The sequence below is a fragment of the Pleurodeles waltl genome, chromosome 10 (assembly GCF_031143425.1).
Source record: "Pleurodeles waltl isolate 20211129_DDA chromosome 10, aPleWal1.hap1.20221129, whole genome shotgun sequence".
Taxonomy (NCBI): domain Eukaryota; kingdom Metazoa; phylum Chordata; class Amphibia; order Caudata; family Salamandridae; genus Pleurodeles; species Pleurodeles waltl.
The window spans coordinates 500,486,569-500,774,926 of NC_090449.1; the positions used below are offsets into that span (position 1 = coordinate 500,486,569).

General features: G+C 44.3%; 1 protein-coding gene across 7 annotated transcripts; it reads left to right on the forward strand.

Annotated features, from left to right (window-relative positions):
- The first annotated feature begins 11,864 nt into the window (after positions 1-11,864).
- On the forward strand, positions 11,865-241,354 carry CSPG5 (chondroitin sulfate proteoglycan 5). Of its 7 annotated transcripts, none has more exons than XM_069210874.1 (5): positions 11,867-12,340; positions 22,041-23,712; positions 147,622-147,810; positions 190,088-190,244; positions 240,822-241,354. In XM_069210874.1, the coding sequence occupies exons 1-5, from the start codon at positions 12,241-12,243 to the stop codon at positions 240,981-240,983; spliced, it is 2,280 nt and encodes a 759-aa protein (XP_069066975.1). In that variant the 5' UTR covers positions 11,867-12,240; the 3' UTR covers positions 240,984-241,354. The 7 variants fall into 7 exon arrangements, with proteins under 7 accessions (XP_069066981.1, XP_069066975.1, XP_069066978.1 ...); XM_069210877.1 differs by having other exon boundaries at positions 11,870-12,340; positions 190,088-190,163; XM_069210879.1 differs by lacking the exon at positions 240,822-241,354 and adding an exon at positions 196,704-197,174 and having other exon boundaries at positions 11,888-12,340; positions 190,088-190,163.
- The last annotated feature ends 47,004 nt before the right edge of the window (positions 241,355-288,358 follow it).

A 288,358-nucleotide genomic window follows, 5' to 3' on the forward strand; every position in this document is an offset into this window, starting at 1 on the left:
TGGTTCTTACTTGCGACATTCTTCAGAATAGGACTTGGACTCCTTTTTTTAATACACCCTAGGATCGCTATTCCAGGGCTTGAAGTATCTAACAGAAGAGGATTTATAAGAATAGGAGTATTTTTTATCATTAAAGGATTTCCTCATCATCTCATCCAGCTGATCTCAGAAAAGCTTCTTGCCCTCAAACAGGATCTTTATGAAGGATGCCTTCTCAGAGAAGTCCGCCTTCCAATCTCTAAGCCAATGATTACTTCTAGCCATAATCACCGGGCTAGACGCAGCTGATGCAGCTTTGTTCATGTCAGTGAAAACATTGGTCAAAAAATGTTGATTGTTATGTTCCATCTGAATCAAGATGTCAGAAACAGCCTCTGCAAGAGACTCGAAATCCTACAGCAAGATAGCGAAATTAGTTCAGCATAGAAAGCGGCCCTCAACATCAGGTTTGCAGCACCAAAACATTTTTAAAGACCATTTTCCACCTTCTTGTCAACTGAGTCTGTTGGAGCACAATCATCTGGATTCAAGGGGGACCTCCCAATCAATGACTCCAAAATAGAATCAACATTGACAGTCTCATGAATAGACTCTGCCTCCTTTGGAGTATAGGATTTCTGAAGAAATATCAGAATCTGAAATTGATCTGGCTCCTCCCTATCCCTAAATATAGCCTATTTTGTCTTAGTGTGAAGCAGAAGAGCCAGCATTGCAGGCTGAGCATATTGGGAGAATATACCTTAAGCATCCTCTTCCATCGGCCGAGGATCAAAGTCTAGTTTACTTCTAATATGGATTAAAATGGTTGCCAACTCTCCTCTGGAAATATACTTCCCCCAGCGGTGCTAGTCTTGTCAGATGGTGAATCACTGGCCGAATCCATGACCATTGCTGGCTGTCCCCGTTTTTTTGGCTTTATAAGGTTTAGCAGCTAAAGCTTGCGCTACTGCCTCATCAGTCATAGCCTGATCCTGCCCTTCTGTTAACCTCTCTGGGCTACCAGGCGAACGAGATTTTGAATGTCCTTGGCCATGATGCAAAGATTCACCACCATCCGCTGCTACAGCACATACATATGGCTCCTTACCTCCTGTTCTGCCATCCCAGCGTTAGAAGAGCACAGCAGCTCCCTGCCAGACAGCATATTACTCTCCCTTGAGAGGCATAGTCCTTCCAACGAGGAAGTAATGCAGCGCGCGTGCTCAGCTTCCCCCTCAGCGCCCTCCTGCAATCAGCACCCTTTATTGGGAGCCGAAGCCCTTGTCGAGGCCCTCTTGTTGACGCCGGAGGCTTTCTCCACCGGGGACTCTGCAACCACAGTCTCTTCCCCAGAGGGAAATGAGTACCGTCCTTGTTCCTAAAGGTAACAAAAAGAAATAGGAAGTAAGGTGGGGAAAGGCGCTTTTATAGTTTGAGAGGAGTATCGGGACAGTCGAGGAGGCATCAACTATGTACGGAATCTAAGGGAGGGACGAGGGGGTAATGGCAGCACAAGGGTATTTTGTACTCTGAGAAGGACAGCAAGGTCCTCCATTGTGGACCTCCTCTAGTGCAGAGTGTACTAGGGCTCTGTTTTATGCCCGTGTAGTACCACAACAGGGTATTATTGCACTAGAAGTAATAGTACTGCTACTGTCATTTGACATTTGCGTAGTTCCCAGATGCTACTTCAATGACACTGCAATACTCAAACTTTTATATTTTGTTACATGTTGGAGCACATGACCTTGGTTAGAAATACGTGTGGGTGTAGCAAAACGCATGAGAAAAGAGTGTGGTATGCGTGAGGTCCTGAACGGTATTACGTACTTTGAAGCAGTATGTAGACATGCAGGATTTTTTTAACAGCTTTATTTTGCATTTTCATAATATGAAAACATGACAAACATTTCAGATAAATCTCGAGCGTTGAGAATGCAATAGCAGGGGAAGATTCAAGATAGGTCTACCTTCATCACCAAAGTTAATAAAATGTGTATTACAGACAGGGTGTGGCACCGTCGCACATCTCAAATTAATGGACTCAACCCTCCAACCCTCTTGAACCTGGATAGGTGACAGCAGTCATTATAAGCATCGTGGGAAAAAGTCTGTCTGCCCCGGGGCTCTCAAGAGGACCAAAAAGTGGCTTGTGTGGCAGCAATATGCTGGTGATGGAGTGTATATTGTTAAGGCCTCGCCCCAAAAATGTGTATTGCCAGGCATGTCTACCTTGTTTGTAGGAAAGTGCCCTTTCCGCGCACCCCCTTCCAACAGAGCTCTGAGCCCCCAAACATTCTATAGAGTCCTAGGGTGTGCGGTATCCAGCAGGTTAGGATTTAATGAGTTCTCTTTGTATCAGGAGCAAATGGAGGACTTAGAGGCCCTCTGCCATATTGCTTCCCAAGTTTTGTCTGTTATGTTAGTGGCCAATTCCCTTTCTCACAGTTTTGCAAAGGTATGTCTCTTTGGGAGGTTGAGATTAAGATATAACGATATAACCATGACATGCCTCAACAGCGAGTATTATTGAGGTATAAGGTTTCTATGTGTGTTTTTTCTCTTTGCATAGTTAAGCGGGTGGGGGTCTTCGGCCCAATGTAGTGCCTGTCCAATTCAATAGGCATCCCGCCTTGTCTGGGTGTACTTTTCAGTGAGGTCCTCATTTGTCCTCAAATCCTCGTCCGTATGGAAGTCTCAGAGAGTGGGAGATCTGCCCATATCCCAACTAAAGGAACCTGGGAGTACCGCGCCCAGGGGAAAGTCTGGGTTTTTAGCCTAGCCAGGGGAGTGAGAGGAAAAGGATATGGGGGAGGACAGGTGTCGCCCTCGACCTCTCTCCAATAAGCTAGGAGCGTGGATGCCAATGGTAGGGTTTTGGAGATCGCATGTCCAAGCTGACATGGGAAGCCACAGGAGCCTGCCCAGAGGAGACGAAGAAAAGGCCTGCTCCACCTGAACTTAAGGTTTGTTGTCTGGGTCTTGGTTCCAATCCAGAGAGGGCTAAAGCTGCTTTGCCAGAATGTATGTGGCAACATTGGGAAATCCTAAACTGCCCTCAGTCATGGGTCAAAAGAGGGTCACCTGCACCACCCTTAGTGGTTTGCCCCTCCAGATGAAGCTAAGCATTTTGTTCCATATTTGTGTCTGCATCGTTTTGGGGATTGTAAGGGGGAGGGTTTGGAGGACATATAGTAGTCTGGGGATGAAGTTAATTTTAAGACAGCTGAGCTGGCCTAGCCAGAAGATCTCTAGTTTACCCCATCTATTGAGGTTTATGAAACGGGCAGTGAGCATGGGGGGAATATTGCAATCATACAAGGAGTCTGTTTGTGTTGGAAGTTGGACCCCCAGGCATATGATCGCTGATGTCATCCATTCAAAGCCTCTGCTCTGGACGGGATTTTGAGACTGTTCCGCAGGTCTATCACTTCCATGCCCATGATTTTGAGAAATTAAGTTTGAAGCCCAAAGCTTGAGGAAACAAATCGTGTATACATGCAGGTTTGATAACATGTGGATGACGAGTAGCTCATTTGTATATTCCTTCATTAGGTGCATTGTTAGGGACTTCCACATGGTAATAGTGGCTACATTTTAGTCCATAAAGCTGTTTTGAGGTAAACTATCCAGAAAAGTGTGGTAGTGGCTAAAGCATGTCTGTGTGGGCTGATGGGTGTTTCATACTTGAACAGTCTCAATCTCAGATAGTAAAGTAAGGCCCACTGGAACTGTGAATCAATGGAGGACCAAGTGATACAGTAGAGTGGCAAAAAAGCAACTTATGCAGCATAACATTCTGTGGCAGCATTATTTATCCACGTTGTTATTTTACTACATGTTAATACTGGTAGGGCAAAATTGTTATCTATATATATCACCTAAATTCAATAACCAACAACCAATTAACATTGTAACTGGTGTGGCACTGCGCAGCAGCACATTACTTTTTAGTACTGTTTGATGCTTTTGAAATAGAAACATTTTGGTGGAGATCTGCAAATTAACCATGAAATTGTGGCATGTGTGGTAAATCCATTGTTATGCTAAAAATTCCGCTGCTGCAGAATTGCATAATTCCAGTGACCCTGGTCATAGTCACATACACTGGCAATATATATATAGACACATGCTGCTGCTGATGTGGTCTTAGGTTCAATACCATGGTATAGCTCCAAAGATATCACAGATGAACGTGCCAGCAGAAGTTGTAATAATAGTGTAGTTGAGGATCAGCAATTGTACTTTTAGCTGCAGTAGCTGTATTATAGTAGCTGTAGTAGTTTTAGTGAAAATTAGTATAGATTGCTAATTCTCGTAGTAGACGTTAAACAGTGCTACTACATATTACTATTGTGATTAGTGGTAATTGTAGAGCTGAAAGAGGTTACTATTACTATTACTAATATTACTACGTTCTCACTTGCCTCTGCTTGTCGTAGCTTCTCCTTCTTCAGCCATTCATAGAATGGTAAATGCACCAAGTCACGTGCGTTGGCTCAGTGCCCCTTTTCAGGATTGGAAATGCCAGACTTCAGGGATCTGGGTGAGGTACCGCCGTACCGGACAAAGGCAATTGAACAAGCACTGTATAGTGAACACTGGAAACGTAAGAACACCACGCCACCGAATTCAGGACAAACCTTTAACACAACCGTTATCTCACTGCATACACGGGCGTATTCTTTTACACAACCACAGCTTTTTGAAGCATATGTGCAGACTTGCCTAGTGCAAAATCATATGTGTTCTCACGTATATGTCTGTTAGGTTTATATAGGGTGATGCAGCCGAAAAGCACTAGAGCTTAATGGGTAAAAAACTTAATTTAGATGTACCAAGATTTTCGTTGCATCCCGCTGCTTGCACTGCCAGATGTCGGAGTTGCCAAATATCGAACCTTCTTAGTCTTGATTCCAATTCGTGAGTCTTTCTTCTGACTCTACACTCTATATTTGTATTCCACTCTTCCAGGTTCGTTGTCATCTTTTGCTTTTCTATTTGTTGTTTTCTTATCTTTGTCTTCCTCCTTATTTCTCCCTTTTCTGACTTTTTCTCTCGTGCACTTGGTTAAAGGGTGATAATGAAAGATAAGTTCTGGTCCCAAAACGTGAGTCTGGTGGCCACCACCTGCAGACATCTTTACAAATGAAACAACGGCTCACATCTGAATAGATGCATCGTATGGAAACATATGGATTGGTATTCTCACATACCAATTAACCTTCTTGGTGTGAAAAAATGTCTCCTCCTTCAATACGCTGAAGTTCCCAAAACATACCAACCCGACATCAAAGTGAGAAGGGCCTGAAAATGCTTTAAACCTCAACCTGTACAAAAAAGAATGTATGCTCACAGCTCCCAAATCCACCACATTCCAATATCCATCAATGGGCCATCCGTCTCTTAGATGACAACTTCCCCACACCTGCTGCTGTACAATCCCTAGGTTTCATTCTGTACTCTCAAGTAGCTAAACCTGCACATCAACTTTCTAGTTCAATGTTGCCCAATCTTGATCCTGATGGGCCGTGCCCAGGCCACATTTTTAAGATACTAAATCAGTGGTTTGAGTTTTGATTCTTTGTTTGTAAATTTCTGTCACACTGATATCCAGAAAATCTTGCACGTCACCCACCCTTGCAGTCAACACTGGTGAGCTTTCAACTTTACTTTAACAGATAGACACCTGGCTCCCATCTTCAATCTAGAGCCAATATCCAAGACTTAGTTGTGTTACATGATTAATCTTACCTGCTACTGTGCCAGCCTTGTTAGAAGCGTCCACACAGGTAGCAGCTAGGATACTAGCAGGCGCAAAATGCTGTTACCCTATCTCCTCCTCATAAAGCATCTCCATCTGCAACCTCTTAAAGCTGTAGCAAATTTCTAAACAGTCTAATCACACCTAGAGGAATATGCAGCTCCACTCCCTCCATTCAGCCATATTATAAAAAATATCCTGAGGCTCAAGATACCAAAGGAGCATAAGTATCTCATGATTTCAAATCCCAAGCTTGACAGCCAAACACAGATCCTCTCTGTCTTAGTAGGCGCACTCTTGTAAGTCAGGGGCTAAACTGAGCAGACTCATTTTCACAGATAATGTGGTATAAACATCATTGTTGAATTACAGCAGAATCCCTTTAATCATGTTGCAATAGGTTTTACAACCCCACCAGGCATTACCAAACAGAGAGACATTCCAAAACTCGTATTGTGATTGCTGATGATGTAAAAATGGTTAGGAGAAGAAGCGTTTTACTTGTCATGGCAGTGCCCTTTTAAGTTTTCAAGATTAAAAGTAAATCTTTGATGGTTTCATGCTTACAATCACTTTGGGTGACCTTGACCTAGAAACAATAATTTTGACTGGTAGCGCTTTTCTTTTATGGTAAAACAGCAAGTCTTAACAGAAAGGCCTGTCCCGTTCTCTATTAACCTTGTTTTATTACATTTGAGGGTGGTTCCCAAGCTTAAGACCTTGTTTTCCTCTTTGCCATGGTGGAAGAGTAACACTAAAAATATCCTACTGTCGTGAATGTTTTGCAGTGATCCATCAAGCAGGGGCTGAGAAAAAGGGGGAGGAGGGTCCCAAAACGCATTTTCCCTATTCATTTTCCCATAGGGCTTTATATCCCGAACCGCTTGACAGAATTACACCAAATTTGGCAGAAAGATAGCTATTGGTCCAGAAGGAGTGCTTTTTGTGATTTGGTGTAAATCCGTTCACTAGTTTTAGAGATATTAAAGGGAAAAAATATAGATTTTGAGGCACGCAGGTACTCCGCGTAACCAACTGTCCTCGTGCTGATATCCGATTGGCTGCCAACACTTCAACAAGGGAGTGTTGGCAGCCATCTTGGGACTCGGCTTCACCCACTCACAGACCCACTCAGACACTCACTCAGAGACAAATGCACCCACTGACAGAGCCACTCAGACTCATGCACCCACTCACAGACCCACTCACAGACTCACTCAGAGACTCACACACCCACTCACAGACCCACTCAGACACTCACACACCCACTCACAGTTGCTCTCAGGGACTCATGCACACCCTCACAGACCCACTCAGACATTCACATACCCACTCACAGAACCACTCAGAAACTCACACATACACTCACAGACCCGCACAGACACTCACACACACACTTGCAGAGATACTCTCACACCCACTGTCACACCCAGAGACACTCTCTCACACCTACTCTCACACCCAGTCTCACACCCAAACAGACACTATCACACCCACCCTCACACCCAGAGAGGCAGGCCTTGCAGCCAACTCCGGCTGCACATGGCCAAAGGACGTGCGCAACGCGAGGTTGGGTGGTTATAGGGGGTTGGCCAGCCATTCGCGGGTGATGGTTGGATTAACGTATAGTAATGAAAATTTCTTTCTGTTAAAAACACCATAGAAAATCATAGAAAAAAAAAAGGTTACAGGGACGTTACAGTTAGGAAATAGAGTTAAAAAACCATAGAAATTCACTTACAAAAACAAAGGTTACAGGGCCATTATAGTTTAGTTCTGAATTTACTGGCACAAAACCAGAGAAGTTTGGCAGTTATAGTTATAGTTATTTCAAGTAACAATAACTCGCGGCTTAAGATAATTATATCCAAACTATAAATAAGGTAACTATATCCAAAGACTATAACACCCCGTAACGTTTGTTTTTTAAGTATATATATATATATATACATATATATATAAATATATATATATATATATATATACATATATATATATATATATATATATATATATATATATATATATATATATATATATATATATATATATAAATATATGGCAGTCGCCACTAGATATAGTTAGGACCTAGGTTCTATAGAAAAAGTGTTTTTTGTTTTGCTAATAACTTTGGCGCCGTTTGATGAATCTTAAAAAACTTTCCCAAAAATACGACACTCACTTCAGTGTCTGTCTGGAAAGTTTTGGGCTGATCCATCAAGCGGGAGCCAAGAAAAAGGGGGGGGGGGTCCCAAAATGTTTTTTCCTCATGCATTCTTCCATTGGGATTTTGAACGGGAACAGCGCCAAAACCACTGGACGCAATTACACCAAATTTGGAAGAAAGGTAGTTCTAGGTTCAGGAAGTGACCTTTTTGCTATTTGGTGTAAATCCGTTCAGTACTTTTGAGAAATCTAAAAAAAAAATGGTATATATAGGAACGCGAGGGCTCCACAAACCTGCCCGATCTCATGCTGAGATCTGATTGGCTGCCTACACTTCAGCAAGGAAGTGTTGGCAGCCATGTCGGGACTTGGTTTCAGCCGAGTCCCAGAAAAAAAGAAAAGGGGCCCAGGTTGGGTTACCCTGACCCCTTAGCTCTGGTGCTGGGGTCCCAGAAGGACACCCACAGAGCAAAAAAGCATTTTTTTAAATTTTCAGCAGGACAAGCAGCAGATCTACAAAAAAAACAAAAAAAACAAGTGCAGGCTCCCGCACTTGTTTAAATGAAGCCCCCAGGTGGGCCAGGTGTGGGAGAACTGAAATTTTGAATGTGGGGGGGCCGCCCAGGCCTCTCGCAGCCTTGGGAATGCCCACCTCCCTGGGGCGGATTAGTAATCAAATTGGGCGAAGGCTGTGGCCAACATACACTGTGTATGGCCAAAGGCCTTGTGCAGCGTGGTGTGAGGATACATGCTTACATGTTGTAAACACTCCAAAACTGTAAATCCACATTTCAGCACCCACGATGTAAGCACACATCAGAATACACGCACTATAAAGAAATTTTCAGGAACCACATACAACATAAGCATCCACTGAAAGACTCACCTGATGAGAATAAACACCTAAAAATGTGCATAAATTAAAGAGAATTCTGAGGATGCAAATACTGGAAACACACTTGAAACTTGTACTCTGAGAACACACAGCCTAACTCTCACAAATTGTAAACACACACTTCAGCACTCACCATGAAATAAGCGAACACTTGGATGCCTTTAACCTACATCCATATCATATTGTAAGTTCTATATTAGTTATATAACCTACACACATATTTGAAGATTTGCACAATATAAGCACACGCATAAGCACTCTTAGACTGTGAAAACACACTTGAACATCTGCACGCTGAGACTACACATATGGGGCTCCGGCAGAGTGTAAACACACCTATGTACACTCATATCCTGTAAACATGTGCAGTAATACTTACATGCTGTAAAAACACCCACTACAGGTGCACATTTGAATACTCACTGCTTGCAAAGCTGTAGATGTTCATGTGCACCCTGTAACACACCTTGGAACATAGAGTGCAAACAGACATCAGAAGGCTCACATACTGTAAAGACATGTCTGAACAGTCACATACCGTAAACCTAGATCTGCACAGTACACTCTGATAAAGCAAACACGCATCTGAACGCATGCATGCTGCAACCTTGCATTTGTACAATGCACCCATGTCCGTTTATACTGTACTGGCTTCACTCACCGTCTGTAAACATGCATCTGAACATCTTTATTGTGTAAAAACAACTGCATGTGCACACGAGTAGTCTTTAATACTGCAAACACACACCATTATAGTTTACTGACGCTCTGTTAACACATATTTGTATTAGTACAGGATGCTCACACTTCTTAAACAAGCAACTGTACTTTTACATACTGTTGGGCAGATCTGAGCATCCACTTACTGTGAACAAGGCTGCACAGTACATTTACATCCTGTAAGTGAACATCTGCACCCTTGCATCTGTAATACACATCAGTAAAGAACATTAACACACATTCTTTATAAAGATCAATGTACGCTAACCTACCGTAACAACTATCTGAGCACCCACTTGCTGCAAACACACCACTATACAGTACATCTCCATTCTATGAATATATATTTGCACACTTGAATTTTGCAATACACAACTGTGCTATACACTAACTTGTGATCTTTAAAAAGATAAGTGTACACTTACCTACTGTAGCATACATCTGAGTACAAACTTACTGTAAACCAACAGCTGTGCAGTACATCTCCATTCCATAAGTACACATCAGCACTCTTGCATTCTGTAATACACATGTAATACACATCTGTGCAGTACACTAACTCAAAATCTTTAAAAAGTATGTGCACATTTACCCACTATAACATACATCTGAGCATACACTTACTGTAAACACTCAGCTGTGCAGTACATCTCCATTCCATAAGTACGTATTTGCACACTTTCATTCTTTAATGCACGTCTTTGCAGTCCACTAACTCACAATCTTTAAAAAGATAAGCGTACACTTACCTAATGTAGCATACGTCTGAGAACACACTGTAAACCAACAGTTGTACAGTGCATCTCCATTCCATAAGTACACATCTGCACATTTGCATTTTGTAATACACATCTGTGCAGTACACTAACAATCTTTACAAATATGTGGACACTTACCTACTGTAACATACAGCTGAGCACCCACTTACTGTAAACACACAGCTGTGCAGTACATCTCTATTCTGTTATTACACACCTGCATGCTTACATGCTGTAATACACATCTGTAACAGTAAAATGCTGCAGCCACAAATTCTCAGTGGTACTGTGCTCTTGCTGCTGCACCATACAACTGTATACTTGTGCTATAAACAAACGTTTGTGCAGTACCCTTGCATTCTATGTGTACAGATCCGCGTAATGCGCACTGGTATACACATCTGTATAATAAAGTGGCAAAATACGTTACCGCATAAATCATTTAAGCAACTAATAAATAAGCAAATCAAACAGATATGGTGGAGCAAGGACAAAGACAAGTTCAGGTCACGCTCCCACTCATGGATGACTATCAACACGTGCAAGGCGCCGACAGCACAGACATACCTGGGAGAAACACTAAATATATTTCTAAAAATAAAGATATTGCACGCCAGGTTAGGTCTACTCCCCTCATTGGACGCGGTCCCAAAATGGCTCAAACCCTCACAAAACGGGAAATGCAGGCTATGTGCATACCATCAGGAAGACTTCTTACAGCTTCTATGCATATGCCCTGCACTGTCACCCTGGCGCAAACTGTACCCCAATAATATGTTCATCTCAGACGGCATTAGATCATGCTGACAAGCTGTCCTATTTTGCCTCAAAGGACTGACACCTCAGCACATGGCATGTGTAGTAAAATTCATATTAAAAGCGGAACCCCTGTTGAAGGACTCTGTAACAAACTATGAAAGCTGAGGGAGCTATTTAGCTCATGACTGAACAACGTTTTTTAATGCTACTCTCACGCACAGCTTAGATGCAGGACATTATGGACAGCACAGAGTTTGAGGGGACAGGTCATATAATCATCCCCACGATGAAACAGACCTTCTTATTTAAATGGGCTTCCAATACCACATCTAGGTACCATTGTTTTTACTCTCTGTGAGTTAAAAACCCTGTTGGTCGTTTCTGGCTTACTAATTTTACCCTTTTAGGTATACTGCTGACTGCAACGATTTTTATTAATTATGTAATAAAGGTATATCTATCTAATAAAGTAACTCGTGTTCAGTAAACGCGCCTCTGGATACTTACCCGCTGCAATATACATCTGGACGGCCACATACATTACACATCCATAAGAACACTGCACGCGGCAAGCACAAGCCGGGGCTTCCGGGTACGGTCATACTTGTGGGCTTTCGGCGAGTTACTGCGATTTTGAGTAATCACTGCTCAGTCCCCAGGTATTGCTCTGTGAAGAGGGACTGGCTAGGGCAAAACAAATCTATACAGTGTATGCATCGTTTTATTGGCGGGTTAAAAGGCGCTAGTTGTACGTCTCGTTCTCTTCACGTCTCCTTCCTCCCACCCAGTCCCTATCGTTCTTGCCCCCGACAATCTTCCTGTCGTCTCTTTCCTGTCCTCCACTTTAGCTCTCCATTTTCACCTCTCCCCCGCTCTTACTCCGTTCTCCGTTCTCGTGCCTCCCTCCTCTTTACCGTTCTCCTCCTCCCTTCATCTCTCCTCCCCTCTCCCCTCATTCCTCCACCGCCCCCCTCGCCCCCACCTCTTCTTCTCCCGGCTCAGCAGCGTTATCCCAGCCCTCCCCACACTCAGACTCTGCAGCCCGGAGATGGGGCACCTGCAGCAGACGGGCAGCAGCGGGCATTAAGGAGCCGAGAGAGCCCGACCCCTCAGCGCGGTTTACGGGGTACAGACCCCCTGCCCCGGACATGCTGGGGGTCTGAGCAGAGCCCGGTCACGCGGAGGGGGCCCATGCCAGGATGGGGCGGGCAGTGCGGATCTGCAGGTGCCCCCCGCACCCCTTGGTGCTGGCAGCAGCTCTCACGCTCATCATCCTCCCGGCGAGCCGAGCGGAGACAGGTGGGACAGCGGGGGTGCTATCTACAGCAGGGCACTTGGGGTCAGAGAAGGGCGCCACGGCGGGGGCAGAGGGGGGCGAGAGACTAGGGAGCCCTCAAGTGCGGGTATAGGAATGAAAAGAGGACTCGCCCTGGTGCGGAGGGTGGTCGGTGTCAGTCTAGCGCTGCAGACCCACGGGGCACAATGGCGGGAGGTGGGCACTGCACCGGGAGTGGAGATCGTCGGAAGGCAATGGGGCAGATACCTGAGGGGAGGGTGACAGGCCGAGCACAGGGGTGTGGGCGGGCCAGGTGGCTTTAGGTTCCAGATCTGGAGAGGATGAGTGTACACATTACAGGTGGATGCGGACCTGGTGGCGGGGGGATGACCTGGGTGCGTGCTGCTTTGATCCCGGGTGGGAGGGAGGGGGGGGCAGTGTATCCGTGCGGGGCTGCGCTCTTCATGTTGATGCAGGCACACCTAGGACGAAGTAGAATGATTTTCACACCGCGTGTAAACCAGATATGGCTCGCGCAGTCAGCAAGTACCACGCAGAGATGCCCACCGACGCGTACAACCGCATGGTCACATACATGGCATTTACTATACAAGCCCATATGTACGTGCACCGAGCATTTTTATGAATTTATTTTATAAAATACCATACATTTTTTACATGTCGACAAAGGCCAATTCGTGTATCTAGATGAAAGGACGGGCTTACAAACGCCTCCCAATTCGATGGAATGAAGGCAATACTGTAGCCCACATGCCCTTCGGTAGAGTGCTACCAGTCCGCAAATGTGCTTCGACGTCTCGCCACGGGTATGGCGCGCTATGTAAATCCATTCCGTGTCGGACTAGCCTATAGGGAAACCAGGCAGTGTCTGATGGGCTGGTCTGACAGCTCAGTGTGTGCACCTGATTTTTTTCCAAACTGTGGGCCTGTTTTACGGTCCAGTGAGCTAGTATTTACTGTCCCGTTCCCCATTGTTGCTAAAAATATGGTACCTATGGTTATCAGCATTCATACAATGCTTAATAGTTCTGACGAGGCACTGAACTGATCTGCTGTTGGTTAGCAAGGTATCCCATACGGATCCACGTGTCAGTCCTGCTGCTAATACCCCTGTGCTGCACAGTCACGCATGTATATGTACCACACACTGACACCTATATATACTGTGAAACACATAGATGTCATGTGCATACGCAAAGGTTAATATGGATGGACTGCACACATGTTTGTGTGTGTACACAATATGTATGTGCATTGAGATTAGATCTATTAAAAAGTGAAATATGCAATGCACAGATTTCCAGTTTTGTATTAATGTATAGAGAACACTCATTGTATAATCAAATCACCATTTGTTACATTAAATTGTTAACGAAGTTGTCAGAGACTCAGATATATATGTATGTATAAATATATATTTAGAGATAAAAATATGCATACACACGTCGCGTGAATTCATAAACGCGCTTGCATCTACAGCTGTATAGGCACAGAAAGCGAGGCAGGGAGTGGGCGGATGCATTTAATAAAGAAAAGATGTCTTGATCCGATGGGCTGTGTGGAATAAAAGCCTATGGAGCTCGTCACGTGACCGTGCCTAGTGCCAGTGAATAATGCATGCCTCCTCTGCCTGCAGATGCAGGGCCTCTGCGCTGCTCCCCTTTTCTTCTACGTCGACAATGGCTGAATAGCTTCCCTCTTTCTAACTCTGAAACCCCCACCGCTTCACTCTAAATGTCCCCCAGCCCCCCGCACTCCGGCTGCCTTGATTAAGGAATCGTGGGCAGATATAAGTCAGCCCCACAGAGTGCCCACACTGCCTTGGGAATGTCATTCCGTTTTGGGCCCTAAGTGTGCTTGGAAGAAACCAAGCAACCACCGAGGCCTGGGTCACGGGGGCCAAGGACCTGCAGCTTAGGTCATTGAACTACACTCTGCACCTGGGCTCCTCCCATAAATACCTTGCACCTAGGGACGTATGTGTTATTTCTATACCGCAAACATATTCAAAAGGCAACGGAGCGCTATAAAGGGTCAAATGCAAGCGTAAAGTCAAAGAGTGACAGGAAAGGTAGCTGAGTTGTGGACGGTTAGTGTATTGTTATGTAGTGTTCTTTAAGGGGTGTGGTTTCAACTCTTTCCTAAATTGTAACTCCACCCATGAATGTTCAGCATACGGGCTCTTCTGAAAGATACCCTGCAGCCCCAGGACACCCCAAAGCTGGGCTCCTCCCAGGCCTACCCTGCACCTGGGTTCATCCAGGGATACACAGTTGCGGTTCTAGAGGGTAGGCCAGGTGGGCCAGGCCCACCCAAGGATTACTCTGACCCACCCAAGGCCATTTAGAATTGAAAAACAAAAGGTTTTCACCTTAATGTTTCAAATGGGCGTGCATCCCCATGGGCTCTCCCTTATCGTTTATTTGAATGATTAACACAATTGACATTGGACATATTCAGGCCCGGGGAGACGTGTGAAGTCAGCAGAGTTTAGTAGCTGCTATAATGCACAAATCACCAGGACCGATATCCTCATAACTAAATTAAGATTCTCGGTTTACTCCATAGCATTTTTAAACTTCAGTGCTTTACAAAGTAAAAAGCTTTCAGAGTTTTTTTTAAAAACACGAAAACCTGTAAAGTGGCCCTGTATGGTAGCAGAAACATTTCTTCTGCTACATATGTCCAGGGGAAGCATGCTGCAGTCAAAGTTCTGCATCTTAAAGATCTGACAAGCAGCTTCTCTCCCCTTCCCCAAAGCACACCAGAGAAAGCGAATTCTGTAGCACCTTGGCTGCTGATTATTGTGTTAAAAATGTCAAAAGCAGACAGATGCTAATACCTAAAATATCCGTTAATTTAATATTTATTTTTTTAGATAGTACCCCTTGGTTTTCATAGCCCACCCATGCTTCTTTACGGCCCTCTCAAAAAAAAATCCGAGAGCTGGGCCTGGGGATACCCTGCACATGGGCTTCTCCCAGCAAAACCCTGAAGGCTGGGCTCCTACCAGGCATACCCTGACCTGGTTTTGCTCCATGATACCCTGCACACAGGCTCCTCCCAGGCCTACCCTGCATCTGGGTTCGTCCCAGGATACCCTGCACACAGGCTCCTCCCAGGTACACCCAAAGGCTGGGCTCCTACCAGGCATACTAGGCACCTGGGCTTGTCTCATGATATCCTGCACACGGGCTCCTCCTAGGCATTCCATGTTCCTGGGTTTGTTCCAGGATACCCTCCATATGGTCTCCTCCCAGGGACACCCTGAAGGCTGGGCTCCTCCCAGGCCTAGCCTTCACCTGGGATCGTCACAGGTTCCCCCGCACATGTGCTCCTCTCAGGGACACCCTGCAGACTCAGCTACTACCTGGATATTGTGCTGCAGGGCTCTTCCTTCGCCCTGCTGCAACCTAAGCTGCTCCATAGGTAAACTGCAGACTGGGCTGCTCCCAGGGATGCTTTACACCCTGGAACAAGCTGCACAAGGGCTCGGGCCTCCTTCATGAACACTCCAAAGCCCCAGCTCCGTCAGAGATACACTGCTGTCTGGGCTTCTCATTGGATACCCTTACTTGTCTACAATGTGCTTCGACACCTCATCAGGGGAATGGGGCACTATATATATGTAATGACAATACCGTACTCTGCAGCCCCAGGTTCTCTATTATAGCGCACAGTTTGGGCTCCCCTGTGACATAATGAACAGTATTGGCTACTTCCAGGGATACTATGCGGCCTGAGCTGCTAGAAAGGCATCCTGCAGTCTGATATCCTCCTTGGATAGCCAACAGTCAGAGCTCCTCCCAGAAATACCCTGCTACCTGGGCCCTCCCTTGCATACAGTGCAGTTCGGGCTCCTGTTACTGAGCTCCTAGTGAGATACCCTGCAGTTCGATCTCCTTGGGTTGCCAGCAGTCAGAGCTTCTCCCGGAATGCCCTGCTGTCTGGGCTGCTCCTTGGATACTGTGCTGTCTGGGTCCTTCCTTATAAACCATGCAGTCTGGCCTCCTCTATGGTTGCCCTGTTACTGAGTTACTCATGTGAAACCCTGCAATATGGGGTCCTCCCAAGGAAACCACAAAGTAATTGTTAATCCACAAGTTTCCATACAGCATCTTCTATTTTCTACACACCTTGCTCTTACAGTTCCTGTATTGATAGCCTGTTATCTAGCAAACACCAACAACACCGCCTGAATCTTATTCTAGGAATTCAGTGCAATGTAGGCTCCTCCCAGGTTTACCCTGCGGTCTGGGCCAGTACTTAATTTGTAAAGAAATAAGGGCCAGGGCCCTTGTCAGGAGATCACTACAACTTGCACCACACATTGCGCTACTAATGACAATATAGACCTTATATACACTAAAATGACCAATAACTGCCACCCACGCTATTTTTATAGCTTTGGGTGGCAGGTACTAGTCATTTTTAATGTACATAGGATTATTAAACAACTGTTGTTGTGTTCATCACAAAATAAGACAAACATTGCTACCACGTGACTGGCTGTCAGAGGCCCCGGCGTTGACAATTAAGTGCCAGTGCTGAGCACCTGAAACCACCAGCTCAAATTAAGCAGTGGTCTGGGCTCTTCCATAGGAGCCATGCATCTGTTTTATTCCCAGGGATACCCTGAAGTTCTGGATCCTCCTCAGATACTATAGGCCTTTTTTGGGTCCTGAGACAGTCAGTGGTTAATGGGTATTATCCTCTGTGGTTACTGGCAATCACCACTGGTGTTTCAGTGCCACACATTCTCAGTGACTCCAACTGGACTGTGCCAGACAACAGGGTCAAGTAGTCAAGACTGGTTCCAGGAGGGAAGCAGGTAAGAAATTCTGGGCATCATTTACAAGGCCCGAGCAGCACACTGCGCCACCGCAGCATCGTTTTTTAATGCTCCAGTGGAACAGTGTGTCAGTCTATATTTACAAAGCCACGCAAAGCCACCTTGCTTGGTTTTCCATGGCCTTGAAATATGGACCCCTTTCACCCCTGACACTGCGTGAAAGGGGTATTCCATTGGTGTTGCCTGGGCTGTTCTCACGAAAGTCCCATGGTACCCAAAGGAATCTGACGCTTTTCCAGATTTACAAGTTTGGGAATGCGTCAGATTCCTATGCCACCTCAGGTGTGGCGTAAGAGTGATGCTATGGGGAGAGATATCTATTTCTCCCCGTTTTTTCCTCTTTCTATGTGTCCTGCATTCCGCATTCTTCATTCTGCAGCACACATAGAAACAGGAAAACACCTCTTTAAATTGTTTTTGTGCAGGAAGGTGTTCCTTCCTGCACAAAAACAATCATCCCTGTAACGCAGGCATCCTTGCACCACGGTGCACGGGTGCCTGTATTGGCACTAGGCAGCAGTTTGTGTACCAGCGCGGGGGCTGAGGACAGAAATGCACCATATCTTGTAGATATTGCACATTTCTGTACTTTTCCAGTGGCGCAGAGCGGCGCATCAAGCCACTTGCTGAGCCGCCCTCTGTTTCAGTATGGCATAGTAAATAACATTCAGTAACATCATTGTCCAGTCAATTACTTTGTTGACAGATGAGTAAAAAGTTCATCTCAAAAAGATGATAGACCGACAGACCACAAATACAATTATAGCTCATTAGCTGTAGTCACTGTACTTCTGTTAACTTTGACCCTATGGCCAATGTTGTGCTTTTAGACTTGGTTCAGACAGAATCGTCTTGGAAGAGCTGGAATCTCTAGTAATTAGCAGGAGCTAAATTCTCACAGAAGGGTCTGAATGGCAAGCAAAACAGATGCAGGCAATCTGAATCCAACTCTGGGTCTAGACCAATCTTGGGTACCCTTCTGATACTAAGGGTTGAAGTGAAGGTGCCCCACTCCCTAAATACAGGCCAAGGACAGAATACAAACATTTACCCCAAAAATGTAAACCCCAAAAAGCCACTGCAAATACTACAGCTGAGACCCCATCCTTTCTCCCAGGGCTGGTCAGAAAAAGTTGCCAGGGCTGCTTTGGGTTCCCAGTCGAGCAGTGGTGACCGTGACCTCCAGCTTTGTGGCCAGTAGAAGGCCACAGAGGAGCAGGTCGTCTGGCACCTGCCCCTGTACCCTCTTTTTCACTCGGGTTAGAGCCCATTAGCAGGAGTCAAGCTGGCTCCAGCTTCTCTGATAGTTTTGTGGGAGCCATAGGGCATGATGAGAAGCTAATTCCCTCCACACCCTCGGGCTATATGTGTGGGTTTACGGTTAAGTTCATCCCCACACTTCAGCTTTGTCCGGATATGTTAGAGTGCAGGAAGCTTCCTGGTACAATTCAGTAGTGGTGTCCTTCCCTGGGGCAAGGCAGGAGGGCAAAGGTGCCATCTCCCTTTCTGGTCTTTAGGCAAGGCCAAGGAAGGAACAAATTAACTCTCTCCACCTTTGGGCGAGTGAGATTGGCCTCCTGGTCCTGGCCATGGCAGGGCATTTGGGTAAAGGCTGTGTCTTAGAGACATTCACAAATCGATGGGCTTACCCGCTCACTTATGAATAATGCAGCATAGGGTGCCGTGGTCCCTGCTGTTTTATTTATTCATTTTTTCAATGTTCTTTTCTTTTTTTTTTACTGTTTTTCAATGTTTTTATACAGAGAGAAGAAAACACTTGTCAGTGTCCAAAGCACATGTTCAAAGTGTTGCTTATGCACAATGGGGTCCAATAAGTCTGGGCATAACCATGTGGGTGGTCATGAAAATTGTACATACTGACATGCACAGTAAGCACTCACATTTCCCTTTATATCTCCAAAACGGCTGCACAGATTGGCATCAAGGTGCTGTGGAATAAATATTTGTTGACCATCAGTTCAGTAGGGTTGGAGTTATGCAAGCACAAACGTTTACTAACGAAAACTCAATTTTAAAGCAAAAAACAAAAACGATTTGGGACACACCCTAGAAAATGTTGAACTATTGGACCAACCAAATTACACAAACTTTGTCAAACTTTAAAATGTCCTCCTATACATTAGTCTTTCCAAGAATGGTGCAGTTTGATCAAAGGGGATGAACTTTATTAAGGATGCAAAAATGTAAGTCGTCATACTAACCTACAGCGGTGAGACTGCGCCTTTGTAATGTTCATACTTTTCTATATCAACAATGAACTGATAGACAACCCTTAATGTGGAAATATGCACAAACAGAATTAATAATGTGAATATAAATCATAAATGCACCAGGGACATTTTAAGGATTTTAGGGGCCCTGGGTCAAACTTATTATGGGGGCCTTTCTTTGGAACAGCTTTGAATTTATGATCCAATTTCAGCTCTTTAATATCCTCTTTGGCCAGGTCAGTGACAGTGCACAGGTACACTGGTCCAAATTCTAAATGTGTTTACATCCAATATTCAGGAATGGTGACGTGCATTTTTAATAGTGATTGTAAAACTGCAGCTGCTCACTAATATTACTGCAAATAATCTCTGTAACGCCCTCATATGTCTCACATGTGAGGTTCTGTTTTGATCTAAAATAAACTTTTTCATCGATGTTGCATGAAACAAACACACTTCTCTGCAAAATGTAATCACTTCCACATATCCCCCACATTAAAATAAATGAAAGGAAAATGCTATTTTCAAAAGAAAATCTATTCAAGAAGCATTAAAGGGCATCACCCATGAATGGGAAAAATCCTAAACAACGCGTTGTGAACAATGCTTACGTTTACCATGCAAGCGTAACCACACTTCAGAGTAGCGTACAGTGGAGTGGCGTACAGGTGAGTTGTGCAGCATAGATTGGAGTGGTGTAGGGTGCAGTGGTGTAGAGTAGAGTAGAGAGCATTGTATAGAGTAGAGAGGCGTAGCGCTGTGGCATGGTGTGGAGTGGTGCAGAGTGGAGTATCGTGTAAAGGCATGCAACAGTGGAATGTGCAGAGTAGAGTGCAGTGTCATTGAGTGGTGTAGAGTACAGTGGAGTGGCATAAAGAACAGTATCCATGGTGTGGTAGCACACTGTAATCACAGACAACGCGTTTTCAAATGAAATGACCATTACATTTGCACAGACAGTTTTACTAATAGCCGTCAACCGATAATGTGTGGAAATGGATTCACCTAGTGCAGTGATGTATCTGTTTCCAACCAATTTCAGAATTAACAAAAACGTGCTTCATTTGTGTGTTAATAATTCTGATATATTCTAAAATACTTACAAAAAAAAGTTTCCTACCTCCAGTATCCAGATTGTAACATAAAGCCTCTCATTTTGAAGTCCAAGAAAGAAAAGTAAACACCAAGCTTCTTCAGACGACAGAGCTTGACATTTGACATCTGTCTTTGAATGCATAGCAAATGTGAAAAGAAAAAACAATATTTACAGGCCTGTTTACATATGAGGCGCAAGGAGCACTCATGGAAGAATACAGGGGGAATGGGTTTAAAAAGGTTTTGATCCTTGGGAGGGACGAACGCAACCAGGACAGCCTGAAACAAATAAAGCCAGCAAATAGAAAGCCAGAAAATGTGAGTTACAAACCTCAAAGCCATTAGCAAGCAATGGGCAGAATTATTTCCCAGGGAAGCTTTCTGAATGTCCCCAAGATGCCTTTAGCAAACCAGACAGCTAAGCTATCTGGTAAGCTTTGACCTAAAAAGGAACCCCAGTCTTGAAGCTAGAAAGTATAGCCCCATTACTGCCATTGGTGTAGTTTTACAGGTGGGTGGTCGTGGCAGTTACCTCCTGCTTTAAACAAAGCGATGGCCTCCCATACATCTTAGAAGGTGATTTTACTCAAAATCATACTGTGTGATTGGCTTCTGACATCACTGGCAAAATCAGAAGCTGTAATTACAAGCATTACAGAGCAGCCTGCTGCATTACCAATATTAGAGCACGCGACTGATTGCAATTTACTGATTGCATGAAGCATCGCCAGTTTAAACTGCTGATGGCCTTGTTAAAACCTGTCACAGCTTCAACTGGTTGCTTCAGATTGAGCCTCATGGTTACCATCTGGATGGATAAATTATCTTAAATGGGGGCTCATTGACTTTGTCAGGTCTACAAAGCGCTAGGTGAATGATACATGCCAAGTACCTACATACTGGACAACCCAGAAAGTACTACTGGCGCCGCAAGATGTAGGAAAGCCCTATTAAATGGTAATATAATATCCTGCCGCATGCAATTATTTGGATAAAACAGGGCTGGAGAACACCTACCTGCCCTTCAGGGCATGGTAACTAATTACTGAAGAATGGATGATTATAGGCAAATGCATAACTAAGTAGGAATGATTATCGGCAATGTAAGTCACAGGGTCAGATAAATGGTAGCATAACTATGGGGGCAACAGGGCTTGGTTACTTGGAAACTAACTGCCTCTAGCATGATCCCTGGCAACAAAACCTATGAGAGATGGTTGCCGGGAACTGAATGAATGTGCCAAATGTTAAGTCAGGGTTTGGTACCTGTTAACTTATGTTGCTATATTATATTATGCTCTGTATTTCTGATAGAACCTTACACATCCCACAGGCCCCCTTGGCACTAACCAACTAATTACACATAGACAGAGATTATGAATACGTCCAAAAGCACATCAGTAGAAATAATAATAAGACAAAATACATTGTATTTATTTTAAAATGTTGAGTTTGCAAAAATGAAGTCTTAAACACGAAGTACACTTAGATTTATTTTCTGTTTTTTCCTTTCTATGCAACCAGCCACCGAATGGAAGTCACAGCCCACCGATGCCACGGATGCCAATGATGGCAGGTGGGAGGGACATGTCTGGTTGAGCGATTTGGGTAGGGAGGCCCCAGAGAGCGCTGAGGCCTTCCAGAGAAGTCTTCTGTCCATGAGTCCTTCTGACCAGGAACCCCTACACAATGGGGTACAAGAGGCTGGAAACAGCTCCGTGGCCCAAGGACTTGGGAAGTCAGCACCCAAAGATGAGGAGCTGCAGTCAGAAACACCCGTTGACATTTCTGCATCTGCTGGCAGCTCGGGAACTGATCCCACCACTGTTGCCATGCGCAGTGCCAAGAGCTCTTCCCTCGAAGAGAGCACCCCAGGATACTATTCCACTGAGATTAACAAGGACATCAGTGAGCCGTCCGTTTGCTTATCATGCCCCAGAGAGGGAACCATGTCTGCGACAAACCAACAGACTCAGGGGGCACTGGAAGGTTTGGGAAGTGTAACAACTCACCCATGGTCCGCTGACAGCGAGGCCTTTGTCCCAGCTTTAAGCAACACAAAAAAAGTGGCGAGGGACGCAGAGGACTCCGAGGAGGCTGGCAGCGGAGACCCATCTGCCAGCCTACCAGAAAGTGTTCTCACTTACCCAGACCACGCTGGGATGGAGCACGATCTGGGGGGCGCCAGGGAAGGCACTACCTCTCCAACATACCAGAGTGCCAACAATGGGGCCAAAGGCCTGGAGACTGCACAGGTAGGAGTAGGCATCAGTCCAGATTCTGCAGAGACTGATCTGCTGCTGGGGGTCTACAGAGATGGCGACCTTTCACCTCCAACCCCAAGTGGCAAATCTACAGGAGAGAGTATCCACACAGCTCCAGAGACGGACGCTGAATCTGATTCTAAGGGAGCAGAAAAGCCTCCAGACTTGTGGGCGGAGACCACCATGAAATCTCGGGGGCAAGGAGTGCAGGGGAACATGGATCTTGCCTTTCTCGACAAAGAAGAGCATTTGGTGACAACAACTCCTCCAAAGACCCTCAAATCCCCAGAACCTCCATCTGACCAGCCAGCTCCTGACATAATTGACACCGATTATTATGACCTCTTTGACATAGATGGCCAAGGTGGGCCGGATGACTTCCGTATATCTCCCATTCCAGGTGTTGACTCCACCAAAAAGCTGCATGATACAAAGCCCTCCTGGTCTTTGTCGGAGCTGTACGATGACTTCACACCTTTCGATGAGTCTGACTTCTACCCAACCACATCGTTCTACGCTGATGGCGATGAAGAAGGTGCCAACCAAGATGAAGACGATGAAGATGACATTGAGGAGGGAGATGATGGAGAAGAAGAAGAAGCTACAGCTCGAGTCCTAGAGGATGAGAATGGTGCCAAGCCACTGACATTTACTCCTAAGATGCCAACCATGACAAAGGAAGAGAAACCCACAGGCAGGCAGCACGTGCCACAGCACACGTTCATCCTGTCTGGCGTGGATGTGAACCCCAAGTCACAACCCGATACAAACAAGGATCTGACCCAGATGATAGCTGGCGACAATGGCACAGAGTGCAGGACGGGCTACGTGAGATTCAACAACTCGTGCAAATCGGTCTGTGATATGTTTCCTATGTACTGCTACAACAGCGGCCAGTGCTACCTGGTAGAGAACATTGGAGCATTCTGCAGGTGAGTGACATACTCAAGAGGGTTGTACATGCCTGTCTTTCCAGACCCTTCTATCGATACATGGTCATTGTACATGGGTAAAAAACCTCACATTTATCAGTCCCATTTTCCATATAATTCACATTCAGTGTGGTGTGTGTGTGTACATATACCCTCACTTATGAGACCTATGCTGTAACACCTTCTGTTCATGACTGGACATGATACATATCTCTAGAGGTAAGAGCTCGTATAATACCTATTTTCTGTTGTCTTTTCCTTATTTTTAGCTTCTTCATATCGTAAATGGTTCTTGATTATCAAAGTTTATCACAGCCTTTATCACTATCTCTACCAGATCTGCTCCGTGTATCACTTTGTACCTGATTATCCTCCCATGCGTTCCCTCTGCTTGTAACTATTTGTCTGTCTGGCAGTTAGGTATGAAAACTACAGAAGGGAACAAGCATTTGCAATGCAATGGGTCTCGTGTTTGCTCGAGTTAGAACTATTGACATTGTATTCCGGCTGCAGACCGTCTGTATCTGTCAATGCATTAGTTTTCCGTTCAGAGATGGAAAGCAAATTCAAATAAAGTGGTCTACTGGCTGCAGATCGCGGAGTCCTGAATTATAATCTTAGTTCGCTAAATGGCAACGTTTCTGTGCATATCACTTTATTGCTATGTGTAATATTTTTTAAATCTGCCAACACTTTGCAGATCCATAAACAAGCCGATTCAAAGCGCCACCACCGCCATGAGCGTGAGAGTTACCGGCTCTCTGCGTGAATGTCTAAAAAGGATCACGGCTGGGATGAAAGGCAAACCGAAACCGGAGGAGGGCCATCACACGAAGGAGGAAGTGTGACATAGTGTGATGGCCAACAGAAATGTTCACTTAGTCAAAATACTTTCGGAGGGAGATCAGCACACGAAGGAGGGACATTTCATGAAATGCACCAATAAAAATGAAGCATTTAAAACAAGCACAACAACGAATGCATAGCAAGAGTGGGTGTGGTTAAAAGCCCACGGAGAGATTACAACAGGCTAGAGTGCCTGCGCGCTCGACCCTAAAAAGGGCTCTAATTACCTTCTTCACTTTCTGTTCTTGCCACGGGCATCTTCACTTCTAAGGCCAAAGATAGGAAAGTCAGGACTAGGAATACCACAGGACAAGCCAGGGCTATCAGCTTCAACTGCTTATTGACTGTTCATGACTGTTCATGGCTGAGTACCATGGACAGTGCCAAACTGGGTACCTCTTCTCATTGTCCCTCTTCCCAAAAATTGTTATGAAACACTCCTCTTGGTTCAGGAGGCCTGAAGCTGGTTCTAATTTTCTCAAATCTCGGTATAAACACACCTTTTGAAATGGGTGGGGTGGGGGGCTTTGCAATTTACTCCCTGTCCTCCCTTCTTGGGATTGACCGCGCTTTGAGATTTGGGGTTCTTGCAGTTGTTTCCTTCTTCGGGATTAACTCCAATTTGAAATATAGGTTGCATGAAAGTGGCTCCTCTTTCCTCGGTATTAATCACATCTTGAGATTTGGAATGTCTGCAGTTTACTCCTCTATTATTGGATAAACTGCACCTTGAGCTTTGGGGCCTGCAGTGGGCTCCTTCTTACTAGGGGCAATCGTACCTTGTCTTTAATCGTGCATCCTGCTTGTACTCCCCCAAATACCTGGCATTAACTCTCTCTTTAGCATGTACCAGCACGCCTTGAGCTTTAGGAGCCTGTCATTTACATATCCCTTCTTTCTCAGGACGTTTTCTTGGTGGCCTATGGTGGGTAAGCAGGATTGCTCTCCACCGCTGCCTCCTCCATCTTTCCTCCAAATTGACCCTTTAAACTCTCTGCAAAAGAGGGAGGCTGAACTGGAAATTTCGGCTCAAATCATACGTCCTCACTTGACTGGCTTGATCAGTTTGTGTGGCCCTGGGCAAACCCATTACTTTATTTCGCCTCATTTTCCTTAAATGCCAAATTAGGGAGCAAATTTGGGAGCATCAGAAGGGATTCAGTTGAGATCCATGTATGTTTTCATACATTATAATGCTACACCATTTACAACAGTATCACATACTGAACATCACAAACAGAATTGTCAATTGGCACCTTCATGGCAACAACAGAAGTGCATTCTGGAGGCGTTATATCTTTCGAAAAGTGTTACATTTAAAGTAATGCATTTTATTAACTGTCACTCATAGTGGTAATGCAATTCAACACGTTTGAATGTAAGGACATTTTTAACTATTTTCAGATTTTAAAGAGTAATTTTTGCTTTAATGACATCTGCTCTGTGAGTGACATGGAAATCCTTCTGATTTCTCTGCTCGCCGGAAAAGCTAGCGGCCTGGCTCAACTCTGGGTTGCATGGAGGTGTGTTTCGGGGCAGCAACTGGCTATGCTTTCTGTAACATTAGCACTCCCTTTGTTACCCTTGGTCTTAGGCATCATGAAGGCTGTAGTGTGAATAGAACGCAAATAGGACTTTTAAGTCCCCAGTCCTCCCTGTATATTCCACATGTTGCGCTTCTTCTAACCCGCAGGAGCAAGTAGCAAGCTGTTGAGGGGTGCAGAGTTAAAGTGTGTATGGTGGAAATTCTGCTACCCGTGGCATTTTGATGAATTATTGTCTATGCTGGCTTAACACTACAAATTAATTTCATGGCCCTCCCTCTGGTGGTTTGGTACAATTTATGAATAATATGATTCTCCCATTTCTGGCTTGACGCTGCCAATTAATTTGTTTTGTCCTTGTCTGTTTATATTTTCGATATGTAAAATCACAGTAAATTGTCAGATTGCAGTTTCCTTCCCTTGAATCTGTCCATGCCCAAGTCAAGAAAATGCTGTAGTTGTCCCAGTCTTGAGATTAGAGAAATTACTTTCCTAGAATGTACTTTGCAATCCACAAATTGTTGAGAGAGCTGATGATTAATTAATTTTGCTAACTTTCATGAGCCCCTGAGTGGAATAATACATACTGTTGGGACTGATGGTGGCACACGATGAAACTCCAAGCATTTCCATAGTGATCCACATTATGGATGCTGCAATTGACTATTCAAGCTTGGCCACTAGGATTGCATTAATATATCTTCAAAAGGGGTAGATTCAGTGCTTAATTTATACAAATATGCATGCAGGGGTATAAGGTTTTTCCATAAAAGTCCACAGCAGGGGTTTTTGGATGGCAAGTTTTCCAAAAAGTAAGATTGCTTATATTTGATTTCACATAGTGCCTCTTGCTTCCACCTCTCTACATTATCTTCCTCTGTCTCTCTCTAGTAGGTTAGTTTTCAACCCCACTTTCTTTTTTAATCACTGTTTTCACATTCTTTCTTCTCTTCTAGTCACCCTTTCTGCCTCTCTCGTATATCTTACTCTGGATCAAAGCCTACTTTTTGTCATTTCCGAGCAGACTACGGAATTTATTCTGCACCATAGAGCTTCATTACTTCTAACCTTTTACAGGTTTTCGGATTTCTTTATTAATTGCTCTACCCCTTTAAAGAAGGACACAGCACAGTCACAAATTAATATTGAAAAACTGAATTACTAAACACTGTTATAGGTCAACCACGAAAAGTCTTTAACAATCTAGTGCATATTGCAACACTCGCTGGCTTCAAAGCCGTGCTACAGTTTGTTTAATTCTACTCAATAACTCACTCCTTTCATCTATGCTCACATCTCTTAGAGATTTGGCCTTGATAGGTGTGGATGGGACCAATTCAGTTCCGGTATTTTTAGTTTTTTTCTTGAATCATTTCTTCTTGGTTTTGGTTACTTTTCATTCTGCACCTTAAGCTTCTGTTATTCTGGGTTTTCTTTGTCCTCTACTGATAAGTAGGAGCTGTAAATTGTGAAATTGAATTTGTGGGTTGTGGGACCTGCTGAATTTTGGTATGCAGACTTTGTATTCATACCATGTCTGATTCCTGGATTTGGATGACAGACTGGTTCTCGATCTGCTTCTTGTCAGAACTGGTTCAGAGGTCTTGGGGTACACATGAGCTACTGGACCTTATCAGGTGATTGGATGGGTTTACCATAGTTATCCTGAAGCTGTCCTAGTGGGGACACTGATAACTGTGCATCATGTACACCCAATCAAAACGTCATCCTCATCATAGCAAGGCAAGCAGTCACATGCTTACTCTGGGCGGGGGAAAGGTGTTAAAATCACTAAATTCAACAATTCACAGTATTATTAAAAATGGATTGTCCAGTGAGGACTCCTACTTTAACAAGAAAAGTTACTTTGGTCTACCATTATGCAATACGACAGAAAGACATCCTGTAGAATGCAAAAGTTCAACCACTACGGTAATTCTAATGACTATGTAAAAAACTCTAATGAGCATGGGAAACCTAAGCAGGTGCTGGCTTAACGAGGCTTAGTGAGTGGATTTCTTTCTGGTCAGTTGTCCAGAGGTTAATCTCCGAGTGCTTCCATACTTGTAGTGGTTACTGAAATAGACTAGAGTAAGTTCAATGGCTCCCCAATCCAGCGCTTGTGCTTGACAAGAGTATGCTTCCCCAAGTGTGATGCAGGAGAGCTTCAGTTTTGGAGCTGCTGTTGTTGATTGAGGTTGTAGTGCTGCTGATGAGCGATCACGGTCCTTGCTCTCTACATTTCAGGCCTAAACAAACCTCCTGTGCTAAACAAGAAGCACGGTCACCCTCAGATCCTTGGAGAAAGTTGAGACAGGGAATGGCAGGGAGATACAGATGTCCTATGAGCCCGCACTGCAGAGGAGACCCGGGTGCACATTGATTGGGTCGAGGAGTCACAGGTCACACTTGTTTGCGTCAGGGCTGTGAGTTTAGCCCACAGTAGCAAATATGGAAATGCAGAGCACCTTTCTTTGGTGTACTACACCTTGGGAGAACACTGAGGCACAGGCAGATAAGAAGTCTATACGTGCAATCAGGGCTTTCTGCAGGTCATGGGAACAACCTTACCGAACTAGCCCCACCAGATCACAGAGTCCTGCTCTAGATGAAAAGGCAGTAACTAAAAGTGACCCTCAGTGAACATACACGATGGCGTTGTGCACTGAAGCATAGAAAAAGGCCAACCACAAGCCAGAGACTCTTTCTTGGGTATATCAGGTAGGGTTGCACGCTTACAAGAATACGGAGAACTCAATGTCCCAACATTCCTGCAGAAGTTTGAGATCACCCTGTTGATTGTAGCATATTTATTTGTTGTTGTCCACTTTCAGCTAAGTCTCTCATATCTTAAGAAGGGACCCTATTGGGCAACGGAATGGTGCCCAGAGAGTCTTTGCTACATGTCCTGTTGGCCTACTTTCAGGAATACGGCTTACCATAGAAATCATCTCTTTCAATGCCTTTCTATATACGTCATTTGAAAAAAAAATGTTAGGGCCCAAAGCCTTTCTTAGGAGCCTGCTGTGGTGCCAGGGCTGTCCATTACCAAAGCTGCCTAATCTTGGTATTCGGGAAAACGGGTTGTCGATTAACAAGGCAACATAATGCTGATTCCACCACATGCTTTTTTCTTTCCACCACCCTGTACTTCCTGTCTCCTGATCGCACTGTTCCATGTCCTTTTTCATCCCTGTCTTTTTCTTTTTGTCCTTGTTTTCATATACTTTTTTTTCTCCTTCTTTCATGCTTTTTGCATTTTCTGTGTACCTCTGGGTCAAAGTGTGATTAAGTAAAACACATTGCAGTCCCCAAAAACGAGTGCTGACGACCCCGACTCTCAATCACTAGCACAAATAAAGCACATGTTCTAAGATAAACTTTTAAGTTGCTATGTTAGATGCGAGTAACCTCTCAAGGACTGGCATCTGTTTCGGTATGACACGAGACAGATTCCGACTTGTACCACTCAGTGACCCTTCTAGACCGAACTCTCCTCCTTTCCACCGCCTTTCCCCCTCTCTCATCATTCCTCCCTCCCTTCACTCCTCCTGTCCTCCATTTATGTTATGCTTCTCTATTCTCTTCATTCTTTCCGCTCTGGTCTGCTTTCTCTCTGGCTCCTAAACCAGATGTGCGCCTCCTGCGCGCGGGATCCCAAGATGGCCGCACAGGAAGGACGTGGGGAGAGCACAGGCTGGAAGGGGCGGCGATATCTGCAGACCTTATTTTTAGTTTTTGGAAAACTGGAAAGAGATTTCTTTAAGCATCGGAAACACAAAAGCGGTGTGCTGGCCTCGAGCCATCGCACTCTGCAGTGATGGGGAAAACAGGCCCAGTATTGTTCACCCTGTACAGCAGAGTGAAGTTTCTGCACTCCTCCAAAGGGAACGAAGCTCTGTGTCTGAGCCAAGGCCTGCAGCCCTCATGCTTATTACACTGAAAACAAGCACTGACAATGGCAATAGGTCCGGCTTTGTCTTTGAAATGTGCAAACTGATCACAATTTCCCTCCGCGCCTTTCCTGATGTGGAAAATATCATGAAGTTGTTAACTGTTTATTTTCACCACTGGGGCAAAAAAACGAATCACGAGCAAACATTTTGAAAGTTCAGTTTTAGTGGGTGGTTTTCTGGTTTTCCACTAAGTTCAGTTTTCATTTAAACATTTTGCTATTACCACAGTAAGCAAAATATTGAAATCTCTGGAGCTTAAAATAACTGAGCAAATTCACACCTCACTAAAGGATCTGTGTGATGAGAATCTAATTTACTTTACGAACTTTACACTTATTTTGACAGTTAAATGAAACATCTTACTATCTACAGATTATGGTTTTATAAAGAATGGGTGCATTAAGATGATAGCACACTTGTAAGTGTGATCTAAGTCTGCTACAGAGGGGTGGTTCACTTACTATTTCTGAAAAATGTGAGTCCTTCGACACACCCAACTGTACATAGGAGTGTACAAATATCTCCCCAAGTTAAACACAACTTTGCCATCACACTAGTCTAAACACCCATTTCTAAACTAAACATTGAAAAACTCTCTACTAAAATTTATCCATCACGCCACTGAGCTCTGCATCCCAAAACACAATAACTGAACTTCAGTGGTCATCATGCACACATCCCATATAGGCTCAAAATGAAGACAGAACTCTTCCAACCACACATACAAACAGTGCAGCATGCTACCTGCATGGATAAGCACTTCACTACCCTACAAAGAGTTAGTAAACTGTACAAAAATAGTGGTATAAATACTATCATACAATGCAATAGCTCTCAAACGCCAAGAAACATCAGACACAATCAATTGAGGGTTTCCCATTTCCTTAAGGAAGGACTCGCAGTCTGAGAATGCACTACAAAGCCTTGGAAATGACCCTTGGTGTTATACAGATGAGTTTAGCCTAACATAACACAAAACAACACAAGATAACATAACAACATAAAATAACAGCATAACTTCTGCGTAGTATATGTTTGGTGTGAATGAGGAGCAATCACTTTGCCCGTGGTCTTTGTCTGGTGTAGAGGAGTGGTTTGTATTATTTCTGTGACACTATGAATGTGGCACTTGTGCAACAAACATACGTAGTGAGTTTGTATTAAAACTGAGTTGATGAGTGGATCTGTTCAGTTGCAGGTTGTTGAGCCACTCCTGTATCTGGGCTTGTTTGCTGTTTTGATGGATGAGAATGTATTCTTTCTTTCTGGTGGTCTAGTTTCAAGTATGCACTCAACATTCATGTTTGGATGGTGGAGAGGCAATACCTGAGGTGGTGTATGCCATTTTTTTGTGGAGACTCTGAAGTATAACCTAGTTTGATTGGCAGAGGATGACTCATTCTATAGGCTGAAGCTGACTGGTGAGGTAATGGAGCCTTGAGGAACCTCCATGTCACTGGCAGTTGGATAGGCAGGATAGGTAAAGGTTAGTCAAATTATCAGATGGCAATTTTTTCTATGCTGCAGCATTGTCTGAAGCTTGACTGATAGTCATACAGACATGTTTGGTGTCCATGTGTTCTTATAATTGATTGGGGACAGCTATTTCCTATTATTTTTGAATGAAATGTTTATTGTGTTAGGTCTGTATTTGGCTAGGTCACCAGGATGACAAGATTATTTAGTAAGTGGATGTTATCCTATATTGAGAGACACAGGGAAGATGACTTGCCCGAGTAAGACATTGATTATTTGATTAACTATAATTTGATTAATTAGAAGCACTTGCGTTTCTTCCGAGATTGATACCAGTACAGATGTCATCTTTGTAGGTGGTTGCTTTGAGGTTGGTGAGCATGACTGTGAAATCTGTGATTGAAAGTGTTTTGAAGGTGATCAGCCTGGTCCTTATGGTGGCTCAACAATTGCAATGGTGGTTGTTTGGTGTGGGGATGTGGTGTCTGATTTTCGGTTTTTGAACAGAGAAGTCTTTGATGGCGATACATGATGGATTGTGATTCATGCAGGAGGCCAAAGCAGTGCTTTTCGATACTGAATAAAACTCTGCTGCTGTTGGTTTCATCAGTGGTGTTGGTTGTATAGTATAGGGGTGAGTTTGGTGGTTGCTAAAATGAGCTTTCTAAATTTCACCTTCAGTTCAGTCAGGGTGTGTTGGAAGTATGTCCTGTGCTGTTTTTTCTATTGCCTCGCATTTCACATTTGCTGTTGGCAAATGTTTGGATGCACCATGGAATTATGCTGTCAGTGTTCATTGTTTGGATGATGCATATGTGTTGGCTTTGTTTTCAGTGATCATGTTGATCCAAGAGTATGATTACGTTGCCACTGGGTTGGAGGACTTGAAAGAGTCAATCGAGAAATCTCTGAAGGAGGGGTACTGCTACCCGGCTGTTTTTGATTGGCCATGACAAACGGGTGGTGCATAAGCGATGACCTAATGGTTTGTCCAGTCTACTTAAAGTGGGGGTGGCAGCTGGTGGTGGGCATCTATGTAAAGATGAGGTCAAGGGTGCTGCCCAGAAAGTCTGTTGGTTGATGGATATGATGAATGATTTTGAGTGTTCTGGAGCTCAAGTAGAGACATCTTTATTTTCTTGGAGGTAGGGTTATCTGAGACAGTGAAGTCTTCAAGCACATGTTTCTGTTGATGGAAGTGATAGAGATGTGGTCAGTGTTTTTTCAATGAATTTATTTCCTAGATGTCTGTAGATGAGGTTAAAGTTGTTAGATCATTATGCGAATAAGAAAAAGAGGCTGATGGGTAGTTTTTTTGAGGTTCAGTTGGAGGGCTTTTGGGGTTTTTATGGCAATTGGTAATGAGGATGGGTAGATGACAGATAAGGCCTTGTGTGTGCTGTCTAGGTCGATATGATGTCATCTTTAAAAACATGGATTCCTGGGCTGTGAGGAGACAAGTGTGTGAGCCATGTCTCTATGATTATAGTGCATATAGTTTATGTACAGTGAAGGTGCCTGTAATGTCTGACTTATGGCAAGAGAAGTGACTTACTGTTGGATTGCATTAGCTGTGGTATTTTTGCAACTAGTGGTTTCAGTGTGGTCATAAGTGGGATGTTTGTTAGATTGTTGAGGTTTGTGTGGCATGCCAGTGTGGGGGAGGTGATGCATGTTGTGTATGGGTGTGAGTAAGGGGATTGTGAGTGTTGTGATTGGGATGAGGTGCATGCTGAAGCATATCCTGTAAGTGTGAGCAAGGGGTCTTGCCTTCAGCCTTTCCAAACTGTAGCCTGCGATTATGTTCTGGTGTAGAGGGGTAATGCATTATTTCAGAGTGTGATATTTTTCTGGTGTAGAGTGGTACTGGACTCAATCTGATTGTAATGTTCGTTTTATACAGAAGCAAAGTGAGCTCGCTGGAACTGTGATACAATCAATGACTCCAAATTAATAAGCCATTGTATATACACTCAGATGCAGGGTTTGAAAAATATCCCTCCTTTCCTTCTTGGATAGTCCAATATCCACAGTTCTGGTGTTCGTTTAATCTTAATTTTCACTGTATTAAGACAATGGTCTAGCAGCTGCTATTGCTTTTTAAGGCCATAATTTGGCACACCTTGTAATTTAGCGCAGCCCTGGGTTCACGTTTTATCTTATAACCTATAATTAACCTAACTCTCTCAACAGTTTCCGCCCACTGCTCTGAAACAAGATTGCACAGAGGAAGCATACGCAGATTAGTGCTTCTTGGCATTTCCAACAGATATCCGTCCCCAGAGGTTTCAGGCACATCGCCTGCACATCGGAAGCAGATGTACTTTCTACGTTGACCTATCCTGCAAGTCTATATCAAACCTAACACTGCCTTACGGTATAATTTCCATACTCACAGAATGTCAGACTGAATTTCAACTCTTCACTCCAGACATAAAGGTGTTTTTCAAATGAGTCAATACTTCCCCGGCTTAATAATTTATGAAAACAAGCATTGGCAATGCAGTGGTTCTCACATTTGCTCAAGTTAGAGCTATTAGCGTTGTAAATTCCTAACCAGACTTTTCTTGCCACATAAATTGAAATAAAAAGTAAAACAGTTTCACATAAGTGAGCCGATTCAAAGCGCCACTGTCGCCATGAGCATGAGCGTGAAGGAGACACACAAGAGGAAAAAGAAGTTTGCTTGCAGTCAAACTATCGGCAAAAGTGCAATTAGCCATGTAACAGGATCGATGTCCAAGGCAGTAACCAAACCACCCCATGGAGGGACAAACATAAAGCATTTACCAATGATAGCAAAGATTTTTGAAGGGCAAGCCCATGAATGAGCGATAGTGATGGGCGTGAGGTGGGCGTGTTTAAAAGCCCAAATACATAACAACACGTCGGAAAAGCATCACTTGTGCACTGCAATGGTCGACCTAATCAGGGCCTGATGTCTAAAGGTATTTTACAGTCGCAAAATAAGTTTTAGCAATTTACAAAAGCCCTGGTACGAGACAGAAATGTCTTTCTAACATGTTAATGGCCTTGGCGACGCTTTCCTTGCTGACATTTGTATATGACCCTAACAGTGACCCCATGAATGACCTAATCGGAGCCATGTCAGCCTTTGGCCTTGTCCAGGAGGTCAGTGGCCTTAAACACAATGCAGGGGACACTATTGATCTTATGTTCTCCCTCTCTTGAACTTGTAAAGATTTCCAATGTTTTGCTTCTTACCTGAACTGACAACCATTTGACAACTTTTGTTCAAGCCTTAATCAGAAACGAGGCACTTCTTTAAAGTCCGCAAAAGCTGGCCCTCTACATACTTGGAATAAGTTAGACTCTGCGTAGACAGGTGAGATGTTTAGTCACCTATCGGACTCCATCACCTTCAGACCCTGACACAATGCCTAATACTTTTTTGCATTACTCTCACAAACGTTTTAGTTCAGTTTCTCAATTCTACGAAAAACAAGAAATCTTCTCACAGTACTACCAATCCCTGGTTCTCGTATGACCTAAGAATTGAGACTTGAGGTCTGGTATACAGAAAGAGCTTGGCACCGTTCGGAATCGACTGAGTTACATGCTGCCTTTCGTACGCAAATAAGGCCCTATAATAGCTGTCTTTGTGAAGTTAAAAATCACTTTCTTTAGCAATTCTATTCTTTCTCCCTAGAATTTGTCAAAGGCAGTAACCAACAACTAAATCCTTCCTTACAAAGGTAATCTGTAGTGTCTTGTAAAAAATACCTATCTGTAGACTTTAATAGAGAGACATAACAATCCACCCTTAAATAGCCATCCACTTTAACGTATGCTTTTGGCAATCAATATGTCAGACCTACTGCATTCATCATAACTTTTTATAACAACCGAATCAGACCTATGGCTCTGGAGATATTTTCTTCCTAGAGAACCAAAGAAACCTCTGGCTGTTATCATTATCTTGTCACCATAACCAACTAATGCTTCCTGTACTGAACATAAGCTTTCCCACAAGGCAGCCATCAGAAATACATTCATAAATTTACATGGTATACAAAATTACAAGTGGCAAATTAAAATACTGTAGCTCTTAAGAGGGCCTATCAAGGATGCTGACAGTGCAAATCTTCAATACTGACAGTTTTCCAGAGGGCGTAATCAACACCAAAACCCTTGCCTACTAAGTACATTTGTGAAATTCTATGTTACCAAAAAATCTGCAGGCTAGTTCAGAGTAATGGTGATCTGCCCTTAAATAGCTATTGACTATGAGATATGGGGCCAGATGCAGCAACTTAAAAATTTCCGAGGTGCAAAGTGCGAGTCCATGCGACTCGCAATTTGCACCTCGCAAATTGGTATGCAGTACGGTGTCTCAGACACCGACTGCAACTCGCTATGGGGTCGCAATGACCCACCTCATGAATATTCATGAGGTGGGTCGCAAATTGCAGCCCCATAGCGAGTATAGGCACTCGCAAACATGGAGGCCTGCTGTCGTCAGCAGACCTCCATGTTCGTGACTGCTTTCAATAAAGCAGTTTTTTTTTTTTAAGTGTAGCCCATTTTCCTTAAAGGAAAACGAGCTGCACTTAAAAAAAAAAACGAAACCTTTAGTTTCGGTATTTTTTCAGGGCAGGGAGTGGTCCCTGGGACCACTCCCTGCCCTGAAAAAATATTTTTGGGTCCATTCACAAAGTGGAAGGGGTCCCATGGGGACCCCTTCCAATTTGCGAGTGGGTTACCATCCACTTGAAGTGGACCATTTGCGACCGCGTACGCGGTCGCAAATGGTATTGCATACCACTCAGACTTGCAAATAGGAAGGGAACACTCCTTTCTATTTGCGATTCTGAAATGCATATTGCGAGTCGGTACCGACTCGCAATATGCATTTCTGCATTGGGAAACGTGTTTAGCGAGTCGCAAACGGCAATTTTTGCCGTTTGCGACTCGCTAAACGTTTCCTACATCTGGCCCATGATTTTCACAGTTCAGTGTGTGGCCCACCCAAGTCGTCAGGAATGTCAGCAAAACATTTCTCCCTGGAGGTTGCAGTCCTTACCTCTCCAGCCTCCTGCCACCTTGTTATGTACCACCCACAGGCACACACCTGGAACCCAGCAAGCACACACAAGTATCATACACTTCCAGTGCTACATGCAATCAGCATAAGGATGAGTTAAGAACACTGCCATGGATCTTTGCACAAGTGGGTCAGTAGGCTCCACTCCAGTGACACAGGTAAAAAGGCCTGTTCACATTACTAATTCCACTAAAAACAAAACAGGGATGCTGACACCACTGTGCACATGTCACTTAACTTGGGATAAGGGCAGTAGCTCTCTAGCATCACAAGGATAGCGCTTGGTGCACCCCTACCTGTCTAAGCAGACGCAGTACCTTGAGACAGACCTAGGTCATGGCACACATGCATACAAAAAATCAGCACTATGGATCCAGATAACCATGCAGCAGAGGCGTTCAGGGTAAGGGTGCACATCAGTTGCAATGCAGGATGCCTTTGCCATCCTACCACTATCACATACTTCCTGCAAATACATTTGCAGGACTGCTTATGGGTGGGGAGTCTGAAGGAGCAGTCCAATCAGTTAGAGCAAGTGGTATTAAACCTCTTAAGCAAAAGCCACCTTGGGAATCTCAATGTTTGTTCAGAAGACTTATTAATGTCTTCCTTAATGCTTTCCTTGCTCTTTGGAAGTTGCATAATCTAGTCATTTGGCCTAAATTGTAGCTTGCAAAGGGCGAAAATGATGGGTGCTTCTCTTTTTTATGAAGATGAGATGTTTGCCTGCTTTTGCTTTGCAGACAGTTTTTCCAAAATGCTATTTTCTATTAATGCTGAGTAAGAAACCACTACTGCTTCTAGGCAAAGGCCAAAGTGACTTGACTGTGTGAAATTGACCAGCAGTGAATTTTGAAGAACATTTTTTGTAATCAGAGATTGCATATCAATGCTTCAATGTTTTCTCAACCATTATTTTTTCTTGGGTTATAAATATAATGATCGTGCTAGGGAATACTTTAATATTTAGTAAATCCATTCAGGCCAACATAAAATCTCCCATACACGTCTCCTTTCGACAGTTCTGAGAGGAAGCTAAAGTGTCAGAGTCAATGAAAATGTTCCAGTGTCCCTCCAGCATCACTCACACGCACCAGATAGCCTCTAATATACTTGGTTTACCCCCAATCTTCTTATGCCAGGAGGAATTCAATGCCTTGATGCATATAGAGTACATGTGCTGTAATTCGTGAGGTATGGGCCTGCATGAAGATGCACAACATATACATAAACCCCCAAACCCACTGTTAAGTGTCTAGTCTAAAATAAATTCTTACAAAACATTTATGTTTTTATTGCTCTAACTGCCACAGCACCTGGATACCCCCCCCCCCCCCCTGCCCAGGTGATTAGCCGCACTATATGAATCCACTGATTAATTGATTGAAAGCAGAGGTGCAAATGGATTACTCCTGGTGTGCACACTCCGGCTCTACTCTGACACTGCTGTATTGAAGTGCAAAGATCTTGTCTTACTTTCTAAAACTGTAATGGCCAAAGCCCCCCACTTGATATGCTAGTTTGAATTCTGGGCATGGAAATATGTGGCTTTTTAAGAAGATTACCTTTACAAAATTACCTCATTTGAAGAATATGTTGCCCATCGGCTGAATGACAGTGCTTTCTCCACCTCAAGTTCCAATCCAAGATCAGAAAGTAGATGGTTCAGTTTTCCAACAAGTATAATCATCTGTTTTTAAATCCGTTCTTTAAAGGTTGACTGCTGGATAAAGCAATACACATATACAGCTCATCAGTGTAATGCAGCGTTATTTGCTCACAGCTCATAACCAACATGTAATCATATCATAGCACAGCCGGAGACAGCAACCCGTTATAATTACCTCCCCACACAAGCATGATCTTGTTTGATCGAGTGCATCGTTTTTTCTTAGACAACTGATATAATTCATCACCCACTCAAATGGTCGGTAGTGTGTCAGGACGCCATTAGCGAAGATATCTTCAGACAAATATATTGCGTCCTAAATGTTGTTCACAAACATATTGTCCCTTTGTGTGTAGATCTTCTATTATTCACTTCAATGGAATCACAATTTAAAAAAATATGGTCAAGCTACATTTTTTCTGTTGGACAATATTTTGATTATTATGTGCTGGTACCATCCTGAATTGGTGTTTTGCCAGTCAAGCTTTCAATGGAGCCTGCGAGAGAGGCAAACCCTTGAACATGTGTCAGTGAATTGGAAGAAAGACGATGATTCACCAAAAAACCAGGGGGTAACGGAAGTGTCATCACACACTTTGAGCAGAATTCCAGCACAAGAAGTGACATCAAAGGACCCAAGTGTCTTCCCAGAACAAGGGGCAAGTCATGCTACATTGTGTCAGGTGTCTGTAGTGCAGAGAGGCTTCCTGAATGATCTCTTTCTCTAGAGCACAGAGCCTTCTGCGAAATGTATTTTTTTCTTTTCATCGCTTTTGAAATTGTTTCTGAAATTTTTTATTACAAAAGCTGTTAAAAAATGGCAAACCTTGTGCCTGCAGGGGCATCGATAGGTGGACAGCTCAGTGTTTTTGTAAAACGTTATTACCAAAAAAAAAATGAAAATGTACAGCTGTCTGTACACATTTGTGTGCATGGGAAGACAGTCATTATTAACTGTTTTTGTGATAACAGTTTACAAAAACAATTTCTAAAGAACACAAACAGTGGTAAAGGCAACCGATCAGCAGTTAAGACGAAATCTATTGAACTTATCAATGCTTATTGATCTTTGCAATAGTCATCAGTATGGCCCAGGACTTCAAACAAGAAATCTTGTTCCTGCTTGGGAATGTAAATGAAAAGTTTACATTTAGCAGATGGCATCGGGGGCGGGGGGAGAGATCAGTTAGGGGCCCTCACTGGATTTTATCAGCACACAGGCTTTACACTGTTAAAGCAGGCAGATCCCTAAAATGAAGGCGCTTGTTATGCCGCCAGCAGAATAACATGTTAATTAGAGTGTGCATCACATGCACTTAAGAATATTTTTATTTACTAAAATAAATGCCTGGTGAAGTCCGATGCACATTCTAATGAGTTAATATTTCCCAGATTGTGTGTATTAACAGAAAGTAAACAGGGCTCATCGGAGCTCCATTTTGAGTCTGTCCTTGGCACTGCCATTGTGATGGACGAGACCTGCACAAACTGAGACAAGGGCGGTGCCAAGGGTGACAAGGGCAACCAGTAGATACAGCAGTGACCACTCAATGATGTCCATGGAGTGCAATCAGAAACATCGGATAGCCTTGTTCGGTTCCTCTCTTTGGGGAGAAAGTCTCAGGTGATTTATGATTAGTTGTAATTTGGGCTTTAAAGATTCAGACAATAGCGAGACTGACTCACTAGATAGTGGACGAAAAATACTTTTTTCTAAAACTATTTTTGTTAAAGAATTGCTCAGTCATCAGTAGCACAGCATCATCAATACAAGAGATTGTTCATCGTATGGCATACATAACAACTTTTGCACGATCGGTATAAACATCAGAGAATTTTACATACAGTGCATTGGCACACAGTTTCCCCCAGTGGAACCAGAGACACACGTAGAACACATTTTAACCATCACATCTTTCCCCTATTCACATGCACCAGTAGTTGTTCCATCCCCCAGACCTTTTCCGATTTGCACAGACAGCCCCTGCTGAGGAATACTGTATGTTCAGCCCTTTGGCACCAATTAAGATCCACTTCCCAATTGTCCATGCGAGGTGGGAATGGGGCCCCAAATGCCGTTGCAATGTTACACTTTGCCACGGCTGCCGCTAACACCAGCCAGATCCTTTGGTACCTGGGCCACTGAACCTGACTTGCAATATTGTGGAGGATCCATTTAGCCTCAAAAGGGACCTCTAGTCCCTTGACCTGGGCCATAGAATGTACCACCCCCTCGCAGAAGTTTTGGATTTTGCCACACCCCAATAATATGTGAAAGAACGTTCCCTCCTGCATGCATTCCCTTAGGCAGAGAGAGGTAACTGCTTTTCCCATTCGATGTAGAAGTGTTCAGGAATAGTATGTTCTATGTATAATCTTTAATTGGACCAATCTGAAGCGGGTACGCATAGCAACTTCCGTGGGACTCTGTATTGACTCACTCCATTCCTCATCTTCAAGTGCTCCCTTGATACCCTCAAGTTTGCCAGTAGGTCTGGAGAGTAACACATCGCTTTCCTCAAGATAAGGAAGATAGCTTTTTTTGTCAGGGGATCTGATAGCAAGCGGTCCTCCTGTGGGGCCACCAAAGGCAACTGCTCTCCCTCCGAGATATGGAATCTTAGTGCGTGCCCCAATTACAAAAGCCGGAACCTCTCTGAATCTCTCATTTTAAACTCCTCTTGTAGAGTCTCGAATGTTATGAAGGCCTGGTCCCTTCATACATCACCCAAGGGCTTGAGACCAATTAGAGCCATTTTGTAAAACCTTTAGGGTCCCACACTTCTCTCAGAATATCGCAGTTGCATAACGGGGTTAGCTCCATTAACCTGCCCTCCCAGCCGAGGTGTTTGGTAGCCTTTCTCCCGCCCTCACCACCGACTTGGTGTGAGACAGCAAAGTCCGTTCCAGCCCTCTCCAGTAGAGGACAGGCAGGTAACCTCTAGTTTCAACAGCCATTCTATCTACATGGGAGGCGGGTTCTGCCCAATCAGTAAATGCCAAGTCATTAACTACCACCAAATGGGCAGCCCAGTAGTACTGCAAAATGTCTGGGATCGTTAATCCTCCCTCATATGCTCCCCTCTGCAATTTACACAGAGCTCTACATGAGGTACCTCCGTTCCAAAGCAGTTGACGTAGTTCTTGGTCTAATTTGTGGAAAAAATCTGAAGGGATCCTACAGGCTTGTTAGCTTTGTCACCATTGTCATTGAGACGGTGCAGGGGATGCCAGCACATGAACATGTGCTCTGTCCTCAGCCCACTTCCTCAATTCATGCTGCTTCAGATCCAGTCAGTGATGCGGGGGGAGGGAGAAATGGCTAAATGGTCAGTTATCCCCTGCATTTTCACTGTTGGGTGAGGAGGTAGTCCAGCTGTGCCAGAGTCACATGCACGGCAGATGGTGTGTATATTGTCGCACCATTGGATTGTGTGCCCTTCAAATGTCAGTCAGCCCCACAGCTGTCACAAACTCTTGCACTGGACCTGCAGCCCTCGTTATCACTGTCTTAGACCATCTATTTATTTCTGGGTCTAACACATCGTTCATATCTCCCCCCAGGATCAGCAGCCCAGTTTGGAGTTCAAGGAGCGTGGTACCCAGTGCCACGAGAGTCTGTGTTTATAGTTGAAGGGTAAGTAGAGAGAGCAGATGTTCAAGGTGAGGCCCACGCATCTCTCTGTCAGTACAATATATCTGCCAAGGGGGTCTGTTTGCACCTGGACAGGTATAAAAGATACAGTTTTTTGCATAGAATACCCACTCCCCTGCAGTCAGTCGAATAGCAGTCGTACCCAATAAGGTGTATCCAAACCTATCCAAGGCCTTAAAGTGATTGCCTTTAAGATGTGTTTACTGTAGGAGAATCAAATCTGGGGCATGTCTAGGAGGTACTGGAGCACAATGGTATGCTTAATCTTACTACCAAGACCACTGGCCTTCTATGTCCATATTTTTAAAGTATTACGCAGTTGGGATCCTGTTTGTGGTTGTAAAGAAGGCCTGTATGTTCCCTGTGGTACACCCTCTGCCCACACCCAGTCCCCAAAGTGGCAATTCAAATTAGCTGTACTGCAATTGAATATGAGAACAATTTTAACAGCAAAGACCTTTAAATCCCAGTAAGAAAGTCCACCCCACCTAGAGTTCGCTGCTATGCGGGCTCCAAACCACCCTCCACCTCAACCTGCAGAGTGCCTGTCACCCACATTGAGTCATGCAAAGAACAAACAATCAAACAGAGGGGTGGTCGGCACAGCCTCAACTAGCTAACGGATTCTCATTTAGACCATATTATTCACTGCTTGATCAAAAGTAAAAAGAAATACAGTACCCGAGGCATCATTGCAAGTTCAAAACATTTTGCCTGCTGCAACTGAGGCAGGCCCTCAAATGAGCCCATCATTGGCTGGATTCGACCCCCTGCCCATCAAGTACAGTTCCCTCTATCTCTGGAGGAGAGTACCCTCACTCCCCACCCGTGTCCAAGCCTGTAGGCTAGTTAGTTGCATACAGTGATTTATGATTCATACATCCTTTGTTGATTGTTCTGTAGTCTCGAAGTGTGGAGCGGCATCAGCATTTTTGTCCACCCCGCCGTGCTGCCTTGGCTCCTTGGCCATTCTGCTGTCTAGATATATGCCAGCCCACCAGCCATTCCCAAGTCTCTTCCTGTGTTGGAAAATGGCATGTCTTTCCTACCGTGACCACTCGCAGCTTGGCGGGATAGAGCATCATGTATTTTTAGGTCCCGTGCCCAGACTTCTTGCTTAAGAGTTTCGAAGCTGCACCTTTGACGTTGGACCTGTAATGTTAAATCCAGAAAGAAATGGATGTTGGCATTCTCGGTTGCCGTGTGTGCGAGCAGTTTGGAGTATTGCGTCTCTGTCCCGGTAGTTAAGAATACGGCTATGATAGACCTCGGGGGTGGAGACCAGGTTTGGGTGGCGGTATCTGTGCTCTGTGCGCTCTCTCAACCACCAGTTCCACAGCACGAAAGTCAGATCGATAATTGAAAGGCCCCCCTCTTGAGCCTCAGCTGGGCCCATAATGCACCATCTGATGTGGGGGAAGCACCCACTGTATTGTCCAAATGCAGGCCTGTGTTTTCAGCCTCATGCCCCCCCACCAGGGCACTTACTGCTGCAGCTCGGCTGACGGTACTTACTACCCAGGGGCCACAAATTACATTCACCATGGGCATTGCGTTTCACCACACTGACAGGGCCCAGCCGCTACCCTCCCACAGCGAGACCAGTGCATCTGCTGAATGGCTCCTCACCTCTGCTGGGCTGTAAACGATCCAGAGGATGTGGTGAAGCTATAGGGGATGTGGGGCAGGGAAACCCCTCTCCAGGCAGAACCATCGACCTGCAACCTAGTTATAGAGCCCTCTGCTGCTGCTACCAGTAGCTGACTCTGCAGGCCTCGGATCATCCCTAGGTAAGAGGGATCGCAAATCGACGCAACGTGAGAGCTTCCCCTCGGCAACCACCGTGCACCTTCACTCCTCCGGTGTACTTCCGCCTTTCAGTGCTTCGGCCCGTGGTCTGGAAAGGCGAGGCGCAGTCGCTCCTCAATGTGGCCCTCAGCCTCCGCCTCCCCACATGGCCCTTGCCTCCCATGGGCCGTCTGACCCAGCCACTCCCCTGCCACCTCCAGGGGCACTCTAACTGCAGGACAGCTACACCCCAACCACAGCACATTGTGAAGGTCTCCGATTGCCTCAGGTTACTGAGATTCGGGGGGATTTAGTTTTTTTTTTTTTAAAGCTGCCGCTGTACAGCTCTTTCAATGTGCGGCCAATTTGACTGTTGCCAAGCCATGCCCCCCGAAACATACCTTTTTAAAACCAGTCAGACAGTTACAGGTAAGGTTATTGGATACATTTCCGCCATCAATGACATTTAGCTCTGCTAAGAAGTTCCTCTTCTCAATAAATTGAACAGTATCAGACAATAATAGTCTTGTACTGTGGTTTGCATAACTTTTTCAATAAAACCTGTATGAGTTTTATTGATTCCTCTAATTCTGGTTGTTAGGTGAATTTAAATTACTCCAAAAAAGGGATTAATGAACAGTGCTTACATTCAGCAGGTCTCCATGTACTGGGATCTGGAGCAAAAATAAAGAATGGCTCCCAGTGTAATGGGTTAATGCCCTGCACCTGCCCTAACCACTGGAAAGTCGTCCAGGGAATGGCATCCTTTTAAGCCACCAAGCCTGTGTTCCAGAAATCAACAAATGGATCTTGTGTATCCCTAAATTACCCTAATGGTTCATACGTGTTCCCCAGGGTGGTGGAAGGATCCTACCACCAGGCTTAATTTGAAGATGCTACTTTCCCATGTGTTTCTGCACAATTTAAAAAGCAGTGGTTGAAAGGGCAAATCAATGAAGCGTAGGAATCATAGTGTATGGTTCAAACATACACCCTGTGCTTTCAGAATGCTTTGCACTGAATGATCGTCAAAGTTCAGTGTCTGTGTCCTTGCAAATTTTCTCTTCAAATTAGGTGGTGCCACTGTGGCCCCATCCACCTGGGTACAAAGTAGATTTTGTTGTGTTATAGGTTTCTCAGCAAGGTTGAAAAACTCAGCATGTGTTCCAATTTCCCTTTCATAGACACTTCCATGGATGTTTGTGGTCGGTGATACACTTTCTCCCCTGCCTGCAGCTGAGCAACATATGTAACATTGATTAAAAAAAGGGTTAGTTGGTACGGTCATCACTTACCACACTTATTAGCATAACTGACAACAGCTATTGTAAGCAGAAAAGAATGTCGGCCATGGAGAATTGTATAAAGCAGTGTTTCCCAAACTGGGGGTTGCGACCCACTCGTGGTTTGGAAGCCGAGTTTTGGTGGGTCAGAAAAGTACAAACAATAAATAAAGATGCCTTTAAATTCTGTGTTAACCTTGTCACACTTGCTGGAGCTTCAAAGAAAGAGACTATGGTGGTCATTACAACCTCAGTGGTCTTTTTACAAGACCGCCGAGGGACCGCCGTGCTGAAGACCGCCAGTGCAGGCGGTTTTCCGCTCTGCGCATTATGACCGCTGGCAGCCCTCTGTCCTTTTCCGGACGGAAAGCCGCCAGCAGCCATACTGGCGGATGGCGGGGAAGTGGAGGTAGCTCCACCTCCACTGCCCCGTCAACAGAACACCGCCCACCGAATCACGTCCGCGGCATGGCGGTGTTCTGTTGACGGAGTGCTGGCGGTGGAGCTGCACCCATGGATCCCGTCCCCTCCCGGAGGATCAACAGACCAGGTAAGTTGATCGTCCGTTAGGGGAGGGGGGTGGGGCGGGTGTTGTGTGATGTGTGGGTGCATGGGGGTGTGCGTGTGTGTATGTAGAGGGGGTGTGTGAGTGCGTGTATGCATGCGGGGGTGTTGTGTGTTTGGAAATGAGTGCGTGTCTGCATGTATGTATGTCTGTATGGATGTGTGCGTGTATGTCTGAATGTGGATGTGTGCGTATGACTGTGTGTGTGGCTGTTGGCATGTATGTTGGTGTGTGTGCGGGTATGTGTGTTGGTGGTGCCTGCGTGCGTGTCGGGTATCAATGTGTAATGTAATGTTGGGGTAGGGGTGGGGAGGGGGTCCTGCCACCTTTGGGGGTGGCAGGGTTGGTGGGGGGTGTAGGGGAAGGACTCGGGGTGGGGGGTGGAGGAGACCCCCATCAGTGTCAGGGAAGGAATTCCCTGGCACTGATAGTGCTCACTGCCATGGATTTCATGGCAGTTCCTAACCCCATGAAATCCATGGCGGTCAGCTGGGTCATGATTCCGCTGGCGTTATTGTGACGACCGCTGGGCTGGAGACCCTGGTCTCCAGCCCAGCGGTCGTCTCCGCCCTGGCGGTCGGATCGGAGAAGTGGCAGGTGACCATGGCGGTAACCGCCATGGTCATAATTCCAAAATTTTTACCGCCAGCCTGTTGGCGGTAAGACCGCCGCTTCTCCACCAAACCGCCAGGGTTGTAATGAGGGCATATGTCTTATGACAAATTGCTGCTTATTATTTTATTATGGGATTGATGTTTAATTTTCTTTCTCTGACTACAAAATACGTTTTTAAAGTGAATTATGTGACAATCTTGCTAGTGAACAGTTAGTGTAAAAGGAAAGGGTGTAGAATGTTGTTTTTTGCAATACAACATAATGAAAATACCTGTAAATTAACTGTATGCGATCAGCAGTTAGGAAAGCAAAATTAAAACAGAGTCTTTTTTATGATTCTGAAGTGTGTTTGAAACAGATTTTAGAAGGATCAAAACAAATCAAGACACTTTACTTGGTAATGCACAAATACATTTTCACAGAAACACGATCATTTCACTGCTATATAGTGTTGCAGTAAAACGTATGTCTGTGAAAAGTTAGTGGCAATGGAAAGTATGCTTTCTATAATTTTCCATGCCCTACCACATGATGCTTTAGTTAAATTTAAAGCAAAATCACCCTTTTTTATGCCCATAAATGGTAGATGGGCCACAAACGTTTGTTGTTCTAAAAAGTCGGCAGTCATTCTAAAAAGTTTGGTAATCGCTGGTATAAAGGTCACTAGCTTATACACAAGCCCAGTTTCCTTGTAAAGTTTTTAATATTATTTACCTAGCTCTGCAGAAGACAGCAAAAAGTAAAGTCAGAAGTGTTAAAAAAAAGAAACAGGGTGAGATCAAAATGTTTGGAGAAAAAGATATTTGGGTGGATGAGAGGATATAAGGAGGTACCCTCCCGTCCTTGATTAGAGAAGGAAGAGGGAGAAAAAATGTCAGCTCACTATCGTCCACAAATGTGTACCAAAGGAAAACCAATCATCTTTTTTATTTAAATTTTAAGAACTTAGACTTGCAGTGTGAGCTACAGATAGGTAAGCAGGGACAGGCCCTCTACTATGGCAGAAGAGCGTCGCCCCCCTGCTGAAAGGAAATAGGGAAACAGAAAAATAAAATGATAATAATAACAATTTATTATCATTTTGTTCTTCCACGTAGGTAGGGTGGTACGGGGCTAGCATCCTCCATGTCAGCGGGGGTTCTAGGTGCACTCTAAGTGTTCATGTTTGTTTGCCGTCTGTCCGAGGCTGGCCAAACCGACATGCACACTTAGAACTCTCCACCCATCTGTGGAGACCAAGCCTAGGCTCTCAGTCCTTCTATGAGTGGCATTTCAGCCTGCTTAGACCAATCCCGGAGCTTCCCTCATGCTGTGTAACAGCATTAGATAAACGTCTGGATTGGCTGGGGAGGGGAGCAAGACAGAAGCACTGAGGCGGTGAGGCAGGTGAGTGTTATTTTCTTTTTTTTAAATGTTATTAATCCCCCCCGCTCCGCTTGCTGCCTCACCAGCCCTTCCTGCCAGCAGCCGTCCCTCTAGGTAAGTTAGAGAAGGGGCGTTTTGAAGTGAAATATTGGAATACGATCAGGTTGATCAGGTTAAAGGAAAAAGTTCTTTGTTTTGTGCTAATGATAAAGTGCGCATCAGCACATTGGTATTACGCTGGTGGATCTATGTAAGTCAGATAGCAAACAACAGCACCAGCCGCAAGTAATGTATGCAGACAAGCTGAAAAACACAAGTCAGATTGCAATTTGAATTAGGAATTGCATCAAAAGTGTGCATTAAAATGGTTCTATTAGGTAACAAGAAAGACTAGAAGAATGTAGAGGTCGCACCACATGACGTAGGGCCTGAGTTAGAGTTTGGCGGAGGGGTTACTCAGTCACAACAGTGACTGATATCCCGTCCGCCGAAATATAAATGACATAGAATATAATGGGATTTAGATTTCGGCGGGCGGGATATCCGTCACCGTTGTGAGGGAGTAACCCCTCCGCCAAACTCTAAATCCGGCCCTTAGTCTGAAATTCTATTTTTGAGCCTTCATTTTGCCTCGAGGTTTAGTGAGTCTGTCTGAGCACAGGTGCTTGGCTTTTGCAGTTCTTGACGTGTTCTTTGAGCTGACAGATTGTGTCCACAGTCTACAGGATGCTCCAATACGCAAGTAAGAAAAGCTGGGACTAAATTTGGGGTAGGTGCTAGCACCTCTGAACTAACGCTATATGTTACACAAGTTTAGACCCTCTGATTCTGGAACAATTTACTGAACGCAGAGGAAGCTTCCTTCAGCCTCGCACTGTGCAAAGAGATCTTTGTATTTGACCGCCTGCAAGAGAATGAAACAGCGTATTTTCCGGAGGAAATAGAGCAAACATACTTTATTCATGGCTATTCAGCTCCTCGCCCTCATATGTGCAGACGTTTGGGCAGGACTCAAGCATCATAATGCAAAGAGGAGCTAGTGTGACCTCAATTGCAATGTCTGCACGTCTAGTTTATCACACTGATGTTGATAAGTTGTGACAGCATCTTGGGGAGGCTAACACCTGGTGTGTGAGACGAAATGGTTTACCACTGACGTGAAGGAATTTGGGATGCTTTCTGTAAGGTCACTTCCAATGATTCTTTGTCCTGTTCTTTTGTCATCCAGTCGTGTTCAGAAATGTCATAGGACACACTGAGCATGCTCAGCCTCACTCATCTTCTTCCACACAGAATGGAAATTTCCACCGAAAAAGTAATTTTTCCAAAACAGCATCAAAGATCATGGAAACCGGAATCAAGAAACACAACAGGGCAGGAAGAGAGTGCCATTTAAGATTGTGCAGGGAAGGAGAATACGTTTATAAATGTACCCTAAATTCCTCTCAAACGATCATCAAGGTTGTGTTTATGAAGTTGGAAAACTGAAATCCTTCAAAAGGTCCGTGTGAACATTGTTGCAGCTTTACTCCGTATTTGGTATGAAATGGCAAGTGACTTTAATAAGCTTACATTTCATGCATATATGCCAATGTTTGGAGATCAAACCACTCCTGAACCCATTCAGGGGGAAAAGCTAGTAGGGTGGGTGCAAAGGGGGCTCAAGTAATTGCGTGCGGAATTGAGATGACTGGGGTGTTCTCAAATAAATTCAGGTCAGAGATTGTATTAGGAGATCGCACATTAAAAATTGTACCTATATGAAATAGTTATTAAAATAACACTCCAAGACTTGGTTAATATGGGTGAAGCTGGACATGGATATGGGAAGTCTTCCAAAAGCAATGGATGTCCAGTTCACCCTATATAGAGTGCATAGAGGTTCTATCTACTTTAGTTTCAATCATTTTTATTTTGGTTTACATGCACAACAAAGGCAGGCATACTCACCTGAAAACTCCCAATATAACGCAAAGGATTACAATAACCCCCCCCCCCCCCCCCCTCACAACAGGCTCCATCCCGCCCCTCTTCTTGACACCACCTCTTATCCCATGAAGTCACAAGAGGATGGTAAGTCTAACCAAAAACGGTTCAAATATCATCGCCCAAAAGAGCCATCCTCTGGAACAAGAGGCCAAGAGCCTGCAGCCTATTAGGACAGATTAGGAAACTGTTATCACTTTGATGATACGCTAGAATAGGGTCCCACATTGCAGTGAACCTGTTAGATTAATTCGGTAATTTGAATGCAATTTTCTCATAAACTAGAATCCTCCAGATCCTTTGCAGCCATATATTAGTCTTCATAACAAGCTCTTTACCCCAGAGACTCATACTGGTCTGTCTTGCTGCTAAGAGGAGGGAGAATCTTTACGATTTGCAGATGTGTAGGGGCTGCGTATCCGTATCCTCCTGGGGAATCCCAATAGGATTAATGCTGGATTGTTTACCATAGGTCTGCCTTCAATGCTGGCAATGGTCTCTAAGACCTCCCCCCAAAAATGTCCCAGCTTGGGGCAAAACCACAATATGTGGTAATTATTGTCCATCGCGTGGAGTCTTACTGGCGTATAGTCTGTATAGAATCTTGTAAAGTGTCTCCCTCCCCTGTGAATGCCTGGCATAGTTAGTTGTACAGGTAGAAAGTTTGTCCAATTGTTTACATCAAGTGATATACCCAAGTCCTCCTCCTCAATTTCTCCGGTATAAGGGGGGTTGTTGTACAGTGTTAAGGCTGAGGGATAGAGTAGATCTAGGATATCAAATGTTTAAAGGTTGTTAGTCTTTGAAGGAATTTTTTCAAAGTAGATGAGAGGCCTTGTGGCTACTGCCTTTGTATGTGGGTGGAGGACCCTATATCTGATCTGTAAATAGTGGGAACTCTCCTCGGGGATGTGGGAATCTGGTACATAGTTTTGATGTCCTTAAATGAGCGGATTGACCCCTTGAGATAGTGAGCTCGAAGACAGGAGCACCAATTTGCGATCCACATCTGGAATCTAGATCTCTACAGACCTGTGGGGAAGTTTGTGTTGCCATGTATCAGGGTTAAAGAGGAGCTATTATTGGTTATCCGTTTGTAGAGGGAGAGATAATCCCAAACTTCATGGGTGGCCCTTGTCTCTGGCAACACATATAGATTATGACATCTTTATTTTTATTACCCACAAGACTATTGTCAGGGGTCTGGCCACCAGATTTTGATCGATGAAGCACCAGAATTTCCTCTGTATCTGGATTGCGAGGTAGTAGCAATGTGTATTGGGGACCCCAGTCCACAATGTTTCAGATGAAGAGTCCTAGTCCATGCAAGTAATTGAAGTCCTTGCCTAAATGAAAGTCTTGCAAAGATCTGCACATTGCATTCTATACACTTTTAAATAGTGCAAACAGAAAATCTGTCACTTTGTGGCTGATGTCGCACTCCCACCAAACTCCAAATAAGGCCCTATGTCTGATAATACAATATTTTACTTGCCCATATTGATTTGATGGGTCAGGAAAGTCCAAACATTGATTAATTCTATACATTGCCTGCAAATAGACTGAAGCCAAGCTCCCCGTATTTTTGCATTAGTAGACAAAGCACTGCTGAAGACAAGGAGCACGCTATTTGCAGGCCCCTACAGTGATCTCATACTGAGACATGTCAACAGTGGCTCCCCGTTTCCATGTCTGCCAAAGTAACATGCACTGTCCTGCTCAACCCTTAGAAAGACAAACATGTCCAGCAGGAATGTTTGAATTAAATGCTGGTAAATACTTTGGGCATGCATTTCACTCCTTTTTTGTCCACTTATGCCACTACTGCCTCATGCAAATCAGACTTGACCCTTCTCCAGTTAGAGCAGTCCATTCCGACTGCCAGACCAGGGTCGCACCTGGATGAACACATGCAACCCCAGATCGCCTTCCATGGGCGTAACATAAGGAGGATCAGAGTGCATAGAGTATCACACCGCTCAAAAGAGACACGATCTCAGGATGGTAGTTGGGCCTGAAGGCGCACAGTCATATTGCCATTGTCAGTGTTGGGTTTCAGTGGGAATCGCCAGCAATCCAGACACAGAGGGATGGTTTATCTGTGCCACAAACACAGTTTTATGTACTGCAGCCTGTGGGTGACGGCGTTAGAGCACTTTACAAAATAAATAGAAGTTATATACAAATAAAAATAAGCTACACAATGATAAAAGAGAAATAGGTTACATGAGCTTTAACATGGCAGTTATAAGGGCATAAATAACTTGACTGAAAACAAAAGAGCCAACCACATTTGACACTACGAACAATGATAACATGAGAGTGAACCTTTCACAGAACAAAGCTACACAACATCACAGAGTGGAAAATGAATAGAAAAAAGTGTAACCTGGGCAGTAAAGGTGAAGCCTGACACAACACTTAGGACCACCAGAAGTCTAGAGTGGTCCCAGAGAAAATTATAGGAAAAGAAAGTTAAAACAAGGAAACTGAATACAGTCGGATAGTGGAGCTGTACCAGGTTAGTCTGAGGGAGTCATATGTCAGGAGGGAAAAGATGGGGCAATTCGAGGGCAAGAGAGGAAGGGACGAGGTGAAAGTCTGGGAACTCAATGTGCCTTGTGGAAAGGGGAAGAAATCAATTTAAAGCAAATGGGCCCGATTAAAATTGTTTTGGAAGATCAGAGTTTTCAGTTCCAGCTTGAATATGGACAGTGAGGTAATGCTTCATGGTCCCGAGGGCAGGCAGTTCCAGATACTGGTAGCACAACCTGAAAATGATTGTGCCAAAAATGTCAGTAATTCAAGTAGCTTCTGATCCTTTTAGGTGTTGTTTTAGAGTAGGGATACTCCTTGTACGGCCAGGGGGACACTTGTGGTCATCCTGGCCTTTAAATATGGCCCCCTGGTAAACAGCAGCAACGGGCTGCTTTTAACTGAATCATGTGTTTATACTTTAACCTAAGTAAAGGAAAAGAGGTGCAGAGGTTGTGCTCCACCATTTCTTTTTAGGAATACCTTCATGTTTAAAGACATTATGCAGCAAACATGGAAAAATATGATAAAGTCTCTTAAATAATTTAAAAAAGTGTATTTCCCTAACACGTAAAACTTTCACCTTAGCACATAAGATTATACCATTGCATTGAGGGGCACTTATTAGAAGTTTAGGGCCAGATGTATCAAAAAAACAAATTGCATTTCTTAAATAGCAAATTTTAAGAAATCGCTATTTAAGAAATGCAAAATGGTATGTATGATTTTTGCGATTCGGTAATAGCGATTTCTTAAAATTCGCAAATGCTATTACCGAATCGCAAATAGAGAATCCAACTCCATTTGCACCCATGGGCCTGCTGCAAATGGTTTTGCATTTCCTAAATTGCGAATTCCAGTTAAGAATTCTCAATTTAGGAAATGCAAATCCCAGGGTGCTGGGGGCCTAAGGCCCCCTCTGCTGCACCCCAAAAATATTTTTACAGAGATGTGAAGCACACACATGCCTTAGGGGCATGTGTGCGCTACATGTCAATTTTAAAAATGCATTTAAAATGCATTTTTAAAATGTGCACATGGTTACCACCAAACGTTTGTTGGTGGTAATTGCATTTCCTAAATGCCCAATTTGCATTTAGGAAATGCTTGATACATGTGCTTGAGAAATCGCAAATAAGGATTCCTTATTTGCGATTTCCTATTTAGAGAATCGCAATTTGCGATTCTCTAAATGGGGTCGCAATTTTAAGGAATCAGTATTTTATCGATTCCTTAAAATTGCACTGCAAATGCCTTTCATACATTCTGAAAGGCATTTTTGCATTCGCAAACAGCCGAATTTTGCGATTTGCACCGTTTGCGAATGCAAAATCGCTTGATACATCTGGCCCTTAGTTTTCCAAATGTCAACTTAGAAAAACTCATAATGCCATTAGTGAACTGTAGGAAAATGCCTCTCATGGCATGGTTACCCCCTAACGTTTTGCCTTTTGTTGACGTTAGTTATGATTGAAAGTGTGCTGGGACCCTGCTAACCAGGCCCCAGCACCAGTGTTCTTTCCCTAAACTGTACCTTTGTCTCCACAATTGGCACAGCCCTGGCACACAGATAAGTCCCTTGTAAATGGTACCCTGGGTACCAAGGGGCCTGTATCCAGGGAAGGTCTCTATGGGCTGCAGCATGTATTGTGCCGCCCTGGGGACCTCTCACTCAGCACATGCACACTGCCTCACAGCTTGTGTGTGCTGGTGGGGAGAAAATGACTAAGTCGACATGGCACTCCCCTCAGAGTGCCATGCCCACAATCCACTGCCTGTGGCATAGGTAAGTCACCCCTCTAGCAGGCCTTACAGCCCTAAGGCAGGGTGCACTATACCCAGGTGAGGGCATAGTTACATGAGCACTATGCCCCTACAGTGTCTAAGCCAAATCTTAGACATTTTAAGTGCAGGGTAGCCATAATGAGTATATGGTCTGGGAGTCTGTCAAATACGAACTCCACAGTTCCATAATGGCTACACTGAAATCTGGGAAGTTTGGTATCAAACTTCCCAGCACAATAAATCCACACTGATACCAGTGTGGGATTTATTGAAAAATGCGCACAGAGGGCATCTTAGAGTTGCCCCCTGTATACCAGTCCAATTCCTAGTGTTAGGCTGACCTGTTGCTGCCAGCCTGCCACATCCAGACGAGTTTCTGGCCACAGGGGGTGAGTGCCTTTGTCAATCTGTGGCCAGGAACAAAACCTGCACTGGGTGGAGGTGCTTCTCACCTCCCCCTGCAGGAACTGTAACACCTGCCGGTGAGCCTCAAAGGCTCAAGCCTGGTATTACAGCGCCCCAGAGCACTCCAGCTAGTAGAGATGCTCACCCCTCCGGACACTGCCCTCAGTTTTGGCAGCAAGTCTGGAGGAGATAATGAGAAAAACAAGGAGGAGTCACCCACCAGTCAGGACAGCCCCTAAGGTGTCCTGAGCTGAGGTGGCCCTTGCCTTAGGAAATCCCTCATCTTGTTTTGGAGGATTCCCCCCAATAGGATTAGGGATGTGCCCCCCTCCCCACAGGGAGGAGGCACAAAGAGGGTGTAGCCACCCTCAAGGACAGTAGCCATTGGCTACTGTCCCCCAGACCTAAACACACCCCTAAATTGAGTATTTAGGGGCTACCCTGCACCCAGGAAATCAGATTCCTGCAAACTGAAGAAAGAATAAGGACTGCTGACCTGAAAGCCCCGCAGAGACGACGGAGACGACAACTGACTTGGTCCCAGCCCTATCAGCCTGTCGCCAGACTCTGAGAACCTGCACAGCAACGCATCCAGCGGGACCAGCGACCTCTGAGGACTCAGAGGACTGACCTGCACCTACAGGACCAAGAACCTCCTGAGGACAGCGGCTCTGTCCAGAAACAACAACAAAGAAACCAATTTTAAAGAGACTCCTGCTTCACTCTGGAAGCGTGAGTCTTCACATTGTGCACCCGACACCCCCGGCACGAGTTTGGAGAAACCAACACCCAAGAGAGGACTCCCAGGGAACTCCAATGACGTGGACACCCTGAGTCAACCTCACTGCACCCCCACAGCGATGCCTGCAGAGAGGATCCAGAGGCTCCCCCTGACTGCGACTGCCTGGTAACAAAGGAACCCGACGCCTGGACAAAGTACTGCACCAGCAGCCCCCAGGACCGAGAGGAACCAACTACTGGTGTAGGAGTGACCAGCAGGTGGCCCTCATCCAAGGCCAGTCAATGGCTGGCCCAAGAAGCCCTCCTGTGCCCTGCATTCATCGCCAGAGTGACCCCTGGGTCCCTCTATTGCTTTCAACGCAAAACCCGACACCCACTTCGCACACTGCACCCGGCCACCCCTGTGCCGCTTAGTGTCTATTTTGTGTGCCTGTTTGTGACTCCCCCAGTGCTCTACAAAACCCTCCCTGGTCTGCTCCCCGAGGACGTATGCACTTACCTGCTAGCTGGGGGCTTAATTTAGAGAACAGTATGGAATGAAACCCTCAAAATAACTCCAAGATGCACAGTTCACTCTATATACATACTTTGCTCTCATTTAGTCTACCTTACACCCCCTGTGACTCTTAGTCACACTACAGACCATATTGTTTGGCCCTTTGGAAAGTGTTTGCAAATACCAATGATTTGGAGCAACCCCTTCTCCTTCCTCCCATAAAGCAGTGATTAACCTATTTAAATCCTGATAGCTCTGTAATAACCTGCTCCACAGACACCTCACGCAGTAAAAGCATGCGGCTTCCTGCCTATTCTGCCTTTGTATTTTCAACTGTTTATTTTACCACCAGCTCATGGACATATCCCCAAAATATACAAGATCAGTATTCCTCTGTTTATCAGCTTATCTGTTTTTGGGGAAGGGGGGGCGGGGTGAAGAAGGGAATATGAAAACAAGGCAAGTACACGACCCCTATGAGGGAATTAGGTAATGCGCATGTGGACCTTGATAGAGTTGCTAATGCTGTCCAGCTAAGCCTCTTTAACAGGGCAATTCTCGCCTACACTTGGCAAGTGTGTATATATTATATTTAATATTTCCTCTAAAATTCCATCTTAACAGTATTGGAAATCACCTTTTTTCAACTGCTGAGAATAAACCCAAGCAACATATAAAACGTTTATTGTATTCGGTCACTTACACTCTATCCCCTGCCTTGAGATACAGTTTTTATTATTATCGTCATCATATTTGAATATGATAATTTTAATCTGGGCAACTTCATACCTTGTTTATAACCCCACGGTCAAAATGTGTGATTGTGGTTAAAACACTGTCTAGCCTTGCATCTCAGAGTCTACACTCATGTCATATACAAATATGTAGTGTAAAATCTAGTTGTACATCAGCGTACTGTCTACTAATGTAATTATAGTATGTGAATATCCCCAATATCCTCATTACGTTTTGCTTTTTGTAATCTGTTTTCAATCTAGCTCCATGCACACGATTCTGTTTTTCCGTAGCTCTTCAAGTCTTGGATGCTTCTTCTGTTAAAAAAATGCTCTCTGTAATAATACCCTCGCTGTCCAATGAGCTACGGTCACAGATGTCCAAAGGCTAAACATAAAATAAAAGCAAGGGGTAGGGTGCTCACTCTTTCTCACAAACATACACACTCTCACATTTTCTCTCTTTGGGCTGCAGGTACCTCAACCCACCAAAATACCCAACAGGCTTTGCAGCTGGTGACCTGAGTGTTACTAACAGATCAGTGTAGCAGGCCCGAAGCCTCCTGCCCCAACTCATTGAGAGCAGAGCCTGTGATCGGCGGGTGTCGATGTCCATGGCATCTGCTTCAGGTGCAGTAACCCACCAACCTATCTTACTGGCATTGAAACAGATGACACGCAGGTCACAAACAGACTGCTGCAGACTCGCTGCCTCATTAGATAAGATTATGGAGACTTGAGGCAACAATGAGCAGGTGCAGCAGTTTCCCTGCCATGCATTCAACTCAACTATTTCATTTTATAAAGCTCTTTTCATACACCCCCACCTCCCTTCTTGGATACATATGAAGCACCTAAATAATATTTAGAATATTTTCCTTCTTGCTACTGGCAACCATAACCATGCCAATAGCCCTCTAGTCTGCGCCTTTGCCCCTGTGCCGACCCAGACAGAGATCAGCCCCTGGGCAGCCTAGAGCCACAGCCAGACACCTAGGTAGAGACCGGAAGCAAACAACCACTACCATGACACAAGAAAGAAATCCCGAGTACACACAGACAACCATGGACAGTTAATCCACCAGGCTCCACACAATCTACAAACTTTCCCTTTAATCCTACAGATGCAAAGACCGTCTGTCTAAACCGCCCAGGACTTGTCTGTAAATAGACTTTCCTCATCCCACAAGGACTTTGGCCTCTCTTTGTTGCAGCTTTTAAATAAATATTTTTCAAGTAGCCGTGCAGCGCTTTTGCGCAATGCTATTAAGTGACCACATCACGATAAATCTGCAGTTAGCATCCGGCGTAAGAAACCCGCTCTCCTGGCCCGCGTGCAAGTATGCACGGGATAAATGACACATAGTAAGGGAAGGCCAGGTGGGACTGGTGCCCAGGGCCCGGGCAACTGCTTCAAACTCCCCTCCCCGCAAGAGGCTTTACTTCATTCACTATGTGAACGTTGGGTAGGCCAGTGAGCCAACATATTACTATCCTAAAACAGGGCTTTAAATGGGCAGGTACTGATTACTTGCATTTCTATAATTTGAAATGTAGAACATCTGCACTTCTCTGAATGAGTGCACAGTGCAATGCTTTTAACGAGAGAGTAAACGCACTTCTCAGTAGGAAAGCGGTACTCTGATGGTGAGTATCTGCAGTTCTAGATTTCCATTTCAAGCCCTATGGTAACAAAGACACCCATTTTAACGATCTAATGAAAACGAAAGAAAGAGGCAAGTCATCTAGATCTGAAACACATGACTACACAAACAAACCCTCTGCACAGATAACCCATCATACAGGGAAAACATAGATTTGCAAAAACTAATAGGTTTCACCTATGCAAGATCTATTATATTTGTCAATGTGTTTTTTACATGTTACACAGCAGCACGAGCTGCTGTGCAACATGGCTTAAAGTAAAAAAAAATAGTTATGACGCAGCCAGCGTTCACTGCATCATTGTTAGGGTCAAGCCTGCGTTGCATGTGCTCGCGCATGCGTATCGCAGCGAGACGCTTTTGTATTTAGAAAAGGGCTCGGAGCCCTGTCAACTTCACGTCAGTGTTTTTAATTGGTTCGTCGGCTTGTCTAATAAAATCTGCTTGCTTTCATTAGTCGGAGGCAAGCATATGTCATTCCTTTTCCCGGGGCTAGCCCTCCTAGAGCGCAGCGACCAGAAAACATGCGAGGCTTACTGTTTTCCATCGGGCTCATGGACTTCTTTTTCTCTAATGTACGAGCACGATCTCGCTTGGCAGAAGTCGAGCGCTTTACATAGTTAATTTCACTTTTTCGGGTTGTGTACATAAATGCACTTTTGCCAGATAGGTGAAAAGTCGGGTTAGGAGTTTACAACGCGATCAGCTCTAACGTGAGCAAACGCGAGACCCGTTGCATTGTAAATGCTTGTTCTTTTTTTCTCTTTAAACTATGTTGCACAGCAGCCTGCACTGCTGTGCAGTATGTCTAAAAATAGTGTGGGTGACTTGGAGGGGGCCACGCAAGACTAGGGAGGAGGGTGGAGAACAAAGAATAGACAATGCGATGATGGCGGGTGTGGTGATGCTAAGAAATGGACAGGGGCATGAGGGTGGCGTGGGAAATGAAACGGAGGAGGGTGTTGGAAACAAAACGGACAGCAGATAGAGGATGGGGAGTGTTAAAAAGGAGAGTGAGAGGAGTGCAGACAGAGGGTGGAAAAGGAAACAAACAGCAGAAGGAGGTTGGGGAAATGAAACAGACAGCGGGAGGATAAATTAAACGTACAGCAGGAGGATGATGGCGGGGGTGGTTATGGTAAGAAATCGACAGCGAAAGGAGGGGAGGGTGGCAAACGAAACAGACAGTTGGAGGAGATGGGTGGGAAACAAAACATAGTAGAAGGAAGGTGGGGATTGGGAAGCGAAACAGACAACAGTATGAGGGGTGCCAAACACAACTGATAGCAGGAGGAGGGCAGGCGGAAGCAACACAAATGAGAGAGCAGCAACAGTGGAAGGATAGTAGATGTGAAGGAGAGGGACTGCAGACATATGCAGCCTATAAGAGTGCATATCCAAAAGTATAAACAAAATACCTGCAAGAGCTCGCAGCCAGTGAAAATACACTGCCTGAAGACAGGAAGCTGTACTCACGCTCCACAGCAGGGACACAAAGTCCCAGAAGGAAACCAAAGGGGAGAAAGAAGTGACCAATAAGAAGCAAGCAAACAGGAGTGACATGTAAGCCAACCAATGGTAAGTAGTGTTAAGTAAAGGGCGGGCCCTAAGGCCATTTTCAAGATGTTTTTTTTTGTTTACAAGCGATTTTGCAAGCACAGGTCAAAAGCTGCCCAGTCGAAACCTAAAAAACGAGGTGCAGTCTTGTCGTGCCTCTCCCACGCATGTGGCCTTGTGCACGCAATCATCATTCTGTGGGGAGTACGTAGCACGCAATATCCATCATTCTTAATTGAAATCTCTCATACGACGAGCAGTTGGCAGCTCTGTATGTCTGAATTATAGAACTAGCTGCATATGTTATTTCCTCCTGGCAGACGTGAACATCTTCTCCCTTGCTGGCTTTCACTCAGAATTATTTCAGTTTCACGATTACAAAACTACGGCCATTTGGTAGATCTGGCAGTAACTCTCTGATTTTACAAACCTGTTTGTTAATGTATTAAAACATCTCTGAGTATGCCAACTGCAGTCCAGCTATGTTTTTCTGTCTGTGAGATGTGTACCACTGATATGTGATGTGCGCTTCTGCCAGAGAGTGTTGTGTTTAGCCTGCATGACTGGAAAAATAAAGTAATGATTACAATGAGTGCAGAAGGTTATCTCAGTTTACAGATATGTATTAAAATGAATTGCAGCATTCATATAGCGATTGCTTCTCCATGTGGAGCACTAAACAATTTACCTACATGAGAAGCAACTTGCGCCATGTGGGGTGTCTGTTTGGAAGGGTGCTTTCTTTGTTTTGTGATTCTATGTGAGAAGTGTTTCCATGTCCTAAGTGAGGACTGCCAGGGTGTGGTTATCGTGTTATGGGTAGATGGTGAAGGTGTGAGATACAAATATGCAGTTTTATAGCTTTCTTTATGCTGGTAGTTTTGAACAAATCTGCAGGCCCCCTTATGGTATTTCTTATGATTACAGTCTGTTTAGCTCCGACGTCTGCATACAGATTTGCTCCAAGCCCCCTTGAGTAAAATATTGTGAATGCAAGCTACCCTCTGAAATTTTTGGCAAGAACTGAGGGAGCAGGAGAGGCAAAACTGAGTGCAGGAGGTGGAGATTATGAGATTATATTGGGAGGGGAACTTTTTATATAGCTCATATTCCACTGTGACTTATAAAAGAGCAAATATATGGGGCAAAAACAGAAACTGGCTGAAAACATTTACTAACAGTAATTGGGGAGCGTGTCACTCTCCTAGGCCTCAATGCAAATGCATCTGACCTTCATTAAAAAAGAGGCCCTCCATATTGCTTCATCCTCCTCTCTAGTATCTCTCTCCCACCCAGGTAAGGTGTAACATCAGCTTGTGTTTTTTTTGCTTCCCTTGGGCCATTGGTCCAAAGCACTTATAAAAATGTTTGCAATCGCTGCAGTCTACCTATCACTAAAATATATACTTTGGGAGCACTTATTTCATCTTAAAAAACGAAATAATTTTGAGCAGACTTGTACATTCACGGTGCTTTCTGTTATAAGATGTGACCTCACTATAAAAGGACAAGTTGCTAGTCCCTATTGTGCCGATCAGGGGTCATTTCTGTGACTGAGCACACACATTCATCTGCAGTGATCACATTGACCGTTTGAGGTTTCATTACGTAAAAGACCGCATTTCTGAATGATTAGTTTAACTTGTATTTATTTTGCTTTTAGTGTTTTAAATGCAGTTACCTGAAGGTGACAAAACAACAAGACAAAATATTTGGCTGTTCTTAGCTGCATTTTGGACCCCACCAATACAAAACCGATTACAGTTCTGATAGTTATTTAAGCACTGCAAACTCTGCATGTAAATGAAGACAGCTTGGAAACATGGCACATAAACATGATCGCTTCCAGCCCATCTTCATTTACACCTAATTGAAGGCACATTTGCTCCCCCTGGGAATGGACCCCCGGGGGGCAGCCCCCAGTTTAAAGACCTCTGGCTCAGCTGGTCACTGCACTGAGTTGTCCAATTTCAAATGGTGTATATAGTTGTGGTACTCAGCTGGCATGGTTGGAGGGAGAGAGAAGTGTAGAAATCTGTTGGAATAGGCATTGTTAATATCATCCTCTATCTAAGTGTCATTGTGAGATGTCAAGAAGCAGTCTTAGTGTATACATATTTTGGACCTAAAGTTGTCTGATTGTTTAGCAGTGTGTGACAGATCTCTTCAGTTATTCCATGTCTGTTCATTTGGTGTTGGCTAGTTTATTGGCTGTACAACACTGATGAAGCACAGCCCTTATAGCAGATATGTATTTTGGGAATGGAAGTGGTATAAGTTACATTTGGCTGCTGACCACTGAGTATTATGCCTTTACTATTATTGTTGGCCGGGTTTGGTATATATAAATTACACAACCATTTAATGCCCCAGTGAACCATATGTCAGCCCTTCTTAGCTTACCTGCATGCCAAAAGTAGTTTGCTGGTGGGTTGTTTCCAATCTGTGAGTTGTAAACTGAAGATTGAGCTTGAGGATGCAACTTTATTTCTGGGTTCTGTTGCTGGGATATGGAGGAGTGTGGGTATCTTGGAAGTAGCCATGTCTGTCTTCTGAAGTATATATGCTCCTGAATGCTTCGAATGCTGGCTGGTAGTGGTTTCCAGAGACTAGAAGCTCGTATTTTGAAAGAAGTGCCTCCAATGAATTTCTTATGGCATGATGATAAGTGGTGTAAGTCCTGTTTTGTTTGTATTACTTGAATTTAACTTGTAGGTATGGCAGCCCTTTATGTTGAGTGGCTCTATGGACAAACCAGAGTGCCCTGAACATTGTCTTTCTAGTATTAGGTAGCCAGTGGAGTGATTGCAAGATTGAAGTCAAATATTCTCTTCGGTGAAAAAGAAGAAGAAACCTGGTGGCATCGTTTTGGATGAGTAGCATTTTGCATATGATGAATGTGGTTGCACCAATCTATAGGCTGTTAACATAATCAAGCTTGGAGATTACGAGTGTAAGGGTCCCTTGCAGTTTCTATGGTATCTAGCGTATAGAAATATGCTACATAGTGTTTTTTTGTAAAGTAGGCACTCTTTGTGATGTTGTTAACATGTGGTATGAAGAATAAGGATAGTTTCGGAATCCATGGTTACCGCTAGGTTTCTGACTTCTCGTGATATTGTCAAGTTCCTTAGACCTTATGGAAGTAGGCTGGTATTTTTGCCATTGTCTGAAGATCATAATCTCTGTGTTTGTGGTATTGAGTTTAGATGGGTTTTTAATCATCCATGTGTTTATGGCGCAGAGGCAGTCATCAAGTTTTTCACTGTAGAGGTCATCCAGTCTATCCATTTTTCAAATAATTTGGGTGTTATTTGTATAACTGTAACAGAGGAGGATAAATGATTTAATCAAGTTTGGTAAGAGGGTTAGGTAGATGTCGAATAAAAGAGGATATGATGGACCCTTGAGGGCTGCACACACACTTTTTTTGTGAGGAGCTGATGTGAAAGGTGGTAGGTAAACTACACTTGGTCTGTCTGTGAGATAAGAAGCAATCCATCATTTGCACAGACTTCGACATATTAGCATATTCAATGTTGGGAGCTCAATTGAAGACAATGGAGTGCTCCGGGCTTCTAATGGCTGGGTGAAGCCCGGAGCTCCAACATTCCAATGTTGTTGTTCACAGTGGTTTATGTGAACAAAGGCCTCAGTTTTATTTATTAGAACATTCTGTCCTCTAGTGGTGGAATGTTCTAATGGGCTCATGTAGCTGGGCTATACCGACATTAAATTCCTGCTCCTTTGTTAAAGGCTCTCACCTTCAGCTTGGACCTTTAACGCTGGAGCGGGTCTTTAATGGCCTGTATAGCCCGCTATGGTGGGCGTTAAGGCTCTAATAGTGCCTTTGAAGTAGTGTATGGGGTGCACAGTGTAAAGTGCAGCTGATAAACTCAGAAACAACAGGACAGCCACTCCGTTCTTGTCTACTGTGAGTTTTAGATCATTCCAGCTGGATAAGATGGCTGACTATGCCTTTGTCTAGTCTGAAGTTGGGCTGTTGGGCTGACTTAAGTCATTATGTTAAGCAGAGTTTGAGGGTTGATAAAACACTGCTTTCATTTTTTTTCCCTAAGACTGGTCCATTTGATATGGGCCTGTAGTTTCCTGGGTGGGATGGGTCAAGGTTTTACTTCTTGGACGGCAAGGGTATTCCGATGATGCAGTAAGAATAAAGTATGTATGTGCTCTGGGGTAAGGTAGGCTCTATGTAGTATAAAGAGATGTATGTTCCTGAAGCAGGAGTTGCACGAGACTGACTTGGGGGAGCGCATCGCTCCATTCCCTATTTTGAAGTGCCCTCCCGAAATCCCCCTCCCATTGCTGCCTGAGTTCGATTAATGAAGACTGCGTGAGTTCCCTGATAGCTGCGTGTAACCATATGATTAGACGCCTACCTTCCCACATCAAAAGGATAGAGTGCAGTGCCAGATGAATGGGAGGTTTTCTCTCCAATAGATTCCAGAGAGCTTTGCATGTATGAACCAGCCTGGTGTCCTGAAGAAATTGCCCGTAAGGGAGATCGTACTCCTCCTCCAGTTGTGCGAAAGGTAACAATTGACCATTTTGGAAGAGGTTGCCTACAGTATGAAGAGTTTTGTTGGACCATACATGTAATTCACAAGCAGCGTGATATCCATGTTGATGGGGTAATCTGACAAGTGGGAACAGTGGGGTATATAGTGGGGTGATACAGGACAACCTGTGTATCCTGGCCATGCTCCGGGAAGCCATCTCCATCTGTAATGGACATGTGCGCATCAGCAGTATCCTCCCCAGAAGGAGCCCCCTCAGCACCGGTAGCGGGGTTGGTCACAGGACATCCCCGGTCTCTTCCAGATGGCGGCCCGCAATCCATCTGGAGAGCCACTAGAGCTGCACCGTGAGAAAGTAGGCCTCAAAAGAGGGGACCCCCCTATATTTAGTTAAGCAAAGAAGGAACAGGGTGGCATGATTGGGAGGTTAATGAAGTAGTATAGTAATCGCGGCAGAATTACCATTTTGGCTCGAGCCACCCTACCTATTGGGGCCAAGGGAAGGGCCATCCAGAATCATATTTGGGTCAGAATTCCTTTGAGGACACAGCGATATTTGCCATCAAATAGGTCAGTAGGTGTGAGGTAGAGATAGACTCCCAGGTATCGGACTTCTTGTGGGTGCCACTGGAGGGGAGCAGCCCCAAGCACCACATCACAGGATGGTTGCCCCATGCACAGCGGACAGACCGTTGATTTCACCCAATTAACCCGAATGCCAGTGGCCGAGGCAAACTCCTGCTGGATATCTTGAAGAGGGGTGAGATCCATAGTGATGTTCCATATGGATAGAAGACCATTAGCATAAATGGATCCTGCATGGATCCCATCTCCCAATGGCATACCCCAATCCTTCCCACTGTCTCAAAGCCGCACGGCTAATGGCACCACCGCCAGTTGTCTTCAGCTATGTATGTGGAGTAGTGGTGTCTTTTTTGTGGTTCTAATGGGTCTTCTGTATGCACTGCTATAGCGGCGTAGTGTGGTTTTGTCTGCTTCAAATCTCAATGTTCCCTGCTTGGGTTGTAGTATGATGAGTTGTGTTTTCATTCTTTTGATGTAATTAATCCATGTGGTGTTCTTTTTGTGGTCATATGTCACACCAGAAAGAAAGGGTCCAAAACAAGAGAACTTCCTGTATTAAATGCCAGTTCATACCGCATGTGTGGGAGCTTAAACTGGAGGACATGGACCCTAGTCCTCCATTTAAAAGATACGCTACTAGATTGCGGTAAGGTCCCACTATAAAATCATATCTTTTCAAGCATCCAATTGCAAATGGTGATATTGTTCATAAATAAGGGCTGCATGAAGGGATAATTGGTTCCCCATTCAAAGTTTATTGTTGAATGATAGACAGCTCCATGTGAGAGTTCACAGAATAAAGCAGAAGCTCAGCCAACACGTGTTTCGCCCCACATGGCGTATATGCCGGGGCTTTCTCCAGGCTGTAACAAAGAAGCAACATAAGTCTAAGGGTTGTACTCATTGACATGATAGGAGAAGAAAGAACACCAAGAAGTGAAAACTTAAGGTAAGTGAGAAAGACCATGCACCTCATTCATTGTGCTTAATTTCAAAAGGGATGATATCCCAAGTGACTAGTGATCTGTCAGAATAAAATTAGTAACATCTGAAGGTGAGGCATAGGTCCATCCAATTGTGGTGCTCTGTATTGAGACAAGATTTAAACTAAAAATGTTGAAAAGTGCTCCATGCTAAGAGTAAGATAAACTAAACAATGTGAAAAATTGCCTCTGATTCTAGGTATAAGTGTGATTACAGTCAGAAAGGGAGAGGAAAGAAAAGAATATAGGTGAATTAAGTGGATATTTAGGTTAGCGGTGCCAGCGCTGGATAAAAAAGGTTTTTGAAGAAGAATTATAAGGTTGTGCTGGTTAATGCTGTGCAAGAAGATAAGCAGCATTGTGAGAAACAATTGTGGCTAATGTGACAAATTATTGCAAAACTACACGTTGTTTTTTTAAAGGAATTATAAAGTTGTGCTGGTTAATGCTGTGCAAGAAGATAAACAGCATTGTGAGAAAAAGTTGTAGCTAATGTAACAGATTATTGCAAACATACCACGTTGTTTCAATTATGTTTCTTCAGGCAAATTGCCGTAATTTTGGCAGAAAATCTGTATACAGAATAGGCATGAAACATATAATGTGTAAAACAGACTAACAACAAAACAATTAAACAAACAAGGTATTGATAGTACCAATATCCATTCCGGTGACTAGTTCGTGGCCATAGTGTACATTTCAACATGGGTATAACTGCCATATTAAGGTACATGGTTGCCATGGAGGTTAATCAAAGCTTCAGTGTTAAATACTAGTTAAATGTCTGAAAGCGATAGTTTAAAGCAGATGAAAAGCCCTTCGGGAGAGTCTAAGAAAGTGATGATCGATATCTGCTGAGACATAATATTGAAATACAAGGCGCGTGCTAATGACAAAATGAAACGCATGAAAGGTCGAAGGAGTCTCAAAAGTAGCAGTTATCAAGTAGTGGCAAAAATCTCACCTATAATAGAGAGTATCGGTGAAGTTTTATATCGTACGCGTCCGTCGCCTCTAATCGGGGGGCGTGCCGAGTCAAACGAAGGACCTTTATACCTGGGAATTAGTCCTACCTCGTTAGTATGGGTGCGGGCATTGAGGAAGGACTAAAAAATGGCCCGGTGGGACTCCTCCACTATCGTGGAGTAAAAGCGGCGCCATCTTTATAAAGAAATAATTGTCTTGCCAGGAAGCATACGAACTGAGTAAAAAAATAATTGAAGTGTTTCACTATAAAGATAAAGATTGCGGTGTTAGAACACAGCAGGATTTGAAGAAGTGAAATTACCATATGGTCCAGAGAAAGTAAAAATAAGATTATGGACCATGTAATATGAGAAAAAAATTACCATAAAGGGCGTTTTTTGGGGGGAGACCAACACTTTTTTTGTGATTTAGCAGTGTATGTCATGGGGATACATTTCTCCTTCCACCACCAGGTAGCTCACTACACAGAAAAACAGCGTAAATAGCAGATAGGACGTACTGTAGTACTCATGCCAGGAAAAAGTATAAGGAAAAAAGATTTTTTTAGAAAAAGGAATAGTAGTTCAAAGTGAATAAACCCATTAATAAAGATCTAACATCAGATAGTAACCGAATGACAAGAAAAACATAAACACGAACAAACATCAATGTTTTGTATCTGGATCGATGAAGTGGCTTAGAATAAAACATAAATTCTCCTTTTGTAGTGTCAAGTTAAATGAAAAAAGGTGCCTGACTGGCGCTTCACATCAGCCAATAGTGCCACTCATGGTCTTTGTTGAGACCATGATTAACTGTGTCATGTTTGATTATCAAGCGGCTTTCCTCTTGGCGTAACCACAGTGGTAGGTTGCCACCCCTTGAAGATAATGTGATGCATCGAAAACCACAAAAAATAAAAGTACGTTCATGAGGATGACGTTCATTAAAGTGTTCCACAAGGGGTGCCTTGGCATCTGGTTTGTGAATGTTGCGGTAATGTTCTTGGATCCTTATTTTGAGTGGACTGATAGTACTGCCAATGTAGGCTTGATGACAGGGGCACCAGATTATATATACAACATTGGCACTTTCACAGTTGATGAAATCACGGATGTGATGATCTTGACCATTGATTGTTATTGTTTTGGATTTTGAGAGACCCAATTTACAAATAGAACATTTAGTGCAGGTGTAGAAGCCTTTAGGTTTCAGAAGTAAGAATGTTCTAGGAGGTGTAGCTTGAAAAAAAGACGGGCATAGTTTGTCCCTTAAGTTGGGGGCTCGTCGAAAACCTATTTGTGGGTAGTTGGTAATATATCTATTAATGGAGGAATTATTTTGTAATAGGTGCTAATGTTTGCGCAAATATTTTTGAATGAGGTGGTGGCCATTATGAAATTCTGTGATAAAACGAATAACTGTGTTTTGAGTGGACTGATGAGATGTGTTGACAATCTTATTACGGACCATGTTATTCATCTTTTCTTTTGTGATATTTAAAAATTTAGGATTGCAACCTCTGGCTGTGTGTCTTTCAGTCATTTGAGTAGAAGTAGTTTCATAGTCCATTAGATTGGTACAATTCAGTCTGGCTCTCCTATACTCGCCTTGCGGAATATTCCTGATAGTACTTGGTGGATGACAGCTCGTAGCATGTAGAATCGAATTAGCTGCTGTCGTTTTTCTAAAGAACCTGGTCTGTAGTTTGTCATTGTCAATGAAAATCAAGAGATCAAGATATTCCCCTGTCGAATTGGAAATGTGATACGTGATGTCGATTCCCCATCTGTTGGGTACCAGAGACTGTAAAAATTGGTTGAGAAGGTTCTTATGGCCTTGCCAAATTAGAAGAATGTCATCAATATTACTCCCCCAGAAGATAATATGTTGTGAGAGATGTTCACTTTTGTCGTTCCAAAGCCAGTGGCTTTCGACCGCACCCATCAGGATGCAGGCATACAGTGGTGCAAATTTTGCCCCATTGCTGTCCCTTGAAGTTGCAAGTAATAATGTCCATCAAAAAGAAAGTAGTTGTTTTCTAAACAGAATTTGAGCATTTCCAGAATCATTGAATTGTATGTCATGTATGCCACTGATTTGGTTGAAAGACATCTTCTAACGGCTTCTAGGCCATCACAGTGCTTGATAGATGTGTAGAGACTGACTACGTCAATGGTGACTAGAAGGTAGTCAGGTTGCCAATCGATGTTTTGTCATTTTTGTAAGATGTCTTTCGTATCTCTGACAAATGAAGGTAAATTGGTCATAGAAGGTTATAGTTCATGATCAATTAGGGCACCCAATTTAGAGCATATTGAATTTATTCCAGATATGATCAGTCTGCCCTTGGGTGGGTGACCTTTTTTGTGTATTTTTGGTAAAAGGTATAGGGTGGGAATGGTAGGGAAGGACAAGAAAAGAGCAGTTTTTTCTTTACTAGAACTAGTTTGACAAGAGAACCAATGCTCAAGCAGATCTGACAATTTATGTTGGATTTCTTCTGTTGAATTATAGGTGAGTTTTTTATAACAGTTCATATCCTGAAGTTGTCGATATGCTTCCTTTAGATAGTCCTCAGTGGTAAGTATGACTATATTCCCTCCTTTGTCGGCTTCTTTGATAATGACGCGACGGTTCTTCCTTAGTTGTGAAAGAGCTGTCACATGGTGTCTATTGATGTTACGGGACAAGTATTTCTGTCTACCACAATACTGTCTATACTCTCTGTCTAGATCTCTCAGTACAGCCGTTGAGAACAAATCAATGGAGTTACCTGCCGGGGGGATCGGAGTAAAGGTAGATTTGGATCGTAGTTCCAAAGAATGGTATTGGTTGATTTCTAAATCGAGGTCTTGTGCAACTGAAGAAAGAGGGAGATCTGGTTCATCAGTATTAGACAGATTACGTAATAGATAATGTCTTCTAAGTCTTGAACTGAGATATCACTAGGATTATGTGAAAGTGGTGGTGAGGGGGTAAGTGAAGGGGAAGAAGGAGTAGTTGTAGAGAAAAAAGATTTGAGTTTAAGCTGACGGATAAATTTAAAGAAATCGATTTTGGTTTGGGTAATATTCCAATGGTTAGTGGGACAAAAAGAAAGACCTCTGTTCAGGATGTATTGATCAGTTGGAGAAAGCTCGTAATCGGATAGATTCACTACTAGCTGGTCATCAAGTTTTAAGGTCTTGAGATTTTGATGCAAGCTCTTGCTTGTATACCTGAAGTAATTGGTGCTTCCGTTGAAGTATCTGGTGGTTTGACGCGAATATCTATTAGAGTTCCCAGGCGGTATCGCCTCGCTTCCTCAGAAAAATTTGCCTGAGGTTGATAAGTCCCTTTCAGAGTCATCGGAGGAGTCTATCTCTGGAAACGGTATGGTATCAGGACCACTCTGTGTGTCTAACAACACGTTGGAATCCTTAATGTTGTCATATTTTTTGCTAAAGGTGTAGACTCTTCCTTGTTGGTAATCACTTAGATCCCTTCTGAACGTGCGATTCTTTAGTTGAATAATGTCTTCCTCATAACGGTCAATTATGCTATTGAGGATAGCATAGTTTTTGGTGGTAATACCTCCCCAATTGGCCTCTTCTATGCGTTTGGTAAGTTTGTCAACCTCTTGTCTATGTTTCTCATATTCTTCTTGAGAAATATCAATAAGTTGTTGAATCATATTGGTGGATGCATGTTTAAGGTTGGCTTCCCATTTTTGTAGATGCTCCTGGGAAGTAGTATCCATAGGTGGGAAAATCAGAATTCGGAGTCCCCGAGGAATACGATCATTTTCCAAATATTTCTTGAGGGAGGCTACTTACCACCATTTGGAGGTTTCTTTCTTGAGCGATTTTTCCAAAGCCAAAATGGTGCTTTTAGCTGATGATAGGTCGGTGATTAAAGGGCTAGAGGTGCTAGCACCAGATGTATTGAAGACTTGGTCCAATTTTAAGTTGCGTTGTTCTCTTCATTCATTGGAAAGGACATCTTGATATTTGGCTTAGACAGGAAGTAAGTTTGTTGTAAATATGTCACACCAGAAAGAAAGGGTCCAAAACAAGAGAACTTATCTCAACAAAGACCATGAGTGGCAGTATTGGTTGATGTGAAGTGCCAGTCAGGCACCTTTTTTCATTTAACTTGACACTACAAAAGGAGAATTTATGTTTTATTCTAAGCCACTTAATCGAGCCAGATACAAAACATTGATGTTTGTTCATGTTTATGTTTTTCTTGTCATTTGGTTACTATGTGATGTTAGATCTTTATTAATGGTCTTATTCACTTTGAACTACTATTCCTTTTTCTAAAAAAAACTTTTTTCCTTATACTTTTTCCTGGCATGAGTACTACAGTACGTCCTAGCTGCTATTTACGCTGTTTTTCTGTGTAGTGAGCTACCTGGTGATGGAAGGAGAAATGTATCCCCATAGACATACACTGCTAAATCACAAAATATATTTTGTTCTCCACCAAAAAAACGCCCTTTATGGTAATTTTGTTTCTCATATTACTTGGTCCATAATCTTATTTTTACTTTCTCTGGACCATATGGTCATTTCACTTCTTCAAATCCTGCTTTGTTCTAACACTGCAATCTTTATTTTTATAGTGAAACACTTCAATAATTTTTTTACTCAGTTCGTATGCTTCCTGGCAAGACAATTATTTCTTTATAAAGATGGCGCCGCCCGCTTACAATTCCAGATGGCGCCGCTTTTACTCCACGATAGTGGAGGAGTCCCACCGGGCCATTTTGTAGTCCTTCCTCAATGTCTGCACCCATACTAACGAGGTAGGACTAATTCTTGTGTATAAAGGTCCTTCGTTTGACTCGGCGCGCCCCCCGATTACAGGCGACGGACGCGTACGATATAAAACTTCACTGATACTCTCTATTATAGGTCAGATTTTTGCCAGTACTTGATAACTGCTACTTTTGAGACTCCTTCGACCTATCATGCGTTTCATTTTGGCATTAGCACGCGTCTTGTATTTCAATATTATGTCTAAGCAGATATCGATCATCACTTTCTTAGACTTTCCCGAAGGGCTTTTCAACTGCTTTAACTATGGCTTTCAGACATTTAACTAGTATTTTACAGTGAAGCTTTGATTAACCTCCAGGGCAACCATATACCTTAATGTGGCAGTTATACCCATGTTGAAATGTATACTATGGCCACAAACTAGTCACTGGAATGGATATTGGTACTATCAATACCTTGTTTGTTTAATTGTTTTGTTGTTAGTCTGTTTTACACATTATGTGTTTCATGCCTATTCTGTATACAGATTTTCTGCCAAAATTACGGCAATTTGCCTGAAGAAACATAATTGAAACAACGTGGTATGTTTGCAATAATCTGTTACAATAGCTACAATATTTTCTCACAATGCTGTTTATCTTTTTGCACAGCATTAACCAGCACAACTTTATAATTCCTTTTTAAAAAAACAGCGTGGTAATTTTGCAATAATTTGTCACATTAGCCACACTTTTTTTATCACAATGCTGCTTATCTTCTTGCACAGCATTAACCTGCACAACCTTATAATTCTTCTTAAAAAAATATTTTTAGCCAGCGCCGGCACCGCTAACCTAAATATCCACTTAATTCACATATATTCTTTTCTTTCCTCTCCCTTTCTGACTGTAAACACACTTATTCCTAGAATCAGAGGCAATTTTTCACATTGTTTAGTTTATCTTACTCTTAGCATGGAGCACTTTTCATCATTTTTAGTTTAAATTTTGTCTCAATACAGAGCACCACAATTGGATGGACCTATGCCTCACCATCAGATTTTACTAATCTTATTCTGATAGATCACTAGTCACTTGGGATATCATCCCTTTTAAAATTAAGCACAGTGAATGAGGTGCATGGTCTTTCTCACTTACCTTACGTTTTCACTTCTTGGTGTTCTTTCTTCTCCTATCATGTCAATGAGTACAACCCTTAGCCTTATGTTGCTTTTTTTTTACAGCCTTGAGAAAGCCCTGGCATATACGCCATGTGGGGCGAAACACGTGTTGGCTGAGCTTCTGCTTTATTCTGTGATCCAGTTCTGTGAACTCTCACCTGGAGCTGTCTTTCATTCAACAATAAACTTTGAATGGGGAACCAGTTATCTCTTCTTTTTGTGGTCAACCTTGGATGTGGTTTTTGTTGCTATCTGTTTGTGCAATGTAGTTGAAATACAGCTTTAGAATGTGTGCATGCCTTTCGGTCACATGATTATTGGGGTTCTGTCAAGATGGGTGTTGACTTTGTGGATGTCTAGTTTTCCCATTGTTTGAGTGTCTGTTGTTGAGTTTTTTTTGGTGTCTTTGAAATGTTGTCATTAACAGGTGTTTTGATCTGAAGTGATGATGTTGAGATTGCTCCAGCTTACGGGTTACCTGTAACTGTAGCTTGTCATCTCAAATGCATCCTGCGGAGTGGGATGGGCCAGAAATGAATTGTTGGAGGTTGACAGCTTCAAGGATGGTTGTGATAGCTGTGGTTGTGGTTAGATTCTTCTTGTCAAATCATATGTTGAGGTCTCCTAAAATCAATGGTTGTGGGTGGTCCAGATGGGTATTGGTCAGTGGTGGCTGCTACTCATTGGGGGTGGCAGGGTGGGGGCATAAAAAAAACACTTACTTTTTCCGTCGAGAGAGAAGGTTCCATCTCTCCTTTGTCCTTTTCTCTTCCACCACTCCTGGCATCACGGAAGCACACAGGCTCCCAGACTCCCCTAAGTCAATGACGACGGTGCTATCATCAGCATGAGATTGGCGTTGTGATAGGTCTGAGCAGCCTGGTTCGGCACTGAGGCAGGGAGCGAGAGCCTCTGCACGTTCTCCACCCAGCTGTGCAATACAGCCGGGTGGAGAAATGCTAAGTACACATGACCAAACAGGGGCAGCCAAATGGTCATGCTCACTTATGGTAGTCATACTCCTCCTCCCCCTCCCTGTGAGGTAGCCCAGCCCGCCCCACCCTAACCTGGCTCCCGAGAAAAAATAAAATGATAATAACATTGTATTATTGTCATTTTACTTTTACTTTTTCTGCACTGCAAAAAGTAGTTGGACGATGCTCCTCCACCTTAGCAGAGGAACCACTGATGGTATTGGTCACTGTACCTTGTAAAATCATTAAAGTTGGCATTGCTCCTTGGACATGTATATATATATATATATATATATATATATATATATATATATATATATATATGTATATTAAGAGGAAATAATATGCTATAGGTGGAGATGGGTGACATCTTATCATCAAAGATTCACAGCTGTCCATGGTGAAGTTTTCAATTTGTGTTATTTGGAGGCCTCCTCCAATTTTTCTAGTACGAGTTTTGTTTATGATGAGAAAATCAGGTGGGGTGGCTTTGTGGCATGTGGGTGCAGTCTTCACTGAGCCAGGTTTCTGTAATGAAGGTGAGGTCTGGTGTTGTTTCTGAGAATAGGTCATAAATGTTGAAGCACTTTCTATTCATGGATCTTGCCTTGAATAGTGAGCACTTTAGATTTTGTTCTTCTTTATGGGATGGTGCTTTGAGGGGAATATGTGCTGTGGTGTGGGTGGAGGTGCAAGGGCATAGGGCATTTTTGTGTGGCTGGGTTGGGTTGGTATTCTGGTTTTAGCTTTTGGGGGAGATGGAAGGGAGATTTTTTAGGGTAGAAAAATGAGAAATTTCAGATATGTTTGTATGTGGGGGAGGGAGCTTTTTGTAGTGGTTAGTAGTGTTTTAACTTCTTTGTTGTCTGGTGGTTTGAGTGGAAATAGGAAGTTCTGGGAAGAAGATACAATCACGGAACCTAGGGATCATACGTTTGTGCCTTCCCCTGATTTTTAGTTTCCTTCGAGCAAGTAATGTTGAGTTTGTAAGTTCTTTGGGTTGTGATTTTAGAATTGGTGTGTTGTTTGTGATAGATTATGTGGTGTTGGCATTGTGGTTGGTTTGTTGTTGAAGATGTTAGATGGTTGATGGGAGTGATTTATCGAAAGTGAAAGTCGCTAAGTGAATGTATATAAGGTGTGAGCATATAGTACAGTTAGAATTTGGGGAGTACTAACAGAATTGTTTTTTGGAAAATGGGAGCCCTAGCCCTAGCAACCAATCAGAACACTTGCTCTAGGAGCCAATCCAAACTCTAGTCCCAGGAGCTAATCAGTAGCCAAACACTAGGTTCAATAGAACTCCTAACCCTAAGAGCCAATAAGAACCCTAGCCCTAGGAACCAATCAGAATCCAAGCCCTGGGTCCAATAGGAATCCTAGCCCTAGGGGCGTATCCGAACCCTAGCTCTAGAAACCAATCAGAAACTATCCCCTAAGCCCTAGGTCCAATAGAAACCCTGGCCTTAAAACGCCAATCAGAACCCTAATCCCAGGAACCAGTCAGAAACCAAACCCTAAGCTCTACGTTCAAAATTAGACCTAAGAACCAATTAGAACCCTAGCCCTATGAGCCAAACATAATCTAAGCCCTAAACCCTAATTTGAATCAGACCCCTAGTCTTTGGAGCCAATCAAAATTCGATCCATTGAGGCTAATCAAATCCTAGCTCAATAGATCATGTGCCTTAAACTTAAGGGGATCTGCAGGGTGTGTGGAGAGGAGGAAGACGAGCTTCTCAGGTAACTCTGGGCCCAGGCCCAATCACTTAGCCTGAAACTGGTGTGCAGAGGGGGAAGGGAGCTGCTGCACAGCTCGTAATGTCCTTGGTTGCAAACTGGCCCAATTTACATTTTCCAGTTCATGTTCAACCCTGCAAGTGAGGCCCAATTTCAAGTCAGTAAATATAGCTTTCACACATTAAAAAATCCTTCTCTTACCATACCAACAACAAGTGATAAACCTACCCGGAAACCCAATTTAACCCACAGAAAACAGATTAAGCAGTCTCTGCACACTCAGGTACTAATTACTCATACTTTTTTTTATGTGAGAGGGAGAGTAAATGCACTTCTCAGTAGCAGTTCAATACCTTCAGTTGGAGAGGACCGTTCATTTGTCAGGCACAAACAGCTACTTTATGATAGTGAGTACTTGCACTTCTACATACCTGTCAGCTCACCCCATTTGTCACTTGTCACCCACATTTTACTTCTGTCCAACCACGTGACAAGCAAAACGCCTACACAGACTTCAATGGAGACGCCTGCTTTTCAAACCAATATTACCATTCACCGTTCCCTTAATCGGGTTGCCAACCTAAATGCCTGACTTCACACGCATTTTTGAAGCAAGATGTTGACAGGTATGCTTCTGTATTTCCATTTTAAACACTGCCAATACGCTTATGGTGCCTAGTGATACCAGAGGGTATCCATCATGAAGAAAGAACATTGTGCATCTTAGGTGAACCTTGAGGTGTATTAGAGATTGGACATGATGGTATGTTTTATGTAGCTGAACTCTGAACAAGCAGAATTCTAGCTCTTGTGGGCAACAATTGAGCTAGTCCCTGGATAGTATATGATGTTACTTTGAGTGAATTTGTGCACCACATTTTCACCATTTGTATGCCCCCAGGCGCTTTTGAAATTTTGGTGACCCTTAGAGTGCAGGAATTCTTGATGACCAAAGTAAAAGTGTTCTGTTGGTACTGTGTTTGGTTGTTTTTCATGATTTTAAGACACGAGTCAAATTGGATAGTGGCACTATGAAAACAGTGTTTTAGTGATGGATTATATTAGATAATAGCCAGCTACATCTGATATGGATCTGTATTTGGCATTATGTGCATAGGTGAATGTGCCAAGGGCGTTGCTGTTTGTTCCTTTCTGTGTGGGTGTATGGCTCTCCATTGCTCAGTATCTGGTGGTTGTCATGTTTCGAGGCATCTTTGCCCAATACGAGGTCTTTAGGAAATGTTATGCATTTGTTGATTTGGCAACTTCTTCAAGAAGATTGATATATAGGTTGGCGCGAGGACATATCTCTGTCAGTTTAGCTTGATTGAACTTATTGTTGAGAAGCCAAATTGTGGACATTATAGTGCCAAGAATTGTGCATAATTTAGAGCTAGATGTACAAAATAGCTTTGCAGTCGCAAACGCTCAAATTCCAAAACTTGCTTTTAGGAATGAACTAAATCCATTTTAGCAATCAGTACATTTTACAGACTCCTAAAAATAGGTTTAGAACTAGATAAGGAATCACTGTTTATAAGGGGGGTGTTGTAGGCGTCCCTTCCATACAGCAGTTCTTATCCATATGTGTCAATGGTTTAGGAGCAAATTAGCAACCGTAAACTACTGAAAAGTTACCAACCTCCATGTCTGACCCTTGGGGGTACCCACCTCTTTGTGAATGTTATAAAAAGTTTATTATGAAGTAGGCAGTGGTCCATGGGTCCACTGAAAACCCCAAAACAAACAAAATAGTAAATGTTTCTGTTTAAATGCATTCCAGTTTCCTTAAAAGAAGTTTACTTTATTGAAATGCGATCACAGGCATGGCGGTCCACTGACCCCAGCAGGCCAATATCCCTGTGATGGCATCCAATTGTACTTTGTTTCATTTTGTGACCTACTTTGTTAATATTCATGGGTTAAGTCGGATTCCGATCCACTATGAATCCAATTTTTAAGAACGAACTATTAGCACATAGGTCAGTTATTAAAAATATTTACTAGTCGCAAAAATACTGGTCAGTTTCCGATTGCTATTTTACAACCAGATATTTGTATAGCTGCTCATAGTTATTCAATTGTTGTGGAAACCCTGATTTGTGACATGCTGTCCATTTGTTGTGCTGATAAAGTAGGCCGCAGTCCTTGATAATTGAAGGTTATTTGACCCCTTAATTGAATAGAACAGCCTCCAAAGTTCTAAAGGGTTGATTAATGGAGGAAGATGCTTTTAATTTGATCTTCAGCATGAGTCAAACGGCACGCAGTGATTCTGTCCTTCTTGAAGGGATAGTGAATGCAGAAATTTGCTGGATGGTTGAGACAGCTTCTTTGCTCAGATTTGTTTTCAAGTAAATTCTTCATTTTGGACACAGATCCTTTCTAAAATTGGCTTCCACAAGGCATATTGACCCCTCGCTGGGTATTACGGTTACATATGGCCCTAAGTAGCACATCTGCATTATTGGATTCAAAGTATAGTTGAGTAAAAAGTATTGTAGACCTCCAGGATACACAAACCTACAGAAAGTCTCCTTTGATTCAATCATCCAATGCCTGAAACACAGCTTGCACATCATTCAGACCTCGATGTCTAGTGCCTACCTGTTGCTCAGCCCAACTACAACAGATTTCCTATTATTTGCCAAGAACAGCACACAAGAAACAGTACAAACCCGGCTAAGTCACAAGAACCTTGATAGTTTTAAGTCCCATCTATCACCAAAAGCCAAATCACTTTGATTCGCCCTGAATACCAACCTCTACTTCAAGGAAAACATTGCGAGAAAAAAACACGATGGCTTAATACTAGCTCTGTCTTCTAAGCAAATTCAAATCATTTCCTCCATAAAGTGACTTCCGAACTGCTGTTCAAGCCCTTGTACTCTTGCATCTAAAAGATAGTAATTCCCTACTCCATGGTATATCAGACTCCAGATTGGCTCCCTTTAAGGGCATCCTACATGCTTTGGCACGTCTCATACAGGACCTGCAAAAACATGATCACATCACTCCCACTTTGATGGAACAACATTTCCCCCTCTTGCCAGTCTGCACCATCTTCAATTACTAGCTCTATCATTTACAAAGCCATGATAAACAGCATCCCGTACTTATCTTGCAGACAAGCTCACCATTTCTGGTGTTTCTCAGACCATTGCTGCCTGGACACCTTCAGACTGCAGAATGACAAGTGTAAAAAAGAAAAAACAAGCCTTTTCCATATACACACTCAGGATCTGGAACAACATCCCTGTATCCACCAGGACCACCCCAATGCTTTTCCAATGTAGGAAATAGTTGAAGTCTCACCTCTTTAAAGAAAACTACTAAACAATGCATTAACTGCCCACAACTCAGCTTCCTCCTATTCCTGGCTTTAAGCTTGCCTTTAGCTAGGTTTGTGCTATAGAAATACCATAAACCTAAATACATACATACATACATACATCCTGTAGATATTCTCGGCTGTGGCCCACCTGAGTTTCGAAAACTCTGCAGAAGATTTGGAATTTTATTTTCTGTATAACTACAAGCCATGTATACTGTTGCTGTAGGATAAGGCTTGAGAGTATATATATAACTTGATCTTGAAGTGGCAATGAGGTAATAAACACTAGACTTTGAAAAGTTGTATTGCACATGTAATGGGGACAGGAGTTTGGTAATATGTAATATTGTGGTGTATTAGTATAGTTGTATCTGTGTGTGTTGTTGAGGTGGCAATCTCATAGCCAACTAGATCGCTTGGAGTGGTTTTCTGCACATGATATATTTAGGAGTGGTGTATGAGGTGTAAGGATGTATTGTAGTCCTAGGGGACCGAGATATTGGGAAAGGCAGTGAAATCTCTACAGTCACAGATGCATAGAGCATATGAGTCAATTGGTTATACTCGACATTCACAATCGTTAAAAAAAGGTAAATAACTAGACACGGGTTACTATATTTTTGACAGTGGTACATTCATGGCGAGGAAATGCAACATGTGGCAACAACCTATGAGACAGGGGTGAAAATGACCCTGTCTTCAGAAGTAAATCTGCTCTGTAGTGGTCTGCCTTTCTCATCTCTCAAGTTAATTTGGGGAGCATCCAGGAAGCCTAGAAGGTATGCTTGTACAGGTTTAACGGGGCTAGGCAAAAGTCACACCAGGATGTCACTACCACTTAGTTGCATAGGAGAAAAAGCCCCTACCAAAAAGCTTACTAGCCATATTTTACACATCAATGCCACTACTCGAGAAATCCGGCACAGCCCACTCCTCATTTTAGATCCCCATCAACCTGGGAGAACGGACATGGTCCCTGTGCTTTAAGTATAAAAAATGTAACATTTATTAGCTATCTTGACGGAAGGATTCAATTCTATTAAGGACAAGGAGGCAAGGACTATGCTTTATCTTCCTTCATTTATTAGCTCAGCAACCCAACAAGTATCAGAAACATAACATCAAAGTGAAAGACTATAAATCCCATGGGTCCAAACCAAGAGCCAACCAATCAGATGATACCAGAAACTCTTAAGAACATCCCCAAGGAACAGCACTTTCTCTTTCTTCGTGTGGATGGCCAAAATGTGATACTCCTGTCACTAGTAATGTTGCTTCTGTTTGGCACTAGTAAAATGGAAAATTGAATCAAAATCTCCCAGAAGACCTTCTCAGAAAAACTAAAATCAGCCTAGCATAACACAAAATGATAAACACCGGGCAACAAAAGTATATAACATAGATCAAATCTTCAAATATGTCAAAAGAACTCTAGATAAGTGAAACATTCAAGCAAGCAAAAATACACTTACTCCCAAAACAGTTTAATGTTTCCAAGTATAAGGTTGGTAAGGATGACAGTGTTCTCTTATGGGTGGGATAATACTCACCTCCATGTCCCTAATTGAATTGAAACTTTCCTTCACGATACCTAGGAAATTTGACATTCTATGTCAGGACTACAGTTTGGATTATGCTAGTTTAAAGCCTTTTTAGCACCAATGATGCCATACCCATCAGTGATTTAAGGCTAAACCTTTTAAAAATTGAATCTCACGACCAGTCAGCTGCCTTCAAAAAGTCTTCCAGGCGTATTCCTACAGAGAAGGCCTTGGAGGCCATAGCACACCTGCCAAATTGGGCACCAAGCCAGGAGGGGTTGATGCATGTTTCAGTCATCACAGATGGCCTATGTACTTATCATGGGAGGTGAAACAGGACTAAAAAAAAATCTTTAATGAAATCAGGAACTGTCTGATAGCTGTTCTGTCAGTCTCTGTTAATGCTTAATAGGCTCTGTTGGGACGAAAGAGTCCTCAGCGTGGTAACGGATGTGCACCCCTGCCCTGAGTGCCCAAACTGTATTGCTGTCTGGATCCCTAATGCCCATTTTTGTTATTATAGGCAGACACAGATCATGCATGTGCGCCATGACATCAGTCTGGCTCACAGTTTACGGTCTTGTTGGATCGGCAGGGACACCTAAAGGGCTACCCTCACAGTTGTGAAAGGTTACTGCCTTTACCACAGAGTTAAGCAGTGCACCATATAGTGATCAGTAACAGTGAACAGGCCCTTTTCCCATGTCACTGGAGTGAGGCCTACAGGAGCATTAATTTAAAGTTCTGCTGCTGTATGTCAAGCCACTCTTGGCTACATCGGTCTGGTGTGTAGTGTGGCACAGTGCATGTTTAATGCACATGGGGTGGGTGTCCATGTGCCTGTGAATGTTACAATTCAGGGATAATGCAGTGCTGTGCAGTGTGTGTTTGGTATGTGCATGTGCTGGGTGTATATGTGCCTGTGAGTGGTACAGTACATGAAGGATGGAGTGCTGAGCTGTGCGTGTATGTTGTGCACATGTGCTGGGAGTATGTATGCCTGTGAATGATACAATACAGGGCTAATACAGTACTGTGCAGTGCACACATGTTATATGGATGTGCTGGGTATAGTGTGCTTGTGAATGGTACAATACATGGCTCACTCTAGGTTCCATTTTGGGACACCCAGAGCTGCATGGTGGAATATGAGGAGAGGAGGTAGTGGAATTCCAAGCAGATAGATTTGTGGATTGCTGCGTTCCTGCAAGCTGGGTGGGACACACTGAAGAAAGGAAGAGCCAGGCTCTCCCAGTACACTTCAAAGTGTTCTCTTTGATTCAAGGAAAGGACACAAGAAAGGAGCCTGGACATATTTCAAGAGGGAGAAGGGGCTAATCAGAGAATCATAAAGAGTAGGGCTGAGGTCCTGGGCTAACCTTTTGATACACAGATCACTGTTGCTGACATTGAGGTGTGAACTCCTAGTTACTGCATAGTAGGGCTATCCGCTTTGGAGGTGCTCCTGTCATGACAGGCTGCTTTCTGGAGGAAGAGGAGACAGAGGAGAGGGCACTTCAAAAGGAAGCAGACCCCCAGTGAAAACTGTAAAGAGTCAGACTCTAAATCACATTTGGTGTCTGGAAACAGACTGTAAGATGGGGAGCTTGAGACCCCAAGAGTTGTCAACTGTCAAGCAGCCAGTCGAGCTGTGCAAGGAGGAGATCATCACCGGAGGAGAGAGGCCAATGTGGTGACCCCTACGGGTCTGCATTGTGACAAGGATCAACGTCAGGACTTTCGCACTTCCCCCCACCCACTGTTGGAATGACCAGAGAACTTACCAAGTTTGGAGGAGCCACAAGAACCTCCAGTTGCCACAGATGCACGGCCACATGTAATAGGAACTTGAGGTCTGCTAAGCGCAGCCTGCCTGGGCCGTGTGCAGAGAACTTACCGGAGACATTTGCAAGGGGCGTGTTCAGGGGCTCCAGTTGCTCTGATCCTGCAGGTGCAGGTAAAAGTGATTTTGGGCCAGTCATCCAGGGGAACTTGCTTGCCAGATAAGGTTTCAGCGCAGGAACACTTTTAAATTTTATACAATGTTAAAGTGGGACTCCTGAGACTCAGACTAGTGGGGCTTCATTCGAATGTCCCCTATAATGAGTGGGGTATAACCTCTACCGCTCGAGCTAGGAGTGAGTGGGACTTATGGAACTGCTAAGAAACACTACAGCCCTGGCCTCAGGTGCCTGTGGAAATTGTTTGTAAATGTTTTACCTTTGTGTTAGTAGCTGTAAAATAAAATACTTATTTTTTCATAAAAGTAAGTATTTGATTGGATAATCATTTATTGTTGCTGTTGCACATATTTTGAGCGAGTTGTGAGCCTGGCTTCACACTCCTGTATCTAAATCCCCTTCCCCCTCCCAGGAAGCGCTGGACTGCTTGACCCGCGCTGCCACTGAGAGTCAAGTGCTGAAGAGGTACTTAGCCCAGTTACTCAGGATCTATAGTAGGTCGGGCCCCAGGATATCAGAAGCAAACACCTTCAATCCCAACGGTTAGGTCCAGTAGTTTCTGCTTGCTCTTCGGCCCTCTGAACTCGATTCTGATAAGCTGTAATACATCTGACCACACAAAGCTTAGGATGATCCTGGAAAGACAGGCAAAGAATTGTCCGATATTGGTCTTGGTGTTTTGTGATACTGTAAAAGTAATACCCTCAGGTGTTAAAATTCTGAATACTTAGAACGCTCTCACATCTAAAACCTGTTTACACAAAATCGAACACAAATCTTTTGGCAGCCTGCTTCATAGTTCCTTTTAGATAGGAAGGTATTGTCCTGCCACGGTTTGAAGAGGCACAACACCATATTGACATCCACATGCTAGCAATACCTGTATTTTAAGGGGAGTTGGGAATTCTAACATCCATCAACAGCTTACAGTCCAAGGGGTGTTTCCCCACTGGGATCTCATTCCATGGTTTATGGTCAGCTGCAACTGCTGATCTTACTATATTAACTGAACAGTACGCCAATCTTCCCTGCAACATCTCAGACAAAAATTTCAAAATGTACACTGTTTATATTCTCACAGAATCTAAATTTCATCCCCAACACCATACGCATTAAGCACAAGTATACTGTTTAGAGGTGGGGTCCGCCCATACCCTTCAAATAGGAGCTGAAGTCTGCTTCAAAAGGCCTAGAACACCGCAGCGTCTCCCGTAATCTTCCATGACATGAGCTTCATTGTCCCATCCAGCACCAACCCATATGAGTTGCCCCAAGGATCCATCAGCATAGTAGGACTCTGGGGACTTAGAGAATTCATAGAAAATTCTAGAGGGCTGGAAACCACACTTGAGACCTCCGAACCGGAGTTATGCAGATAAGAGGCGGCTTCTGACGTTTGACTTCCGTTGTCAGCCTTGTGACCATTAGGAAAGGCATGAATGCACACACCTGGAACTGGCTCCAGTCTTACATCAATACGTCCACCGCAAGTGCCAGAGGATCTGGCCTTCAGCTGAAGAAGTGGAAGCTGGCGGTTCCGGCAAGACACGAACAAGTCCACCTGGCAGGGGTCCCACTTATTCATATGAAAAAAGATTGGATGTAGTTTCGATGCACTGAAGTCCCTCACGTGCCTGGAATCCCAGTCTGCAATGTGACAGAACCTCCCCAGCAGAATACTCTGCATTGCAATATCTCTGAAGAGCTTGGTAATGAAAGGGACCTGGGAAAATTGCCTGGATGGAGGATTCCAGGAGACCATCTATCCTGCCTAGTTGGTAAAGGAAGACAAATTCCTTCAGCATGGTGCACCTCAGATTTTTCCTGATAAGTATAATCTTCTTGTGAGGGAGCTTCAGTGTCTGCTGGACTGAGTCGATGATGAACCCCAGAAAGCACATGGAAGTCTGATTTCTTCTTGTGGGTAATGAACCCCAGAGCTTGCAGAAGGTATTGAGTCATTGTGAGATTCTAAAGGGGAGCTTCCTGCTACTGATATAGTAGCAGAATACGATCCAGGCATATGATCAATTGGACATCCAAGGACTGTAGTAACTCTATTACAGGTCATGTGACTTCGGTGAAGCATCAAGGGGGAAGAAGAGATTCCAAAAGGAAGAGCTACAAATTCATATACTTGTCAATCCCACATGAACCGCAGGAAGCTGCCATATGGTGTGGCAGGAAAATTGGAATCTTAGAGTAGGTATCCTTCAGATCCACTCTCACCTTCCAGTCACCCAGTAATATAATATCTCACAAGAGATGGAGACCCTCCATCTTGAAATGATGGTAAACCAACCACCGGATCAACTCTTTTAAGTTTATCACCGGATGTAGGCCCTTGGTTATTTTTTTTTACTAAGAAAAGTTTGCTCTACAAACCACATGGTTGTAAAACAGAATGAAAAATAGCCCCTTTTTCGCAAAGGTAATTTATTTCTGAAAGGGAAATGGGTTGTGGTCTTCTGACAGATACTAGAGTTCTGTAGAACTCTATCTGGAAACCAGAGGCAAATTTCAAGACCCATGCCTCTCCCATCACCTCCTGCTATTTGTGAAGGAATAACCCTAGCTGACCACCCCCCCCCCACTTTTGGTGGAGAACAGTAAGTATTCCTTAGCTGAGGTTCCTCCCAGGGCTTTGGAGGCCTGTGGTAGTTTTATCTGCTTATGTATCGTTGGTCTCTACCTCGGGTAGGGAAAAACCTCCACACTGCTTCTGGTCCGGATACTGGAACTGCCAGTTGCTTTGTTATCTCTAGGAGGCTGGGGAGTAGGGACAGCTGGAAGACACTTTTATAAATGGGTCTCTGAAGAGACCCTGATCGACCTCTGGGCCTGCTCAGATGTGGCCTATTCCTCTAACTTTGGGTCTATCTTAATTAGACAGGAATGTCTTCTGCCTGTGAAGGGAGCACAGCTTACGTTCCAGAGAAAGCATATCTCTGTGACCATCCTGAGAGTGTGTCTAGTGATACTAAATTGCCAGTATCTTTGACCTCTTCAGTCATATTTATTATCTTGGTTAGAGGCCCCAACATAGCCAAAGTCATGTCCTGGCAAGCTTTACAGGATGATCAGTCCCTTTCTAGGGATCCTTAATACACTTAGTTGTGAAGGTGGCCATCTTGTCTTCAATCTCTGGCAGCAGTGCACCTTTCTGCCTAAGCATGTTAGTTGGCACACCAGCCTAAGGTGGACCCTAACTTCCTTGTCCATTAGCTTACGTGTTCTAGTACAGATGTATTGTGCCACTTTTGCTGCCAGAGCCCACTCCACTGAGCACAGGTGACAGATATCCGCTAGGTCCAGCATGGCTTTTACTTCCTTCGACCCCACTTCTCCTTGCCTAGGGAAGCCTTCCATGCCTTCCAACATGAAATGCTGGGGCCCACCCTCCAGTCTCCATAGTCTACTGTACCTGGTTTGTTTTCAGAACATTTTGGTGTCCTTTCTTGGATCCTCAACATCCTCAGCTAGAAGCAGCCCATTGTCCTTGATGGGGGTAAGTCGAGGTAGTTGGAGGGGGTCATAGGGAGCTGCCATGGTATGGACTCCACCTCTATGAGACTCTTGAAGGCATCAAAATGGGGGATGGCAATTTCTTGGCTTGCCATGTTACTCTGGAGCCTCCTGGAGTTCAAGTGGACACCAAAGAGCGTGGACTTCCCCCAATTGAGGGCTCATGCTGCACTGGGCAACCATTAACAATATTGCCCTGCTAATATGGCCTGAATGTTGCCAATACAGTGGCAATCCATTTGGAACCAGGAAAGACCTGATCACAAACCCTGAAGGACAATGTCAGAACATATGGGACATAGATACATGTTGGAGGTGGGAGGATAGAGGGATTACAAGTGGAGAGAGTGTTGGTAACACTATAAACAAACAATCATCCGCAAGGCATCTGTTCTATTATCATGATCAAATGGCAAAATGTATCAGCATTGGTACATTGATGACTGCTATGTTTGTAATTAAATCAATGAAATGTGTTAAAAGAAATTTCCTCCTCAGCGGCTCCAAGACACAGGACAACCTCATGGAGGGTCGAGCCCACAGTGTCAACAAACTCCTCGCAAGGGTATCAATCCCTCTCCTATCTCATCAAACTCTTCTCCTTCCTAGCTCCTGTCAATTTTTTACCATGAGTGGTATATATGTTTAAAGTGGCAAAGAAATGGGGCCTGAACACCTGCTACAAGTGAGCCTGAAAGTATAATTGCATCCTTATAATATAATGGGCATGGACTGCTAGGCCTAAGGGCAAAGATCCAGAATAAGTCAAATTAGACATCATTCCAGGTAGACACAGCCAAAAGAGTAGTGCAACCATAAGCATGGGGCAGGCAATTCAATTAGCAAAATTTGAATTAGACACATCAGGGCGAGTCACAATTCAATAGGAACATTCTCAGGGAAAGCCCAGTTAAGAAAGAGGAAGTGCTATTCCTTGGAGATGTTCTTCTGTCGTGCCTGGATTATCAGATTGGTTGACTTTTAGTTTGTGCTTGGACTCATATGATTTGTAGTCCTTCACTTTAATGTAAGTTTTCTAATCCTTGTTGTGATCCTGAGCTAATGAATGAAGATAAAGCATAATCTAAGACTCTGGTCCTGACCATGAATCAGTGACCAATCTCCCTAACCTCAAATGGAATCTTCAAGAATTTCCTGCATTACCACCAAGCAGTGCTTTGTTATGTAGTCCTTATGCCCAGCCAACCAAGCGGGCCCATGCAGTAGGAAGGTGCCAGCACCATATAATTCTTGATCAATCCACACAGCAATCCCACTCTTTCACACATTATCCCAATTACCATGGGATTGCAGCTTCTCTTTCTGTACTGCTCAGGCCCTCGGAGTGACTCTGAACCAGAGCCTCAAGCTATAAGAATATGTTAGTAGGATTGTAAAGTCAGCCTCTTCTCAGACAGTTTTGCCAGAGACCATAAAACACTTGTGTAGGAAGTTGGCTCTGTATGTGCTATTTCAAAGTAAGGAATAGCATGCACAGAGTCCAAGGGTTCCCCTTAGAGGTAAAATAGTGGTAAAAAGAGATAATACTAATGCTCTATTTTGTGGTAGTGTGGTCGAGCAGTAGGCTTATCCAAGGAGTAGTGTTAAGCATTTGTTGTACATGCACATAGACAATAAATGAGGTACACACACTCAGAGACAAATCCAGCCAATAGGTTTTGTTATAGAAAAATATCTTTTCTTAGTTTATTTTAAGAACCACAGGTTCAAATTCTACATGTAATATCTCATTCGAAAGGTATTGCAGGTAAGTACGTTAGGAACTTCAAATCATCAAAATTGCATGTATACTTTTCAAGTTATTCACAAATAGCTGTTTTAAAAGTGGACACTGCAATTTTCACAGTTCCTAGGGGAGGTAAGTATTTGTTAGGTTAACCAGGTAAGTAAGACACTTACAGGGCTTAGTTCTTGGTCCAAGGTAGCCCACCGTTGGGGGTTCAGAGCAACCCCAAAGTCACCACACCAGCAGCTCCGGGCCGGTCAGGTGCAGAGTTCAAAGTGGTGCCCAAAACACATAGGCTAGAATGGAGAGAAGGGGGTGCCCCGGTTCCGGTCTGCTTGCAGGTAAGTACCCGCGTCTTCGGAGGGCAGACCAGGGGGGTTTTGTAGGGCACCGGGGGGGACACAAGCCCACACAGAAATTTCACCCTCAGCAGCGCGGGGGCGGCCGGGTGCAGTGTAGAAACAAGCGTCGGGTTTGTAATGGAAGTCAATGGGAGATCTAGGGATCTCTTCAGCGCTGCAGGCAGGCAAGGGGGGGGTTCCTCGGGGAAACCTCCACTTGATCAAGGGAGAGGGACTCCTGGGGGTCACTCCTCCAGTGAAAGTCCGGTCCTTCAAGTCCTGGGGGCTGCGGGTGCAGGGTCTCTCCCAGGTGTCGGGACTTAGGATTCAAAGAGTCGCGGTCAGGGGAAGCCTCGGGATTCCCTCTGCAGGCGGCGCTGTGGGGGGTCAGGGGGGACAGGTTTTTGTACTCACAGTCTTAGAGTAGTCCTGGGGTCCCTCCTGAGGTGTTGGATCGCCACCAGCCGAGTCGGGGTCGCCGGGTGCAGTGTTGCAAGTCTCACGCTTCTTGCGGGGAGCTTGCAAGGTTCTTTAAAGCTGCTGGAAACAAAGTTGCAGCTTTTCTTGGAGCAGGTCCGCTGTCCTCGGGAGTTTCTTGTCTTTTCGAAGCAGGGGCAGTCCTCAGAGGATGTCGAGGTCGCTGGTCCCTTTGGAAGGCGTCGCTGGAGCAGGATCTTTGGAAGGCAGGAGACAGGCCGGTGAGTTTCTGGAGCCAAGGCAGTTGTCGTCTTCTGGTCTTCCTCTGCAGGGGTTTTCAGCTAGGCAGTCCTTCTTCTTGTAGTTGCAGGAATCTAATTTTCTAGGGTTCAGGGTAGCCCTTAAATACTAAATTTAAGGGCGTGTTTAGGTCTGGGGGGTTAGTAGCCAATGGCTACTAGCCCTGAGGGTGGGTACACCCTCTTTGTGCCTCCTCCCAAGGGGAGGGGGTCACAATCCTAACCCTATTGGGGGAATCCTCCATCTGCAAGATGGAGGATTTCTAAAAGTTAGAGTCACTTCAGCTCAGGACACCTTAGGGGCTGTCCTGACTGGCCAGTGACTCCTCCTTGTTTTTCTCATTATTTTCTCCGGCCTTGCCGCCAAAAGTGGGGCCTGGCCGGAGGGGGCGGGCAACTCCACTAGCTGGAGTGTCCTGCTGGGTTGGCACAAAGGAGGTGAGCCTTTGAGGCTCACCGCCAGGTGTGACAATTCCTGCCTGGGGGAGGTGTTAGCATCTCCACCCAGTGCAGGCTTTGTTACTGGCCTCAGAGTGACAAAGGCACTCTCCCCATGGGGCCAGCAACATGTCTCGGTTTGTGGCAGGCTGCTAAAACTAGTCAGCCTACACAGATAGTCGGTTAAGTTTCAGGGGGCACCTCTAAGGTGCCCTCTGGGGTGTATTTTACAATAAAATGTACACTGGCATCAGTGTGCATTTATTGTGCTGAGAAGTTTGATACCAAACTTCCCAGTTTTCAGTGTAGCCATTATGGTGCTGTGGAGTTCGTGTTTGACAGACTCCCAGACCATATACTCTTATGGCTACCCTGCACTTACAATGTCTAAGGTTTTGTTTAGACACTGTAGGGGTACCATGCTCATGCACTGGTACCCTCACCTATGGTATAGTGCACCCTGCCTTAGGGCTGTAAGGCCTGCTAGAGGGGTGTCTTACCTATACTGCATAGGCAGTGAGAGGCTGGCATGGCACCCTGAGGGGAGTGCCATGTCGACTTACTCGTTTTGTCCTCACTAGCACACACAAGCTGGCAAGCAGAGTGTCTGTGCTGAGTGAGAGGTCTCCAGGGTGGCATAAGACATGCTGCAGCCCTTAGAGACCTTCCTTGGCATCAGGGCCCTTGGTACTAGAAGTACCAGTTACAAGGGACTTATCTGGATGCCAGGGTCTGCCAATTGTGGATACAAAAGTACAGATTAGGGAAAGAACACTGGTGCTGGGGCCTGGTTAGCAGGCCTCAGCACACTTTCAATTGTAAACATAGCATCAGCAAAGGCAAAAAGTTAGGGGGCAACCATGCCAAGGAGGCATTTCCTTACACAACCCCCCCCAAACGAAAGAGGATGAGACTAACCTTTCCCAAGAGAGTCTTCATTTTCTAAGTGGAAGAACCTGGAAAGGCCATCTGCATTGGCATGGGCAGTCCCAGGTCTGTGTTCCACTATAAAGTCCATTCCCTGTAGGGAGATGGACCACCTCAACAGTTTAGGATTTTCACCTTTCATTTGCATCAGCCATTTGAGAGGTCTGTGGTCAGTTTGAACTAGGAAGTGAGTCCCAAAGAGGTATGGTCTCAGCTTCTTCAGGGACCAAACCACAGCAAAGGCCTCCCTCTCAATGGCACTCCAACGCTGCTCCCTGGGGAGTAACCTCCTGCTAATGAAAGCAACAGGCTGGTCAAGGCCATCATCATTTGTTTGGGACAAAACTGCCCCTATCCCATGTTCAGAGGCATCAGTCTGCACAATGAACTGCTTAGAATAATCTGGAGCTTTTAGAACTGGTGCTGAGCACATTGCTTGTTTCAGGGTGTCAAAGGCCTGTTGGCATTCCACAGTCCAGTTCACTTTCTTGGGCATTTTCTTGGAGGTGAGTTCAGTGAGGGCTGTCACAATGGATCCATATCCCTTCACAAACCTCCTGTAATACCCAGTCAAGCCAAGGAATGCCCTGACTTGAGTCTGGGTTTTTGGAGCTACCCAGTCCAGAATAGTCTGGATCTTGGGTTGGAGTGGCTGAACTTGGCCTCCACCTACAAGGTGGCCCAAGTAAACCACAGTTCCCTGCCCTATCTGGCATTTGGATGCCTTGATAGAGAGGCCTGCAGATTGCAGAGCCTTCAAAACCTTCTTCAGGTGGACCAGGTGATCCTGCCAGGTGGAGCTAAAGACAGCAATATCATCAAGATAAGCTGTGCTAAAGGACTCCAAGCCAGCAAGGACTTGATTCACCAACCTTTGGAAGGTGGCAGGGGCATTCTTTAAACCAAAGGGCATAACAGTAAACTGATAATGCCCATCAGGTGTGGAGAATGCTGTTTTCTCTTTTGCTCCAGGTGCCATTTTTATTTGCCAGTACCCTGCTGTCAAGTCAAAGGTACTTAAGAATTTGGCAGCACCTAATTTATCTATGAGCTCATCAGCTCTTGGAATTGGATGAGCATCTGTCTTGGTGACAGAATTGAGCCCTCTGTAGTCCACACAAAACCTCATCTCTTTCTTTCCATCTTTGGTGTGAGGTTTGGGGACTAAGACCACTGGGCTAGCCCAGGGGCTGTCAGAGCGCTCAATTACTCCCAATTCCAGCATCTTGTGGACTTCCACCTTGATGCTTTCCTTAACATGGTCAGATTGTCTAAAGATTTTGTTTTTGACAGGCATGCTGTCTCCTGTGTCCACATCATGGGTACACAGGTGTGTCTGACCAGGGGTTAAGGAGAAGAGTTCAGGAAACTGTTGTAGGACTCTCCTACAATCAGCTTGCTGTTGGCCAGAGAGGGTGTCTGAGTAGATCACTCCATCTACTGTGCCATCTTTTGGGTCTGATGACAGAAGATCAGGGAGAGGTTCACTCTCTGCCTCCTGATCCTCATCTGTTACCATCAACAGATTCACATCAGCCCTGTCATGGAAGAGCTTAAGGCGGTTCACATGGATCACCCTCTTGGGGCTCCTGCTTGTGCCCAGGTCCACCAAGTAGGTGACCTGACTCTTCCTTTCTAGTACTGGGTAAGGGCCACTCCATTTGTCCTGGAGTGCCCTGGGAGCCACAGGCTCCAGAACCCAGACTTTCTGCCCTGGTTGGAACTCAACCAGTGCAGCCTTTTGGTCATACCAAAACTTCTGGAGCTGTTGGCTGGCCTCAAGGTTTTTGGTTGCCTTTTCCATGTACTCTGCCATTCTAGAGCGAAGGCCAAGTACATAGTCCACTATGTCTTGTTTAGGCTCATGGAGAGGTCTCTCCCAGCCTTCTTTAACAAGAGCAAGTGGTCCTCTTACAGGATGACCAAACAGAAGTTCAAAGGGTGAGAATCCTACTCCCTTCTGTGGCACCTCTCTGTAAGCGAAAAGCAGACATGGCAAGAGGACATCCCATCTCCTTTTGAGTTTTTCTGGGAGCCCCATGATCATGCCCTTTAATGTCTTGTTGAATCTCTCAACTAAGCCATTAGTTTGTGGATGGTATGGTGTAGTGAATTTATAAGTCACCCCACACTCATTCCACATGTGCTTTAGGTATGCTGACATGAAGTTGGTACCTCTGTCAGACACCACCTCCTTAGGGAAACCCACTCTGGTAAAGATACCAATGAGGGCCTTGGCTACTGCAGGGGCAGTAGTCGACCTAAGGGGAATAGCTTCAGGATACCTGGTAGCATGATCCACTACTACCAGGATATACATATTTCCTGAGGCTGTGGGAGGTTCTAGTGGACCAACTATGTCCACACCCACTCTTTCAAAGGGAACCCCCACCACTGGAAGTGGAATGAGGGGGGCCTTTGGGTGCCCACCTGTCTTACCACTGGCTTGACAGGTGGGGCAGGAGAGGCAAAACTCCTTAACCATGTTGGACATATTGGGCCAGTAGAAGTGGTTGACTAACCTCTCCCACGTCTTGGTTTGTCCCAAATGTCCAGCAAGGGGAATGTCATGGGCCAATGTTAGGATGAACTTCCTGAACAGCTGAGGCACTACCACTCTCCTAGTGGCACCAGGTTTGGGGTCTCTGGCCTCAGTGTACAGGAGTCCATCTTCCCAATAGACCCTATGTGTTCCATTTTTCTTGCCTTTGGACTCTTCAGCAGCTTGCTGCCTAAGGCCTTCAAGAGAGGGACAGGTTTCTTGTCCCTTACACAGCTCCTCCCTTGAGGGTCCCCCTGGGCCTAAGAGCTCAACCTGATAAGGTTCAAGCTCCAAAGGCTCAGTTCCCTCAGAGGGCAGAACTTCTTCCTGAGAAGAGAGGTTCCCTTTCTTCTGCTGTGTTGCAGTTGGTTTCCCAACTGACTTTCCTGTTCTCTTGGTAGGCTGGGCCATTCTTCCAGACTCCAGCTCTACTTGTTCACCCTGTGCCTTGCACTGTGCTCTTGTTTTCACACACACCAGTTCAGGGATACCCAGCATTGCTGCATGGGTTTTTAGTTCTACCTCAGCCCATGCTGAGGACTCCAGGTCATTTCCAAGCAGACAGTCCACTGGGATATTTGAGGAGTCCACCACCTGTTTCAGGCCATTGACCCCTCCCCATTCTAAAGTAACCATTGCCATGGGATGTACTTTTCTCTGATTGTCAGCGTTGGTGATTGTGTAAGTTTTTCCAGTCAGGTATTGGCCAGGGGAAACCAGTTTCTCTGTCACCATGGTGACACTGGCACCTGTATCCCTCAGGCCCTCTATTCTAGTCCCATTAATTAAGAGTTGCTGTCTGTATTTTTGCATGTTAGGCGGCCAGACAGCTAGTGTGGCTAAATCCACCCCACCCTCAGAAACTAGAGTAGCTTCAGCAAATGCAAAGTCTTGTACCCCACCGCTGATCCACCAATGTAGGAAGTTGGCTCTGTATGTGCTATTTCAAAGTAAGGAATAGCATGCACAGAGTCCAAGGGTTCCCCTTAGAGGTAAAATAGTGGTAAAAAGAGATAATACTAATGCTCTATTTTGTGGTAGTGTGGTCGAGCAGTAGGCTTATCCAAGGAGTAGTGTTAAGCATTTGTTGTACATGCACATAGACAATAAATGAGGTACACACACTCAGAGACAAATCCAGCCAATAGGTTTTGTTATAGAAAAATATATTTTCTTAGTTTATTTTAAGAACCACAGGTTCAAATTCTACATGTAATATCTCATTCGAAAGGTATTGCAGGTAAGTACTTTAGGAACTTCAAATCATCAAAATTGCATGTATACTTTTCAAGTTATTCACAAATAGCTGTTTTAAAAGTGGACACAGTGCAATTTTCACAGTTCCTAGGGGAGGTAAGTATTTGTTAGGTTAACCAGGTAAGTAAGACACTTACAGGGCTTAGTTCTTGGTCCAAGGTAGCCCACCGTTGGGGGTTCAGAGCAACCCCAAAGTCACCACACCAGCAGCTCCGGGCCGGTCAGGTGCAGAGTTCAAAGTGGTGCCCAAAACACATAGGCTAGAATGGAGAGAAGGGGGTGCCCCGGTTCCGGTCTGCTTGCAGGTAAGTACCCGCGTCTTCGGAGGGCAGACCAGGGGGGTTTTGTAGGGCACCGGGGGGGACACAAGCCCACACAGAAATTTCACCCTCAGCAGCGCGGGGGCGGCCGGGTGCAGTGTAGAAACAAGCGTCGGGTTTGTAATGGAAGTCAATGGGAGATCTAGGGATCTCTTCAGCGCTGCAGGCAGGCAAGGGGGGGGTTCCTCTGGGAAACCTCCACTTGATCAAGGGAGAGGGACTCCTGGGGGTCACTCCTCCAGTGAAAGTCCGGTCCTTCAGGTCCTGGGGGCTGCGGGTGCAGGGTCTCTCCCAGGTGTCGGGACTTAGGATTCAAAGAGTCGCGGTCAGGGGAAGCCTCGGGATTCCCTCTGCAGGCGGCGCTGTGGGGGGTCAGGGGGGACAGGTTTTTGTACTCACAGTCTTAGAGTAGTCCTGGGGTCCCTCCTGAGGTGTTGGATCGCCACCAGCCGAGTCGGGGTCGCCGGGTGCAGTGTTGCAAGTCTCACGCTTCTTGCGGGGAGCTTGCAAGGTTCTTTAAAGCTGCTGGAAACAAAGTTGCAGCTTTTCTTGGAGCAGGTCCGCTGTCCTCGGGAGTTTCTTGTCTTTTCGAAGCAGGGGCAGTCCTCAGAGGATGTCGAGGTCGCTGGTCCCTTTGGAAGGCGTCGCTGGAGCAGGATCTTTGGAAGGCAGGAGACAGGCCGGTGAGTTTCTGGAGCCAAGGCAGTTGTCGTCTTCTGGTCTTCCTCTGCAGGGGTTTTCAGCTAGGCAGTCCTTCTTCTTGTAGTTGCAGGAATCTAATTTTCTAGGGTTCAGGGTAGCCCTTAAATACTAAATTTAAGGGCGTGTTTAGGTCTGGGGGGTTAGTAGCCAATGGCTACTAGCCCTGAGGGTGGGTACACCCTCTTTGTGCCTCCTCCCAAGGGGAGGGGGTCACAATCCTAACCCTATTGGGGGAATCCTCCATCTGCAAGATGGAGGATTTCTAAAAGTTAGAGTCACTTCAGCTCAGGACACCTTAGGGGCTGTCCTGACTGGCCAGTGACTCCTCCTTGTTTTTCTCATTATTTTCTCCGGCCTTGCCGCCAAAAGTGGGGCCTGGCCGGAGGGGGCGGGCAACTCCACTAGCTGGAGTGTCCTGCTGGGTTGGCACAAAGGAGGTGAGCCTTTGAGGCTCACCGCCAGGTGTGACAATTCCTGCCTGGGGGAGGTGTTAGCATCTCCACCCAGTGCAGGCTTTGTTACTGGCCTCAGAGTGACAAAGGCACTCTCCCCATGGGGCCAGCAACATGTCTCGGTTTGTGGCAGGCTGCTAAAACTAGTCAGCCTACACAGATAGTCGGTTAAGTTTCAGGGGGCACCTCTAAGGTGCCCTCTGGGGTGTATTTTACAATAAAATGTACACTGGCATCAGTGTGCATTTATTGTGCTGAGAAGTTTGATACCAAACTTCCCAGTTTTCAGTGTAGCCATTATGGTGCTGTGGAGTTCGTGTTTGACAGACTCCCAGACCATATACTCTTATGGCTACCCTGCACTTACAATGTCTAAGGTTTTGTTTAGACACTGTAGGGGTACCATGCTCATGCACTGGTACCCTCACCTATGGTATAGTGCACCCTGCCTTAGGGCTGTAAGGCCTGCTAGAGGGGTGTCTTACCTATACTGCATAGGCAGTGAGAGGCTGGCATGGCACCCTGAGGGGAGTGCCATGTCGACTTACTCGTTTTGTCCTCACTAGCACACACAAGCTGGCAAGCAGAGTGTCTGTGCTGAGTGAGAGGTCTCCAGGGTGGCATAAGACATGCTGCAGCCCTTAGAGACCTTCCTTGGCATCAGGGCCCTTGGTACTAGAAGTACCAGTTACAAGGGACTTATCTGGATGCCAGGGTCTGCCAATTGTGGATACAAAAGTACAGGTTAGGGAAAGAACACTGGTGCTGGGGCCTGGTTAGCAGGCCTCAGCACACTTTCAATTGTAAACATAGCATCAGCAAAGGCAAAAAGTTAGGGGGCAACCATGCCAAGGAGGCATTTCCTTACAACTTGTCATGGTCTTTTGTGGCATGAAGGGTACAGGTTGTATTTTTTATGTGAGTGAGTGTCATTTAGTGTGGTTTGCTCCAGTAGTGGTATCCTTTGCAGGTGGAATGTTGTTTTAGTATGGTGTACATGGACCTGTGTTTTTTTGTGGTGAGATAGTGCATAGGTTGAGGTTGCCTTTGTTTTTTGTGTGGGGTGTGTTGAGGGGTTCCCAATATGGTGTGTTGTTGAATGCCGGTCTGCTTTGTGGTCATTATATATTGTGACATAGCGTGGTATTTGAGAAATTTGTGGTAGTTTTGCCGTGGTGTGGTGTACTGTATTGATTGCTATGAGTTGGTATTACATTGTGTGGGATCTTGAGTTGCGTTTTGATGCTTTTGCTGTTATTATGAGATATTGTCTCTGCTGAGGTCAGACAAGGCGTTTGTTAATTTGGTGAGGTGTGGCAATGGTATTTTGTTATTTATTGGGTATGAGACATTCTTTTCCTGTGGTATGCTTTACTGAATAATGTATCACAGTGTGTAATTTTGTTGTGTGAAGAACTCAGTTGTTGAGTTGTTGTGTGGTCAGGTCTGGCCTGGTGCTTATAAGGGATAGGTGAATTGGTGGGATGTGGTATACTCTGTGGGACGTTGTGATGTGGTGTGGTCAGGTCTGATGTAGTGTGAATGGGTGTGTTGACATTACATGCTAGTTGTACAGAACTGAATACATTTGTCTAATGGGCACGGATAATTGTTCTGTGATGTGATGTGTTTTATACTGTGGTTTGGCTTAGTATGCTACTTTGTGGGATAGTAATCTGTAGGGGGGTAAGGTTATGTATGACGTGATGTGGTATTGGGATGGGAAAGTCTCCTGCTTGGTATGTGTATAATGATGTTCACCTGCCCTGTGCCTGACTGCAATTCTCTGGTATCCTGCTTTTTGAGTTTGGACCTCACACTATTCTGGTGTGTACAAAGAGGCCTAGGCCTGTACTTTGACATGAGCCATGTCCTGGCCTATCTGGTGACCTGGAGGGGTACAACAAGCGTGAGCTCATTTACTGATTGTGGACTACTGTATCTGTCATGAGTTTAGCTTTCAGAGCGGTGATGGCAGAATACTGTGTTTTGGGAATCCATAGCTGTGACCAGATATTTCACCTGTCTCAGTCGAGTCGAGGCCTACTGGCCCACTTTTGTAAAGTGCAGTTTCTATGTGTTAACCCATATCCTAACACCAACATCCCAAGTGCATGTTACGTATGTGTGCATGTGGTCAGTGTGGTACATGCAAGGTGTTTGAGTGAGCCAGCATAATTGGGGCCTATGGGTTCCATTTTGAAAGCCCCAGTCTTCTTCAGTTGCACAAGATAGAGATTATGTTGCTCTTCCAAACAGCAGAAGTGTATTGCTGACATTCCTGAAGCTGGAGAGAGGAGACCTAGACAATGAAATGGGGTTCAAGGAGACAAGTCTCCTTTAGAAATTAAATTAGACCTTTTGCTTAGCTAAGCCGCTGAGTAGTCTTCCTGTAGCACTACAGTTTGGTAGATGGATGGGGTTAAGAGTGGGGTTGGAGTGTATATCGGTAAGGTGAAAGAGAGTCCTTTAGGTGATGCAAGCCTTTTGTCTGTTCCCTGACCACTTTTCACTGTGGATGTTGACAGCCAGGTGCAAGAAGCTCACACTTCTCTGTGCCTCTGATGTGAGTGCTTCAGGTTGGAGACTACCATGCTGTGAGGAGCATCATTCTACAAGAAGATTGTAACTGATTGCCATCACTACCATTGAGGATCAAATACCGAGGGGTTCGTGCTTGACTCAGTTCTGCAGAGGAAAACGACCCAGGCCCCAAGGCTGAGGCCCAGTAGCTGTCACTTGTCCTGTGCCACCCCCAAAGGAGGTCTGACATGTAGTGATTGTTTTTGTGGTCTGATATAGCATTATATTGTGTCTGATATTAAACTGCTCTGAGGTGCAGTCTGAATTCATGTGATGTTGGGAGGTTGGTGGTGTGTTTCAGGTGTATAGAATGGCCTAATTTTGTCTAATGGATATGGATGTCCTTTATTCAATACCTTGTGATTAGAATATCGTGGCTTTGTGTGGTGTTATGTTTGTGTGGCCAGATCTAGTGTGGAATAGTTGGTGGGGTGTCATGACAATTGAGATGTGGTGCTGAGGAGTTTGTAGAGATGTTATGTTGTGTGCTATGCTTTTTTCTGCTACGACTACCCAAGTTAGTCACTGAATGTGGGTTGTATGTTTCCATATCTGTGTCTGTTTCCCCCCAAAAGAATACACCGGTTTGTTATTTTCTCCTGTGTCTGTGTGCCTTACTCCTGGTATATTTTTCTCTGTATTGTATTCGTTTTTCTTTTCTATGTCCCAGTGTCCTGTTTTTCATAATGTGCACTCTTTCTTCCATAAGGCGAGTGATACAAAGCTCTATTTGCTCTTGAGTGTGTCAGAGAACATATATACGGCTCCACTTAATAAGTAGAACCTGCATTTTCAATATATTACAAGCAGGCATGGGCAACACATCACTTCCTAGGGTTCCACCTACACTTACAAATAATTTTCAGAGAAAAATCAAAAAGTGATGGACTGAGTGCTTTAATTAACCTCAGACAGTGCTACTTAAGGCTGCATTCAAGTTTACCCTTTTTAACTCAATGTGCTACTTCAGTAAAGGAACAGCCATATATAAATCAGTTGTAAGGTAATGCCTCCTTGACATGGTTACCCCCTGACTTTTTGCCTTTGCTGGTGCTAAGTTATGATTTGAAAGTGTGCTTGGACCCTGCTAACCAGGCCCCAGCCCCAGTGTTCTTTCCCTAAACTGTACCTTTGTCTCCGCAATTGGCACAACCCTGGCACTCAGGTAAGTCCCTTGTAACTGGTACCCCTGCTACCGAGGCCCTGATGCCAGGGAAAGTCTCTAAGGGATGCAGCATGTCTTAGCCGACCCTAGGGACCCCTCACTCAGCACATACACACTGCTTGCCAGCTTGTGTGTGCTGGTGGGGAGAAAATGACTAAGTCGACATGGCACTCCCCTCAGAGTGCCATGCCAACCTCACACTGCCTGTGGTATAGGTAAGTCACCCCTCTAGCAGGCCTTATAGCCCTAAGGCAGGGTGCACTATACCACAGGTGAGGGCATATGTGCATGGGCACTATGCCCCTAAAGTGTCTAAGCAAAACCTTAGACATTGTAAGTGCAGGGTAGCCATAAGAGTATATGGTCTGGGAGTCTGTTAAACAGGAACTCCACAGCACCATAATGGCTACACTGAAAACTGGGAAGTTTGGTATCAAACTTCTCAGCACACTAAATGCACACTGATGGCAGTGTGCACTTTATTGTAAAATACACCCAGAGGGCATCTTAGAGATGCCCCCTGAAAACATACCCGACTTCCAGTGTGGGCTGACTAGTTTTTGCCAGCCTGCCACACACCAGACATGTTGCTGGCCACATAGGGAGAGTGCCTTTGTCACTCTGTGGCCAGGAACAAAGCCTGTGCTGGGTGGAGGTGCATCTCACCTCCCCCTGCAGGATCTGTAACAGCTGGTGGTGAGCTCAAAGGCTCACCCCCTTTGTTACAGTGCCACAGTGCATCCCAGCTAGTGGAGATGCCCGCCCCCCCGGCGACTGCCCCCACGTTTGGCAGCAAGGCTGGAGGAGATAATGAGAAAAACAAGGAGGAGTCACCCCCCCAGGCAGGCCACCCCCTGAGGTGTCCTGAGCTGAGGTGACTCTTACTTTTAGAAATCCTCCATCTTGTAGAAGGAGGATTCCCCCAATAGGATTAGGGATGTGCCCCCCTCCCCACAGGGAGGAGGCACAAAGTGGGTGTAGCCACCCTCAAGGACAGTAGCCATTGGCTAATGCCCTCCCAGACCTAAACACACCCCTAAATTCAGTATTTAGGGGCTCCCAGAACCGAGAAAGAGAGATTCCTGCAACCTAAAGAAGAAGAAGGATTGCTGACCTAAAGCCCTGCAGTGAACACGGAGACGACAACTGATTTGGCCCCAGCCCCACCGGCCTGACTCCCTACTTTCGGAGAAACCTGCAACAGCGACGCATCCAACAGGGTCCAGCGACCTCTGAAGCCTCAGAGGACTACCCTGCATCTAAAGGACCAAGAAGCTCCCGAGAACAGCGGCCCTGTTCAAGAGACTACAACTTTCTGCAACAAAGAAGCAACTTTTAAGGACCACACGTTTCCCGCCGGAAGCGTGAGACTTTCCACTCTGCACCCGACGCCCCCGGCTTGACCTGCGGAAAACCAACACTACAGGGAGGACTCCCCGGTGACTGCGATCCCGTGAGTAGCCAGAGTTGACCCCCCTGAGCCCCCACAGCGACGCCTGCAGAAGAAATCCAGAGGCTCCCCCTGACCGCGACTGCCTGCTTCAAGGAACCCGACACCTGGAAACCACACTGCTCCCGCAGCCCCCAGGACCTGAAGGAACCGAACTCCAGTGCAGGAGCGACCCCCAGGTGACTCTCTGCCTAGCCCAGGTGGTGGCTACCCCGAGGAGACCCCCCTGTGCCTGCCTGCATCGTTGAAGAGACCCCCGGGTCTCCCCATTGATTCCTATTAGACACCTGATGCCTGTTTGCACTCTGCACCCGGCCGCCCCTGTGCTGCAGAGGGTGTACTTTCTGTGCCTGCTTATGTCCCCCCCGGTGCCCTACAAAACCCCCCTGGTCTGCCCTCCGAGGACACGGGTACTTACCTGCTGGCAGACTGGAACCGGGGCACCCCTATTTCCTTTGAAGCCTATGTGTTTTGGGCACCACTTTGACCTCTGCACCTGACCGGCCCTGAGCTGTTCGTGTGGTAACTTTGGGGTTGCCTTGAACCCCCAACGGTGGGCTACCTTGGACCCAACCTTTAACCCTGTAAGTGTTTTACTTACCTGTGAACTTAACATTTACTTACCTCCCCCAGGAACTGTTGATTTTTGCAGTGTCCACTTTTAAAATAGCTTATTGCCATTTATGTCAAAACTGTACATGCTATTGTGATTATTCAAAGTTCCTAGAATACCTGAGTGAAATACCTTTCATTTAAAGTATTGTGTGTAAATCTTGAACCTGTGGTTCTTAAATTAAACTAAGAAAATATATTTTTCTATATAGAAACCTATTGGCCTGGAATTTGTCTTTGAGTGCGTGTTCCTCATTTTTTGCCTGTGTGTGTACAACAAATGCTTAACACTACCCTCTGATAAATCTACTGCTCGACCACACTACCACAAAATAGAGCATTAGAATTATCTCTTTTTGCCACTATCTTACCTCTAAGGGGAACCCTTGGACTCTGTGCACACTATTTCTTACTTTGAAATAGTATATACAGAGCTTACTTCCTACATCAGTCTTGATACTACCTAAGATAGATAGTCCAGCATGAACTGCTATGTCACGCACCTTTGCACAGGAACACGAGCCAACCCATAGCGAGCGTTCCGTCATTTGTCTCGAGGTGTGGCCTCATGTAAATGAGAAAACAGATTTACCTGTGTACCTGCACCACATTACAGATTCAAGAACATGGGCAAAAAGTCCCCCTGGGCACACTAAGTGGGCCCCCACAAGGCATGCTTAATGAGGTGGCACCATGGGTTCCAGGGATCCCACCACAGGGCAGTGAAATGACACACTGCAATTCCCTCTGCGGAGTGACAGTTTGGCAGGAGGTGTCCTGTCAATACCTCTGAATGTGTACCTTCCACCTCAGAATCAGAACGTGGCTCTGGTATTGCTCAAGAGGGTGAGACCATTCTGTGACAGCACTCAGTCAGAAGGTGGTCTTCATGGACTCCAAAAAGGGTCAGGGCCATTCAGTGGAAATACTGCAGGTGCTGTTTGATTTGAAACTCCATGTTTCCCTGCAACTGCTTTTCTGGCACATGCACTTTGAGAGTTAACATGAGCACTGGAGAGTGTGTTTACTTTGCTGATCAGACACAAGACTCCATTAACCCTGATTTATTCTTGCAACAAAATCACAACAGTTAAACCAAGTTGTTTCTTGATGTGCTTTTTTGTGGGTGTGTGTTTTCTAACACTAGTGCACATTGTAAGCTGAGCAATATATAGACATTTGGATGAGTTTAAGATGAGGAGCTTTAAGGTCCAGAATGCCCCACAGCAGCACTAGCTCCTCACATCACCCACAACTTACAGCTCCTCATACTCCCTGCCACTGCCTCATGATTTCCACTGGTGCCAGCTTCTCTCTCTGACCACCAGGGCTCAGGAAGGGGAGCACAAGGTCCCCACCTCTCCCTTTTTAAGTTAGTCTATGGCCCCGGGATATGGGGTCACCTGGGCCTTTTAAGACTTGTGGAGGGAGGCAGCATGACCCCCTCCCCTTTTAATTATACTACGGCACCAGGGGGTGGGCTCCCTGGGCCTTTAAAGGTTCGGGAAGGGGAGGCTGTGTATGTCTCCTATCCTTTTTTTATACATTTTGGCCCTGGAAGATGGGGCGCCCAGGCCTAATAAAGCTCCAGGAGAAGAGCAGCATGCCCCCTCCCTTAACATTCTACCTCAGCCCCAGGAAATTAGTTCACCGGGGCATCACTGAAACTCAGGAAGGGGAGGCCACGCACTCTCTCCCCCCCCCCAAAAAAAACTGTTTACCTGCCCGCAGCTGCTCTCACTCAGCAGGTGCTTTAAAAATGCTCCCTCCTGGTCGGGTGGGAGCAGAATTTTGTTTCCCTGACCATGCCCTTGCAGGCAGGGAAAAACACAATGATCCTGCCTGGCGGGAGCAAACACAAAACAGAGTCTCCCGCTGGACGGGAGCAATGCTGGCTCATGCAGCACCCAGGAAGGGCGCATGCAGGGAGCCAGCTGGGGCATTCACTCATGAGGGTGTATTGCCCCAGGGGATGTGGTTCCTGAGGCCTATAAAGGTTTGAGGAGGGATGTTGGATGCCCCCTCCCCTTATAAATAGATTTTAGTCCTTGGGCAGGGGTTCTCTGGGGCCTATTAATGCTTGGGTGAGGCGTGAGTGCCCCATTCTACTTGTAAATAGGTTTCAGCCCTGGTGGATGTGGTCCCCTTGGCCTACTAAGGCTCATGGAGTGGGGCCACATGGCCCCCCTCTCCTTATGAACAGATTTTGGCCTTGGGGGATAGGGTCTCCAGGGCCTATTCAGTAAGGCTCTGGTGGCTGTGCAGCCCCCTCCCCTTATTAATCCAATTTAGCAACGGGGTATGAGGTCACCAGGGCCTATTGTGGACCGGTGAGGGAGGTTTTGTGCCTCCTCCCTTATAAATAGATTTCAGCTCCAGGGGATGGGATCTCTGGAGCCTATTAAGGCATGGGATGGAGGGGCTACACGCTCCCCCACCCTTATAAATAGGATTCTGGCAAGGCGTGTGCGGCAGAGGGTTACTTGACTGCAAGGGGTTGGCCTCAGGGCCTGGCCACAAGTCATGCGTGGCAGAGGTTGGTTTTATGTATGGTAATAAAATATGACTTTACACTATAAAAACCCTAGAAATTCACTGAAAAAAACAAAGGTTAAAGTGGTGTTATAGTTAGGTGAAAATCGCAGTGACAATGTAACATTCTAAATTTAAAAAACACTGAAATTCACCTGTTATAGTTATCTTTAGTAACTATAACTCGCACCCTCGCCATGCACTGCTAATTGCCTCACAAATTATGGCACACATAACATCTTTGATAACATCATTGATAATATCAATTAATATTTGCAGTAAAATAAATTACAAAAAAAAACTGTGCATGGCAGGGGTGTGAGCCCATAGTTACCTTAGGGCACTAGTTATAGTTATTTGGGATGATTTTCATGGTTTTGTGCGTTTAAAATGTGAGTCTAACTATACCGTCCCTGTAACCTTTGTTTTTTAAGTGAATTTCTTAGTTTTTTTTTAATTCGTTTTTCTAACTATAACGTCACTGTAACCTTTTTTTGTAGTTGTTTTTTTTCAGTAAATATATATATAATAATATTTGTTAAAGTAGTATGAAAATGAGCATGAATGCATGTGTTTGTAGTTATTTAATCCCTCGCGCACAATGCAGGAGCAAGTCAAGCTTGATTGTGCCACTAAAATAAATCGTGACCTAACTTCAGGCAGAACACAATGCAGTGAAGCTAAAGCTTTAAATAGTCAATCGGACAATAAAGCATGACAGGAAACATTTCAGTCAGAATTTAAATAACCAGTAGTGGGTGGCGCAGTTAGCTGTTTGCAAAGCATAGTTCCCACTGCACAGAAATGGAATAAAACGCTCGCAGTAAAGTGCGAAACATATGCTTATGGCTAGCATTCGTTTATGTGCATGGTTTACCTCTCCAGTGGCAGTTTGTTCCCTCTGCCTTATTACCTGATGAAGGAAAGGGGTTGAATGAAAAACATACCTTTTGATAGTGTCTACGCTGGAACACCTGACCTTCTATCCAATATTTTAAAGTCCAGTTGTAAGATTTTAGAGTGAAATTTGCACTTATTGTCGCTTCCTTCAAAACTACTATCAGTTTCATTGTTTCATCTTAATACAGTGGAACAGTGTGAATGTAATTGTGAATGGCGATACGTTCGGATTCCTGTCATCGCACTCACCACTGTTAAGTAATACGCGAAGTGTAGGCCGTGCGCGCTACAGTCGGGGACGTGTCGCGCGAACACGTGCGCTTTTGACGGTCGCGGAGCTGCCTGGCCGGCCAATAGCGCCTGAGCTCTCGAAAGCCCAGCCGGGCTTGGGGTCCCCAGACAAGCGTCGGGCCTTGCGCACCCGCTGTATGATGGACCTCAGTAGCAGCAGCTTCCATGGCAACAGACGGCGATGGTCCAGATCTCCGCATAGCGATGGGGAGAGATGAAGGGGGGATGGGAAGGGAACCTACAGTTACCGGAAGGCTAGACGGAGAAATTAGGTCAGTGCTTCCCCGTCAAAGCAGCGCGCGCTTGGGGGAGGTTACAGCCTCAGGCCGTGTTAGAGTTTTTACACTGGAAGAAGGAATGGAATTGGATGGGGTGGTGTGGTGTACCCTTCTCCTTATCTCGGAATGCACTTTGGCTGGATGCTGCTAAAACGGGGTGGTGTCATTTCTTGACAAATGCTAGCACATTTGCGACCTATTTGGAGTTCACCTAGGTTTACTGCACTGGGAGTGACTATGTGCCTCGGTAATCGTGACCAGTAGAAGATTAGTATGCGGCCAGTCTCGCAGCTCTTACTGGACTGGCTGGGCGGTGCTCTTCCGTGGCGGTCACCAGGTGAAACGTAGTACGAGGCTGGTCAGCTCAGTTTATCGGACTGACAGGGCTCTGCGCCTATGTTGTTTATTTCATGGCTCACTTGGAAATCCAGGCACTCTGTGATTTCTTAGCTTACGTGGGTCAAAGGTGACTCATATAAAGCGATATCAGTAGCAGGATTCTTCCAGTCTTTGTTGAAGGTGCTGTCAGCAGATTAAAAAATATAATGATGTCGGCCTACAGAGGTCAAATTCTGAAGCTGGACTGACTCAATCCATCTGAGAAGAGTAACAGCATCTCCCCTGACTTGGGCAGTAATGGCAACTAGCCCCCCCCCGCCCCCCCCCCCCCCTTCGTTTGCTGGGTGGGACCCGACCACGTTGCATTTTAGAAAATAACTCATGCTCCTCGGGTTGCGCGACGAAGCTTCGGGTGAACCCACGTTCTCTTGTCAACATCTGCGGACAAAGAAATAAACCATAAAAAGACAACAGTTAATACACTGCAGGCCTTCGGCATGTTGCCAACCTTCGGAAACAGGCATTGTGCCCCGAAAGGAAGCGCAAGCAGATACTGTCGGCAACAAGTTATTTCTCTAGACGTCCAGGGCCTTGGAACACCGGAATAGGACGCAGCACAGAAAGGAACAAGACGTTGTCACCTCCTTTACTCTCAGCTCTTGCCTCTCTCTGCATATAATTTCTCTTATTTTCTTTTGACCGTCTTCGCCCTTCTTTTTAACCCGTCCCCTTTATCACCTTCTCTAAACTTTTCTCTCTTTGCTTTCACTTCTCTCTGCCTATGCTCTGGTTCCTGTTCGAGGCTTTCTTTATTTCTTCTGCATCTCTATCCCTTTCCTCTTTGTTAGCTCTGTCTATTCCTCATTGTTTCGCTCTACTACCTTCCTATGTGTCTTTTATTCATCTCCCATCACATCTCTTATCTCTCTCCCCTCGTGCTGTCCCTCTCGGTTTCCTTTCGTTTATGTCTGGTGTCAGCCAAGGCTTTTTGATTTTTCTAAAATAACATGTATAATATACGTGTTCAAAGGGGATTTCAGTCATCCCTATCAATGCATTCGTCTGTTGTTCATGTCATTTTCCTTCCGCTCACATCATTATATAGTATGGGGAAATGGGTCCGTCCACTTTAACCATTGGCTCACCACTGTGACTAACTGTATTCTTTCCTTTCACAAGGAGCATACACACACACAATTTAGATTCCTCCAATGCCAGGAACCTCTGGCTTACTACAACGATGTGTGTTTTTGAAACAAAAAAAGCACTTTTTTTGTTTTAAGCCAATTTTCTTTTTGATTGACATGACCTGGCAGCTTGCCCAACAATTACGCGTTGCAAAAACCATGACAAAAGAAGCATTCACAAAGTCCAAAAGGCTGGAAGCCAATGCCAAACCTATTGGCTTTGGCAATGCTTGCTCTCTCTTTCTCTCTCTCTCCTCACTAAGTCCTCCTGTTAGTACACCACATTTTCTCTTCTGTCCCTCTGCTTCTCTCCCTTTACATGTGTCTCCTAGCTTCTTAGTATTCTCTGATGAATGATTGTTACTAATGACCAATGGAGTAGAATATGCATTCTGCACAGCCAATCAAAATGCTTGAATTGTTAGCAATACCTACAGTTAAAGGCAATCTCATGTGACATCTGCGACTGCCAGATTTTTAACCTATCTGTATGCTGAGCAGGTGCCCTTTTAGGTTTCACCTACATTGTTCATGGGCTGTCAGCTAAAGCTATTGTACTAAAGAAAAAACTTAAAAACGGGATTAGAGCCCATCCATTACTTAAAGATACTTATCATTGGTTGAATTCCACTTCACTCGTTTACTTGCTTCTTATTGGTCACACCTCCTGCACCTTCCAGCTGTGCATCTCCTCCTGCAGTCTTCTCCGGGCTTCTGTCCATGCCATGGAGGATGGACCCAGCACAGCTTCCTGTATGTGGGCATTGTCCTTCCATTGGCCGTGTGCTGCTCCAGGTACTTTTTATTTACATTTGCCAGACACTCTTACCGAGTGCATGGCACTGTATGGTCTTCGTCCACACCTGCTGTACATTTCCCCACCACCACCCTGCCATTCGTTTTCCCCTCACCCCTGTCTGTTTTGCCCCTACCCCTGCTGTCCGTTTTGATTCATCCTGCCCTCCTTACTCATGTTGCTCAAGACCCACCCTGGCGCTATTGTTACACATATTACATAGCAGAATGAGCTGCTGTGCAGTATGTCTTAAATGAAAAAAATGCCATGACGCGGTCAATGCTGGCCGCATCATAGCTTTGTTTTGTATTCTAAGCCATGTTGCACAGCAGCTTGTGCTGCTGTGCTACATGGCTAAAAAATGTACAAACCCAATAGATTTCACAAAGTTGAAACCTGTTGGCTTTGTCAATGCTTGGGACACAAACAGACCACACCTGACCCTGGGGGAGTCCAGGGCCCCTCCTCCCATTTCCCAGTCAGCACCAGGAGGCGCTTAAAGGCAGCACATCCTTCCTGCGACGTGGGATACAAAGAGACCGCACCTGATCCTGGGGGAGTCCAGGGCCCCCTCCTCCCATTTCCAGGTCAGCACCAGGAGGCGCTTAAAGGCAGCGTATTCTTCCCACAACATGGGACACAAACAGACCGCACCTGATCCTGGGGGAGGCCAGGGCCCATTTCCTGGTCAGCACAGGAGGCGCTTAAAGGCAGCACATTCTTCCTGTGATGCAGGACGCACCCGGGCGCATGCCCGGGTGAAGACTGGGCCAAGAGAGGGCCCGTCTGCACCCGCTCGCGACTGGTCGAGGCTGGGCTGGGCCACCCCCCCTTGGTCTGTGATCTGGCCTGATGTTCTGATATACTAGTAAGGACTGAGGTGTAAGTCATAGGCTCTAATCTTGTTTTATGTGAACCTCTTATTTACCGCTGTTTGGGGGAAGTTTGCTTGTGGGGTTTTTCTCCCTCATATGACTTTAGGTAATATGGGCAGACCTAAAACACCATTGGCTCCTGCCACTTTAAACTCCACACTGGATGGGTTTCTGCAAAGAGCAGCGGTGCTCTTAGCAAGAAGATTGAAATGGCAGAGAGAAGATTGTCATTATCTTCATTACCTTCAAATAAATCAAATAGTTCAAATTAAGCCCAGACTCCTGATTTAACTCCAAGTATACTGCAGGGGAAGGGCAATCAGGAGGGATAAATCCAGCAGTCTTTGCAGGCTGTCTCTTCACATGTTCCATCTGCTGCAAATGTAAATCCTGGAACTTTGCTGAAGGATACTGATGTTTATGTCTTAGTGGGATAACTAATATCCCCATTGAACCAAAAAAACATTAGTGCTGAAAGGAAAGGAGTGAATGGCATGTCAAGTTCAAAAAAGCAGAGAATTGCTTTTCAGAAGACTACCCTGAGTCAAAGTGGTGGGGAGAACCAACGGGCTGCTCAGCTGATTAATGAGGCCACTGAGGGCTCGTTGTTTTCACAGGAGGGGCTTTTCTCGAGCATAAAGAAGATGTTCATTGAATCTTTGCAACCAATAGTGGGGTGCTTAGAGCAGAGAGAGAAACAATTGAACCAAATGGAACCATCATTGATTGATCCAAAAGGAGATCTGCGGACTGATCTTCCCATGTTAGCAGACCGAGCCATCACAGGTGTTAACGACACAAATCAGGAGGCCCAGATGGATGCATGTTTAATGTCGTCCTCCGAGCCTATTTTTAACATTGCTCCTCTTAATGCTATAATCTCCACTAATAGGCATAATGAAGGATCTGGGTGTTGCCCTACCTCACAGTGCAAAATATCGAACAGATTGTTTGAGACAAATTCTATGCGACATAATCTACAGGTAGCCCCCTCAGGCTAAGGAGGCTCTTGACCGTTTGCATGTGCCCCCTGAGTGTACTCCATACACAGCAGTGTTAGCTGGGGCTCCGCTCCTGGCTGCTTATTCACTTTAGGACACTCAAAGTCAGCAGATTGGTGTAAAAAAATGCTAAGTGTCACCACTCAATAATTGATGATATTATTATGGCCCGTAGAATAAGCTGGAGGGATCTACACACAAGAGTATTGAAGGGGAGTGTATTGTACTCAGTTTCAAGAACACTAAATGGATTCAACTTTTGCTATCCAGGTTGAGTTATGCAGACCGACCACAAAGAAGGATAGTGGCAAGACCATTGTTTTTTTTACCCTCCTACATTGAATGTACTTAGGGGGGTTGTCCATAATGGGCCACATAAGAGCAATCGGACACTTGATCGGCCAAATCCTGTAAATCAATGTATGCATCCCAATAGATACGAGGCCCTATCAGATCTTACAGATATTGATTGACGCCAACCTATATCAACATCTAGAGATTCTGGGCTGCGATTAAGTTACCAGAGAGGGCCACCAACATATCTGACGTGAGCCCTGTCTCTTCTAGGTCGTCTTTATCAATAGTTGATGGTATGAACAGCTTAAGACCCTCACAAAGCCTACAGTTCTTGTCATGGAATGTAGCAAGTATTTGAGATAAACTTCTCAATGAAGACTGGATTATATCGCCAACTGTGACATTATATGCTGCCAGGAAACATGGGCCCTTAGCCCTGTATTATTAAATAGGTACAGCTCCTGCTGCTCACTCGCTTCTGCTTTGGCAGCTGGAAGAGGAAAGAGGGGCATAGCAACTTTTTGATCTTCTGCCTTAGACAATTTAAATATCACTGTGGTGGCCTCTACTTCTAATTTAAAAATTTTGAATTTACAAACAAATGCAGTATTAAACCTAATTCTAATTAAATTTTATTATAACCAATTTTCTTCCCAAACTGCAGATGTCATAGAGGACATAGAGAAGACGCTTGTGGACTTCAATGGAAGCAAAAAGTTTGGGACTATTTCAATAATTTGGCCCGGCGAATTTAACATTGTGAAATGTCGATTCATTGGGGAGCGCATTTGTGGGTATTCTAACCTACATGAGAAGTTTAGTGGCCACTTTTTATATTCTGCATATGGCAAAGCAATAAACAAACTGATTCTGTCTTATAGCTTGATCGACACTTCAGATGTGTTGGACACAAATGATGATAGGCCTCCCACATTTATAGGGCGTGGTAGCAGTACCACGACTGACTTTGTGCTGATATCTAGTTACATGGTGTTCAATTTGAGGTATTTTAAAGTGCACCGTCTACCATTTAGCGATCACAGTCCAATTCATATCGCTCTTACACTTAATAATCATGCAACATGAACAAGACCTACCCATCCCCCCATCAGCTATACAAAAAACAAAGGGGTCCATTTAAAATGGAATAATGTCAATCCGGATAATTTCCTTACCAACTTAATTATTAATCTAGAGACTGATTTTTCTTGTTGCTTGGCTCCGGAAAGGTCCCCAGAAGATATCCTCAACAGTTTTAATAATATTAGTGGCATGGGAGCTAACCAACTAACTTAAAAAATAATCTAAATGAGCACCCTTTGAAAACTTGGTTTAATCATGAGTAAACTACTGCGCTTAAAGCACTTAAAAAGACCACTGCCCATACTCCACGTAAACAAGAAGGGCTTATAAGCAGGCATTATTAAAAAGGAAGCATACGTTGAGGACCAAAGCATGGGAAGACCTAGATAAAGCAGCCAAACTAAAAGATGGTAAACATTTTTGGGAAATTGGTAATCGCCCGTTTCTATATAATAATTTGACCCCTGGAGTTGAGTGTCATATTAGCAGTCAGGATTGAATTGATCACTTTTCCAATATATTTAAACCTGTGGAGGTTTCTTCAATTCAGCAGGACGTTTTAACCTTCCCATCTAATTTAGCAAGGGAAGAATGGCTAGCTGACCTTATTAATTTACCCTCTGTAAATAATGCAATTCAAAGTACAGCAAACAATAAGGCTCCAGGCCCAGGTGGGATTCCAATCGGCTTGTATAAACACAATATTAATATCTGGGCTCCCCTATTGACTAATGTCCTCAGACCTGCTGTCAAAGGCAACTTTAAAGACTCATGGAAAGAGGCAATTATTGCCCCAATTTTTAAAAAAGGAGATCAAAGTTTGACCACTTGTTATCGTCCGATCTCCTTGCTAGATTCCACAGTAAAGATTTTTGGTTAGGTAATCCTAGATAAATTGGAAATTTAGGCAGAGGACACAGCCTTTTTTCACCTACACGGTATGGCTTTAGACCCAGTGTAGGAACAGTAGAGCAGGCCCTAAACTGAATCCTTATATGGGGAATGTATGTCAAAGCCAAGAGACACAGAAATGCGCGGAACTGAACTTGTCCAGGTGTAATTTTTCGATACTGGGACACTTTCAGCAGCGCCTGCCCATTGTCTGCTTTTGTATGGAGCAGCACCATGCAGGTGGGGAGGGGGCTTATCAGATTCCAGCTTTGCCCATAACAAAAGCTGAAGTTAAGGGGCCATCAGGCCTTCTTTTGTTGCAGTAAGAGCCTCACGCCTAGTAGCAATGGAGGGAAAATAAAGGCTCACTTCTTATCACTTCAAAAGTACTTAAAAGAGAAATGCTTTTGACTTATGCACACACTGTAAGAGTGTCAGATGTGTTGGTTGCCCCAGTATTTGCACAAATAACAATTTAATACCATTATTTTGTTTTATTTCTTTTATACTACAATGTTGCTAAAACGCCATAACAAAAATAAAACAAAATAGTGGTATTTTAAATTGTTAGCTATTTATGTGTGATGTAAAGCGCTTTGACACCTTGCATTGGGACGAGCAGTGCCACTACTCATCCCAATGTAGGTTGTCAGAGCTCTTCACATCACACGTACAGATCATACATGGACAATAAATCATGTGTGTACATCAATCTAAAGTATGGGTAACATAAGACATTGAGGGTTACAAGGTGTAGGAGTCACATGTTCGCCATGCCCTTCATAGCTCACTGTGCTGTATTAGAAGGATTACAATTTATGCACTGCTAGTAAGAAAAGGATCTCTGTGTTAAAAGTAGTTACTCATTTAAATACAATATAAATCTGTCATCTGTCTGTTACATAATGTGCAATGCAGATGATATATTACCCGTCTGTGCTACTATGATTCAAAACTGGGACTAGACAAAACACAGTTCCCTCCAGCAAATTGTTAACCTCCAGAGTTATCTTATCATTATTAACATTACCTGAGATTTGGCTGGCACACAAAGATCTCTGCAGCAGGTGCCTTAACCCGACACGATATTTTAAAATACAGACACTGCAACTGATTAAGCAGAACAGATTTTCTCCTTGCTGTCAATTTCCTTGTGGCAAGGTTTTAAAAATAAATAAATATATAAGTTGAGGCCCAGATATTGCGTCAGGATTGTGTCAATATTTTGGCATATTTCTAGCATCTTTATTGCAATGTGTTAACTGACTTGTTCTTGGTGCCAAGCTTACTATGCCACAGGCGTAAGTACTGATCAGCATAATACTTGTTAAATCTCTTAGTAAATTCAAGTGTACTCATTATAGACGAAATGAACATGCATGTCACTTCCAGTCATTTCGCATGCGGGGATGTCACACCAATTCTGCCTAACTTGGTGAATCCCCCCCACTTTTTTTTTTTTTTTTACGGCTTGAGCCCTGCACCTCATACTACACCTGTACTACGTGTCCAAGTCTTCATAGTTGGATGAAAGCATGATTGTGACGTGAGTACCTTTTAGAAAATAAAGATGTTTTGTGGTTCGCAGTGACTGTTTCGGTTGTGAAAGGGGGTCGCCTCAAAAGAGTGTTGTGAGCACCTCTGCCTACCTACGGCGCTGTGGTGGTTTTTGCACAGAATCACATTCCTTCAAGTGCAGTTTCAATATACGCTTACTCTCCTACTCACAGCTTTATTATCGAGATAAAAAGAGGTTGTCGGTGGCGTGTGATGGTCGGGCAGCAGTAACTTCCACCATTAAGCTCTTTCTGAGAAATCCCACTGCAGTGCCAAGACCTTAATTAGACGTGGCGAGGGCAGAGACCGGCTGACCTCTATCAAAGCTGGGATTTGTAGCCGTACCTAATTAGAGGGGTGAAGGGTTAAGGGTGAAAGGTTGTCTTCTCCTGCTATAGCCTTGTATCTGTCCTACTCTTGGGAAGGCAGTGACCTTGAGGAATGTTCGGCTGTTCGTCGGAAGACAATTCGTGGGTGAAGTGCTCAAAATGTAACCCTCCCTTCCGTTTCTTCACCGCCCACCCCTCCCCTAAAACACTCCCATGAATAGTTTTGCGAAGTTGCAGACTGAAATTTGTGATTTGCCGTGGGTGAAAATTACCACAAAAAAGGTTTTTGAAGGATTGTCACGCTTATTTTTATTTTTTGCAGGAGAATGCACCTGCTAAAATAGGCTTTTTCCCAGGCATGACTTTTCCAAAACCTACATTGTTGGATATACCCACATCTCACGCTACCCCCAACTGAAATGAAGAAAATCTGTGCACGTGTAACGTTAACGAAATTTGTGATGGTTTGAATGAAAAACCCATCCCTTAGTGGGGCGAAAAAAACTTAACAATTCCCACATCTCTAGTAAAAACGAGAGCTGACTGAAAGCCCCTACAAATATATGCATTTATTTAGTAAAACCGATACGTCTTCTTAAAAAACACAAAAGCTGCTACCTCCAAAGAAATGATGGACGAAGAATTCTGTGTAGATGCAAACCCAACTGCGATGGGTTTTATATTCGAAGTTTCTTTAAGAGTACATTTTTTGTTTTCTTTTAACCGAGGGTACTGTAAAATGCAGGTGTATGCGGAAAGTACAAAACAAGCAAGGAAAAAAACACTTTTAGAAGGTGCATATTTCTGAAAAAAAAGCGTTCCGCATGTAAGTCCTTCAAAAACTTGGGCGGGATCTCAATGTGTAGTTGTTTTTATTTGCTTGGAAGGTTTAGACGCTGTTGTTAGCAGTGTTTCAAAGCCTAAAACTAAGTCCAACACATGAACCTGGCACCCTCTTTTATTGTGTATCCAGGAGTCTGTAATTACACAAGCTTTCACTCTTTTTTAAAAAGCGCTTGTGATTGGCCGCACAGAGAAAAAAATGTTCGCCAACTCAGCACAGGCCACCTGGAGCTGCTTCTTTCCCTTCACCTGCAAGTTGTTTCTACAAAAGGGAGAAGCAGTAAATAGCTCTTATGCCTTGAGTCTTTATGTTTGGGGTTGTACCGGTTACATGTCAGCCCACACCTTTCTGGACCGTCCTAGTGATTGCCTTCATACATCTCAAACAAGAACCCTAAAATCGATTAGGGTGCAAATGGGGAGTCAAAAATATCATGAATGAGATATGCCTTTCTTCTGGGATATGTAAACTGAAGTCTACACAGACATCATAGGGCGCTTGCCTACCCAGCAAGGCATCATGGGATTGGTAAGAGCGTCAAAAGCCATTACATTTTCCCTAACCTAAATTGTTGACTCTCATTTCACTTTTTCCTGTTTTTATTTGCTCAAATTAACCTATGTATTCACATTCTACACAACCTCTTCACTCATCGGGCCACACTCTTTAGGTAGCAAATCTAAAGAAATAGGAGATAATGCAATTCTTAGTTTTCCTGCTGTTAGGTTATGTGTATTTGTAGAGCACACTATCACTGGTGATTATCCTTGTGCCGAGCAGGTGTATTTGCCGAAACAAACATAAGGGCGGGTTATTCAAAGAGCCAGGTTTTCAGCTTCTTGCAGAACCCAGGAAGAGATGAGGAGGCTCTGATATGTCGTGGGGGTTATTTAATATTTTAGGAGTGCTGTACAAGAAAGCCCGGCCTCCAGATCTGTTTCTGTGAATGTCTAGGATGTGTGTGTGAGTAGTGTGTGGGATGTGTGTAGGAGTCTAGCAGGGCAGAGATGTCAGGATGGTTGGTGGAAGGAGATGCAGCAGTGCAGGCAGATGGGGCCTATGTTGTGTACTGCCTTGTTGCATGTGTGAGTAGTTTGAATTGAGTTTGTTTATGTATCATGAGCGAGTGAAGCTCTCTGGGGTGTTGTGTTATGTGTTTTCTGTGTGGGAGGTTGAGGATGACTCTGGCTTCTGTGTTCTGGATGGTTAGCAGTAGCCTTCTGGTAATTTGCTTCAGGCTTTCTGGTGTAGGGGGAGTTCCCTAAGTCCAGTTTGCTGGTTACAAGGGCAAGAGTTTTTTTGGTGTTACTAGGGAGCCAATTGAAGATCTTCATCTGTGACCTCAGGGTGTTGAAGTAGGATGCAGTGATGGCACTGACTTGTGCAGTCATGCCCAATTTGCTGTCAATGATGATCCAGAGGTTCTTGGCATAGGTACTGAGGATGGGTGTGGGACAAAGGTCAGTCACCCACCAACTGGCACCGCATGGTTCTTGCTGAAAATTACCACGTCTGCATTGCCGATGTTGAGCTTGAAACGGCAGCAAACTTGTTCACTATGTGGGGGTGTTTTGGCCAAGAGGGAGAGTATGAGTTGCTTGTTGTTGGTGTAGGAGAGGATATTGATGTGTGTGCAGAAGATATTGGTCAGTGGGGTTATGTATGCATTGAAGAGGGCAGGGCTGAGGAATGAACCTTGAGGCACTCCACAGATGAGTTTGCTGGCTTCCCAAGTGTATGGTGCTATGCAGACAGCTTGAGTTCTGTTGTCAAGAAGGAGCAGATCCAGCAGAAAGTGGCTCCTTTGATGCAATGCCCATGGATGCAACTGATGAGATTGGAATGTGAGACCATGTCAAATTCTGCAGAAAGATCCAGGAGGCTTAGGGCAGCTGTCTTGTCAGTGTTGAGCTTGAGACTGTGGTGAAGGAGGATGAGGGCTGCAGAGTCTCCTCTGTCCAGGATCTTGCAGATGTTGCCTGAGGCAGCAACAACTGCTTTTTAGGTCGAGCGCACAAGCACTCTGACCTGTTGTAATCTATCTGTGGGCTTTTAACGACGCCCACCACACGCCCATCACTATCGCTCGTGGGTTTGCCTTTCAAAAATATTTTGTTATCATTAGTAAATGCTTTACGTTTGTCCCTCCTTGGGGTGCTTTGGTTACCGCTTTGGACATCAACCCTGTTACATGGATAATTGCACAACTGCTGATACGTTTGACTGCGAGTGAATTTCTTTTTCCTTTTGTGTCTCTCCTTCATGCTCATGGCGGCCATGGCACTTTGAATCGTCTCGCTTATGTCAACTGTGTTACTTTTCTTTTTAAATTTAAGTGGCAAGAAAAGCCTAGTTAGGAATTTACAACGTTACCAGCTCTAACTGGAGCAAACACAAGACCCATTGCATTTCAAATGCTTGTTTGGTGCTGTTGTTGAGCCTGAAACCAGGTTGTGTGTCATTGCAAGCTGGTGATTGATGAGGTGGTCAGTGAGGCTTCCATTGATGATCTTGTCAAGGACTCTGGATAGGTAGGTTAGGAGGGAGATCGGTCTGTAGTTGATGAGTGTGACTGTGTCTCTAGATGATTTCTTGACCAGGGGCTTGACAGTGGTGTGTTTCCAAGTGTCTGGGAAGGTTGCTGAGTTGATGGAGGAGTTGAGGGTGGGTTTTAAAGCTTCACTGGTAGGTAGGAGAACTTGGGTGAAGGCATGATAGGGGCAGGAGTTCAACAGGGCTCCGGAGTGAATGTACTTCATAGTGCAGCACTCTTAGTCCTAGGGATGGCGGGCCATGAGGTCAGGATCCATTTTTCAAGTGTGGTGGGAAGTCAAATTGCAAGGAAGACACGGTCCAGTTGAGGGCTGAAACTGCAGTATATAGAGGTGATTTTGTCACACAAGAATTTCAAGACTTTGTTGTAAAGGTCTTGTGAGGGGGTTATGTTGCTGGAGTCGGCTGCGGCGAGTTGTAGTTTTTTTTTATGATGGTGAATACTTTCTTGCTGCTGGTGGTATCTGTGTCGATGTGGTCTGTAAGTGCAGTGCTCTTAATCTATTGGTGGTATTATCTCAGAGTGGATTTGAATATTTCTTTGTCCTTGGCATCTTGGTTCACTCTCTTGCATTCCAGTTGTTTGCTGAGAAGTTTTGTCAGCCTGTATTCTCCTATGTACTAGTTGGTTTGTGGTCATACCTTTGCCCGTGTGTTGTGCCTGAGTAGAGCCAGACAGTTGGAGCATGTGATGATCCACCTGTTGAAGTATTTGATGTCTTCCTGCATGTTGCTGGTGTGACTGGGCTGGTGTGCAGAACAGAGGGTATTCCAGTCTTCCTCTGGGATGTTTTTCCAGTTGCGGTGGGCAGGTCTGAGTGTGATTGGTCTACAGTGTTGTGGGATGGGAATGCAGAAACAGATGAAGGCCTGGTCTGTGCAGGTGATTAGTGATGTCTAGTCAACTGTGATGTTGCTTAAGGAGGTTAAAATCGGGTTCAGGAGGTGTCAGGCAGTGTGTCTGGCTCTGCGGGTCCAAAACCCAAACCCATTACATAATCCTCTCCACGATCCTAACCTTTGCTACAACACTAACTCTAACTCAGTGCTTGTATCTTACCCCTAACCATTCAAACAACCCAAAGCACCAACTATGAACCTAGTCCTAACCCTACATTTAAAATGTTTACACCATTAATAACGAAACAATACATTCTTCAAACATTTTCAATGTTTTTTTTTGTATTACAGAAGGAAAAATCATCATAATACATTCTCTTCATTGAATGTTTATCATCCGGGTTTTCCTTATTACATTATCTTCAGTTTTGCACAGTAGTATTTTGCTTAAAAGTCACATTTATATCTGCATTAATATATCAACGATGTAATGGCTGAGTTATAAAATGTGAAATTTGCCCCTGTAGAGGTAAGCCTACATTTTAAGCAAGATTCTGAATTTCTAGGAATTGTCAAATAATTCCCGTAGCCCAGTAAATCTCTAACAGTGGTAGATTCACAAGAATAGATCCATTAATGCATAGGGAGCCATTTACACATACAGATATTTGGACAAGTCTACCTTTCAGCACCAGCAAACGTAATGCTTTTCTACATTTACACTCCTTTACTTTTTTGTTGTTTTTCCTTCAAGCCTTCCCCATTCTTTCCCTGAAAACAGATTTATTCGATCCCTGATATTTTTCGAGGTTGGAAAGTGAATCCAGAAGTTTAAGCAATGCTTACTTGCAAGTCTGTGGCTATTTGGCAACTTCTGCAGGTGTCCGCACACTGGAACGCTTCTAATCCGTCCAACAGCAGATTTGCTCACCCTTGAAATTCCTCATGATGGGGTAATTGTAAGTGTGAGTAAATCTATTTACACGGGCATAATCGCACCAATTGTAATTCTGTAATTCAGGGACACGAGGTTACATTTATGTGCGTCAGCAATAGCATTTCCAAAGTTATTTGTACATCTCAGTAAGACTTGGTTGACCATAAAGTTTTGTGAATCGATCCGTTAAGGAGAGAAATAGCTAGGGAATGGGAAACAAAGGCATAAATTAAAAAGAAACATAAAAACACGTCCTTTATATCTTTCCAGACTCTGAACAACCAGAAACATATTTATCAGTGCAAATATAACACACAGCTCTCTGTGCAGCTAACAGTCACCCTCCAATATTTCCCAAGGTTACCAGATGAATTAGCCTCTCTCCAACGTTTTCCTTGCATACGAAATTAAGGAGCCTATGTCCGCAGCTAGGATTCCAGGCACAGTATTTAGAAGAATATGTTTGCAAACTTGAAATAACAAAACAAAACCAGCTACAGGGAATCTCAGCCTCAGGATGGACTTGTTACATTAGCCTGCAGAGGAAAGGCTGGAGTGAGACTGGTTCACTTAATACTATAAGACAAGGTGTCCAGAGCGGGCTATGCCGGGGACGGATTCAAGCAGAGGAGAGGACATCAGGATTTCTCTCCCTAGATCATTCCACTTAGATCTCCTCCTGTGGACGTGTTCATCACCTACCCCTCTGCCCATCTTTCTTGCTTCTTTCTATATCTAAGCTCCTTCTAACTACCTAACTCTTGTTACATGGCCTTCCAAGGTGACGCTTTAATCTCCAGTTTAGCCGTTGCTGTGTCCCTACTTGGCTCACCTCTAGAACTGGGATTTATCTAAAGCTTTAATTGTCAGTCCTGACCTCAAGGCACCCCCTGTACCTGACGTACCGAGCATTCCCAATGAACATCTCGGGGGAAAAGCTAAACAGGTCTGATAATGGCATTGTCCTTTTATTTGGACTAGTTCCTACCACTGGTCAAGGCGCAACCATCATTCTTGTGATACAAAGCGTATACAGCTAGAGAGCCACCTCATGGTTGTCACTGACATCGCAAACAAGCTACCACAACATCTTGGTTGTGTCGTTAATGGAACAATTTAACTTTTACTTCTACGACACCTGACAGATGCAAACCATATAACTCTACACATTAAAATGATATTAATCAAACATCATAATTGAGCAGGATAGTGTACACAGGAGCGAAATACTTTCAAACTCTCAGTAAGTGAAGAGAAAGGAGATGAGAGCATACCAAAGCACAGTCCTGCTGTGCTAATGTGGAGCTATGTGTTTCTGAACCGCAGTCTAATAAGGGTTAATAATGATGAACCTTGCCTGACAAAAGCTGACCAAGTTAATTTTATTTTTAAGATTCCTTTTTCTTTTGATGACTCCCCCTTAATGAAAGCTTTCTAGCTAAATTGTTAGCCTGACCTTTATTTTTGTCTTTATTTTATACTTTTGTTTTTTATATACTTTTCATGGCTGGCACAAGGGTTTTGTACCCTTCTTTTCCTTGTGTTTTATGTTAGCCATGGTTTCTCTCTTCTTTTCCAAACAGCCTATCACTTTGTAGCCCATGACCTTTTTTTAAAAGAGCCCTTTCTCTTTTTGGAGATATGTACTCCTCTTTACTAAGTCTCCACTCTGGGATTCTTTTGCTCCTCCTATCTCTGCTGCTTCTATTGTGATAGAAATTGAGAAAGCCGTACCCCTATTTTATTATTATTTTATATGTTTAGCTTTTCCATGTTTCTCATCTAGTTTTAAATTCTGTATTTATGGCTTTCTGTGTAAAACCTTTCAGTGTTTTAGGAATTTTAGGTTTTTATTTACAAATCTGAGGGCAGTTTATAAGTGGAATTTAGTGAATGTGTGGCACCTTCCAGAAAGCAGTGTATGCTGTGTTCACCAAACCTGCAATTCCCCTGCCACACATAGAGGTGGGCAAAGAGCCAGGTTTCCAGTGATGGAGCCTCAGCTAGCTCCACTTTCGAAAACCTTTCACCAATGGTCTGTCCACCAAAGGGCCATCGATTGCAGCACATCAGAAGTACCCGCCCTTTTAGGACGGTCCGTCTCACATACCAGGGAAAACATCGTGGTCGCAAAGGAGAAACAAAAGAAAGTAACCTGGAACTCTAGGAGAAGACTTCCAGCAATCAGGCCCACTGATATTTAGTTTTTCAGTAACACAGTAACTAGTACAGCTTTGGGAACATAAAAACACAGTCGAGCAGGTGACAACAACATGTCACCTGCTCGGCAAAGTACTCTACATTCAGTGCGACTGCCACACTGGTGACTGCCTTGAAGACTTAGAGATCACCAGCAGGCAGGTGGGAATCTCTAGCTCTAGAGGATGTTCCTTCAGAAGGGAAAGCTGCCTTGCATTTGCTAAACGACCCATTGTGGTTTTTCTTCCCATCTGAGGTTCAGTATCATCATTACAGTCGAATTTTTTTAGCTCTTCTTTTTCAATAAACATCAAATGTATGCATGTTTTATCTTCAGGCTGCTTTTGTGATCTTGGTGTTATTTGAGTTGTTTTTTTTAGTTAAATTTGCACCAAGCCACTAACCTCACATTTCTGAAAACAACAGTACCATCAAATGATTCTTCAGCTGAAGGTGAAGTACTGCTTCTGTCTCCACATCTGTAACATTTTGCAGGGAGAAGACCTAGTAAAATGTTATGCCTAAATTTCAGCGGGCAAGACTTTATTCTGCATCGTGAAAGCAAGCGATCTGAATCTTCCACAAACATAAACTAAGGTTTAAATTACTTCCATCCAGTTAAGTCTTTGTATTGGCATTACTAAATTATATTTTCCCCCTCACCACTTGTACTAAACTCTCCCAGCTTTTACGTTTTTAGTTCCGTGCCTGCCTAGGAGTGAGTCTTGAGTGGACCAAATATCTCGCAGTGCCATCCACACTAGGACCTGAATCCCAGCTTTCCCTTCCTTGTAAAGTTTAATTTCCAGAATCTGATAGAGTCTTCTAGCTGCAGATTCCTTACTTTTGAATTTCCTGTCGTCAGCTGGAATCCGGAATTTTTTGCTACGCAGTACCCTGCGCGTGCCGTCAGGTGGCGTTGTTCGGATCCACGTCCCTCGTTCGGCTCCGCGTGGCATCGTCAGCATTGTTTGAGCCATCTGTGATGTCACAGTCGCCTATAAAGGCACCACCCCGCGCGCATATGTCAGTTACTTTTTCTTATGCGCCTGTTAAGCGTGGGTCTGGATTCGAGGTACCCTCTGCCTTTTTTGGCATGCCTTTTTCAACCTTTTTCTCAAGTCTTTTTGAAGTCTGTGCAGAATGACATCGAGAATGATGGAGTTCAAGCCATGTGGTGCCTGCCATTTCGCCATGTCGGTGACGGACCCCCATCAGGTATGTCTCTGGTGCCTCGACAGAAACCACGACTCGAAGTCGTATTCCGACTGCTGGGCCACAGCCCCGAAAGCTTTGAGAGAGCGGTCTCTGAAGCTCATGGCGGCCCGGCAGTCGACTTCGGTTGGTGCGACTCCTAGGAGGTCACGGTCCCAATCGAGGAGGAGGTCGCGGGACAGCTCCAGGTGCCCGAAGTCCTCTTCTTCGCACTCGGGTAAGAGGCACAAGAAGAAGAAAAAGTCCAAGCGGACTTCGACTTCACCACACCCGTTGGCCGACGAGGCATCCCAGGAATATCGACATTCCAGGCATGGTTGAGTGGAACCAATGCTAGGGCCGACTTCAAGCGTCTCCCCCCCTTTCCGGGAGCCGGAGCGACCCCCGCTCAGCTCAAAGAGTTTTATGACCCCATGTGCTTCGTATTTGAGCGGGCTGCCCCTGCCGGGGTCAGCAGGGGCCCCATCGGATTCAACGCCAGCGGCTTCGGCCTCGGCACCATCAGGGACTCCAGGATCCGATACCAGATCAGGAGCGACACCGAGCACACACAGTCGACTTTCTCTGGCATCGCTCCCAACATCGACGCACCCCGCCCCTCACAGATGGCCTGCTGGGGATGTGGTCCAAACCCAGCACAGGGGCTCCTGTTAATAGGACAATCGGTCTCTGCCATAGACCAGCTCCAAATGATCCTGGTTTCCTCACCCAACACCCCACCCCGGAGATCTTGGTGGTTCAGGCCTCCACTTTCCCTTTCAATCCCCCGGATAGGGAATCCAAGAGGCTGGATCAGCTTGGAAAGAAAATGTTTTCTTCCTCCAGCCTGGCATTGAGGTCCGTAAACACCTCATGCCTATTGAGCCATTTTTCCAATACGTTGTGGGATACGGTGCCACAGGTGCTGCCCTAGGTCCTGGAGGCACGTGGAACACTCTCACACAAGCTGTAAAAGATGGGAGAGATGCAGCCAAGTTCACGATACGGTGTGGTTTGGACACGACCAACTCGCTGGGTAGGGCGATTTCATCAATGGTGGCCCTTCAATGCCACACCTGGCTCCTTATGTCTGGCTTTTCGGGGGATGTCCAGGCAAACCTTATGGACATGCCCTTCGATGGCTCGTGCCTATTTGGAGAAAAGGCAGACTCGGTGCTCGATCGGTTCAAGGACTCTTGGGCTACAGGCAGATCCTTGGGCATCTCGGTGCCTGCTAGCCAGCAGTCTGCCTTTTGCCCCTTTCAAGGCTTCAGGAGGGGTGTAGTAGCACGCCACCCACAAGTCAGCCACCGTCCTCTGTCAACTCAGCATCCAGTGTGAGGACAAGGTTGTGGTACCTTCAGACCCAGAGGGTCTAGCCAGAGGTCGTCCACCACCCAGCCCCCCTCTTCCTCAGCACCCAAGTCCTCCTAGTATGATTCTGCAAGACCATATGCGTAAAGTTGGAGGGCGGATTCCATTTCATCTCCCTCACTGGCGGTCAATAACATCAGACAAATGAGTCTTGCAGATCATACAGCAAGGCTGTTCTTCCCCTTCCAGTCTTTCCCTCCCTCTATTTCTCCATTAAAAGAACAGCTGATGGATGGTCACTTAATCTTGCTCCATGAGGAAATTACGGCTCTCTTGGCCAAGGGAGCCATAGAAAGGGTCCCAATGTCAGAAGTAGGCAGTGGTTGTTATTCCCGCTACTTTCTTATTCCAAAAAAGAACAAGGGTCTTCGCCCTATCTTGGATTTAAGGGACGTCAATCTCTTCCTGAAAAAGGAGAAATTCAAGATGCTCACTCTTGATCAGGTCTTTTTAGCCCTAGACCAAGGAGACTGGATGGTAGTTTTGGACTTGCAAGATGCGTATTTTCACATCCCCCTCCTGGTTGCCCACAGGTGTTACTTGCGGTTCAAGGTGGGCCACATGCACTTTCAGTTTACCGTGCTCCCCTTCAGTCTCAGCAATGCCCCTCGGGTGTTCACCAAAGTGATGGCAGACGTAGCAACTCAACTGCGCAGGTTAGGGATTTCAGTCTTCCCCTACCTCAACGACTGGCTGTTGAAGGCTCCTGCGCCCTAGGCTCTCGTCAACCACCTTCAGATGACGGCAAACCCCCTGCATTCACTGAGGTTTACTATAAATGTGCCGAAGTCACAGCAGACTCCCTCTCAGAAGCTCCCATTCATCGGAGCCATTCTGAGCACAGTGTAGTTTCTGGCTTATCCTCCCGGGCAGCGAGTCCAAGATATTCAGGTTATGATACCAATGCTTCGGCCTCTATCCTGGATTTCTGTGAGACAGACTCTGAGGTTGTTGGGACTCATAGCCTCCTGCATCCTCTTAGTTAAGCATGCCAGATGGCATATGAGGGCTCTGCAGTGGGAGCTGAAGTTCCAGTGGGCGCAGCATCAGGGGAATCTTACTGACACGGTTTAGATCTCGGAGTGAAATACCAAAGACCTGCAGTGGTGGTTAGTGAACTGCGATTGGGTCAGAGGCAGACTCCTCTCCCTTCCCCAGCCAGATCTCACAGTAGTGACAGATGCGTCACTTCTGGGATGGGGCAGCCATCTGGGAGAAGTAGAGATCAGAGGCCTCTGGTCCCTGTCAGAATCCAGACTCCATGTCAACTTACTGGAGCGCCAGGCGATCCGACTGGCATTGAAAGCATTTCTTTCTGTTGCAAAAGGGATAGATAGTGCAGGTGTTCACGGAAAACACCACTGCAATGTGGTACTGCAACAAGCATGGGCTTGTGGGGTCGTGGACCCTTTGTCAAGAGGCTCTGTGTCTCTGGACATGGCTGGAACAGCAGGGCAGAACTCTGGTGCTTCAACACCTGGCAGGTTCTCTGAATGCCAGGGGTGACAAACTCAGCTGTGGGTGCCTAGCGGATCACGAATGGTATCTCCACCCGGAGGTGGCACAAGGACTCTTTCAGCAGAGGGGAGAACCTTGGTTAGGTCTGTGCGCCTCCGCTGAGAATGCACAATGTCAGCAGTATTGCATGTTGGAGTTTCCAAGGCGGCAGTCGCTCCGTGGCGCTTTTAGTCGCAAGTGGAATTCAGGCCTCCTGTATGCCTTTCCGCCCATATCACTTTGGCCCAGATTTCTCAAGAAGATCAAGAATGACCGGGCCCAAGTAATCCTAGTGGCTCCAGATTAGGCAAGGAAAGTTTGGTATCCCGAGCATCTGAAAATGAGCATCAATCCTCCAATCAGATTGCCCCTTTAGGAGGCTCTTCTGTCGCAGCAGCAGGGGAAGGTTCTCCACCCGAACCTGTCAACCCTGCATCTACATGTGTGGAAATTGAGCGATGACAGTTTGTGGCTTTTGACCTTCATTCCTAAGTCTGTAAAGTTATTTTGGCAGCCAGGCGTCCCTCCACTAAAATAGTATGTGCCTGCTGTTGGAAACGCTTTGTATACTATTGTACAGAAAGGTTTATTTATCCTCTTTCTGCTTCTCTTTCTGATGTCCTTCTCTTTATACTATCCCTTACCCAGCAGGGTTCTGCCTTGGGTATTCTCAAGGGCTATCTTTCTGCGTTATCAGCATTACTTTGGCTACCTGATCAGCCTTCACTTTTCAAATCGCCCATTGTACATAGATTCCTCAAAGGGCTTGTACATATGTTCCCCCTATGCCCCTTGTTATGCCCCAAAGGGACTTAAATCTGGTCCTGACATTTCTTATGTGTGCTCCTTTTGAGCCCTTACACAACTGTCCCCTCCAGCTGCTCACTATCACAACAGCCTTCTTAGTGGCAATAACATCCGCCAGGAGGTTGAGTGAGATGCAGGCTCTTTCATCCAAGCCTCCATATCTCACTATGTTCCCAGACAAGGTGGTTCTCAGAACTCGTGCCTCTTTCCTCCCTAAGGTGGTGACCCCATTCTATCTGGGTCAGAATATCACCTTGACAACCTTCTTTGCTCCACGCATCCCTCTAAAAAAGAGGAGCCATTCCACCGACTGGACCCAGAAAGAGCATTGTCATTCTACCTTGACGGTAAAAATAGTTCCGGGTGGTTGACCAACTCTTTGTGGGTTACGTGGGAGCAAAGAAGGATCGGACAGTGCACTGGCCAGGAAGCAGCCTCCTGAGGGCTTTGGGCTCATTCTACCAGGGGCAAAGCTGCTACCACTGCGCTAGCTCGGGGCATTCCAGTCCTGGATATCTGTCAGGCAGCAAACTTGCACACGTTTGCAAAACATTACTGCCTGGACAATCAGGTACGGAAAGACGGACACTTTGCCCGTTCAGTCCTACAGGATTTTTTAGTGTAAGTAGAGGTATCCGCAGCCCACCGCCAGGAGGTTATGGCTTGGGTATCTATTCAAAGGTAAGGAATCTGCAGAAAGAAGTCTCTATCAAATGAACAAGTTAGTTACTTGAGGTATCACATTATCTGGTAGAGACTCTATCTAGCTGCAGATTCCTTACACCCACCCATGCCTCCCCGCTCTGCGGATACGTCTAGTAGGGTTAGGGTTTATCCCTTTTAGGGCCCTAGTTTTGCGTTGATGAACTGTTGGTTCAGTCCATAACTCTGCGCTTCTGGCGTGGAAGTTCGTGGGTAAAAGAACTGACATACGTGCGCCGGGGTGGTGCCTTTATAGGTGACCGTGACGTCACAGATGGCTCCAATGACGCCACGCGGAGCCGAACGCCACCTGACGCCACGCGCAGAGTACTGCACAGCAAAGAATTCCGGATTCCAAGCTGACGCCAGGAAATTCAAAGGTAAGGAATCTGCAGCTAGATAGAGTCTCTACTAGATAATGCGTTACGAAAGTAAGTAACTTGTTCTTTTATTCCATAGCTTAGTCACAGTTTCCAGGTTTTCAATTTCTATTTCCAGCTACATTATTTAGAATTATTTTCCAGATTAACCTGCCGTGACATATTTTCATATCTAGCTCTTCTACCATTACGTGGTAATGATTTCCTCCTCTACCACTTAACTAGAGGCATGCTTTCTGCTCTTTTGAACTTCATAGGTTGTGATTTCACTTATCTTCCTGGACTGGGTATGGTTTCTAGATATGCTGTGGTGTGTTTGTGATTCCTGGTATGCCATCTCGACTGTCTTTGGTGATGATTCTGATTTCATTTAATTGTTTCTCTTACGTTGCTATGTCCTTTAACTTCTTAAGATTAATATTTCTCTGACTATCACATTGTTTGGTGGACTAGTGCTACTACTGTTGAATAGCCCTGGCTATAACCACTGATACCTTGTTATGCTTTCATCTCACTGGCTGTGATTTACAGCAATGCCGGCTTGATTGTTATACGCTTGTAATTGGCAACAAAATAATTGATTCTTTGACTCTCTTTAAAAAAAATATCTTATGGATGCCTTCTTCAGCACTATCACCATGGTCGCATAGAAGGCATTAGGGATTTTCTAGGTCACAGCTGTGACTCCCGTGGCTTGTGTTGGAATCTGTATTCTTCTGAGGCTACTAACCATCAAGTCAACTGTGTCTTGAATCTCTAGCATTGATGGGAGGTGAGATAAACGTGCTTAGTGCATTACCCTATCAAGAAGAAAGCGTAAGGAACTGATGGACAGACGTTCTGTAACAGAGTCACTTGGTGCACATTGTCCGTTACGAGTCGCCAATGGTTGTACGTTATAATGCCACCTTTTGTTATTCACCACTTGCATAGCATGCTAAGCAGCATACTTGTGGTACATGACACTGACCTCCGAGGAGCACAAAGCACAATAATACAGAAATGTAGTTTTGGGAGAAAATTATTTTTGCAGCATTTTCCAAAATATCAGACAATTGTTAATCCCTCACAACTGTATTGGCAGACTGTTTTTGCAAAATGACAGCAAAAGTATGGTTGCCTATTTTTTCTTACTTTTTGGTACCACGATGTGCCGAAATTAATGGGCAGCGAGATATTAGGTGGTAAAGTCTTTCTTAACCACTCCTGCAAACTTGTTTTTTTATTTGCAATTTAGTGTGAAACAGAAACTCCTTGACTTGACATAGGCAATTGGTCTCACTGATAGGCCACAGATCTTCAGGTCAGGTTCCTGGAGCGCTCCAGCTGCCATAATTTCACTTCATAATGAGATATCATCAGGGGGTTTGCTTTCATCTAACCATTAATCTGAATAATACCTTCACTGAAATTGCACACGAAGAGCTCTAAAAAGACACTTTGAATACTAATTGGAAGTCATCAACATAATTGTAAAAATTACTGCAGGGACTGTGATTAAGTTTGGTGAGTGGAAAAGTATAAATGTTAAAGAATCTAGGGGAGGGGGGAGCTCCATGTAACCTCACTGTTCAAGTGCTATGTTTCAGGGGTGTTCATCGGTGGTGCACGACGGCTGGATTCAGGTCATGCAAATGATACTCATTTGGATTCATAGTAGAAAATGTATGTCATGTGGATAGCCAAGAAATCTGTCATAGTCTCTTTAGATGTGACTCTGGACAGCCAATGTTGGACATGCATGCAGTGGTAGAGTATAAGATATCTTTACTGGTAAACAAACAAGCTCCTAGCACCTGCATTTGGGAGGCCCGACTAAGATTAAGGCACCTGCAATTGAACAGAATTAAAAAGGACCCCAGAGTCTACCACTCTTTATTGGCCCATGCTCTGCTCACCATTATCCTGAGTCATTATGAACATCGCTCACATCTTTCAAATCCTTATCGTTAACATTGATCCTCATACTCAACAATGCTCTGCATACTCCTAACCTCGCTCGCTCTGTATCTGGTTATCCATGATTGCTGCCTCTACCCCCCTTAGCCAGGCTCTGCATCCTGCAATCCTTATCCTACATACAGCACTCAGTAATGCTAAAAAGAGATGTATACAAATAGAACCTTGCTCTACACACCAGAGGTGATGCTCTACACTGACTCAGCTAAGCTCTTCACAATTGTAGTAGACTCAGCGCTCGGCACCGGACAGCTCTACACAGCCCTAGTTAGGCTCTCAGCAGCCCCAGCCAGACTGAAACCAACCAGCAAAGATCTGCATCCACCTAGTGAGGCTCTACTCAACCTCAGCCAAGGTTTGCATGTTCTTATCCAGTCTTTATACACCTCTGCCCACGCTGTACAGACTCAAAGCTAGTCTGCACATCCTTATCCAATCTTTGTCCACATCAAGCTGCATCATGTATGCACCAAGGGTGAGGGCCCCCGAAACGTAACCCCTTCGCTGCCAGGCCTTTTCCCCCTCCTGTGTCAAGCCTTTTTTTGGCTATTTGGGGCAGTTCACGCTTAGGCCCTCATAACTTTTTGTTCACATAAGCTACCCACGCCAAATATGCGTCCTTTTTCCCAACATCCTAGGGATTCTAGAGGTACCCAGACTTTGTGGGTTCCCCTGAAGGAGACCAAGAAATTAGCCAAAATACAGTGAAAAGTTTTTTTTTTTTTTTTTAAATGGGGAAAAAATGCTGCAGAAAGCGGCTCGTGGTTTTTTCCCTGAAGATGGCATCAACAAAGGGTTTGCGATGGCAAGATCACCATCTTCTCAGCTTTCAGGAACAGGCAGACTTGAACTGGAAAATCCCATTTTTCAATACAATTTTGACATTTTACTGGGACATACCCCACTTTTACTATTTTTGGTGCTTTCAGCCTCCTTCCAGTTAGTGACCAAAATGGGTGAGAAACCAATGCTGGATCCCAAAAAGCTAAACATTTCTGAAAAGTAGACAAAGTTTTGAGTTCAGCAAGGGGTCATTTGTGTAGATCCTACAAGTGTTTCCTACAGAAAATAACAGCTGAAATAAAAAAATATTGAAATTGAGGTGAAAAAAACAGCCATTTTTCTCCACGTTTTACTCTGTAACTTTTTCCTGTGATGTCAGATTTTTTAAAGCAATATACCGTTACGTCAGCTGGACTCTTCTGTTTGCAGGGATATATAGGGCTTGTAGGTTCATCAAGAACTCTAGGTACCCAGAGCCAATAAATGTGCTGCACCTTGCAATGGGTTTTTATTCTATACTGGGTATACAGCAATTCATTTGCTGAAATATAAAAAGTGAAAAATAGGTATCAAGAAAACCTTTGTATTTCCAAAATGGCCACAAGATAAGGTGTTGAGGAGCAGTGGTTATTTGCACATCTCTGACTTCCGGGATGCCCATGCTAGCATGTGAATTACAGGGCATTTCTCAAATAGACGTCTTTTTGTAGAGAAAGACAAGGGGCAATAACACTTGTTTTGCTATTCTGTGTTCCCCCACATCTCCCGATAAAAATGGTACCTCACTTGCGTGGGTAGGCCTAGCGCCCACGAAAGGAAATGGCCCAAAACACAACATGGACACATCACATTTTTTCACAGAAAACAGAGGTGTTTTTTACAAAGTGCCTACCTGTGGATTTTGGCCTCTAGCTCAGCCGGCACCTGGGGAAACCTAGCAAACCAGCGCATTTTTGAAAACTAGACACCTAGGGGAATCCAAGATGGGGTGACTTGTGGGGCTCTGACCAGGTTCTGTTACCCAGAAGCCTTTGCAAACCTCAACATTTGGCCAAAAAAACACTTTTTCATCACATTTCGGTGACAGAAAGTTCTGGAATCTGACAGGAGCCACAAATTTCCTTCCACCCAGCATTCCCCCAAGTCTCCTGATAAAAATGGTACCTCACCTGTGTGGGTAGGCCTAGCGCCCACAAACGGAAATGGCCCAAAACACAACGTGGACACATCAAATTTTTTCACAGAAAACAGAGGTGCTTTTTACAAAGTGCCTACCTGTGGATTTTGGCCTCTAGCTCAGCTGGCACCTGGGGAAACCTAGCAAACCAGCGCATTTTTTAAAACTAGACACCTATGGGAATCCAAGATGGGGTGACTTGTGGGGCTCTGACCAGGTTCTGTTACCCAGAATCCTTTGCAAACCTCAAAATTTTGCCCAAAAAACACTTTTTCCTCACATTTCGGTGACAGAAAGTTCTGGAATCTGACAGGAGCCACAAATTTCCTTACACCCAGCGTTCCCCCAAGTCTCCCGATAAAAATGGTACCTCACTTGTGTGGGTAGGCCTAGCGCCCACGAAAGGAAATGGCCCAAAACACAACGTGGACACATCACATTTTTTCACAGAAAACAGAGACGTTTTTTACAAAGTGCCTACCTGTGGATTTTGGCCTCTAGCTCAGCCGGCACCTGGGGAAACCTAGCAAACCAGCACATTTTTTAAATCTAGACACCTGGGGGAATCCAAGATGGGGTGACTTGAGGGGCTCCGACCAGGTTCTGTTACCCAGAATCCTTTGCAAACCTCAAAATTTAGCCAACAAAACACTTTTTCCTCACATTTCGGTGACAGAAAGTTCTGGAATCTGACAGGAGCCACAGCGTTCCCCCAAGTCTCCTGATAAAAATGGTACCTCACTTGTGCGGGTGGGCCAGCTGCCTGCAACAGAAAAAGGCCAAAACCTTGTAGAGATTGAGGGGATAGCACAGCGAGTTGATAAGCACATATTTTTCTTTTATACATCTTTTAGGCTGACTCTAGTTTGGGGTACCATGCAAGTGAGGTATCATTTTACTTGGGGGACTGAGGGGAACGCTGGGTGGTAGGAAATTTGTGCGGCAGCGGTGATCCCACAAAGAAAAGTGAGGAAAATATGATTTTTTAATGCAAATTTTGAGGTTTGCCTAGGAGTCTCAGTAAGAAAATGTTGGGGGATCCAGGCAAGCCACAACTCCTTGGACTCCTTGGGGTGCCTATTTTTAAAACATGTCTGGGTTTGGTAGGTTTCCCTAGATGAAGGCCGCACCCGGGACCAAAACCATAGGTGCCACCCCCCCCCCCCCAAACACAGGTAGTTTTACAATAGATCATTTTGGTGTGTCCACATACTTATGTGATGTTCCAAACACTACAATTGTGAAAAGAAACGCACTTAGGTAATGTTAAAAAGACCCCTCACCCACCAACCAAGTTGGTGGCATGCTTCATCATCAGGGTCTCACCCGAGGCACCTAGCGTGTCACAGGTATGCTGCGACGCCTAATTACAGCGGAACAGGTTTTGTCATTTTTACCACACATACTGGTTGGATTTGGCACGAGGGTGAGTGATGGTTCAGTGGATCAAATTTTATTAACAAGAGATTTCACAAAAATGAAATGCACTGTTAATAACTGAAAGGCCAAAAAACTGAACCAATGACTCACAGCTCGTGAGCTGTACAGCCACGGCAAGGCACCAACCGCTTTACAATCCATTCATACACCTTTCATACATGACATGCACAAGACCATTCACGCTGCCAGCCACGGGCCCAGCACATTACAACACTCGCATCGACAGCGCCACTCAAGGGCCCATCACTTACATATGCCCACATGCCTGATACAGCAATCACACCAGCTGATGGGAGTGTGTGGACTGGTGTTTGGCTGGCAGTGTGTTGCAGTAGCCAACAGCAAGTCAATATGTACACTATGTACACCCTCAGCCAAGCCCCACTCCACACACAATGGCATCACTTTTTTTTTTTTTTAAACAAAGAAACCACTAACTAATTAGAAATAATTACAAAACTACAAACAAAAAAGCTCTAACTAAGTACATGACAGAAATGCTAACCATGAAACTGAACACATGAAAAAACAAAACAGACCTGAGTTTACACTCATGGTTGTTCCCAGTAATTCTTCTGGGTGTGGTAATTCTTAAAACAACCACCCACACACAGCCCAGGCTTTGAAGGACAATCTGGGCAGTATACTCGAGTCTCCCTCCGGATACCTCTTCAAAAACACACTCTACATTGCTTAGCTGGAAAGTCTTTTTTGGGTGTGGGAGGAATGTGCTTAGCAAAGTGTCGATCTTTCAATCTAGCCACATCCTCCACCACTGCTTCTCTAGGATCTCTGGCCTGTTCCACCACAATAAGGCTCTCTATCACTGACTCCTGAAATTTTACAAATGTCATCTTTGACTCTGGAGACCTATCCTTAAACACAATAAAAGCATTAAAAGTTGCTAAGTGGAAGAGTTGAATTGCTAACTTCTTATACCAAACGTAAGACTTACAAATAGCAGTATAAGGTTCCAACCTTTGATCAACTCTATCTACACCTCCCATGTGCTCATTATAATCTAAAATGCACACAGGTTTGCGCACTTCAGCAACCTGGCCCCAAACAGTCACGGGGGAAGTACTCTCATCATGGATGGTACTTAGCATGTAGACATCCCTCCTGTCTGAAAACTTCAAAGCTAGCAGCTCATCATTCCGCAAGGCACTGCACTGTCCCCTCTGAAGTTTTTTTTTTTGATAAACATATTTTATTGTTTTAAGAAGACATAGCAAAAAGGGAATATAAAGGATACAAAAAAGGAACATAGGTGTAACGAGCAGAGAGCATTTACATTTCAATATGTCATTGTAATAGATATCAAAGACAGTTATGGGATCCGAACAATCACAGTGTGGGAATACAGATCTAGGCCAGAGGATGGGCCACAGCAATAGTTCTGGTGTAGCCAACTTAGCCAGCCCTTTGTCTCTTATTATGGCAGCAAGTCTATCCATCTCCCCCATATCTTTCCAAATTTTCGGGGGCTACCCCTAGATTCGTAGATCACTTTTTCTTGGGTTGCGCACCAGTCGACCCCTTTTCTCCATTTTTGGAGTGATGGGCCCTCGGGGGAGATCCAGGTCGCGGCTATATCTCTCTTGGCGATCAACAGGGCCATGGCCACCAGAGCCCGGTGAGCGCGTGTTCCCCCCATGTCCTCCATCACTCCCAGTAGGACCAGTTTTGCAGATCTTTGTATTTCATAACCCAAGACTTTCCCCAGTTTGTGGAGCACTGAGCCCCAGTAGGGCTGTATCACTCGACAGGACCAGACCATATGGAAAAAATCGGCAGACACGGTCAAGCATCGTGGGCATTGGGCAGAGGGTCGAAGCCCCGCGCGGTGTAACCTGGCAGGAGATAAGTATGCGCTGTGTAGGTAATAGAATTGCACTGCGCGGAGCTTAGCCGACACCGCCAATGACCTGGCTGCCATCATGGCTTCTTCCATTCTGTGTCTTCTAGGGCACCCAACCATAACTTCCATCTAGATCTGATGGGGTTCAAATCTCCTAGAGCGTTATTGATCAGCGTTTTGTAGATTTGGGAGACACCCTTCCCACCCAGGTTTCCCATGAGTAGTTTGGCCTCTAGCGGGTTAAACTCTGGCAGAGAGCCTATTGTTGGTATGTGGGTTCTTAAAGCGTGTCTGAGTTGGAGATATCTGAAGAATTGTGTTTGGGCTAGTTGGAAGTCCTCCCTCAAGTCTTGGAAGGATTTCATATTTTCCCCTGACCACACATCTCCCACCAGGGAGATGCCCACCAAATCCCATTCCATAAATCCCTCCAATGCCGCAGTCGCACTTAGCCATTTCCCTCTCCACAGTGGTGTCTGACGGGTAACGATGGCGTTCCAGTGGGTGAATCTTTGGGCAGCACGCCATGCCAGAAAAACCGCCCTGGTAACCTCCCCATTCCTTGGGGTAGGGGATTCCCATACATTATGTCTAGAAGGCGTGGGAATCCCAGGAGTTCCAGCTCCACCCGGTAAGCTGGGTATCCCCAGCCCACATTAAACCAATCGTGGATCACTATTAGTTGGGAGGCCAGATAATACAGGTAGGGGTCCAAGGCACCCAAGCCTCCATCATATATCCCTCGTCGGCAGTGTTGGGCCGCCACTCGATGTCTGGCACCTCTCCAGAGAAACAACCCTGTGGCACTTTCAAGAGCTCTAAACCAGGAGCGGGGGATGAGTAGAGGGAAATTTTGAAAGGTGTATAAGAGCCTCGGCTGGATCATCATTTTATATAGAGCCACTCGACCCATTATGTTTACCGGCAGAGTCTGCCATGTCTGAAGGTCTACTTTGATGCGTGACAACAATGGTGTCAGGTTTTTGGCCCAAGTCAATTCCGGCAGCAGAGACACCCAGATAACCAGGTAGTTGAAGCTTAGCCTGCGCAGTGGTATCTTATCTTGCCAATCAAAGCAGTCCCGGGAGTGTGCAAGCGGGATTAGTATTGATTTGGCAGGGTTCATCTTTAGTCCTGATGTGTCTTAACAGATTGAGGCATCGTGGGCCCGTTATGCTGGGCTCTTCCATGTACAGCAGGACATCATCGGCATAAAGCGCTATTCTATCTTCCTGGGAGTGGCTCCAGTGCCAACCGCAATATATTGAGTCAGATCTGATCATCTGGGCCAGAGGTTCAATGGCCAGGGTAAACAGAAGGGGAGACAGAGGACAGCCCTGCTGTGTGCCCCGATGAACCTCTAGAGTTGAGGACAGGGTCCTGTTAACCTGCACCCGGGCAGTAGGGTTGACGTATAGTGCTTGAACCAAGCGACAAAATCTCGGACCGAGGCCCACCCGTCGGAGTACCAAATGGAGAAACCCCCAATCGACCGAGTCGAATGCCTTTTCGAAATCAATGAGTAAAAGGGCAAGCTCTCGGGGTAAGCGGCCACGTTCAGCTAATGCTATGTGTAACCGATGGATGCAATGCTGAGTACTGTGAGTAGCCATGAATCCTCATTGGTCTGGGTGTATTAGTTGTGGCAGAACCCTTTTGAGACGGGCGGCAAGGATGGTTGCAAAGATTTTAATTTCGGTATTGATCAGTGAGATCGGCCTTTAGTCCGCACAGTGTGTTGAGGGGGGTTGGGTCTTGGGAGCACTACAATGTTGGCAGTGTCTAGTTCCCTGGGGAAGATACCATTGTTGTCTATGTCCATAAAGAGGTTCAGTAGGTGTGGTGTTAATTCTTCTCTGAAGATCTTGTAGTATTCTGAGGGGAGGACGTCGATTCCTGGGGTTTTCCCAGTGCCTAGTGGCCACTTGGATTTCTTCTGCGTCAATGGGTTCATCCAGGGCCCGCGCTTCCGACCCCAAGAACCGTGGGAGGGGGATTTCCTCCAACAACTGGCTGGCCGAGCCCATGTCGACCTGTCCCGACGTCTGATATAGTGTTCGGTAATACGTGGCAAAGGCATTTGCGATTTCTGTGTGATTCACAACAAGGTTGTCTCCTCCATCCCGAATTTCGGGGACAATCCTAGAGGCGTGGTGGTGAGATACCAGCCAGTGCAGCATTTTCCCGATTTTGTCCCCCCACCCGTAGAGTTTCGCCGTGCTTGCCCTCCATAAGTGCTTAGCTGCCTCTATGGATTGGTCTCTTATGTCCTCACGGATTAAGAGTAATTGTTGCGTTGTCTTGTCGTTCGGGCTTATTTAATTTTTGTTTTCAAGGACCTTAGCCCGGAGCTCCAGCTGTTCGATATGTTGAGCCCGCGCGCGCTCCTGGCTCCGTACCAGGCTTTTGGCCCTGCCCCTCAGCACCGCTTTACCCGCCGCCCATAAAGTGCCCGCGGATGTCACCGACCCCTCGTTCAGCTCAAAGTATTCCTGTATTTCTTTGCGCATCTGCTCCACGTAGTTTTGGTCTTGGAGGTACCATGCGTTTAACCGCCACATTGGGCGGATCTGAGATTGTGTGTGACCTACAATGAATCGGAGTGGGGCATGGTCGGAGATTCCCCTTGTCAATATTTCAATGTGGGAGAGGGCTATGCAGTCTGTGCTCGGGAGCAGAACCAGGTCTATCCTGGATTGTGAACCATGAGCGGCTGATGTGTGGGTGAATTGACGCCGCCTTGGGTGCCATATTCGCCAAGCGTCGCAGAGCCCCGTCTTGGAAAACCAACCCCTGAGCCCCGTCACCGCCGTGTGGTCCCCTTTGAAGTTTTTTACATACAAGCTCCCTTGGATAGCCTTTCCGGTTACAACGAATTGTGCCACAAGCAACTGGGTCCACTCTAAACAATTCCTTGAACAACTGCACTCCAGTGTAAAAGTTATCTACATACAAATGGTGACCTTTGTTGAACAGTCATCTACCAAATTCCCACACAATTTTCTCAGTAACTCCAAAAGTGGGAGGACAACCAGGGGGGTCAGTACTGGAATCCCTACCAGTGTAACCACGGAAATGATACACATATCCTGTACTACTTTCAGACAGCATATACAATTTAATTCCACATCGTGCCCTCTTGTTAGGAATGTACTGCTAAAAACCAAACGACCCTTGAAGAGGACCAAAGACTCGTCCACAGCTATTTCTTTGCCTGGAACATAGACCTTTGAAAACCGATCTACAAAATGATTAAGGACAGGCCTAATCTTAAAAAGATGGTCAGAATCAGGGTGATCTTGTGGCAAGGCTAATGCATTGTCAATAAAATGCAGCATCCTAAGAAGAAGCAAATACCGATTACGACTCATTGTTGCAGGAAATGTAGCTGTTGCCATCAAAGGACTAATAGACCAATAAGAAGCCAGTGACAGCTTCCTTATCAACCCCATCAAAAGAGTCAAACCTAAAAACCTTTTCATCTCCCCCAAATTTGTGGGAATCCACTGGGCAGCTCTAGAGTGTGGCCTAAGTCTAGCAGTGTTGTCCCTCAAATACTGCTCAGCATACAAATTAGTCTGCTCAACAATCTCTTCCAAAAACACATCAACCACGAATAACTCAAAGAAATTGAGAGGCAAAACGTTCTCTGTATTGGCTCTACACCCCGGGAGACCAGTAAAGGCAGGCAACTCTGGCTGCTCCATGCTGGGGCACCCCAGAGCTCAGGTCTTCTAACGGGAAACCTTTCAGCCCCAGGTTGCTGCACTATTGGCACATCAGTGTCCTCCTCTGAAACAGGCCCTTCATCTGCACTGAGTGTGGCTTCCTCATCAGAAGATTCCTCTCCGACAGAAATTTCACTTCCAGAATCTCTGACTTCCTCCTATGCCTCAGATGTAGAGTCCGTCTCATAATCATGATCACACAATGACTCAAAAAGCATACCAACCACCTGCTGAGCAGTCATCCTGCGGCTAGCCATGATATTTCCTACGAAAACTACCTGGACAAATGCATCACCAACAACCAGCACTGTGTAAGATAAGTAATAAAGTGTAGCTTTATTAGTAAGAGTTATAAACTCAAAAACTATACTGCTCACTTGCCTGAAAAAGCTTGAATCACCAGCAACTACTCTGCACAGACACAGCAATCACCAATGATATCCCACTAAAAACAAAGAAAGAAAAGCAAATTAGAAATAAGACAACACAAATATCATTGTGCACAAATCTAAGGACAATTTCACACAAACCTGCATTTAGTACACCACCTACAAACATGTCATTCATGCATGGCAACAATACTCCTTTGGAGTAAATTGTTTTTACTTACCTAAAACATGCAACTATGCAAACCGCAGGTCAACCACTGCCAAAACCGCAAGGAGCCACAGCAAAGAAAGCAAAAGCTTTGAACTAGAACAAAAAGGAGGAAAAAAATTATCACAAATGCAAATACTTCGTCAGTTGACAAACATCCCACCATCAAGCATTTAGAAATTGGTGCCTAAGTGGATTCTGCCATAGGGGCTGATGGGCCCACTAACTCACCTGTTTCTCCGTACTCGCACTGGAAGCAAATGGCGACTGGCTACGGGGGGTGGGGGGCCGGTGGGTGGGGGTGGAAGGGGAAGGTCTTCCCCTTCCATCCCCGCCTTGGGGGGTGGGGGGAAACCCCACGGAGGGAGCACTAGCGCTCCCTCCGGGCTCTGGGCCGAGGACGTAATGGTTACGTCCTCGGCACAGGAGCACTGTGCCGCAGGACGTAACCACTACGTCTGCGGCACAGAAGAGGTTAAGAGAGGAACGGAACAGGGAAAGAAACCAAACAAGGAAAACACCCGCCTCCCTTAAGGATAGTCGAAAATTGCTATACAGTCACTTTATATTAAAAAACTCATTCTACACGACATACATATTCCAACCTAAAATAAAAATACATCAACAGATACCCAACTACTGTGAATATGATCTTTTGTTATAATTTCCAAATCGAAATAATTTGATTATATTACATTAATTTCCAGTTGGTCAATGAATACACTTATATTTCTCATGTATCTATCTTATTCTTCCATTACACACCCAGCGTTGGGCCTGCGGGGCCATATATTAGTGTTGCAAAAGGACTAATAGAACTGTGCTGTAATTTGATGAACTTTGACCTACTTTGCTCTCCCGATTCCTCCATCTGCCTTCGTTGGCTTGACTGCAGTTCACTGATTTGCCTGTGTGTCCTTGGGTCTTAATGTTAACATTTTTCAGGCATCCACTTGCCTTATTTCAGTGTCCGCTGATGTGCGGTGTCGCGTAGTCCTGACAACTGACAGGCCGTGTTTTGCTGTCATCTTGCATTTGGTCAGTTTTCGGCTCTGTCACTTCGATTGGGCCGGATTTTCAAATGTCGTCTCTCATTACCGTAGGCTTTCCGACCGCCATCTTTGAACATTTTCTATTTCCGGACGTTTTCATGTTTGCTCTGGGTCTTGTTTTGACGAGAAATGTAATCTGACATGACATTGCTTTCTCAAATTAAATCAGCATGGTTGTCCGCATCGTTTATCACAACCATGTCATATTAGTACTTGAACGAGATTGAGTAAAGCTACCACGTAATACTGACTTTACAGAAATAATCCACGAAGACGCGGACTGGCGCTTGAGGGTGAGATTTCTGAGCAGGCTTTTGGTTATAGCAGTGCTAGAGACTCATTCAGCAGTGCCATCTTAAGAATTTTTGGGGGCTCTGGGAAGACATAAATTGGGGGCCCCTGTTAGGAAAACACTGACATTTATTAAGTAATTCTTTGGTAATTGAACTCCGCATAATCAGAAACTATACTGAATCATATGTTAAATTTTCAGAAACTGGGTCAAATAAAAATAATTAAAATAGGTCTTGCCCAGGACCACAGACATCCTTAAGATGACACAGGAGGAGAGACAAAGAGGTATAGGCAAGCATAGAGAGAGTTTGTTAGCGAGTGAAGTGGACATAGTAGACAGAGGTCAAACTAACTTTTCACTTTCCCACGGTACCGCTTGTAAGGTGGGGGCCCTGGGCAATTGCCTACTTTGTCCATACCTTAAAAAGTCTCAGTCAGCCTCCAGACTGGAAGACAGCACATGACTCTGGGGATGCAAGTATGGAATGCCCACTGGGGCAGGCGGCAAACAACTTGACGCCTGGCATCAGTAGTGTGTTCTTAAACTCATTTATTTATTACTTAGGGTTTATCAGCCAATTCTATTGCGGAGAGAACATAATAAATGTAATAATATTCAGGAGTGTCCCTACATTAAAATATGTTAGCCATTTTCCAGGCTATAGTTCAAACATCCACAGTAAAACGTACTGGTTACTGAACAATTCAGTAAAACACATATTTAAAAGTATGTTAATGACATCATTTCTTGGTGTAAATATTACATTTAGAAATTTATTCTGATAACCACATGGCTAGGGCTAGTGAATTAACTTCTTGAAACTAAAAATATCACTAACGAAAATTTACTAAGGGCAACATAGACCAGAATCTCTTACTAGCAGAATGGTAGCAATCTTCGCCATATCCAGGATTGCATGTCTTTTCAAAATTGGTATGAGACATGCAACAGAGGTGGCATTTAAAGTACAACTCCCTGAGAACCCTGAGAGCATCCTTCTGGGGTGGTTGATTAATGCATAGCAGTCAAACAGTTTGCTTTTGTATGTGTAATAGGCTATTCTGTTAGAATGTGAAAAAACCTTGGCACCTCCATTCAATAAGTGAAGCCGCTGGCCAAGGAGCTTTTTAGACATGGAAAAATGACATAGGCCTTCAGAGATGCGTATCACTTCTTCTCAAAGTTGTGGAAAAGCTCTAAAGATATTACCCTATGAGGGTCACTCTGACCACTCATAAGGAGGGTAATATGCCAACTGAAGCCAAGACCACTCAAGTTATACCTGTCAGTTATCGTAAATCTAGATTGTCTGGGACAGAGTTGATTGGAGGCACATTGCATGCTTATTTGTACTATTTGCTTTATTGAAATGAGCTGTTCTTATCATATTAAATCGTCAGTATTAATGTATTAGCATGTGAAGTTTGACCCTCAGTTAAAAAATGTGGGCATGGCAAAGATATCTGAAATATTCCCTCTCTCTGACCGAGCAGTTATAAATTCTAAATTTCTGATTGTATAATTAATACATTTAGTTCCTTGATACTGGTGGTAGCACATTTGACCCGAATGCATTGACATACATTTCATAAACAAAGAACCCAGAGTTAATTTAAGGTATTGTTCCAATTTTAATCTAATTCCTAAAATAATTATAATTTAAAAGACCTGGGCTTTCCTCTGATTGGTTGCATAGCCCTCAAAGCATTTTTCGGTAACCTTTACATAAACAGACCCTGTACTGCCTGCTTAATGTTCACCAGATTATGTTTATCTGATTTAGCAAGGCGATAGCTTTCTTGTACGAAGGTTTGTTCCTGGAAACTGCTCTGCTTGATTCTTCAGTACATATTATACTCATTGAACATTCGGTGCTCTGGAACCTTCCTAGGAGAACTATAGCCTTACAAGCACTATACGATAAACAAAACTCGACCCTAATGGCTGACCTGGTTTTAACAGAACTCTAAGCTGTATGTCACATCTTTCCTTCAGCTAGCTGTATTTGGTTCTATGCATCCTAAGAGAAAGCCCAGATCATCAGCCCAAGAGGCCCCTTGGCTTTGAGGAACGCCGGTAAGGAATTTACAGAATTCCCACCAAACAACTTACTGAACATAAGGATCTCTGTAGGACGACTTTGGACATTTTTGAAAAATGTTCCTATAGGTCAGCTCTTTTATCTGTGATCTAAGCGCGGTACATGTAAAATGAAACAACCCTAACGTGGCAATCACTTACTTTCCAGCTTGAGCCTACATGTATTGGGCCAAACTATATTTTGTAAACTCTATTGCCATTTATATGCGGATTATTACATTCCATATAGAAATATAAGTCCTCAAGTTGCCCTTACACTTGGATGTCTATCTGATGGTGATGTCTGTATATTGCATTATGTCGCAAACAAACCATTAATGATCCCACTTTCAGTGGATTAGATCCCGGGACTAAGCAGTTTAGTGGATTGGCAATGGACAACTTCAAAATAATTGCATCACAAAATCCAGCTATCTTAAACCAGTCCAATGCATCCAAAAAGCAAGTAAGACTGCCTTATAGTAACTCAACCAGGAATAGTAAAAAGTGTAATATGTTTGCTGGAAAGCAAAACACTGCACCAAAACCCAGACCACCAACATGGTCAGTCAATACCGAGAAGTTATAGCTGGGGGAGCAAACTTAACCAAAAATACACAACCTGTGGAAAATATTACTTTAAATTATCGTCGGGTAATTGAAATGACAATAGATCCATTAGGGAATGTTAAAATAACCCCAACACGGGCGAACATCCAACTGGTTCCTTCACTCCTGTTCAATGAAGAGAACCATCAAGAAAGAAATATGCCTATAAAGACATCCATGGCCGGTCTCGTATCCCTGTGAAACAGATGCTGACCTTTGATTAATCCTTGAGGAATATTCCACCATTCTTTTCCTTGAGTTAGTCTTGCCTTTTACATGTCCACTTTTCCAGGAGATGTGTTTTGTGCTGTGGCCTCCATTACAAGTGCCCTGGTAACCGATGCACTTATCATCGCACCGGATAAAATCCGACAGCGAGGTGTTGGGAAGCTACAGCACATATCAGAATTAAACAGGGTACTGGTATTTAGAGGCCTCAGTGTTTAGATCCCGGTCCTGAATGCCTTTACTTCAGTCCTGTGTATTCTGTGAAATCATGCAGCCACTCAATACAGTAAACAATTGCCACCCTGCTAATGCGGAAAGGGAAAAATCCCTGACACCTTTTCTGTGAAAACTGGCCATGCTGTTAAGCCGAGCCAGCTAGCTCGGTGGACAGCAGGAATCTGTTTGACTTTCTGCAGTGGCGTAAAATTAGCCCCTGCTCCCCTTGAGGTCCGGGGGAGGCCTAGCTCCAGGGGGCCCCATCAGCACAGCCGGCACTGTGCACATGCGGAGGGCACCTGGTCTGACACCTCACGACTGGGTCCGTAGGAATCCCCTCCATGTACGTTGCACGGAAGCCTCCTCAAGTTTTCTTACGCCATACACCTCTTGGTCACAGGTTGATTCCCATGAGTTGATTCAGTCTTTCGTCCTTCTGAGGTTGATAAAATGAGTACCACTGAGTTGGGTGAGAATAAACGTTTGTTATTTCAGCACTAAGTCTCACCGTGAAGGTACGCCTTACAGATACACATGTTTTGTAATGTTGTTCACACCTAACCATGAAAGTATCAAAAATTTATTTATCAGGAGCAAGACATATTTTGCTGTACAGTAGGAACATATTTATTTGGGATACGGGGCAGAAAGCTGATTAGGTAGTTGACACACACCAACGAGGTTAAAGCTGGTTTAAATTGGGAATGTTGCTGCATGCCAAGAAAATGCCAAAAACATTGTAGTACACTTAAATCAAAGCACAGCAACTAAGCAAGAGGTAGAGGTCAAATTCTACCCTATATAGCATATTTATACACAAACATGCATGTGTGCGAGTGCACCCACACACACAGCGATCGATGCAATGATAAATGGAGGAGAGGTGAGAAAGTTGGAAATGAGAACAAGACTTTGATATAATTTGCGTTTAAACAGGAAGAGAAGCAAAATGGAGAGATTACGTTACTAAGAGAGGTGGCATGAAGACAACAGAAGAGCTCCCTGGACCAAGTCTTGGGAGATACCAACTGGCAATGGAGTAGACAGTGACTGAAATGCCAGGCTACTAAAAAGAACCAGTCAGAAAGGTTGGAGAAAACCCATGTGAGGGCGGAACCAGTAATACTGAGGGTCTTTAGGGAGGATAGCACGGTATGCTAATCGACACTGTCAAAGGCTGTTAATAGACCACAGAGTATGAGGATGGATGAAGGGTGGATGTGGTGAACGAAGGTGAAGAAGTTATTTACTTGTGAGATGGCTGTTTCTGTACAATGAAGATGCTGGAAACTGGATTGGAGGGGGTTGAGTAAATTGATAGAGTAAGTGAATTGGGCTGGAGGTTGAAAGCATGGCAGGGGCGTTGCTGGCCAAATGAGGTAAGGATCACGGACAGCAGCCCCAGTAGCCACACTTAACCAAGGAAATATTTCCTAACAACGTCCTGGGTACATGGGAGCAAAAAGGTCCCAGGATACGACTTTGATGTTTATAAAATATTTTCATTGTCCCCACCCACCTTGCGTTACTTCCTGCAGTGATGGTCCATGACCCAAGAGTGATTGTCAGGTGGTCTCTGAGGCCAATACACTTCCCCCTTGAGGGGTCTGTTCTCGGCTGTCTCCAAATGCAGCCTAGCGATGCTTCTTCCTATTCAGTGAAGTTCTGGTATCATTGCATTTTAAATCTAGTTTCCTACATATCAAATCTTGATTTTGTCCACATTCTCTTTGTTTGTAAAGATCTTTTTGTTTGTGTTTGAAGCAAAATTATAGTTTATAATTCACCAGTTTGCTCCTTTCTGACAATCGGTACCATTTAAACGAGAGAGATCATATAGAAGATTGCATATTGAACAGAGGAAGATGTGGATCCCTTGCTGGGGAATCTTTCATTTCTTGGATCTTCCGTGCACTGTTCTGGCTAAGACTGGAAAGCCATGAGTGCATCTATCTGTCTAAGGAGAGACAGTAAGTAGGAGTCAGGCCAGGCAGCTCGTTTCCAGTATTGTACAGTGCTCATCCGTACAAGTGACGTGGTAAAAATGTTTGATCACCATGTTTATTGCCTTAGTGCAGTCTGTATCTGTAAAATGTCCACGGTGGGCTAATTAGAGATTGCCAGAGTGCTATGCCCGGAGAGACAGATTGTGAGTTCATAGTCTTAGTAAGGGCAGAGGCTGGCCTGATTTCACAGACTGGAGGTTGATTAGTTGGTAGTCGGCCAGTAAATAACAGTATTTGCTTGAGATAAGATTATTCTAGTTGTTGGTAAGAAGCACAAAGTAGGGCCCTGGCTCCTAAACCCAAGGCATGGGGACCAAGAGAATGTGGTTCTCTCGGGGGTCCTTGCAGCTGAATGGGCACACTCCCAGACTAGATATGACCATTGTCCCCCATCTTAGTTAAAAAGTAGGAGGGACCTTAGCATGAAAAATAATTACTATTCCTCACTGATGAGTGCCTATATTATTCATCTCTAGAAAAGAGTGTTTAAAGTTCTTCAGAGTGCAAGCATATCATGAGAAGTCATGACAGTGACCAAGGGCTGGTCAGATCAATACTATGCTGAATCAAGCCACTAGTGGGCAGGATCTCCAGGGGACTCTTGGTGGGGTTTATGTCAGAATATTTAATACAGAAATATGAACCTCCACATATAGTGATTCCACAATATCGAATAACAATATAGGGTAGTAGTAGTATAGATTTAACATTCTTAAGCTCACATCTACTTAACTTGATGATATGGTGCGAGCCAGTATATGTGCGGATCCATGTTTGAAACACACTATTTTGGCATCACACCCTCTTAGTACATATGCTATCCCTGCAGCTTGCCAGAGCCAACTGGGGTTGGTGATGATCCCACTCTTTGGGCTCCCATTATATGACAGCGAATGGGTGATACATAGATGGATGCAAGTGCATGGCCAACAACCTTAGTTTGAAGGGACAGGCTGGACGGGGCTTCACTCTGTTGTCAAGGAGTGTATCAGTTTTAGGTCTACTGTAGATATAGGATGTATCCTGGGTTTTCGAACGTCCAAGTCCATGTGAACATGTACAGTAGGAAGTGAGAGGGCAAATTGTCCCCATCTTAGTTAAAAGTAGAAGGGCCCTTAGCATGAAAAATAATCACAATTCATCACTGATGAGTGCCTATATTATTCATCTCTAGAAAAGAGTGTTTAAAGTTCTTCAGAGTGAAAGCATATCATGAGAAGTCATTACAGTGATCAGCAACATTCTTTAGTATGGTGTACTGCTGCTTCTGAGTTCTTTTTTTTATGAAGGAATGAGTTCTTTGAGACATTCAATCGCTATGCAAACAGGTTTATTTTTCAGACCTTGTAGTCTTTTGACAAGCTGGGAGTCAATGAATCAAGTATTCTCTTCCAAAATGAAATGAGTACTTGGACCAGCACGTTATATTATGGAAATTTATTACACAGAAGCTTCTTGGCATTTTAGACACAAGACATGCAATTTAATGAACTCCCACATTACTTGACAGATTTACTTATTGGAAAGCCAAGTCTTCAATACTTTGAAAAAAAGGAGGTGAGATTCAGAACATATGCACAGTCATTGAATGCCAAAGCAAGAATGCAGCAATGGAAAATGCCCTGTCTCCATAAGAGACAGATCAAGATTAGTACTGTGCAGAATAGACTTCTGATTGGCATGTGGCAGTAAAGTGTGGAAAGCAAAAAGTAGGTGTTTTCTGAGTAGATTTGTGCACTATGGTCATTGATTATAAATGTTTCTGTTGAGTATTGACACCCAGTGAAGTAATCTGGGGATTGGCGTAATGTGGTCACTTCTAAGACAGCCTGCAGCCATACGGGCTGCTGCATTCTGCCTTAATTGAAGGCAGGGGATAGGTTTAGCACAGGAGACTACTTAGATTGAGTTTATGTAATCCAGTCTTGCCTGGGCCAATGCATTGACAACTGGGAAATAAAGATGAGTGTCCAAAAAAGGAGGAATTCTTTTCATGATCTTAAGCTTAAACAATCAACAATTGGGCATCCCTGTGGCTTGGAAGTCCTTAGAAAGGGTGATGTCAAGAATAATGTCTAAAATTTCTAATGCCATTTATGGGCTTAGGATGCTGGCTCATAGTTGGAGGCCAGCAGAAGCTGTTTAGGTGTTTGGCTGTGGAAAATGTAAGAATAATCTCAGTGGCTGAGTAACGTGTTTGGAAATTGGTGGACAACAGCCAACGTATGATTGCTAGAGAATTTCTCTCAAATGTAATATGTAGAAGATCATTTTTTTAAACAAGTTTTTTTGCCCACTTGTATGAGTTGGGTCTGGGGCATTCTCAAGGCTGAAATTATATGATTTTGAGACTGGGTACATATATCCTAACCTCTCTATTTAAAGGTTAAAACCACCAACGTTGCTTGCCTTTTTTAATTGCTTGCCTTCCGCTAACATTAAGGAAAGTGAGAGACTCTATTAAAAATAAAAATGAAGGTTGCCTTAGTCCCACAGATGAATTGTGTGAAGGATAAGTGAAATCCCCACTTAGGGCTCAGTTGAATTTTAGGTTTGCGATACCAGATGTTTGAGCAACTACTGTATTCCCTGACCAGTGTATCCATATGGTAGAGGCATTCTGGACTGAAATGTGGATTTTCTCTGTCACCAGCAAAGTGGCTGGTGTGGCCACTTGTCCCTGGGTCTGAGGTGAATAAAGTTGAAAGTGTGTGTTTTTCATTCTTATGTTGATAAGGCTCCTGGATCTGAGGACCAAAAGGTGGCACACAGGCAACAGCGCTGGAAAGCCAGGGGTTTTGCTGAGAATTGCTCACATATGCCTTTCCATTGTATTGCTCACAATCACCCAACCGCTGCACACTAGCCCTCTCCTATGTAGGTGTGTGCCAACGGTGATGAACCTCTGTAGAACCTCAGGTGAGTGCAATTCAGAAAGGGGGAAGCAATTCTATTTGTAAATGTAGCCTTTTGAGAATTTGATACATTGGAATCAGGCACAGCTAGTTTGCACCTGCCCTGCTCCTGTGCATATATTCACTTTTAATGGTAATAGAGAGACAGAAGCAGTTACACTCAAACTTGTTTTTATTGCTATTGTGCCTGTTTAACGCCTGACTTACCCCTCCTGTCCCCCTCTCAGGTGCAACACCCAGGACTACATATGGCACAAGGGCTTGCGGTGTGAGTCCATCATCACCGACTTTCAAGTGATGTGTGTGGCGGTGGGAGCTGCTGCTCTGGTGGTGCTACTACTCTTCATGATGACTGTCTTCTTTGCCAAGAAGCTCTACTTGTTGAAAACGGAGAACTACAAACTGCGCAAGCGGAAGTAAGTAAGAGTGGCCAGCTTATGGGGTCGTTAAAAAATGGGGGCCCCTGGGGGTTAGCGAAGCCTCTTGAGGGGGTCCTCAGCTGCTTTCAAAACTCAGTAATATTAACAGATTAGGCCCCCAGCTTACACTAATAACTCAGTGGGGGTCCCCGAATTCCAATGATAATTCAGTGGGGGTCATTGGGTTCCAGTATTGATAATGGGATGTGTCCACAGAAGTCAAAAGGTTGGGAACCACTGGCCTAGGTAGCTGATAGATTATCCCGGAGAGAGGAAGCATTAGGCCCTATCTGTTGCATGTAGGAGAAAAGAGAGAGTCTGTTTTACCGATTGGAACATGGAGGATCCACTTTGCGGCTGGATGAGTCCATGTCACTTAGTGAAGTGGCTGGGATTCTTTAAGAAGGGTCCACATTACTTGGTGTGTTCAGTTCTATGGCATAAGGAAGGAACAAGTGGAAGCTTTGTTTAGTTAATAGGCATTATTCAATATCTTTAGTTTCACAGCTGGTAACGTTATTGGTGTGTTCTGTGTTGCTCTAAGGATATGCAATATTATCAGCATGCTTGTATAATTTGGCAACATTGATAATTTTGGCACTTCACTACTTTTTTAAACATTCAAATTTTCTCTCAGTTATTTTTCTAGTGAAGTTTACCTGTTTGTGCTTGAAACATATGGTAGAAAATTGAATTTGGGTTTTATTCGGCAATATACATTACTGAAAAAAGTCACTCTACTTTTCTTCTCCTGCAAAATCCATTTCTAAAAACTATTTTTAAAGCAAATTTGAATATCATAATATTTTCAGGTGTTAAATCTGGACATTTCATGTATCCTTGTTCAGTTATAGGTTATTAGCAAGCTACTAATAGCTGACGCAAATCAAAGGCATTAACAAGTTAGTATTGTTTCATTCTGTTCAGTTCTTTACAAGCTAAAAGTGACTCACACTATTTAGTTTCTGGCAAAAATACAATTAAAGTTGAAAAATATTATGTGAGAATTCACTTTCGCATAATAAAAAACAGGTTGCTCTGATAACAACACAATGCGAGTTCAAGTAAGTTTGGACCCATACTTGTGTAAATGCTTATAAAATAAATAACCTAACCTCTACTGGAATGGCTGTAGTAAGTCTTGAATCTGTTTCTCATGGGGATTTTCGATTCAACATCCTTCCGCTACCCAAAAAAGCAATAATAAAGCTAAAAACTAAGGGCCTGATTTAAAGTTCGGCAGGAGGGTTACTGAGTCACAAATGTGATGGGTATCCCATTCACTGTATTACAAGTTCATTATATCCAATGGTCCTTGGAATATGATGGACAGGATATCAGTCACATTAGTGACGGAGTAACCACTCGCTAAACTCTAAATCAGGACCTTATAGGGCCAGGGAGCCAAGATGAAGTTGGAAGTGGGTGAATGGACGAGGATAGCTGTCATCGACTTCCGCCTCCATTGTGTTACTTAGTGAGATGAAAAGATCATAACCTTCTGGAACAGCAGCCAGTTATCTCATTATCACCGAGACTCATCCAAGTGGGTTTCAATTACTAGATTGGTGTCTTTGCATTCTTCAATTAGTTCCCAGTGGCGGCTGGTTAATCGAACAGGGGTTTGGGCGGGTCACTTACGCACACACATACACTCTCCTATCTACATGCACACTCACTGATAGCCATCCATTCATACGCATGCACGCATACACCCACTATTCAAAAGCACATACGCACACAGCCATCCATAGCACGCATGCACGAATACACATACATTCATCCATGCACACACACATGCATGCACTTTTGCTTTAAACATAAAAAATTATCCGGCTGCAGCAGTTATCTTAGGTGGCAGTGGGAAAGCCTTTGTGTTTCCTGAGCGGTTGGGACTGCTACTACTCCTCATTGGCTGACTTTGTTATGAGTCAGCCAATGGGAGGAGGTGGCAGGAAGTCCCTTACTTGTCACAGAATGGGATGGGGTCAGACTGCTGACCCCACTCAACTCTTTGATGGGGCATCACTGATGGACAGTCGACCCTGGGCACTTCATGACTTAAAACTGAAGCGCCCAGGTCAGGTCCAAGTCTATCTGTGTTGCGCCCCCTGGTCATCAAGCGGAAGACCACAATTGCTTTACTGGGCTGAGGAGCCCACGTCCATAGGGCTGTGATATCTTCAACCCGACAAACTTCAGCTCAGGCAGCCAGGTGCCTGATCATTTAAGGCATGTACAGCTCCTGGCTGCCTGGCTTGAACATGAAGTGTGTCTGACAGACTCACCTTTGCCCAGCCTGACAGACACTCTCTTTGTTTGCAAAAGGGTGGGGGGCAGCTGGACCATGCAGACCTTAAAGACGGGTGTTGTGATTTATCTTTTTGATGTTATGGTAACAGAACCTGACTACGTAATAGAGAACTCTGGCAGTCTAAAGTTCTGTAAGAGTCAGTTGATGTTGACTTTCATGAGGCTGCCTACTCTGGTTGGTGTCTCTCCAATAAACTTCTATTGTCACCTGAGGAGAGTTTACTTTGCAACACTGGCGAAGACTTGCCTGGGAGGAAACAGGAGAAGACACCAGTCTTTCCTGATATGCACCCACATTTCTATTCTAATGAGATTTTCACATTGACCTCATAAGCAATTTGAACATTAGCAGAACAGAACAGGATTTCCGGATTCCCTTCACAGTGTGTTTACCAGTTCCAAAAGCGTGACACATGGCTGTATAGTTATTTCTCCTGTCGCTGTGGACGCTGTTGTTTCATGCGTGAAAGGGTGGCCTGAATTTAGGAGCATCCTGGATACCCTAAGAGGCTATTGGACTGTGAAGGAGGAATTGTATTTCTGTAATGATGAGTTATTTAGAGGATTGAAAGTCATACCACCTACGGGAGTAAGAGAGAAGATGATCAACTTAGCCCATGAGGGTCACCTATGCAGAAATGTAACCAAATCTAGACTTAGAGAAATGTATTGGTGGCCAGGGTTAGGCTGTGAGGTTGAAATAGTAGTGAAGGACTGTGCAATGTGTGTGCAGAGTGACAAAAGCAAATCTGTAACCAAAATGCCCCTATCTCCTGTCGAGGTACGTGACAGACCATGGTGGAAGTTAGGCATGGACTTTATGGGTCCTTTTCAGTTGTTACCTGCAAATGAATGTAATGCAATATTATTAGTGGATTACACATTCAAGTGGGTTGTAACAAAGTGTGTGGGGACGTTAGATACAAGGGTGGTCATTGAGTTCCTGAAAGAGGAATTCTCTCGTAAAGGTGTTCCCAACCTCTTGGTAACAGATAATGGTGTACAATTCACCTCTCATGGGATGCAGTTTTTAAAGATCATTGGCTATTATTCGTTTGAGGACAACTTTATATTTGGTTCAAGCTAATGGTTTGGCTGAAAGCATGAATAGAATGGTTAAGTTTTGTGTTCAGAGGGCTGTTGAAACTAAGGTTCCTCTATCTGGGCTACTCAGAGAAATGTGGTGGGCACACCGTAACACGCCAAATGCTGTTACCAAGGTATCTCCTTTTCTGTGTTTGAGGGGTAGAGTTGGTTGTACAAATATGAACCCAGCTTGGATGGAGGGGGTGCTGCAGTCAAGACAATGGGAGGAAAAATTGTTCGAAGGTCCTGAGCTCAGAAGAGCATATCAGCAGCAATATAAATCTAAGTAGGATTTTAAACATGGTGTTTCTAGTGTTAAGAGGGCGGTTGATTATATGGTGTTTGTTTTGAGAAGAAAGGAAGATCTGCGTTCCTGGGTCCCCTCCGAGTAATGGAGGTGAAAAGGAGCGTGGTGTTTTTAGAATACAATGAAGTGTGGAGTATGTCCCGTATTGTGAAATGGAGGTATCCAGCCAGTTTGGATAAGGTAATTGACCAAGCACACTATCAAATTAAATTTAAAGTTAAGTTTCCTACCAATGTAGATAATGGTGTCAGAATCCGTCGCTAACCCGTATGGTTGAGGGATTATGTACCTTGAATGTGTAGCTATCCAAGAATAGGTTTTCAACAGTTGATGTGAACCTTGGATGTGAATTAGTGCAAGTGAAGGATCAACAGTTAATGTGTTCTTGGTTCCTTTGTGTTCTCCTTTTATTTATTGTTATGTGTAAACCTTATTGTCAAGGGTGTGGGAAGGGGGGTGTGTTGTGATTTAACTTTTTGATGTTATGGTAACTGAACCTGACCAGGTAACAGAGAACTCTGGTAGTCTAGAGTTCTGTAAGAGTCAGTTGATATTGACTTTCATGAGGCTGCATTCTCCGGTTGGTGTCTCTCCAATAAAATTCTATTTTGCACCTAACTGAGGAGAGTTTACTTTGCAACAGTGGGCTTCTGCTATTGGTACCTTCTTCCTCTTCATTATTTGTAAAAGAAAGTACAGGGCCAAAAGTTTTTCTTAAGAGCCCACTGCCAGCACTTATAATGCTGGACATGTGACGCCGGGGGACCCACGTCGTCTCCCTCGCGGGCTGCGGTCAGATCGGCGGTCCATATTTCAGGTGGCAGGTCCTGCCGCAGGCCGCTTTTTGGGCTGCAACGTGTTTTCTCAACTGCGTCATTGCTCGGTAGCCCCCTTTGGGATCTAGGCGGCGCCGGGTTCGCTTGCAGTCCCTGTAATTTTTCTTACCTGCTTGCTGGACTCCTTTTTTCTTTTTCTTTTTCTTTTCTTCTTTTTTCTTTTTATTCTTGTGGCCATATTTTCTTCTTACCAGGTGTCTGTGTTTCCTTCCCTGCATGCATTGCACTACCTTTTCTACAACTGTCAAGTTTTCCATTCACCTCTATGTGGCTTTCCCAATCCAAGATGGTACCTTTAGTTCTTCTTGCATGCCTCTTCCTGCTTGTCAGAATAAAAGCACAGTAGGTCTTCTTTTCCTTGCGTTGGAAACACTTCCGTTCTGGTGGTGCTCCTCGCTCTTGCTTCCCGTGTTTTTGGACCTATCCTGTTTTTTGCCTGCAGTTTTGTTGTTCCTGATTCTTTATTCTTAACAGCTTTTCTTTTTGCCTCTTTTCAGGAGTTCCTGTAATCTGAGTTTTCTTTCCCAATTTTGGGTTTTTCCTCTGTGACGCCTTTTGGAGGTTACGGCCTGCTAGGCGTTGTATTGTCAGTAGCACTGTGGCTACGGGAAAGGATTGCCCTTACCTTGGTCAATCCAGAACAAGCAAGAAACCAGGTGGTGCCCCGAGACTGGCAGACTACAGCGGTAAGAAACGTGCAAACGTGACAGATTGCAAGTCTCAAAGATTCGGCATTACTCTGGAACTATAGAAGAACCTCCCGAAAACGTTGTGGAAATTGCACAATTAATGCTTCATACCGTACAACAACAAGCCAAAGAGTTACAACAACTGTGTGCCAAGAATACAGTATTGAGACAAGCCTTGGTTTCTCCGTCCATTGATATACCTACTGTCTCTGCCTCAACACCATGTTATTCTGGAGAGCTGAACAAGTTAAAGGAATTCCTAGATTCCTTAATGGTATATTTTGCATTTCGACCCACTCAGTTTACACAAGATAATACCAAAGTGGGTTATCTGATCAGCGACCTGTCTGGCCCAGCCCTAGCTTGGGCAACCCCCTTGGTAGCTGTTGATGACTATTTACTGTGAAACTATTTAGTCTTTATTAAGGCCTTTAAACAGATGTTTGAACGACCTGGACTGGAGGCCGCTGCTGAAGAAGCTTTATGCAATATACAACAGGGCAATCAGGATGCCCTGAATTATATAACCCATTTCAAACTTCTAGCGGCTGAAACCACTTGGGTTGAACGCACTTTTGAAAACTCTCTTCCGTCGAGGTCTACGAGACCAAATAAAGGATGAATTGGTGCATTCCACTCAGGTAGAATCTTTGAAAGAGCTGATGCATCTGTCACGAAATATAATGTACCGTTTACGAGAACGTAATTTGGAGAAACGAAAGACCAGGGTGCAGTCCCAGTCAGGAGCATTTCGCCCCTCAGTACGTCGCCCTGATGAAAATTGGTCAGAGAACCCAGATTCTACAGAAGAAGAACCCATGCAAATAGACACTGCTCGTGGACCTTTATCTGAATCAGAGTGAGAAAAAAAGGCGACTTAAGGGCCTGTGTCTTTATTGTGGCAATACGGGTCACTTGATTCGAATGTGTCCTATTCGTCCTTCCAGACCTTCGGGAAATGCCAACTCCCGTCCCCTGTGAGAAGGAAGGGGATGGGAGGTACTGAGATACCTTCTATGTGCTCTTCAAAAGAAAATTCCACAGCTCTCTTTATATTGTCCGTAATCCTTCTGTGCCCTAATAATCAAGTCTTTGCGTTGTTGGATTGTGGAGCAAGTGGAATTTTTTTAGATGAGAAATGGGCTAAAGAAAAAGGAATACTTTGTGTCCCTAAAGAGATACCAGAACTTGTCCAAACAGTTGATGGCTCTCCTTTAACATCTGGACGAGTTGTTGATACCAGTCCTACCCTTTACTTGCAATTCGGAAGACATCAGGAATACATTACTTTCGACTTTAAATCTTCCCCTAATCATACTATGATTTTGGACATTCCTTGGCTAACATTGCACAATGCATATATTTATTGGGAGACAAGGACTATATCGCTTTCATCCCAATTTTGTCAACAACATTGATGTTCGACTTGGTCCCCTAAGGGTTCCATCATAACCCCCAAAGAAGCCAGTGGTACCATCAACTTGATCCAAGGAGTGCCCAGCTGCTATTAAGAATACTCTGACATGTTCCAGAAACCTATAAAGCCCATTTTGCCTCCTCATCGGGAATATGACCAAGGAGCCAAGATATTCACCAAGTTGGATCTGCGGGTTGCCTATCATCTTTTACGAATTAAAGAAGGTGACGAATGGAAAACAGCTTTCCGTACTCCTTTAGGCCATTTTGAATACCACATTATGACTTTTGGCCTCACCTACGCACCTTCCATATTCCAAAGATTTATGGATTAGGTGTTCTCTAATCTTTTGAACCAAAGTGTCGTAATATATCTCAATGACATTCTGATATATTCTTGTTACCCGAACAACATACTAATCATGTTCTTCAGGTTTTAGAAAGACTCCAACAAAACAATCTGTACTGTAAGCCTGAAAAATGTGAATTCAACAAGACCTAGATACAGTATCTTAGTTTTCGTATCAATCAAGTCGGCATCGTTATGGATCCAGAAAAGGTACAAGCCATTCTTGACTGGCCCTCTCCTGCTTCTATTAAGGAGACTCAGTGTTTTCAAGGCCTATCCAACTTTTATCGACAATTCATAAAAGACCTTGCCCGACAACAAGGCCTTATAACCCAGACCATCAAAAAAGAAAACCGAAAGAAGGGTTTCATTTGAACTGAAGATGCAGAAAGGGCCTTTCAGACTCTTAAACGTGCCTTTACTCAAGCACCGATATTACGTCATCCTGACACAACTAAGAAATTCATAGTGGTCACTGATACATCGAATAGAGCCCTTGGAGCCGTGTTACTACAAAGACAAGATGACGATGGCTTAGAACCTACTGTCTTTTATATATCTCACGTACTGACAGATGCTGAAGGCAACTATTCTGTGTTGGAAAGGAAATTGCATACTTTAAAAGCCGCCTGCAAAGAATGGAGGTATTTCCTGATGGGTACTAAGGAGACATCTGAAGTCCGAACTGATCATCGTAATCTACAATGCCTCGGCAGTTTTCAATGTCATAACAGTTGTCAAGCCAGATGGGCTTTCTTTTTTAGTCAGTATGATTTTGTAGTCACATACATACCTGGGTCCCAAAACCTTGTGGCAGATGCTTTATCCCGCCGTTATCCGGAAAGCATAATTACTTCTTCCCCACAAATCATAGAACCTTGTCGAATCATTGGAGTTGTACAATCATTTCTTGAACGCGTGAAATCAGAATATCAGAATCTACCTCTTGAAGAGTGGAAAAGTCCTCACTTACAAAAACCAGGAATACTATTATCATCAAAACACATTGTTTCTGCCTACTAAGAAAGTTCAAACAGAAGCCTTGCAAATGTGTCACAACTCTCCTATTGCGGGACACCGTGGAATCAAGAACACGCAGGAATGCTCCTCCGTTCCTTTTGGTGGCCAACTTTAAAGACTGATGTTTAAACATATGTAAATTCTTGCCCAATATGTGCTCAAACCAAGATACCCCAAACTAAGCCAGCAGGTTTATTGATGCTCTTGCCTGTTCCATCCATTCCGTGGCATACGCTGTCCACAGATTTTATATGTTCTCTGCCATCTTCTGCAGGAAACCATATCATAATGGTAACCGTTGACTCATTTACCAAAATGGCTCATTTTACAGCCTTGAAGAAATTACCCACTGCTAAGGAAATGAGTCAAGTCTTCATGCAGGATATATTTAACCTACATGGCCTTCCACAAGTAATCATTTCTGATGGAGGACCCCACTATGTGTCCCGTTTTTGGAGAGCTTTTTGTAACTTTTTACACATAGATGTTACTCCCTTATCTGGTTTCCATCCTCAGACCAATGGTCAAACGGAACGCCTAAATCCGGGACTACAACAATATTTACGCTGTTTTTGTAATGCCATTCAAAGCTATTGGTCCTCATATCTTCCATTGGTTGAGTTTTCCAATAATAATACGGTCCACAGTGCAACAGGTTCCACTCCTTTTTTTAGTACTTTTGGTTTCCATCCTATGGCTTTTCCTAATGTCACTCGTGAACACGTCACTGTTCCAGCAGTTACCGCATTTGCTCGAAGTCTTCACCATGTACAGGACTTGATACATACCAATCTGTTAGCTACAAAGTGTTATATGAAAAGAGTAGCTGATACCCAGTGTAGTCCTGCGCCATCTTACCAGCTTGGGAATAAAGTATGGCTTTCTTCTAAGCTTCTGCCCTTTCGTTTATCCTAGAATAAGTTCAATCCCTGTTACTATGGACCCTTTAGAATACTGCATGTGTTGAATCCAGTCTCTTTTCGACTTTGTTTACCACGGACCTGGAAAGTTCATACAGTTTTTCATGTGTCTCAACTCAAGCCTTTTGTTCCTGATCCATATCACAGACATGTCCATTGTCCTCCTCCTCATTTGGTTGATGGTCATCCTGAGTATGAGGTACAGGAGATTTGTGATTCCCACATTTTTCAGAATTGTCTCCAGTTTTTGGTTCACTGGAAAGGATATCCCATTAGTGACTGTTCTTGGGAGGATGCTTCCTCTGTCTATGCTCCCTGCTTGGTCGGTAATTTTTTTCAACATTTTCCAGACAAACCTGGAGATTCGGGGGGGACCTAGTGTGACACTGCGGGGACCCACGGCTTCCCCCTCGCAGGCCGCAGTCGGATCGGCGGTCCACATTTTGTGCAGCCAATCCTGCTGCAGGCTGCTTTTTAGGCCGCAACTTGTTTTCTTGACTGTGGTGCGGCTTGGGAGCCCTCTCTTGGGCTCTGGGTCGTGCTGCGTTCTCTTGCAGTCCCTGTAATTTTTCTTACCTGCTTGATGGACTTCTTTTTTCTTTTTCTTTTCTTCTTTTTACTTTTTCTTCTTGTGGCCATATTTTCTTGTCCCAGGTGTCTGTGTTTCCTTCTCTGCATGCATTGCGCTACCTTTTCTACAATGGCAATTTTTCCATTCACCTGTATGTGGCTTTCCCAATCCAAGATGGTACCTTTAGTTCTTCCTGCATGCCACTTCCTGTTTGTCAGTATAAAAGCACAGAAGGTCTTCTTTTCCTTGCGTTGGAAACACTTCCGTCCTGGTGGTGCTCCTTGCTCCTGCTTCCCGTGTTTTTGGACCTATCCTGTTTGTTGCCTGCAGTTTTGTTGTTCCTGATTCTTTATTCTTGTCAGCTTTTCTTTTTGCCTCTTTTCAGGAGTTCCTCTAAACTGCGTTTTGTTTCCCAATTTTGTGTTTTTACTCTGGGACGCTTTCTGGAGGTTACGGCCTACTAGGCATTGTATTGTCAGCAGCACCGTGGCTACTGGAAAGGGTCGCCCTTACCTCGGTCAATCCAGATCAAGCAAGAAACCAGGTGGTGCCCAGAGACTGGTAGACTACAGCTGTAAGAAGGGTGCAAACCATGACAGTACGTGCTGAACAGCAATACCTCCTAGCCTTAACTCCATCCTGTGGCTTTTTTCTTCCACCACTCTATACTTACTGTCTCTTTATCTTACTCATGCAAGCTCTTTTTCATACAAACTTTCTTTATTGTTCTCCTTCTTTTTCCTTTTTCTGTTTTCTTTCTGTTGCCCTGGGTCAAAGTCTGATGATGAAATATAAGTACCACCCCCCACCCCTGTACAAATTAAGCATTGATGTAATTTCATGACAGACATAAAATTTCCCTTACCTTTTCAAAAACATTGAGTCCAATTTTACCAAAGACGAATATTAGCTGATTTATGACTTCAGAAATCAATGATTTATTTTATTCAAGGAAGACAATGGAAGCATCTAGAAATGTGGAACTGATATTATGTTAGCCCTCTCCTCTGGAATGGATGATGGTTCAGACAGATGCAGTGAGCTTTCTTCCGTTCTTCCGTTCATTCTCTGATCTTTGGCCAAGACGGCTCACTTTGCAGCCAGGCCGGAACTAAGGGAGCGCTGTGTCTTCAGCGGTCTTCAGAGTCCAGTCATCCCAAATGTTAAGATGTCCCCTTGGCACATGCTAATAGACACGGGCCAGAATTTCTTGTTTAAATGTTTTTTTTCATTTTCATCACCAATGACAGCTCATGAACTTTAAAGCAGATACGGCATAAATAAATGCCCTGCCCAAGATTAATAAAGCCAGAGAGTCTGACCTATTCAAGACAGATCTAAAAGTCTTTGCTTCTAGACAAAATGAAAAAAATATCAAAAGAAAATGGGAGTCAAAGCATACATTTAGCATCCCAGCTTTTAGAAGCAGCTGAGAAACCGCTAATAAATATTCCAATATTTCATGCTTGCTGAGCAAACCCTTCTATTTCCAGTATTTGTAGGGGTGAACCCACTTATCAAAAAAATCTGAAAATCAATGGGTCAAATATTGCCTTTCATAAAGACAAATTTCTCCACGATTTTCACTAAAAAGACAATTTTAAGTAACCTGGCTATGCTGTTGACCCAATCTTTGACACTATTCAACAGTATAAAGCATTTCTAAACTTCGACCTTCCAATTCCCCTTTTGTCCATAAACTATCCCTTCTACAGCGCTATATTTGTGCAGGTGATTTCGGATGGTGGGCACCAGCACTCGTTTTGGGATAAAGCAACTTATATTTTAATATGATACTTGACACATGTGACATAGAGGAAGTGACTGAGAAAGGCAGATAAGGTAGAAAGGAAGAGAAACAGAAAAATAGCAAAACAGTGACAAATACAGAAAACCAGTATGAAAAAGAAGTTGTAAGAGTGAGAAAAAGAAGAAGTGTTGGGAGCTGGAAGAAGGAGGAATGAGTTGGAGTCAAATCCATACCCCTCAGTCAATCAATCAAACAGGAATTTGTAAAGCACACTACTCACCCGTGAGGGCCTCAAGGCCCTGAGGGTTTGGGGGGGAGGAGTGCTGCTACTGCTCGAATAGCCAGGTCTTGAGAAGCTTCCTGAAGGTAAGGAGGTCTGTGGTCTGGCGCTGGTGGGTGGGAAAAGTGTTCCACGTTTTGGCGGTGAGGTGCGAGAATGATCTACCGCCGGTTGTAATTCTGGGGACATGTGAGACGGTTGCGAGGGCGAGGTCGGCAGAGCAGAGATGCCGGGTCGGGGTGTAGAAGGGGAATTGTCTGTTGAGGTATTCTGGTCCGGTGTTGTGCAGTGCTTTCTGAGCGTGAGGAGTTTGAAGGTGATTCTGTTGTTGACTGGGAGCCTGTGCAGGTTTTTCAGGTGGTCTGTGATGTGGCAGTGGCAGGGGATGTCCAGGATGAGGCGTGTGGAGGCCTTCTGGATGCGTTGCAGCCTCTTCTGGAGTTTGGCCGTGGTTCCTGCGTAGAGGGCATTGCCGTAGTCCAGGTTGCTGCTTACGAGGGCTTGGGTGACTGTTCTTCGGATTTTGGTGGGTATCCATCTGTAAATCTTTCAGAGCATGTGGAGGGTGTTGAAGCAGGAGGAGGAAATGGCGTTGACTTGCTGGGTCATGGATAGTGAGGGGTCCAAGATGAATCCTAGGTTGCGTGCATGGTCGGTGGGAGTCGGAGTGGTTCCGAGAGTGGCAGGCCACCAGGAGTCATCCCATGCGGAGGGGGTGGAGCCGAAGATGAGGACTTCCGTCTTGTTGGAATTGAGTTTGAGGCAGCTGCTTTTCGTCCATTCAGCGATGGCCTTCATTCCTTCGTGGAGGTAGGTCTTGGCGGAGTCCTTGGTGAGGGAGAGGATCAGCTGGGTGTCGTCGGTGTATGAGAAGATGTTGAGGTTGTGGGATCGGGCGATGTTAGCGGGCGGCCCATGTTGACGTTGAAGAGGGTCAGACTGAGGGACAAATCCTGGGGTACGCTGCAGATGATTTCGGAATGGGGGAGACCGACTCTCTGGGTTCTGCCGGTGAGAAAGGAGGTGACCCAGTCAAGGGTTCTGTTGCGGATTCCAGCATTGCTGAGGCGTGAGCGTAGGGTGTGGTGGCAGACTGTGTCGAACGCGGCCGAGATGTCCAGGAGGTCCAGGAGGATGAGGGCCGTGGTTTCACCGCTGTCCAGTATGGTTCTGATGTAGTCGGTGGCAGTGATGAGGGCAGTTTCGGTGCTGTGGTTGCTGCGGAATCCGTATTGGGAAGGGTCTGGGGTGCGGTTCTCCTCAAGGAAGCGGGTTAGTTGTCTTTTGACAGCCTTCTCAATGACTTTAGCCGGGAAGGGGAGCAGGGAGACAGGCTGGAAGTTCTTGAGGGCCTTTGGGTCCGCCTTGTGATTTTTGAGCAGCGCGTTGATCTTGGTGTGTTTCCAGCTCTCCGGGAAGGTGGCGGACTTCATGGAGCTGTTGATGATCTTCTGGGGTGGGGGTTCCGTTCTGGGTGGTGGTGTGTGGTGGGTTTCTTGAAGGAGAAGTGGATGCTGCGGTGGCCTGTCCAGTGGAGTTTGGTGGTGTGGCTAAAAGAGACGTGATTGCTGGCGGAGAAAATAGGGTTGAGGGTGTGTCCTGCAGACCGGTTTGGTGTTGTGACGAGCTGTTTGAGGCCGAGGTTGGAGAGGTTGTCAGGCAGGGTGGCAGTGTTGTTGTCATTGGTTTTCTCGAGGTGGAAGTTTAAGTCTCCGAGGAGTATGTGGTCAGTGGATGCAAGAGCGCGTGTGCTGATGATGTCGGTAATGGAGTCACTGAACTGCTGTCGTGGGCCGGGGGGCCTCTAGGCGAGGGTCCCTCAGAGGGTGGTGTTTGGGTCAGTGTGGATTTGGAAGTGCAGGTGTTCGGCGGTGCTGAAGTTGTCTTCGGTGTTGGTCGTGATCCTGAGGGTGTTCTTGTGGATGATGGCGATGCCTCCTCCTGGTTTGTTTGAGCAGTCCCTGCGGGGGATATGTAGCCATCCGGGATGGCTATGGTGATGTCAGCCGATGAGGAGGGGTTCATCCAGGTCACGGTCAGGAAGGCAACGCCTGGGAAGGCTGAGTCGAGTAGATTTCATAGCTCTACTGCATGCCTGTGGACGGAGCGGGTGTTGAGGAGGATACATCTGAGATGGTTGGGTCCTGCCTTGGAGGGTGGGTCGTTCGCGTGGAGGTTAGTGAAGGTGCAGTTCCGGCAGGAGAAGGGTCGCGGGTGGTTTGCGGGGAGGCTTGAAGGCAGGCGGGAGTCGGCCGGTGTTGAGGGCGCAGAGGGGGGTGTCGTCGTAGTGAAGATGTGTGTGGAGGCAGTGGGGGGAACGGGAGCCAGGGGTTCTGGCGCTGGGCATGGTCCAGGCACAGATGGCGCAGACGGGCTTGCCTTTGGCACGCCTGCTGCGTGCGTCCACTTAAGTAGGGAGGTGGGGGGGAGTAGAGGACAGCTGGGAGGGGGATGAAAAATGGTGCGAAAAAGGGGGCAGGGCAGCAGGAGAGAGAGAGAGAGGTGGAGAGCGAAAGTGAGAGAGAGCAGAGTGAGAGAGAAACGAGGAAAAGGAACACTAAGGGACAGTAGTGAAGCAAAGCAAAAGGAGGGGAGAGGCAGATGGTAGCTATTAGGAAAGCAGAGCTCTTCCACTAGACACCAGGGATGAAGCGCAGGCAGAATCCTGCGGGTGGAGGAGGGCCTTGAACTCCTGACAGGGGTCAGGAGTTCAGAGGAGCCAGAGAAAGGGCTTTACTTACAGGGTGGAGCCATGGGAGGCAGAGCAACGCACTGACCAGGTCCCCTTGGTGTAGGCCAACCCCAGAATTCAGCAGCAGCGTGTTAGACCCCTAAGAAAATCTTTGGCCCAGCCTGCACTTTTGTTTTTTTCCAAACTAAGCACTTTCCTACCTAGGGTCTTATTACGAGTTAAGACTTTATATATTGCCCCTGATAAATAACAATACCACTAGGAACACTATTTATCAGGTGTGATAAATAAAACCTATTATGAGTTCATGGGGAATAACATGCAGGATTTTTGTTTTTAAAACACCAAAGTCCGGTTGATACGCTAAATAAAAAACAAAGGCAAAATATTCTAACATGTCAGGTTTGATATGACCCATTCAATGAACTTGGGAACATTTGAAGCATGCAATCAGGAGAGGGCGTTGGGCAGCCAGATGCTCAAATAAATGTCATGTTATGTGCCTGCAAGGTGAAAGGTAAGTGCAGGAGGTTGACTTATGGTGTGCTGCTAAACACTGTTATGACCTTATAGTTTTGCAGGTTAACTTTACAGCTGGCTATGACACCAGAGCCTTTAATGTGGTCTGGAATGACTTGGAGAGGATCACTTTTTTCTGAGATGTATAGTAAAAGATCATCGGCATATACAGAAATCAAATGCTTTCATGGACCTTTTTACTCTTAATTTGGGGCTCCTTCCTGAGTTTGCTGACCAGTGATTCAATGGCAAAGACATACCAAAAGGGGAACAGGGAACAGCCATATGGCATTCCAGAATAGGTTTTGAAATGGCTTGGGAGTAATTATTTATCACTGTATAGGCAGAAGTTTCTCTTATAAATTTAATCCACTAGATGTAAAGTCCTTAAAATCGAAGTCTTGCAATCTGAAGGACATAATGTGCAAAAACACTCTATTGAACTCTTTTTCATTATCGAAGGAGATCACCACGTTATCCTTCCAAAGGATGGGGGTGGTTTGACGAATAAACCAAATAGCATGTGCTTGTCCACAGAATTATCCTATGACAACCTCAGTTTGGTCTTCCTGGATAAGCTTCAGGAGTACAGTTAGGATGAGTCAATTTGCCATAATTTTAGTGTTACATTTTATAACCAGAATTGGCCTAAGCGAGCCACACCACATTGTGGGAAAATAATTATCAAGGTCTACCTCATAGAATCAGAGAACAAATATTGTTGAAAGACCAAGATGAACTTTGGTGGAGCAATACAATAGTAGAAATAGCTAAGCAATTAGAAATAAGCGCAGATTTTAAGTAAGCAAGTCCATCCTGCTTTGTCTACAAAAAAACAGAATACGAAAATAAGTTAGAAAGACCTCCTCATGTAATTTGGGGGTGGCAGTGGAGCTGTTTAAATACGGGTGTTCATAATATTTAACAAATGTATTTTACTCAATACTTTCTTTTATAGGGTATCACTGTCATCCACAATTTTCTTTTTAATGCAATTTTGTTTATTCGAATTTTACAGAAGCATTACAAACAGTACAGGAAAGAACAGTAATCATCAACAACAGTCTGGCAGGTGTAGCAGTGCATAATCACACCATTCTATCAGTAAGAAAGAGCATCAATAAGATTTCAGCAGTTGAAGCAGGGAGAGTAGGAGGAAGATGGAGAAGCCCAGGGGAGTAAAAAGGAGAGCAATCCACATTCAGGCAAATCAGTTAGGTCAGGTGGGGGGAGGAACAAGGGAAGAAATGAGAAAGCAAGAGATCCATGCCCGCACTCCACAGCATGGCTTCAAGCCTGTGCCCATGCAATTGCCCCAGGAACTCTCCAGAATAACTTCAGGATCAGGGCAGTTAATCAGTGATAACTGCCATCGCAAGTCATCCATTCATCCCACACCCCAAAGTAATTTGCCATACAACAATCCCAGTCTTCGCATTCATTTCCACTAAGCAGTACCCCCAAGTGAACTGGTAACGCGTCCCTTTATGACAAATTTTCTCACTTTGGGACTCGTTTTAGGCCAATGAATCTTTTGACCCTTATTGAAGACACCTTAGGACGAGATAGCTAATCAACATATCAATCAATACGTCAATAATGTCATCAATATTTGTTATAAAAATACATTTCACCTTAGTCAATGACATTAATAAGACTCAGAAACCACCATGACCTTGCAGTCATGAATAACCACACCAGTTTAGTACGATTTTGTGAATTTTATTCCCTATTGATTACAATTCTAATAGCAAATTTATTAGTCTTAAAGCCAAGAGACACCTTTCAAGCGCATGTTTTAGCAAAATACATTAATACAGTTTCTAGACAGCATTATTATACATTAGTTCATAAACATTTCATGTTAATATAGATTATATAAGCTACGCTCTCAGTCCCTCCTCTGATGACACTTGTCATCACACAAACCTTTCCCTTAACCTTTCACTTTGCGCATAATGTGCATTTCAACGTCTTGCCCTGTGTGTGAGCTTTCCCAAATTTCATTAAACATTTTCTCCCTTTCATTTTCTTCATTTCTTTTGTTTCGCTTTGTCAGTTTTCTTTTAATTCTTTCATTAATTTTGCATGATCCCCTTAATCCCAATAAGCAAATCAGAACAATCAATAGACCCCATAATATTTTAGCAAGAACCCCATTCCAAATATTACTAAACCAATTCCCTACTCTGGTAATTCCTTTCCCAACTTTCTCCCAAACGCCAGGTTCCTTCAGTTCCTTCAAATCTGCACTATCTCTTGTTAGGTTAGTAAGCATACTTCTAATCTTTTTGCTATTGTCAGTAATGAACGCACAGCAATGGCGCTCATTAAGCATCTTACAGACTCCGCCGCTCTTCGCTATAAGAATGTCTAAAGCAAGCCGGTTTTGAAGAGTCATAGCTCTCTCCGCAGCAAGTTCGGTATTCATCAGGAGCATAGCCCCTGTGAAATTTGTCAGCATGTTATCCACAATAGTAGACAACTTTTGAATCTTTATGGAGTTTAAGATAACCCCTACTGAAGGAATTATGGCTCCAAGTATGTCACCAACGACAGCAGCCGCTGTCTCTCATTTTTGTCTAGCATGTTGTAATTCAGACATTTTAGGAATTTGCTTTAAGTCATCAATCTAGTAAATCTTTGGGAAGACTATTCCCAAATAACATGTCCCATACCATCCCTTTAGAAGACGGTAATAAGCATTAAGTCCACATATATAATAGATCCCAGGGTTCCCTGGATCCTGTCCATTTAACATGAATGTCCATTTACTCTGAAACAAAAACACATGCCTGCACTCACTCGTTCCCACAAATAAAGTGTCATGCTCAGATTTTGGCCTATATATACAAAGCCTACCTACATGTAATGCGTCTATAGTTAACTTGCCCTGTGTCTTTATTGAAGTGTAAGCATAATCATTTGCATGCATGCGTTTTTCTAACCCCTTTTCTAACCTTTCCTTTAATGCTTTTCGTCTATCATTAGTGTGATCTAAGAAGCTCTTCTCTACAGGCGTTAGTAAGCAGGTTAAATTATTGCGGTGCGCATAAGCTGTTCCAAATGTCAGTGTTGGCTCGAAGAAACCCCTAACTAATTTTATACTGTGCTCTTTAGCTAATTTATTTAGAAACTCAATCACAGGCACAAAGGAAAACACTACATCTAAATAAATGAGAGTAGAAATATTGCACATGCTATTGATCATAGAATCTTGTTAATAGCAAACTACAGTGGAAGTTAAAGGCAAGCTATGATAAGTAACCCCTTCTTGTACTGACGAAGGAATCCTTGTACACACATAACAATTCTTTGCATCCATTGTGTCAACATACTCAATCAACAAGCGATAGAAGACATTAGTTGATAGTTCCCCTTTTGAATTAGTTCCCTCATGTAAGTATTTTGCATCCTGCTCAAACTTCTCCCACGGTGTTAGTGTAGCAGTCTCAAGTTTTGAAGCATTGTTAGCCATTTTCTTATCCATCCAAGGCATTCCCACAATCACACCTATAATTATTATTGTACACACAATACCTAGAATAACACTCAACCAACCACACCTCCTACCCCTTTTACTCTTACTCTTAGTGTAACTCATGATCTGTAAAGAATCAAATAGCAGACTAATATAAAGCAAACAATCAACTTGAGGCCGATATAAAAGCTCTTTTTTTTTTCTTGTGCGAAGACTCTCTCTCTCTGCATGTATTTTCAGCGTTTCACTCACTGCAGGACCCTTTGTCAAATCAGGTTTAGCAGCTTGTCGTAATCGGTTTTCAAAGTCAATTCAGATTATCAGTGTCACATCCAGTAATTTATTAGTCTCTTTTCTCAGCTTTTCAGCTTTCAATTTTAAGTTTCAATATTTTAACACAGTCTCTTTTTAGAGTTGAATTCAGGTGCCGTAGTATTGACCTGGTACCTCTCGATCAAAACAGAAAGCTAAGAATTCTTGCTGCCATTCAGCTGATGTTGCATATGCCCATTCTGGACCTGCGTACCTTCTGTTTGCAACTCTTTTTCTCCTTAGTCTGCATTCACTCTGCAATTCTCCTTCACTGAGATCCTCTTTTCTGGTTGTGTCAACTTCTTCCTCTATTGTTTCACAAGGGACCACTTTCTCTCCTGCAGCTTGTGCTTGGGCCAGTTATCTCCTTTATGCGTTTTCTTCTTGCTTGGCCCTTCAGAAGGTTGAACAGCGCCCTCCTCTTGTGCTTTGGTGTTCTCTCTTGATGGACCTGTAACCGGCTTAGGAGGAGTCAGTTCACTTTGACCTCCCTCTGCTTCTTCCCCCTCGCCTTCAGGGTCTGTCACGGGCTCAACTTCAAACCAGAATCCGTCTGCTTCTGGAAGAACCTCTCTTTTTATCGGTTCCCCTGTTACCTCAGCTGAGATAGGCTCACTGTCACCCCTCTGGAACTCATTTGGAGTGACTGAACCGTCCTCGGTGGGCTCTCTTCAGTCTCAGTTCCCCTTTGAATACTCTCCGGCCCTGAGACTTACTTTTCCGCAGCTGTTGTTTTGGACACTTCAAGTTCCTTGTCAGTTGGACACGTCACCCTCTTTGTGTGACTGGCATGTGTCCAATTCAGAACACCTGCACATTTCACAGCAGTAGTGGTTGTCAGTATTACTTGATATGGCCCCTTCCAACGCGGCTCCAAACACGACTTCCTCACGTGTTTCTTGACAACAACCCAGTCACCGGCTTTCAGGGTGTGAGCTGGATCACTGATCGGTGGCAATGTGTTAGCCTTCACCTGGTGAGAAAAAGAGCGGACCACATCAGCCAGACCCTTGCAGTAGTCCAAGACCATATCATCCGTGATATTTACAAGAGCATTTGCAGGTACTGGGGGCAACCTCATAGCTCTGCCCATCAAAATTTCATGGGGAGATAGTCCCGTTTTCTTGTCAGGTGTATTTCTCATTGACATCAGCACTAAGGGCAATGCATCTGGCCATTTCAGATTGGTAGCTGCACTCATTTTTGCCATTCTCGACTTCAAGGTACCATTCATCTGTTCCACTAGTCCTGATGCTTCCTGGGCGATAGCTACAATGCAGCTTCTGCTCAATGTTCAGTGCGGCACACAAGAGCTTAATCACCTCATTTTCGAAGTGTCTGCCCCTATCTGATTCTAAAGAGATTGGGAATCCAAAACGTGGTATTAACTCTCTAAGCAACAGCTTTGCTACTCTAAGACTGTCATTCCTACATGTAGGGTATGCTTCAATCCAATGACTGAAAACACACACAATCACCAACACATATCTCAGTCCTCTACACATAGGCATCTCAATGAAGTCCATCTGCATCCTGCTAAATGGACCGCCAGCTCTCCCAACATGGCTCATATGCACCACTGTCCCTTTTCCTGCATTCATCTGTTGACAGATGATGCACCTGTGACAGATAACCTCTGCAGCTTGTCTGAATTTGCAATTGAACCAGTCGATTTTGAACAACCTGATCATTGCATCTCTCCCTATATGGGCTTGGCCATGATAAAACCTCGCAAACTGTGACAAAAGACTGTTTGGTAAAACCATTTTCCCCTCCTCTGAGACCCATAAGTCATCAGCTCTTTGTACACAGTGCATTCTCTGCCAGGAGTGTTTCTCTTCTCTGCCAGCACGTCACTGCAATAATTTTAACTCATCTAATGTGTCAACCACCCTTAATGCAAAATTCAAACATGTTTCATTCTCAGTTTCAGGTAACAATTCCCACTGATTTCGGAACGATATACAGTTCAATGTGCAAAACCTTGCGACTTGATCTGCATAACCGTTTCCCATTGACACAAAGTCCTGTGATTTAACATGAGCATTACATTTCACCACGGCAATTTCAAGAGGTAACTGAATCGCATGCAACAAATCCTTAATCTTTTCGCCATTTTTCACTGGTGTACCAGAAGAGGTCATGAAACCCCTCTGTGACCATAGTTGGCTAAAATCATGTACAATTCCGAATCCGTATCTGCTGTCAGTGTAGATAGTGACTTTCAGGTTTTCAGCTGCGTGTAAGGGCAATTAATTCAGCCACTTGTGCAGAGTTCACTCTTTCAAGCCAGGAAGCTTCTATAATACCAGTGATTGTACACACAGCATACCCAGCTCTCAGTACTCCCACTGAGTCTCTCAAGCATGAACCATCAACAAACATAATGGAATCATTTTCTTCTAATTGGATATCTTTGATGTCAGGTCTTGGTTTCGTGCATAGTTCTGTTACCTTAAGATAATCATGTTCCATTTCTTCGGCATCATTAATGTCAGCATTTTCAATAGGAAGTAAAGTTGCCGGGTTCAATACAGTACATCTCTTGAGGGAAACATTCGGAGACCCCAGAATAACGGTCTCGTATCTAGTTAACCTAGCATTTGTCATGTGCTGCGTCTTGGTTCGGGTTAACAGAATTTCAACTGAGTGAGGAACCATTACTGTTAAGGGATGTCCCATCACTATGCCTTCACACTGTGAGAGGCTTTGACCAACTGCTGCAACTGCACGCAAACAACCCGGTAAGGCTGCTGCGACTGGGTCCAAAGTAGCTGAAAAATATGCTACTGGGCGGTTTGCACCTCCATGGACCTGTGTTAAAACAGACAAAGAACATGCATCACGTTCATGACAAAACAGTAGAAAAGGCTTTGTGTAATCGCTGGGAGACACTCACCCCCTCTAAGTTCCAGCCAGTTCCATGCTGCTTCTGGAAACAAATGTGAGCAGCCAGCATGGAGAACTTTCAACTTAGCAGGGTACAGCTGCATGTACGTGAGCTCCATTGCTTTAAACGTTTGTTTAACTCCACTAAAGGACTGTCTTTGCAGCTGAACAGACCTTGCGTAGTGAGGGAAAAAAATTATGGCGTGGTTCTCATAAGATGGATCTCCATGCTTACGTGCTTCATGCAGTATAGTATCACAATCTCTGTAATTGAGAATCTTAACGATGATCATCCTCAAGGGGGCACCAGGGGGTGGTGGAGGGGCCAGGGCCATGTGCGCCCGCTCAACCACAAATACAAGCGACAATTGTGGAGTGGGCAATGCCCTCGTGATCCAGTCTCCCAGGAACAATTCCAGGGTAGCTCCCTCTGCTCTCTACGGCAATCCTACAATTCTCAAATTACACGTATGGGACATTCCCTTTGCATCCTCCAACCTCGCTTGCAAAGGTGGCCACAGTGGCCTTCAGGGCATCCAGGTCCATGTGCATGGTGTTCACCTGCTGTTCAGTGGCTATGGACCTCTCCGCCACCGCTTATAGATCCGTTCTCAATAAGCTGACATCTATGGCCATGGCTGCGATCTGCACCTGTACTGCCTGTCCAGAGGCCTCAATGGCCGCCAGGATCTGGGCCCTGGAGGTCCTGCGTGCACCCCCTGATGGCGTTCAAGCTGCGGACCTCCCCCAGTATTCAAAGCAGTAATTTGGTCCATCCTAGTTTGCTGTGCACCTTTGGCAGTTCTGTCCTTACCCATAATGCGCAGGGTACAATGAGTCTGTAATTGGCAAGCACACCAGACACATGGAAGTGGGGGAGCAGGAAAGTGGATGGAAAACCTCCATCCCCTTGTGCTCAGCTGCAATGTATGCACTGGGTTCCAATATCTCAGTCAGGCTTAGTCTTAGTTGCACCTCAGCACGTCAGTGTACTGTTGTTTGAGGCCCAATGGTTCCCTGCAGCTCTGCAGGATTCCCAGTACTTTATCGTGCAAAAACAAGTTTCTGTTCAATGCACTTATCGGACAAAAATCAACATCAGTGATCATTGCCAGGACGGGTTCCAATCGAAATCATCCACTATGTCCATAATAACCGCAGAAGGGAGAGCAATTAAGCTCAGTCTGCAGTGACAATCCATCGTTCTGTCAGATATTCTTCAGTACTCACTGTGAATTGCTCTCTGGTGCTATTCCAGTCGAGCGGTTCAGGTCCCTCAAAAAACTTTACATGGGAAAAGAAGGCCACTGTCTTCAGGTTATCTCCGTGAGGCAGTCAAACCAGCCAGCAAAGCAATTGTCTGGGGGAGGGGGAGGAGGGAGGAAGTGGCAATCAGCCACGCACTGGTGAACCGACCTGTGTAATGTGGCAGCCGTCCATCCACGCCAGAAGAAGCCGGCAGGAGCTCACAAAGGCCTTCTCCCCATCATTCCACACTACAGGCCCGGTCTGGTCTCCTGCCCCCGTCAGGCCGCAAGATAGTGCAACCTGCCAAGGCAGCCGAAGATCCAGGAGCCCATGTGTCTCAAGGAAACCAAACAGCTTATCGACGATGCCCTCTCAGCACCGGGGAAGAGGGGGTGTAAATGTCACTTTCTATCCACAGGGCGGTCCGCGTCCTTGCAGCAAGTCCCTCAGCTGCGATCCTCCAGGTGCGAATGGCCCAATAAGGTGAGCACTGGTGCAGCACCGAGTGCCCCTACTCTCCGGGTCCCAGCTCTCCTCAGAGATCGGAAGACGACAGCCGCAATCATCTGCGGGCAGCAGACCCCGCAACATGACTTCCAAGCCAGTCCCTATTGTAAGTCTACCCCCAGAGCAGCGCTGACCGTCTATATGGGTCCTCAGTGCGGGGTCCATCTTGCTCTCAGGGAGACTGTGGACACTTGCTGTCCAGGGCAGTGCTCCGCTCTAGGTCTGCAGCCACTCTAGGCCTAGCACGCACAGCCTGTCGCACCAGCCATTTTTGGGCGGAGTCCCTTCTCTTCTGCCCACATCGGTGCCACAGTCAGTCTCGACTCCTATGGCCCCTAGTGCAGCTTCACTCCCGCTCCCACATCACTTACAAGGGGATTGCTGGGTTCGCAGGGCCTCGGGACAGCAGGATTGTGTAAGAATCTGCTGCTGGGGTTGGGAACACTCACTCAATGCAGCCGGTCACCTATCTTGTTGGCCACGCCCCCCACCCACAAACTTGTTAATTGTATTAACCTGTTGTCAACTCTTTGGGGTGTAAGCAGCCAGCTTGGTAGTCTTTTCACTACCATAAAAAAATAATTATTCACATGTAAAGAAATAGTTCCCCACTTTAGCTTAAGAAACCTCTGTCATCAAATTTCTGATATTTAGTTTGAAGGTGGCAAGGTGGAGGCTGCACCACTCATCAGACATTTTAGCTGTCCCTGGTGTTAGTGCCATATTGCTGGCCTACACACGATCTTCTGGAGGCTGACAATATGCAGGTCTGCGTGAAAATAATAACACAGTGCTAGCAGGAACTAGTGTCAGACAGAGAGGACCCCAAATGATTTCCGTGACCAGAACTGGAGAGAAGGACTGGAGATAAGGACTGGAGATAAGGCATCAATGCGATAGCTGGGAGACCACAGCTCCACTGGATGAACGGAGGTCCACTGCAGTCGTTGGCAAGGCTAACTTCAGGCAGGGGCTTCATGAGGCAGGTACGCATGGGATATGATGAGGTTAGAAGAATAAGCTGACTTTTCAGTTGGGTGCCAGGTCACACACCTTGGGTTTCAATCCTACATTGGATAGGCATCCTCAGTGAATCAGACCTCAGGTTTGGCAAAGTACTTTTCTTGCTAAAATGAAGAAGTGATGCAACCTGAGTGATTTATGGCAGGTGCAGTTTCCCAGTTAGGGAGTTCTCTTTCTACTCATGAGTACATTTATTCACCTGTTTACGTACAATCCAAGCAAACGAACTGCAAGACTTCCAGGGCACAGAAGATTGATTTAAGTGTGTCTCAGACCATTCACTGGTACAATTTATTTATCCAGCCACAGCCCTAAATCCAAGACACTTATGTGGAAATTAATGTTGGATTATTGTTTTAACTATGATCAAATGGCCGTTTACACACTCTTTCAAAGAATTCTTCAGAATTAACAACACATGATTTGAGGGGGTGGATGGTTTGGGAAGTGTCCTTAGAGGGAGTGCATGTCTGTGAAGATGGGACTTCATGGATCCCTCAGTCATGAGATTGAATGTTATGAAGGGGAACAACAGCACATTAGGAAATATGTGGGATAGGAGACTGCTTCCTTAGAGAGACAATTTTGTGTTAGGAGGGATGACCAAAAAAAGGATGGAGTCTAGGGATATTTGACAATAATTCCTTGCTTTGCTACTGTAGCAACATTGCCGAGGTGCTACTTGGACCAAGAAATGTTCAAAGCTGATTATTAAATACTAGTATATGCTCAAGGGTCTTGGGTAGATCTGGAACAAGAGATTAAATAACTCAATTATCTAGTAATTACATTGTTTTCAAATTCTGTCAAACAAGATTTGGGTAGCTTAATGACTGTAATGAATCCATATAGAATCAATGACTATGCCAAGTCATCTGGCAGTAATGGCATCCATGCCAAATTTCAAATGTCCTAAACGCATTTTTGTTGAAGGCATGTAAAGAGATATTATCATATGAATTACTTTCAGAATATATGAGATGACTTCCAGAATATATGAGTATATAGTTACAGTGCTTCAAAAAAGTAGATTGGTGGAATAGAGTGTTTCTATTATAGCCTGCATTTTTTTTAAATACTGTGATTAAAAACATTGTTGACAGACAATTCAACATATAATTAAATCATACTGTGAATTCATTACTAGTCACAGCACTAAGATGAGCATATGCATATCATTCACACTAGTGTATTTGTTCCCACAACAGTAAACTTCTATTGACTATAACAGGTTTCAGTGCCAAAAAGGCACTGACACTTTGAGATTGGAATTATTTTTTAGTTGTTGTTGAAGCTAAACTTTGGTCTGCTTGTGTCAGACTAGATTAAAGGCATATGACCCCCAATTAGGGGTCCACTAAATAAAATTAGTAATAATGTGATTATGTGTTAATTAACTTGCCCTAAACGAGAGGAGAAGTAATACCCCCTAATATCTACTCGTAACATATCCTAAGAAAACAATATTTGATTTTGGTCTCTTTGCCTAATAGGATGGCTTAGAATTGAGTTGGTTCATGATGGGGAAGGAGTAGAGGGTCTTTAGAATACCACATAATTTTTTTTCTCTTTGTTAGTAAGTCTGCCTGGCCTAGCCCATTAGATGCATAGGGAACGGAGAGACTTAGAGTATGAATGCGGATCAGATTGCTATGCTTTATTATGCCAATGGAATCCATTTGCAACCTATGTAAGTCCAGTGTGCCATTGTCTGATTACCTCTGTGATAATATGCCTTGACATTGTTGTTTATCTAAAGAGAATTGATGTTCACGTTAGAGTCTTTCAAAGATAATTGATGTTCATGCCAGGTGTCTTTCTCTTGTGAAGAGAGAAAGATTTGCATGCCTTCTTCTAGTTAGGGCATGAGAGTTCACTTTGTTGTTATTAGCAGCGTTAAACATCTTGTTCTCACCTTGTGGACTGTCATCAGCTGATTGCTGCAGGTTGGCAGCCTTCTAGTTTTGTGATATTTCCAGACTCTGCAAAGGAGTCAGCTGATCATAAATTGTAGTTCCTGTAATACCACAGGGCTTGCTGGAGAAATGTTGTGTTGCTAATGAAGCAGAATGTTCTTGACTGTTATTCTCAGAATGGGCTATTTCAGTGGCGATGAGGCTAGAAGATTTTGTATGAGTGTTTATTGCCTCTGAAGTGACACCTGTTGTTACTGTCATTGATACTGGCTTTAACCCCAGTTGTGATGGGAGGAGGGAGCAGTTGAACTATCTTGTGTTAAAGATCATAATTTAAACGTTGTTGCAATGCTTTGTACTTTATGTCCAGATCCAATATTTTTGCTCGCATAGTTTGGCGCCAGCCCTAACAAGTTGCTGAGATTTAAGACATGCTTAATAAAGCTAAGCATAATGCCTCTCAAACTGCCAGAGATGCAGAAGCCCTCTCAGTCCTAATTTAAAAGGTTCTAAAACAAATAGAAGATTTTGAAAACAGGCAACAGAGGAATAACGTATGAGTCTTTGGCATAAATAAAGGAAGTGGACACCAAGGGCTATATGGTAGAATTATTACCTAAAGTTTTTCTAGAATTAAAAAAATCTAACTTTGCAAAAGAAGTTGAAAGACCACATCACCTTCCTCTCCTGCCGCTCAAGATCACCTCTAAAACATGCACAACATAGTGCATAGGAAAAATGGCCTATGTAACCTGGTAGCAATAGACGGCGAAATAATATTCTACAGGTATGTCTTTTTACAGTCCACACTTAAGAAATGTTAGCTCTTGACAGGGATGATTAACATGTTTACAGTTTGCCAGCCAGTGTCACGTGAGCTGCAAAGGTAATGTGACATTTTGCTGGTTGAGATGGTGGAATTTGAACTTGGAAAATTTGAAAAGAGAAGCAAAAATGTCAGACGAGGTAGATGAAACATGGAGTGAGAGAAGAGAACAAGTTGACGGGGAGTCAGCCTCTAATTAAGACAATTTAACTTGCCTTTTGGCTGTCATTTCTAAGTATGAAATATTCATAGAAGCTAGATTCCCAGATTTAGATTAATATTCTCAACAAATTGTATTTCTAAGAGAATAAACACCATCTGTACAGCATATTTAGAAAGTTGAATGATAGAATTGTAACACAAAGCCACTTTATAAATCTTAATAGGACAGAAACGGGCTTCAGTGGCAATAGGAGCATAGGAATCACAATGAACAGAAGCTCCATGGGAGGACCAAGCAGATTTAAGGAAGGTAAAATAAACAAACAGATTTAAAGAAGGTAAAATAAACAATGTATTCCGGAAGGGGAAGCAGATTCGGTAGCTTGTGGTGAGTACTAATGGGAGGAGCAGGCCAAGGGGTACACAAACGTAGAAAAGATGATCCAGTTGTCTACATATGTGCCCTTTGTAAAGACAAAATCAATTAACTCATATTTAAAAGTTCATGAGAGATTTAGCTTGTAATGTGAAAACTCTAACAATAAAGGTAAAAAGTACTGTGTGATGGAGGATCTTAAACATCCCCCTAGGTTTCCTATGTTTATAAGAGACTCGTCTCCTCAAAGACAAAGCAGAAAAGAGTCTAGGCTCTATGACTGTTAAGCACAAACTTAATTCTTGTAGAGGTGCCCCTATTTGAGGGGTAGCAATTGTTATACTTAAAAATTGGCAAATAGTTACATTTAGGACAGATTCAGCAGGAAGATAGGCAAAAGCCCAAATTAAACCATGAGTTCCTTCAGTTAATATTTGCTGCCTCTATGCACCAAATATTGACAAAACAAGATTTTTTCAAGACATTGCAGTAGTATTAGGGGTCTGGGGATCCCACTAGTCATCTACAGAGATTTCAGCTGCATAACAGATATACATATAGGCACCATAAACCCCACATACACAGGTAGGATGAACTACACAAGGGCAGCCACCAATGATATGATGGCCACATTAAGGGTAGTATATGCTAGAAGAATTTGGCTTGTCCCAGAAATGGCAACATATATTCTTCGCTATCCCCCATTAACAATATTCCAGATATAGTTCTAGCATTTAACAAAATTGTCATTCATCTAAAATCTCAATATATCTAATGGTCAACTCAGATGATACAACAAATCCAGTCTGTAACCCGTTGGCCAGAAAGATCATATCTGCCAAGGAGATAGACATTCCCTAGATCTCTATTAAAAAGAGAGGGCTTCTCTTTGCATTTAAAAACTTTAGCTGATGAGTTAATAATTAATAATGAGGAAACAGCTCCATATGCAGTTGTATTGGACTTGCAAATGAACATCAGACCAAACTAAGCATGCATGCAAGGGAAGAAAAAAAGCAACCTAAGATACAAATTTAATAGCTTGACCCAAGAACATTTTACATCTATATTTTTAACCAAAGAAATAGCAACAATTTATATCAACTACTATGCACTATTTAAAGTCAAATTAAGGCAATAAATACATCCAGCTCATTTATACAATCAGGCTCAAAAACAGAGTTTCTGAAGTGGGTAAAAAAATCAAGCATGGTGCTCAATTACATACTTAAAGAAAAAAATGTCCATAAAGCAGTTACGTTCATTTATGACCAGATTTCTCAACTCATACATCGCCCAGAGATCAGCCCAGTCTTTTCACAATATTGTACCCTTCTTTACAAAGAGCGCAGAAGGGAATGCTACTGACATAAAAAAATATTCAGATCAGTGGTTCTCAACATTTTTACTTCTGTGGACCACCACTTTATCATTACTGGAACCCAGGGACCCCCACTGAATGATTATTGGAATCCAGGGACACCCACTATGTCATTACTGGAAGCCAGGAACCCCGGTCTAAACATTGTTGATGATTTGAACCACAAAACAATAAACAAAAATACAGAAACAAGCATTCAGCACACACATACACAAATAACACATTTTATTTAATAAATATAAATAAATGACATGAAAATTTAAATAGGAAGGTTGGAGTGTTTCTAAATTCAATTGAAGTCACATATTGTCCATACTATCTTACTATATTCTGTTCCATGCACCTGCACTCCTCCCACAAATCAATAAGAATACTAATTAAAATGTTACCCTCCAATTTCAAATTCCTTGACATTTACAGTACGTTTTAAAGTTTTCAATTGTACATTTAGCCACCTTATTTATATACACTTTATTAATCTGTTAATATTATTTAATTTTTCAAAGCAGTCACGGACCCCCGGATGAGGCTTTACGGAACCCAGGGGTCCCCGGACCACAGGTTGGGAACTGCTGACTTAGATGACTGCAGCCTGCCAGCCCTTTCACCTGATCATTCCAATGTGATTGTTCAAGATATCAGCCTGAAAGAAGCCATAGAGGCAATATGAAACACTCAGATAAAGCTCTAGGTCTGGGTTTAATACCATGAAAACTATATGAAGTTCACATACAATTAGTCACACCCAGCGGTCATCCCAGCTTCATGGGGGGGGACAAACATAGCAATATTCCCAAAAAAGGGGAAAGACATGACCAAATGTGGGTCATATTGTCCTATCTCACTTTTGAATTCTGAGTAAAAATATTCACAAATATTAGCCCACCAGGTGGCAAAGCCTATCTCATCACTGGAAGACCCGATGCAACACTCTTTTATTTCAGGCAGGGATCCAAACTTGCATATCAACACAGTTATAACACCACTGGGTGTTGCTGGGATGCGTAGGAGGAAGGTGGGGCTGATACTGGTAGATATCAAAAAGGTGTTTGAACAGGTGTCGTGGAAATACCTATGACTTGTCATGTCACAAATGGGATTTGGGCCTTCTTTTATGTGCCGGGTAAAGGCTTTGTAAAGCGCACTGATGGCACGGACTGTATGTTGTGGGGGCATGACAGGGAGTATTTGTACACAAAGGGGCAGGGTTGCCACCTTTCACCTCTCCTCTTTGCATTATCCTTTTATACAGGCCTTGAATCAAGCCAAATATATTAAAGCTATTCTGCTGCATAGGTTTGAGGATAAGGTATTGGTATATGCCGACAACATTGCCAAACTTACATCCTCACTATCCAATTTGTTGTAGATAATAGAGGAGATTGCTATTACGTTTGGGAACATCTCTAGGTATAAGATAAATACAAAAAAAACAGCAATGCTGACGACTGATAGCCATATGTAAACAGACTCCCGAATGGTTACAAGGGTAGAGAATTTAGGGGTGCAAATCACATTTAAAATGGAGGAACTCAGTGACTTCTGTTATAATACACTCTATGCTAAATCATTTAAAATAGGTGAAAAGTGGGACAGATTTCATCTTAGTCTCATTGGAAGGTGCAATGTGTTGAAAATGGTAATCCTCCCCAGGTACCTCTATCTTGTCAGTGCCATTTCCTTATAATTGACATTGGATTTCTTTACTAAAGCTGAGAGGAGATGGCAAAAATGTATCTGGGGATATCGAAAGCCCCGACGTTCCATTCAATTTCCACAGTTACCATGGACAGAGGAAGGTCTAGCCTTTTCGTCACTAAGACTTTACTATCTAGCAACCTTCACCATACATTTATACACTGTTATGGGAGGCACACAGTGGTCACTAGGGGCAATATTTGAGGGTTACAAAGGAAATGGTCGTGTCATGAAGTATCTAAAAGCCTGTCTGAGGATTCCTCTAAAAATACAAGATGTAGAACTTTGGGAGTGTATCATCTGCTCTGGACTCAAATTTGATAATTTGCAGGTATTACCAAATATCATCAGTATACCCAGACTGGCTCTAACCCTAATCTTCCAACTATGTTACATCACATCTACCTATCTTGTTGGAGACAATGTAATCTTACTAACTTGTGACATATAATGGGGAAGGAGTTCATCCTTCTATTCAAACATCTGTGGTGTGAGAAGTGGTTACAGAAGCAAGCTTTCCTTCAATATCTCCAACTGAGTAATTTTCTATCTGCAATTAGCAGAAATGAAATAAACTTAGTAACAAGTTCCTGAAATTCTTTAGAAAGATGCAATATACAACTCATAGGAGTTGTAAATTGCATTTTAAATCAGGGCAGGGTGACTCTGTTTGATAGGCTAGCTGAAAAATTGAGTAGCTGAAAAGCCCATAAGGTGACGCCCCAAGATATAGCGAAATGTAATACAATGGCCCAGACTGTGCTTAATGTTTCACATAAAAAGGTGCATTAGTTCAAGGTCCTTAACGATTTATATTACACGCCTCTCCAATTGTATAAGTGGGGAGTAAGAAAGGATTCATGTTGCTTCAGATGTAAGGATATAGGTGCTGATGTCATTTATATATTTGTTACTTGTAGTTAGATTAGGGTCTATTGGGACTAGGTATTCGCAAAGATTAATCGTATGTTCATAAGTCAGGTGGAAAGGGATCCGATGATGATTATCTTTGGTCATTCCAGGAAATTTCCACAAAGCTGGCACTTATTTATTTTATGGGAGTTGCACTAGCTAGATTAGGTCTGGCTTGACACTGGTTACAGAAAAAAACACCTCATCCTTTGTCTTGGTTGGCAGATTATAAATGTGTGTATGCTAGAAATTTAAATACTACAGAGCGATAGCCGTAGGTCAAAGATTCTTCGCATTTTGGATCCCATAAAAGCTTGGTCTTACAAACTATCCTCAGAATATGATCCGGCTACAGGCTAAGGGCGATTTAGTGTAGTATTGTACAAATTATACGTTTGCTGGGTATCAGCCACTGCAACTACAATCTCTCTTCTAAGGAAGTGGCTTTGTATATTTATGAATCTGGCACATGAAGTGTTATGGTAAATATAGTTATTAATCTCTTGGGGCCAGATGTATCAAAAAAGCCTTTTGCAATTCGGTAATAGCGATTTTTAAGAAATCGCTATTTTTGAATCGCAAAATACTATGTATCATATTTGTGATTCGGTAATAGAGATTTCTTAAAAATCGAAAATGCTATTACCGAATCGCAAATTGCGATACCGGCCCCATTCGCAACCATATTTGCGAATTTTTTGCATTTCCCAAATTGCGAATTCCTAACTGGAATTTGCAAATTTGGGAAATGCAAAACACGGGGTGCTGGGGGCCTAAGGCCTCCTCTGCTGCACCCCAAGAATTTTTTTAAGGACATGTAAGGCGCACACATGCCAAAGGGGCATGTGTGCGTTACATGTCAATTTTAAAAATGCATTTCTAATGCATTTTTAAAATTTGCACACAGTTACCACCAAGTTCAACTTGGTGGTAATAGCGATTCCTTAATGCCCAATTCGCATTAAAGAATTGCTTGTTACATGTGGTTTAGAAATCGCAAATAAGGATTCCTTATTTGCGCTTTCTTATTTAGAGAATCGCAATTTGCGATTCTCTAAATGGGCTCGCAATTTTAAGGAATCGCTATTTTAGCGATTCCTTAAATTTGCGTTGTGAATGCCTTTCATAAATACTGAAAGGCATTTTTACATTCGCAAATGGCCATTCGCACCGTTTGCGAATGCAAAAATGGATGATACATCTGGCCCTTGGTCCTTTACTCTGTTTGCTATGTGTATTACTGACTTTATTTTTGCCGAATACAAAAATAAAGAATTCGTTACACCCATATACCATAAATTGTTAGTGGAAAGAAGAGAGACTAACGTGGAAAGAATTAGTTATCACAATCTTCCTAAAAAAGCTAAGGATCGTCAAGGCTATTGGACCTTCCAATCAATATGTCTTTAAATTACAATCACAAGAATTATTCTTGAACAACAAGCTGGCCACTGTATTGGATACTTTAGTGTTACCATTAGGGCACTGCCAGAAGAGACCACTCCTCATGCAAATACCACCATGAGCCTGATTGAACAAACACAAACCCTAAGAGACTCTATGCCAATTTGATCGGGTCTCTTGGCAGTTCCTCTGGGAGACAATGAGCAGGATGAATAGTCCTAGATTATTTACAAGCTAGGTTCAAAATATTTACACAAATCCTTCTATGAGAATCCTTATAATTGTGAACTTACCAAATTAAATAAAGATTCAGCAATGGACACGCAAGGCATGTCCACTAGAAAGTATATGCTCTAAATATAGAGCTTTCTTCAAGGAAAATAGACTTAATCTTCGCCCCTGTTATTTGTACAGCTCTCTGATTAACAAAAGGATCTAGACAGATAGTGTAGGAATACATACTCTCGATTTAGAAACCTTCATTAAAAAAACTAGAACGTTTAGTGACTAATTTTGGTACATTCGACTATAAGCTGACCCAAGGGAAAACACAGATAGTGTCAGCTAACGGTTTCAACACAACAGATTCCCGAGTAGCATGCCATGCTAAATATCTGGGGGTCACACTGACAAATATGAGCTAGCGGTAAAAGACATATGAGCAAATATATGATGAGTTAGTAGTTCTCTTAGCAAAAATTGAACCCTTTACTAATTTCCCTTCCATCGAGAATTAATCTTAATTAAGAGGGCTGTTGTTCCTAAATTGATTAACCGGTTTCAATATTGCCTTTCCATTTGCCAAGGACCAGTGTTCAAACATTAGAAATCTTGGTATCTAAATTCACATAGCATAATAAAAGACCGAGATGATCCCTTACTCACTTACAGCTACCCTGGAACAAAGAGTGCTGGTCCCTCCTAGATTGACGTTTATGTTATAGGGCAAGTCTGAAGAAATAGTTCTATTATGTGTCACAAAATAGACGCCATGTCAGTACCTTTTTTAATAGCTTTTGTTCTTGTCATCAATGTTACTTTATGTTTAGCTATAGGAATACTGAGTATTTGAAAGAGATGAAAAGGTAAAGTTTAAATCATATGTGGTCCGAAATACATAAGTTCCTGAAAGTACTTCCCATTCAGGTAAGGACTATACCATGAGGAAGTATCAACTGTCCGATATGCATAAATTACTGAAATTACGTTCCATACAGGCAGCAGCCAGACCATGATGACATTTTGATCTACTAGAAACTGAGATTTTTTGAAGGTGGCCAAATGAAAACCGTTGAGACTATTGAGCAGGAACTAGCACTATCTAACACAGCCTTTTTATCATTTATTTACAAATAGGAATACATTTATCAACATATTCACTTACTCAGACAGGAAAGACCTGCCAAGACTCAAAGTGTGACTCAACAGAATCATCCGACTATCTCAGCTTTAAACAAATCATTGATGGAAGAAAAACATCATATTTATTCGGTTGGACAGCTAAATGGCCCGAATGGATAGGAACCCCTAGCAATTCTATGTGCTTTGGAGAACAAAAAGATTTCTTACGCTAGCTCGATTAAGAGCATTACAGTGTGGAGCAAATTTTAATTTTCAAGCTGCTCCTTCCAAGGTCACCAAATGGAAATCACATAGATGCATGTGCCACAGAAGTATTACAAAGAATGCAGATAGGATTCACGTTTCCACTCCGTCCTCGATTTTAGGCATGTTGTGGGAAGATATCCTCAACACTGAATAGTATGACAGGGTAGTATGACAGGGGGAAAATGCATTATGTTTAGCCAATAGCTTATTTGGAACAGGTTCTAAATCTATGATGTTAAATCTAGTTTCTGTTTCCTGTAATTCGATCGCCCAAACGTTGATAAATAAACAAGGACCATCCTTGTTTTTGGGACTGGGGGAGCCAGTTTAATGAAGCTCACATCTATGAAAATCATGTTATTACGGTTGAAGGTCATCTGAAAAATTATACAAAGATTTGAGTTCCTAAAAGTCAGATGCTCTTTTATTAATTCAAAAGCTATAAGTACAAAGCACTTCATCCTCATTAGACTAACCGTGTGGTGGACGGTCATTAGAGCCGTTGCTGACAATAAAGTGCAAGTGCCGAGCACCGGAAACCACCCGCTCAAATTAAGCACTGACTGGGATAAGCCAGTTGTGTGGCCATTCGAAGGACAACAGATTCACAGTCGAATGCTGACAAAACAAAAGCACAAAAATGGAGACTACAAATAAAAAAAACAAATGAAGATTTGCCTTAAGTATATAATGCACATATGAGACAGAGGATTGGATGTTACAAAAGGTGTGATGATTGTGCGTGTTTTTAAAATATAAAATAGTCCTTCAAGGCATTCCAGTAGCACTGAAGGAAGAAAGATACATGAAAACTGCCAACAGCATGATGGTGAGATTAAACTATTTCTCTGGATTAAGCCAAGGTATGATAGACAATGCCTCAAATTAATGGATGCTGGGGGTAAATCAAGCAGGACAGTGGTTTGAATATGTCAGACAAAAAACCCAACCTTTCTTCAATGAACACCATAGGTCTCGGACTGGCAATGCCAACCCTACAAATGGCACTTCTTCCAGGAAGACAACGGCCTTGTGCTACATGGGTAAAATGAGCCCTGGGTGAGGTAGAATATCTGTTACCTAGACTATTCGTTTAGGCAGTAAGTGTCATGTGCATTCTAGGCTTCATTATTAAGTGGTTAGTAAGAGAGATTAGTACATTTCCCAACTCCGCAGCCAGGGCTATTTGAAGGGGAGGGAGACACTTAGGCATCGCTGTCAGGTGGTGCGGTCTTTGTGCCAGTATTCAAACCCTCAAGCCAGGAAAAAGAGGAAAAAGAGGAGCATGTTTGTTTAAAAGATGCCTAATACATTTTCTATGTAAGCTCTTGGAGTCATTTAGAAGGTGCAGAATAGATGTCTTGAATCCAGCTATAAATGTTTACGTGCATTGTATACTTCTAGAACTGTTGGAGCGTCTCTTTTTCTGAATGTATATGGCTAGGCATATAGTCCTGAAATATTGTCACCTACATCTAGATTTTTTGTAATTTTCCCTAGACGTCTGTAAGATTCACAGTAAGCTATTCCTGGAATTTCTGAAATCCATTTGTCCACTTCCGAAATTGTTGCAATCGTGCTGGTGCTTCTGCAATTGTTACATTCGATTTATTGCTTCTGGTACTTGTGCCCTCTGCTATCTGCTCCAGGCGGTTCTACAGAGCATTGTTAACTTTTAGTTTATAGGCAGTCTGTTATTAGGTTCTGACAAAATGTGTGGTTTGTCATCTACTTCTGGAATTCTGTAGTCCACCATCTACTTCTGGACACTTTTAGATCTATGTTCTATGTCTACCAGGTGTGTGGGGCAAGCCTGATATGCTTACTTAAAAAACCAGGTCTACACCTTGTTGCAGAAGTCAGGCAGAGAGGAGGAGGCTCTGATGCATTGTGGGAGGTTGTTCCAGGCATTATGGGCCACGTATGAGAAGCCACAACCCACTACCCTGCTTTTGTGTGTGTGCGTGTGTGTGTGTGTGTGTGTGTGTGCGCGCGCGCGCTAGTAAGAGTTTGGCAGAGCAAAGATGTCTGGAAGGTTGGTGACATTTTCTCAGGTAAGAAGGCAAGGGTTGTGGAAGGTTTTGTAGGTGTGGGTGAGGAATTTGAAGTGTGAGCACTTTTGTATCGGTAGCCAGTGGAGTTCCCTTAGGTGTGGTGTGATGTGGGCTTGGTGTGGGAGGTTCAGGACTGTTTTGAATGCTATGTTTAGGATAATATGAACTCTTCTTGTGAGCTGGTTGTTTATTCCTGTGACAGGGTGTCACAATAGTCCAGTCTGTTATTGATCTGGACTTTTTTGATTGTTTTCCTGGTGCTGTTCGGTAGCCACTTGAAAAGATTTTTCAGCATCCTCAGATTGTTGAAGAAGTAGGGGGCAACTGTGTTGACTTGGGCGGCCATGTCCAGTTTGTTGCCTATGATGATTCTGAGATGTCTTGTTTGTGAGCGTGGCGTGGGGGCAGCACAAGGTCTGTAGGCCACCAGGTGGAGTCCCATGGCAAGGTTTCTTCTCCAAAGACCACTACTTCGGTCTTGTTTTTGTTCAGTTTCGTGTTGAGTTAGTTGGTCTTCACCCAGGTGGCCATTTTGGTCATTCATGCTGTGAACTTGTTCTTGGTGTTGGGTATTTTGTCCGAGAGACAGTATCAGTTGTGTGTTGTCCGCGTATGTGATGACATTTATGTTGTGAGTCCGGGTGACATCTGCCATTGAGGTCATGTATATGTTGGAGAGCATTGGGCTGAGTTGAGTGAAAAGTCCTGCAGCACTACTCAAGTAAATTCCTATGCTTCTGAGGACGAGGCGGGCAGAATGATGGTTTGGGATCTTCTGGTGAGGAAGGTACAGATCTACTCAAGGGTGTGTCCCTGAATGCCTGCTTCATGGAGTTGTTGGATCAGAATGGGATGGGAGACAGTGTTGAAGGCTGCGGATAGGTCTCGGAGGATGAGGGCTCCGATTTCCTCTTTGTCAAGGATCTTTCGGATGTCATCCATTCCTGCTAGGAGAGTGGTTTCCATGCTGTGGTTCGGTCTGAATCCTGATTGTGTGATGTTGAGAAGCCGATATTTGATGAGGTGGTCAGAGAGGCACTTGATGCCATTTTCCAGCACCTGGGCAGTGTACAGTAGGAGGATATCGGTCAGTAGTTACCAAATTTGCTTGAGTTGGCTTATCGTTTGGTAGTTGTTGAATTTGCTCAAGTTGGTTGAGAGCTTCTTTAGGAGGGCATTGACTGCTGCATGTTTCCATGGTTCTGGAAAGGTGGCTGCACTGTTGGAGGTGTTGCAAATGGCGGTGAGGGCCTCGCTGATGTGGGTCACTCCTTTGTTTAAGATGTGGTGGGGGAAAGGGTTCAATGGGGCCCCTGCGCGTATGATCTTCTTGATTGCTGTGGTCTTCTCTGTGCTGATGGTGTCTCACATGGTAACTGTATTGTCTTTGTTCATCACTGGGAAAATTCTGGTGAGGTTTCAGGAGTTCAGTTGTGGGTCAAAGTTGCTGTACAAGGTTGTGATTTTGCTGCAGAAAAACTATGAGAGGTTGTAGTACAGGTCTTGTAATGGGGTAATGTTGCAAGCAGCTGGTGTGAGGGTGATGGGATCTTTGATGGTAGCAAGGTTTTCTTTGCTGCTGTTGGAGCTAGTGGTTATTCTTCTGGCTATGGCCTTCCTCTTGGTTTCTTGGATTAGCTGATGATACCTCCTCTGGACGGTTTTGAAGGCATCTTTTTCTGCTTCCCCTTCGTTGGTTTTCCATTTTGGTTCCAATTGTTTGCAGTGTTGGTTGGTCATTCTAAGGACCTCCTTGTACCACCTGGCTGGTGTTCTTGATTTGGGTATGTGGCTTCTCTTGTGGAGGGCCTGGGTGTTGTCACAGTTGGTGATCCACTTGTTGAAGTTTTTGATGCTGCATGCTAGATGGCCCGTGAGTTAAGGTTTGCTCTTTTGGAGGGCAGAAGACCAATCTGCTGCAGCTAGGTTGTTCAGGTGTTGGCTTACTGAGCCCCTGTGGGGAGTCTTCTGTTTTGGCAGATATTGCTTGTGAATGTGACTATGGTGTTTTCAGTCCAGGTGATAAGTAAGGATGTGTTGACCGTGATATTGCTGAAAGATGCGAAGACGGGGTCTAGGATTTGAGCGGAATGAGGTTAGGATCTTTGACTCAGAGGATAAGGCCCAGTTTTCTAAGGATGTCTAATAGTGCAGCTGAGTTTGGGGCAGTCCATGCTTCTAGGTGGAAGCTGAGGTCTCCTATGAGGATGAATGCGTTTGAGTTGAGGTTTATTATGGTGATGAAGTCTGTAATGTTGCTCGTGAAGTTGGCTTGGGGGTCAGTAGACCAGGGTTCTGCCCAGGGTGAAATTTGCTGTGCTTTATTTTTTTTAAGTTGAGGTGTTCCATGTAGTTTGTTCCAGTTTCTGTGGAGGTGTTTCAGTGTAGAGTAGAGTGTTCTTGAAAACAATGGGGATTCCTTCTCTTCCTACTGTCTGTTTGCCAACAACATAATGCTGAACTGTAAGAACATTTTGCAAGAAAACATAGGGCATAATTGCTTCATTGTCACAGATCTCTGTTGATGAAAACAATTTAAAGTTAAGAGTGTGGCTGCCCTAAAATGGCTATTTTTTTATAAACATCAGAGGGTGCATGGAGGTCATTGTCACAAATTTGATCAGAAATTGCTAGTAAATTCTCTTAAGAAATTTAAGAGGTACCATAAGCTATTAGACTACTACACTGATTGTATAAAACTTGCTATGAAAAGTTTGTATCTGTTGTATGACAGAATATAATTTGCAATAATATTGTCTGACAGAAATATTGTGCCCTGAATATAATTTACAAACATAATTTACAAACAAAATCAGTCTACTGAGTGTAAATGTTGTATTATTAACTCTAATGGGACAATATTTTTATAAAAAATATTAAAGACACAATAATTCTGTCAGATGATAGTTTGGTTGCAGAATTCTGGTGTGATACTAAGTTGCTCCACTATTTTTTTTTTTTTAATAGCATCATCGTCTAGAGACCACTAACGAATATTTATAGAAAGTTGAGACATGTCAGAAAGACACATTAGTGTCTGAGCTTCTTGTGCCCAATTATATTGGGCCTTTTTGGGCAACCCCAAAAAGAAATGTGACTGTTGTTTATGAAGTGACTGCCATGGTATACCTCCTGGGACTCTTCCGCCACTCATCTGCCCTGTTGTGTTCCAAAATAGGATTATTAAGATATAAAGTATTTTATTATATAGGTAGAAAGAGCAAGTCCCTTTTCAAGGCAGTAGGAATTGTCGTCCAGGATTATAAGTATTGCAATTATTTCTCCAACCTGCTTTTAGTAATGTTGCCATTCTCTGACTTAAAATCCACTGCTTTAAAATTTGAACCTTAATAATCCTGTGTGTAGTACAGAAGTTAGTTTGTATTCATAGGGAGGTGTTTCTTACTGTTTAGTTATAGTTACTTGAATCCTAACTTACTTAATGGATGGATGGATTTACAGTTTAGTGATTGAATTATCAGATGTGAAATAAGGAGGTCTCCTGAGACCCAATCCCAGTTTGCCCTCTTACCAAAAGTGTGTGCTCTTGAGCAAGCAACTTTATCTCCTTGCACCTCACTGACTTTGTATATCAAGAAAATGTAAGTGTTTACAAAAAGTCAAGCTCTATACTAAAAACAGAAATAGTCTAATGTCTGTGTTAAGCAAAAGAAGCATCACAGTTTTCCGAGGGAAAGTAACATGTGGGCAAAAGTCCACTGTGGGCTTTGCTGGCTCTAATGAAAGTGTTCTCTAGTCTGAGAGAGAAGGTTGCTGAGGTGATGCATTTCAGTTGCTTCAATGAGGGACCCGAGGCCCACGGCAGTAGAGACCCCCGCACCCCCATCCCACCCGCCGTTCTTCCCGCTTCTCTCTAAAACTCCACCTCTTCTTGCCACTCTGACTGGTCCTGTCATGGACAGAGGCACCTCTTCATCGGATCACGGGACAAAGCCGCATCTGCTGCCCCCAGCACAAGGAGTTTTCTTGTGGGGGCGTCAGCTGCGGAGGACTCGGAAGAGCTCTTCAGCTCATTAGTATGAGGGGGGCGAAGTGAGGGAGGAGAATGGGCTTAATGTGATCCTTTGTAGCTGCGCAGTGAGCCAGAATGCTTTCAGTGGAGTTAGGGGGGCTCATTTGCATGTCTCACAGGCAGCTAAGAAAGCTCTGCCAGTGACTGGCTTACCCTCCCTCGGACCCAAGAGCCGACATTGTGCTGCACCTGGCAGAATTCCCACCTGTGGATCAGTAGGCCAAGGAGAGAATGTCAGGCAGTCCACATATTAATGACGTTGGGTAGCGCTAGAACACATCACGAATTGAGTTGTCTAATGGCGCATGAATAATAGGTTTTAGTACTCATCTCAGCGACGCTCATTTTATCGACTTCGAGTGGATAAAAGGGAGAGTTGGCACAGATGAGATGTGAATGCAGTTTATAGACGGCACATTTCCCATGATTAGTAGAGGCATGAGCAGAGGCTGTGGGAGCGCAACACCGTCACAGAGGAACGCCCAAAATTTTCACCTCATATAACGCCCTCAGTCAGAGGCACAATGAGGTCGCGTTAAATATGACGTTATGGCTGAAAGACGACCCTCCTACCAGTTACAATATTTAAGGGGCTAAGAGCATCACACCGGAGTAATAGGATATGTAGGGACGTAACACAGCCCCCCTGCAGATAGTGGGCCTCCAACACCTTAGGACCCCTCAACACTTTAAGGGGGGAGGAGGGGGGGCGGGGCACTCCGCCCAAAGTTAATGAATATCTGTGAGACATGAGAGAATCGGCGCCCCTCTTCTCCTTCTGCAGAAGGGCCTCGTCATGTCAGGTCATGCCATTGATGGTGAGCTATAATAGAACATGGAAACAAAACACCTACCGTACAGTGCGGTAGAAAAGCTGCACCTACGGACGTTCTGCAGTCTCAGTGATGACGTAAGAGAATTCATTTCACCTGCAGGCTCTCCACGGGATTTAGTACTTCTGCCACGAAGACGTGTTTTTCTATCACTGAGTTTGGACGAGGGCTGAAATTAGAAATAAAACTATGGCGCTCTGGAGAAAGGGGCAGGGATAAAGGGTAAAATGCAATTGACGGAGTTTCGAGGCAAAGGCAAAAATAAGTAAACAGCAGAAGCAAAGTGAAAGAGTGGAAACAAGGCGAACAGAGGAGTATGTGGAGACAGAGTATAAATGGAGTACACACGATACCGAAACGGGCAATGGTTGCAACATCCATACTGGAAGAGTGATGGAAAGTCAAAAGACGTTTAGAGCCCTTCTAGGCAATTGACAGAAGGGGGTCTGTGGAGAGCATTGACAACAAAATTGAAAGCGGAGAGCGGGACAAAAGGAGAAGGGAAGGAGTGGAATATCCTAGAATATATTATCATTATGTCATTGGTCACATCATGTTGTGTGTCGCGTTATATGAAGTATTATTCAAACTTTGTGCTGTTTGCTATGTTATGTGTTTTGCAGCTTGACCTGTTATGTAATGTTATGTTATGGCATCCCTTTGCTGTTTTTTAGTTTAATGTCAAATCAAGATTTTATGTAACCCCTAAAATAATCTAAATTACTTCTAAATCTTTCTATTAATCTTAGAGTAAAGAGCTCTCCCACTGGAAGTTGTTGTTCACGTTATGAAAATTTGCGTGATAAGAAAAAATAAATGGTAATTTAACAGTGCATATCTTTGCTCTTTTCTGCCCCTTTCAGCAGATATCGGACACCCTCCGAACTCCACAACGATAACTTTTCTCTGTCCACGATCGCGGAAGGCTCCCACCCAAATGTAAGGAAACTCTGTGACACCCCCTGTAAGCTCTCCCCCCACGCCCGCGCGCTGGCGTACTATGATAACGTTATCTGTCAGGTAACTCACCTTCTTGTGTACTCACCTTCTGCATGCTGCACCCCGTGCCCCAACTGTACCCCCTCCTTACCTTGTTGCGTTAGGGCTAATTCAGAGCACCGTCCTCTGGAAATAACAGAGTATTGCCAATGGGGAGCAAAATACAAAGAGAAATTAGATTTTTTTGAAATAATTTCCCTTTTGAAAAAAAAATTATGTTTGATTTTAATCATGTTCTTTTTATGTGAAGTGTCTTGTATGTTTCATTTTATACGCTGTAGTTTATTAATTTTTGGTTTGTATTGTCTAGTGTATGTCTACTTTAATTAATTTCGTTTGTTTAGTTTATTATCTAGTTTATATTGTACTTCACTCATTTTTATTTTGTATTGTCCATTTTATTATTGTAATATGTTTCCACTTTTCTATTATTTTTATTTCGCTTATATTTATTTATTGCAAATAATATTGCGACATTTATTTTATTCCCACTTTTGTTTTTACCATGTTAAAACATCCCAGTATTGTAGAGCACGAAAGGGTAGATATAAAATATTTAACAAACTAATGTTAATATAGTGCATACTGTAAGACAAGCTTTCCAAGGACTTAAGCTTTAATAACATTAAAAAGAGGAAAACTATGGAGCCTCAAAGGCTAAAAACCTTAAAAGCTGTGCAAGCACCTCTTGCTCTGTTCCCATCCACTTGTTTCCTCACACTGCCTGTCACTTTCCCTCAAGTTACCCACTGTCTGTTCATGCGATCAGCGTTCCTCCTAGCGTTTATGTGCCACAAAATGCTCACACTGTCCATGTATGCAAAGCCCTTCAGACATCCTTTTTTTGTGTCAGCAAGGTTCGTTTGCTTTCTGTTCATGTGCCTTAAAGTCTCACAATGTATTTTTATGTGTCACAGTCTGTTCTCAGATCTTGGAAAGAAGAGACTTACCGAAGCAATCTTACTCGCCCCAGGCAGTGAGTCGCTGAAGCTATCATCTTCTTGTAGACTCAATAAGGGGGTATTGAAAGCCTCGCACACTTCTTTACCGCCACCCCAAGCGAGGCTGCTAGATGTCATCCTACTCTCCCAGTGTAGTTGAAGCCATCCTACTCTCCCCTACTCAAGATACAGCAGTGAAAGCCACGAGAGGCTTCTGGAAACAATCCTACTGCCCCACTTGAGTCTGGTGGTGACTTCCTACTCCCAAGCCACAGAGAAAGTAAGGGCAGCCTCCAGCTAGAAGCCTTATTATTAGGATGGCTCCTTCCACCTTCCCATCCATGTTGCAGTCTTTTCCTCCGTTGAAGGATGGATGTGGATGCTTTTGATTGACTGAATTACGTCTCCTTGAGAGTGAGAACTTGTGGGCTTTTGTTCATGCAGGCCACGGTCAAAGCACAGTGTGTGGACATCTATAGCATGCACATTCACCTCATGCAGACACTCAAACCTTTACTGGCAGGTAGGGGCAGAGCAAAGGTGAATATTGGATCTAACCAAACAAGTCAAATGGGCCTCCTCTTCTCCCAGTTAGTTAGCAAAAAGTAAGCATAAAATGACTACAATGGGCCTCACACACACCTGGGCCCTAGTGCCTCTTTGTCTGCAACATAATTGATAGGTATGTCCCTACTGGTAGGAACATCATTGAGATAGGGACCTCCATAAGTCTATGTGCAAGTTGTTGGCTTAGCGTGTATCTGTCTTTTGCTCTAAAACAAATGCAAAGACTACAGGCTGTATAAACACTTCTGGCAGGATGGTATTTGACTTTTAAAAAGCTCGAGTGGGGAAACCAGACACTGATCAGAGCCTGGTGGATCCCAATCAAGACCAAGAGTAATTTACGGTCTTACTTCTGAATCCTCCTCTTCCCACCCTCTAAAGAAGTCAAAACACTCCCAGTTCCAGAAGATATGATCTACCTAACTGAGAAACCTTATATCATTCCAGCGGATGATAAAAGGAGTGTCATCAGTTGGCTAACATTAACACCTAATATTTAAGTACCAACATATAATTAACTTCTATTGTATGCATTATAAATAGTCAATTTCTTTGTTCTATTTTATCACCCTAATCTCCTGGTAAATGTCAAGTAAGACACTGACAGACATAGCCAGTGCAAGGTTCAAGGTGTGCTTTAAGAATCTGAATATTCCAAGTGAACTTTATGCATCAGGAGGGTGGCACCAGTCGCTAGGTGGTAAGAAGAGAGTCTTCGATCCCAGGAACCAAAGGCTACAATCTCCGTAGGTGGTGAAACTTACAGTATGTGCTTCACTGGTTTCCAAATCATTAAATCAGTCGATAGCTACCAGCCTCAATGACACACAAATCCATTGATTTCCCTTTAACCCACAATAATTTGATGGCCAGACATTTACTGCTTGTATTTTTCATTCTGGAAGACAACTGAACCATATAAACCACTTTATAAATTTCCTCAGTAATAATATGAAAAATAACATCACCAACAACACTGATAATAACAATAACAATAATATATTAATACTACTACTACTAATACCGACAACAAAACAATGACACAACAACAATAATAATAATAATAATAATAATAATAATAATAATGAATATAATGAGCTCAGCGGGTTGCATTGCCTGTTTCAGAGCTCAGTGTACACCCTAAAAGGATAAATTGAATCTGGCACCGTCCACACAGACAATCATCCTTCTGGGGTAGGTAAAACAAGTATAATTGAGCTGGGTAACAACAATACTTATTGTTGGATATGATTGTCTGAGCACTGTTGGTAAACCTAAATAATTAAGGTGGCAAAAGTGGTAGAAAAGATGGTGGTGCCAGTCTTAATGGCTCATGGGGTGCTCTGAATTATTCCTGATGCAGCCATTCGTTTGTCGCTTTGTAATGCTATCCTGTGCTATTGTGTTGCTTGCACTGCACTGTGTTGTTGCTCCATCCAGGAGAGGTCTCTGCCATCTGTTCTGTCAATTTTGTATGTGATCATTCATTGACCAGTGAAACTCGCATTGGCCCGTGCAAACTCTGCCCCCTTCCCTCTAGGCATCAAGGTCTCCATCTGCATGCCAGAAGTTCATACCCCTCCAGCACTCCAGCACTCTCTGAAGCTCACTCATACAAAGCCACTGCTGAAACTTGTGCACATCTGGCTAAGGAAGACATTGTTTATCATTACTGCAGTAGGATGCACTACCAGGGTGGATCAGAGTGCCAACGTGGATATTGGTGACACACACCAGCCTTGCACAGTACTGAGGGAGAGCAAGTCCTCGTATATGTAGGATTGCCCCAACTGAGAAAGCCAACTGTCATGCTTCAGAACTGTAGATGTCATAGCAAGCTTGGTCAGGGTCGAGGAACATCACCAGGGCAGTGGAAGTTTTAGGACTTGAATAAGGAGGGAGGTTGTTTAAGGTGATGGTGAGGGTCATTGGTGGAGCTGTGGAAGGATGTCATAGTGTCGGTGCTCCAGATCAGCTATGGAGTATGGAGTGCTCCAGATCAGGAATGAGAGTGATTTGTGGCTTCTTAGAAGTACATACTGAGACTGGAATGGCAAATGTACTCACAATTAGAGTTTAGAAGCACTGGCAGAGACATGTAACTCCCTGGGCTGCATTAGCAGGGAGGCTCAAGGTCAGGGATTAGACAATGGTAGAGCGGTGGATGTCTCACAAATAACAGGATTGGCCTGAATGTTCCTGGTAGCTCTGATGATCACTGGTACAGCTGTAGGAGGATCTTCAGCTCCTGAGGATGAAAAGGTGGAGCTGTGGAAAGGTGCCCCACAGGTAGAATGGAAGTAGGTGATGCAAGTGTGGGTCAACAGAATCAGTGTTGCAGTGGAAGAATACCTTGAAGCTTGAATCGTATGGCTGCTGAGGGTCAGTTTGAGTTAGATTGGTAGACCAGCAGATGTCCTAGAATTGTAATAGTGGGGATGGACCAGGTCAGGGTTGAAGAACATTGATGGGGCTGCTTAGAGATGTCCCAGGGCCTGATTTGGAAGGGTGCCTTGTGTGTTAAGAGACATTGGATGAACAGTTAATACCCTGGGGCTAAAGTTGCAGGAGTGTAGCAGGTCATGGTTGAAGAGCATTGGAGAAGCTAATGATGGATTGTCTAGGGGTGGAAAAGCAAAGATGCTTAAGGTAAGGCATGAGGAGCATTGATGGAGATTTGAAAATATGTATTTCAGTTGGGAAATAAGAACTGATACATGCATGGCTATTTTTGAGTCAGAATAGTAGGTGTTGTACTGGACAGGGCTTAGGGGCACTTCCAGAGTTGTAGATGTCTTAAGGATCAATTGAGAAACACTGGTGGAGTTTTGGATGGATATGTTAGGGCTGGAATAGCAGCTATTGTCTGCATTGCATGTCATAGCTGAGGAGAACTATGATAAAATGTTCTACATCTGGACTCTGCGGGTGATCTACATCAGGTTTGAGGGGCAGCGGCAGAGCTGTAGATGTCCCGGGGCTGAAAAGCAGGGGTACACCAAGTCAGGGTTCAGGAGCACTAGTGGAGATCTGAATAAATGTCCTTCAACTGGACTGGCCGGGGTGTTCCAGATGAGGGATGTCAGCATTGAAAAGCTCTAGATGCCTTACGGAAGTCGCAGGAGAGAATGCCCAAAGGGCAGGATGGGCGATAATTTGGGGTTATGGAAGTCCAAAATCTAGAATAGAAGGAGAAGACCTAGGATCATTTCATGAAGGATTAATGGAGTGTGTATCAGGTGTTAAAAAAAGGGGCATTATTCCACGTTGGTGTTGAGGATTTTGCTTGAGTTCTGGCGATTTTCAAGTATTCGGAAAGTACAGGCATTAAAGCATAACATTAATGTCTTTAGGTAGAACTGCAAAAAGGTACCCGAAGACCTCAATAAATTCCCCTGCTTCCAAACCATAGCACATCTTTAGCATTCAGGATCCATTATCAATTCCAGATGTAGACCTGTTCATTAAGGCATGATATATTTGGCTGCCTGCCTATAGCCTTTTGACTGTAGTCTCACTCCATGTGATGAGACCTTTTGACGTACGCTGCTGTTGTGTGTATCTTTTGCTCCCCTTGAAAAGGGAGCTTGTGCCTTTGGATTGCCTACCAAGAGACAAAGCATCTTAGACTGCTCAGGTTTTAGTCTTTTTCGTCTTTGACTAGGCATGTTGGAGTCCTTCAGTTTTTGGATTTTCATGCCAAGTGATACTGTATGTTTGACTACTCATGCCTGGAGTCCTTTTGTGTTTGGATTTTCACCCTTAGAGCCTTTGAATCTCTGTCTAGATATGCCCTGAGACCTTGTGTCTTTGGAATTTTATGCCCATTGACATATTGTCTTTTGTTGCTGTTGCCTGGAGACTTGGTGTCTTTGGAATCAAATCCCAAGTTACATCGTGTCTTTTACTACTTATGCCTGCAGACCGCGTGTCTTTGGTTTCCCATGCCTGGGCACCATGTGTCTTTGACTAGGTACAACTAGAGAATTTGTACCTTTGGATTCATATGTCCAGAGATGTTGTGTCTTTGAAGATACAGGCCTTGGGATCCTTGTGCCTTTAGATTCTCATGCCTGGAGACCTTGTGTGTTTGACTACTCATACTGTGGGTCATTTTGTCTTCAGCTGATCCTGACTGGCTGTAGTCCTTGTATCTTTAGGTATCGCTAGGAGCATCTGCCTGGAGATCATGTTTATTTTTTCCTCTTGTATACCTGCGGCCTTATATTTTTCACCATAACCATGACAGGAATGGATAATGGGTGGGAGGCAGCTAAAGTTAAACGGATTGCTGTCTTTTTCATCTTTTCACACAAAATGACCTAATGATGAACTGTTGGTCAGTAGGTGATATAAAGTCAAAACCCCATAGTATGCTTGTGAGTTGTCCTTTTGTGTAGCAGATTGCTAAGTACTTAGCAGCTCTTACCTTCTAAACCTCTCAATGATGTGTGCCAAAGGCACACAAAGACGTCCTGGCTGGTATCAAAAATGTCTTGCTTAGTTTTCAGGGTTTCATTACTACATGTCTTGCATTGATGGGGGTAACGCTGTTCCTCTTCTGTCTCTCTCCTGTCTAGTATCTAAGTATAGATTCCTGGGTCGGAGACCTTGGGTCTTTGACTGCTCCCACGTATAGTGTGAAAGAGTTGTGCCATTTTTCCCTCTAGGTCCGAAGACCTATTGTTTGTAGCCCCCACAGTGCCCACATGCCTTCAGTCTGTCTTGCAAGGGGACATTGTCTGTTTGGCCCACCAATACCTGGGCACCTTTTATGATTAGCCACTTCACCCCAGGAAGCCTTGTGTACATCTCTCTCTTGCTCAGAGCCTCAGTAACTTGGTCCCAGTCCACTGCGATATTTCACATTTTGACTGATCACATGGATTGCTTCTTGCGCCTTCAAGCTTTATGTCACGTCTGCGCCGTTGCCCCATTCACACTTGGCTGCTGACTTTATCTACCTCACCAGGATGAACAGCTGAGCCAAGTGACCCAGGACTGCAATCTGAACCGTGGGCTGGTGTGCTTGCACATGGGCTGCAGACCTGTCTCTCCAGCACCCAACATCAGGAGAACAGCGGCTGCTGAGAGCTCTTCGTAGAGCTGTAGAAGTCCAATGGCCTTGTGTGTGGAGCCAAGCCAGCATATCGTGGGTGTAGTCATGAGTACAACGTCAATGTACATAACAGCTGGAACCAAAAACACCTGAGACAATGATTGAAGGCGATTTGTAAAACACACTCTACTTTAACCTCCTTACAAATAGCCACGAAATGCACTTTAGTTATTGAAGACTAATACTGCCATTTTCACTGGTGCCTGATTGAAGCCGAATCATTTGACATCAACCATTTCAAAATGTCCCTGATTTGATTTTGCCAACATGACGACACGTGGGGTAGTGTGCTAAAGAACTAAATAAATAAAGGTTAAACCTGAGAAACAATTTGAGTTTATCGTTTGTCACGTGGAAGGCAAAGAAATAGTTAGACAGGATGACCCTTAAGGAACTCGTTGGATCTCGGAGTCCATGGTATTCGTGTTTACTTGTCCATGAGTTAAAAAATGCAGGACCTGATGACACAAAGAACCTGGGCAGATTTCAGATCAAAACAGCTGCTTAATTATCTGGTAAAAAGTGTTTGATATTCTAGTCACAGGTCCCCATTTACAGGTGGCTTTTATGATACAGGTGCTCACTTTTGACTGCTACCTTCTCGCCCCAGGAGTTGCCCTGTGTTGGCAATGGTGACAAGATCTGGAAAACCAAAAACTGGGACATTTCACAAACCTATAAGTGGGACTATAGCTTTGCATAGATTGAGAGGCACACAATTATTCCATAGACTGTGCTTATCAACATAGAAAACGTAGGCAATGAGGCAGTAAGAGGAATGCAATGCACCGTTTACATGCAGTACCATCTGTTGACTAAATTGCTTTTGGTAAGGGCTGCTAACTAATCCTGCATTGAAACACATGAAAACGTGCCATCTTTGCTGTCCAGTCGAGCCACTGAATACTGGGACATGTACTAAATGTACTGAAACTTGCTGGGACTGATGGTGAAAAATCCGTGTTATCCCGGGAATTCCAGGACACCTGGTCTCTGTATGTTTAGGCCTAATCATTCACCCAGGTTTTTAAAAGATACTTCAGGAAGAGATGTACAGTAGTCTCAAAACATATTTTGCTGCCAGTAATTTATCATTAAAAGCAGCCACTTATGCAGCCTATACTTCTCAGTCCTTAGTAGAGGAATTAGAGTCCCTGGCAAACGTCATTCAAAAGTGTACAGATTGCTCAGAGCTTCTACTCCAGATTTAACAGGAGGTTATATTCCTCGCGGATATTTTTTCAAGCGTGATAAGATCATTATCATTGCCAGTTGGGAAGAGAATGCTTGCTAGGATAAACTTCTGTATAAGAGACTGGAAGATAGACTTTACTAAGAATCTTCCTTTCTGAAAATCTCTTTCGAAGGGAAGAAACTCTTTCGTGATCATTTAAATGCTTTGATAACAAAGTCCTTCAAGGACAGAAAACATACTCTACTTTATGAGGGTGGTTCATGAAGTTTATTTAAGGCTTGAAACAAGGATTCTAGGGTTCTGGTCAAAACTTCTAGCTGCATATTCCTGTCCTTCTGAATATTCCCCAGGTGTCAGTCTGCCTCAGGAAACTTTTCAGGAGTACCTCTGTTAATGGCATAAGGCTTGGCTCCAGTTGTCCTCTCTGATGTTGAGTTGGCCTCAGTTTGACTCGGATCGAAGTAGTGCCCACCTACTGTTGAGGCTCCATTCCCTCCATTTTATACCCCTCCACAACAACAGCACACTCTGCAGTCCCTGTTTGGCATGGATTCCAATAACAATTACAATGCGGGTGATGAGATTGGCCAACCTTAATACAAGGAGAATTTGCATGACGTCCTGCAGGGGGCTAGTAACCTTGATACATTCCTTGAGTCCGGTCTCCTCTCACCCCCTGGCCCTGCCACTGCAGAGAGTGCTTTCTAAGCCATGGTTATGCAGAGCGTGGTTGAAGTCCTTGACCTACTGCTCCCTACCTTGGAGGTCAAGACCAATGTACTTTTGAAGGTTTTTCAGCCCAGACAGACATCTACTGAGCCTGTTTACCATTTAACAAAGCCATTATGGATACCTTGTTTTTGGTAAGTGCCAGACCTTGCTCTACCAATCCGCCCTCAGCCCCCCCCCCCGGTCAACTGCCAAATAGCACAACGTAACCGTCCTGCCTCAGTTGACCCTGCATTTTAATCTCAGCATCACTCACCTGAAAGCTTGGTGGTGTGGGCATCTGCAAGCAAGACAACACATTCCTGATGATTCCCCCTTATAGGGAGTCAAAGTAGATGGCACTTGTTCAGGAAGACAGTTTTCTCATCCACCAGCTTTTTGCTCAAGTCAGGGAATGCCAGCTGCCTTCTTGGACACCATTTTCATGCCCTTTGGGACTCAGTGGGTTAAGCCCATCCAGGTGTTCATGACGATTGCTGACCAGTCCTGGCGCAGGCCACTCAGAAGGGCCAAGTTCACAATTCTCAGTGGCATTGACACCACTGGTTCCATCAGGTTGTCCATTGTCACTAGTGTCGCCATTCACCGGCATTCTGGGATGCTTTCCATCAGTTTTCCAGGCAATGTCCAGGCATCACTCATTGACATGTTTGTTCGGGGACAATGCAAAGTCCACTCACAAGCAGTTCAAGGAGAACAGGGACTCCTTAGGCTTATGTAGCCCACCTCACCACCCACAACAGCCTTTTTGTGGCTTCGGCAGAGATACCCTATACCATCGATCAATCCAATCCCATCACAGCGCTCAACAGATTTGTCGTCACAGCTGTGGTGCCCACTGCCCTCACGGTCAAGGTCAATGGGCCACCTACCCCAATGCCTCATCTGCAGCCCCACCTGCCAAGACCCTTTATCGTATCCTTAGTGGAGCAGAGGCACCCAGTAGGAGGAATGATATGATAATTCTTGCTGGATTGGCAGGCCATGACATCAGACAGGTGGGTCCTGCAAATTGTGCAGAAGGGCTACACCCTACCTTTCCTTTATGCACTACTGCACCTTCAACTGTCCCCCCAGCAACCAGAAGAGACCATTTTTCTATTTTGAGGCAGGAAGTGCAAGACCTTTTGGCCAAATGGCTTTTGAGAGGGTGCACTTGCTAGAAGTAGGAGGTGGCTATTAATCCTGCTATTTTCTTATGCCAAACCAGGATTATGTGCCTTTGTCCAATTTTGGACCTGCTCCACCTCAAATTCCTTCTTTCAGAAGGAAAAATTCAACATACTCACACAGGCCTAAGTCTTGTCTGCCCTTGACCCTGGAGAGTGGTTGGTGGCATTGGACCTGCAGGATACCTATTTCCATATACCCATCCTGCAGGCCCCTCCGCGCTACCTGCAGTTGATGATTAAACAGGAGCATTTTCAGTTTGCTATGCTTCAAATTGGTCTTAGTAGTGCCCCTTGGAAGTCAGGGGTTCCAATCTTCCCTTACCTCAGCTGACTGGCTGTTTAAGATGGGCTCTCCCCAGGCAGTCAGCAACCTCCAGCCTACAATTAAACTCATGTCATCTTTGGGGTTCACTGACAACGTGCCGAAGTCCCACCCGACTCCTTCTCTGACACTCCCCATTATCAGAGCTATTCTAGGCTTGTTTCGGGTTGGTGCCTTTCTCCTGAGAAAGAGAGTACAGGACAATCAGTAGTTGATCTCAGTATTTGAACCTCAGTCCTGGATTTCAGTGCAATCCCCTCTGAGGCTGCTGGGACTGATGGCCTGTTGCCGATCATACCAGGTGGCATTTGTGGGCTCTGCAGAGGGAATTGAAGTCTCAGTGGGCTCAACATCAATGGGACATATCCAACCAAATCATATTTTAGATGGAGAATGTGAAAGGTCTGCAGTAGTGGTTACTGGACCGCGATTTGGTCAGTGACTGACCCCTCTCCCTTTCCCCAAGAGCTCACAGTGGTCACTAATGCATTGCTTCTGAGTTGGGTTGGTAATCTGGGAGAGGTGGAGATTGGGGTGATTAGGAGCTCTAGTCTCTGGTCTCTGGCTGAGACAAGGCTCCATATCACCCTTCTGAAGCTGAGGGCCATCCGTTTGATATTAAAAGCCTTCCTTCCATCCATCAAGGGGAATCTGATCTGATAGAGATGCTCACAGACAACCCCAGCTCCATGTAAAGCTGGCACAAAGCAGGTGTGCTGGGTAATGGACCCTGTGCCAGAAGGCCTTGCACCTCTGGAAATAGCTGGACCCCTAGGTAAACTACCTGGCAGGATCATTGTAAATCAAGGGGGACAAGCTCAGCTTAGTGGATCCCAAGTGGCAGTTACACCTGGAGGTGGAGCAAGGTCTCTTTGGCGAATAGGAAGAATCTTATTTTGTTCTTAATCCGTTCTCCAATGACAAGAACATGCAATATCAGCACCAATGCTTTTTTGAGTTTCCAGGGTGCTTCTCCCATAGAAACGTTTTCCAGCTCGAGTGGAACTCAGCACCCCAAGTTCTCCAATAGATGAGGATCAACTTGGACCAAGGCTTTCTTGTGGCTCCGGAGTGGGCACAGAGAGCATGATATCCAGAACTCCTTGGCATGAGCACCTGCAGTCCAATTAGACTGACTCTAATGGAGAGGATCTGCCCCTGGGCCTTCGCAATCTCCACCTTCATGCTTGGAGATTGAGCAGCAAAGCTGAAATTGTTCTACCTTCATACGGAGGTGGTGGTGATTGATTTCATCTTGATAGCCAGGCACCCCTCGACAAAAACTGTATATGCCTGTAATTGGGAAATATTTCTGGATTAGTGCAGTATGCAACAGATAGACCCTCTCCAGGCAAAGTTATTTGATGTTTTGTTGCTTGTTTTGTCCCTAGCCTAGCAAGGCCTTGCTTGGGACACACTTAAAGGGTACCTTTTGGCTCTTTTGGCCTTTTCCATTTGTCGAATCAGCCCAGTTGTGTAGCAATAGACCACACAGCCCCCGCAGTGCAGGGGGCCCTCTATGGCACTGTGCCCCTGAATGAGAGAGCTCCTGACTTGGTGTGGAGTATGGGGGCCACACTCCATATATTTTGCAGGGGGCCCCCTCCCATTTCATTATGCCAATGGAACAGCCCTCTTTCAGTCTCCTGTTATTTGTATTTTGAAACGTTTATATGTATTTCCTCCTCTCCCTTTGTCATGCCCTAGTAACACCTTAACTTGGTCCTCACATTTCTAATGTGCACTCCATTGGAGCCACTTCACAGCTGTTCCTTGTGGTTCCTAATGCTGAAGGCAGTGTCCCTCATTGCCATACCATCAATGGGAGAGTGAGCTTCAGGTAGTCTGTGTGAACACACCACACACCACCTTCTTCCCAGACGTGCTGGTTTTGTGGGCACAGACATTTTTCTTACCTAAAGCTGTGATGCCATTCCACGTTGGTCAAAATATCACCTTGCTGGCGTTCTATGCTCCGTCTCACCGCTCCTGGTCACCTGCCAGGCAGCTACACGGGTGTCCCTCTAAACGTTAAAGAAACACTATTTTTGACAGGTTCGCAGAGAGGGGCATTTTGCCCAATCAGTCTTACAGGACTCTGGTTTGAATCCACCCACAGACCCACCTTCTAACACAGGTGAGGATTCCTTGGCTAGTAGTCTCTGTCAGAAGAACAAGTGACTTACCTTTGGTAAAGCTCTTTCTGGTAGAGTTTTATCTAACCTCAGATTCCTCTCCATCCCTCCCAACATCCCGTTTCTGTGACTGGACTCTATTCATTAATATGTCTTGGAATCTGCACACTGGTCACACCAATTTGCTTTTGGGGCTGTGCTTCTGGGGGCGTGAACAGTCTTGACAGCTACTGATGTCAGCACAAGGGAATTGTGCCAATGTAGGCTCTGCACGTCATTTCTGGAGCAGAACAGTCACCTACTGGCGCGCAGAGGTACTGCAGCAATGGTTCCAAATTGAGTCTGACGCCTGGGGAATATTTCAAAGGTGAGGATTCTGCAGCTGGTTAGAGTCTCTACCAGAAAGAGCATTACAGAAGTTAAGTAACATGTTCATTCATTGAGAAAGAAATCAAGATTCTATCTAGCTCTGAAGAAGATTCCAGACCAAAAAATCCATCAAACATTAGGTTTCATCAAACCAGCCCAGGGCCTCTACCAATAAGCTCTGACTATTATCATCCTCCTTTCACGTCAGATCAAGTGAACAGAAGGGATATTAACTTTTACAACGAATGGAAATCTTCATTAATGATCACTGGGGGGGGGTGAATTTAATAAGCAGAACTTATTTCATAGAATTCAATGCATCGCCCCAAGCTCTGAAGTCACACCTACTCCTGTTCCCAATAGTCCAGTAAAGTGAAAAAGATTGTACTGGGAGTCCAAGCTTTGTAAAAGAACAAAGTAGTCATCTCAACCCACCAAAAGTAGGAGCAGGGGTGGCTCCTCCGTAATAGCGGAGGAGTGTCGCCCTATGCTAAGTCAGGCAGTGAAAAATAAAATAATATTATGTGTCACTGTCTGACTGAGCCATGCAAGTCTAGGGCAGGGTTGGGCCATAGGGAGGAGGAGTGGTGGGCACTGTAAAGTGCACATGTTGGTTTGGCCAGCCGCCTTAGGATTTCTACAACTCAGCTGTGTTACACAGCCAGGTTGAAGAAATGGCACAGGCTCCCTGTGCCTGAGGGAGCATCAAAATAGCCCGTTTAGGCCAATGTGGTCACTGCTCTCATGCTTGGTATAACTTGAGAGCAGCATCTGAATTGGGAACGTGTGCCCCAGTGACTGCCTGTAAAAGAGGAGCAACCGAGGTGGCCTGGATCGAGCACAGCAGGTACTTTATTTTTTTATAATTTTTACCTCCCCCCACCAACAGTATCACTCCCCCCCACCACACACACACACACATGCACACTCTCCACCTCCTTTGATTGGTGGTAGCCGCCACTGAGCAGGCATGTATTCCATTTAAAAAAAAACATTTTGGGTGACAAAGGCATCAGGAAATGCAATGTGGGCTGTTCATGGATCTAAAGAGACTCAATGCAAGTATAAAGGCAATCAGTTTCAGGATGGTGCTACTGCAACAATTTATTCCCCTGGTTTTAGGCAATGATTTTCCTACAGCCATCGACTTACAGCACACTTATTAACATATCCCCTTTTATCCAGGTTATGAAAAGTTCCTTTGCAGTAGGAAATCTTTGTTTCAAATTCAGAGTTCTTCTCTTTGGACCAAATTCTCCTTTATGTGTCTTGACCAAACCCTTGGCTTCCTTGATGGCAGTCCATCACCAGGAAGAAATTTATATTCAGCCTTATCTAGAGAATTGTCTGGTGTCTTCGGCATTTATAGAACTAATAAATACCTATGTAGAAATTATACTCACAATACTAAAGATCATGATTGTTATAAATAAGCAAATGCATCACAATTCCAGTATTAAGACTTCTTTGTAACAAAATTCAGGACAGACAGAGATTTGGTGACCCTTCCAGATTAAAAGGGACTGAAGATTCAGAACATCATTGCAAATCTTATATCTATTGCTGGAAATGGCCCTTTTTGCAGGGTTATCCCCAAACATTTTGCCTTCTTCCTCCTATTTTTTTGAGGTCTGTCTTTGCTGGATTATTGTCTCTGTGCACTTTGCCACTGGTAATCAGTGCTAAAGTGCAAGTGCTCCCTATAGAAATTGTACTGTTGATTGGGTTATCCATGATTGGCATATTTGATTTACTAGTAAAGTGCACTAGAGGTGCCCAGGGTCTGTAAATCAAATGCTACTAGTGGGCCTGCAGCACTGGTTCTGCCACCCACATTAGTAGCCCTGTAAACATGGCTCAAACCTGCCACTGCAGTGTCTGTGTGTGCAGTTTTAAACTGCCAATTCGACTTGGCAAGTGTACCCACTTGCCAGGCCTCAACCTTCCCTTTTACTACTTGTGAGGCACCCCTAAGTTAGGCCCGAGGTAGCCCCATGGGCAGGGTGCAGTGTATGTTTGAGGTAGGACATATACTAGTGTGTTTTATATGTCCTAACAGTGAAATACTGCCAAATTCGCTTTTCACTGTGCAAGGCCTGTCTCTCTCATAGGTTAACATGGGGGCTGCCTTTAAATATCCTTAAAGCGCAAATTTCCTTTGAGAGCAGATACAAATGTGGAGTTTAGTGTCTCTGAACTCATAATTTAAAAATACATCTTTTAGTGAAATTGGTTTTTAAATTGTCTGTTTGAAAATGCCACTTTTAGAAAGTAGGCATTTCCTTGCTCATACCATTCTGTGACTCTGCCTGTTTGTGGATTGTCTGTCTGGGTCAGTTTGACAGTTGGGCTGTTCACACCTCTCCTCTAGACAGTGACACAAAGGGGGCTGGGGTGGAGCCTGCATACCTTGATTAGCCATCTGTGCTAGAGGGGAGGGGAGGAGTGGTCACTCACACCTGAAAGGACTGTGCCAGCCCTCACACAATGCCGTCTCCGACCCCTTGGTGAGTGTCTGGGGCCTGGTCTGGACAAGGAAGGATCTTGCAAACACGTGAGACTTTGCTTTGGAGTTTGCCAACTTTAAAGGCAGAACTGGGTATAAGAAGAAGACCCAAAACCCCAGACTTTTAGAATCTTTCTGGAATCAAGAGGAACCTCTGCCCAAAAGAAGAGCTGAAGAGCTGAAGGAGGACTACTGTCCCTTTGCTGTGTTGCTTTGCTGGACTGGCCTGCAGTTGCTGCTTCTGCCTGAAAAGAGTGCACAGGGTGAACTTTGCTGTGTGTCCTGCTTGAGAAAATTCTCCAAGGGCTTGGAGTAGAGCTTGCCTCCTGTTGGAAGTCCCAGGGACACCAAAGACTTCAGTTTCCTCAACCTGCAGCACTGGGAACTGTGTGTTTTGTGCTGTTTAAGAGGAGAAATCACTGCCACGCCGGCAACAACACCGCTGGCCTGCACTGTGACCTGTCGACGCCACACGGAGTCGCATTGCCCGCTTCGCACCGCGACCCTGGTCTCCCCGACGCCGTCATCGGATGACTTCACCGAGCCGCTGCTTGCACCGCGACCTGTGGGCCACGCACTCCGGCATCGCCTGCTCACACCGCAGCCTGGGCATCCCTGACGACAACGCTCCTGCTGACACCGGTGCCGCTGCCTGCACCATGGCCTGTGGACACCGCTCGTGAGGTACACGAAGCACCGTCCCATCCCGTACCGCAGCCCTGGTTCACCGACGCCAACACCATTGACTCCTGTGTCGTCACCAGGCATCCTGCCTGCACCGAGGCCTGTGAACACTGCTTGTGAGGGTCACGATGCACCGTCCCGCACTACTGTTTGCGGGTCTTCCCGACACCATAGCTGGCCCGCAATGCTGCGGCCAGCCTGAACTGTTGGTTTTGTTGATCATGACGCTATGATAGCCCCAGGTGGAGCTATCAACTTCAAGGAACTGTAGTTTTGAGTAAATCTTGCAGAATTCATAGTTTTCTTACTGTATGTTGGATTTTTATTGTATTTGGTCTTGTTTTATATGGCTAAATATTGGCTATTTTTCTAAAACTGGTGTGGTGTCCTTTTGTGGTGTTTTCACTTATTACTGTGTGTTATGTGTAATTGCTTTACACATTGCTTCTGAGATAAGCCTGACTGATCGTGCCAAGCTACCAAGGGGGTGAGCAGGGGTCATCTGAGCGGGTATCTCCCTTATCCTGACTAGAGTGAGGCTCCCTACTTGGGACAGGGTGCAAACCGACTGCCAACTAGAGACCCCATTTCTAACATTGGTTGTCAGTGGTGAGGGTAGGACTTGCATTTGCACTTGACCTACAGTGATTGGTGTACATTACTGCCGTATTGCAGACCATTACGTGCCACATACAGTTTTTTGTTTTTGATTTGTTTCGCTTTGACCTATTTTTGATCTTGAGTTCAAGTGAACCCCAATGACATCATGTCTCAATCAAGAGCATCTTCAGTTGCATTCCAGGATTTGGTTTTTGAGGAGGATAGGTTGGAAACCTATTCCATAAAGGAACTGAAGGCAGTTCGTAAAAACCTCAAAGTTCAGATCAGAGACCTCACCAAAAAGAAGGAGCTACAGAAGGCGCTGAGGGCCTGGGTAGCAGCCAGAACTGCAAGTGGCAGTCTGAGGATCCAAATGGAGAGTCTGCTGACACAAATTCTTGGGAAGATGTACTGAGGGTGCAGGAGCTGCCAGAGGGGAGGTACCCCCTGTGCCAAGCAACAGTGGTGGATCAAAAGGACTGACTCCAGAGGAGCTGGAGGACAGGAGAGAAGCCAGGAGGCACCAGATTGAGTTGGAGAGATTAAAAATGGAGGCTCAGAGGGAGCAGCGAGCCATGGAGGAAAGAAAGATGCTTTTGGACCATGAGCTTAAAGTAAAATAGCTGGATGTGAGGAGCAGGTCCAGCCAGGATGGTGGCAGCAATTCCTCAGTGCAATCAGACAGAATTGTGCACATTCCTAAAAACGTAGGGAGAGAGTACAAGAAGGAAGATGACATACAGAGGTGGTTTCAGGGATATGAGGCATCCATCCACATGAATGGGGTCCCTAACAAGAATTGGGGAGCAGGATTGTGGAACCACTTCACAGAGGAGGGGAGGGACACTTTGCTAGCTTTGGGTAAGGGTTACAACCTCACCTACGCTGACATGAAGGAGGCCGTTCTCACTCGGTATGGTCTCACTCCTGATAACTACCGGCATCAGTTCAGGCAAAGTAAGAAAACTGAGTCCCAGACCTGGTTAGAGTGTGTAGATTCGTTTTGCAGAGCACTGGATGGTTGGATGAAGGGCAGTAATGTGACAGACTTTATGGGGCTGTACAACTTAATTGCGTGGGAGCACTTGTCTAGTCTGTGTTTTCGCCAGCACATGACTGATAGTAAGCTGACTGACCCCAGGAAGCTTGCTATGGAGGCGGACCGCTGGGTGAGTACCAGGGTCCACAAGAAGGTTTATGGGGGAGATTCTGCCAAAGGTGGGCAGGGTTCCCAGAAGAAGGAGAGGGAAGTCAAGGGAGACGCAGACAGGTCCCAGGATAAGGAGGGAGAAAAAGAGACCCAGACCCCTTTTGAGCGGAAGGAGGGAGGTTCTGGTAGGCGGTGTCCCAGGGCACCCCATTTTCAACCCCGGTGCTTTGAGTGTTCCCAGTTAGGACACATGAAAGGGGACTCTGTCTGTCCTAAGACAACCCACATTGGTGGCCCCTCTACTGAGGTGCCTAATGTGGCCTAAGAGGGGGGTAGCCCCCTTGGGCAGGTCATAGACCATGCCATGATATCCCTTAGTTGGGAGGTTGACTCAGAGGGTGAGTTGGTGATCCCTGAGGGTGGGATTCGTCACTTCAACCAGGTAATAGTGAATGGGGTCCCAGTCACTGCTCTGAGGGACAGTGGGGCTAGCCATAAAATGATGGTGGAAAGGCTTGTCTCCCCAGAACAGTACACCGGCCAGGTGTGTAGGGTGACACCAGCCCATGGGCAGGACTTCTTCCATCCTATGGCCCTGGTATCCCTAGAGTGGGGTGGGGAGGTGACCCAGAGGCGGGTCATAGTCAGTCCCCAGATGCCCATAGACTGCCTTCTGGGGAATGAATTGCCCCAGGTATCAGGGGAACTGGGAGGGGTGGCCCCCAGAGGCACCCTCACAGTTCAGTTGTCTTTGGGTACCAGTCCAAGGCAGATGTTACCGGATCACCGCACGAGGGACAGGCGGAAGGAGAGCCCACCCCTGTCCCCTGCTCAGCCTGAGGGTACAGACCCAAGGGTGAGTGACCAGTCTCAGGACACCACTCCTGAACTGGTGGGAAGGGAAGTGGAAAAAGGGTGCAAGTCATCTGGGGTTACTGCCCCCACTTTTTAAAACCACAGAGACTAGAGATCCTAGCATGGCCTGGGTCCTGGCTCTTGACACTGACAGCTGTCAGTGGCCTATGTTGGTTGTTATCCTTGTGGTCAGAGTTTTCCCTGGGAGGGGGACGGAAGTCAGACCCCAGGGGTGGAATGGGCCACATTACACTGTTGGCCCTGGTGGTACTGTCTGCCTACTGGGATGCATCTGTGAGCAAGGTAAGGTTAGGTCCTGCACAGATTCTATCTAGCTCTGAAGAAGATTCCAGACCAAAAAATCCATCAAACATTAGGTTTCATCAAACCAGCCCAGGGCCTCTACCAATAAGCTCTGACTATTATCATCCTCCTTTCACGTCAGATCAAGTGAACAGAAGGGATATTAACTTTTACAACGAATGGAAATCTTCATTAATGATCACTGGGGGGGGTGAATTTAATAAGCAGAACTTATTTCATAGAATTCAATGCATCGCCCCAAGCTCTGAAGTCACACCTACTCCTGTTCCCAATAGTCCAGTAAAGTGAAAAAGATTGTACTGGGAGTCCAAGCTTTGTAAAAGAACAAAGTAGTCATCTCAACCCACCAAAAGTAGGAGCAGGGGTGGCTCCTCCGTAATAGCGGAGGAGTGTCGCCCTATGCTAAGTCAGGCAGTGAAAAATAAAATAATATTATGTGTCACTGTCTGACTGAGCCATGCAAGTCTAGGGCAGGGTTGGGCCATAGGGAGGAGGAGTGGTGGGCACTGTAAAGTGCACATGTTGGTTTGGCCAGCCGCCTTAGGATTTCTACAACTCAGCTGTGTTACACAGCCAGGTTGAAGAAATGGCACAGGCTCCCTGTGCCTGAGGGAGCATCAAAATAGCCCGTTTAGGCCAATGTGGTCACTGCTCTCATGCTTGGTATAACTTGAGAGCAGCATCTGAATTGGGAACGTGTGCCCCAGTGACTGCCTGTAAAAGAGGAGCAACCGAGGTGGCCTGGATCGAGCACAGCAGGTACTTTATTTTTTTATAATTTTTACCTCCCCCCACCAACAGTATCACTCCCCCCCACCACACACACACACACATGCACACTCTCCACCTCCTTTGATTGGTGGTAGCCGCCACTGAGCAGGCATGTATTCCATTTAAAAAAAAACATTTTGGGTGACAAAGGCATCAGGAAATGCAATGTGGGCTGTTCATGGATCTAAAGAGACTCAATGCAAGTATAAAGGCAATCAGTTTCAGGATGGTGCTACTGCAACAATTTATTCCCCTGGTTTTAGGCAATGATTTTCCTACAGCCATCGACTTACAGCACACTTATTAACATATCCCCTTTTATCCAGGTTATGAAAAGTTCCTTTGCAGTAGGAAATCTTTGTTTCGAATTCAGAGTTCTTCTCTTTGGACCAAATTCTCCTTTATGTGTCTTGACCAAACCCTTGGCTTCCTTGATGGCAGTCCATCACCAGGAAGAAATTTATATTCAGCCTTATCTAGAGAATTGTCTGGTGTCTTCGGCATTTATAGAACTAATAAATACCTATGTAGAAATTATACTCACAATACTAAAGATCATGATTGTTATAAATAAGCAAATGCATCACAATTCCAGTATTAAGACTTCTTTGTAACAAAATTCAGGACAGACAGAGATTTGGTGACCCTTCCAGATTAAAAGGGACTGAAGATTCAGAACATCATTGCAAATCTTATATCTATTGCTGGAAATGGCCCTTTTTCCAGGGTTATCCCCAAACATTTTGCCTTCTTCCTCCTATTTTTTTGAGGTCTGTCTTTGCTGGATTATTGTCTCTGTGCACTTTGCCACTGGTAATCAGTGCTAAAGTGCAAGTGCTCCCTATAGAAATTGTACTGTTGATTGGGTTATTCATGATTGGCATATTTGATTTACTAGTAAAGTGCACTAGAGGTGCCCAGGGTCTGTAAATCAAATGCTACTAGTGGGCCTGCAGCACTGGTTCTGCCACCCACATTAGTAGCCCTGTAAACATGGCTCAAACCTGCCACTGCAGTGTCTGTGTGTGCAGTTTTAAAACTGCCAATTCGACTTGGCAAGTGTACCCACTTGCCAGGCCTCAACCTTCCCTTTTACTACTTGTGAGGCACCCCTAAGTTAGGCCCGAGGTAGCCCCATGGGCAGGGTGCAGTGTATGTTTGAGGTAGGACATATACTAGTGTGTTTTATATGTCCTAACAGTGAAATACTGCCAAATTCGCTTTTCACTGTGCAAGGCCTGTCTCTCTCATAGGTTAACATGGGGGCTGCCTTTAAATATCCTTAAAGCGCAAATTTCCTTTGAGAGCAGATACAAATGTGGAGTTTAGTGTCTCTGAACTCATAATTTAAAAATACATCTTTTAGTGAAATTGGTTTTTAAATTGTCTGTTTGAAAATGCCACTTTTAGAAAGTAGGCATTTCCTTGCTCATACCATTCTGTGACTCTGCCTGTTTGTGGATTGTCTGTCTGGGTCAGTTTGACAGTTGGGCTGTTCACACCTCTCCTCTAGACAGTGACACAAAGGGGGCTGGGGTGGAGCCTGCATACCTTGATTAGCCATCTGTGCTAGAGGGGAGGGGAGGAGTGGTCACTCACACCTGAAAGGACTGTGCCAGCCCTCACACAATGCCGTCTCCGACCCCTTGGTGAGTGTCTGGGGCCTGGTCTGGACAAGGAAGGATCTTGCAAACACGTGAGACTTTGCTTTGGAGTTTGCCAACTTTAAAGGCAGAACTGGGTATAAGAAGAAGACCCAAAACCCCAGACTTTTAGAATCTTTCTGGAATCAAGAGGAACCTCTGCCCAAAAGAAGAGCTGAAGAGCTGAAGGAGGACTACTGTCCCTTTGCTGTGTTGCTTTGCTGGACTGGCCTGCAGTTGCTGCTTCTGCCTGAAAAGAGTGCACAGGGTGAACTTTGCTGTGTGTCCTGCTTGAGAAAATTCTCCAAGGGCTTGGAGTAGAGCTTGCCTCCTGTTGGAAGTCCCAGGGACACCAAAGACTTCAGTTTCCTCAACCTGCAGCACTGGGAACTGTGTGTTTTGTGCTGTTTAAGAGGAGAAATCACTGCCACGCCGGCAACAACACCGCTGGCCTGCACTGTGACCTGTCGACGCCACACGGAGTCGCATTGCCCGCTTCGCACCGCGACCCTGGTCTCCCCGACGCCGTCATCGGATGACTTCACCGAGCCGCTGCTTGCACCGCGACCTGTGGGCCACGCACTCCGGCATCGCCTGCTCACACCGCAGCCTGGGCATCCCTGACGACAACGCTCCTGCTGACACCGGTGCCGCTGCCTGCACCATGGCCTGTGGACACCGCTCGTGAGGTACACGAAGCACCGTCCCATCCCGTACCGCAGCCCTGGTTCACCGACGCCAACACCATTGACTCCTGTGTCGTCACCAGGCATCCTGCCTGCACCGAGGCCTGTGAACACTGCTTGTGAGGGTCACGATGCACCGTCCCGCACTACTGTTTGCGGGTCTTCCCGACACCATAGCTGGCCCGCAATGCTGCGGCCAGCCTGAACTGTTGGTTTTGTTGATCATGACGCTATGATAGCCCCAGGTGGAGCTATCAACTTCAAGGAACTGTAGTTTTGAGTAAATCTTGCAGAATTCATAGTTTTCTTACTGTATGTTGGATTTTTATTGTATTTGGTCTTGTTTTATATGGCTAAATATTGGCTATTTTTCTAAAACTGGTGTGGTGTCCTTTTGTGGTGTTTTCACTTATTACTGTGTGTTATGTGTAATTGCTTTACACATTGCTTCTGAGATAAGCCTGACTGATCGTGCCAAGCTACCAAGGGGGTGAGCAGGGGTCATCTGAGCGGGTATCTCCCTTATCCTGACTAGAGTGAGGCTCCCTACTTGGGACAGGGTGCAAACCGACTGCCAACTAGAGACCCCATTTCTAACATTGGTTGTCAGTGGTGAGGGTAGGACTTGCATTTGCACTTGACCTACAGTGATTGGTGTACATTACTGCCGTATTGCAGACCATTACGTGCCACATACAGTTTTTTGTTTTTGATTTGTTTCGCTTTGACCTATTTTTGATCTTGAGTTCAAGTGAACCCCAATGACATCATGTCTCAATCAAGAGCATCTTCAGTTGCATTCCAGGATTTGGTTTTTGAGGAGGATAGGTTGGAAACCTATTCCATAAAGGAACTGAAGGCAGTTCGTAAAAACCTCAAAGTTCAGATCAGAGACCTCACCAAAAAGAAGGAGCTACAGAAGGCGCTGAGGGCCTGGGTAGCAGCCAGAACTGCAAGTGGCAGTCTGAGGATCCAAATGGAGAGTCTGCTGACACAAATTCTTGGGAAGATGTACTGAGGGTGCAGGAGCTGCCAGAGGGGAGGTACCCCCTGTGCCAAGCAACAGTGGTGGATCAAAAGGACTGACTCCAGAGGAGCTGGAGGACAGGAGAGAAGCCAGGAGGCACCAGATTGAGTTGGAGAGATTAAAAATGGAGGCTCAGAGGGAGCAGCGAGCCATGGAGGAAAGAAAGATGCTTTTGGACCATGAGCTTAAAGTAAAATAGCTGGATGTGAGGAGCAGGTCCAGCCAGGATGGTGGCAGCAATTCCTCAGTGCAATCAGACAGAATTGTGCACATTCCTAAAAACGTAGGGAGAGAGTACAAGAAGGAAGATGACATACAGAGGTGGTTTCAGGGATATGAGGCATCCATCCACATGAATGGGGTCCCTAACAAGAATTGGGGAGCAGGATTGTGGAACCACTTCACAGAGGAGGGGAGGGACACTTTGCTAGCTTTGGGTAAGGGTTACAACCTCACCTACGCTGACATGAAGGAGGCCGTTCTCACTCGGTATGGTCTCACTCCTGATAACTACCGGCATCAGTTCAGGCAAAGTAAGAAAACTGAGTCCCAGACCTGGTTAGAGTGTGTAGATTCGTTTTGCAGAGCACTGGATGGTTGGATGAAGGGCAGTAATGTGACAGACTTTATGGGGCTGTACAACTTAATTGCGTGGGAGCACTTGTCTAGTCTGTGTTTTCGCCAGCACATGACTGATAGTAAGCTGACTGACCCCAGGAAGCTTGCTATGGAGGCGGACCGCTGGGTGAGTACCAGGGTCCACAAGAAGGTTTATGGGGGAGATTCTGCCAAAGGTGGGCAGGGTTCCCAGAAGAAGGAGAGGGAAGTCAAGGGAGACGCAGACAGGTCCCAGGATAAGGAGGGAGAAAAAGAGACCCAGACCCCTTTTGAGCGGAAGGAGGGAGGTTCTGGTAGGCGGTGTCCCAGGGCACCCCATTTTCAACCCCGGTGCTTTGAGTGTTCCCAGTTAGGACACATGAAAGGGGACTCTGTCTGTCCTAAGACAACCCACATTGGTGGCCCCTCTACTGAGGTGCCTAATGTGGCCTAAGAGGGGGGTAGCCCCCTTGGGCAGGTCATAGACCATGCCATGATATCCCTTAGTTGGGAGGTTGACTCAGAGGGTGAGTTGGTGATCCCTGAGGGTGGGATTCGTCACTTCAACCAGGTAATAGTGAATGGGGTCCCAGTCACTGCTCTGAGGGACAGTGAGGCTAGCCATAAAATGATGGTGGAAAGGCTTGTCTCCCCAGAACAGTACACCGGCCAGGTGTGTAGGGTGACACCAGCCCATGGGCAGGACTTCTTCCATCCTATGGCCCTGGTATCCCTAGAGTGGGGTGGGGAGGTGACCCAGAGGCGGGTCATAGTCAGTCCCCAGATGCCCATAGACTGCCTTCTGGGGAATGAATTGCCCCAGGTATCAGGGGAACTGGGAGGGGTGGCCCCCAGAGGCACCCTCACAGTTCAGTTGTCTTTGGGTACCAGTCCAAGGCAGATGTTACCGGATCACCGCACGAGGGACAGGCGGAAGGAGAGCCCACCCCTGTCCCCTGCTCAGCCTGAGGGTACAGACCCAAGGGTGAGTGACCAGTCTCAGGACACCACTCCTGAACTGGTGGGAAGGGAAGTGGAAAAAGGGTGCAAGTCATCTGGGGTTACTGCCCCCACTTTTTAAAACCACAGAGACTAGAGATCCTAGCATGGCCTGGGTCCTGGCTCTTGACACTGACAGCTGTCAGTGGCCTATGTTGGTTGTTATCCTTGTGGTCAGAGTTTTCCCTGGGAGGGGGACGGAAGTCAGACCCCAGGGGTGGAATGGGCCACATTACACTGTTGGCCCTGGTGGTACTGTCTGCCTACTGGGATGCATCTGTGAGCAAGGTAAGGTTAGGTCCTGCACAGATGGAGTTCCCAGATGAGGAGAAGAGGTCCCCCAAGGTTAGTTCAGTGGGCCCTGAGAGTGTTGACCGAGGGATCAACCTGGGTTCAGAGAGGCATAGAACTGGTAATGCAGTAGGAAGAGGAAGCATAGAGAGGGCTGGATCGTCGCTGTCTATTGGACATCATCAAGAAGGGCACTAGAGGAGATATAAACAGGCAGTGGCAAAGCCAATAGGTCTGACTTTTGCAAAACATTTTTGTTGGGCAAGCTGGCAGATCATCAATCTAAAAAAGGTGGCATAAAGCAAACATAACCTTTTGGTCTCAAAAAGCATCCATTGACTTAGTAGTCCCTGACACAACTAGTAGTAATCTTTATTGCGTGATTTATAATAACAACCATTGCAATAGGATGCAGTACCTAATAAAATAAAATGAAAGACACAGACAGGACTTCATCTTGGACGTTATGGTAAAGTGCATGGTGTATTATCTCACAAAGTGCTGATGCAACAGACCTAGGGGGTTATTACAACTTTGGAGGAGGTGTTAATCCGTCCCAAAAGTGACGGTAAAGTGACGGATATACCACCAGCCGTATTACGAGTTCCATAGGATATAATGGACAAATAATACGGCTGGTGGTATATCCGTCACTTTACCGTCACTTTTGGGCCGGATTAACACCTCCTCCAAAGTTGTAATAACCCCCCAAGTGTCTTAAAGGCCTATCATGTAACCATATGAAGACACAGTTTGGCCCTCATCCAGAGATGTTCTAATAAAGTGCATGATGTATTGTCACAAAAAGTGCTGGCACAGCAGACCGGTCGTCCAAAAAGCTTAACATGTAATGAAGTACAAGGAATATGGTCACAAGGAGTGCAGAGACACTCATGGGCTGGTCAGTTAGCCATTGACAAAAATGCAATAAAAACAACATGTTAAAATTTAATCACGTGAAAGTTTGGGCCAGCCAGGCATCTAGACTGCTTAACCTATAACGTAATCCTAGGGATGTTGTCGCAGAGAGTGCTAGATGCTCAGGAACCGACATATACCTGTTTGATGGGTATAATTGACTCCTGTGGGCATTAAAGTAAATACGTCATCAGATGAACATTAAAACCTTGTGTTAAAATTCAGAAGTGTGAGAGACACAGGTAGAACTTTATCCAAAGACATTCTAATAAAGCGCTAAGTGTGATGTCCCAGAACGTGCTGATACAGCAACCCAGGTGTCTAAAAGGCTTAACATGTGAAAAGAAGCAAGAAGTATTGTCACAAAGAGTGCTAAAACACTCCAGGGTGTGCCTAAAGAAACTAAGAAAGGGATACAATACTATTAGCAAGCAGGGAGGAAAAGAAAGAAGAGTAAAGCTCCCCGAAGCACAGAATCCTTGTTATATCAAGAAAGGCCAAAAACCTGGGGGGAAAACACAACAACCTATAATCACACCATGCCCTTTCTGCCTCGTGGATCAATGCCCAAATTCTTCTGGAATCTCTGAAAAAACTGCACCAGAGCACAATTTAGCCTACTTTCAGATGGCTTAAAGCATGCCATCACTGTCTCCCTGTAAGACCTGTGCTACATGGGTTCCATGGTCGCCAGAGAAGCTCCCATCGATTCACCAAGAAAGAGGTACATAGCCAGAGTACATGAACAATGTTTTCTTGACTCTGTGTGCGTACCTGGCAAGGCTCATCCGCCCCTGATCTTTTCCATGCAGGCAGGTGATTTAAGATCGGCAGTAGACCCAATCTGTATTTCATGAACTGGGCCTTGGTCCACTCATTAAAAAATTCACTTAAATACCTCTGTGGTTTTAGTCTTGTATAGATTTGGAGCAACATCCAACCATGGCATCAGTGGCACAGAGACTACTTATCAGCTAGCGACGACAGAAGGTGAGAGCTGGCTTTTGCCAGGTTTTGAAATTGCTGACGGCTTATGGGTAAGACCCATGCGTTTGTTAGACCGAGAGTATTCAGAGCTTGGTGCAGATAGACACTGACCACGGAGCGGGTGTTTGTATCCAATTCAGACTAAAGGAAGTGACAGAGTGAGCTTTTGTTTACCAATTTTAGTTTACGGCAGCATATCACAAAGGCCGCCATCCACATGAATTGCTGCTTAGCAATGTCAAAATCCAGCCTGATTTACGCAGGGGAGGAGGGGCACTGGAAAATACGTCTATAGATTTTAAGTACATTTGTTATCCAGAATACTACTGTCTCACCCCTTAAGACCTCACTTCTGTAAGCTAGAGCCGGAAGGACCTTTAGCCTACTTGCAGAATTGGTGTAAGTATTGTACGGAGGCACCACAGCCCAAATGCCAAGACATTACCCTTTTTCCTAATTTTCTTTATTTGGTCTCCAAATTTCCAGTTCTCACTAAATAGAACACCAAGATACTTAAAACATTTGGTGACCTGTGTCTTTTCTTGGTTTAAAGCCCACATAGGTTTATGTTGCTTAGGGCGATGGATTGCAAGGATCTTGGTCTTCTTATTGTTATTAGCCCGTTCCTGGCTGAGTCGACTGAGGTGACATCCAAAAGATGCTGTAAGCCAATCTTGGTTCTACTGATCAAGACCCAAGTCGTCCGCATACAGTAGATTTGACGGATGGAAGCCCCCCAGCTTAGGATGGTGAGAATTCACTGTATTGAAAGATGGAGTGAGAACAAGTTAAATAAGGTTGGAGCAAAAACACAGCCCTGCTTGAGGCCTTAAGTAGTCTTGATGGGCCTGGACAGGCGTGAACCAACCCCATTTTTTATTGTGACCCATTTGTGTAGCAATTCCAGAACACTTAAGAGATTGCCCGGGATGTTAAGAACAGCCAGTTTGCACTAGAGCTTCCCTCTATCAACCTTGTCAAATGCAGACTTATAGTTGATGAAACCCAAATATACCAGGTGATTATTGAAGTTGGCTTGATCAATGAGTAACAAAAGTGCCATAATGTCAACAGAGATGCCAACATACTTTGTGAACCCAGTTTGTTTGGGGAAATAATGTGATAGGACTCAGCCCAATGTTGCAGCTTATTCAGTATGAACCCTGCAAAGTATTTAGCCTTGTTGTTGATTGAGGCTATCAACTGATAGTTCCTAGGGACACTTTTGTCTCCACCCTTGAATATTAGTGCGAGAATTGAACCGCACCTTGCAGTGGGAATGCAGTTTTGATGCAAGATATTGACAAAGAGTGGAGTCAAGTGTGTGTCCCAGAAAGATGGATCTTCCTTATATATCATGGGAGGAAATCCGCTTAGTCTTGGCACCGCATCTCGAAAACCCTTGGTGATTTATTTCTGAATTACGTTAACTGAAACTGTGGCCAAAAGTGAGTTGCAATCGCTGCTCCCTTGCTAGGCTGGCAGGGGTGCTGAAAAAGCTGGGCCATCATGCTTAGGGGAGGACCCGGTCAGAGGAGCCAGTGTTAATGTGGACAGACAAAAAGTGATGCCAGGTTAACTCAACAATATAGGAAGAGGCCACATTAAGAAGGGGACCCCCAACCCTGTTTTTGGTGCGCCAAAAATTTGAAGAGTTTTTTGATCTGATGTCGTAGAGTATTTTTGCTCAAAAAGTGTTATGTATCTCCCGTTGGATGTTCGTTTGCTCCTCTCTCTTTAGATGCCTTCTGCCCTCTCTTAGATGGTCTAGAGTTGTGGGATCTACTGGTGATTTTTTTAGGGCTCTCCATAGCGAATTAATCCTCTTTTTTGCTGTCCTTATTGGATGAATTGACCTTTGTGCTATCGGCCTATTTTTGGTGGAAACGGGCCTAGCGTGCAGTTTTGCAAATTCTACTGTTAACGTTTCCCATGATGACAGAGGATTTTTAGCTGTGGAGCTGATGGTTCCTACTAACTGTTTGGCGGTGTTAGCAAGCCCCAGCAGGGAGGCCAGGGTGTACCTTATCCATCTGAGGTTGATTGAACAACCTTGGTGCCCATGGTCGACGGCACATGCATGTTCCCCCGGGGTGATGTCTACATTTATCTCCTGTGGACGATGGACACTGACCGTTTTCTCCCCCAAACCAAATAAGGAGGTGATGCTCATTAACAAAAGTATAATCAATTAAGGATGCCCCAAAAGAACTTAGATATGGGAGGCAGGGGGCTTGTCTGGAGAGACGTGACCATTTATCATTTTGAGGCCAAGGTGTTCCAGGCTGCCTTGCAGGAATTGAGCTCACTTATACTCTTTGTGCCACCCTAGAGAATACTGAGGGGGGATCAGCCAATAACTATCTTGCGCCTCTGTAATCTTGTTTGCAGGGAGGACACTCATTAGTCACATATGAAAGTCTCCTAATACAATGAAGTTGCAGCTTGCTCACTCCTAACTCAGTGGATGGATGTAGACATTCACTAAAGTAACTTTTCTGGATTTGCCTTCCGATGCCTTGCGCGACACGTCGACGGAGTGCAGACCGTTGTTGTCACTGTTTCTAGACCCGGACTCAAAAGTACAAGAGGCACGTACATAGCTAGCAAGGTCGCCCTTACAGCGCCTTTAGTTGTGTTGCCTAGTAGCAGGTATAAAGTGGTTTATATATCTCTCCACCTGGGGATATGTCTGTCTTAGAGGAGCTGTATTTGGAAGGACTGTAGATATTGTTGGATTTCTAGATCTTCCAACTTGCTTGTCAACTTGCTGATGTTCCAAGAACATAGCCTTAGGGCACATGCTGTGTGATCAATTTTGTTGTTCTGTCATTCTAACAGTCTAGTTGAGTTTAACGTTCCTGAGAGCCAGCCCCAGTTTACTGATTCTTAAAACCTGTGTGTAGGCTTAACAACTGACCTTATACTGTTTTAGAGAGTTAGGAGACTTACTGATGGTGTTTCTTAATACAAAGTAGACTGTTCTTTGTCGAGCCATTGCGGGGGCTTCTTCATATGAGTGCTCTAAAACATGTGGGTATCCTGATTCTCTTTGGGGGATAATTGTAATCCCTCAATACATAAAGATATCCGTGTTCCCCAGGATCTTCTAAGCCAGTTCTGCTGATTTCCAGGTTACCTTATTAGTCTTGTCGCTCTAACCGGGCCCTGGATGAATTAATTCAGTAGAGACAACATCTGGTGATGAGACTTTGCCAAGGGAACCTATAGAACAGACAAGCTTTAGGATGTTACCCCGATTTAGGATAACAAAAGGGCCCTTAGATGTGTATTCCAGGTAAAGTAACATGCAGGCTGTGGTATTTAGCCAACTAGAAGAAGAGCAGGGCAGGATTCTAATGGTTTTGAGCGACAGCAGAGTGATCTGTAATTGTGACAGTAGGGGAGGAAGCCTGCTTGTCAGTAGCTGACCCCTGGTATTCCTGCTCTTGTTGCTGTGTTTGACGTTGTGCGAGGCAGGCGGGGGGTAGAGTCAATGAGGTCGGCCCCTCCTCTTCCGGACCAGGACACGTGACAGATCCCTTGCACTTTCGACAGTGCTCATTTTTAGGGGTTGAAAAAGGCCCTAAAGCACTAGGAACCGAGTCTTAGATCCTCCGCTCTGAGTTAGAGTTCTGAGAAGGTACGATCCGCTCCTCCTGGACCCTCATCCGAGAATTGGTGGGCAGGGATTCTGGGTTGCCTGACACATTCAACTCTACAAGATCCTTCGGAACCATGGCTTTAAGGGGGTCTGGGATGCCAGATGTTACTGAATTCAGGCCCACGTCTCTAACAAAATCTTCCGGGCCTCTAGGCATCTTTTGATCTTTAAGTGGGTAGTAGGAATTGGGCCTTTTCTTGTGTTGAAAATTGAGTGGGCAGCCAAGTTTCAAGGTTGGGACAGTGTTTTCTTTCAGCCTTTCCTTCTTTTAGATCTTTTATGCTTTGAATGTTCAGTGCCTGTTACTTGTTTCTGTCCAGAATCTAGCAGGCAAATTAGGGGAGTTGGTTTCTCTCAAGACACCATGCCAGTTGGTCTTACGAGCTGGTGGCTGCCCCCTACAGGGCTGTCTCTAGGGTCTCCATGCTGCAGTTCCTTGGACATGTCAATGGTAGGTTCAGTTGCTCTACCACTGTGGCCCACCTGAGGGCTCTGAACTGCGATAACCCCATCAGCTTCCTTTGTGCTGTCACTCTTTTGCGATCTGCCATTGACTGCTTCCTTCAAGTCCCCCAATAGATTTCTTATCACCTCTAAGAGTGAGTTACACCTGTGATGTAATTCTTGAGTGCCTGCCTGGTCCTGAGCCCTTTTTACCAGGTGTTCAGGTTCGAGATTTTATTAGTCAATTCCTGCCACATTCATGGCCCTGGTGTTCAGAAGGTTTATCTGAATGTCCATTTTATTAGCCTGGAAATTAATTGCCTCTACAGAGCTTTGCAGCGTGTTGACAGTTGATGCCCAGAGCTGCCCTTGCAGCCCTGGGAGATCACTGGTAGCTGGTATGGTGGAACTGGACTTTTCAGTGCACCCTTACCATATGAAGTCCACATGTTCTCCCATTCCTTGGTGCGGAGATACAAAAGGTCTTTTGTTAGTTCTCCTAGATCATAGGCAGATTTATTTGTGTCATTATCATGAGGAGTTTCCCTTCCTTCAGGCGCAGTACAGGCCATTGAGTCCAGCTTCACAGGGAGACATGGTCACAAGGGTGGGTTGTGCCTTCTTTCTTCTTCCTCTATTTGAGTAATTAGATGCGATAACTCTTCATCACCCAATGACGAGCCCCAATGGCCTACTAGCCCCAGCGGCTAATCTGCCCCTGAGATGACTAAATTCAGTGGGCTGTGGCACCTTTTCTACCATGAACCCTCTATTTTGCTACTTTTCAATATTGTAAAAGTCTTCCTTGGCTGTGAACACCAGGCTATCCACCCTAGAGGTGTGTCTAGCCTTCTGGGGTGTACACCTCCTGACCAGGGCTGGACTGGGAATCCAAAGCAGCCCTGGCAAATTTTGTCAGACCAGCGCCCATAGGGTGTATAGCGAATGAGCCTGACCACTACAGTAGGGCTTGGGGGGTTGTCCCCCAAAGAAAATTTGGGAAAAATTGTGCCTTCTACAATACATTTCTCATTATATGTTCAATGGTATTAGCTTTTAAAGCATAGTAAATGATGATCTTACAGTGCACCACGATACAGAAATCTTTATTGGGGCTTTTCAATGATTTCTTCACCATCACCCTCTAACAGTGCCTCTCACCTATCCATAGCCCCTCTCACCCATGTATTTCATTTGTTTTACATCAGCTCTGTTACCAGCGTAGGGTGTCGGAGCACTTTATATCACACACATATGCAGAGAAGATGAATCATACATGTGTAAGTCAGTGTATAGAATAAGTTACATAAGACAAAAAGGACTACAAGGTGTAGGATTCACATCTGTACCGGTAGGCATTTTTTAAGAGTGTTTGGTCTGAGGGAACATAAACTCAGGATTCAGAACGTAACACATTGGTTAGGGTTTACTAATAACAATTTACTCATACCAAAACATATCCTTTTGTAGCAAAATTAGAATAATCCAAGATTGGGAAAAAAAATGAACTTTCAAACCTTTACCATGCAGTTTGTGTGCAGCTCTTTGATGACAGTTCATAGCTCACTGTGCTAGATTATGATTGTAATTTTTGAAATGCACAGTAACAAAAGGGTCTCTGTGACAAAAGCAGTATCCCACTGAACACTGCATATTAAATACAATTGTGTGATTTGCATAGTACATTTATTTGTAGCAGGCATATTAACCCTCTGCTCTACCTTCGATAAGTCAAAACTGACACTAAAAAAACCCTGATCTTTCTCCAGGAGGTACGTTAATCACCAAAGCTAGCTTCACACTTTTATTGTTGCATGAAAACTGTTGAATATACAAGGAACTCTGCAGTGCTTTTAAAACTGCTGCAGTGCTACAGAACTGGACCCCAGTACCAAAAGAGTGCCCCCAGCCTTCCATCCTCCTGGGGAAATGCCTGATGCCCAGTAAGCCAGTCCGGCCTTGCTTCTGACTAATTTTCCCACCGGCCCAGGTGTAAATGTGCCTGCTGGCAAAGGGAGGTCTTTGTACTCAAATGGGGTACAGCCTGTTTGCATATCAGAAGCAAAGTGTCCTTTGAAGCTCACCGCCTTGATGTGCCACTTCAGTAATCTTCCTGGGAGGAAGGGAATTGTGATCTTCCCATCCAGGCCATTCTTCTGACTCCTGGGAGTGTTCACACTACTGCCCAGAGGGTCAGAATCTTGTCTTTCGGCAGCAGGTGTGAGCTGGCTGCCGGACCACAGGGGAAACTGGGACAACTCAGTGGGAAACCTCTGAGGTTGCTCTTTGGATCAATGCCACTTCACCCTTGACACAAAATTTGTAAAAGGGGTGAGAAGGCACGTTGTATGAAGCCAAACATGAACCCTTTCGACAGAACCATAACGGAGCTGGCAACCTCAGGTCTGCTTGGGTGCCAGGTCATGTTATCCTATGGACTGTTGTTTACTTATAGTAGACTTATAAGCAGGTTAAATTCATTGCCAGTGGTGGATACCTATTCACATATACCAGTTTAGGGAGAGGGCACTGGCTCCTGGGCCTGGTTAGCAAGCTCCAGTGCACTTTCAGAGTCATAACCAACAGCATCTACAGCAAAATGTGGGGGGGTAACCATCTAAAGAGGGCACTGACCTACAGCCGTAAGACAGAAATAGGTCTATTTGAGCCTCATAGACATAGGGCCTGTTTACTATCTTCGCAGATGGAATACTCCGTCACAAACATGACGGATATTCCATCCGCCATATTACAATCTCCATTGAACATAATGGGATCGTACTATGGCGGGCGGGATATCTGTCACATTTGTGACGAAGTAACCCTGTCCGTCAAGATCATAATCAGGCCCTTAGTCCAAGCCCATTAATTAAACTTGCACATGACAAAATTCTAGAGGTAACAACCTTGTAGGTTTATTCAAAAACAGTATCATGACAAAAAGCAAAGGTAGTTAGTTAATAAATCAAGTGTATTAGCAAGCAGACTGGCACAAGGATGTCTCCAAACAAAAGCCCAAAAGATTACTCCGCAAGTCTATTGCAAAGAGCAAAATGAACAAAAAGTTGACTGTTCCACAAAAAGCACATCCTTTATAATATAGGAGGGGTAGAAATGTTTCATTTATGGCAACCAAAAAATCTATTAGTTGGTACATTGCTGAAAACTCTTACTTCGTAAAGCATCTTATTAGTTCAAGCTATGCATATTCAATTAGGAAATGAATACATATCAAATATAGGAATACAATAGTGTAGGAAGTTGGCTCTGTATATACTATCTCAAAGTGAGAGATTGTGTGCACAGAGTCCAAGGGTTCTCCTTAGAGGTTGATAGTGGCAAAATTAGATAATACTAATGCTCTATTTTGTGGTAGTGTGGTCGAGCAGTGGGCTTATCAGAGGGTAGTGTTAAGTATTTGTTGTACACACACAGGCAATAAATGAGAACACACACTCAAAGACTTAACTCCAGGCCAATAGATTTTTATATAGAAAAGTATTCTTTTCTTAATTTGTTTTAGAACCACAAGATTCAGAATTTAGGTAAGTACATAAATTGTAAGGTACTTCACACAGGTAAGTATGGAACTAAATAGTTAGTTTCCCAGGTAAGTAAAGCACTTACAAGTTCAGTCTCCTGGGTATAGGCAGCCCACCGTTGGGGGTTCAAGTCAACCCCAAACACCCAGCACCAGCAACATAGGGCCGGTTAGTTGCAGAGGTCAATGTAGGGCCCAAATAACATAGGCACCTATGGAAAGCATGGGTGCTCTGGTTCCAGTCTGCTAGCGGGTAAGTACCTGCATCCTTGGGGAGCAGATCAGGGGGATTTTGTAGAGCACTGGGGGGTCACAAACTGGCACACAAAATACACCCTCAGCGGCACAGGGGCGGCCGGGTGCAGTGTGCGAAATAGGTGTCGGGTTTCACGTTGAAAGCAATGGAGGGACCCATTGGTCACTCTGGCGATGCAGGCAGGGCACAGGGGGGCTTCTTGGGCCAGCCACTGACAGGGCTAGGGTGAGGGCTGCCTGCTGGCCACTCCCGCACTGGTAGTTGGTTCCTCTCGGTCCTGGGGGGTTTGGGGCCTCTGGATCCTCTCTGTAGGTGTGCTGTGGGGGTGCAGGGGGTCGACTCAGGGTGTCCACATTGTTAGAGACGCCTGGGAGTCCTCTCTGTGGTGTTTCTCCAAAGTCGAGCCGGGGCCTTGGGTGCAGAGTTTGAAGACTCATGCTTCCAGAGTGAGGCGGGTGTCTCCTTAAAGTTGGTTTCTTTGTTATTGTTTCTGGACAGAGCCGCTGTCCTCGGGAGTCCTCAGAGGTCGCTGGTCCCGCTGGATGCGTCGCTGTGCAGGTTCTTTGAGTCTGGAGACAGGCCGGTGGGGCTGGGGCCAAGTCAGTTGTCATCTCCGTCGTCTCTGCGGGGCTTTCAGGTCAGCAGTCCTTTTTCTTTCGCCCCTACTACTCAATTTAGGCGTGTGTTTAGGTCTGGGGGCAGTAGCCAATGGCTACTGTCCTGGAGGGTGGATTCACCATCTTTGTGTCTTCTCCCTGTGGGGAGGAGGGCACATCCCTAATCCTATTGGGGAAATCCTCCAAAACAAGATGGAGGATTTCTCGAAGCAGAGGTCATCTCAGCTCAGGACACTTTAGGGGCTGTCCTGACTGGTGTGTGACTCCTCCTTGTTTTTCTCATTATCTCATCCGGACTTGCCTCCAATAGTGGGGGCTGTGTCCAGAGGGGTGGGCATCTCGACTAGCAGGAGTGCCTTGGGGTGCTGTAACACCAGGCTTGAGCCTTTGAGGCTCACAGCCAGGTGTTACAGTTCCTGCAGGGGGAGGTGAGAAGCACCTCCACCCAGTACAGGCTTTGTTCCTGGCCACAGAGTGACAAAGGCACTCACCCCATGTGGCCAGAAACCCATCTGGATGTGGCAGGCTGCCAGAAACTGGTCAGCCTAACACTAGGAGTTGGACTGTATTACAGGGGGCATCTCTAAGATGCTCTCTGTGTGCATTTTTCAATAAACCCCACACTGGCATCAGTGTGGATTTATTGTGCTGAGAAGTTTGATACCAAACTTCCCAGAATTCAGTGAGCCATTATGGAACTGTGGAGTTCGTATTTGATTGACTCTCAGACTATATACTCTTTATGGCTACCCTGCACTTACAATGTCTAAGATTGGGCTTAGACACTGTATGGGCATAGTGCTCATGCAACTATGCCCTCACCTGTGGTATAGTGCACCCTGCCTTAGGTCTGTAAGGCCTGCTAGAGGGGTGACTTACCTATGCCACAGGCAGTGTGAGATTGGCATGGCACTCTTAGGGGAGTGCCATGTTGACTTAGTCTTTTTCTCCCCACCAGCACCCACAAGCTGTCAGACAGTGTGCATGTGCTGAGTGAGGGGTCCCTAGGGAGGCATAAGACATGCTGCAGCCCTTAGAGACCTTACCTGGCTACAGGGTCCTTGGTACCAGGGGTACCATTTACAAGGGAGTTATCTGTGTGCCAGGCCTGTGCCAATTGTGGAGACAAAGGTACAGTTTAAGGAAAGAACACTGGTGCTTTGGCCTGGTTAACAGGGACACAGCACACTTTCAATTATAACTAGCATCAACAAAAGGCAAAAAGTTAGAGGGTAACCATGCCATGAGAGGCATTTTCCTACAAATAGCTTGTTCAACTGCTAGCAGAGCTCGACTAAGTGGCCTGGAACTGGTAACAGAAACATCTTTCTATCCCTACAGAGGACGGAATATTTTATTACATTTGTTAAACACAAAGGCCATGTCTGAGGCTGTATTTTTGTGGTTTCTCTGAAAGAGAGAAAGACACATACATGTAGAAAGTTGATCACCAAAAATAAGCACTTTTCTGCAGCATTTCCTAGCTAATTGTCAATGCAACCTGGTGCTGCCTAGTTATAGTAACTGAACCATGCCTACAATAACCATTATTTTCTAGAAAATGTAAACTCTCTTACAATTGTCTCCCCTCAAGAGCTGGAGACAATGGGCAAATATGCACCCAACGATGCAATTCATAGGGTACCCAACCGCTATGCTGGCAGTATGGGATTCCATATAGCATAAGAAAGATGTTATTCTAGTGGAACAATCATGAGACAATATCAGAAGCCCAAATAGCTGTGGTTTCTATGACTACATTCAATAAAGGACATCTTAATTGTAAGGGAATGGAAAGACCTTGACAAGATCTTGCTGCTGCAAAGGTGTATGTCACAGCCTTTTCATACATTAAGGGGAAGAGGAGTTGACGCCACTGACATTTTATATAGATTCCTGACTAGTCAGTCTTGCAAGGAGAACCTCCTTGTCCTCTGAGGAACCTGAGCCGTGGCTTATATTAGACACAAATTTAGAATCATCCTTGAGAAAAATCAAATGATGGGTCTAATCTGGCTCTTAGATGCAAAACTTATTTAGCTTATACATTCAAGTCCTTCCTGGCACATTTCAATGGGCTGATGCAAGCCATTGAGGAGGGATGTGAGTGTTCAGCATAAACATATCACATGAAGAGGCACGCTCAGTTGCTTTGAGACTTGGCATTGGACAACATATGTAGCAGGTGTTTCTTCTGCGGTGGCTAGTTGTTATGCCTATCAAACGGATTGAAAAGACTGGTGTGGAACAAAGGCCACAAGACAAGAAATCCATTTCAAAGGTGTAAAATTGCTTAGGAAATAATTTAAGGCAAAGCTGTAAAAAGATCACAGGGATGCAGAAGCAGTTAACATATAAATCTGGAAAACGTCTCCATTAGCATTGAGAGCAGGTTAATTTATGAACCCTCTTCACGATTTTCAACTTCTTTCAGTGGTCAGCAAAAGCAGGGGGCTGCTGCATGATGATATATGCTCAGAAAACATGTTCTTCTGTTCCAGAGAAAAGCAGTAGCTATCTTAATAATCCAGAGGCTGGCCTAGGCTGAGGGATGACCGGATGCCTACTTTAAATGCCTGGTTCTTCTAGAAAGTAGACAGAAGGCAAATTACACCGTTATGCAAAGCCCTCTGCAATCTAGTATAATACACGATTTCTGAAATAACAGAAAAAGAAATCACTATTGGAAGGAGTTCAGTCACATCTAAAAAAAATAGGCAGTGATCCCTGTTTCTCAGAAGTATGGACAAAATGTTTACTCCATCATACTGTTTGCTATGCATTTGAAGACGCTAAACAAACCCACCAGGATCACAACTTTTAAGATACTAATCCTTCATTGCCTTGAATACTCCTAAGGATTTCTTGGGATCAGGTTCAGAGGTTTTTCGATTTGCAGGCCTGCAAAATTATTACCAATTTGCAGTCCTGCTCTTTGGGCTGATTTTATCAAACTTAATGAAACAGGTATGCAGGGCCATCAGCGAGGGTCAGCCCATTATCAAGGAGAAATGACATCACCAGCCAATACAGCACTTGACCTCTGCTTGGGAAAGACATTGCCACCTTGTTCCTGGCCAAGCAGGTAGCTGCGAGATCACAGAGCCTGCTGAAAGGGCTTTTGGCAGTGAGGGGCAGTCTAAGGGCACAAAGTAATTTATCTTTATTTATTTTTATAGTTGCCTGGCCTATGTCCACAAGCATGTTCACTGAACCCAATCATTATTGTGTGTTTGAGGACTAAATTCCGTCCTTTTCTGTACTACCAGCAGAATTAAGTTGGCAGTTTCACGTTTCTACACGCTTCTACAAAACAAAAGGGAATTTTGGTACATCTTCCTCCTTCAATATTCATCACTGTTGATGCTAATAGTCTGAACTGGGGAACGATTCTGCAAGACATTCAGAAACAAATCCACTTGTAGGCCCCAGAGATTAAGATGTTGTCAAACTGATGGGAATTGAAAACATTTTTAAATGTGCTCAGAGTTTTCTCCACTTAGATTCCGGTATAGAAAAGCATTGGGCAACATTAGAGTGACAGAGGCCTAACTCTTCTGGGAGGGGAAATGAGATCTAGAATCTTGGGTGATCCAGCATTGGACTTTGAGACTTGAGCAGAAGTCACTTCTTCTTATCTACAGAGTGAAACTCAGGAGTGAACAATGCAGAAGAAGACAGCCTGAGCAATTTCCCAATTGACAGACTACTTTCTATGTTAAGAGTCTTCAGTATCTGTATTGCAGATGTGGCATAAGAGCAATGGACTTATTTTTATTCCAGCAATTAGGTTCCTAGTGAAGAGGGTTAGGGGGTTATGCACTATCTCTGCAGGATCCTGGTGGTCTATGTTTTATGATTTCATTCCTTTACCTCTGATGTCCAGAGTATGCATCAGGTTGCAAAAAATGAATGTTAAGTATGATAGTATTCTGACCCAGGAGGCAGTAGTCCCCTTCAGCAAATGGCAGTGGATTCTCTCTGGTGGTTGGGGGTGTTTCCACCTTTGCCGTAGTTTTAACTTTCTTGCTTGGGCTTGCAAAATGGTTTGGAGGTTGAATAGGAAGATTGACAGTTCAAGGAGTTCTCCTAGTAGTTAGTGAAGAGTCTGCAGAAACTGTACCACTTTCAAGGCTTATTATCTTTAATAGACAACAACAAATTTTCATTTGTAGTGTGCATGTATTTTACATAACCCTGTGTCTTTTACAAAGAAAATGACCCTTCACTTCCTGAAGGAGAAATTTGATCTAGGTTTGTTCACAGACTCTCTTCAAAATAAGTAGTCATCCTTTAGGGCTGTTAGGGAGGCTTGGGATGTTCTGTTGCAAGAAGAGCTGTTGCTTTCTAGACATTTTCACAGAGAAGTCTAAGGTTTTGACTCTGGATTGTTTGTTGATCCTCCAGATTTTCCAATCTCTTCCACTTAAACCTAGAGTATTGCCGGAAGACATTATGGGGGTTATTCTAACTTTGGAGGAGTGTTAATCCGTCCCAAAAGTGACGGTAAAGTGACGGATATACCACCAGCCGTATTACGAGTTCCATAGGATATAATGGACTCGTAATACAGCTGGTGGTAAATCCGTCACTTTTCCGTCACTTTTGGGACGGATTAACACCTCCTCCAAAGTTAGAATAACCCCCTATGTTAGCAAGGCCTCTAAAGGTAACACGTATGTTATAATGTGTTTTGTTTATTTGTGTTAGTTTGAGCTTTTAGGGATACATTTGAGTCACAATCATTGCTCTCATTAGGTGATTCTCTGTATCCTTTTTCCTTCCTGCTCTGCTGTTATTTTTCATGAATGCCTGGTCATCTCAATGTCCAGTTCAGATGGAGCTACCAGGAATATGCTTGTGAGTATCTCCACTTTAGCACAAGTCACAGGCCAGACCAGTTAGAACTCTGCTCAGTAAATGCAAAACATCAGAATATCAGATATACTAGGCAGCAAGAAAATTGGATGAGTTGGGTTTAACTGAGAAGGGGAACATACTCTATAAAATGCAAGGAATGAGGATTCCTGCCCTCGCGCCATTCACCAGGAAAATAAGCCTGTATGTAAAGCAACCGGGTAGACTGTCACTCTCACCATGGACACGGGATACCTTGCCAAAGGATGCCATCATCATGTGCAGCTATTCTTGATGTGACCCAAATGGACACCTTACATCCAAGTCAAGCAGAGATACACAGACACAAAACACGTACATATCTGATACATGATAATAGGAAAGAGAAGCACAGACACACAACACGTACATATCTGAAACATGAGGATAAGAAGGGGAAGCACTGACACACAACACGTGATACATGAGGGTAGAAAAGGGACTCCAGTTATGTAGCACTTAATGGATGTTGACAGATACTCCTTCCCTAGAATTTTGCTGCCACCACTGCCAGTCACCTCATTGGCTGGTATGAGAGTGAGGGGCAGATGCCACCCTTACTTGAGTTGTACTAATGCTTTGTGTGTACGTCATTTTGTCAGAGTAGGGCTCTGTTGAAAATGACTCTCTTAAAAGGAAGAGCACCTCCAGAAGATGCAAAATGACAGGACACGCTAGAGTAATATAGAGAGAGCAGGGAAGCAAAGCTTTACAAAGCCATGCAGAGGAGATTGTCCCAAAACGTACTGTGAGAAGGAAGAATAGAAATAGATATCATGAGAATTGTCTGTAAACATTCAAGGGCATTCTTTCCCACAGAGGGACTGAGCTCACTCACAGACCAACATCAGAGGCAGTTGTCCCGGAGATAGGCAGAGGAGTATCCATTTGTAAGGATGGAAAAAGATGCCTTTCAGCATGAGCTGTTGGAAGATTGCATTTCAGAACCTGTATTTCATATTGGATTTATAGTAGAACTAGCACATGTCTGTGTTCACTATATAGACCTAGGATTCTTGGGCTAACCAGTCCCCAGGTTAACAGTAGCAAAACTGCAAGGTCATTGGACAACAAATCCCAATCTTGGTATTTAGACATAACCATCCTAGTGCTGGTTGTTAGGCAGTCTTATCCTAGAGTTGGCTGTTAAACTGTCCTATCAGATGGTTATTGGACTTCCTTATCCTGTGGTTTATTGTTGAGAATCCCAATCCAAGTGTTGCTTGGCAACCAGATAATGGGTTGACGTAAGTGAACAGGTTCATGCTAAAATGGTGGCCTCTACCCCCAAGAATTTATTTCAGACAGCTCCATCTAAGGGTTTCAGAAGGCTCCATTCTAGAATTCGGAGTGGGATGCCATATACTAGGGATGCTGGATAGCCCAAGTTAGGTTGGTTTTTTTTGTACAATACTGACTCATTGTTTGTTAGAAATGGGGTCCCTAGTTGGCAGTGATTTGCACTCTGTCCAAGTAGGGACCCTGACGATATGCAGGGCACCCCTGAGCTCCCTATGTGTGACTGTATGGAGTGAATGCACAAACTATCCACTTTCTAAAAGTAGCATTCTCAAACTTTCAATTCAAAAACCAACTTCATCAAAATATGTATTTTTAAATTGTGAGTTTGGAGATCCCTAACTCTATATCTCCATCTCTTCCCATTTGGAAACAAGAGATATTTCAAAGTAATTCCCATGTTACCTTATGGGAAAGATAGTCCTTGCAATAGTGAAAAACACATTTAGCAGTATTTCACTATTAGGATGTGTAAAACACACCAGTACATGTCCTACCTTTTAAATACACTGAACGCTGCCCATGGGGCTACCTTGGGCCTACCTTATGGGTGACTTACATGTAGTAAAAGGGAAGGTTTGGGCCTGGCAAGTGGGTGCACTTTCCAGGTTGAAATGGGAGTTTAAGAATGCAGACACTGCTGTGGCAGGTCTAAGGCATGTTTATAGAGCTACTCATGTGGGTGGCACAATCATTTCTGCAGGCCAAGTAGTAGCATTTGATTTACGGGTCGTGGGCACACATTCTGCTCTTTACTGGTGACTTACTAGTAAATCAAATATGACAACCGTGGATAAACCATTCACCAATACCATTTAGACAGTGAGCACTTGCACTTTAGCACTGGTCAGCAGTGATAATGCGCCCAGGGCCCTAAAGCCGGCAAAAATGAAATTTAGCACAGGATCAAAAACAGAAGGTCAGGAACAAAATGTCTGGGGAAACCACAACAAGAGCTGACAGGTCTAACATTGTTCATTGTTGACAACCCCCTTTCTATGGTTACTACACAACCAACAGTAGGATTATTGTGCTGTATATGTTTATCCTTGTGTTGTTGGACAATTCCTTCCTTATGGCTGTATGACAACCTTATCCCCAAGACTGGATACTGAACAGCCCCATCCATAGGATTTTTGTATAGCCCCATTCAAAGATTAGTTGTTGGAGATACCCATCATAGTTATATTGAAGAGTATCAACCTAGGAGTGTTGGACACCCTCTCTTAGGTTAGGTTATTGTTGTTAACTATCCAAGTTTTGCTGGGCTGAAGAACTGTAAAATAAGGTTGTTGAACAGTTTCTACGTAGGGACAGTCTTACCCTTAAAGATGATTGCTGTACACCATCCCATCTCCATTCTTTTTTCACAGCTGTTTAATCGGGCTATCTATCTTCTCTGTTGCTTAATCCTTAATTTCAAAATAGTAACACTATGATAGATCTTTTATTTAATTCAATTTAAATGAACGTAAGTAGATTTCTTAAGAGGTGCAGAAAGCTATTTACAGACAGATCTTATACTTGAAAGTAATAGACTTGTGCACTAATGAGCAGTGAGACCCAGTGAAGGAGTTGCTGTTTGGACAGTTATTTTTTTTCTCTTTACTTCCTCCCACCTCCTCATGTCAGTAGGTCCATCTTCCTGCTGAATGTGAACTGGCTTACACATATTTTTTTATTGACAGTTAAATATAAGTACATTGTAAGATGTATTTTACAATATATATTTTTTGCTTACAAACATGTTTTGCTGTACACCCTATAACAAACTATATTCAAAGATAATTAGTTAGAACATATTTTAAAATAATAATATTGTAAAGCAGACAAAACAATGAGGGTACTATTTCAAAACACAATGAAAACCGTTAGAGACTACACAATTTTCACAGACTCGTAACAAGTTAAAGATATAATATCAACACATAAAAGGAGTGTTTCGTGTGACTTATTTATTTCAGAAACTTGTATCAACAGAGATAATAAATGTTTCCCTGTGCATATTCAGCCTTATGTACATGAAAGTTAGTGATTCTAAAATGTCATTCTGTGAGCTTTGTAACGATTCTAGTTCTTCATTGGAACTCTGTGATCTTCACATGCAGCTGTTATGAGAACAATGTATAGTGCTATGTGGATTGACACTGTAATGAGGCTTCTCTAAGGTACCAGCTATGAATCTGCTGGGTAGGTATTCATTGGTTAGGGGGGAATCAAAATGAAGCATTTCTGGTTGTATACAGCTGTATGATTTGCAATGAATATCGTGCTACTACTTCCTTAAATCACCACACACCTGACCCTATTGAACCCAATCCCCGTCCTGAGCCACTAATCCTTCTGTCAGGCTAACCATGCAAACCCTATCCTACTACTCCATAATCTTTTTTTTCCAGTCTCTCCAATTCTGGACCTAGAGGGTATCCCCTCAGTTTGTGAACTTATCTATGGGTTTCCTTCAAACTCACATTATTCACATACTTTCCAGATTTATTAGCTCTTTACTGTCATGCCAAATCTAGTGGGCCTCTTATCCTCTTCTGGACCAACTAATCTTCCAGAGTCTACCATGTCACCATGCCCCCAAGGCCCTTAGTTGACTTATCTGCTCACAAGTAAATGCCCCCACGCTTATACCCTTCTCAAGAAACACCTTCATAAACTCTTCAACCAACAATGCGCGTCAGGCATGAAAACCCTTGATCGATGATATTTTCCTGCTCCGTTCTTTGTCCTTCAGTACTATTTCCCAGTTACTTAGCACCTCTGGTATAGGCCAAAAATATGTGGTTTGTTGCCTATCACTTACAAGTACCTTCTGTCTTTAATATTCAACATCACCATATCTGCAAAACCTTCTAATTTCCACATTCATATTCTTTCAAGCATGTCTGTGCCCTCCTGCTCAGTTTTCTTCCAACTGAAGTAGAATAGGTCAGAGGCCCACTCTCCTACTGCACCTCAATGTGTTGGTAACAAATGCCCCACCTCATGCTCCCCTTTGCCATGACACACTTGTCTATCTAGTCTATCTAACTACCCATTTAACCAACATCAAGCTACAGATCCATAGACCTGATACATCAGCCCAGGTCAGTTGAGTGTGTTGCAGGCCTGTTTTCGTGAATTGGTTGTGGACAATATCTAGGGGCTGCAACCAGCCTCGATAATTCTTCACCACTTCTTCACTGGCCCTGCTCTGAAATTGGTTGCCACCTGCCATTCTAAGGATCATTCGTGCTCTTGTCACTCTGGTCGCATATAACAAATATACAATAGATGAATAACTCTGATAGGGAAATCTCATATACATAAAATACATTAATAACATTGATATGAAAATCTTAGATCCCAGCACTCACTTCTAGCATCACTCTGTCCACTGAAACTGACACAGAAAAAAGTAAATAACGCATTTCTTGTCTAAGAGCCGTATTACAAGTCGGGTGGTTAATTCCTGCATGTGTGTAAAACGCTGTTTATGCACAGGTTGGAAGTATGAGATTTTAGTATTTAATGCATCCGATTACTAGCAGATGTGGTAAATAACTGAATCTTTCATTTAAAGTTACATTTCATCAGGTCAAACCTTGCAAAATTTGACGGCAAAAACCAAATGGTATTTATCGTATCATGCATATTTTGGTGCATTATCACTAAAATCTACATATTATTCCCCAACAACTCATAATAGGTGGTATTTATCGCTCTCCATAAATAATGGACTCTGTGGTATTGTTATTTATGATGTGCAGTGAATAGCGCCTGTACTTCTAATTAGGGCCTAAAATGTCCTATGGTAGCCCTAGAGAAGTATAAGGCTTTGGATCAACTATTTTTATTTTTTCATGGACTGTGTAGAACCAGGCCTTGAACCTTTTAGTAGAGACTACCACGCCCCCAATACCTTGGGGACATGGGTCTCAATTCTACGTATTCATGAAAACATGAGGCATCATCACTTCCCAAAATAAACCTAAAGATGGTCAACAGATGACCTTCCGTAGCTCTTCAAACTCATGTCAATTAAAAATATGTTTATCTCTAAATTTAATTGGAAAGAGCCTAGGACCATCAATGTTTTTTTTGCATCAGTGTGACAATTGCAGGCTTGTAGAATACTTTATCCTTATAACAAGAGCACTAGAGAAAATAGTGCCTCAACGTTTTGTATTGGCCGTTAGCCCAACCCAATGGCTTGTGTCTTCCCTGGATTGCAGTGGTCATGCCAAACTAGTGACTCATTCACAACGTACATGTCTCAACTCTAATCATTGTATGGAAAAGAAATCGGATGACAATTAATATTTTCCGTCCATTGGATGCCAATTGCTCTTACAAAGCACCGGGCACAAGTCCATAATTCCCATGTGTAGTATAATCACAGTTGCAGTTTTCACCTCCTGTGGAATAGTTGCCGCAAAGTCTTTTCGGGCAGTGTGTTCTAAAGAATCTGCCACCGGCATGACATGGAAGAGCTTTTCTTTTAGCTTCTTAGAATTAGTTTTTTCCTACTGTAGTTGTGACCAGCTCCTAGATCTTAGACCACACTCTGCATTTGAAAGCCTAGCCCTGTTTCCCCAGAGCTCGATTTGTTGACATCTTGTTTTAAACCTCTTTTTCCATTGGCTGCAGTAGTACCTCAAACCAGACCAGACTAAAATCTTGGCAGCAGGTAAGCATACACTGTACCTCTCCCGAGTGTCAAAGTAGCTCTCTTTTGCGGAGGCATTGGGACGCACAGCTCTCAGCAGCTGAAACAAAGGAATGCAAATCAGCAAACTAGTCCCATGTCGAGGGTGCCATGTCCAGTCAAGGGCGCCAAGTCCAGTCAGTCCTGTTTTTTTCAGCCAAGAGCACTAAGCATTTCGGAACCTGTAATTGAGTTTTTCTCAGCATGATTATGGACATTCTTAGTCATAAAGCAGTAAAAACAAGACTGACTGCAATTCACTCTCTTGTCATTATGCCAGTTTACTGTTGTGGAATTGAGCAAATAATAGTAGATATGTCTAGGTGTCATATATGTTTAAGTGTATGCGATATCGAGTGTTGTACACTATTTCAGAGATCGTGGCGCATTCAGCAATAGTAATTTCCTGCTAGTAGTATGTATTATGTAATGTGTAATATTGGTCGTTTATGCAACATTCACCACAAACTGAATCATTTGTATGCACTCAAATATCAGTGGTTGCCATAATCCAAATAGCGGTATTATTAATAATATTGCGTTTACAAATTCAGGAGTCTTGAAATCTGTGACCCGTAGGTCACATGTCTATACTTCTCTGCAGTCATTATCCCCCTATAAATTCAGGGCAGGTACCAAGGACCTGGACTGGATGGGCTACTCACTCATGGAATCTGGAATATTGAGAGCCCTGCTGCTTTGCTGATTTCTTAGCTGGTGACATCTCCAACAACCTCAGAGTCCCAGTGGTGCTTGTATCATTCAACAACCTATAAAATCAATATAAGTATAAGTTAAGGTCACTCCATGTACGTAGAACTAGTGAAAACAAAAGTGATGACTCTAACATTGGCACTGGAGAGCGTTATTCTCTTACCTACGGCACCCCTAGATCAGGACCAGACAAGTAACAAGTGGCAAGTAAAGTCATCAGATGAGTCTATGTTATCAAGGACACGGTTTTGAGTACTGTGTTTTCTTTAGCAAGCCAGGGTATTTGGGGAGTTGCAGTCTGGGTGCACCCAAATTGACCCAATTTTCAAATTGTAGCGATCTATAGAAACACTGGCTTGAGTGGAACCATGTGTCCCTTGTGGCATGGAGCCTTATCAGTCAAAGTGACTCTTGAAAATGCCCTTTTAAATCCTAGGGACGTTGTCTTTGAGGATGATACACCCATCACTTGTACAGCAACTTTTAAACTTTACAGCAAAAACAATTCAACATCCGCCTACAGTTTCCCTTGCATGCTCAGAGCTATTGTTTAGCAACAGCTATCAACTGTCACCAGAGTTAAATACATCACTAACCAAGTGCCACAGCATTCTGCAAGCATGTTTCAAACTCACTGGGTCAACAAGGAAAAAGAAAATTCCAGCTTAAAGTGTTGCAAAATTGGAACAATCGTTTATTGACAGCACTCTTGGTTAGAATATGGCAGTTGTTTCGCCCAGCTTCTTGTACTTCTTCAAAGGAACCTGGAAAAACAAAAATGATTTGTTTCTGCCTTTATACAGTGAATGCTTTATTTATCAACTAAAAATACACGTTCAGCCCTACATGTTGTGAGTTATACCCCACAAATCAAACAAAAGTGGAGACGCATTAAAACAACAAAATGTTCCAAAGTCTGAAACATGCACAAAGTACCTTCCACAGTTTGATTAATCAATTTACGTCAATATATGTCATCAACAGCAGTGCACACACATGTATTCCATGTCAACAAAACATTCTCTCCTGACTGCAAAAAAAAAAAATCACTGCTCCCAGGAACAGCTTTCAGTTATTGTTAAAAATGAGAAGGACTTCCAGGTTTCCACTCTGGACAGAAAACAATATGCACAGGAAAACGACTATCAACAGCTGTGGGTAATGGTTTAGGACACTCATGTGTTAGCGCATCTGACCTTAATAAGTAAACTTACAAGGGGACGCGAATAGGTCGATTAACCTTTTGATTCGCAATTAAGATGTTCTTACCATACCTCCAGTACATAATCAATAACCGACACACAATTTCAATAATCAACAACAATCAATAACAGTAATAATCAATAGAATCAGTAATTGTCATGCACCATGACCTTTCAGTCATGAATAACCACACCTTTTAGTAAAAGTTAGAATATTTATTTCCCTATATTAACAATGCTAAGGTCATGTAAATTTATCTCAAAATCAAATGAAACACATACAGAAGCATTACTGGCTGTCCAAAGCGGCAGAAGAAACGTAATCTAATCAAAGCTTGAACTATAACACATTCTAAGGTTACGGTGCAAATCAATAACAAAGTAAACTGCATCAAAGTGATTACATACATTCAGTAGAGAAATGAATCAAGCATTATTATCTATTTGCATAATTTCATTAGTGAGGATCCTTAACCAACATCAGATTAGCATCAGCATGTTGGGCTTCATGCAAAACAATTTAGTAACAACAATTTGGAAAAACATCTAACTATGGTTCTGTCAAAACAGTGCAGTTGGCACCTTGAAAGGAAAAGCAAAATACACATGATAGTCAACAATCTAATTCATAATACCTATCCTCAGTGTGGATCAGCAAGCAGAGTCAGTCTTAATCCTCAGGACATCAGTCGATTAGCAAGGCAATTAGGATTCAGCATCAAAGTTCAGAAAACGCAAAGTCTTTAAGCAGTAAAGTTAAGCATGTCTCTTGTCAAGATGCAAAAATGGGCAAGAATGAGTTCTCCCATTCCCGTGCAGTTCTGTTAAGTTAAAACTACTGAAACTATATTCCAAATCCCTATTGGTCAGTTAATCACATGCTCACACTTTGTCCAATAAAACTAAAACCCCAAATCTATGAATTCTACTATTACTCCGTTCACATGTCATTGATTGGTTGTCCTGTAATGTCCTCATCTGGCTTGTCAGGTAAAAATGTTGTTGCAGCTTTTACTCCAGTCAGTATCTCCATTGTTCTCCTCCTTAAACGTTAAGAAATACAGCTTTGACATGAGGCCTGGCAAGTAGGCCAAGACCTTCGCTAAGTTAAGGGTTACAATTAATAAAGCTAGGATATAATGCATAACCTTTAATATGACATATTACTACATTAGCCAAACATATATTCAACTTTTCACAGTATTAAACTACTAATAAGTACACTTTGTGAACATTGGCAGCCACTCTTCGTAATCACATATTCAAATGCGTGCATTATTTTTCTACATTATTATCTTTTCTACACAAACCCCTTATTCAGAATACATGAACACTCATTAATAATTTTTATTATACACCTGTGCTAGCACATGTAAGGCCCAGAGGTAAACTAGTAATTAAAAACACAACTGGAAAATGTTTTCAGACTATTCCATGGACAAACAATTTGCAGGGTCTCCATCCTTCACAGTGAGAGGACTGCTGATTTCACCCAAGAATTGTTTTTTAAATGTTAGACCAGTGGATTCAATTTTTCAAATACATTGTCTAAAAAAATCAAACATATTGCAGTCAGGCCTTATGAAAAACGTATTAAACGTTCAAATTCTTGCAAATTAGTAGAGGCCGTTATATCTGTGCAGCAGTAAATCATGCACATACTTTGGAGAAAGTGCAGTGCTGCTCTTCAGCGTTGCTTTCAGGGCTGAGAGCTTGGCTTGAATCCCTTAGCACTGAAATCACCCCACTGACCTCCAGACCCTAAAACCAGCCCACTGACCTCCAGTCCCCCAGGGGTTCACATTTCTGCTTTAAGTCCTATCCAGTCCTGCTTATACTGCACCAGCCCAAGAAGGTGGCTTCGTCTTCAGGAAAATAATTACATTTTGCTTTAGCCCAACTTGTCCACACATTACTGGCAAGTGTGAAGGGAGACTGGTGTTTCCCCAGTCAGATCAGACCTTTGCCTGCAACAATGGTTTTGGCTAAGAATAAAATAGAAATGAGAAAGAGTTAGATGGTGTTTGTTTCAGGCAATGATCGCTCTGTATTTGTGAAACACTCCCTTAGCCCTATCCTCTAGGGGACAGGCACCAGAACTACTGCTGAAGGTGACGGACATGCTTGGTTGCAACTTCACTGCACCCTGCCCTTTGTGTCTATAATAGTTGGGAAGCCTTCACTTTCCATACACACCTCCATATGCAGATATCTCTGGTACAAGAGTGAGTTGGAGCACAGCTGAGGGGTTGAGACTAATCATTAACTTGTTAACAGGATTGGCTTAGTCCAAGGCCCGAGGCTCCCATAAGGTCATCGGGACCATTAAAGATAGCAAAGAATGAGATTGTACTCCAGGAAATACCATTCATACTCAGTTGAAGTGACTGAGCTCAAGGATGTGACACTGACTTTTAATGTTTGACACTTGAGTTCTCTGTATATATACTAAATCATGTAGTTTATAAAGTAATTGCAATGGCTAAACACAATATTAGGACTCCTCTCCCCCACACTGACTGCAGAGACGTTGGTGTACACCATAACGCTGACTTGAAGTTTTGCATTGAGTCACCTGGCTTGCAGCGTATAGTCGATGATTTGTCAACCATGGCTTATGTCCACTTTTTTTTCTTTTCTTTCTTCCATTACCACTCTCCTCCCCACCAAATCCATGACCAGGAGGACCCTAGCGCCCCACACAAGCTTCAGGAGCCTCCCCGGTCTGGCCTAAAAGATGAGGATGCCTTCAACATCCAGAACTCCCTCTCACCGAAGGCCGACTGTGAGAAGTGTGAGCCGGACAGCCCGGAGGTGAACTGTCTGCAGAACAATCTGACGTAAAGTCCTGGGGAGATGTGATTTCCCATGAATCTCAGTGCTCTTAACTGTTGTTATTCTTCATCCACAATCCCCCTTTCCCTGTCACGCCATAACTTTCCCCTGTGAGTCCCATGGCATGCTTTGGTGTATTTTGTATCGAAAACGGAAGCAGAAGGAGGAAGATGACAACCCCCAAAAGCACTATGTTCCAAGTGGGTGATTTGGTACGTAACCCTTGTGTGTACATCATTCTCCGCCATAAGTGGCCAGTTCCTTAAATCTTTGCTGTATTTTGACTGACTTTTTTGTACTTTATCCAACTTTTTTTTTTAAATACTGTGAGATAAATAACAATAATCAGGAAAATTGAAAATAAAACATTTTTAAAGTTACCCAAATGCATTGTTGTGTGTTTTGCATGGGGTATAAGTGGGCCGTCCATCCAGGTACTTGATTTTTAGCTTGATAGTTACCTGTAATGTAATGTAATTAATGCCTGATAAAGCACTCTTACACCATAGGCTCTAGCTGACCTAGTCAGAATCCCTGTTATTAAGGCGAGTAAGCTTGTTTGAAAAGCCAGATCTTTAAAGAGCGTCTGAAGGAGGAAAAGTCAGACTCTTCGCATACTGAAACAAGAAGAGAACTCCAGAGTTATGGGATGCATACTGGAAAACTCCGACCCCTTCTTTTACTTTGGAAAATGTAGACACTGTCAGAAGGTATGTAAAAAAAGATCATAAAGAGGGAGCGAGACACTCATTTGGTTATGAAGACTGAGGCGAGGCGAGTCGTGAAACGCCTTAAAGACAATGCTTTGTGCCTTGAATTGAATTATGTACTTCACAGGCATCCAACCAAACTTTACAGCACAATTTGAAGGTGGGGTCGCAACAACGTCAGTATGCAAAAACAGTAACTGCTTGTGGCCATGCCTTTGTATATGAGACCAAAAGATTATTTTCCTAGAATTGATTCACCTTCTCTGACACCAGTCTGATCTTCTTCTACAACCTACTTGGCACCCTTGCCTCCTCTTCCTTCACTATATTGTTCTATCCAGTCTTACCCCAACTGTGCTCTGTGGAATAGTCTGCACAGTACCCTGAGATGGTGTCCTTGTGTCTCCCAATCTAATCACTGTTTTACCATCTAGTCTCTAGCTCCCAGTGGTGCTAGTTTTGCTGCTCCTGCCTACTGCTTAACCATGCTCCCAAAGTTGATCTTTCTTGAGAAGTAGACAATGCTTCAAGAAATTCTGAACACTCTTCCCAAGCCACTACCTTTAATCATCAGTGCTCTCACATTTGTGGCTCTGTTTAGGGTAAGAGAACCATTTGGTTTCGGGCGGCAAAGCCCTAGCTTGCTCTGCAGTCCGAAACCTCTGACCTGGTGACGTTTCTGCCCCAGGGCTGTCATGCCACAGTAATAGTTATCCCATCCTAGTTAGGTGACCATCACTGGCCTATCTGAGTCTGCTGTTTGAAGCATGGCAGTCCTGAGTAGGAAAGACACAAAATGACACCTATGCTTATCAAGAAAACTCCCTGCACATCAGGACCATTGTATTTTTGTTGTCTGAAAATAAACACCCAATTTGGCAGTTTGTTTACTAAAATAAAAATATATTACCTAATGGGTGCATCAAACATGGTTCCGCTTGGCAAAACTTTGGTGCCTGAAGCAAAGTCTCCACTTCACTGAAGACACAGAGATACCCCTTTGCCTAGCAGGGATCTCTAAATATATCGGTCAGGCATCTCTTGAAAAAAGGAGGGTATAGCCTCTGCTGATCTGACGACCACCAAACAGGGTCCCTCACTAAATCACATATTAAGCAAACCTAGTTCCCTGATTCATTTCCCGACGTTCTATGCTTCCCTGTATTGTTCTACTTCCCATTGATTCTCCTGGACTTAGGGGCAGATTGATATTGTGGCGGATGGCCCATTTCTCTGCCAGGGCAATGGAGTAAATTACTCTTTTGCTCTAACAGATACCATCTGCTAGATGGAGAAAAGACCACCAAACAGGTGCTAATTTCTTAAACTATTGGCAAGAATTGCTGTAATGGCGGTTCGTGTCAATGTTTTTGTATTTTGACGGAGCCCTGCACCAAACTGTTTTCTTTTTTTATTTTGAAAAAGAAAACCCCAAAGCAGGATTTTTATTTTTTTAAATAAAAAAGAAAATGCTCTCCTCCTTGCCGAGGGGAGCATTTAGTAGTTTCATTGCCCCTTACCGCCAGGGTTTTCCTGGTGGTGCAGGGCAGTGAAATCTGACCCCAAATTCTGCCCATCTAAATTAGATGGGCGGAATTACAGGTCTGCCTCAGATGGCCTTTTCTTCACAGGTATATAGTACAAAAGGAGGGCAACACAATATTCCCTTGTGGGCTTGGGTAATTACAATGAGTAACAAATGGATTTATTTAAGTACTCAGTTATACTGATTGATCATATGCGAATAGAAAGATGTTCATCCATAACACTGCAATTCAATTGGAAAGGAATTTAGAACAAAACATACTTTTTCAAATGTGCGAATAAGTCACAAAGACAGGTGTATATGCTTAATATAGATTTGTATTAGAAAAGTATAAGCATTAATGGCGGGTCGACAAATTTGTAATCACATAGTACATTGATGATGTAATGTCTACAATACTTTGAAACTCGTGATTGTTGAGAGCATATGTGAGTATACTCAAAAGTCTGCTTTCTAACTCCAGTAAGAACATTTCTGTTTTCATATGAAGATAACAATTGTTGTGGTGGTAAACGTAATCCCAAGAGCAAGATGGACTGTGCCTCGACATCTCAGACTCATGCATGAACAATCTAAGAGGCTATCTTCAGGACTATGATATTTGTGTGTCGTTATAAAAAGAACCCCCTTGTTATGTCCATTTAGTATATGATTAATCAGTATAACCGAGTATTTAAGCAAATCCCATGTTGGCACTTTTGTTACCCTTTCTTCACTGGGCCAAGGGAGGGGTTTAAACTGGGTTGAGACAGAGTAGTCTCCGCCATGATTAAACAAAGGTCCGCTCACACCTAAATTTAGAAGGTGCACCATTATGTTGACGGTAAGCACACTCCGTCAGCGTTGATGGAGCACGCTTAACACCAACATACAAATTAGTCCGTTAGTCCCATGTACCGCAATAAGCCCCAGTATTTTCCTTGTTCTGCAATGTAGTTAACAGACAAGGCACTTTATATGACTCTCCCCCCACTCGGATCTCCCTCCACCACCACCTCAGTCCCTCTAAGGAAGTGGTTATTTTTTAGCTAGTTTCCTACTGCCATCTACCCAGGTCTATCTTAGCAACACCCTCTATGCCCTGCTTACCATCCCCTTCAATCCATGTTAATTATCCTCTTGTATGGCCACATTTCTTGGAAATTTACAAAGGCAAATGTTTTAAAAAGAATAAATTTTACACATTTTCCACGTGTAGATTAAGGAATTGAGACAGCAGGTTTTCCCACAACTTAGTACTATGACTCTTCTATGGAAAGTGTGACTAATTTCAGTTTCTTCCAATTTTTCCCTATGCAGAGAAAATGCTGTAAAAACCTTTAAGGCATACGGGTGTAAGGGCCGTTTTCTTTGGCCTAAAGAACTCACGAGCAACTGGGCTCCAGGGACAACAGGCAACATTCCTGCAGGCTCATGGAATCCAAGTACCTCCTTTTTAGATTTTTTTTTTGGGGGGGTTAGCTTGATCGAACAGTCGTTTTTTTTCTGGAGGGTAGCAAAGGTTCACATGCTCAAAAAAAGGTAACGTGTAAAGAGTATATAAGTAAAAGAATGTCCAATTAGTGTAATATGTATTTCAAAAGAGATACAACTTTCATTCACCAGTAGGTTCAGTTGTTTGCAGCAATGCGATAGCTACACAGAACACATCAATCAAAATAGGGGACACTATGAGTTCCCTAATACGTTAGCAAAAAACACTGAGCAGGAGCCGGTTAGCTACAGGGAACAAAAGAAGGAGGAGAGAAAGAGAAAGTGGGGTTACCCAAGATAGCTACCTCTCAATACATAAAAGCACAACAACCAAAAAGGCTATCTGGGCCAAGGGGTATGAACCCAGGAGCGTACCTAAGCGAGGGACTCCACTGTCTGTAGTTTGTGTGTCATCAGGAATTAGTATATTTTTTTTGCGATTTTCCCCCCTTTTCTATATATAATATATTGAGAACAAATCCCCTTGATAACTGTGTATCTAGAGGGGACTCCCAATAACTTTCACTTCATGGAGCGTTCCTTGCGTGCATGCGTGACTGCAGTAAGGAGGGATCATCGTCCAAAAGAAAGCTGTTAAGCCTCCAGGAGGGCCACACTTATTGGCTAAAACATGTTAACTTGTGAGGAACATTAACAATAGCCAGCACCAATCTTGTCCTTTTCTTTTTTAATAAGCCACTTGAAAGCTTTAGAAAAATAGGGAATTACAAGTTGCTAGAAAGGGATTTTTAATCTTAGCTTATTCATCCACTTACCATAAAGTAGTCACTGAGCCTTCAGGGTTCACAACCACCCAAACAAATAACTGTCAGGCGGATGAGACAACTCAATGATGAAGCATGCCACATAGGTTAGTGGGTAAGAGAACAAGTACACAAGTTCATGCATAATGCATGTGATACTCAATTCCTGATGACAAACAGACTATGGAGAACAGGTGTCCCCTCTGTTGAGTAATTCCTGATTCCAAAAGGGTTCTGCAAGAATTGTGGTTGCCGTTTTTACATGTCCTTTTGCAGCAGACAGCAGTGCCAGTTCCAGGGGTGGACTCTGCAGGTGTGAAGTTGGGTTCTAGAAAATTACATTTAACTTGCATTTTTGACAGGGAAGTGGATTAAGATTGTTGGAGATGACCTTCACTAGAATGATGGTGGCAGGCATCAGAAAAGCATGGGAAGGCCTATAGACATCTCTCCCTAAAGAAACAAAAGGGATCACTATTTACACACAAGAAGTGGGCCGTGAAACAACCTGAACAAAGGCAATGGTTTAGCCCAATGTTTTTTGAGCCCTTGCTTCTCACCTGCAGATGCACCTCAAAAACTGATGATCTATCACTCACAAAGGAGAAGCGTGACCTGGCTGAATGCAGATGAGGTTGAGCTTGTAAGCTATTGGCTCCTGGCCAGTGGGGTGCAATTTCCAATAATCATGTCTGCCATGGGGTCATAAAGGGTTGTCAAACACCCTACCAATGCCCCGAAACAAAGGCATTACTGGTGGAGAGCCCTGAAGGACTGGGGGTAGTTGATACCAGAAAGCAGAAGCCTGCAGCCAATGGAGCCCTGAAATCCAAGATGACCCTGAAATCCACATCACATTGATCCATGTAAGACTGGGGCCGAGCTGCAGCTGTGGAAGGGGGAGAACTTCTCACCTACCAAGGACATGCATCTGATCAGCAAACACAGGAGCTGCCAGCAAGCAACTGAGGAAGAGCCATAATAAAGAAGATAATCTGCATGTTGCAGGAAGTACAGGCCTGCAAGGATGCTGAAGATCACAAGTAAACAGAGGGGACCCTATAGAACAAAGCATGTATGGGGCACAAATCTACGACTGAAATGTAAGAGCAGCGCACAGATAAAGAGCACGGTAAAGACTGCTAAGCTGGAGCTTGAAGGGAAACAGCACATGTAGAGCACCCAACATCGGCGCACAATGGAATGGCTGCGAAATTAATGACTTTGAATGCCCTGTTCCCTGTATCATTATTGGGGGAAAGAGTGCATTGAAAAACAAGGAGGTTGTGGTAAACTGGGCCTACAGGAATATAGGGCAGTGAGAAGAGTGGGAGGAACCTAGATTGGATGGATTGAAAAAGAGAAGCTGTTCGACTGTAACTAACTGCATGAATTTGAGGTGCTGAGACAGGTGCTGAACACGAAAGAGGCCACAGATTAACTAAGAGCTTGGCAGAGAACATAACATTAATGGTACAGCGGATAGACATGAATGGTAGTGGCCATAATTGATCTGAGTCATGAACTATATCCAACTGGAAGCATTCACAGATGTGATCTGAGTGACATATAGCGCTCAGAGACATTGATGGGAAGAAATAGCAGGAACCAAACTCTCTGATCACACTTGGGGGTGGACGAGAGAAGCTTATCACAACATAGCAATGGTGAAATCTAAGCCTGCCAAGGAATGACCACAATCAGGGAAGCCAGGCAACTAATACACTAGAGCCTGAGGGAGGAAAACCACACTTGAACCACTATGAAACACCTGAAATGCAAGTAGCACTCCAAGTTACCTCAGACATGATACTGGAGGCCATTTCTGCACTAGAAAAAATCATTAGAGACTAAGATTGACACATTGGTAGTTGATCTAAGTATATTAGAAAATGACCATGCAAGTTAGCAGATAGGGTGATACACGTAGACGAGGCCTTGATAGGGATGCGGCTTGGAAGCATAGCCTAAATCAACAGGTTACATAACTCACTTTCGTGAATATAGGGCAGAGGATGCAGAAAGCAGGAGCCAATGCAATAAAATATGGGTGGCGTGCCTTCCTAAGAGCTTTGAGGGAGCAGACATGGTTACTTACTAAGAGCATTGACCTTAGCAGATGGAGCTCCTCCAGACCTTTGAAAGCTTTTTGCCCTGGAGAGAGCTGATAAGGTCCCAGCCATAAAAACCCTGCCAGGTGAAGCTCAGACGCCAGTTGTAGCTTGCCTACAGCATTACAGGGATCACGGTATGCTGTTGTAGAGGGCAAGGAGAGCAGGGCCATACAAAGTTGAGATCAGCACAGTGTCGCTTTTCCAAGACTGTACAGCAGCTGTCAAATACAAGAGAACATCATTCATCACAGTTAAGTGGGCCACTGAGTCCATAGAACGTATGGAACCCAGAGATCTAAAGAGCGGGGACAGAAATGTTAATGAGTTGATCTCGGAGGAACGTTCTAAGGCCTGCAGGTATCATAAAGAACAGATGATGGGTCTGAAGCGAATGGCCCCAAATGCCAGCCAAACAAGCGTTACTTCACAAGGGTGAGGATTGGAGTAGCCGCAAGGGCAGAATCCATCAAATTCAATAAATCCAAAGACATGGGCCGCTCCAGTCGCCCCGGAGACAGTTTTAGTTCCTTCCATGAGGTTATTGCAAATGGAGCAAATAGAGCAAGAACAACCCTAAGCCAGCTGTGTTACTGGCTCAGGCACCAGCCTTGACACCTCAATAATTGGGGAGCTGATTGAGCTGGTGAACACTGCCACAGGATAAAATAGGGGCTTGCTTAATATGAATCAAGATGGACTCAGCATTGGCACTAATTCCAACAACAATACCAATAATAATATTAACACCAATGCAGTGTGCTTTGGCTGCCAAACTGAAGCAACAAGAAAAGTCCTGATATCCAAACAGTTAAACACGGGACAAGTAGTACCTTCAATTAACAACCAGCTGCAAATAGAGGCTGTGATCCACCAGTCTACAATATTCCACCAGTCTACAATATTTCAGCCTCAATCTCGATTAGTGGAACCAGTGGAGCCAGATACACAAGAGCCGCTTGATAATAGCCAGCCTGACCTCAGCCCCTCCCAGGGATAACAGGGGGATTGGCAGGGCCCCAATAATCCAACAGCCCAGGGAGGCAGGCCATGGCAAGAAACAAGCCTGGAAGAGGAAGGCAGAAATGACGTGTCCAGTGGAGATGCAGCGCAGGATACAGGAGAAAAAAACCCGCCCAGCGAGGGGTGGTACGATGCAGGTCGCTCAGCCTGCATTATAAACACCATCAATAGCTCCCTCTTAGCCACAGTTAATGCTCTTACTTGGCAATCACACAAGATGGAGATTCACTTAGAACCAACCCATATGCTGGCACAGAGCGTACTTCAGTTAGACAACTAACTGAACTCCTTATTAGGGATGATAGATAAGGGGGTCAACAGAAGCCCACATAGTAATGGAAGGGAGATACTGTGATGAAATCATAGATAAACTTTCAACATTGCCAAAGCTGCTAACATGCCTCATTCAAGACGTAAATCAGGGGGTGTAACCAACAGAAAAGCCAGCAGTATGTCTCTAGGAGATAATATGCATAGTAGGGCTCCAATTGAGGCAACAGGTAAGGAAGAGCTGTTTACACTTATATCCACAGGGGAAGAGGAGGGAAGCAGGGAGAAGGAATTAAGAAATAGCCCTCCAGCCACTGTATATCCACTCTCCCCAACGGTTACTGTGGCAAAACACAGCCCAGAAGGGCCAGACCCGGGGTTAGCGGTTAAGCCACCGTACAAACCCGACACTAGGAACAATCAACAGCCACAATTAACAAGAAGATAGAAAAAGAGACTGAAAAAAAACCTCAAAACCTAAAAAAAAAGTAATAGACAGAATCAGAATGGGAAAGCATCACATGCCACTGGCAACACTTCAGCGTCGCTGGTGCCCTACCCAATTTTCCAGCAGAGACTGCAGTCTGACCCCTCTTCTATTATTGGCCTAAATACTAATATCACCACGCCATATGGGGAAGAACTGGTGGCTAATGTTAAGCACATATCCCATTAGCTTACAATAATGTCACCCAGGCAAGCGATACAAAGAGTAACTCTAATTTTGATAATACACTGCCAAGAGTTTCCACTGTAAACTCTGAGAAGGCAACCTAGACTAAGGGAATAGATGACCCAGCAAGAATGAAGGTCCCTTCGCAGGCCGGGGTGTCAGAGTCTGCAAAGGAACAAAAGTTAGAGGGGACCAAAGAAATTTTAGGGTGGGCACCGCCAAGATGGATGTTACAATCCATCAGCCGGGCCATGCGAAAAGGAGGTGCTCCATAGGGGGAAATGTAGGAAGGGTGCCCCAAAATAATTCTCAGGCAAAAATTGGGGGTACACTCTTTAGATAAAAATGTAACGGAGATACTCCGACGCTCCCCATAAATCGGGGGCTAGCCCACGGAGAGACATTATCTGAATCCATATGGTCAAAGGAGATAGAACCCCACTGCAGACAGGAGGAAAGTTTACCAATATTAAAGCAAGGGTGGCAAAATTGGGGGACTCTAAGAACATAAATCCTTACAAGAGGCAACCCCAGCCATGGATGGGTTAAGGATGGGCCAGGACCATGTATGGAGTAGGGAAAGAAGATGCCAATATTCCAACACTCATGGTGGTTCTGAGGCGGATTTGGAGCATAATAGGGCACAAGAAAACTCTAATCAGTCGACAATCATTTTTACTCCACTTTATGTGTCTCAGGGGCCATGGGATATACTAAATAGGTCAAACATCTTAACACTACTGCAGCATATACCATCACTTGAGAGCCTTGTGACAGAAGATTTACTAACAGTAAATTTCAACACTTATACAAGGATCAGCCAGAATTAATCCACTCTGACTATATGGTCCAAGAAATGTATTATCGATAGAATTTTTGAACACAAGGGATTGCTGGAAAACTGGGGTATAAAAATCAGCAAACCAGCTATAGAACGCTACCCAGTGTTCTGGCTATCGGAAATCAATCAACACGCCCAGATAGGAAAACTTTTAGTGCCTTTAGAGGAACTCCGGCAATAAAGCCACCATTGATAGACAAGAAAATCACCATACAGCTGACATGAAACATTGGAGAGCCTCAACTGGATGTTAGAAAAGATGATCACAGTGAAACAAGGGGACGAGGATGGGAATGGCTCTCTAGAGTGCTGGCTGTCAAAGGGGAAACTTATATTTAACCATAAAAGCCTCACTTTCAGAGCACATAAAAGCCTTACTCAAGAAACTTGGGTGGTGGAGCCACTAACTATATCAGGCTTTACAATAACCCAGTCGCCGGCACAAAAAAAGATCTTGTTTGGACGACATATTGGACGGCTGGCAATATATGTCAAGTTAGACTTAGCCGTCAAAGTGATAAGCTGGGAGAAATCGACAAGTGACATACAGGTGAAAACCATATACTGCTTAGCCCTTACAAAAAGAACTATCCTGTAACAGTCATAAATCTATATATAAATCCCAGATGATGGTCAAATTAATTGTATCCTTATTGAAAGAATTCTTATATGAACACCCAGATCACGAATATGTGATTGCAGGAGATTTTAATATCCGCCATCTTGGTCAGGGGATATGGCCCTACCTAGAACCCGCAAGATCAAATCTAGAATCTTTGTTCAAGGAACATGACCTGAAAACAACTAATTGCAGTAAAACAGCAGTGGGTATAACCATTCCTACGTTTAGAAATATCTCTATGATAGATAGGTGATCAATAGAACTGAAAGCGACCATAATCCAGTGTCCATTGAAATTGACCTGGGTGCGATGAGGTCTGGAAACAGATTAATGGGCCAATAAACTATAAATCTGGGGTAACTGATAAATGGGGTCCTGTGCTTAAGGACCTGCATGCCTATATGTCCACAAGAGGGAAGGTGAGCCCCACTGGGCACAGAAGACTATTGGGACGCAGAAAGCTAACTGCTGGCAACGGGTCATTAACCACAGAATGTATAAAGATTAAAAAGAGATGCCGGCAAGCAGAAAGGGGCTAGAGGAGAAACAAAACCCCTGCAACGGTAGCCAATAGAAGACTTACAAGGAAAGAGTATAAGGGAGCATTATAGAAGCTAAAGCAAAAAGAGGCCGAAGAATGCTGGAATCGACTAGTGGCATTACAGCGACCGAGTAAAAGCAGAGAATTCTTGGATTACGTTAACCACCTTCTACATGTGTCCACAACCACAGGCAATGTGATTTTGGCCAGCAAATGGGAAAGGCACATGGGGATTCTGTATGTGGATCAAAAGTATGGAAACACTCGGGGTAGTACTTGTGGGCATCTAGAGGTTGAGGCTCCAGACGATACAGTAACACCCATCACCATTAAAGCAGTGCAAGAGGTGCTTGTATTATCAGGCGCGAGGGAGCGCCTGGCCCCAACGGTCTCCCAGGGAGCACATTTACAGATGATCAGGCGTTTTGGGCCAAACCGATGACCACCCTATTTAATAACTGTCTACACTACTCAGTGGTCCCAGAGGCCTGGAAAGGCTCAATACTACATCCCATTTTTGTAAAAGGAGACAGCCCCAGGCCGAAGAACTATAGTCTGATAGTCTAACTGGATGTAGACAGCAAAGCCTACGCAAGGGTATTGCTCCAAGAACTCAAAAGCTGGATAGTAGGAAATTACATTTTACCCATATATCAAACCAGCTTCAGACCCAGCTTCTCTACCCTAGATAATGTTCTGGCACTCTCATATTTAGGCCAAAAACCACTGAGACCATCATTCCAGCCTCTCTTTGCATACTTCATCGACTATAGTGCGGTCTTTGATGGGGTGGTGCGTCAAATCCTTTGGAAGAAATTGGTGGACTGGGGGATATCAAGAAAACTACTAGTATTGATAATTGCTTTATATTCTGACACCTGGATGCGTATTAGAATCAAAAGCACACATGTAACCAGAAGATCAACACCAACAAAGGATTAAAACAGGGCTGTGTTATTGCTCCTACCCTTTTTAATCTGTACATGGCGTATTTGGGCGCAGAACTGCTCAGAGGAAATACGTTGCCTCTGAGACTGGGTCAAACCGTATTGCCTATAATCCAATATGCAGATGACCTGGTCCTCCTCACTCAAACCCGGATGTGGCTAAAAAGGTGTTTGGACATACTACACAGCTACAGTGAAAGAAATGTGTTAAGAGAACATGCTGCAAAAACCAAGGTTCTGGTCTTTGGCCGCCAGGCAAATAAACATCAAAGAGACTGGCAACTCGGTCCGCTAAGCATAGTGGTGGAAGACAAGTACCACTACCTTGGAGTTTGACTATCCAACATAGGGAAAACATTGCACCAGGTAGTGGCACTGACCGCCAAATCAGAGAAAATCTCCTATGCTCTAGCAAAACTCTATCGCTGGCTTAAGGCACCGACATCAGAGCCAATAAGGAGATAAATTACTACCTGCAGTTTCCTATGGTCATCTTGCATTTCTGGGCAGATTAACAACTTCATTGGAGAAGTGTCAGATGAGGGCTTACAAAAAGGTATTTCATATCCCCAGACCAACTAGACATGCAGGGATATGACTGGAACTAGAAATAGTAAAAATGTATATAATGTGCAAAATTGACATGATTAAGTTCTACCAGAGTGTCCATAAACCTAACACTGATAGCTTGACAGGGGCCCTGAAAGCAATTTTGAAAGATGAAAATAGTAGCTGGGCCATTTACTTAAGACAGGCTGAGGAACAGTTCAATCTGGAGCCATCTTACATATAAGATGACTCTATCACGAAGGCTTTCCTGAAGAAGAGGTTGAAAGAACTGGGCACTCAAGTCTCCAAGGAAAATGATATCTCTACAATAAGGAATATCAGTGGAGCCTTGGGTCTACACGAATCTTACGCAAATACAAAAAGCCAGCCTTATATGAGAGTGCCATTAGGAGCTTGAGCGTTCCAGAACATCTTGCAAATGCGACTTCTAACTCTCCCTATTTGGGACTATAGGTGTAAATGGAAATGTTTGCCGGGGTATTAGCAGGAAATGCACCCTGTGTCAATATCGCGTCGATAGCACATCTGGTATGTTGTTGCCCTTGTCTGGCCTCAGAGAGACGTCAGCTCTTAAAACCATTATTCTTGAAGCATGGGATGAGAACATGTAAAGAAGCTATAAGTCATATATTTACTACAGTGGTCCCATGGAATTGGCCTGCTTTGGGAGAAAAAAAAATTGCACAGTGAGAAAGCACTACAGTGTGCATGAGGCCAAATAATGGCAATAATCGACATAGGTGCCACGACCTACACAGAAACTCTGCTGACGAAATGGCTCCTACCTTCAAACTAATTTTGTCAACTTCTTATAAAGAGATGCTTCTGGGTTCTTGGCTTGTGACTTTAGTGAAGTTGATCTCCCTATGGTTAGGTAGAAGGGGTACATGAACATTAGCATTTGCACTCTCATAACTTGGTTTACATCGAACCCAGAGAGACAAACTCCCCATGGTAGCTTCAACTGGGGGAGTTGAGGACGAAATGGCTTCCAACCATTCGCCACTTCTTATAGAGAGACACCTTGGGATTCTACACCTGTGACTGCAGCAAAACAGAACTTTCATATTACTACGATATAAGGATCCATCGGACGGCAGCACTAGCACTTTGTGTAGGGGTCATTAAGCCAACGTATGATCCTGCAATAGATCAGATCTCCGAGGTGTGGTTAATAGGTGGGGTGCATGGAATCCAGCATTTGTACTATACTTTAAGTGCTTGGAGTTTGTCAATTATACCTTTGCACATGGGTCAAATGAGCAGGGTATATAACTGGACTCCTATGATTGTAGAATCTTAGGCTGATGGACCAGTGGACTTCTTTTAGGTACTGTACGTGTGTATTTTAGTATAACAACCGGTTTGAGCTATTTATATGTGTTTTATGGGGGTACACTGTGGAAATAATACACGACTGGACTCCGCAAATGTATTTTAGGGGTGGGTACTGGTTTTATTGTACATTGTCAACGATTTTAATAAATCATGCAATAAAGTTTCAAAGTCAAAGTCATCATAGTTAAGAGGGCAATGCAGGAGGCAAGAATACAATATATGTTGTTATTTAGAGCAAATTTACAGCGGCACTCCTTAACTAAGGCAGAGGAGTGTCACTCCACTGCTCTGAGCAGTGCAAAAAAGGAAAAATAAAATGATAATAACACAATGTTATTATCATTTTATTTGTCAGTGCGGAGTTAGGTTACAGCGGGCTGGGCTGTATCACAGAGTGGAGGGATGTTATGTGCACCATAAGTGCACATGAAGGTTTGGGCGGCCTTCTTAGGCCGGCCAAACAGACATGCGCACTTAGCATTTCTCTACCCAACTGTATTGCACAGCCGGGTGGAGAAAATGCACAGCACATGCATAGGCTCCCACTCCCATGTGAGCACCGAACCAGGCCGCTCAGACCAATCACGACCCTGCTGTCATGTTGGTGACAGCAGCGTTGTGATTGGCTTAGGGGAGTCTGGGAGCCTGTGTGCTTCCGTGCTGCTGAGAATCAGGAAGAGGATGGAGGAGAGATGGCAGTCATACACAGGTAAGAATTCTTTTTTTTTTAATCCCTTCTGCCTCACCACTCCCGTTTCGTAGCAGCCGCCACTGCACACTTAAAGATAGTGCTTGGCGGCAAAATGTTTTTTGATGAAGCCAAGGACACATAGAATAACTTGTACAGCATTCTGCAGGAACAGATGTAGACTTCAAATGAAAACAGAATCACAAAGGAAAAGGAGACACTGATGTTGAGCTGAATAGACTTCAGGGGCCAGTGTGATCCCACACAGCAAAGGAAAGGCTAGCGGCATTGGTAGTAGCAGCTGTATTTGAGATGACATAGAGGACAGCACCTATTATTGGACAAGACACCCAATACAAGCTCTGAATCGAAAGTGCCTTCAGATGAACTTTCTGAAACGCCACATCTTACTCCTTAAACTGAGGATGACTTATAAAACAAGAGCATAGCTGGTCGTGAGTTAACAAGAGGTAACTCATAAATTATGTTAATGTTAATACAAAGATTGGGATGGCTGGCTGGAGGGTATTATCAAATCCAACATTAGCCATATATGCTGAATGGCTGCAGGCTGACAGCTGGGAGCTGCAAGGTCAAGTTTTTTTCCCTCAGGTGCCACCCATTTCAAAATGGGTGGGAAGAGTTCTGCATTGTTTTTGCAAGTTACCTGGATTGGGCTAAGAGCAGTTGCTGCTTGGCCGTCAGGGAAGGGAGATGGGAATTAGTTTTTATGGTTGGTTACACTGGAGAAGTGTCAATACAAAATGGTTCTACAGATAGACATTCTATTTGAAACAATGTACTTGATTAGGTGGGTCTAGGGCATTATACTAGAAATGGGTGGGAATGTGTGTGGTGTTTGGATGACAGAGAGTGAAACGACAATTACACCTAACCAATACACCTTTTTCACCTGGAATGTGCGAGGGATGGTGTCGGCCACCAAATGGTAGAGGCATTCAGGTGGTGATCCTGCAGGAGGCAAACCTCACCAAACAAGAGGTGTTGAGGCTTCAGCGGGAATGGTGAGTGGTGGTGTACTCTATAGAGTATCGTCCTGTGCAAGAGGAACCCTTATATGGGTTAGACCAGGGGCATCATTTGTGAATATGGATATCCAAATAAACAAGGAAGGGTTTTAAGTCCTGGTAAGTGGGGCCCTAGGTGGTGCTGAAATAGTGTTGGCTAGGATTTATTTTCCAAATTAGGATCAGTTGATGTTTTTTCATAAACTGACTTTAGTGCTGACAAGATAGCCACAGTGTCTGCTGACCTTAGGAGTTGACTTTAATTTTGTGTTGGATATATGGCTGGATAGGTCCACCTCTCCTTTGCTAAATTCCCTTTCCATAAAGTCTCTGAGGCTTTGCGAAGTGGATAAATGACTGATTGTTAATGGATGTATGGAGATTGAAACATAGGATGATAGAGAATACTCCCTCTACTCACCAATGCATGATGTACGTGTACGGTTGGACAGATTGTTGTACACAGGATGTGGGTTACACCACCAGGTAACACACACTGAATCCCTTTGTCGAGCCATTTCTGAAGATAATTCCATGTGAATTAATTTATCGATAGGGGAGCAGAGGACTCCTATCCCAACATGGAAACTCAAAGGGAGATCACAGTAAGATACTCCATTCAGAACATCCTTGCATAATACAATTAGGGACTATTTTGCACTCAATCGAGGAACAGTGTCCCCAGCACTTATAGCGTGGGAAGCCTTTAAAATAAAATAGTGGTTTGGCAGCATTGCTTAGAGCAGACAGTGGGAATTAAAAAGACAATAATTGAACAGGATGTCCGTTAATCCTAGAAGTGTATATATAATTTGGAAAAGGACGTAGAGAACAGCCCAGCCAAGAGTGAATAACTTAACCTCAAAACAGGAAAACATGCTAGTATGGTAGAAAGATTGAGATGCCATAATTATAAGGAATATATGGCAAGGTCATGAAGAAGGCAAATTTAAATGAATAGGCATGAGTGAAACAACCCAAAACGAGAGGGTCCATTACCACACATAAGAAACCAAGTGGGTCAGATACTGTATTCACAAACTGAGATCAATTAAGTTTCTCAGAACTATTTCAGTAAGTTATATGGGGAGGAGGATTGGCTGACAGAAGCAACAGTTGAGGACTACTTAAACAAATGTAATCTCAAACAACTGTTGGAGGAGACCAGTGAAATGCTGTGTGTTCAGATAACCGATGCATAAATTAAGCTTGCACTTACAGAAAAGGCAAAGGGCAAAGCCCCAGTTACTAATGGTTTGCCCATAGAGTTTTATCAAGTACATTATTTTGGGTAGTTCCACAATTGATCAAACGGTACGCAGAGGCATGAGAGTGAGGCGAGCTACCTGCAATGTCCAGAGAAGCTATGATAGTGTGATTGCCTAAACCAAGAACAGATGCACAGGTTGTGGCTTCAGACAGGTCACTTTCCATGTTAAACATTGACTACAAAATCCTTAGCAATGTGCTGGCTAATAGACTCCTTCCTCACCTTTCGACATTGATAAATGAAGTCCAGAATGGTTACATGACTTCTGCAGCACCTCTCTTTACCTTAGGAGACTGTTTCGAGTTATGGAACAGACCGCAGAAGAGATGGTACCTAAGGCAACAATGGTTTCTGTTGACTTGGAGAAAGTGTTCAATCAGTTGCAGAGGAGAAATCTTAGATCAGTGCTTTCCAAAATGAAATTTATGGTCAATGGGGTCAAGTGGATTACCCTGTTTTATACATATCCTGTAGCAAGGGTGTAAACAAGAAGGTGTATCTCGGGACAATACTGAATATGTAAGAGCACTAGCCAAGGATGCCTGCTTTCTCAGTTGCTATTCACCATTGCAATGGAACCACTGACCGAATGGTTTAGAGCAGAAAGACAGGCAATGGGAATTATGGTGCATAACAGGACACATTAAGTTTTGATTTATGCAGATTATATATTATTGTACCTAGCTGACGAACCAAGAAGACTTAGACCTACAGTCCAGGCATTAGATGAATTTGGTAGGGTGTTGGGGTTGATGGTCAATTAGTGTAAGACATGTTTATTCCAAATATATGTGAATCGATTTGGCAGTGTCGCTCATAAAGGCTTTGGCAATCTTACCTGCGAAAAACATATTTTACGATACCTGGAGGTATATGTGAGTGATTGAGAGGAAGATTTTAGGAAGAGAGGTTAGGGTAAGCAAAGAGAGAGGTGAGCATATTCACTTTTGGTGATCACTTAAATTACCCATCATGGCCTGATTAACACTAACCAAAATGGTGGTTCTCCCAAAGTTGTTATATCACTTCACAAACCCCCCCGAGTGGGTGTCATTACAATGGTTTCGCAGACTAGATTCCCTGATAAGAGATTTGATCTGGGATAGTCAGCGCCAAAGAGTGATGCTAAAAGTGCTTAATTTGCCATTAACAGAGACAGGTCTTCTGGCCACTGATTATTCCTCATACATCTTAGCAGCACAGTACAGCAGCTGGTGAGCTGGCGGGATGGGGAAAATCTAGCAGAGACTGGGCCAGTGGAAACAGAATCTATCTAGGGAGTTTTAATGTAGCTTACTATGGGGGAGAACCATAATCTCTGCAGAATCTCAGATTCCTTAAAACAGCACTAAGGAAGGCATGGCCTAGCTGCTGACCAAGATGGGCGCACAGCTCTGAAGCTCCACGAGACCTTGTCATCCAAACTCTGCCTATTAGCTCCATCCCACTCCTCCTGGCACCCCAATGCTGTCTCAGGCCCTGCAGTGACGGAGGAGCCATGTCTCGACTGCAGCAGCCCTTGGATACCCCACGGTGATAGGGGCCGCAGGCGAGATTGAAGGCTGGGCTGTGGTGAGCAATGGCTAGATGGGCTTTCCTGCCCCGGGGCGACTGTCGGATACAGCTGGCGCCCCCTTCACGCCATCCTCTCTGCTTGCAGCGCTTGAAGTACAAGACTTGCACCCACATCAGCAGGTCATTTCCCTATCCGGCCTACTTCTCACCTACTCCGTTTTGCGCCCAATTGGCACACCGGACTCGATGATTGGGGCCCATAAACACCGGGTGTGCCTCCTCCATTTCCTGGCCCCAGGAACAGAATTGCAGCATGCTGGCCCCAGTCGCCCTCAACATCGGGTGAGTCCCCACTAAATCTCGGCATTGCGTGCATTCTCTGCCTGCCCAGTTGTAATGCTGGGCCCGCTATTAGCTGGCTTTGAGGGATCGCCCCCACATGCAGTAAGTCTCCTAGTATTCTAGCCCACAGGCAGTGTCACCGTGTAGCCTTTGGCTACAGTGATTCCCCTAGGACCTCATCCACATTCACAGGAGCAGTGCCCTTCTCCTCATATTGCCACAACCTCAGGATATCTTAATCACATCGCTATGCTTGCATCCACCTTTTAGGCACTGACGCCACCTCTCCACTTTGTGTGCTGACAGCCTGCGCCATATCTCCCAGTCCGCGGATACAGCACTCCACCACCAGGACAGCTTGCTGCAACCCTCCCTCATAGCATCTGCATTATTTAGACACCAAGCCATATTGAGCATTTCCATAAAATATCATAGAACGCGGAGACCCTAGACAGAGACTACTGTCCTCCGATGCGCCTAAGACCCCTAGTTGGCGGTTTCCTGATGACCCTGTGGATTTGGAAGCAGATGGCAGGCCCACCTCTCCCACACACCTTGATGGAGCCACAGTAATAATGTCATAGCTCAGGGCAGGTTTTAAGGCTATAGATTTCCGTTTCGATATGCTGACAGCACGCCTAGACACCATGCATGAACGCATAGATAGACACTCCACCAGAGTGGACTGCGCCAAACACCACATATCTGATACAGACGATGTCAACATTTCCCTCACCAAACGAGTTGAGAAGACAGAGCGCTTGTTAAAAACAGTTGCTGCTAACAACGAAGTTTTGGAGGTGCATTCTCGACATACCAATATCCACCTCACTGGAGTACCCAAGACCACCAGCACATGATGAATGGACACCTTTGTGGAGCAACTCTTGATTGCCCTCTTTGGGAGAGATGCTTTTACAGATACCTTTGTTGTCAAGAGAGCTCATCATTCCCTGGGCTCCCAGCCCATACCTGGCTCCCCCTCCACGCCCCATAATTTGCCAGGTTGCTCAATTTTCCAGACCGTGATTCTGTGCTCTGCCTGGCCCACAACAAAGCTGGCCTTCGATATGGGATGTTTTATCCTGCACGTCTGAGGGTTGAAATAAATGGCAAGACTCACATTTTCAACTCTCCCACAGAAGCTGTGCATTTTTCTAAACAACACGGCGTGACACCAATAGGTCTGGCCACTACTCTTTCAGCAACTCACCAAACCTTATGGAACTGGATTCTCAGGAGGTCCTTTCCTCATGACGGTGGCTACTTCCCCCATTGGCTCGGTTATTGACTTCTGAATTGCCATGACGGAGACAAGACACTATTACAAGTGCCTCTTGACTAGGAACACTAATAGGTCGACGCTTCTTTCTTTCGCAACCGTTCAACTGGCGAGGTCCACTTAGCTGGAGTGTTGCTACATCACAGAGGTGTATACCGCACTATTGGTTTTTGTTTCATCTATTCATGTTGGGTTGATGGGAATTCACAGAGGCTGTTGTCCTCTGGTGGGGGGTCTGGGAATGTTTGAATTGTTTTGTTTGTATTGGATGACTGCACATATTATCTCCTACTTCATACCCTATATTCGGGCTACATCCGGTTACTGCACACTTTTAACACCCTGCATGAATGAAAGAACATCTAATTCCCACGCTATCAGGATTTCCTGTTCCATGTGACAAAACAAAAGAGGTCTTAACCATCCCAGGAAAGGGAAACAAGTTATTTCTTACCTGCACAGACATAATACTAAGCTACCCTTTTAACAAGAAACTCACTTACCGCTCTCTACCAACTGCACTTTTGTGACTCAATGGGGTGCAAATCGCTTTTTCTCACACTACAGTACATACTCCCGCGGGGTATGTAAGCTCATACATAAAAACCTTCCTTTTGTTTGCCATAGCACGCTCTCTGACGTGGAGGGCCGCTAATTACAAGTACATGGTCGCCTGGCAGGTGTAACCCTCCTTTTGGTCAATGTCTATGCACCAAATGTAAGATATGCCAGAATTTTTCCACAGTCTTTTAACCCACATAGACATATCCTTTTTGGAGGCTACCTTAACCTTACACGCAGCTAGACACTATAAGCACCACTGGAATTACCAAGCCACAATCACTACAGACCTTATCAACTTTTGGATGCTTTTCACCCGTTGGACGCCTGGCACTCTTGCCACCCTCGAATAGAGGCTACACATTCTATTCTAGCCCGCACAATGTCTGGTACCATAGTGATCACTGGTACCTATCCCCTACACTTCTACTGTGGCTCTCAGATATAGCATGTCACCCATGCACACTATCTGACCACTCTCCAGTGATGATCTCCCTTCAAATTCTATGCCAGGCACCACCTCTATACATATGACGATTCCCTGCAAATGCATTACACCATACTCTTTTCCATACTGAAGTCTGAGATGCCATAGCAGAATACTTCACTCTGAACATGGGCATGGTGGAACATCATGTGACACTAAGGGAAGCCTTCAAGGCCTTCATCATGGAAATATGCATTGCTAAACATGCTGGCATCCTGCGCTATATAAGAGGTGAGCTGACACTGATAGAAAAAAAGCTTTCAGACACAGAGCGTCAAGCCATATCGCTAGCTAGTCCCCTTCCCCTCCCCACCCACACTGCCCTATTGCAAGAATCCAGACAGTGAAGTAGTGTTTCTCAGTAAATATCACGCACATGGAGCCACGGTGAAGAGGAAAGACCCGGCCGCACCCTAGCTGAGCTGCTCCGTCCCTCTATCACTACATTACAACAAGATGATGGTATTATGGTCATGGACACCCCCCACCACGCTGGAAACCTTAATGGCATACTATAAGTCCCTCTACACTTTGCATACCAGTGATGCTACTGATGCCCTGTATGAACATCTGGTAGAGATTGCGATTGTATGGCTGGATAACAGCCATCAGCAGTCATTGTCCTCTCCCATCACCTGCGATGAAATCTCTCAAGCCATAGATGTCCTGAGTGGCTCTAAGGCTCCCGGACCTGACTGTTTTACTGGTGATTTCTATAAAGCTTATAAGGAGCTCCTAGTTCTTCAACTATCTGTGGTCTACGCTGAATCCTTAGAGCGCAGAACCCTCCCTGCTACACTCCGCAAAGCTGTAATCATGCCACTCCGTGAAACCCGGCAAGCCACCATATCTTTGCACCTCATATCGACCTCTTTCACTCTTGAATCACAATAGTAAGATATTGGCGAAAGTGCTTGCCACGCAACTATCTTTACTGGCGGACAGTGTAACTGCTCCCATGGAGGCTAGGTTTGTTCCACATTGCTCTACATCTATTAATCTCTTCCCGATATTTGCAGTCCTCAATCATATCTCTCCTGAGATCCCCACTGCAGCGGTGTTGCTTGACTGTGAGAAGTTGTTCTCTTTCTGCATGCTGTTCTGACAAAACTCAGCATCCCTCGCAGTTTCAGGGACTTAATCAAGTTATTGTAGCCCGACCCGCTAGCACAGCTGAGAGTCAATGGAGCCCTATCAGAACCGTTTACCCTGTCCCGCGGCACCAGGCAGAGGTGCCTGCTCTCCCCATTATTATTCATTATTTGCATGGACCCGTTCATACGTCACCTCTAGGAGCACCATATGACTGGACTATCCGCCTTTCCAGAGGACTGTTTTTTTGTTTCACTTAATGCAGGTAACATCTTACTGTTTGTTTGGGACCCGGGTGCTAAACCCCTCCCACTGATTGAGGATGTGATCCGCTTTGGCTCATTCTCTGGCCTTTCCATTATTTGGAACAAATCGGAGATTTTCCCACTCACTGCAGCCACTGCTCCCTCTACACTTGCCTATCCCATGCTCTGGTGTGAAGAATCCACTAAATATCTTTGCATACATTTACATAAGGACAGCGCTGAAGTAGTACAATGCAATTACGAACTGGCAGTGGACAAATTATCAACCCAAATTGAACGATGGATCTCTCTGCCTTTATCCATCGCCAGTTGCGTGGCCATCATCAAGATGGTAGTCCTTCCACGCTTCCTGTATTTATTTCTGAACATCCCCATCTCAATATCGAAACATTTTTTTAACACACTCCGTAGCCTCCTCCTTAATATGGGTGGGATGCCGTCCCAGCATAAGCTGGAATACAATCACACTCCCATTTGAATAAGGTGGTTTCGGTGTTCCTGACCTTTACCTCTACTATTTAGTAGCTCATGTCCACTACACGTACTTCTGGAACCACCCAGATGCCAGAATCCAATACCACAAGCCAGAACGCTTGCTAATTTCACCCATCCCCCTCTCTGTCATGTTACCCAGGGCCCCCCTAGGAACCCAAAAGAGATCCAGACTCTTCCCACCACGTGCTGGGCCTGGACCAAGTTAATTGCTTCAGTACTTGGGCTATGACAACTATACTGCCCGCATATTCTTCTCTCCAACAGCCCATGGTTACCCCTGACCAGTGAGCGCTTAACTCAGCAAACTCTTGTGACCCATATGCTTCACAGCATCACAGGTTCTCCAACTCCGTGGCGCGAACAGTGTAGGCAAGTACCATCTTTCTTGGCATGTTCGCCCCAGTTTCTGCCTTTTTGTCAGTGTGTTTTGCCTGTCTCACTGGGATCCTGCTAACCAGGACCCCAGTGCTCATAGTTTGTGGCCTATATGTGTAGTCATTATGCTTGACTGTGTCACTGAAGTTATGCTAACCAGAACTCAAGTGCTTATGCTCTCTCTACTTACCAAATACGTCACTATAGTTTAGTGACTCCATATTCCAATTCTGATTGGCACACTGGACCCCCCCCCCATTTATAAGTCCCTAGTATATGGTACTTAGGTACACAGGGCATTGGGGTTCCAGGAGATCCTTATGGGCTGCAGCATTTCTTTTGCCACCCGTAAGGAGCTCATACAAACCTTTCTTCAGGACTGCCACTGTAGCCTGAGTGAATTAGTGCACACACTATTTCACAGCCATTTTTCACTGCACTAAGTAACTTATAAGTCACCTATTTGTCTAACCTACATTTACTGAAGGCTAGGTGCAAAGTTACTGTGTGTGAGGGCACCCTTGCACTAGCAAAGGTGCCCCCAAGTTGTTCAGGGCCAATTCCCCGGACTTCGTGAGTGCGGGGACACCATTATAAGTGTGTACTTCATATATGTCAATACATATATGTAGCTTCACAAGGGTAACTCTGAATATGGCCAGGTGAGGTGTCTAAGATCATGGAATTGACCCCCCAATCCAACTCTGGTATTGGGGGGGGGCAATCCCATGCACCCTGGGGGCTCCACCATGGACTCCCAGTACTGCCAAACCAGCTCTCTGAGGTTTCCACTGCAGCCCCAGCTGCTGCCACCTCACAGACAGCTTTCTGCACTTCTGGGGATTGAGCAGCTCAACCCCAGGAAGGCAGGACAATGCATTTCCTTTAGGAGAGGGATGTTACACCCTCTCCCATTGGAAATAGGTGTTACAGGCATGGGAAGGGTATCCTCCCAGAGCCTCTGGAAATGCTTAGAAGGGCACAAACGGTGCCTTCCTTGCATAATCCAGTCTACACCGGTTTAGGGACCCCCAGTCCCTGCTCTGGTGCGAAACTGGACAGTGGAAAGGGGAGTGACCACTCCCCTATCCATCACCACCCCAGGGGTGGCACCCAGAGGTCCTCCAGAGTGTCCCTGGCATTAGCCATCTTGGATTCCAAGGTGTGGGGACCCCTGGATACCTCTGAGTGGCCAGTGAGAGCAGATGACATCAGAGACCCCTCCTGATAGGTGCATACCTGGGTAGATAGCCAATCCCGGTCTCAGGGCTATTTAGGGTCTCTTCTCTGGGTGTTTCCTCAGATTCGGTTTGCAAGATTCCTCCAGGATGCCTCTGCGTCCTCTGCTTCAGCTTCTGACCGTCTGATCAACCTCAGACTGACCCAGGAACCGCTGTAACTGCAACAAAGTATCCAGGACGACTCCTGTGACCTGGAACTTCAGCTCCAGCCAGTATTTGCAAGCTTCCAAGGACTGCCTGTCTTCCCCCTGCACCAGAAGAACCAAAGAAATCTCCCATGGAGTGATAGAGTCACTTTCCTGCTTCAGAAGGCACCCTTCTGCAACAACAACCGGTACTCTGGGACTCCTCTCCTGATGACAAGCATGTTCCCTGAAACACAGGTGGTGGACTGAAGTGACCCGGACTGTCCAAAGGTCCAACTGTCCAAATTTGGTGGATGTAAGAGCTTGCCTCCTTGTGCTGCAACAGTACCCCTGTGCACCGCGTCTTCTGCAGCTCCTTGGGCTTCTGTGCACTTCTTCCAAAAGTTATTTATGCACAGCGTAGGCCAGGTCCCTAGCACTCCATCCTGCAACACAGAGCTCTCTGAGTTGTGTGGGACCCTCCAGTGTAGTGCTGCGATGACCGCACTTTGCATCTTCTAGTTCCCTCTGTTCTGGGACTCCCATTGGTGCTGCCTGGTCTTCTGAGGGCTCTCTGGAGTGCTGAGAGCCCCCCTCTGTCTCCTCAGTCTGAGTTGAGACCCCCAGGTCCCTCCTGGTTCCAGGCAGCTCCTCTTTGACGCACACAGCATACTTGCTTGAAATAAGGCATGTTGGCAGAATCCAGGGATGCAAACAGCCTGCATCCAACAACTCGACGTGGGACATCACTTGCACCAAGCAGGAACCTGCAGCTATCTTCTTTGGTGCATTTCTGTACTTGTCTTCTAACCAAAGAATCCACTTTTGCACCTTCTTCTAGGTTGGCAGGGGCTCCTGTTCTTCCTGGACTCTTCTTCAACTTCTGGACTTGGCCTCCTCTCTCCACAGGTCTTCAGGTCTAGGAATCCATCGTTTGTTGCTTTCAGTCTTGCTCGGTTCTTGCATAATCCTTTATCACGACTTGTAGTGTGTCCTGAGGAAACTTGCTATACTTTACTCCTGCTTTCCTGGGCTCTGGGGTGGGGTACTTTACTTAGCTTTGGTGTTTTCTTACACTCCCAGCGCCCCTCTACACACTACGCTTGCCTAGGAGGGAATTCAACATTCTCATTCCACTATTTTAGTATATGGTTTGTGTTGCCCCTAGGCCCATTGCAATATATTGTATTTTCTACTGTTTGCACTATTCTATGACTGTTTACTTACCTGATTTTGGTTACTAGTGTATATATTCTGTATGATACTTATCTCCAGAAGGAGTATTGCCTCTAAGATATTTTTGGCCTTGTGTCACTAAAATAAAGTACCTTTATTTTTGGTAACACTGAGTATTTTCTTTTATTATGTATAAGTACTGTGTAACTATAGTAGTTCTGCAGGAGCTTTGCATGTCTCCTAGTTCTACCCCACCTTGGCTGCTCTGCTACAACTACCCCTAGACAGCCTAAGCTGCTAGAACACTCCCAACATTTCACTAATAAGGGATAACTGGACCTGGTATAAGGTGTAAGTACCTTAGGGACCCACTACAATCCAGGCCAGCCTCCTTCATTTGACTAACTTAAAGACAGATCGCTCCACCTCTCACATGGACCATTTATGTTACACCCTCTTCATAGCACTCTGCGTTCCCCTTTATCTACCTGTCTTACAGAACCCAAAGCCCCCCCCCATTTTGAACAACTATTTTTCCCATATTATCCTGCATGGCTGAGCAGGAACTTGCCCTGGACCCTCTCACAGCCTTGCTGGGGTATGTTAGGCTCCTATCTCCCAGCACACGCTGCTTTGCCATACTGGTGCTGTTATTGGCCAAGTGGCAAATTGCCCTGCACTGGGGCAGCAGTACTCGTCCCACGGCAGCTTCCTGGTTTGGAGATTTCACATACTGTGACCCCACTAGTGAGCTTTATGCATCTCTACAACCCCCATCCTCCAGACCCAAAAATATATGGCAACCACTTTGCAACTCACTCCTCTCTCAATCCCCCGCATCCTCCAAAGCACACATGACAGTTCTTCCTCTCGCATGGATACAGCAGACCCTGTCACATGATACACATGCAGGTTCCCTTACAGTCTCACTTAGTCCTTATATTGCCCTTCTCTTTTCCCTCCTGTGAACATTTTTTTTTGTTTTTCAATGATTCTCTTTTCCCGTAGAAGATGCACACCACTGTCGCTATCCTCTCACTTATATTGATGGTTGTACCATGTACCTCTAGTGAGGGCAAATCCATGACATGTTATCCACTATAATTTTCTTTTTGTTGTTGTTATTGTTATGTTTCCTTCTGTGTGTTTCTGAAATAGCTCTTAATAAACACATTTACAAAAAAAAAACAGCACTACGTAGCTGGAAATGGAGTGTGAAAAAAGGACACATACCTAGTGCCCCCAGCATATCTCTGTCTGGGCCTTCCAAGACAGGAGGATTATACGCAGCAGGGAGGATGGCGGAGTGGACAGAAGCGAGATTTATAGTGGTGGGGACTGTTGTGAGGCAGGCGAGAAAAAATCAGTAGACACTCTGATGCTGGACAATGGCCTGCTCCCTGCAATTTTTAACTTATGGAGCGATGTTCTATACACTCACACATTTATGGAGCACCACTCACCCACTCACAACCTTTTACAGCTGTTGTTCACAATCGGGGTGAGCCGCAAGCCGATAGCGTGGTCATACAGAACTTTGATCTCAATGATAAAAGCAAGCTTAGATGGGACTAGAACATTTTAGGAGACACATCTGGGTACAGAATTAGAGGATGGGGAATGAGGAAATGTAATTGTATATACGGGTAAGGTGACCAGGTACACTAGATATCAATACATCCAATATACCTTTATGCACCAAACATATCTACAGCCTCAGAGAGTAGATAAGATCATAAGGATGGAGACCCTCCAATGCCACAGATGCAGCTCAAGATAGGCTGTTTTTTAGGTCGAGCATAAGCGTTCAACCTCGTATATATTTTTAATATACTTCTTATGGCTGCAGTGTCCTTTAAAAATTCTTGCTCGCTAGTGGTCAGTTCTGTCTTTTTCTCCCTCCTTTTTCTATTTCAGAGCAGTGACCAACTACTGTATTATTCCACTTTGGTTTCTTTATCTGTCGCTGTGACAGACTATTTTTGTTATTTCTTTGGTGCTCCCCTTTCACTGTGGGTGTTTTAGGTTGGTAGCTGCCTGCGTTTACTGCAGCATTCCCTTCCTCCCATCTCCTCCCATGTCGCTGACATTTGTTTTGGCTTTATTCCAGTGCTGTCCTCATTTACCTCTGGCTCCTAAAATAAGTTTATTTTACTAAAGAAATACCCGGTCCTTTAGCTCATTGTTCACAAAAGCCACAATATGCCCTTTCTGGTAGAATGTAGCTAAACCTAGAAGCAATGATGTGAAACGTGCTTAGCCTCGCATCTCGATAAAAAAAAATCTCACTCATCAGGGACCAGAGGCACAAGAAAAGTGGTAGCTGTGATGAGCTCCTTCACAGTGCTTGTTCTTTCACCAGGCAGACAGAAGCGGTCAGAACTCATGCAAGGACCTTGTCCTCAGGTATTAAACCCTCATGGAAACTAAGCCTTAGAAGTTCTACATATTTGTTTGGAGACGTTCGTAGCTCACATAGCAACCCACTTCACCTCACAGTGCAGTCAACAGCAGGCTTATCTGTATCAGTCCCAAAGTAGGGCCAGACTACTACACAAGGGCTGCCAATATTCCTGCCCTAGGTGAACTACTTTCCTCTGTGTTTGGTACGTAGCACTGATCAATTCATATTTCTAAAAAGCACACACCACAAAGCAGCCACTAGGTGATGGCTCAGCACTTGAACAACTGGAGAGACACAAGATCATCCTTCCAGTTGTAACAAACATCTCTTTACTGTGTTTCTGAACCCATGGAAGTGATGAATATCCTATAATCCTATCAGGTGATATGTACCTCTCTGCCATAGACTTGTGTCTAATCAGAGGCTCTTAGTGGGGTTTCATCTCTCTTTCTGAACTTGTACATAGGATGCAGGTATGCTTTGATAGCTCATCCCATAGTTGAGGAGAGTGAATCTGCCCTAGGTTATCTTTTTGGTGTAGGTTTTACATCTTGCAAGCCCAAGGCAGACTAAGGATCTGCAAAGGTTTTACTTTGCCTATAAAGTCAGAAAAATGTGGGGAAACTCTGATTCGGCAGCACTGGGTGCAGTTGCTCGACTTTGCCACAGCAAAGTTTCCCCACCAAAGCTGGTAAATTAATATTACACACAAATAACATCTTCAGTGTTAGGATCTCCTTATAAAAAAACATAAAGAACCTGCATCCATAAAAAAATAACACTGGATAACCACTGTCACAGGTACAACTGCGCTGTTTTCCATCTTCATATTGTTTCACCCATGAAAGATCAACAAGGGCAGAACATCCTGAGATGTCAAGGTATGGCCACTGAAAGGGCTAGAAACTGGTAACTGGTGCTCAGGTCCAGGGGTGAATGCATGAGCCCAACAATTTGAACCTACTTTGAGTTGGAAGAAGAGCTTTCTCACAGCAAACTTTTAAGGAGGGAGAGGGAGTGGCACCATAGCCAGGACTGTGCGAGGGTCAGGAGCCTAGAGTGCAATGTGAGCTCCGACAGGGCTGTTGCCGAACAACAGTGGCACACCTCTGGCCTCTTGCGATTGCCGAAATGGTTTCCTGTGACTATGACTACAAAGAGCCACTGAAACAGCTCACCTTTTCTTTTTTTTTTTAAATTGCTTCACGGTTGAAATGCCTTACAGAGATTTGTTTTTGGCTGCAATGGCCTGTACATTCAGGTGGCGGTGGAGAACAGATCAGAAGGGACAGATGGGGGACAAGGGAGGGATAGGTACCAGCAAGGACTCCTGCTGTACCAGTGGAAACCCACAAATTTGGGGCTACACACACACACTCACACATGGGGAATCCACAATTAGTTGTTCCCCAAAGCCCCAAGTACCCACAGACATGCCACACACACACACACACACACACACACACACTCTTACACTTGGGGAAATGAGTGATCGTGGTTGGGCCAGACAGAGCTGATTTACCAGGGAAGTCGTGTGCAGTCTCCCCAACATGGGGTGGCGGGCGGGAGCGGGCACAGGTAAAAATGTCTAGTCCCCATGCCTCCAACTAAGTATCAGTCACGTCATGACCTGGATATGAGAACAGTGGTCAAACATGACAAATGGAATTCCACATTGGGTGGCCTCCTGTTACCCTGTGGAGTCCAAAACAATGTTGATGAGCAACTTAACAAAAATCCTGTAGGGCGCCTGCCTGGGGACTCCTGTTGTGACTAGCTAGTATGTGTAAAAGTGCTGAGTCGCTAGAAATGGTAGAATCATGAGCATAGCGGCAAAGGGGTAGTATGCCATGGAGTTTTTACAATATAATGTTCCTGTGTCTCATAGCCTTATTTGGCGTTTATTGAATATGGTACTCAGTCAAAAGGCGGCAGTGGACCCATCCACTGTATTTAGAGTGTTATTAGTTACAATGTAGTTGTAATAAGACGGACAGGGCATCTGTGACGTTTTTGGCGGAGTACTCTTTCTGTCAAACTCTAAATAAGGGTCATAGTGATTACTGTTTAGTACTTGGGGTACGTTGGTATGGTCTGGTTTGTGTGGACTGTGAAGTGTGCTGCAAACAAGTGTCACATTATTCACCGAAGAAGTAGCACAGAACATTGTACAGTTAATCTGCTTGTTTACTTAAGGGGTGAAGGAATAGCATATCTGTTGGCTCCCTCTAGTAAACAGAGGTGACATGAGGTGAGTTAAGCAAAGGATCAAATTAGGCAAAACGGTAACCTGCTGGGTCCGATTAGTTAACAAGATAACTTACTTTTCAGGCTATTCGTCAGTTAGCAGGTCAAAGGTGTTGGAGTGTGTCCTTTAAAAGCAATATTAATACGAAAACTTGCAAGATATTGTGTGATGAAGCTGCATAGAAAATGTGTTAACATAGAAAATAATGTACGCATTTGAAATGTGCCCAAGGGGAGTGGTTACCAATGTATACGAAGACTAATCAACAGGCTTGTTAATTCGGAGTTATTATGTAATAATGTTTGAATTTGTATTAGTATATCATAATTAGGGTTATGTGTTAAGAATTTGCTTCATTAAACAAAAGGGCTTTAACTTAGCAAGGGCTTGGGCCTAGCTGCCTGGCCTCATATTGAATTTTCTAACGTGTAGTGTGCTGTTTTTCCTGAAGGACACGAAGTTGTACTTTTCCAGGAGCTATATGTGTGTAGCCGTAGTAAATTGTTTCTCATGAGAACCGGCTTGCTCAACGCGTTGTTCTTGCTAGATGCAACAGTGTAATTTGTAGCAGGTGCAAGGTTAACTCTCCTAGGAGAAGACAATGAAGACACTGACTGGAGCGCAAAGTGTAACATTTTCTATCTGACATTCCAATCGTTGAAGACATCAATAACATGGACCAATCTGTGATATGGGAACTGTGAACTGTGGAAAATTCTAGCGAGGTGCTTACCAAATTATTGAACAGAGATAATGATGCACCAAACTTTATCCAATGAGGAATTAGGAAATAGTTAGACAGTTTTGACTTAACCGCATGACCCAGGAAGAAAGCACCCTTTTTCCATTCTGCCATTTCCCCGTTCCACTCGAGCCACTTTTTCCGGACACTTTTGTCTACTCTCTCAGTTTATTCTGAGTATTTTTAAAACCATCCTATACCCCATTCTTGCCTGATGCTGACTTCTCTTCTACCCGAGGGAAGTGATTATTCCCTAGCTATGCTATCCTATGCATCTTGAAAGAGACTTTGCTTTGCCTTAATGCTAAAGACTTTGCCCCGTCCTATCTCTGCTGATGGTGAATAGACTTATGTCCTGAGGACGAAAACTGACGCTGCTTGCTGATCTGTTGGATTGGTAACTATCCGATGCAAATTGTGATTGTTTGCCTTTTCTTTCAAAGTACCAACTGCTATTTTGATAGAGGCCTTAGTTTAGATGTTTTCTAAATTCATGTTCACTAAAGCTCATATTTATACTTTTTTTAGCGTCGCATTTGAGCCTCTTTTTGACGCAGAAGCGGCGCAAACGTACAAAATACAATTGCATTTTGTAAGTTTGCGTCGCTTTTGCGCCAGAAAACGACGCAAATGCGGCGCTAAAAAAGTATAAATAAGGGCCTAAATGTTTTGTATGAAGCCCAACATGCTAATGCTAATTTGAGGTTAGTTTAGGTGTTCACTAATACCTTGTGCAAATAGACAAATTATTGAGAACTTGCTTTGTTGATTCATGTACTAATGAGACGCTGCTAAATTGATTCAGATTAATGATGTGCCTAAATATTGAATGAATATAGTCTATGCATTGATTAAGTTGTGCTCTGATTGCTAATCCGTAGCATTTTCTGATGAGTTTATTGCTATCGAGATTAATAGATATGATATCAGATTGTAACTAAATAGGGAAATAAATATCATAACACTCAATTAAACTGGTGTGGTTATTCATAACTGAAAGGTCATGGTGTGTTCAATTTTCGATTCCTATTCATTGTTCATTGATTAGTGATTATCATTATTGATTATTTATTGATATTGTTGGTTGATGATGTAAGAAAATACTTTGTACTGGGAAGTCTCCAAACGCGGTCCAAAGGTTTGTCGACCTAGACGCGTCTCCTTGTAAGTTTACTTATTGAGGCTCTGATGTGCTAACAGACTTACAGGGAACAGTTCAAGAAAAGGTGTGGGATTTGACAGGGAAAAAAGTTGGGCTGATAAAAGGAGTAGAGCCAGTCAAAGTCAGTGTGAAGCCAAGCGCTGTGTTCCCCCAGATACCGCAGTATGATATGGCGCAAGATGTCCTTATGAAGGTTGCACAAATCATTGCAGAATTTGTGAAACAGGGAGTCTTGAAAGAGGTGTTGAGCAGTCCATGTAACTCACCAATAATGGGACTGAGAAAGCCTTGTGGGAAGGTTCGGATTGTCCAAGATTTGAGGAAGATCAATGACATAGTGGTGAAATGTTGCCCAGTGGTGCCAAATCCAGCTGTGATTATGTTTCAGATTCTTTGTGATGCAGAATGGTTCACAATAATTGATCTGTCCCAAGTGTTCTTTTCCGTGCCTCTTCATGAGGCCAGCCAATTTCTCTTCTGTTTTAAATTCTTGGACAAGGTCTACAGTTGGTGTCGAATTCCTCAAGGGCTTCCGGAATCCCCTTCTATATTCAATCAGATACTGAATAAGAAATTGGAGTCATTGGAGCTGCCTTTCCAATCGACTCTAGTACAGTACATTGATGATTTGTTGATTGCATCCAAAACAAGGGAGGAGTGTAAATATGATTTGATTGCCTTACTGAATCACTTGGGAAAGAATAGACACAAGGTGTCCCCAAAGAAATTGCAATATTGTCAGAAAGAAGTGAAGTATTTGGGTCATCAAATTGAGAAATGGTCAAGGACGTTATCCAGAGAAAGAATAACTGCAGTGTTACAGATGAATCCCCCGATGACACAGAGAGATGTTAGGATGTTTCTAGGAATGGTGGATTACTGTCGCCAGTGGATCCCAAATTTCTCAGTTATTTCCAAGCCATTGCAGAGGCTGACAGTCAAAGAGGGTCAGGATGCTGTAATTTTGGGAGAGAAGGAAATGAGAGCGTTTACTGAGTCAAGGGAGAGCATGTGTAGGGCTCCAGCTTTAGGTTGCCTGATTACACAAGGTCTTTTGTTCTGCTTTGTCATGAACACGATGCATGTTCTTTGTCTGTCTTGACACAGGTCCATGGAGTTGCAGCAGCCTTACCGGGTTGTCTGCGTGCAGTAGCAGCAGTTGGACAAAGCCTCACACATTGTAAAGGCATAGTGATGGGACATCCTTTAACTGTCATGATCCCTCACTCAGTTGAGATCCGAACACAGATACAGCATATGACTAATGCAAGATTGACCAAATATGAAACGATTATATTGGGGTCACCAAATGTAACGTTAAATAGATGTACAGTGTTGAACCCGGCAACTTTGCTTCCAAGTGAAAATACAGAGGTTGAAAATCTGGAAGATGTAGAACATGATTGTCTTGAGGTAACAGAAATGTGCACCAAACCAAGACCTGATATTAAAGATACCCAATTGGAAGAAAATGACCAAATTATTTTTGTTGATGGCTCATGTTTGAGAGACTCAGTAGGAGTGCTGAGAGCAGGATATGCTGTATGCACGATTTCCGGTATCCTGGAAGCGTCCTGGCTTCAAGGAGTGTATTCCGCTCAAGTAGATGAGTTTGTAGCTCTTACCAGGGCTTGCCATGTCTCTGCTCAGATGAGAGTCACTATCTATACTGATAGTCGATATGGATTTGGAATTGTTCATGATTTTGGCCAACTGTGGTCACAGAGTGGTTATTTGACCTCTTCTGGTTTGCCAGTGAAAATGGTGAAAGAATTAAGGAGTTGTTCCATGTGATTCAGTTACCTCATGAAATTGCCATGGTGAAATGCAGTGCACACCTGAAGTCGCAAGACTTTGTTTCAATGGGAAATGGATATGCCGATCAAGTCGCAAGGATTTGTGCATTGAACTGTATATTGTTCAAGGATCAATGGGAATTGTTACCTGAAAAAGAAAATGAGACATGCACAGGTTATGCATTGAGGGTGATTGACACGTTAGAAGAGTTCAAATTGTTGCAGGACCATGCCAGCAAAGATGAGAAGCGCTCTAGGGTTGGGATGCGATGCATACAAAGACCAGATGGTTTGTGGGTTTCAGACGAAGGGAGCATGGTCTTACCGATCAGTCTTTTGTCACAGTTTGCAAGGTTTTATCATGGCCAAGCACACATTGGGAGGGATGCCATGATCAGGTTGTTCAGGATTGACTGGTTTAACCCAAAGTTTAGACAAGCTGCAGAGGTGATTTGCCATTGTTGCGTCTTCCGCCAACAGATGAACGCTGGGAAAGGGACAGTGGTGAACTTGAGCCACATTGGGAGAGCTGGAGATCCATTTAGCAAAATGCAATTGGATTTCATTGAAATGCCTGTGTGTGGAGGTTTGAGGTATGTGTTGGTGGTTGTGTGTATCTTTAGCCATTGGATTGAAGCTTACCCTACACGCAGAAATGACAGCCTCATAGTAGCGAAATTGTTGCTATCGGAACTGATACCGCGTTTTGGTTTCCCGATCTCTTTAGAATCAGATAGGGGAAGTCACTTCAACAATGAGATGGTTAAGTTACTGTGTGCAGCTTTGAACATTGAGCAGAAGTTGCATTGTAGCTACCGCCCTGAAGCATCAGGACTAGTGGAACAGATGAATGGTACCATGAAGTCGAGGATGGCGAAAATTTGTGCAGTCATGAATTTGAAATGGCCTGACGCATTACCTTTAGTGTTAATGTCAATGAGAAATATACCTAACAAGAAGACAGGACTGTCTCCGCATGAGATTCTCATGGGTCGAGCTATCAGACTGCCCGCAGTGCCTGCGAATGCTCTTGTGAATATCACGGATGATATGGTATTGGACTACGGCAAGGGTCTGGCTGATGTGGTCTGCTCTTTTTCTCACCAGGTGGAAGCTACCACCCTGCCACCGATTCATGATCCAGGACACAACCTGAAAGCTGGAGATTGGGTTGTCATCAAGAAACACGTAAGGAGGACGTGTTTGGAGCCACGTTGGAAGGGGCCATACCAAGTGATACTAATGACTACTACTGCTGTGAAGTGTGTGGGAATTCTGAACTGGATCCATGCCAGTCACACGAAAAAGGTGACGTGTCCAACTGATGAGGAAGTTGAGTTGTTGAAAGTACCAACAACAGAGAAGGAAGTCTCAGGGCCGGGGAGTGATCGAAGGGGAACTGAGACAGAAGGAGAGCCCATTGAGGATGGCTTGGTCACTCCAGTAAGAGACGAAGGAGAAGAGACCCAAAGGGGTGACGGTGAGCCTATCTCAACTGAGGCACCAGGAAAGCCTAATCAGTGGGAGGTTCTCCCAGAAGCAGACACATATGGGAATGAGCTAGACCACCTGACAGACCCAGAAGGTGAAGGAGTTGAGGCGGAAGAGAGTCAGAGTGTCCAAACTCCTCCTGAGCAAATTACAGGTCCATCAAGAGAAAACACCATAGAGCCAGAGGAGGGCGAAGGGTTGCCACAGGAAAGATCAAAGACCAGAGAGACACTGAAAGGAGATAAGTGGCCAGAATTGCAAGTGAAAAGGGGAGAAGTGGATGTCAAAGATGCAATAGAGGAAGAGGTTGATACAACAAGGAGAGAAGATCTAAGTGAAGGAGAGTTGCAAGGCGATCGCAAGTTGAAAAGAAAGAGAGTTGCAACAGAAGATACGCGGGTCCTGAATGGGCGTATGCAATGACAGCTGAGTGGCAACAAGAGTTCTTGGTGTTTTGCTTTGATCGAGAGATTCCAGGTCAGTACTTTGGTACCTGAGTCTGGCCAAAGAGACTGAATTGGTGTAAGGATCGAAATAAAGTAAAGAGAAAACTGAGGAAAGAGACAGAATTTACCGGATGAGACTTTGATAACCTGAATTGACTTTTGAAAACCGATTTTGACAAGCTGCTAACCTGAATTGACAAGGATCCTGGGAGAGAAACTGAAAGCTGTAAATAGTTGCTTGCTTTGACTTTGCTGTGAAAAAAAGAGAAAAGGAGAAAAAAACTCCTTTTAACCATCCTCTGTTGTTGTTTAAATTAACCATCCTTCACTTTCTGATTGTTTACAGATCATGGCTAACATTAGAGAGGATAATAGAGGGAGTAGGCATTGTAAATATTTGGGTGTTGGTTTAGGTGTTGTGTGTGTGACATTCATTATAGTTGTGGTTGTGGGTATGACACTAATGGATAAGAGTGGGACTAACAATGCTACAATTCCTGAGACTACCACTGCACTAACAGCTTGGGAGAGGTTTGAGCTGGATACGAAATATTTGCATGAGGGAACTAACGCAAAAGGGGAACTATCCACTAACGTTTTCTATCGCTTGCTGAGTGTGTATGTTGACAAAATGGATGCGAAAGATTGTTTTGTGTGTACACAGATTCCTGTTTCGGTACAAGAGGGGGTTACCTATCATAGTCTGCCACTAACCTATGGGATAAGTTGTAGTCTGTTACTAACGATATTCTATAACCAGGAAGAGATTCAATATTTTTACTCAAACTATGATCTTGTGTTTTCTTATGTGCCTATAATAGAAGATTTGAGTGGGGTAGCTAAGTAATATAGTATAAAGTTAGTTAAAGGATTCTTTGAACGAATAGTACATCCTATGCACACCGCAATAATTTGACGTTCTTGCTTACACCTGTAGAGAAAAGCTTTTTAGATCACACGGAAGATAGAAGAAAAGCATTAAAGGGTAAATTAGAGAAAGGATTGCAGCAGCGGGCTTTTGCAAGTAGTGAAGGTAATGGTGCAATTAGAGAACAAGGGAAGCTAGCTTTAGATGCGCTGCATGTAGGAAAGCTTTGCATATCTAGGCCAAAGTCATATTATAAAAATGTGTTTGTGGGAATGAGTGAATGTAAGCATGTGTTTTTGTTTCAGAGTAAATGGACGTTCATGTTAAATGGACAGGATCCTGCGATCCCTGGGATCTATTATATATGTGTACTTAATGCTTATTACCGTCTTCTGAAGGGATGGTATGGGACATGTTATTTGGGGATAGTTTTCCCAAAGATATATCAACTTGGCGATTTAAAAGGGTTTCAGAAATTGTCTGAATTACATCGTACTAGACAGAAGAGAGAAACTGCTGCTGGTGTAGTAAGAGACATATATGGGGCGATAATTCCTTCAGTGGGAGTTATCTTAAACTCGATAAAGATTCAAAAGTTGTCTACTATTGTGGATAACATGCTGACAAACTTTTCAGGGGCTATACTCCTGATGGATACTGAACTTGCAGCGGAAAGAGCTATGACTCTTCAAAACAGGCTTGCTTTAGACATTCTTTTAGCGAAAAATGGCGGAGTTTGTAGGATGCTCAATGAGCGTCATTGTTGCGCTTTCATACCAGCCAATAGTAATGAGATTAGAAGTATGCTTACTAACTTGACTAGGGATACTACAGACTTGAAAGAATGGAAAGAACCAGGTGTTTGGGAGAAGGATGGGAAAGGATTTGCTTCAGTGGGAAATTGGCTTAGTAACATTTGGCATGGGATATTGTCTAAAATAATACAGGGGATATTGATTGTTATAGCTTGCTTATTCGGATTGTGGGTAGCATGTAAAATCAGTAAAATAATAAAACTGAAGATGGCAAAAAATAATAAAAGGAGGGAAGAAAAACAAAGGGAAAAATTATTCAGGGCAAAGTCGAAGGGGAAGCCAATAAGGGAAGAGATTGAGATGAGAGAATTTTAGGATATAAAGTTTGTGGGGAAGGTTTTGTGTGCTGACAAGAGTCATCAGAGGAGGGAATGTTAGAGTGTGTCTTTTAAAATTAATATCAACATGAAAAGCTTGCAATATATTGTATGATGAAGCTGCATAGAAAATGTGTTAACATAGAAAATAATACACGCGCTTGAAATGTGCCCACGGGAGTGACTGCCAATGTATACGAAGACTAATGAAACTTATTAATGGTGAATTAATTATGTACTAATGTTTTGAATTTGTATTACCATATCGTAATTAAAGTAATGTATTAGGAGTTTGCTTATTAAATCATTAGGCCTTAGCTTAGCGAGGGTCTGGGCCTAGCTGCCTGGTCTCATAGTAAACTGCATTTTTCGAACGTACAATGTGCTGTTTTCCTGAAGGACACGAAGCTGTACTTTTTCCAGAAGCTATGTGTGTGTAGCCGTAGTAAATTCTTTCTCATGAGACCCGACTTGCTCAAGGAGACATTTTTGCTGAATGCAACTGTGTAATTCATAACAGGTGCAAGGCTGCCTGGAATAGGAGAAAACAATGGAGCTACTGACTGGAGCGTAAAGTGTAACTTTTCTTACCTGACATTCCAACCAATGAAGACGTCAATAACATGGGCCAGTCAGTGACATGAGAACTGTGGTTTGTGAAAAATTCTGGTGAAGTGTGTGAAGAATTATTGGACAGAGATAATGATGCACCAAATATTATCCAATGGGGAATTAAGGGCTAGTTCTACAGTTTTGATTTAACCGCTTGACCCGAGGAGAAATCAGCCATTCCATTACAGTCCATTCCTCACCTTTGCTTGCCATTCTACCAAGCCATTTTTGGCCATTCTTCTGAGACTTTGCCGTTTTATTCTTCCTGTTGCCTTAAACCATCCTCTACCCGTTCCTTACTTGTTACTCGCTTCTCCTCGCTATGAGGGAAGACCCTATTCCTTAGCTATGCTATATTGAGGTTTTGCTCCATCCTATCCTTGCTGATGGTGAATCGACTGATGTCCTGAGGACGAAGATTGACGCTGTTTGCTGATCCGTTGGATTGGTAACTATCTGATGCAAAATTGTAATTGTCTGTTTGCCTTTCCTTTCTAGGTATCAACTGCTCTTTTGATAGAGGCCATAGTTAGATGTTTTCTAAATTCATGTTTTCTCAATTGTTTTGCATGAAGCCCAACATGCCGATGCTAATTTGAGGGTAGTCAAGGTGTTCACAAAATATCTGACGCAAATAGACAAATGACTGAATTCTTGCTTTGTTGAATCATGTATTAACAAATCTTTGCTGAGTTGTTTTATATTAATGATTTGCTTAAATACTGTACAAATATTCTCTATGCATTGATTAACTGCGATCTAAGTACTAATTAGAGAAGTTCTTAATGAGATTGATTGCTAATGAGATTAACAGAAATGACATTAGATTGTAACTAATAGGGAAATAATTATCCTAACACTTAACTAAATTGGGGTGGTTATTCATGACTGAAAGGTCATGGTGTGTTCAACTTATTGATCCTTATTAAGTGTTATTGATTAGCTTAATGGTTAGTTTATTGTGAATATTGATTGAGTTATCTATTTATTGATCTGTGATGCCAAAAAGACATCTCGTACTGGGAAATCCCCGAACGTGGTCCAAAGGTTCATCGACCTAGGCGTGTCTCCTTGTAAGTTTACTTATCAAGGCTCTGACGCGCTATCAACTTCACGCTCTTCTCTAGACTTTGGCTTGTTCTTCTTCAGCTCTGAATTGAGGAGAGGAAGTATATTGCACTCTTTCTTTTCTCCCTAAAAGGTGTATCAAGTTAAAGAAAGTAAGACGAGAAGGTAGGGGCATTACTCCCAAAGTAATGTCAACCCACTTCCCACATTAGTGATGTGTGATAGTCCAATTAACAAATGACTGTAGTAAAACCTGATATGAGATGTAGTCTGGCGTAAGGGGGATTTAATGCAAGACATATCTTCAATAATGTGGCCTCATTCAGGGCGGGACACTTTTAACTAATTTCCCTAGGATGTTGAGGCTGAGATGCCCCCCATGCTTAGTTGCCATAGGGGACTGGATGCGCATAATGAATTGTTTGCCTGTTGCTTGTGGGCCTCTCCACGTGACCTGCCCTATCCCCCTATTGGCCCACTATTGCTGCTTGTTTTTAGGGGTGTTGGGTCCTCCAGTGAAACCCGCACATTAGGAACGGTAGATTGAGTCCCTGTTGATACTTGAACCAGCGTGACACTTAACTAAGACTGTTTGCAGGATCTTGTTACTACCCCCATGCAGGCCAGGAAGCATTCATCTAGAGAACCCTCACATTGGCTTGAGCTCTCTACTTTGTGCCAGTGCTACCACTTTCTGTTGGCTCACCAGCCTGATATTTGCTATGGCTACACTCCCAATGCTTGTATCTCAGCAAGATTGAGAAACAGCAGAAACTGATGCTTTCTTGTAGCATCCTTTCAGCCTGCTGGACTCCCCCTGCTTTGGAAGAGCTGTAGCACCAACTGCCATTGCTTCCGCCTTAGGGACCACTGTTTCCAGGGCTGGAGACTCCTTGCAGTACCATGGCTAACTGCTTCTTGCTGGGCTTCCCTCCTTCACTTGTCGCACTGTTGCTACCCCTAAACATAAGAGCCACTGAAAACTATCTTATCTTCAGAAGACTACTCAAGAGTTGTCTCTTTTCTACATGACCACCAAACTCAAACACAAATGTACAGCATATTCCTTTGCATGTAAATATGTATAATATGATTATATGTGAGTATTTAGGGGCCATATGTACAAACACTTTTTCCCATAGACACAGAATGGGGAAAAAGCTTTGCTACATCTGGCCCTAGGTGTGTTAATTTATTTGTACAAATATATATACTACTTATGATTTAAAATCCATGGAGATTCCTTAGGTCTGCTTGACAAATGCATATATTACGTATGGTTAATATATATACATTTATGTAATATTTTATGCTTAACATGTATATAGGTCATCTTAAAGTTTTCAGATAAGTTATTTGATCAGATAGGTATGGGTTTCTGGGTTGCAGTTTATTTTATTTAGCTATCACAGTATGTAAATATGATGATAACAATTTATTTATAAGTGCTTCACCATTGAAATATTAAGGAAAGCTTAAAAAGAAAATAAATATATAAAAAGAAAAAAATTATAAAAAATACACAAATAAACTAGCTTTTGAGTACAACACCCGAATGTCCGAATTTCTATCTATCCATACTTGTACATATGGAAAATTATGCAATACAATTTCATATCTCTTCAATATTTTCCTTAAAATGTATACCCTTTCTATGTAGTTTTGTATCTATATATTTATTATTTTTCTCTTACAAAAGTATGAAAAAAGAAAGAAAGGAAGAAAGAGATCTTCAACTCCCTCCAATGCACTATTCTATGTCTCACTGTTGGAAATGGCCCTTTCTGCAGGGTTATCCCCAAACTTTTTGCCTTCTTCCTCCTGTTTTTTTAGGTCTGTTTTTGCTGGTTTATTGTCTCAGCGCACTTTACCACTGCTAATCAGTGCTAAAGTGCAAGTGCTCCCTATAGAAATGGTACTGTTGATAGGTTTATCCTTGATTGGCATATTTGATTTACTAGTAAAGTGCACTAGAGGTGGCCAGGGCCTGTAAATCTAATGCTACTTGTGGGCCTGCAGCACTGGTTATGCCACCCACATTAGTAGCCCTGTAAACATGGCTCAGACCTGCCACTGCAGTGTCTGTGTGTGCAGTTTTAAACTGCCAATTCGACTTGGCCAGTGTACCCACTTTCCAGGCCTCAACCTTCCCTTTTACTACATGTAAGGTAACCCCAAGTTAGGCCCTAGGTAGCCCCATGGACAGGGTGCATTGTATGTTTAAGGTAGGACATATACTAGTGTGTTTTATATGTCCTAACAGTGAAATATTGCCAAATTTGTTTTTCCTGTGCAAGGCCTATCTCTCTCATAGGTTAACATGAGGCTGCCTTTAAATATCCTTAAAGCGCAGATTCCCTTTGAGAGCAGATAAAATTGTAGAGTTTAGGGTCTCTGAACTCACAATTTAAAAATGCATCTTTTAGTGAAGTTGGTTTTTAAATTGTCTGTTTGTAAATGCCACTTTTAGAAAGTAGGCATTTTCTTGCTTATACCATTCTAGACAGTGACACAAAGGGGGTTGGGGTGTAGCCTGCATATCTTGATTAGCCATCTGTGCTAGAGGGGAGGGGAGGAGTGGTCACTCACACCTGAAAGGACTGTGCCTGCCCTCACACAATGCGTCTCCGACCCCTTGGTGAGTGTCTGGGGCCTGGCCTGGACAAGGAAGGATCTTGCAAACACGTGAGACTTTGCTTTGAAGTTTGCCAACTTCAAAGGCAGAACTGGGTATAAGAAGAAGACCCAAAACCCCAGACTTTTAGAATCTTTCTGGAATCAATAGGAACCTCTGCCCAGGAGAAGAGCTGAAGGAGGAGTACTGTCCCTTTGCTGTGCTGCTTTGCTGGACTGGCCTGCAGTTGCTGCTTCTGCCTGAAAAGAGTGCAAAGGGTGAACTTTGCTGTGTGTCCTGCTTGAAAAAATTCTCCCAGGGCTTGGAATAGAGCTTGCCACCTGTTGGAAGTCTCAGGGATACCCAAGACTTCAGTTTCCTCGACCTTCAGCACTGAGAACTGGGTATTTTGTGCTGTTCAAGAGGAGAAACCACTGCAACACTGCCAACGACGCCGCTGGCCTGCACCGTGACCTGCTGACACCACACGAAGTCACATTGCCCCGCTTCGCACCGCGACCCTGGTCTCCCTGACACCATCATTGGACGACTTCACCAAGCCACTGCTTGCACTGCAACCTGTGGGCCCGCACTCCAGCATCGCCTGCTTACACCCCAGCCTGGGCATCCCCGACGACACCGCTCCTTCTGACGCTTATGCTGCTGCCTGCACCATGGCCTATGGACACCGCTTGTGAGGTACACGAAGCACCGTCCCATCCCGCACCGCAGCCCCGGTTCACCGACGCCAGCAGCATCGACTCCTGTGTCGTCACCAGGCAACCTGCCTTCACCATGGCCTGTGGACACCGCTTGTGAGGGTCACGAAGCACCGTCCCGTCCCTCACCGCTGGCTTGGGCCTACTGACGACAGCGCTTCAGCAACGATGACGCAGCTGCCTGCACCGTGACCTGTGGACACCGCACGTCGCACCGCCCTGCTTCACACCGCAGCCTTGGTCTCACCGATGCCACTGGATGCCATCATCGAGCCACTGCCTGCACTGTGACCTGTGGGCACCCCACATCGCATTGTCCCGCTTCGCACTGCAGCTCCGATGCCATCCACGCCGGCGCACCTGACTTCATCAGCCTGGAGTTCGATCCGAAACGCATGTGACCTCAAGGGCCCGACCACTCCTGCACCGACTCTGGAACCGCACCGCGACGTCAACGACGCCGCTCTCCAGAGCTCACCATGAGGATCACAACGTCCTGCAAATCCAAGGTACTGTTTGTGGGTCTTCCCGACACTGTAGCTGTCCCACAACACCGTGGCCAGCCTGAGCTGCTGGTTTTGCTGATCACTACGCCTTGATAGCCCCAGGTGGAGCTATCGACTTCAAGGAACTGCATTTTTTAGTAAATCTTGCAGAATTCATATTTTTTATTACTGTATGTTGGATTTTTAGCATATTTGGTCTTGCTTTATATAGATAAATATTGGCTGTTTTTCTAAAACTGGTGTGGTGTCCTTTTGTAGCGTTTTCACTTATTACTGTGTGTTATGTGCAAATACTTTACACATTGCTTCTGAGATAAGCCTGACTGTTCGTGCCAAGCTACCAAGGGGGTGAGCAGGGGTTATCTGAGCGGGTATCTCCCTTATCCTGACTAGAGTGAGGGTCCCTACATGGACAGGGAGCAAACCGACTGCCAACTAGAGACCCCATTTCTAACACTCACTCTATACCTCTCTCTATATATCCTCTACCTCCACTCTGACTCATTCCAAAACACCTTCTATTAATATGATCTCCCTGAGATCCTTTCTTGACTCTTCTCTTCTGTATTCCTACTTGACGCACCCCAAACCTCATTCTACTGCTATGATTTCCCATATAACCCTTTCTAGACTCTTCCCTCCTTGACTCACATCAAACCTCATTTTACTACTATGATCTCCAAAATAACACTTCCTAGACTTTTACCTCCTGTATCCCTCCTTTCACTCATCCCAAACATCATTTTACCACAATAATCCCCCTAATAACCCTTTCTAGACACTTCCCTCCTCTATCCCTCCTTTGACGCATCCCAAACCTCATCTAATATGAACTCCCAAATAACACTATCTAGACTCTTCCGTCCTCTATACCTACTTTATCCTATTCAATGGAACTAACAGACTCAAATGTCCACCACTTAGATTAACAATTTATATTTCCCTAAATGAATACACCACAAATTCTATGGTTCCGAAGTAGCATGCTAATCGCCAAAAAGTGCATCAATACTTCGTCAGGGGTAGTAAGTGTTATATAAATACAATTACAATTACTGGGGGCTGCCCTTTAATACTCTGAAGACCCCATTTTTGCTCTGAAATTGTGCGACCTCCAACAGCTGTCTGACAGGCTTTAGTTTTTCAGCTTGGTTCATGTTGATGCTCGTAGTTGGCTGTCAAGCAGTGATATCCCTACTGCACATGCATTGGAGGCAGCCCATATAAAAAGATAAATATTGCTAAATAAAAACACGTTACTAATCATTCTACAAAGGCTTTCCCATTTGCATGACAACACGTGCAGTACAATTGTCTGCTCTACCTGCTCAAGAACAAGTCAAACTGGGACAGAAAAAAGAACGGAAACAAAGACAGGGCATTCAGAGCACTAAGATAATCTGCTAAATAATGGAGTAGCAGTCCCCAGCAGAGGGGTTTTCTGTGAGTTGCAGCAGCTCATACAGATGCAGCAGGGGATAGGTTGGCAGGGCGAGGCTGTTTCGAGGCTTAAAGTTATGCTGGGTATCCAACCAAACTCTTTCCAGAAGACCTTTGATCCTGTGGGAGGTTAGTCAGGTTGTCCCATTTTCCGCAGACACAGAAGGGCATGACTACAGCCAAGAAGCCTTGAAATATGAAGAAAGTTAGAGGCACAAAGAATTGCCTTCTCATTGAAATCATTTCACATAGGGATTCGGAAGTTGTGGGGCAGGTTGAGGCCCAGACATGAATAGAGTTGAGGGGTGCTTTGATGAGGAACACAGAGTTTGGGCAGGAAGATGCCAAAATAGTGGGTGGTGAGGAGGGTCAGCAGGTTTAGGGTAGACTGCGGCACTTGGAACGCCCTGTAGGATGAAAAGGCCCTCAGACAGGAATGGAGGGGAGGGCAACAGTCCATCAATCCCTGTGAGGTAGTCCTGGGATGGTGACCAGATAACTGTTGGGAATGGGGCACTGCAGACTCAAGGGCCTGAAGTACAGGGGGTGGTCCTGTGTGCCATCTCCCCATTTCCAGGGGAGCAACAAAAGACAAAAAGGAATTAAATGCATGGCATCATGTGCTGGGAAGAGTATGATGATGGAGTGAGTGTAGGGAGAAGCAACGAGAAGATGAGTGGTCTGGCTAAGGAGAGTGAATCATTGGATGGTGAGGAGACTGGGCTGGAATACAAAAAAGAGGCGGAGGACTTGGAAGAGGGTGAAGTGCTGCCATAAACACAGGGGTGTGGGCAGAGATGGTGCTTGAGTTAGGATGACGGGAGAACAATTCTTACAAGAGAGGAGGTGTTGTTTTGCAGAACAGCAACTCACGGATCAGAGTGAAGGGCGACGGATTAGCTGTCAGAGAAGCCAGAGGTGCTGGAGAACAGAGTCGGATGCTGGAAACATATGGCATTATGAAAAGGTGTGGCAGGTCGGTAAAAAACGTGGAACTCAAGGCCTCGGGCCCAGTATATGGCTGATAACAGGGAAAATCAGTGTCAGTGGCCGATGGTTTAACAAAGAAGTGGGTAAGAAAAGGGGAGAAATCGCCGGTGATTGTTTACAGAATCATAGTAATTACAGAAGTTGGATCGGGCAAAGTCAAGTTTTAGCTTAGAGTGCCGAGCCGCAAGAAGGGGCAACTGGAGAGGAAGGTAAAATGGCAAAAACAGCGGAGGCAAAGGAGGGGTATGGGAAGAAGGATACTAAGGAAATTGGGAACAGCAAGTTATTAGGAGACATAAAGGTTAAAAAGACGCATTGGATTAAACTGCCCTTTACAGAGTCTCCAATTCACTGGGGGCACACCTGTCAGCAGCGACAAAGGAGAAGAACTGGTAGAGGGAGTTTTTGAATGTGCACAAGCTATTATACAGGAAGGTACCACCAAAGAAGGATTGGAAGGACATGGGGTGGGAGCTAGTTAGTACATACATATATAGACACTTGGATATCAGCATTTCCCATATATACTAGCATTTATTTTGTGACATATCCTGACAGGCTTGTCAAAATAATGACATTATACGTAAGATACAGGTGGATTTGGGGACATTTTCTTGGTTGAACTATGATGAGTTCAGGGCTCATATGGGGTACATCTGGACAAGCCATGGAGTAAGGAGGACAGTGAACTTTGGTTTCAGTAGAGGACCCCAGCTAGGCGTGCCCAACCATTGCATACTGTCAGTTGTGTGGTGGTGTATTACTAGTCCTTTCCTAGGCGTCCCACCTAAGGAGGAGTGTGTAGCTGAGGTAGGGGTTAGTCAGTAAGCATAGGGGTGTCTGGGAGTTTTAATAATGCAACTATGTAAAAAAACTGCATAAAAAATTCAGCTATTGGGTATCCAATTTGAAGGGCAGAATAGTGTAGCTAAAGAGTTGCCAATGGGTGGTGCAATATCCTGCTTTATGTTCGAGGCGTTTAGTTGCTTCTAACAGTAGTGTTTTGTGCTTTGGCAGGCTATGAGTGGGTCACGTATTAACTGGATGATTTTTTGTTTGTGGGGCACAGGGGTCACGTCAGCACACTTTGCTTCTTTTACAGCAGCTGGCTAAAGATTTGTGAGTGCCCTTGGCACTAGAGAAGGCGGAGGGTTCCAGAAATGCGTTGATATTTTTGGGAGATGAATTGGATTTGTCAGTGATGCAAGCAAGGTTACCAATGGCAGATATTGAGCAGATCTTGAGTTTACTGGATTTAGCGGTTGTGGGCATATGAGTTGAGTAGAGTTCAGTTCATACCAGGGACTTTGATCTTTGCCTGCAGGGCTGTACAGGCCTCAAGAACATTTTGGAAGAGGTTGGGTTTTGCAATTCTGCATCACAGAGTCAGATTGTCTGCCAAAGTGAGGTCTGATTCGCAAGTTTGGAGATGCTTTTTGCATCATTTTAATGGTGTGAAAATGTAATCTTTGGAGACAAGATGCTTTGGTGAGTGCAAATATTTTGTGATGTGGCTACAGGAAGTGGTTTTGGGTTGCTCTGGGAAGGCAAGTGGTTCTCAGAGTGATGACCAGACAAATGGACCAAGGAAGTTTGGAGTTTCACCTATGGGAGTTCTTTCTCTCCCTAGTGCCTTTGCTGTTTTAGGGATCGATCTTGGCCAATCGGAAGGTGATGTTCAATGTTGACAATGAGACAGTGGTGGCATTGGTAAATGGGCAGAGGATTAAGTATGTGCTCTTGCTGAAGTTGTCATACCACTTTACGTTAGGAC

Excerpts from the sequence above, each read along its gene's own strand:
- CSPG5 (XM_069210874.1), top strand. The coding sequence starts at position 12,241 with ATGGGGCGGGCAGTGCGGATCTGCAGGTGCCCCCCGCACCCCTTGGTG. Across the intron at positions 147,811-190,087 it reads TACAAACTGCGCAAGCGGAA|CAGATATCGGACACCCTCCG; the intron begins GTAAGTAAGAGT and ends TGCCCCTTTCAG. Across the intron at positions 190,245-240,821 it reads ATGATAACGTTATCTGTCAG|GAGGACCCTAGCGCCCCACA; the intron begins GTAACTCACCTT and ends ATCCATGACCAG.